The sequence below is a fragment of the Carya illinoinensis genome, chromosome 16 (assembly GCF_018687715.1).
Source record: "Carya illinoinensis cultivar Pawnee chromosome 16, C.illinoinensisPawnee_v1, whole genome shotgun sequence".
NCBI lineage: Eukaryota > Viridiplantae > Streptophyta > Magnoliopsida > Fagales > Juglandaceae > Carya > Carya illinoinensis.
In genome coordinates this window covers 23,716,724-23,991,689 of record NC_056767.1, presented here as the reverse complement: position 1 = coordinate 23,991,689, position 274,966 = coordinate 23,716,724, and the positions used below count along the sequence as shown (strand labels likewise).

Sequence of the window (274,966 nt, the reverse complement as noted above, 5' to 3'; positions counted from 1 at the left end):
CCTTGCCCCCTAGCCTCTACATAGCTCTACCAATGTGGGCAGCTTACCCGTACACTTGGGCTAAAGAAAGTTGACTATCCACTAGTGGGGCAAAGCAGCTCCGGGTGACTTGCCACCCATCCCTAGATTCAAGGTTTGAGACTACAAAACTATAAGGTGTAGGATTAATCACCATTGAGACATCCTTTATATTGGTTTCTCGTGATAAGTAGAGGTCTTACCTTACTAAGAATAGAGCTTAATACATCAAATATAGGGCTCTATGTCACGGTGGATTCAACCATACGACGATGATAGGACTAATTCATTAAGGTTGTTCTCTGTCAGAACTTGGGTTCCTTTCCTTTATAGTCAAAATGCAAAATTTGTGTCTCTATATGTTAGAAATATTATATCAGAATACATGATGGAAACTATATTATCTAGTTAAAAATATCTTGGAGCTAGTGTGGTTGTTTCACAGATTCTCTATCGTCGTTATTGTTCATATAAAATCTCCCATATCGATAGTGGGGTGTGCTACTTGGTAATATCAGAGCAACACCCACACATTCCACGGCCTAAATACTGGGACTAGAGAGAATTTGTGAGAGTGAGATTTACATTTTTTGTGTTACAAGTCATATTTTTCACTAATGAGAGAGGGGCTATATAATAGCTCCTCATTTTTGTAACCCACTGCTTGGCTTAAATGGCCAGCCATAATTTACAAATAAATATGTTAAACATAACTACTAGGTATATGAATAGCAAGAGGTTCCCACTATGAGTGCCCCTTTCTTACGCTATAGTATTGTGCATCATTTAAATGATTTATCAACTTGGGCTCGTTTCCTTTTTCTTAGGCCTAACTTTTTAATGAATGCCGCATTTTAGACCTTTGGGATTGGTTATTCTTGATAAATCATAAGCATAAGAAATCCCTTGGCCAATAGAGAAAGTGTAAGAAGACAAAAGGCAACTAAAGTCAATATAATATAGAGTGCTATAGTGGTCCATTGACCACTTTAGTTTTGTGTGCTTTCAAAACATATTGTTGTGTAATATACCAACATTTTGGAGAGCATAAAAGTAAGTTTCGAGATGATAACATGATTATAAAATGGTTTGAAGAATATGCTTATTGAAAATGACAATAACATCATGCCACAATCCATGGCATAATAGCCACATTTGTCGCCTTTGAAGGAGTGTAACAAAAAGTTGGCCAACAATGTCCATGGGCCATCATAATCAACAATAATTTTTAGTGGAATTCAACATCTAACTTTATTTATTGGTCACCCAAATACAAAAATACAAATTAGCCATTTTATTATCAAACTGTGAAAAACTTCACATCAATATTAGTGACTTTAGACACGTGTGGCTTGCATGCCACGTGTATAAAAATTGAAAATACAAAATTGGTGACAACCCATCTCTACTCCAATTTCCATCTTTGTTTTTATAACTATCTTTGCTTGATAATGTTTAAGTCCCGTTCAGATGTTGAGTTAAGTTAAGATGAGATGAATTTTTTTATAAATAATCGTGAGTTGAGATAGTAGAGTGAATTTTGTAAAATCCACTAAAATGAATTTAACTGTATTTATGAAAAATTGAAAAAAGTTATGGGTCATGCATGTAAAGAAACGTTGAGTTGAAAAAGGTTATGGACCACATGTATAAAAAAGTTTTAAGCTGAAATAAGTTTGGTGATTTAAGAATTAGATATTTGAATGTTATATTCAATTTAAAATTAAGCTGAACTAAAATTCAAATTTTAGACAGTGCTGAGTTTGTTGTTTTTGTTTTTAAGTGTTATTTTCTTGTTTTATGTTTATTTTTTAGTATTTCTAGATTTTTTGTAAAAAAGGTTTTTTCATAAAACTTATAAACATAACGTGCACATGTAATTTGTCAAGTAACGAGTATAGAGTGTTTATAATATCTAATATTTCCTATGGATAAATTAAAATAAAAATCAGTGGGGACCAGATTTAATTATTAAACAAATATGGAAAAATTATTTTATATTTAAACCTGTCTCTCATTCACCAGAATTTTATCCAATGAATTCACAAGAGGATTCTGTCTGGGAATTACCAAATGTACTTGAAATCTAACTGTTCCCAAATGGAAAGACACTAGGCCGAGATCCAATGTTTCTTTGTGCGTGACTACACGACCCAATCATAGCACCCAGAAAGGTCCCTCTGCTGTCCCTGCTTTATAGCCCGGTTTTGGGGGGCTCGGAAAAGTCGCCCCCTTTTAGGGCACGCTGCCGTAAGCCTGTGATCGCACGCGCCGGAGAGCGACTGGGCCTTCTTGATGTTACCAACAAACGTGGACAGAGTGGCCCACATATTTATGGTTCACACATGTTTTATTCTTAGCCGTAGGATGTTCTCTTGTCTTTTAACAAAAAGAATCGTGGGATTCACTGTTTCGCTACCTGATCTAACGGTTCAGAAAATTCTCTTGGGTGGGGTCCACAGGAATAAACTGCTAGTGGGTGGTTGGGCTTCTATAAACAGTAAATATATAAGACGTCCTTGGCCTTAATACGGATTATAGTTCTAAAATCTTATGGGTTTTGAACTTTCAACCTCGCTGACTTTTCTCTCTCTTTGGATGCATAAAAAATCCAATTTCAGACTCTTCCAATGTCTCTGTCTGTCATATTTTTCACCGTTCAGGCTTCTGTAACTGACGCAAAAGTATACCTCCTTTTGGGAGAGTTCTGTTTTTGACCACACACAGACCTTGTTTTATATGGGACTCATTGCTTTCATAACCATTGAATAGTTAAGTTTTTGGCTTTACATTGGAACTTGAAGTTTGGGACTTTGTTGAATTGGGTGATTTGCGTTGCCCAGATGGGTAGGAGACGAAGGAAAGCTTTCGGCTTTGATGAAGCTGCGGATTTTCTGCACCATATTTTAGCAGAGAAGCCTCTGCTTCCATTCTTGATTCCTTTGATATTGTTTGCCTGGGCTATTGAGAGATGGGTTTTCTCTTTCTCGAATTGGGTTCCACTCACCGTTGCTGTCTGGGCTACCATACAGGTTCGATCCTTCGTTTTTGTTCTTTATATTTCTTTTTTCTAAAAGAGCTTTTCTTTGTTTTTGTTTTGTTCAGTTTTAATGTATTTTGCCTTTTAAGCTGCTTTTTTTGTTCTTTTCTTTTGTGTGTGTGTGTGTGTGTGTGTGTGTTGGGAAGGAGGAGGAGAGAGAGCCGGTAGGAGAGAGAGGGGGGGGGGGGGGGGCGTGGATTTATGGATGGTGGTTTAGTGGGAGCTTTCATGTCTACCAGTTAGTTTCTAGCTGTTGTCAATTTAGCCTTCTCGTTTCAATTCTCTTCTATTTGGCTCTTTTCAATACAAACATATACTATCATACATAAACTTTGAAGTTCACTAGTCGGGGGGGAAACACCATTTCTCTAGAAAGTTGTTGCTCAACCAGGGTTAGCATCTCATTGAAATAACTGCAGCACATTATGACTTATTGTAGAAAGCAGCGTTATCTCATGTTATTGGATCTTATGGTTCAGTTGTATTAATAGTGCTGTTGGATTGGTTATCTTTTTCTTCATCTTTAACGATTGCTATATTTCAGTGCATTATCAACTTTCTCTTCTCTAAAGTAATCAACTCTGATAAACTCTCTGGTCTAGAATTCCTGTGATGCTCCACTCACTAAGTCCCATAATTGAGTGACATAAGTAGGATAGAGGTGAATGATTATGATAAAGGTGCATCGAATGTAAGTCTCACGCTGGTTTCTTATATTCCTATTTGTAACATTGACTAGTTTTTTGTAATATAAGCTCATATGTGGCTTGAGATTTCCTTGGGTTATTACAAATGGATCAGATTTGACCTAGTAAGTCGATGTGGCATTGGGCATTCAGTGCTAAGTGAGTCCTTGTGCTGACGTCAGGAATTGAGTGCGGGAGATTGTGATGCCCACTCATTTCCACAATGGGTGGAAAAAGTTTGATAAATATGAATGAGCATGATTTTCTTTTATAAGTAAAAATTTTATCAATAGAAGAATAGGCAAAGCCTGAGTACACTGGATGAATAGAGAGACCTAGTTAAGAGGAGGAAGCGATAGAAACAAGTAAGTTATGAAAGTTAAGTCCATTGAATAAAGCTGTAGCTATTGTCCAAAGGAATAATATCTTGAAAAAGAAACTTCAAAGATCCTCCAGTGCTGCTTCTTGTCTTTGAAGTTCTGGTCATCACTTTCCCATCAAATGCACCACATGAGACAAATAGGGACCATCTTACAAATAGATGCAAATTGCTGAATGCAATCAAGAAGTGAATGAGTATGATAAATGTAGATTGAGTGTAAAGTCTCATATTAGTTCTTTATTAGGCTGAACCGTATTTTATTATGATTCCAAAGAGTTTCAATGTGCACCAAGTGTCAAGTCTCACATAATAAGCTTGGATGTGGCTTAAGCTTTCCTTATGTGGTTGTCTCTCCCTTATAAGTAAGGGCTGAAAAAAAATGATGTAATGAATTCGAGCTTATATGATTGTTTGAGTCATGTTGACCTATAAAAAAACTATCCCCTTTGAGCTTGTAGATGTCGGTGAGAGCAATTCTAGTATGCATGTTGATCTTCTTTTGTAGATCGTATCTTCAATGAATGGTAACAAGCAACCATATTAAGAAAAATACTTGTTTACTAGTTTCATTTAAAAGATATGTTAGAACACCATATACGGAACTTATAGGCAGTAGGATTTGAAACCTTAGTGCAGGAGCAATTTATAGCTGCACTATTTGCTACCTTAAAATAGCTTTCTAGTTTATGCTGAGATATTTATGTTGGGATATTGAAGGTAGGCTTTGAAGTTTGAATCACTTTTCTGCCATTTAGAAAACTATTTGTTACTAAAATTATTATTGCAGTTGTAAATTTTCCATCCTGTAAGTATCACCCCATCTTAAATTCCTTTTTGTGGTTAGTTCATTTTCCTCTGATTTTACTGCAAGTTAACTGCACATTAATTTTCTGCTTAACAGAACTTATGTTTTCGTGCAAGTTTTCATCATTTTAATTGTTACCCATATCATGATTAATAAGCTCCAGGTTTTAGGGATATCAGCAACATGCACATGGTGATAACATGAATATCACTTTCATTTCTGCAGTATGGGAGTTATCAACGAAGAATACTTGTTGAAGACTTGAATGAAAAATGGAAGCGTGTTCTATGGAATACCTCAGTACTTTCACTCATCTTTGATTCGATTTTGCTTTTCTGAACTTTGAGTCTTATGAGATTTAAGAAGTTAATTTCTATCCATATGCATTTATGTAGCCTATAACACCACTGGAGCACTGTGAATGGTTCAATAAGCTGTTGATGGAAGTATGGCCTAATTACATTAACCCAAAGCTCTCGATAAGGTTCTCTTCCATTATTGAGGTGAGGTTCTGTACTTCATTATGTTTGAGATCTACTTTTGTTCATGCAACACATACAGAAGATAAAAACAACACATATTGTTTGTATGCATTGTTTTTATCATTGTTTAATTAATACCTCTGCAACTCTTTTAGCATACTTCTCAGAGTTGGTACTGGGTTCATACTAGCATGAACATAATTTTGAAAGTGCTCCTTTCCATAATATTTTGAGGACTGCTAACAGATGTATAGTGTCTTTTGTAGTTTCTAGAGTAGGTATAGTGCGTTTGTATCATGGTGGTATCTTCAAATCAACCTTTTATTTTGGATCACATAAGTTGAATCCATGAGCCCTATTGGTGGGGCCTACAAGGGTATCATATAAAATTCAAAAGAAAAAGATTCCAGGAAGTGATGCAAGATTAGCTGATTCGTATGACTGTATAAGCACTCCATTACTGACTAATTCACAGGAGATAAAAGATAGTGATACTCTCTTTTCATCTAACATCATAAAATCCTTGTAATTGAAATACTGCAATCTCATGTTGGAAGAAATTGTGTTCACACTTGTTACCATAAGTGCTTTGAGAAGATGTCTACTCTTTGATTGGTATATGTGGATACATTTATGTATTTGAATGACAGAGTTTTATCCATCTTTTTTAAATATGTGCAGAAACGTTTAAAGCAACTAAAATCAAGGCTTATCGTAAGTTATCTACTCTTTTATTTCATTCAATAATTTGTATCCATGGACTGATGATAACTGTATACTACATTTGTACTGAAAGAAAGCTAGCTGTGGTGTAGGAAAAAATTGAATTGCTGGAGTGTTCACTGGGTTCAAGCCCACCAAGCTTGGGTCTTTATGGGATTCGTTGGTCAATTTCAGGAGATCGGGTTGGTTTCTGACTTTTCTTTTGAACTTTTTGTGTGTCCCCATTAATGGTCTATCAGATGCATTACTTCATGCTATTTACTTGCTTTTATTGTTAGAAATTTATCCTGAGTTGGAACAATTATATACCGGTATTGATTAACTTCCACGTTTGCTGACTCGGGATTTACCATTATGTCATCATTATAGAAACCTGCATTTTGGCCATTTTTAAGGTGTATGTTGGATTTTCAAATGAACGGAGAATTTCCCCAATTATTTGTCAGATACTCAGCCAGTATTGTGTGGGTGGGTGGGTGTGGTGCGTGTGTGCATGTTATCCAAAGAAAACTTCATAATATTTGTCGAATAGTTTTTCAGTATTGATAGGAGTCAACACGGTTCCAAGTGGAGTTTAGGACACAATGCCTTGTTAGCTCTGAAATAACTACAACTTTTTAACAATTTCTACCAATAGAAAGTACAGAGTAAGTAAATTGTCAATTGCCTCCTTAGAAAGTATGATCTGAGTTATCCATACGAATAGTTGCTTCAATAGATTTTTTAGGATGTGCTATTAACTTTTTGACTTATGTTGGTCCTGTCACTGAGTATTATCCTTCACAACAGCTTCAGTCTTAAAGATGTTGGCAAATATGTCTCTGTGTGTGTGTGTGTGTGTGTGTGTGTGTGTAGATTAAGAAGAAGTGTTCAAATAATATGCCATAAAGGGAAAATAAGGTGTAGGAATCAGGTTATAACTTATAACCAAAGTACAAAAGGACTTGCTTTAATGGAACTTAAGATACGATCATTTTGCACTAGAAAAAAGGTAGAAAAAAAAAATTGATAAGTTTGAAAAAGGGTAAAAATAAACCTTTGTAGTTGGCTGGGGTGCTAAAATTGTAGTATTCAGGTGAAAATAGTCTGATTTTGTGGCCTCAAAGAAATAATGACCTTGTTATACACAAGACTCTGGCTTTGGTTATGACATAAAAATGATAGGGACACCAGAACCAGCAGACTGCCCAATCAAGTGATTTACATGACAATAATTTAAAATTTTTCAGCATATGCATACTTACAGCTTGTGTGGTTTATTTTTACTACTGTTTTTTCTATTCACTAAAATGGTTTATCTTCTGTCAGACAAGCAGTCAAATTTTGTTAGAAAATTCCTGCAATCTTCACAAAGTATCTTTATGTTGACAGAGAATTATGCGATTGGGTTTTGACTGGGACACAACTGATATGAGTATCTTGTTGCTTGCTAAGATTGCCAAGCCATTTATGGGGACTGCACGGATTGTTATAAATAGTCTTCATATCAAGGGTGATGTAAGTACAGTTGCTCTTTTTCTCTAATGTTTTGAAAATGATGGCTCAAATCATGTATTATGACACTAAAAGAAACTGGATGGTAGATATGATTTTATAAGCTTCATAGTGTGTGCATCTTGGTCAAAAGGAGTTCCAAGGATGTTTTTGGAAGGAACCTTTGAGGCATCTACCACAAACCACGAGATGCCCATTGAGGGAAGAATTAGAGATTAATGCAAGTCAACTTATGAAGTTATTATGTTTAGCCCATGCACTGATCACAGAATGAATATTTTCAATTATAAATAAAGTTGGAGTTTTTTTCCCCATTTTGTTCCACTTCTTAAGGTTTTAATGATGAAACATGCATCAAGTTTCCTGTATTCTAAAGTTGAGAGTAGGTTCCATCTTACACAAATCCTGGGAAAACATTGATGGGCCATAGCGTTTATGCATATTAGTTCTAGTTTGGTCTCTTTTTAATGGTAAATTGGTGGTTCGTGCTCTTACAAAGAATGATTTGCCCTCATTTTATAGTTGATAGTATTATCTTTCCTAAAGTGTGTCTGACAGTTTCTGATGGCACTGATTGTTTTGTATTATTCTGAAAGCAGTTTCAGTGCTTTTAGTTGTTATTCATTCACTGGGTTACATTTTACAGCTTCTGCTGACACCAGTTCTGGATGGGAAGGAAGTTTTGTATTCATTTGTTTCAATTCCTGAAGTGAGAATTGGAGTTGCCTTTGGAAGTGGTGGGAGCCAATCACTACCTGCAACAGAATTGCCAGGCGTTTCTTCTTGGCTGGTGGGTTTCTTAACTGATCATATTCAAGCACAAAAATAATTGATATAGACTGAATTGCGTTATGTAGAGCCGGCTTCAGTTCATCTTGATTTGGTATCTGCCTCTTTGAATAGTTTGTTGAGTTGTTCTACTACAGATTATATATTAATATGGTTCTTTTTTTTTTTTTTCCAAAGAAATCGTTCTGGAAGATCCAGTTAATGTTTGGGACCTGATTACTGAAAATTTCTGAATCTAATTTAGAAATTTTCACGGTGGAGATTGCTTACTACTTTTCATGAAACCAGTTTTCTGGAAATTATGCTGGTTGTAAGATGTATAGTTATCTCATTTGTTCTATGATATTGGTACTTTTAATGTTGTAATGATACATTCCTCACCTGAAATTGGTGAATGTTCTTTTTTCAGACTTGCTTTCGACTAGCAAACTTAGTGTCTGATGATATTTTAGAAAATCTTCCTGGCTGCAGTGAGTCATTTAGCTACACTTTTTACAAAACTTAGTAGTGTATTCTAAATAATATTTTCTTTTCATGCAGGTTAAGATTCTCACTGACACCTTAGTTAAGACGATGGTTGAACCTCGTCGGCGTTGTTATTCTTTGCCAGCTGTAGACCTAAGGAAAAAGGCAGTTGGTGGTGTTATACATGTGACAGTTCTTTCAGCAAACAAACTTTCTAGGAGTAGCTTGAAAGGAAACTCATCAAGAAGACAGCAAAATGGTTCTGTAAATGGTAATTCCGAAGAGCAGATTGTTGTTAAAGATCTTCAGACATTTGTGGAAGTTGAACTTGAAGAGCTGACTAGGAGGACAGATGTGAGATCTGGCTCAGGTCCCACATGGAATTCAACATTCAATATGGTTTTACATGAACAGACAGGAACTATTAGATTCCATCTTTATGAGTGTACCCCAAGCAATGTGAAGTATGACTATCTAGCAAGCTGCGAAATTAAGGTACTATCTGCTAATGTTGCCTCAAACTATAAAGCCATTGGCCATTACTGTTCCTTGTATGAAATAGTTAATTTCTGCAGTTGAAATGCATTTTGACGTGCTTGAGTCAGCAGCCAAAAATCGAATCATGATATTTTGTAACACAATACATTTTTTCTTTAATCAGTAGTAGCATGCATCAACAAATGGCTAGCTTTGGTTGATAACCAATAATCACCGATAGTGCTTGCCCCAGTTATCTCATAAGCAATTATGATAACTTATTCAAATCACAAATTGAAGAAGGAAACAAACACATTTATCAACTGGTAGGCCATTGCTGTTGGCTATGTCAGTGTGTTGTGTGTCAGCTAAATCTGATATTGTTACTTCATCATGTGTTCTTTGCAAATCATTACTTCATTGTAGTGTCAACTAAGTTAATTTATTGTGTCCTATGAGCAGATAAAGTATGTAGCAGATGATTCTACAACATTTTGGGCAATTGGACCTGACTCCGGTGTGATAGCCAAGCACACTGAAGTTTGTGGGCAAGAAGTTGAAATGGTTATTCCATTTGAGGGGCTCAATTCAGGGGAGGTAAAATCTTAATTAGTTTCACAACAAGGAATTTCTTTACGTATATTATGATTGTTGTATCCTAGACTCCCATGTATTTTCTTCCTTCCTTCTACATCAGCAGCTTTGAAAACAAAATGGTTTCAAAATCATTGCCCAAACCGAGATATGAATACCCATTGAAATGGTTTTTGAATGAATTCATCTTATCCTCCTCTGTGCTTAATGAGATGAATTATATTTTGGTTGTTGATATTATTCAGTTTAAGATTACTTATCAAAAAACAAAAAATTATTCAGTTTAAGAAAAAACCATGGCTTCTACCTTTGGAAGACTGTAATATATTTCTTAATTTGTTAGATGAATCAGTAGGATTCTAATTGGCTTTCTTGTGATTAATACATGCAATAGCCGATGAATCTATTGGCTTTTAATCGATGTTTTATCACATTTTGGACCAGTTATAACACTTTTCCTGCAAACATATTTAATGTTTTTGACCTGCTATTTGGCCAATAATAAGTTTAATTAAACCTCGAAAATTGAACAGAGCAGCAAAACTCAATTTAACTGGTATTGTGCCTTGTATTTTCTCATTTTACTTCATATAATATTAAGATGGATGCTAATTAATTTCTGTAGCCTGCTTTAGTGAGGTATGTGTCTTTAACTTATGTGGTATTTTATTCTTTTTAGTCTTTTCTCCCTCATTTGAATAAACTTCGCAGTTGACGGTGAGGCTGGTGTTAAAAGAATGGCAATTCTCTGATGGTTCGCACACCTTGAACAGCTATCATCTTAGCTCACGTCAATCATTCTATGGGTCATCCACTTCTCTGTCAAGAACTGGGAGGAAAATTGGTATAACTGTTATGGAAGGAAAGGATCTTATTGCAAAAGACAAATCTGGAAAGTGTGACCCATATGTAAAATTACATTATGGAAAAGTAGGTTTGAATTTTTTTCAAAACATTATGTGATAGATTATCTAAGGCCTTAAATATATTTACAATTTGAGCATTGTTTATGGTGACATTATATATATGTGTTTGAACCTTCTTTTCAGGCCGTCCATAGAACAAGGACTGCTCATACTTCATTTCCTATCTGGAATCAGAAGTTTGAATTCGATGAGATAGGAGATGGTGAGTATCTTAAAGTTAAATGCTGCAATGAAGAAACCTTTGGAGATGACAACATTGGTTTTGCACGAGTGAATTTGGAAGGATTGGTGGAAGGGTCACTCAGAGACGTATGGGTCCCCCTTGAACAAGTGAATTCAGGAGAGCTAAGGCTTCAAATAGAAGCAGTCAGAGTTGATGACCATGAAGAATCAAGGGTATTTTTTCTAGTATGAAAAGATTAGTCTCTCCCATTAATTTAATATCAAAATATGGAAAAGAAAAAATTATTAAGGGCATGAAAAGTTTTAGGCTATCATAATTCTTCATATAGGCTTCAGTATGCGTATGGTCAGTGGCAGAGCCAAAAACTTTTGTTTATGGAAAGCCGTGGTTAATACTGAACAAATATATATATAACCCTTATGAGTTCAATCACATTAATCTATGACCTATGGGGTACTTTTGTATATGATGTGTAAAGATTACATATATATATATCACCACTTCTGCAATTTTAGGGCTATGAAATTTTTTTAGGTATTGTTCATAAGCATACTTATATTCATAAGGAGAATTTAGAATATTTCGAGGGATCCAAGTATTAATTTTTCTCAGGGTGACTTGCTAATATCATTAGATCACTAAGGGGATAAAAAAATTGCAGAAAATTTGGGGGTCTAAGGTTTCCAAGGTCTTATTGTGGCTCTGCCATTGGGTAGACCTGCATGTTCCGCTACTGGTCAGTATGTCTATGTATCTATATGTGACCTTTTGCATGTATGAACCAGGTGTTTCAATTGTAGGCCTGGCCTACCCAGCCTGCTCAATGTAAAGGGCAAGCATTGAATTTAAGTTTTCCGAGTTAGTTTGGTCAGAATTTCTTTGTATTAATCGAGCTTAACCTGCCAATTCTTTAACATGATGCAACCCCTAAAGTTTATTCAAGATTCGAAGTGTCTACTCTGATATGCTTCTGTCCTCTTCTTTTTATTGGTTGTATAAGTTCAGGGTTCAATTGGTTCTGGCAGTGGCTGGATTGAACTTGTTCTCATTGAAGGGAAAGACCTTGTTGCTGCTGATCTCAGAGGAACAAGTGATCCTTATGTGAGGGTACAATATGGAAACTTGAAAAAAAGAACAAAGGTTTGAGACAACCAACACTTCAAATTTATGATCCAGCTAGCTACTTTTTAGTTCAGATGTTTATTCACACCATTCGTGATCATATTTTTGAATTAGTATAGTGCGGTTATATGGAAAGAGAGTTTTATCTGTTTGTGATATATGAAATCAGAGGACATTCCTCTCTGCTGTACCTGTATTTTAGCATCTCACCACAAGCATGTGTTCTTAAACATTCTAGCTGGTCACCCCTTCTTCACTTTGTTAAACAAATGTTAGTATCATTTGTCCAGTGAAAAACTGAATTTGTTATTAGTTCTGTAATTTTATGTCCACCATCTATCCTACAAGTGTGTAGATTTGCACTTGCATGTAGTCTTTGGTGAGCTGACTCTCTCAATCCGTACTTGCTTTGCTATTTCTCACCTTACAGGTTATGTACAAAACTCTTAATCCCCGGTGGAATCAGACCTTAGAGTTCCCTGATGATGGCAGCCCCCTGGTTCTGCACGTTAAAGACCACAATGCTTTACTGCCTACTTCGAGTATAGGTGATTGTGTTGTAGAATATCAAAGATTGCCTCCAAATCAAATGTCTGACAAGTGGATACCCCTCCAAGGGGTGAAAAGGGGAGAGATTCACATTCAAATTACAAGAAAAGTTCCAGAGCTAGACAAGAAACGTAGTTTAGATTCTGAACCTTCCTTGACTAGAGCACATCAAATTTCTAGCCAGGTGATTGTGGTTTTGTTTCATTTTATTTGGTTCTTCCTTGGCCATTTGTTTTACTTTCTAGCATGCATTAATGATCAGATGAGCCTAGAGTTGAGTCACTTTGAACAAATGAAGTTTTGACTTGGTTTGAAATTCTCTTATAAAGCTTATCTGATAGAAATCAATCTACTTGATCTACTGAAGCTTCCTGGACTTGAGCCTTTACAATTTGTGCAACTTAAATCACACTTCACTGAGATTCATACTCGAGATTTTCTAAGTTGTCCTATGATATATCAAATTTCATTGTTCCAGTTTAAGTAATTTAATCTTGATAACCTATGTATTCTCTTCCCAAGTCCATGCTACTGTCTTAAGATGATTTTATTTCTAATCTATCCATCATCATACACCTGTCTCCGAATGTGAACCCATTATTACGAATTAAGAATATAGAATTTCAGTTCGACTCTTATCTCTCATATGTTCTTTAAATGTATCTGATCAGATGAGACAAGTAATGAACAAGTTTCAATCTCTTATTGAGGACGCCAATATTGAAGAACTGTCATCGGCATTGAGCGAGTTTGAAAGCCTCGAGGATATGCAAGAGGAGTACATGGTGCAGCTAGAGACTGAGCAAATGCTACTTATTAACAAGATAACAGAGCTTGGTCAAGAAGTTTTAAACTCATCTCCTTCCTTAAGCAGAAGATCTTCAGTTGCCTGAAGAGTTCCTACCTGTTTTTATATTGGTGATGATTTCTAGCCTTTGTGTTTAGTCTTACTTACACAAAAACCATCACAGAGAGATAAAGTGTATATGGTTCTATCCTACCACTAATAAGTCTCATGATTCATGACGTACCTTCAAGTCGTGTATATTGAATATGAATGATGTGATAATTTTATGGTATCGAGGGAAGAGATTTTATTTATTTTTTCTTGGGACGAGTAAATTATTTTATTCCACATTGTTAGCTTTTGAAACAATGAAACAAACTCTCAAAATCCTTACCCTCATGGTTGGTGAAAGCATAAAAGAATTCTCTGTTTTTTTTTAAGAGACCCCAATTTTATTGATACCTATTACACTCGCTTGTGGCGGAAGAATACCGTGGCATAAAATAATTCTCAATATTTATGTACATATTAGATAAAGATATTGCTTCCCTATCTCAAAATCCAAGGATGCAGTTGTACAAATTGCTCCAAAGCAATGCTATTCATTCTTTTATGTTAATGAGAGGTTCCACGTTTGTTCAAATGATGGATGGTTTTTATAAAGACATCACAGTCTAAGGAACAAAAAGGCAAGTAATTGAGAAATAGAGAAGAAACAGAAAACAAGAGAAAGCAAAACAAGAATAATATAACCACCCTCAAGACCATATAAAGACTAAAATACTCTTGGTATATGTACAAGTACTAGAGTATGGGACAAGTACTAGAGTACCCATACTCTATGTACGAAGGTCATGACTATAAGAAAAAAATATTCCTAATTTAGCATCATCCCTGATCCTGCAGACTTTTTTTTTTTTTTAATTGGTAAACAATTTATATTGATCAAAAGAGAGGCAAAATGCCCAAGAATACGGGACATATACAATAGCAACGCTAGGCGTGCTAGTTTAGAGAAACAAGAAAATCAATCCCTGATCCTGCAGGCTTGAGCACTGTTTATGTAGAATATGGAGCTTTAAGCAGTCATTCCAAGAGAGTACTACTCATTGTTGCAGTCTTGCAGAGGCCTACTTCCAAAGCAGCAAAGAAATAAAAATGAGAGAGAGAGAGAGAGAGAGTTAATAAGAACCATGTTCACATATTTGCCATGCACCGGGGGTCCAGAACTATCTACAAAATACGGTAGACAAATATTCGAGACATAAACAACAGGATATGATAGAAGAATCTGGAAATCAATACTAAAGAACCTCAACAACTCATTAAATGCAGCGAGCAAACGTTTTTCATGATCCTAAGCCGTAACCTAGTTTTTGGAATGGAGTTTGTATCTTCTATATAATTCTTTACAACAGCCAATCCATAACCTAGAAACATGATGATGACATTCATCTCTCCCAAATTAAATCTTAAAAAGGATGTTCAATGCCGTCCTTCCCTTCTAAATAAAAATCAATTTCCACAGCCTCATTGGCGCAGTATTTGCTGCAGTTGAAGCACTTGATTCCTTTGCTCTGGAGGCAGGAGATTAATCTGTTCCGGAGTGAGGCTCATGACTTGTTGAAGTAGTGCCTTCTCCATCTCCGGTGTCAACTGGAGATAGCAGCAGCAAAGTTGATCTCAAGATATTAACTAATGATCCAGTTGATATAAAATTCATATAGTTGCAGAGATTTTACCGATTGGTTGCGCCCTGACTGGTTGCCAACACCCATCTGAGCAGGAACTACTGGTGGTGGTCCTGGAAGACCTGGATGCTGTGTTACTGTAGAATTCTCAGGCGGGCCAGACATCCAAGAAGATCCTCTATCCACTTGCATGGAATTTCCACCTTGATTGCTGAATTCTGTCCCTACATGTTGACCTCCTCCCTTGAAAAAAAAAAAAAAAAAAAAAAATGAATAAGGTAGCACAAAAAATTTGCCAAATCATCGAAACCATTCAGCAAAAATAATTTAGACATGGTTGGTAAAAGAAACTAGCAAGGGGCCATTGTATTGAGCATAAAATAGAAAGGTAAAAAAATCTATGAAGCCTATTTCCATTTTTCTGTGGTAACAATTGATCAGGTCAATAAGTTATGCTAGTTTTATCAAACCATAACAAATAGTTCAATATCTGCAATGATGGTGGTGGAGTAACAAAAATATTAATCATTACGAAAGTTCATCCATGTCAACGATTTGTCTACGTTCTAGACCCTCATATGCCTTTAAAAGAATTTGAACAATAACAATAAAAACAATCATTGAATAAATCTCAAACAAACATATATGTACTGACTATGCTAAATTGAAAACTCATATTGGTTAAAATATCTAGTACTCTAAAAGAAAATGATATTTATTCTAGATCTATAATTTCAATAAGTGATGAAGAAAATGAGATTATGTTATGTCATTTTACAGGTGGCAATATAACCAAATCTAATATCTACAAGAATTTTCGCAGTTTTGAACTGGGCTTTATTAAAAATTACAATGGGCAGATGTTAATTCTCTGTTTGCGGAACCTGATTCAAACCAAACACTGCCCATACATGACATGAAAACACAGGCCAATGGTAGCATTTATGTGCGTGCCCAAATCTCACACACTAGAGCAGCTTCATCCATATTATATCAATACACAGCATTTAACATTCAATAACCTACACCCTAAAGACCCCAATCAGCAGAAGTCTCATGACAATCACTAACTTCAAATTGATGATCCAAAAAATGGAGATCACAACCACCTGACTCATCCATCCACAAGATTATTTTGTTTTAATTAAAAAGCAAACTGATTCGATGATGTGCAATTATAAAGGAAAATGGAAAAAATGAAATTTACCTCAGATACCATGTCTTTTTGTTTCAAATCACTCTGATTGACTGGGGACAACCACTTTTATCATATCAAATGTACATAAATGCACGTTACAAGCATTGGTTAGTAAGATTCACCCGAGCGGCACAAGATTGGGAATTGGGAGACATTGCTGACTTCTACAGCGCGTTACAAGCATTGAATCTACATGCTGATAGAGAAGATCATCTCCTTTGGTCGCCCACAGGAAATGCGCGTTTCTCAGTACATTCATTTTACAAGGTACTCTCGGCACACCCCTCCACTGCATTCCCTTGGAAGAGCATTTGGAGGACTAAGGCACCTTTAAAAGTGGCCTTCTTCGTATGGCTAGCATCCCATGAGAGTATACTGACTATCGATAAACTAAAAAGATGTGGCCTCTACCTAATGGATTGGTGCTTTATGTGCAAACACAACAGTGAGACAGCGGACCATTTACTTCTTCATTGTGAAGCTGTCACAGCATTATGGGATGACATCTTTACAAGACTAGGCTTGGCATGGGTAATGCCTAGAAAGGTTGTTGATCTTTTGGCTTGTTGGAGAGGAATCCGGGGCAAGAGGCAGATTGCAGATATTTGGAAAATGGTGCCACTTTGCCTAATGTGGTGCACATGGACCGAGAGGAATAGTCGCTGTTTCGAGGATAAGGAGCGATCTCCGGAAGGCTTTAGGGCTTTCTTTTATCACACTTTAGTATTATGGGCATCCCCTATTGTACTGAATGGCATTTCTTTTTCTGAACTTTATGCTGCTCTTCGCAGCTCTTAGGCTGTAGCAAGGCTCTTTGTATACCCCCTTTGTACTTGGGCCTTGCCCTTTTCCATTCTAATATATTTCTTCTTACTTATCAAAAAAAAAAAATGTACATAAAACTTTGTTTTCATGATCTAAAATCTCATTTCAAGTGTTCTAGGTAAAAAAATTAGGAAATCACATAACCAAACCTCTAGTTAGATCAACCATTCATAGATTTGATATATCCGAAGAGACACTACTGCTGGTGAGTTACCAACTCTTTATTTATGTATGTTGGCAGGGTGAATTTTAAATGGGAACCCAGCTTGTTCAAGAGCTCAATCATGGGTATCCAAAACTCTTCCTCAAATCTCCCATCCTGAGCCGTTGGAAGAAAATGGTTTCTAGACATCCAAGCAAGAAAATGTGTGCATGATTATTTCTATTCCACAAAACCTAATTGTTATCCCCAACAGTTATACAGTAGCGTAATTCCACCAAAAAAAGTATCTACGAAACCTAGAAACCTACCTATTTCTATTCTTAACAATTACTGACTCTCTAAAGTCATCATTACTTGACTTGGAAATGCATACACCTGGACAAGGGAAAGCACAGCGAACCTCTTGCTATTTGCACAATATACCATCAGAATGGAGGGCCCACCTACATACATGATTGAAAGAGTCACCATGTAGGGTGTACTTCAATCTAACATTCCCGTGATGTCCCTCAGAAACCCAAAGAGAGACGATATATTCATGCACCAATCAATAATGGCCATTCCCTTCTCATGTGTACTTCATGTGCACTTGGGCTATGCCTCATTTTCTTATGAATAAAATTCTTGATTACTCAAAAAATAAAAATAAAATAAAAAAGAAGAAATTGTTCCCAAAATAATGGCTGGAAACGTAATACTGCCATCCAATGACTAAAATTACAATACCTGATAGAGTGATTGAGATAGTGGCTGATTTGGAAGTGGTGGCTGCCCCTGTGGAAATGAAAGCCCAATGCTAGCAGGAGGTTTGCCGCCAGGCTGAACAATTTATTGATAAAGAGAAAAATTTCAAACAATTTGTAGCATGTAATACATTTAGCAATGAGAAGTGATCTTCAGCTTACATGAAAAAATGGCTGCGACGGATGCTGAGAAGCACCAGGATGTTGGAAACCCAAATTAGGCCCCATTTGTGGAGCATACTGATGATGGTAAGCTGGAACTGAAGGTAATCTAGGTTGCATTGGCAATGGTGGTTGAAGTGGCAGATGAGAAATTCCAGGTGTCTGTAGTGGCTGTTGCAACTGGTTGGTAGTATTTGGCATTTGAGGTTGTTGAAGCGGAGGTGGCTGTGAAGAAGAATAAAGAGGAAGTGAAGGGATATTAGGAAGTTGTGATGATTGTGGAAGAGACATAGGGGGCATTTGGGAAGTAATGTGTCCCTTAGGTGGCTGTGGCATCTGCAGGGGATGTGATGACATGGGCTGAGCCTGGAGATTTAGTGTAGGAAGAGCAGCAGATGAGACAGGTATCGCAGCTTGATTCTGATGTTGTTTCATTGTAGGAGGGATCTGAGATGCACCGGTTTGCTCCTGCAGACCCACTTGACTTGGTGATGAGTTAGCAGACGGAATATTTGATGGTAGAATAGGCTGTGCTGATTGTTGAGGATGCTGTGACACCGTTGGCTGGATATTTGGAATCTAAAGACAAACCAAAATTTAGCAAATACATTAAAGCAAGAGATACAACCTACAGGGCCAAAGCCTCATAAAGAACAAAAGAATACCGCTTGAGGGGGCTGGACCATTCCAAGCATAATTTGTGCCTGTTGAAATAATAGTATCAAATGTCAAACGAGCATGTTAAGGTAATATATTACAATAACTGAAAAAAAAAAAAAAAAACTATGCAATTACATAACCATCCATGGCATATATCACCCAAGCATGGTACTATACATCTCATTCGTCAAGAAACTTGTAACTAACCTGCAAATTCCTAGACAAACCAAGGGAAAATTGCCTTATATTATTCTCAGATACTAAAAGTATCGCGGATGCTGTATCGCAAGATTGCATAAAGAACTAATAAAACTGGTCACTGCTCAGCCAACTAAACCTTTAATGTTTTCTTGAATTTCGAAATATATATACCCTAACAAGTTTAATAACTTGTTAATGTATTTTAGAAACATTAGTCTGAACTTGGTATTACAAGGGGCAGGGATAGAGAAAACACAGTCTATCACAGATATATCCAAAATAAACATAAAAGAATTGGTTCTCTCTCTCATCACCTTGCCGACTAATTGTATTTGACTTTGATATTAATTCCAGCATGGGCAGAAACAGTCTAGCAAATTGTCACTTGAACTTTGTTATGACACTTGCTAGTGTTCACAATGCCTACGCTCTTGGTATATGTCTCATTATCCTAGGATGATATTCCCTATATTTTTCAATACTTTCAAAATAGAGTTTTAAGGTGTGATTCTGTACAAGGAAAACAATTTCTGAAACAAGTATTTGTACAATTACCAAATTTCTTAGGAGAAAAAATAGCCCACCATCTACATTTGAATATAACAAGAAGTGTGAGGTGGAAGCAAAGGAAGTAACTGTAGACCAATAAATCAACATAAGTTAAACTTGGCAGACAACTATTTCATATCAGAAATAATAACTAAGAAGAATGTTCGCAATCCTAAAGGAAGAACAATTTATATGCCAAAAAAATGGACCTGTTTTCTCATAAAAATCAAAGACACTCTTCCCTTTCCCAAATCCCTCCCATCATGACAGTTTAGCCCAAGAACTCCCAAGTTCAAAGGTACCACTTGTATGAAGTTGGGTAAACAAGAAACAGTTCCTAGTGGAGTCTTTTCTCGGTATTACTAATATGGAATTAGGCGGTTCAGATTATGCACAAAAAATCAACGCAATCTCTAACAAAAGTAACGACATAAAATAGAAAAATATAATAAAAATAACAGTGCTCCTAGATAATTAAATAACACTTGCAAACACCACTTGGACAAATAGATTCAATTTTAGCATTGGCTTAAATGAATTTGATTCTTAAAACAAAAAGAAACAATAACACAAAATAAAACCCTAATTGCACGAAGTGTTTCATCATTGAAGAAAACACCGAATTTCACACCCCTTCAAAATGGGAAAAAAATAAATGAAACGAAACAGGTCTTTTTCTAAACCTAAAAATAAATACCTGAAAAAGGGCTTTGGTTAGGAGCGGGTTCTGGATGAGGATCTGCCTCGCCTGTTGCTGGTTCTGTTCGATCAGAGTCTGTAGTGGGATAAAACAAATACGTTATAGCAATTATTTTTTACGAGATATGAGGTGGTGTCTGGAGAAAAGAAAGTTCCGGAAGTAAGCAAAGGAAGGTAGGAATGAGGAAACAAAATTCAGTTCAAGAAAATTGGAGAGAGAGAGAGAGAGAGAGAGAGAGAGATGATGGTTGACCTTCATCTGAGACATGATTTCATAGAGCTGGTGCTTAGACATTCCAGCAAAGTTAGCCGATATGCCGTCACCGGCGACTTGTTTTCCCGCCATTGTTTCAGAGGGGAAGAGACCGTTTTCAACCTTTAGGGAGGAAGTAGGGATTTTATTTGTTTTATGTTGGGTTAGCCTGAGTTCACCGGTCGGAAAAAATGGTTAATTCTTTTCTTCTATTTCTCTTCTTGCTTCCTTATTTTTCTTATTTGTTTTTTCAAAATAGTTCATTTTAATAAATATTTTTTTTACTAAAACTTATTTTAATAAATTAGATTAAGAAAATACGAAATGACATAAAAAAATGATTAATTATTTTATTTTTTTAAAATAATTATATTTCTTATATAATTTTAAATAAAATAATTATATTTCTTATATAATTTTCGAAGCATTTTTTTTACTTATATTAAGTCAATTCTTTCAATTAATTCTATTATAATTATTTAAACAATTTTGATTTCTTACTGCTGTTTTTTATTTCTCATTTAATTTATTTTTTTAAAATGGCCCCTTAAAAAAAGAAAATACCATTTAGTTTTTATTTTCCAATATAAATAACTATAAATTTAAATAATAAAGGACAAAATTCATTCATTAACATTTTGTCTTCTTTCCATTAAACCACATCATCCATTCATGCGTTAGAAAAAACTTCTTGTTTTGTTTATAGAATTTTGTCTTCATAGTAGTTGACTCAAGTAGTAAAGGCCTTAATTTTGATAGTATGATCTCTCGAGATCTTAAGATTCAAATCTTATTAGGTGCAAATAATTTTTAAAAGCCATCAAATTAAGAGAACTTCCCATTAAATGACCCGATATGTACTTATAAGAATCTCCTTGTTGAGGACTTATGACCCGATATGACCCGACTCAACTTTATCTCATTATTACAAACGAGGACTTGTCGAGACTTTTTTCTCAAACACTTGATATCATTAAAAAGCTATTAGTTGACTGATAATACCACATTAGCAAAGTATAATAGAAGATGATAGTTCAGGATATAACATAACTCTTAAATCATGACTTAGATATTGCAAGTATAACTTCAAAGTGTTGGTCCAAGTGATGAAGGTCTTGGTCTTGGGATATTACTCACATCAAGGTCTAAAGTTCAACATATCATGGGTGTAAATAATTATTTTGGGCCACACTTCTCGGTGCAAACTTTCGAGGGTGTGGAGCACAAGACCGAAGTTTACTTTGCAGGAGTGGGTCCGAATGGCCCTAACTTGGAGAGGTTCCTTGCTATTAAAAAAATAAAAAAAAAAATTAGAAAGGTTAAAGAAAAGAAAACGTACTGCAAGTAATGCCCCTACGCAATAGTTGGGTCTTTTGGGGAGTAATTTTGTTGTCCAAGCATGGAGCTATTCCCCACTATTGATGGGATGTTGGGTCATTAAGAAGACAAAATGTTTTGATCAGCCTTGCTATAAAGTAGAAACCCAATCAAAGCAGAGCAAAACCAAAAGGATGGAATCATGCCTAAAGTGCCATATATCATTGAAAAGCCCTATGCTTGTCTCTGATTTCAAATGCATCAACATTATGCAATTTGGGATTCTGTTGAAGTTGTTACGACAATTTCACTTCCTTTCAATTTTATTTTGATTTGTTCAACATGTTTTTTTTTTCCTTAATGGATGTTGAATTATTCAATTTTCAATTTCCCAACGAGATCAATTAGATGTTGAATCACTCTAGTGGATTGGGATTATTCATAGGTTTGTGGTGTTCATCCCTACAAAGCAGAATTTTCCTAATGTAAATATCCAAAGAAGTGTCGTTTAGACTTAGGAAGAACGGCTAGTGTGATAGAATTGGCAGGAGAAAGTTAAGAAGCTTAGACAAACTTGAATTGTTCTTTAATTTTCTCTGATGATACAAGACTTGCCTCTTGTAAAAGACGAAAAAAGTGTCAACTTAGCCAAGTCTCTATTCAAATCTTGAGGCTCGATGGCTCAGTAACACCATTGTATCTGTAAAGTTCAGTAATAAACATTGCTACAGAACATTGAATATCTTCGTATGTATTCCAAGGGCATCGAACCCACAAAATTCTACAGTTATATCCTCTTCTATTGTTGTACAAGAAAAAAATGTGTACATGATTTTAAATGGAAAGAATGAGAAAGAATTCCTATACCATCTTTTCTATTCACACAAAAGAATAGATCAACCAGGAAATCTGCTCTTACTCATAACATGTTACCAATTGCACTTATTGATGTTCCTCTAATCAATGGGGAGGATTGTGTTCTTGATTGGCGATTGATTCTTTGGGAGAAATTTCCTTCCTCGGGTCTAGGTGATGTTATGGTTGGTGTCATTTCCCCGCCAGAACTTCTTGGTGTCATCACCTTTGAGCTCAGCCCTCTAACAAGTCGAGGAGACAAGTAAGATCTAGAACAGGCGGCACTTCTTGGAGATAAGTTCACTTGCTCCAAAGCTTGGAACTGGAGCTTTGAGGGATAGTCCCTTACACAGCCAATTCGGGGTCCAGCTCCTGTTGTCCATTTGCAAGATAATTGCTTACCTAATTGATAGGACTTCATTTCTTTATGTGAATTAATCCTTTTGAGAATTGATTCTTCAGGAATGATTTCCACTTCATTCTCTTCATGTTGTTCATTAAACTCATTCTGCTTCGGAACCATTTGATCTTGTTCAGAAGGAAATACTTCTTCTACCGTTTCGTAACCATCCATGGGTGATTCAGCTGGCAAACTGTTACAACTTGGTCCCAAATTTTGATTTTGACTGTCTAACCTCTTATACAATTCATTCCTTATTGGTATTTCAAGGTTAGCCAATTTTTTACCATGACTACGTAACCGGCTTGACATCGGCAGTTCCAATGCAGCAGTAGTCTCATCTTCTATCAAATAAGTTTTCTCTTGAGTTAAATTGGTCCCTTCGGTCTCTAAGCCACTCAGCTTTTGAGTCATGTCCTCTTCAGATGAACTTCTAAGATGAATACTGCTTCTTTGCTTGCTAAACAATTCATCTTCCTCATCATCTGGACTCATCTGAATAAACCAGAAAATAACATTCTCAGCATACTGGCTTCTAATTATTATCTGTAACAAAAAAAGGACAAGCATTTTGAAGAATATAAAGCCCCATTGTGTTTACCTTCACATCTGTGAGACTCACGTTATTCCCTTTGAGAAAGGAGATCAAGTCCTTAAAATTTTCTTCTGTGGGGCGATAATGACCACTGTGAGGCCAAACTGCCTGATGAAGTAGCGAAAATTATTATAAAGAAACTGTGGTGAAAATGGAACTATAATTGAACAGAAGAAAAATCTACTAGTTTTTTCCATTAAAAATGGAACTATAATTGAACAGAAGAAAAATCTATTAGTTTTTTCCATTCTTATGCCATGATAATTCCTTGAGATATGATGCAATAGCTATACCTTTAGGATGCCTTCCTCAATAACTAATCTCCCTGCAGCAGACGTAGCTCCTCCAGCCAAGAAGCTAGAATGCTGAAAATTACCTTTCTTCTTCTTGCCAACATACAAGGTCATGGATGTGCTTAGGACAAAAATCCACTTGGCATCCTTGTCTTCTTCAGTGGTGTCAAGGAGCTTCTCTGACTGTTTGTAGAAGAACTTTCCATCCTCCACAACAACTTCATAGGCCATCCTTTCCATCTATAAAAGGGTGAAAAAAGAAGGGAGAAAAACTATCATTAAATAACGTGAAAACAAATTAAAATAAAGGATGATAAAGTAAAGAAATAAAGGCTTACCGGACCCAAATATTTGATACACTGCTGCTGGAGTTTTGATCGAGGGCATTTTTCGACAAGATTTACTTCCTTCCCTTCTCCTATATCCAGCCTGAATTTCCAAAACCAGCATATTTATATTTAAATCTAAATGCTTGACATGTGGAATCAAAATTCTCAGTACTGAAGGAAAACATTTTGAGGAAAGAATATTACCAGTAGAAGAAGGGTTCTTTACTCCGACAATGAAGCCAATTATCATAATAATAGTGTAAATTATGTCCATATCGATGCCGTGGGTCAATCTGTTTTAGACAGATTAAAAATAAATAAAAATAAAAAATAAAAGTAAAGAATGATGAAGTAAAGAGGGCAAATTCTTAAGCTATTTTTTTCTGGTGCAATTGACTTACAGCTTCAAGCCAGTGTTGTAAAGCAAGTTTCTGAGCTCTATCATTCTTTGATAAACCTTTTCCGACCTGCAGTAACAAAGAGATGTTTAAACTTTGAAATAAATAACAAAACACAAAAGCAGAGCATTACAGAAAATATGTTTAAAATTTACCTTGGCTGCTCTTGTTCTTGCTCTTGACCATCGCGAAATGGCAGTTTCATGCTTCTCAATATCAAAGAATGATATAGAACTTCTTTTTAGTTCAGCAAAATCTAAGAGCTTCCACCTATCATTAAAACATAATTACATTAGCACTTGAAAGAAAGACAGCAGATTTTTGTACAAAAGGACAGTGTTGGTGCATGTAAACAGGATGTATACCAGCTCTGCTCAACTAGAACTGCACAATCTGCCAGCTTCCTTCTGGTTCGGAAGCTTTTGTACACTTTCTGCAACTTTAGTGCAGCCACATGCTTGGCATTGGGGGGATCCAAATTTGCCAATGATTGGATCATCGCCACATGATCATCTGATCTTGGGGATTGATTATCCATCACTTTGTTTTGTTGTATTTTTGACTCAATGTGCATATTATCCTCTAATGAAGGAGCCTTGACTGAGACCATTTCTTCCAATTCTCCACTCTTAAAGCTAGAAGATGCTTCTATTTTCATCTTCCCACAACATAAGGATCTGAATATCATGGGTTCAGAATCTCGACTATTGAAACTGACAGATCGCACTGGAGTTTTCACTTCATCCTTCCCAAAACTGATGGACTTGACAATGATAGATTCTAAGCCATTTTCCAAGTCACTGTAATTGGAAAATGGGCAGGAAAAAGAAATCCCCATTTTACAAGGAAAGGTGTCTTGGCAATACTAAAATCAAATTCCTGTCAAAACAAAACGAATACATAGAAGTTAATGGAAGTAACATGATTTATAATGCATCATGAATAGCAAACGTATCAAATAAAGGACCATAGCAAGCTGCTGTCAATATGAACTGCAAAAATCTTTAAAATTTGAGAAACCAGAGAAATCTTCAAAACAAACAATCAAAATATGAGCTTCAATCTACGAAACCTATGGATTCAAAAGTATTGATTGGAACGGGAAAAAGCTAAGAAACGCCACTTTCTCTTAATAACATTGTCTAAAAGGTAGGATGATAAATGTTTGATATAACTGCGGAAGACAAGCATGTCATTTTCCCATCAACCAAACAATAATTTGCTGAGAAACCCATTAGAAAAGACCATGGATCTGGCAAACCGATGATTCAAAAAAATAATTTTCAAACCGAGAGGAAAAAAGAGCAAAACACTTATCTTTGAAACATAAAACCCACTACAGAAAACACTAACTACCCATTTTCATTCAAAGAGAAGATTTCTCCAGCTGAAAAAGCCATTTCTCAAGCGAATAATCTAAAGAAATCAGAATAATATACCATGTCATCATCATATTCCAACTCACAGCACCCAGAGCACGCATTTCATCAGAGAATATGATAAAATAACAAAGGCTGAAGCAGATATATAAATTTGTATACCATTCTGTGGCTCCCTCTCTGTGAACTAGAAAACAGATCAGCAACAAGAAAACCATACAAGGCAGAACAACATTAAAGAAGGGACCTTCAAAACCGAAAATAGAAGTGCTGTACCTTAAATTGAGGATCAATGATTGAACCAAGAAATGTGTGTATTAATGGAAAATAACTCCGAATTTAATGGGTGGGTGGCCAATTTTATTTTTTTTGGTTCTTAGTGAGAGGGCTGGCTTCCAAAGATAATATTGCAAGGAGAGGCTTCTCTCTCACTTTCTATAGCAAAGCTAAAACTTGGAACGTTTTTCAACTTCAGCCGCTGAGTGTGTTATATAGTGGAGAGAGAGGGAGAGCGCCATTTTCCAACCACATGGGGAGGACTGGAAGAAGGACGTAATTTGGAAGTAGCCCCCGACCATACTTCTCAAAATTTTCCGACTTCTTATTCGCGATTTTATTTTATGCATTTAATTAAAATAATTATTTCATTAAAAGCTTTTGCAATCGCTTTTGCTTTATTTTTATACAAATGGAACTGATTATTTTATTATTTTAATATAAAATAATTATTTTAACTAATTATATTAATAAAATGTATAAAAAATACATAAAAATAATTATATATAGCAAGTTTGTTTACACAATTAAGATGAGATATTTTGTTGAAAGTTTAATAAAATATTATTATAATATAATTTTTTAATATTAATTTTATTTTGAGATTTGAAAATGTTGAATTATTTATTATATTTTGTATAAAAATTTAAAAAAATTGTAATAATGAGTTTAAATTTAGGTAAACAAACGAGGACTTATTTTTTTATAATACAGATTAATTTTTTGTTTACTTTGTTTCCTCTAATTTTCTTTTACGCCATGTTTATTCCTCTAACTTTAGGAATCCAAATGGATGCTATAATGTTCATAAATCTTGATTCTTGGAATATTTCTTTGAGAAATATTAAGCTTTATTTGAGATTTGACCATTTTTTATTCTCTAGGCTTGGCAATACATTTATTTTTATTATTATTATTATTATTATTATTATTATTATTATTATTATTATTTATTATTAATGGTAAAGGAAAGCACTCGGTATGTACTTTGATATGAAATGGGCAATTTTTAATAGAGCGATATATGCAATGAGCTTTTACTCGTACTCTTCTGTGTGTTTGGTAATAAGAAGATTTTGCTTGATTTTTCCGGAAATTGTCATTATCTCGTAGAGGTCAATTTCACAAGAAGTCAGTGTCATCTTTGGAATTTTTTTGTCCCTTTTATTTTAAAATTATGTTGTATAAATATTTATATAGTAAGCTTACAGCATTGACAATGATCTAGTTATTATTAAGTCTAAAATTTTAAAAAAATTTGAGGTTCAAAGCCGTTAAAGAAACTAGTCCACGTTGGAATATTTATCCTAAAGTTAAAATAATAATATAATATTATATATTTTAATAATTTTTTTAATAATTTCTTTTATATTTTACAAATTCACTTTATATATTAATTAAAAATTTAAATTTTATTTACAATTATTATTTCTCAACTATTTTTTTCCTCAACCTAATTATCCAACATAATATTTTTAGAGTAAAATATTATTTTGGAAATGAATAGTAGCTGACCAAATTTAAAGAAAGAAATGATTTACTGTAACTCAAAAGTAGAGTCTATAAATTTTGATTAGTCCAATGCAAACCAATTTTATTCAAATTAGCCAAAATTTGACTAAGCATTGGCATTTAGCTAGGCTGCCAGTGCTTTAAGGAAATAGTTAGTGAATAAGATAATATGAGAATTATGTGAATAGTAATTAAATGGTTTGAGTTACGATGTTTTATTAGATTTTAAAAAATGAAAAAATTGAGAATTTCAAATTAAAAAGTGTTTGTATTCTAACGATATTTAAAAATGATACGAGATGAAAAATTTTGAAGTGAGATGAAACCATTTACGAACAACCCCAAAATAAAATATAAAGTAATGCTCTTCTTCATCTTAGATGTTGTAATCTCCGGTCACATTTCGCGATGTAGCACTTCTTAAATGTTTCCCATTTAAGTGACTAAAAGAAAAAATCATTCGAAATGTTTCATATTATTCGGTGTGATTAAAAAATAATTAAGATGAAAAATGATTTGATGTAACTTGGCAAGAATAGAAGTTCAAGGTCAAGAATATTTGAGTATTTTGGAAAGTGAAAGCTCAAGGCCTTGGAAACTTCATGCATTTTTCTGGTAAGCCTCACGTGTTGACTTGAATATCCCACAAGAAGGGTTGGATGGGTTAATACCAACAAAAAGTCTACTTGGAAAAATAAACAACAAAAAGTCCTTTAGAATGGAAAAATAATGGATACGAAACGTTCAAGCTTATGATGGGACATCAAGTTTTTATATGAACAAATTATACATAAATATATATATAAAGAGATAGAGGAGGATGAATTATTTCCCTTTTATAATTTTATTTTTAGGATAATGTTCATCTAAAAGAAATTGAAGAATTCAAATAAGATAGTTTGATCTTCTGAATATTTTTTTTAAATAAAAAATAGATTTCATTCATTCATAAAAGTGAAGTTACAGTTATGACTTGATACATACATGAAAAATTTTATAGTACAAGCCAACTATTCACATATCGGATTTCACCAGTACACAAATTTATCACCAGTACACAAATTTATTTATGACTGATATGGTCTTAACTTTTACAACTCTTTACAGATAAACTGTTTGAGAGACCACACTCTGTCTATAGCAAAAATTCCAAACCCCACCCTCTAGAGAAATTTGATTTTCTGAATTATATAATGACAATTGTGAGTGAGATTTACATATTTTGAAGAAAATTAAATCCTTAAAGTTTTTATTCAAATTAATTCGAGGCTCAGAATAAGATAGAGATAGATATATAAAATAAGTTTAATAATCTTTACTCTGCGCCATAGAATTCGGATAACCGATTTTAGAAATTCCAAATTCTATTATTTTGACAGTGAAAAGGCAAGTGCTTTCCAGGTATTCTTCCAATAATTCTCAATATCCTATTTTTGGACCCCTTCCCCACTAAAGAAAAGGAAAGCCTACCATCTTTGTACTTTAAAATATGTGTTTCAATATATATAAACTTTTTGTCTCTGTTTTGGTTGATGATAGGGTATACTAGTCAATCCCACCGTCCACTCTCCGCCGGCCTAAATGGCCTGTGAGTTGGCTCCGCCGCATCTGTACCATCCGATTCTAGATATTTGGTTATGTTTAAGTTTTTCCTATTCATCTTGAGAAAAATAACGTGAAGATTTTTGTCAACAAATCTAAAACAGGCAACTCCAATGCTCCTTTCATGATGTGGATCACAAACACATTCGACAAGTCCACAGTTGGATTTAAAAACTGTTATTGTAGTGATCCTCTCCTTTGCCAAGCCAAGGAACAAGGGCACTAGGGGTGTAAGAATAAACCGACAAACCGAAAAATCAGCCCGGGCCAGTTGGTTCGATCCAGTTTTCGACCAGTTCGATACGGAATCAATTTTTTTTTTTTTTAAAAACCGATCAAATCCGGTCTAAAATCGGTTTTATATTTTCCAACACTAAATCGGACCAAACCGATTCACATATTATATATATATTTTTTATTAATTTTTAATATTATATATAATATATATAATTATGTATGAAATAATATATTATAATTTATAACATAACATTTTAATCTTAAACATGAATATTTATTTGAACATATGTTTTAAATAGAAAATATATATATTAAATATAGTTTATTGTCTAATAAATTCTCAATATGTTTTTTTTATAAATACATTAGTAATATTAATATACTTAATATATTAAATGTGATGACCCGCTTTTGAGTGCATTTTCGCGGAAATAATTGTTTTTATTTTAATTAATATATCAGTTATTTTATTTTAATTTAATTGCGTTTTAAAAATTGGGTTTTAATTTAATTTAATTTATTTGAGGTTGTGTTTTATTTCTTTAAGTTGTTTTGTGGTTTTAATCTTTTTGGCGGTTTGTTTCGTTTTCCCGGAGTGAGGATTGGACCTCATCTCTTTTCACATCTTTTTCCTTTTTTCTCTTTTTCCTTTTTATTTTTCCCTTCTTTTCCTTTTTTCCTTCTTTTTTTTTTCTTTTTTTTTTTCTTTTCTTTCTCTCCTCTCCCGCTCGACCGAACCCCCCCCGTGCTCTCTCTCTCTCCTCCCTCTCCCTCGCGCCGGCTCTCTCTCTCTTCCAGCCCATCGCCGTCCGGCCACCAACCGGACCCCCACCGGTCCCAAAAGTTCCCCCTCCCTCCGGCGCACCACCCCTCCGAAAGCCACCCCCAACCGGCCGGCCATTTGGCCGGAAAAAACCCAACAAGGCCGCACGGATTTCACTCCGATCCGCCGCCGTCGCTCCACCTCCGGCCACCACTTCTTCACCACTTCATCACCGACTCCTTGCCGTCCTAACTCACCCATTTCCGGCCTCCAACGACCACCGGAACAGCTCCTACGAGCTTAGTTTCCGTTTTGGGTAATCCGGCCATTTTCGGCCATTCCGCCGCCACCCACAGCCATTCGTCACTTCCAATAGCTTCACAACCATCCCTAGACCATTCCCTATCAATCTCGTGTCCTAGTTTGTCCCCGTTCAAAAGTGGGATTTTCAAACCCACGGCCACAGTGAATTTTCACTGTGACGTTGCTGTTTTTCCGCCGCTTGCAACGCCGCTTGTTTTCTAAAATTGCCGTATAGCGCTGTAAGTATTTTCCAAACCCTATTTTCAGATTTAAATATATATTGCTCATTCAATTATTTTATTGTTGTTGGTTGTTGATTCCGGACTGAGTCCGAGGAGTTTCGGGGGTCGGATGGATGGAGGACGGAGTTGTCTGTTTATTTGATTTATGTTGGTTGGTTATTTTATTATGCATTGATATGGCATTTCATGGTGCATGCACGTGTGTTTTTTGTTCATGTGTGAAAAGCCTGTGTATTGGGGTGAGTGGTTTTACGGGTGCGTGTGTATCACGAGCCCAAGCCGGGATGGGTTATTATCTCGGTGGAGCTCCTCTGGTCACTAGGGAGCGGAATAAACTGAGTGATGTCCCCTGAGTTGTCGAGAGAGATGACGGGAGCGGGGCTAGGGGATGCTTGGCTACGAACGCGCCGGGCGCGGAACCGGGCATCGCCCTACTCACCGACTCCGTGGCCCTTCGCTGGCGAGGGCTAGAGGATGCTTGGCTACGCACGCGCGGGGCGCGGAACTGGGCATCGCTCGTTAGGTGTCACATGCGTGGTGGTACTCTACGGTGTGACACTGGAGCCAGGGTGTGCGGATGACCCCTAGGGGAGGTCATGGTGCATACGGTTAAAATTGGATAATGGTTTATGAGGCCAAATGGGACTTTTGGCGTGGGCCAGATGGACTTCTGGCGAGATATTGGGCCGGATGGACTTCTGGCGAGATATTGGGCCAAATGGACTTTTGGCGGCCAAATGTGACTTTTGGCGTGTTTTTTTTTTGGAAAGGATATGCTTTTGGGCCAAATGGGTTTTTGGCGTGTGTGGAAAACTTGTGTTTTTTGGGCTTTGTGCATTGGGCATGGTTCATGCATCTTGTTTGAGTTTTATGTGTTTTTATCTGGTAGTGTTTGGGTTTTACTTACCTGCGGTACCATTCGTGGTTCCGTAGCTTTTGGTGCAGAGTTAGAAGACGATGAGGAGGAGGCTGAGCCCGAGGATGCGGCTCCGCCGGGTTGCTGATGCTATCTTTTTATTTGTTAAATCTGTATTTGTGTTTTGTAATATTTTATCTATGTACGTTTTAAACAGCTTGTATTACGTTAAGAAAAATTCTGGTACTTAGTTATGACTTTCGTTATCCGCTGCGTGTTTCTCTGTACACATATGTTGCCTTGCACACACTCGGCACCCGTCGATGGGATGGTGACCCGGGTTGTCACCATCCGGACGTCTCAATTTCCCCGTGTTCGGGCGTGGGGATTTTGGGGGCGTCACATTAAAACCAGAAAATCAGACTAAAATCGGTAAAACCGGACGTACCAATTTAAGGGGGTAATCGGTGTGTAATCGATTTTTAAAAATACGAAACTGATATATACCGGTTCGGTCCTAGATTTGATTCAAAAATGGACCGAACCGATCCGGCTACACTCCTAAATAGCACAAACCTAATTTATTGGTCTTATCGTCTATTGTTTTATTATTTGTTCTTGTTATATGCATTGCAAATTCTGTAAATGGGTTTTTAATTTCAATGCAAGTATGATTAAAGAAAAAAAAAAGGAAAGAGAAAATTAGTGTATATAGGAACACTATGGAATAAATAAACTTGACTAATTAATCAACTTTTTGACAAAAACCAATTTTATTTTTCTGATAATATCTTTCTTTTAGAGAAGTAAAAGTAACATTTTTTATAATTGTTTTATAATTCTATTTTAAATAGAAGATAATTATGTAAAATAAATTATTTTTAATAAAATGACATAATTAATTAGTTTATTATAAAATGATTATAAAAGAGTTTCAAGTGTATTCATTTTTGCCACGTGGTTCACGCATGATCTACTAGTCAACCCATGCCTAAAACCACATCACAGCCTATGTTTTCTCTCTTTTATTTTATTTTTGTTTTCTGGTATACCTAAATTATTTATTCATAATCCAAGTCATCTCCAACTGTCAAGTTGGATCTCCAAGCAATTGAGATGGATACTTTGCATCCTAACAAAGGCTAATCCTTAGACCACCAAATGTTTGTTTTAATTTTATAATACATTAGAGGAAACCTATTTTAATGGAGATTCATGCCAATTTTATATATAATATATATATATAGATTCATTTATGACATGAATTTCATTCTCATTAATAGTTTGATTGCATTCCTATAAAAAGTGTAGCAAATCGCTTAGTATTAGTGTGACCAAGCTTGGGTCTAGTTCTTGTTTTGGACCTATTTGACGTGGGACATGCATTTAGTAACAGCATATTAGGTTTATAGCATTTCTCATTAAAAAAATAAAAATTTAATGTGTAATTATTTTACGTATTCTTTATATACTCTACTAATTTTAATATATATTTATATATACAAAAAAAAAAAAAAACAGCGAAAAGTAATAATTGATGAATTTTGTAATGAGTTTAAACAAAAGATATTAGGCCCCATTTGAATATTTAGTTGAGTTGAGTTTTCTATAAATAGAGTTTTGTTACATACAAGCAAAATTACGTACTGATTTGTACACTAATACTGATTCATTCATACTTAAAATTTAAATTTATACTATTTGTAATAAAATCTACTTTTTGACCAATCACATCGTATTAGTGCGCAGATTAGTATACAATTGTGCTTGTAACTATATTTTTTCCTATAAATAATAGTGAGTTGATATGATGAAATAAATTTTATGGAGCCTACTTAAGATAAGTTTAGATATGTTTGGATGTTAAGATAAGTTTAAATGTATTTATAAAAAATTAAAAAATATTGTAGATCATGTATTTAAAGATGGGTTGAGTTGAAAAATAATGTAGATCTTACGTTTAAAAAAGTTTTGAATTGAAATGAATTTAATAATTTAAGAGTTTAATATTTAAATGTTAAATCTAATTTAAAATTAGAATGAATTAATTTTAATTGAATCTAATTTTTATACGGACCTAAGGAGGGAGAGAGAGAGAGAGTGGCAATCGACTTGAAACACTATTTCATAGCAGTAATCATTCCATTATTTTCTTTGCCTTTATTTGTTTTCTAAAGAAAAAAGCCAGGCGGACGTGATGTCATACTTTGATTTGAAGTGACTCTTATTTTTATGGATTCCTGTATGGTTTACTCATTTTTCAACAAAAAGTCTTTGTTCAATATTCTTCACCTTTTCGAGTGGATGTTTGTGAGCTGGATTCAGCAAACGGAGTTGATGCAATAATTAACAAAAAAATCAGTAATAATAATAATAATTTAGATATCACACTCTCATTAATTTCATTTCCATCCCATTATAATTAGATGATGACATTTTCTATCAATTTTTAAGAGGATCCAGAGATGATAAAACTATTATATTTTATTTAATTAATAAGTTGAAAGTGAAATAAGATTAATGTAATATACAACGTTAATAAGAAAAGAAAATAATATATAGTCTACTTTTCGCTTATGTGAAAATGTTCCACATTTAAAAAAAAAATTCCTCTGATAATAAAGAGATTTTACAAAATTAAATTTATAAATTAATTTAATTTAATGTGATACGATATATTATAAAATAAATATAATTTATTATATCAAACTACCTTAGAATCTCACTGGAATAGCAATTTCAAAAGTCAAAATTTGTCACTTTTTGACTTTTATCTAATCACTCAAAATTAGGACTCTACGTTAGAGTAAATATCAAGCTCTTTATAATAATAAAATATTATTTTTATAGTCTCCAATAATTATTTTTATTTTTATTTTCACAATCTAACAATCTATACAACTATATAAAACGGATAGAAAATTATAGAAAAAATATAGTTGTAAGTACAATTGTGCACTAATCTGTGTATCAATATAATGTGATTGGTCAAAAAATAAATTTTATTAAAAATAGTGTTAATTTAAATTTTAAATATGAATAAATTAGTATTAATATACATATTAATGCGTGACTGTGCTTGTATATAGTAAAATTCAAAATTATATGAACTTGCTAATTCAATGTAATCTAATTTATAATCACATTAGCTAAATTAAGAGTTGAAGTAGTATTGAGGCTGCGTTTGAATATTGAGATAATTTTATATAATTTGAGTTGATCTATAAATAATAATATTTTATAAATCATATATGTTGAAATGTATTTGAATGTCAATAAGTTGATATATGTGTTTAAATGTATGAATTAAATTAATTTTTTTATAAAAAATTAACAAAATAATAAATCTCATCAATAATTAATTTAAAATAAATTAAAAGTGAGTGTGCCTTCAAACATAGCCTTATAGTTTATAAAATGGGTCATACTACATCCACAAATGAAAATCCTCACCTATCAGCCAAACTTTTTAAGTTTTTTTAAAATATTTTTTTAAACACCTTAAACATTTTTTAGAAATAAAAAAAAAATCATAAATTTATTAAAAAAGGTTGCTTTAATTATTATGTTAAAAAAATTTTGGTACAAAATTTCGGTGAGAATCATATGTAATAGTAGTGTTTTCATTAGGGAAATGCTTCTAATAAGATGGTGGCCACCGATTGAGTTTTTTACTTTTTATTTATATATATATATATATATATATATATTTAATAGTTAAGTAAATATTTGTTAATAAAGTTTGTGATTTTGATTTTTTTTAAAATATATTTAATGAGTTTAAATTTTTTTTTTAAAAAAAGATAAACTTTTTGCCTATACAATGATTCTCTCAGCCCTCCTTTTGTCGAAGTAGCACCACTCTTTTATGGATAATTATTTATTTATTTTATTTCATAATTAAAGAAGTATCTTTTAATAATATTATAATTTTTTTAAAAATATATGAATTTTTTTTAAATACATATAAAACAAGTTAAAAAAATATTTAGACAGTATTTAAATATTGAGTTGAATTGAGTTTTTTATAAATAGTAATGAGTTAAGTAGTGGAGTGAGTTATGTATAGTTAATCTAAAATAAATTTAAATGTATTTATATGTTAAAATGAATTTAATACTATTTATAAAAAATTAAAAAATATTGTAAGTTTCATATATAAAAATATATTAAGTTAAAAAAAAGTTATAAATTTTACATATAAAAAAATTTGGAATTGGAGTAAATTTAATAATTTAAATATTAAGCTTAATTTATAATTAAATTAAATTAAGGCCCGGTTTGGTTAGCAAAAACTAAAAAACTCATCTCATCTCATCTCAACTCATCATTATAACTTTTTCAATTCCCAATACAAAATATAATAAATAACTTTACTTTTTCAAATCCCAATATAAAATTAATATTATAAAATTATATTATAATAATATTTTATTCATTACTATTTAAAACATCTCATTTCATTTCATCTCATCTATGTAACCAAACGAGACCTAAATTAATCTAAATCTTATATTGAAACGGGAGCTTAAAATTATATTAGCTGGAGCCCCCAGTCAGAGCACCACCACCCTTTTATATGGGCGGTGACACAATTAGGAGAAGGTACCGCCCAAACATGGATAGGACAGACATACAGCTGGCTGGTTAGGTAATAACTAGGCCAGTTGGGTATGGTGTGACTGAATCTGTGTGGGATGATGTGGTGTTTGCCTTTTGACCTTTTCTTTTTTCTAACTAAAATAAAGGAAAATGAAATCTCCGGGAAACGCACCCTTAAACGCGCTTAGGTTTTATCAAGGAAGACGCACCGACTTTTGTTTTTGTCTCGTGTTGCACGAACTACGACACTCCTGCAAAAAGTCAGCCTAGGATTTGCGTTGACATTTGCTGGATTTCGCTAATTTTCCCTATCCACACAACAGCCTCTCCCTCCATCCTACTCACTCTTTTATAATATCTTTTTTTTAACATTCTCTCTTTATTTCCTCAAAACTTAATAAATGATTAATTTAAATTATTTTATTATTATTTATAAATTATCTTAATATTTTTCATAAAATTTTTATCTCATTTTATTTTCCAAACATCTCCTTAGGTCTGATATGATTTCACAAATTTTTCAAACCTTCTGATCTAATTTAATCTCATTTCATCTTAATTCAATATCTAAATATTATTCAAATGTAAATATATTTCAATTTCAAAATTTTAAATTTTAAATTTTTTATCTAATCATTACAACATTATCAAACTTACAAACAAAACATAAAAAATAATTTAACTTTTTCAATTCCTAAAACAAAAATCATATTATATCTTTATTTTAACTTTATAATATTTTTATTTAATTTTTTCTCCTATTTTTTAAAATCTAATAAAATATATTAATTTAAGTTATTTAACTATTACTATTCACAGATCATTTCATTTCATATACTATTCAAACAAAACCTAAAACTTACATTCTCTAAATTTATATGTATTTTTACTAGATGAAAAATAACTTAAACTGATAATTTGGTTTGTTGGTGGGTAGACTCAATTAAGGAAAGGTTTAAACAATGAGTTGAGATGAGAAGAGAGTTGTAAAATAAATAAAAAATATTATTATTTTAATATTATTATTATTTTAAAATTTTAAAAAATTAAATTATTTATTATATTTTATTTAAAAATTTTAAAAAATAATAATAATTTGAGAAGAGAAATTAATGGCTTTTGAATTCAAGCAATGACTAACCATACCCATAGTCCTGCACACTGGACAGGTTTTCTTTATATTTCCCTACACAATTGTTTGGTGTCTCTCTCTCTCTCTCTCTCTCTCTCTCTCTAAAGAACTTGTCAAGCAAGTTTACCAAGTCTTGCACCTTGACACACCTTGTCCGGCAAGCACAGACAGGGTCGACTCGATTGTCAAATCAAAAGACGAAAAGTGCAAGTCAGGGCAAGGAATTATTCCTCCTCAACTTAGGAATAAAAGGTCAGCTATATCCAAACATTTTAACCTTTTAATTAGGAAAATGACATCTTCAACTCTTGTTTCTTATACGTTGTCTCTTTTGAGATGCATGCAGTATATCTTGGGGCGACGAAGATAAGATCGACCCATTATTTAATCCTTAAAGTCAAATTTTTTTAAAAAGAAAATAATAATCTTCACTGTCACCGCCACAAGCCATAACATGAACTTTGTTCATAAGTGCAAGTGTACAAGCTTGCATTGTTTAATAAGACAACCCAACAGATTAGTTTGGAAATTGAAGTGAAATGAAATGAGTTTAAATGAAATTTAAAAGTTAAATTAATTATTATATTTTATATAATAAATTTAAAAAATTTATAATAATTAGATTATATGAGTTGAAATAATTTTTGCATTTAAATTGGACAATCTTTTATTATTATGAACAGAATAATAAAGTTAGGAGAAGTGCTATAAGCATAAAAAAATTTTCTTAAATATTATAGCCGCTTCATCAAATATTATAACTTTTTTATATAAATAATTTTATAATTTGACGTATGATATCAAAACACGTCAGTTTATTTTTTACTTATATAAAATTCATTTGTAAGTACAACACTTTTCCAATGCCAGAGAAATATTTAGCGGTGCGTTTCTTGACTAAGCATTAATATTATTGTTAATATCATATGGGTATTTACAATATATAATTAAATACTTTAATATTTTTCAATTTCAAAAGTTTAATCTCACAAGCTTTGAATAATGTATTCATTAATTAATGCTTAAACATGTATAGTCTGACAAGAAACAAAAACAAGGGAATGTTGGAGTAAATGATACGCAAAACCGATCCTTTTCTTCTTCTTATTATTATGTTTTAAATAAAAGCTTAAATTGTTCATTTATTTTAGGTTTAGGTTGACTTTAGTTTAAGTCAGGCATAAACCCTAATTTTAGGGTTTGAAGATCATGAGCACAATTAACACTCCAACTCATTTTTTAATCCTAAACCCACAAAAATCAATTTCCTTCAAGTTACCGTACAGTTTCCCACCGATTCACCTCTCCTACAATGTCATTGACTTTAGTATTTAATGCATGTAGAGAGACAGAGATGTTACAGTTGTTGACTTGCAATAATTAATAAATAGCAGTCACCTACGTTTTTAGATCATTTTGTTGGATCTAAGATTAATAATAATTTCATGATATATAAAATAAAATGAGAAGTCTATAGGTATTAAAAAATTTTATAAAAATAAATTTATAAATTAATATGACTTTATGTCATACATTAAATTTATTTTACTATAAAAATAATTTTACAATCTGACTATTATATTAAATCACATCAATTTATAAATTTATTTTTAATTTTTTTCAATTAAAGCATTTTTTTAAAAGCATAAAACAATTATGCGTGCGCGTGTATATATATATATATATATATATAATATACATGCTTCCCATTTTGAAGTACAATGGCAAAGGAGCATGCATGGTGCTAGAACATCTACAACTAATTAACAAGACAAAAACATGTTTGGTTTTTGAACTACTTAGTAATTCAAATTTCGAAGATCACTACAAGGTTTTTGTTTTTGTTTTAATTAAAAACCCACAACATGATAAAATAAATAATTCAACGAAAAGAAAAAAACAAATAATTCAACGAAAAGAAAAACCTTGGGAGCCCATTGTTTTCTTAATGTACTCTCAAATCATTGACTATATATAATATTACAAAACCCAAAAGCATTTAATAAAGAGATAGAAAATCATCAACTTGGGAGTTATGGGTTCTTCAGAACAAGTTGTTGTGGCTCAAGCTCGTACGGATGGGGTCGACACTTGTATCAAACTTTACCTAATGAACAAGTTGGCATGCACTTTCACAAAGCCACCAACTATCCCCCAAGTAAAAAAACATTATATATTTACTTGTAGACCTACCGAGTAAGAGGGTTCCCTACGCGGTTTTAGATACATCCATTTGACTACCTGGATTAGAATCAGTTTGAACAAAGCTATAGTCCGTTATTGAGCTATAATACTGACTATGCTTAGGACTTCTAAGGTGAAAAGACTATGCCTTTAGGCGAAATGCTATTGATTTTAGGGCTCATGGATGCATTAATCAAGAGTTGGGATGCTTTAATCAAGAGTAGGGATAGATTACACACTCACTTCTTCAAACCCCTTGTTCTTATTATTACTTAAAAAAAAAAATGCAAAGAAAAGTAATGATACCGAGACAACATTTTTTTATAATTTTGTTTTAAAAGGAGAATATTATTTGACAAAGACATCCAATTATATAAAAATAAAATTGTTAAAATAACGTTGCATTGGACTGAAGCAGCATATGATAGTACGGAAAATCAGATGTGGCAATAAATGAAGCTGGGGAGAAGCACATGTAAGTTAGAAAACATGATGTTCTTCCTGGATTTTCCAACATGTATGGTACTAGGAATTTTAGTTGGGTGTGGCATGTGTTATTAATTCATGGCAATTGGAACATGTCTATTCCCACCTATACAATAGCGTTATATCTAGGTATACAAACACTTTTTTCTTTTTCACTTTTCTTATTTTGTAAATCAAAAATTTTATACACAGTCGCTTTTACTTATTTATTGTATACTCCACTAATGTAATTGGTTGCACTTTTAATATAAAATAACTATTTTGACCAATCACATCAGTGTGTAAAAAGCATGTAAAAGTGACTAGATATAGTAAAACTCTTTGTAAATACATTTTATTTGTGCAATTCATTATAATTATGAAAATAGTCTAAATACTAATAACCTTTTTTTAATATTAACTCAATGATCAATTATGTGTTTGAGTTATCAATAAGCGAACTTGCAAATAGATTAGTCTACTTCATTGGTGTTCCTACTTTCAAATGCATGGTGTCATCAGTTGGTACTTTCAAAATTTGTAAGTGTCGCCGGTTTTCATCTCTAATAGGTAGGGTTGGCATTTTGAAGGGTCGAGAATTTTCGATCCAAATAACAATCCTAGAAATTCTTAGTATACACAAAAATCTAACAAAGTAAATTTACACATTGATACGCCTTAATGCAAAATATCAGATTGCAAAATTATTTTTATTAAATAGTAGATATACCGTTTCATATTAGGTCACGTCAGTCTGTGAAACATAACGTAACACTTTTCTTTCCCAATTTGTTCCCTTTTTTCCTCTTATTTTCCATCTTCCTCCCAATTACAAATAATATAAAGATTGGAGTTAAATATTGCAACATGCATTTTTTAATAATTACATGATGGGGAAAGACTATTGATCTTATAATTGGGGTATATTATAAATTAGGAAATATTATAACTTACATATTTAATAATTGAGTTGAATATTTTTTTTTTTGTTTCAATTGGATAATTCTATGATGGTTAAATTATAAATTACTTGTTTCTAATGCCATTTATCCATATGTCGCTTGCTTTGCTCTCTGTAATATTTGATTAATTCCCCACACATGTCAGAATACTTAGCTTGAATACTTACCCTTCTTTACTTTTGCAGGAAAAATGGCAAAATTCATATCAAAACAGTAGCAAAGACAAATAATAAAAGGAGATTGGGCCTGTGACAATATTGATTGGGCCTGTGGACATTCATTGCTGACAACGTTCACTTGATTATACAGTACCAAAGTACTACTTTGACTGCCTACGTTTGGGTATCAAAAATATAAGACGTATTCTCATAATATTTTATTATTATTATTATTATTTATTTATTATTATTATTTATTTTTTTTATTTTTTTATTACTATTTATTATTTTATTATTATTTTTACTTATTTTTTTTTTTAACGCTTTTCATTATTCAACCTATTTGAACATGTCGAGTCTTAAGCACTCCCAATGATGTTTTATAATATATATTTTTTTAAATATAAAGAATTTATCTCAAAAGTACCTTCGAATAGATTTTATATTCCATTCTTTATTTTACATTTTATTACAGGAACTCATTAAATGTAAAGAGAATTATTTATCATTGTAAACATTTTAAATTAATTTCTCTCTTTTTGTTGATTTTCTATTTGAGGAAAAGTATTAAAAAGTATAATATTTAAATGATATGAAGAAAAAATAAATAAAGTGATATATAGTATATTGTAAAAATTAATATGTAAAATAAAAAAATAAATTTTAATGCTGTATTTTAAAAAATATGATGAATAATTGATTGAAAGTGCTCTTATATTAGTATACAAGACTCACAATTTGTAGAAAATTTGTATAAGAATATCATAATTTCCTCATGGACTTACCTTTTTACAAAAAGTCCGCACTAAACTTATACCTAGCGCTGTAAATAAACAAAACTACTCGACAGGCCGCTTGAATAGATTCATTTATTAAAAGCCCTTCGCAAACACAAAATTATGATCCAATAAAAACAATGTAATTTGTATAAAACTCGATTCAATTCAAATAAAGTCGAATAATTTCGTATTTATTATTTTTTATAATATTATCTATATATTTATAATTAAAATATTTTAAATATTTATAGAGATTACAGGAAATCATGATTTTAATAATGATTTTAATAATGAACATGTTACTTGAATCTTTAGAGGATTCTCATTAACTTGGCTAAAGTTTAAAAGAAATAATATTTATAGTTGTAATTGTACAAGGGCCGCGTAGTCTCTTTAAAAAAAATGAATTAATATGGAATTCACATGAAAAAACTAACTTTTTTAATCGTCGATCTCATTCTTTTTCAAAGTAATTGTATGAAATTTACACACTCTACAACTATATGTAACATTACTCAAAGTCTAATAATAGCTAAATTTTAGTCAATATGTGCCAAAAAAACCACTACATTAAATTAGACATTGTTATAAAAATTTAGACTTAGTTATAGTGATTCAACAATTTTGTGGATAAACAATAACTTAGTCAAACATTATGGCCGAGTTTAGATACCCAAATTCAAATTATCTCATTTTATATAATTATTATAATTTTTATAAATTCTTATGTAAAATATAATAAATAATTTAATTTTTTTAAATTTTAAAACAAAATTAATATTAAACAGATAAACAGATATTGTGTAACTAAACAGATATTAAAATAATTAATTGTCTCTCACCCCAACCAAAATCGCGGGAATCACTCCCGCTGAAATCTCATCTGGTGAAACCCTCCCCTCACTCCCACTCACTCCCGAAACCCTGTGGCCTCTGCACGTTCTCTCCCTCGCTCCCGAAACCCTTGGCCTCTGCACGATCTCTCCCTCACTCCCTCCCGAAACCAATCCCCGTTCTCTCATTCAACAAAGCCTCTGCACATTCGACAAGGAGAAGACGATATTCTTGAAGAGTAGATCAAGGGGAAGACGATATTCGACTGGGGAAGATGAGGGGAAGACGATATTCGACTGGGCAGGTAAAGATTTTGTTTTGTGATTTAGACTGTGCAGAGTAGATCCTTGACTGGGCATTATTGATTCGTAATCCTTTTTTTGTCGGCGTATGAGTATCTCGTGGGCTTCAAATTCTTGTAATCCTCCAAAAATCTTTGGATCCTGATTTGATTTTCTTTTTCAAGTTTATCATACCTGTAGACACGGTAGAGTGCCCAAACCGCTAGTGCTACAATAAAAGAACCTGAGACGGAACCTGCATGTTAAACACTTGTGATTAAGAAACTCCCATCTCCCCAGTGAGAAAATTTCAAATGGCCAACGGATAACTTACCAGTAGTCACTAACTTTGATTTTATATCTGTAAAAGATTTAACAATATTAGCATCTCATTAAGCTGAATAGAAAACCAAAACACCTTGTTTGCATGGAATTTTTCTTTATAATAGTTAATTATTTATTCAGACTGTGAAAATGTATGAACTTTTGATACATTTGTATGAAGTGATGTAGTAGCTGGAAATGTATGAACTTTTGATACATTTTTTTTTTTTTTATAAAATTCAGTTCGACAGATTATGAAGTTAATTTAGGTTGATCGATGGATTTTATTTATTTTGATACAGAGATTCGTGTAGGTGCAGATTTATGTAGGTGCAGATTTATGATTTTTTAATGTTAATTTAAGTAGAATATAATTATTATTAACATTTAATTTGTAGAACTACAAAATTTTGAGAGTACTTGTGTGTTTTTTTTTTGTTGATACTTCGAGGACATGATTTTTTTTCAGAACTTGTTTGGTTTATTGCTTAAGAGAGTTGAGGGATGAAAACAAATTATGCCATCTAATTTGTTGTACCAAAACTCATATTACAAATGCTATAAAAGGCAACATGCATCGTGTATGCTTTTTTCATCACAACTGCACACAAAAACATATCGAAAAAGAGAATCTCTGAGGCTTCTAATTCTTCCATAGAAACTCTACACAAAAAAAAAAAAAAAAGATGAACAGGAAAGGGTCAATGTATTTCTGATCCTTCTTCCTCATACTCATGGCTGGTGCCATGTCTGGTGCCATGTCTGCAATGTCTGCCATGTCTGCAAATAAAGAACAATAATGTCATCAACTGTGATTGAGTTTGAACTTAAGACCACTTACCTAGTTAATTATATCATTAATTCTATATATATAAAAAAGAAACTTATGAGACTACAATGAATTTTAGCAAGACCAGTGGATGATTTTAGTGGCACGATCAGATCATGAGATGGAGAGAATGAAAAAGTATGGGAAGCATCCACCCACTGGAAGTCCTATCTATAACCCTTAAAAATGAAATTTGAGTCAAAGGAAGACCCAAAAAAAAACAAAAAGAAGAAGAAGAAAAAGAATAATAACCCATAAAAGAGCCCATCACAAGCTTATAACTTGTCTCTCTCCAATTTCAACTATTTTGTTAAAATTTGACTGGAAAAAGACTTGTCACCTTAATGTATAAATCAGATATAAGGAAGGATTTGAATTAATATAGGGGCACTTAAATCTCAAACTAAAATAATAATTTTCATACGGCTTGGTTGATCTCAATATTGACCCTTGTGTAGATTAAATCATATAATTTGCCATCATGTAGGATGATGTGTTGGCATTTCACATCTACTTGGATTTTCTTTGTAAGATGTATAAATCTCTAATCCTTTGTTATTGTATACCATGTTATATCTTCAAGATGTCAATTTTGAACCGTGAGTTATTGTACATAATCGGTTCACTCAATTTATGTTTCTTATAAATAAATTTGTGCTTAATTTTTCATATTCAGATTGTGATGCATGCTTATGCTTTTGGTATCTATTACTACCAGTAAGTGGGTAACTTTATTTCTTGGGCTTTATAAGGACTTCATAAATTATCATATAAGAACAGGGGATTAATAGTGTTTGCAACTGGCTTTCTACGACTACGAATAAGTCGTACTTGTTGATTATTTTCATTGAAGTCTGAATTATCTGGACTTCAAACTCGAATGAGTCTAAAAGTTAGTCACTTGATTTTGTTTTGTTCATGAGTTCCTTCAGTGAGTCAATTTTCTGATGGTACTTATAGAAAAAACAAGAAGTTTGAGATAGTAATTTACAGAAACAGCAAAAAAGTCGTACTATGATTGCTTATTTATATCAAGTGAACTCTACATGAGGATGAAGAACATGCACTTATACATTAGGAATAGGCAATATGACATTATCATGGAACCTTGATATCTATTTGGAATAAGGAACCAGGTAGAATTTATTTGCATGGCACTTTGTTTAGTAAGATATGTTCTTGGATCAAATAACTTTGCTGAAAATACATAAATTAACTCTACACTAATTTATTTTATTTTTGTCATAACCCGAGCCATTGCTAGCACTTCTATAGCTCTACTAGGTTAGATCACGTGTCCTTTTCAAAATTGAATACAAACAACCCTCTAAGGTCCAAGAGATATAACAATTTGTTGTTTAGAAAAAAGGTACTAAACAATACTCTCTCTCTCTCTCCCCCCAAAAATTAATATATTAATTTGTTTAAAGTCATTCCATTTTTCCAAACAAAGTGCTTGTTTGAACAGATGCCACCTTATATGCAGTACCCTCCGTCGAGTAATCCGGAGGACTTGAGACAAGAAATGCACCCTACGTCAACTGTGCCAACTAGTACAGAATTTGAAGAAAATGTTGAAAGTACATCACGGATGACTGATCAAAGTTGTCATGCTACTAATGGTATTACACTTTTGTCTGCTTTGACTTTAATGATGCTAATATTAAATTGATGCTAATCCATCTCTATGTTTCCATTTTTAGAAATGTTATTCGACATGGATGAAGATTTAGAGGATACCACTGTTGTTCCAGATGATGAGGTACGAGTTGAAGTACCAAAATCCGGTATGGAATTTGAGAGTGAGAAAGAGCTTACGGCCTACTATAAGCGATATGCCAAGCAAGAGGGTTTTGGTGTAAGGACACAGAGGACTAAGAAAGATGATGATGGGAGGCCTGTGTATGTGACCATTGGTTGTGCCCGTGGCGGAAAGTACCAACCTAAGCACAGTAATATCTCAAGGCCACGGCCAACAACTAAAACAGATTGTAAGGCGAAGGTAAATGCTACATTGAACAAGAATAATAAATGGGTTTTCACCACTGTTGAAAATGCACACAACCACAGTATTGTGAGTCCCAAGAATAGGAGACTCTTGCGATCTCACAAGTGTTTAGACGAATATAGTCAAAGGATCCTCAACATGAATGATAGAGCTGACATTCGAATGAACAAGAATTATTATTCTTCTGTCGTTGATGCGGGTGGTTTTGAGAATCTTGATTTTCAAGAGAAAGATTGTCAGAATTTTATTGACAGGGCTAGATCTTTAAGGTTGGGTAAAGGAGGTGGTGAAGTACTTAATGAATATTTCCAGAGAATGAGAGATCAGAATGATGGTTTCGTTTCTTTCATGGACATTGATGATGAGGGAAGGTTACGGAATGTGTTTTGGGCTGATGCACGAAGTCGAGCAGCTTATGAGTATTTTGGAGATGTTGTAACTTTTGATACAACGTACCTAACAAATAGGTATGGGATGCCTTTTGCTCCATTTGTTGGTGTTAACCATCATGGGCAATCCATACTACTAGGGGTGGGGTTGCTGTCAAGCGAGGACACACATACCTTTGTTTGGTTGTTCCGAATGTGGTTGTACTGCATGAATGGTCGAGCGCCCAAAGCCATCATAACCGACCAAGACCAGGCAATGAAGAACGCAATTGCAATTGTATTTCCGGAAACTCGTCATAGATATTGTCTATGGCATATAATGCGCAAACTTTCAGAAAAGTTAGGATCTCACTCTCAATTCAGCTCAGGGTTAAAGACCTCCATTCAGGCTGCATTGTATGATTCACAGACCTGCACAGAATTTGAGGAGAGATGGGGTCAACTACTTGATAAGTATGATCTCAAAGGCAATAATTGGCTCCAGTCCTTATATCACGAAAGGACTTTTTGGGTTCCGGTTTACTTGAAGGATGTATTTTGGGCTGGTATGAGCACAACACAACAGTCAGAAAGCATGGATGTTTTTTTCGACGGGTATGTCCATTCTGGTACTACCTTGAAGGAATTCGTCGATCAATTCGATAATGCTTTAAGAAAGATGGTGAAGGTAGAGACAACGGCTGATTACAACTCCAGCAATCAAAAGATCCCCTGTGTTTCCCCTTTTAGCTTTGAGAAGCAGTTTCAGAAGGTATTCACAAATGCAAAGTTTAAAGAGTTCCAAAAAGAGTTGATGGGTCTAATGTGTTGTAATTGCACACTGGTAAGTAAGGAGGGGTGCATTTCAACTTTCGATATCTTGGATGAAATATCTATTGATGACTGCACAAAAACAATCCACTACACACTTGACTATAATGAAGAGGAGTGCGAGTTAAAATGCGCATGTGCATTGTTTGAGATGAGGGGAATTCTATGTAGGCATGCACTTAGAGTTTGTCAATTGAAGAAGATTAATGTGCTGCCAGATAGATATGTCTTGGATCGCTGGAGGAAGGATGAGAAGAGGAGATACACATTGATCAAAAGTAGTTATGATGACTTGCGGGTCAGTGGAGACGCACAGAGGTATGATGTGGTGGTTAAAAGATGCATGAAATTAGCAACAAAAATATCATCAAGTGATGAGCGTGTCAATGCATTCCTCTGCTATGTCGATGAGTTTGATTCAAAATGTGACGATTTAACATTCGGGTCAAAATCCGAATCAACGAAGGTCGGATCAAACGTAGTCGTCGATAAGGGTAAGAAGATATTAAGCCCCCACGTCGTTTGAGGGAAAGGGAGACCCGCAACTAAGAGAAAGGTTATGCCTGTGGAGAAGATGTCAACGAAAAGTAAGAAGAAAGAGGTAATAAATTTATGTTTATGTTATTATATTAAGAGTTTTGCTACTTATCATCCTCATACACCACACACCACACTTTTTTATTTTTTAAAATTTTTTTTGGTTTTATTCTTCTTAATCTTATTGAATTCTTCTACCTCATCATCCATATACCACACATTTGATAAGGAAAAAAAAGTGTTGTATGTGAGAATGATGAATAGAATATTTCTTATATTAATAGTTAGTAAACATTTTCTAATATATATCTACTTTTGTGTTGGAAATTAGGCTTGTAGGAAAATTTTTTATGATGAAACACAAGTGGGTGACATCCCGGTATCTCAACTTGACCAGTTTCATGAGAGGGTTGGTGTTGGAACACAAAACAGCATTGTTGCACAATCAATGCCATCAGGAAAGGAGGTTTTCATCTCTTGTTCTTTGGTTAACCATGTGTATTCAATATTTTTGTATACGTGGATGTGACATCAATATATTTGTCTGGTTAGACCCGTTTACGTGGATGTGACATCAATATAAATTAGACAGGTGTTGTCTCTCCAAAATTCTGGCTTGGTCTCTGCCCAAAATACAAAAGTTTCTACTTTCCAATTTTTTTTTTTTTTGTATATATTGCATAGAATGGTTGTTTAATTGAAAGGTTTAACTATATTTGTTTTTATTTTAGTAGTGTGACCACCTTGATGCTGTGTAGTTTGTGGAGATGTGATGTTTTATGGATTTTTGTACCTTCCGGAGAGGTGGTGTAGTTTGTGTAGATGTCTGACTTTAAGATATTTGTACCTACTTCTAATTTTAAGTTGTTATTTAGTAATGTTTGACCTGTATATACACGATCAGTGATAAATGAAAGAATCATATCCTTCTCTTAATTGGAAATTGGTTAAATTTCAGAAATGTAGTATTGTTTGGGAGCTTCGAGTGGTGGGCTGGGAGGTGAGCTATGGTGCTGAATTTCTGCCTACAGCCGAAGATAGATATACTGTTATCATACAGAAAGCCACGAAGAAGGCCCCAAGTGATGAACCAGTGGTGAGCAACAGCTTTAAAGTTGGTGAACTAGGAGAAATACTGCTCACCCCCAACCTCAAAAAAGAAGCGGCTTGTTTACAGGTTCAAGATCAAGTCCTTCATAGACCGAGGATCAGCTCAAAGCACTAAGAAAGTTCCTCTTGCTGCCTAGGGATGGATTAAGTAAAAGGTTTGGATTGTCGTTATTTCAATATTCGTATGCTGATTGAACATTTCTGCTTGATCACTGTGCCCGCAAACTTTTCCTTTTCTCTCCCTTTCCCTTTCTTATGGTTGTTTATGAATGATTTTGAAAAATAACCCACTGATTTACCAGTAATGGCTCTACAATGGGTGGCTACAACTCTTAACTATGGTGCTGGAATGACAGAGGATTCATTGAAGATGTTACTCTTTTTGCAAAGATTTTAATTGGATCTCAAAATGTTCATTCATGTTATGTATTTAGATAGCCTCAGTATTTGTATAACTGGAATGATTTTAAGTTATGGGAATCTATTCTTGTACTTGATGGCATTTATTTCATGAACATGTGGTTAATTCCAAAACATGCTCTCATGTGGTTAATTTCAATGGAATAGCAGGTGTTGAGCTTCAGCCATTGTTAAGTATGAATATGGGCAGATAAGTTTTTTGGTTTCTAGTTGAGTAATGAATTTTTAGTTGAATATGATCATAATCGAGCAACATAACTACATAAGACTTCGCCTAAAGTTTACAAAGTCGATTGAAGTGCACAAGCTATTTTTATTACAAAGGTTCATTTAACAACATGCAATTTACACATGGTTTTCATCAAACCATGTGCACAAGCTTTTTTTATTCAAAAACCATCTAATCTAAACAACGTACTTTTTACGTGACATTTATTTGAACTAAGCAAAGAATATTACAAATGTGACAATCTAGTACAAACACATTTTTTATTTTTCTTTATCAGATTGGGAAAATCTTATTTTAAGCTATCCTATGCACCAATACGCCTATTCATTCAACATGATTGATCAAAAAGTTAGATTAATGAAAATGATGCAAATTTGAATTTTGAATACGGAAGTAGCAGTATTGGTACGCAGATTGATACGCGAATTCATTTGTACGTAGCAAAATTATTTCAAATTTGTTGCTGCTATCTCTCTCACTTTATCTTCCATTTTCCAAACGTCATACTTGCACTGTAATACATTATTCCACGTTTTCCAAGCCTTATTCTTTTTTACACGAATGCTCTCCTCTAGCAAATGAAGTATATCTGCCTATACGAAGAATTTGCACGTCACATTTCTTTGTACACAGTACGAACTCTCAATTAACATGATAAAATATATCTCGCAAGTAGCAAGCAAATCGATATGCAAATATAACAAATATAAAGTTACTTTACCGTATTATACTTTGGGTAGGCAAAAAATCTTATTTTAGGATTTTTTTTCTTAGTGTGAGACGTCTATAGTGATGTTTTCAAAATTGTAAATTGAATGACTTGAAAATTCATGAAATACTTGGTCAATTTATATGCATGAACTTCATAGATTCGGTTACTTCAAAGATTACTAAAGAAAGCATTATACATACAATTACTTAATTATTATCAAGATATTAACATGAAGTTAGAAACTTTCTTCATCGTATAAAGACAAGTTTAATTTGAATATTTAGCACTCATCTAAGCCTACATGTCACCATAAGCAAAGTGAGATTGACATTTAGGAGTATGAGTACATGATGGAAGCTTTCATGAAATGGTTTTCTAATTAAACCAGATTAATACAGCACATGTTTTAAAGCTGAAAAATCCAAAACATGAGAAAAAAGTCATTATCTATCTATCACTAGATAGAGACACCACTTATTGATCTCCGAGGAAGTATCTATCTATAAGAAGCTAAACGTAGCTACGATTCTCTAACAATGGTGGTAACAGTGAAAGCAATATTAAATGTAAAGTGTTCTGACAATCAAGCTACAATTGGATATGCCACAGATCACTCGATTCTAATACTTGAAACATCAAAATTAGAAATCTCTCGTTCAAAAAGCTGATACTTTCAAGCCAAAGCAACAAACTGAAAAGAGAAAAGGTTCAAACACTGTTGTAAACTATGTTTAACAAACAATGAAGAACCAAGACTACATATGCTAATTAAGAAAGCAATATCCCAAGTCCTAATCACCAGCATATGCCAGTGGAAACAGAAACAATTAGGCAATCACATAAATGAACTAGGAAATAATAATGTATAGCCTGAGTAGATTGACGATAAGCCTAGTCACTAAACTAGTTTAGTAGAAAATGTTTCATGTTCTCTATACAACACATTAAATTGTTTACTTATTGGAAAACTAGGAGATACGGTTACCCACGACATCCAACGTACCATACTCACATCCAACACAACTTAATTGCAAAAGCTGGCATATTTAACATACCAAGGGAAAAAAACACAATTTTATCAGGTACTTTCTTTCAAGTGCTTTAGAGTGATTACCCAATTTGAGTAAAAAGAACTATAATCTCAGGCAGACTTCAACAAAGCCAGGATTTATTTATATTAGCATAGTTCTCTAGTTTTCTATACTCAACACCGATATGTATTCAATATATAAAAATTGCAAAATTCAACAATCCTAACTCATCAGAGTACAAACTTGAACAACTCAAAGTATATCATATATAAAATCATATCCAAATGAGGATAAAAAAGACACCAGACTTCAAAATGTATGCCTAAACCCTAGAATCACATAGAAAAAAACAGATTTAGTAAACCATACAATTTCATAGAATTTGTAAGAAACCCTAGAATTTCATATAATCCATTTTTAGAGAGTATATATCATAATAAATAACTTAACCCGTGGCTGTAGATCTCTTTCACAGAAATAATCTGGATTCTTTCTATTGCAGGTCGCTAATATAGATTTTGGGAGAAATGTAAAGGAATGGAGGGGATCGATTTGACAAGACGAGGAGATAAAGTTCGTTAGAGAGAAGAGGAGGGGAAGAGATGAAGATTTCAAACTGAGGAAGGATGAAGAACGAAGTCGAAGAGAAGAACTGACAGAGGGGAGGAGGGTCGATGATGATGAGGTGCTGGGCAGAGGGAGGGTCAACGCCGACGGGGCAACTTTGCAAAGGATTAACGACGCAGACGATGGGGGAGAGGATGGGCAATGGGCCTCAAATAATTTCAAATGGGTGAGAGAGGAGCATGCGATAGGGAGGAAGAAAAAAAATGCTATTACTTTCCACATAAGGTGTCTTGGCTAATGAAACAGTGGTTGATGAGAAGTGTTTTTGATTGTCTAAAAGTGCTGACATTGTGAGAAGCTGCTTGAGTAAAGTTAGAGATATATCTTCTTAGAAATTGTGGTGGTGTAGCGTCGAGACCTCACTGAACCACAAGTTTGCAGTCGTATATACGAATCCAGATATTTGTATAGTGATGTGATAAAAAAAATGCAAAAATGTGACAAAATACTCTACACTTGTCCAATCATGTGTGTCTAGCGAACCGATCCCCGTTCGTGTTGGCTACAACAAAGCATAATTAAGACCCTCATCCTCGACTTCTATCCACTCGAACACTTTTTTGGTACTTCTATGCCATCCAATATCATATATGTAGAGTTTTATCGAGTCGTAACGTCCAAGTACATCATCCTAGATCATGAAATCCCAATCTATTCTACTATTGTCCTAAACTTTTTGAGCATTTGGGGAGAAGCCCTTACAGATCGCACAATGTTGTAAACTTTGGTAATGGAAACGTCAACTTCTTTTAACTCCTCAACAATAATTAGGTTGATTATATGAGCACAAAATCAAACATGGATAAACTCGTGGTTACGAATGACATCGTCTTTCAAATTCACTCTCTTATTTCGCATGAACCATTTAATTGCAGTCTCATTGGTACTGACATTGTCAATTATAATGCATAAAACTTTCTGAATTCTCCAATTCTTCAAACAATTATCCATCTCCGCCCCAATGGATGCACCCTTATGATCAACCATTTTTTTGAATCCAATAATATGTTTTTTCAAATTCTATTCGCTGTCAATGTAGTGTGCTGTGATACACACATAGGAAATGTTTTGTAAGGACGTCCATGTATCAATCGTAAATAACACTTTCTGGCCAGTGGTGACAAATATTTTTTTTTCATCTCAGCCTTGTCTTTTGCATGCCTCTTTATACAATCTCGCATCACTATATACCATGATGACAATGGAAATCGTGGCTCAATCAGATTGACAAACTTTCGGAACCATCTTTTGTCGACTATGGTAAAAGGCATCCCATCTTCAATTATCATTTCTGCAAGTATATCCCTCAAAATCTTCTCACTGAATATCGTAATGGCAATGGAAATTGTAACTCAATCAGTTTCACAAACTTTAGAAATCCTCTTTTGTCGACTATGGTAAAAGAGGTATCTCATCTTTGCAACCATATCTCTCAAAATCTTCTCACTGTATTAAGGAATGATCATTTTCTTAACTTGTGTACCATCAATGGTAGTAGAAGTTTCGTAACTAAACTTGATCTGATCTTAGGCTGCCAATCCCTTCGTTATCTTATATCTCTGGCAACCATTAAGATGTGATATCAAATAAGCGGTGCCTTGCTTCTTTGAATGACATTCAACTTATTGTCCACAATGGTGGCAACTCACCTGCGGTTCCTTGGGATTATTGTCAACCTTGGTGAAATGTTTTCATGTCCACAACCTTTTTTTATTTAATCGTGGTCATGGTGGCCTTGTAGATAGAGGTGGTACATTTGGCTCATTCCCAATAGCCATCTCCTCATCTTCTATGTCTATTGGGAGTGAAAATCGACTACTTGCACATGAGGTTTGTGCTATAGAAGTTGGTCTAGATCTAGGTGCTTGGGACGTAATTGTGGCATCCTAATCCAGTGGTGGAGTCCCACTAGGTGAAGTATCCATATCTGAAATATGACACATATAAACATCAATACTTAATTCTAAAAAATATTTAGTAATATTTACTGCTTAAATTTATTAATATTTACAATATCTATATAAGGAAAAGTGCGCTTTGTTTCAAACGAAGAGGCTCAAGAAAAGGAGGGGTACACACACACACACATATATATAGGGTGCTCACAAATTAAAATGAACTTGAAATTAACGTTAGGGAGCATTAAGGGTACAGAACGTGAGATTAGAATTAAAGTATACAACTTATTGTATGGTGGCAAGTCTTTATTAAAAGATCTACAATTATACTTGGTAACAATTACCCTTAAAATAGCTTTTCGAATATTCGACAAAATATTTCATTCAATTTTCAAACAATTTTCTATGAAACTAAGAACTTGGCTCCAACATGAGCCTTTAACCTAATGTATAAATATCATTTCTACTAGATAATTATTAGTTTTCAGCTATGCAATTCCTTGGCTCAAACTACCGTAGTTAAAGAATTCATTATTGTATGGCTTGTTTCATAGAAATCACAATTCAAACTACGGTATTTTGAATTGTGCACAAATTAATAGTTTCATAGAAATCATAATGCACAAATTAAAGTGCATGTCATGAAACAGCTTCATATGGTACTAAACACTTTGCATACATTAACTTTCAAAGCTTCCAAGCTCTAGCCAGAACATAAAATTAAGACTAGCTAGTACATCATAAGCACATGAACTGCCCAGATAAATGGAGAAAGTTATTCATTTCGATTCATGAAAGGATTTTATAAAAATAAAATTTACCAATTGCCATAGTAATTAGATTATATAATACAATAAATTTATTTTAAATTAAAAAAAGTTTTATAATCACACACGCAAAAAAAAAAAAATTAACTGTGAAGTGTGTAAACACCGCGTAATCGTTTTGAAAAAGATTGGGGTCTACTATTAAAAAATTAATTTTTTTTCATGTGGATCCCATGTTTGATTCAATTTTTTCAAAATGATTATATGGCGAATGCACAATTCACGGTTGTAAATATCTTTTCTCATACTTTCGACTTGCCTCATGTTGTACATCATGCCCTATCTTATCCAGGTATGAATTTTCATCATAATTCTCCACCTTTCCAATTTTGTTCATTTCTAATCCCATTCATTTAAGTAATCATGCTTCAATAGTCAACACTGCATGATACTTCAAATAAACTGATTGCAGTGTATCATGACATCCCCATAAGTCCATAACTCTCTTAGTAAACCTATTATATACTTTGAATTGACTTGAAAGTGACATGTTTCAACCCGTTTTGATGGCATGTTTGATATAAATGGGTTGATTAATTCAAATGATTGACTTGATTCGATTAACACAATACTTTCATATGATCTTGGATCATATACTATATATACATCTAGCTATTATCATTTACAAAGACTCATCACAAAATGAATAAATATTCATGACAACAATCATGAATATACCCTAAATTTGAGTGCATGTCTAAATTAAATTTGACCATTCATTTTTAAACAAAACAAAGCAGTAAAAGGGTTTTAAGTTTCAAGGTTTAATTAAATTCGTGATGTATAATTTTAATTTATACAGATTGTGAATTGTTTGTTTAAGGGTTGACCCATACTTGACTCATTTATTAACCATGTCTTATTAAATCAACCCATTTTGATCCAAACCCGATAACAAGATACTGTAATATTTAATGTTCAGCTCATGTCAGATTCACACGGGTTAATTCTATCAAATATTTCTAGCCTAACATATCCCTATATATAGGTTGTGAGAAACACCATGGTTTTTAAAACTAAGAGCTGTGTAGATAAATCATACAAATAACATTTTTTTGCAGTGACATTTCCACAAACACCTTTTGTTCACTGTCCAAAATCAAGAACTTCAGCAGAGTTCATCACAACCATTTCCTCAATTCAAAAGTACACTCAATTATAAAATCTACATGATCCAAAATCAATAACCAAAGTGAATAAGAAATAAACATAAGAATTCCATGTAACTAAAATTCCTAAGTTTAAACCCTAAAATTGCCAATTGGCGGCAGTGTGAAGATGGCAGGACGATGGTGGTGTGAAGAAATCTATAGCATTTAAGTTTTTGTTAATGGCAGAGTTTGCGGCATGAAGAATTGAGAGAGAATCGTGAGAAAGGGAGGGAAGAGGGAAGAAATGAAGAAGAAAGAAAGGGAGGGATTTCATACGGGTTAGGAACACGACGTCATTCCTATTTAAATGGAATGACGTCATTTAGGTTAGAAGTTAAAAAAAAAAAACCACAGATGTAAAATGACATCGTTTTGCATCTGTGGTTTTTTTTTTTTTTTTTTTAAAGGTCAGAATAAGAAGTTGGAAGTTAGAGTTCCACTGGACTCCAGCTCCGAACTCCATTTACAGAATCGGAGTAGTTCTAATTTTGATTCTGATTTCGATTTTCGAACACTTCGACTCCCTCAGAGTCGGAAGCGGTGGGGGTGTCGGTCGGAATCAGAATCTTTAGAAATTTGCACACCCTTATTATTTAATATTCATTAACCATATATAAAATATATGACATTACTAATAATTATACATATTAAAGAGTAAAGTCTGAGTTAATAAATAGTAACTATTAACATCATAAACATAATTATAATTAAATATTTTTTAATGAGTTAGTTACATAATCCATATTAATAATTCACTTAATTTTAATCTTAGTAATTTAAATATTTTTTTATTAATTTATTTAAAAAAAAGATAAAAAAAATTAATTGGGCTGGACCAAACATGTAATGAATGGGACCAAGCCCAAGCCCACGAACTAGGCCAAGCCTCGAACCACGCAAAACTCAACTAAGAAACAAGACGTCGCTTCTGCTGGTAAATTTCTTCTTGGTTTTCCCTTTGGAAAAATATAGTTGCAAGCATAATTATATACTAATCTGTGCACCCATGTGATGTAATTGGTCAAAAAGTAAATTTTATTGAAAACAGTGTTAATTTAAATTTGAAGCATGAATAAATCAGTATTGGTACACAGATTAGTATGCGACTGTGCTTGTATGTAGCAAAACTCTTTCCCTTTATCCCCTCCACCCCTATCTAGTTTACTTCCACTTATTTTTCCCTTCCACGCTCGTTCAAATAGTTTCTAATTGCCCCAAGAATTTCGCTTTACTCGGTTTCTATTCTCCTGTCCGTTGAACCGCTTTGATGTTATTTCCCATAATTTCCAACAGATTCATTCTCTATCTCTCGAGTTCTCTTCCTCTCTCGCACAGTGCTTGTCTTGCTGCAGGTATTCCTCTCTCCCTCTCTTATTTTCAGTTTTGCTGAATCTGAATCTTACTCCCACCTTTCTTCAACTTCTTAACCGCATTTCTTTTTCTTCACTTTCAGAAACTTCACTCTCATCAGACCCTCTCTCTCACTCACCCTTTTGGTCATTTTTCTTAGCTGCATTTCATCTATTGCAATCATCCTTTCTTGCTCTCTACCTCCCTCAAAGTGGTGCATTTTTGTGTCCACTACTCATGAAGCTACACTTTATTTTGGGAATTTCTTATATTCTTATGGAACTGTATTGTTGAAGGAATTGATATGGAAGTTTGGGTGGTGACATTAAGTGTTTGAGGTATCAGGAATGGGTACTGGAAAATTCTGAAAAGGAAGTTATATGTCTCTTTTGAATTATTTATTGGCTATATTGGAATATGTAGAAATTATAGAGTTATGTGATATGGATAAAATTATGTGGCTGTCCGGGGAAAATCATGGACTATTTTGGGTGTTACTTTTGAGTAGGTGCCTACTTTTGGGATGGTTTATTTGAATGTTTTGTGCAAAGAGGTGCGCGGATTTGGTTGTGTAGGCGTGCCATGAGTTGTGACATTGATGGGGTTGTTATAATGATATTTTGAGTTTGACGCTGTTTATGGATAATGTATAAGTCATTATTGAAATTATAAAAGGGTATTGGGGGTCGATGTCAAGGCTGTCTAGATTAATTAGTAGCTGTTTGAGTTGTGTTTATTTGCTGAATATAGTTTGGGATTATGGTTTTTCATTATTTAGATTGGGTTTGTGTTGTTGGTCATTAACGTTCAGTATATTGTTATGAATAAGTAGCGAGACTAATATAGGTCGGACTCAAGAATTTGGCAATACTTACGAGAGTAAGATAAGTGGGTTTCTTATGCTAGATTTGTATAAAAAGAAATAAACTGAGGTTAGTTTGTAAAAAAATGTGCATGTTATGTTTTGAAAAGAAAATGTGAAAACAACCTCAGTTATGTGTTCTGCATTCACTTATGAAATCTATATGAAAGAAAAAATACTTTTTGACATGAAAAGTGTAGACATGAGCAATATTTGATATGTTTGGAAATGTGAAAAAGAGCGAATATGATATTTGAGATTTTTATTCATGTGACATGAAATGTTTTAGATCTATTATTGATCATTTGTAAATGATATGAATGTGTTCAATGAGTGGTTTGATGTGATATGAAATTGAAAAACTTTTGGCATACTTATCTGTTTTTATTCTGATTTTGAATATGGTTTTGATAAGATGATGTTGGTGCACGTGATATGGTTAGTACCAACATGATATGATATGAGTGCACTCATTTTGGAAGAAAAGTGGTTTTTTATGTGTTCTTTCTTATGTGCATACTTGGGGTTTCGAGATTGAAAAATAAAAAGTTTTAAATTATGATCCTATCTGGTTTGGCCACTGGGGATAACACAACCCTACCACATGGGTTAAACATGATATATGATATGATACATTACGATATAATATGATAATATGAGAATGTTCAGTTATGTTATGCGGCTTATGCCCAAGTGTTTTTTAATATAAACAGTTGGTTTTTCTGAATATGAAAAGATTGAAATGTCGTTCTGTTTTTTCTGATAATATATTTTGAGATCTGCATATAAAAATGAAATGTTTCTGTTTCATACATATAAAACTTTATGAAAAGACTCATGTTGTATATACTAATATATGTATTTTGCTTACTGAGTTGTAAATAACTCACCTCTTATCTCTAAATATTTTTCAAATAATGCAGATAGTTCAGCTGAGGACCAGGAATAGAAATTATGAACAAAGCTAAGCTGAGTATAGGGTGTTGGATACCTTAAGGTACTGTTAATAGAAGGATTTTTTGTTGTCTCTCAGATATATTATTGTTTATAGGTTTAGTAATACTTAAGATTTATCAATTTATTTTGCTAAGACTAATGAAAAATTGTGGATCCTTTGATTTATGTTATTTCGTATTAACGACTATATGGACATCATTATGCGTTTATTTGAAAAATATGATATTGTTTTTTTTTTTTTCAAAATCTTTGAAAATTTTAGATGTGATGAGATATTTATAAATGACAGGTAGTAATTCTTTGACCAGTTCAGATACAAGGAATTACAGAATGGACTAGATCGATAATTATTGGTTTGGTCCAATCTAGGTAAATGATGGACCGAACATTATCGGACTAGACCAAACTGACCGATTTACACCCTAACTCCCGATAAGTGTATTTCATTATTATTATTATTTTTATGAATTTTTTTAACACCCTTAAAAAAATACAACATTATTAAAAAAATCTTTTCTTAATTCCTAAGTAATAAAAAAAGAAAAAGAAAAAAACCCCATCGAGACACCCAAAAAGCCTTTGACTCTATTTATCACAGTTGGGAGTAAAAGCGCTGGCGTCCCCCGACCATTCCTGTAAAAAAAAGTGAAGCATCCCATGTAATTTCTAGTTAACTTTTGAACCGGCTATTGGAATTCAGGACCTCGAATCTCCTAGAAGCAACACAAATAAAGCATCCCATTTAAACAGGAAGTCGATCTGCACAAAATCCCAAAAAGCTTCTATCCACATAAAAAAATAAAAGCACATCTCCAATTCTCATGCGCCTTACACATATATGATACAATACACCTGAAGTCATAGTCGTTTCACCAGAGAAGCAATACTTGGACATTGCAAAGGATGCACCAAATAATAGCCCCGAGTAAACTAACTATTATCTCTCAATGCCTGATTCCTCGGTGAAAGGCGAACTGAAATCAGCATTTCTAGATGCTAAAACTTCACAAAAAGAAACAAATTAAAACCCGATCTCCTTAGGATCTTGCCCCATTTTGGGGTATCCATTATACTCCAATTTCATGCCCAGTGTTGCGGAAACGGCCCTAAACTTGAGCCTCAAAGCACCCATGAGTTCTTGAACGCTCTCACTCTCTGGGTCAAAAACTGGGTATTTCTCAACCAACTCCTCCATCTGCTTGATCATCTTTTGGATTCGATCCGAGAATCGAGTCTGATCGACCCGGATGGCAAAGTTCCAGACATCGATGAAACCGCGGTAGAAGCCAAGCTCCTCCCCAGCCTCGAAGCCCACTCTCAAGCCCACTTGTTGGGCCTCCTCTTTGCCAAGGACTAGACCGTGTTTGTAGCCATCAGAATACCCTTCCTCATAGTGTGTTTCTTCCAAATGCAGAGAGGATTCAAAGATATCCTCCATTTCTGTCCAAGAAAGAAGGAAGCCAAAAAGTTTAGCAGAAAGACAAACGAATCTTTGGATGGATTTAATATGTACATACATATGTAGCAAGGAGAAGTCCAAGCTGCGCTTAGATAAAAAGAAAAAAATGGTCATGATTTCATCTCATTTTTTTTAACACAATCTAATTTATGATTTTGGAAGGGTTAAATTCTGGCCTAGATATGATTCAAACAAGGGATTTAAGTTTTAAAGACAGATCCAAATCCTTCTCCCAAATCCAGCCATCCAAACACACCATTAATGTCTTTTCAGAGTCATCAAACAAAAAAAGCTTAACAGAAACTCTGCCAACAAAAATTGGAAAAACAAAACACACAAACTGTAACGGTCCACTTCCAAACGGACAAAGTTCCCTCTGAAATGTGGGAACCTAAGTAAAAATGTTCACAATACGTTAATGTTTAAACTAAATTTAAGTATCTATTTTACTCCTTAAAGTTAGATCCTAACACTACGATCCACTAAATTTGCCTCAAAAAGAGAATCTGGACAGCCCTCAAGAAAGATGATACTTTTGCTTTCCTAAGCCCTTCAATACAATGATAAACTTACCCTTAAAAACCAATCTGTAGAGCTCCCAAAGTATTTAAAGCTTAATACAATAACCAGAAACCCGAAATTTATAAGATAAAAATACATACTACTGCATGGTACCCCTCCGAGAATCAAATCACTCATTCTTAGACAGAAATAATCGTAGTTTGTGATACCTAACTTACTATTCATACTGAAACATACCATTGGACTAGATTTGTTGTTAAAACTCCATGGGAAAATTCTGCAATCCATTCTAAATCCCACCTTATGAACCTTTATCACCAAAAAGTCAATATTTATCTAAGAAACATTATTTCTCCCCATGTTCCAATCTGGTCAAAGTATTCAGAATTAAATTATTACAACTTCAGTCCTTGGACCAAAAACTGGTTTACTCTCTAGCCAAAAAGAAAAGAAAAACAATGCAGCTCATTTAATCCAAATATTCGTATCAATAAACTTTGGCCATAAAAGTTTCAGCCGTTCACATGAAACCGCCATCATTGGATATATACCTACATATGTACACAATAGTTTTATTCTAAAGAAGATTTCAGTTACATTATGATTTCATCAACAACCAATCGTGCAATCCAGAATTCATTCAAACTCAAAAACCCATGGTAATTCAATTAAACATCTCAACAACATAGATTAATATAGTCATCTCACACTGAAAACCAAACAACTGAATAGCTAAAATAATGAGTTCTTGAAAATTGCAATGAGGAAATCATACGAATTGACAACCAATAAAAACTCCATACTCATTTGAGATTTACCGGCAATACAAATTGACTAAAATTCTGTGGGTAACTTGAGATGATGAGGGGTCATGATGCGGTGGCGTTTTGCAACGTGGGATGAAGCACTGATAAAACTGAGAGTAACCTCAATCCTTGACCTTTGAATCTAACGGAGATATTGGGTCTAGCCCTAAAGGGTGGGAGCTCTATTTGCCAAGAAAACTGATTGTGGTTTCGAGGTAGAGAAAATTTTGGAAAATTCCATACTGGAGGCTTTCTTTTTAACACACTGCCACACCCTCAAATGTGGCGGTGTCCCTTATAAAACAGAGTCTCCTCTTTCCCACTTCACAAATCGAGTCCCTCTTCCGCACTTCTCAATTTCGCACAGCCTAAGTTTTTGAGTTTATCTTAAAACCAAATGTGGTGCCTTAGGGCGTTTTACACCCCCAATGGGAGGGTACCACGTCATTTATCCATGGTACTTACTAACTGCATGAAACACATAAAGCCACATTTTCAGCTTTCATGGAATAAACATTTACCAAAGAGGGTAATGACTGGTTTCACGTTCTTCCCACAAATGGAAAGAGAGTTGAGTTAGGTTTGATAGCATTAAGCAAGTTCAAGGAAAAATATAAGCAAATCCAAATCACAGCTGGCCCCAACTAAAGAGGCACATGAAATTTGTAAATCTGGACGAAATTTGTAATAAAAAAAAGGAGTTAAAAAGCGGAATAAAACAATGGAGAGATAGTAGCCTACCTTTCTTGACTCTTGTAGCAGATTGTGTGCCAATTTGAGACTCAGAAGAATGTCGAATCCAGAGAGAGATATCTCAGATCCGACTGTGGGGGGATCTCCAAATCCGGCTTGAGGAGAGAGAGAGAGAGAGAGAGAGAGAGAGAGAGAGAGATGAAAGAAAGAGAGAGAGTTTCTGGGCAAGCGCAAGGGCAAGGGCACGGCACCATCGATTGAGAGAAAATCAGCAGAATGAGAGAGTTTCTGGGAAGGGCATGACACCGTGTTGACAGAGGAAAAGGAGAGAATGAAGAGTGAAATTATGAGATAAGTTTCCATGTTTCCCACTGTAAATTCACTATGTTGGACACGTGTCATCCTCCTATTTGAGTGTTTAAATCCTCCAAATACACCTCGTCCGGCCTCTGTCCCATTTGGACGTTGAGTCTTCTATCTCATCTCACCTTTATATCATCTCATATCAACATTTAAATACGACCTAAATACATATACTTTTTCATTTTAAATTTGAACTTTTTCATCACCTGATTATATAACTTTTTCAAACTTCCAAACAAAACACAAAAAATAATCCAATTTTTTAAATCTTAAAATAAGAATAATATTAAAAAATTATATTTTAACAATATTTTAATTTATTATATTTTTATCCAACTTTTGCTCTTTCATTTTTCAAAATTTTATAAAATATCTTAACTCAAGCTAGGACTGTTCTTCCGACCCAAATATTGTAATTCCAACACGACCTGAAATCAAGACTTCCGAAATGCACTTCCGATTCAGAATTTCCGAAAAGCCCACAGGATCTGATTGGGATCGGATATTCTGACCCTACTCTCTCTCTCTCTCTCTCTCTCTCTCTCTCTCTCTTGTTTTTAAAATTTTTAAGAGTGGGTTATATGAATTTTGTTATGGTTTTTTTTTTGTCCAGCCATTGATGTTCTTCTGCCTTCTGGCACCTTTTAATGAGAGAGCATATTTGTTTAGGTTAGAACTGATCTATATAGTAGCACTAGGTTTCATCAGACTCAACTACAATTTGAGATAAGACACTTAACTGTTATACAACTATAAGGGAAGGTGAACAGAATTTTAGCAAGTTACAACTACGATTATGAATGCAAAACTCATGATAACGGTTTTAGACCATAAGGAAAACACAAGCACGTGAAATCTACTAACCCTGAACTGAAGTATAGTAATGATCCACATACATCAGTTTGTAAACCAAACATTTCTATAAAAAAAAGTTGGTTAGTCAAATCAAGTGTCCCTGAAAATTATTATTAGAAAGAACCCAGAACTTCTCAATGTTTTGCAAAGTGTGAAGCCCAGTTTTCCAGGTGTCCAAACAGAAGGTAATGCCGCCAAAAAAGAAAAAACTGCAGGACATACATGTCTGAATCAGAGGAAATTTCTGACCAACTTTCTCTGAGAATGGGGAGTAATACTATTTTCACCCACACTTTAAAGTCCAGCCCCCACCACAAAACACTAGCCCTTGTATATTGTACAAACCGGTATAGTTCGCAGCAGAGCAAATGGGGAAAGAAAGAAGTCTCTGTACTCCCCATCCCCAAGAAAAAAATTCAGAGAACACAGGATATCAAGATCAACCCAGAAATTTCCAAACCCACACAAAACCTAACCCTAACAATTCAGACCATCTTACCTTCGGTCACAGAGAGAGAGAGATAGTGAGAGAGAGTGACGGAGGCTGAGAGAGTCGGAGACTGAGAGTCTGAGATGGAAGATGTGACTGTGAGAGGCTGAGACTGAGAGCTGGGACTCTGGGAGAGAAGTGGTGCTACATACAGTCCCCTCTTTGGGACTTCTTTGTAGTCCTACACGTGCGCACGTGTGTGTTAATGAATTGACAAAATTAGCCCGAGTCTTTCATCGCTCTGCCCACAATTCAGAAATCAAAATTGCAATTTTTCCCTCTCAGCGACCTCCTCCACCATCAACGGGACGACCTCTTCCACCATCGCATTGCTCTTCTCCTCCACCATCGCCAGCCTCCTCCACAGGTAAGGAATTTACAACTTGAAATCAGAAAAATCAGTTTGTTCTTTTTTTTTGGATAAAAAAACAATTTTATTGATCAAAGAATAGCAAAACCTGAATTAATTGTTCTTAAACCTGAAGTGCTCTTCTCTGGGAGTTTATGTTTTGTGGTTGTTCTGGGTTGGTTGTTTTTTTTTTTTTTAATCAATCTGGTTGCTTTTTAGACTTTGATTCACAATCGTTCTGGGTGGTTGTTCTGGGTGTTTTTTTTTTTTTTTTTTCCAAATCATTCTGGGTGCATAAATAATTTTTATGGAATAAAGGGTTCAAAGAATAGAATTTTGTCCAAGATAAGATATGGAATAAGGTGGTGATATTTGATCACAGGATAGTTGGATCACAATTATGAACCAGAAGACATCAAGCATCCATTGCCAACAACTTCACTTGGTCTGGAATGGATGAACTTCCAACAATATTTCTGAGTAAACTGCCAAAAGAACCACATCACCAACAACTTCTACAAACTCAAGTGATTCATGGCATCAAATCAAAGAGTTAAGCTAGAGGAATTTCGAGCGACTTCACTTGGTCAGGAATGGAAGCAAGTTTGGATTCAGTCTAATGATACAAGAGCTTAGCTCTTGTACAGCTGAATCCACGGGACAAATAGTCTTAGATTCTTAGAGTCTTTTTTACAAACATCTTCCAGGCTTCTGTCATTTGTATTACAGCAAACATTATTCCATCTTCCATTCGTTTCCTTGATACATTACAACAATTCTCAACAGGTTCCTAACATAAATCAATTTATTCCATAAATTCCAAGCTTATTGGCATAAATCAATTTATTCCATAAATTTCAAACTCATTGGCATAAATCAATTTATTCCATAAATCGCATGCTCATACCTTGTTGAGGGCGGACTACAGAAATGTTGAAGGTATTAGAGCCGACGAAGGCGAAGGGAGTCTCAGGCCGAAGTAGAAGGGGCGACGGTGAAGGCGAGACGACGAAGGCAGTGCTCTTTTCAGTCGTTCGAAGGGGCGGCGGCGAAGGAGAAGGGGCGACGTCGAAGGGAGTCCCAGCCGTTCGAAGGGGCGACGGCGAATGCAAACGGCAAGCCGCGAACTGGCTTGGGGTATCGAAGGGGGCTGCGAAGTGGCGTAGGACTAAAGAGTCGTGCGAAGGGGCTTATTCAATCAAAGGGGCCAGCGTTATTTCCTCACTTAAGCGAAACGAATCGTTTTGTTTTAATGACGTCTGCATAGCAAGTGAAGATAGAATTTTTTATACATATTAATTGTAGACTCTATACTATTTATACAACAAATAGATTAATAAATTCTTAACTACTTAGTAATGTTACGTATAATTATAAAGGACGTAACTGTTGTGCAATTCTTTCAAAAAAAGAATAAAATTTACTATTAAAAAGTTATATTTTTTCACGTGAGTTTCATATTTATTCATTTTCTTTAAAGGGATTACACGGCGATTACACATTTCATAATTGATGATTGCAAATATCATTTCTAAAAATATTGACCTTAAGATAATTATATGCCCAGTTTGGATACAAAAGTCCCTCTAACTCATTTTATCTAATCATTATAATTTTTTTAAATTCTCACACAAAATATAATAAATAATTCAATATTTTCAAATTCTAAAATAATAATAATATTAAAAAAAATATTATGACAATATTTTATTTAACTTTGATCTCAACTCACTATCCAAACCTCTCCCTAAAACTTTGGCCCAGTTGGTATCTCAACTATTTAAGCAACCAGCCACTCTCACTGAAGCTACATATTCTCACAGTATTTTTTTCATGCATGGTATGAGTTCATTTATGCATAGAGCTCATTTACATTTATGAGGAAGAATTGTGTACTTTTAAATCCTGTTGGGTCATACAGATTATTTAAGTTTAGGTTCTTAAATGAAGTGTTAGGTCTAAAAAAAAAAATTAAACGAATAATCAAAACAAATTAATTTTTGACCCGACCCGACCACTTGTTAATTAAAATGGGAAAAATATTAAATGGTGGACCAATGGCAGGTCATCTTCACTAAAAATCTATAGGGAATTTAAGCATCGAGTTCTTTTACTTGTAAGCTATATAGAGAGCAGAGCACATCGCTCGTACTGCTTACAGAGTTGTTTTCAAGATTCAAATTTTTAAATTTATCTCGTAAATTAATCATGCAATATTAGTGTTGGGGAAGATATCCACACTGACTTGCAAAGAAAATTTGTCTGAAACCTTCATCTAATGTTCTAAACCTTCCCTCTCCAAGCAATACCATCACAGGCTACAGACTCAATAGGCTTATAAGAGGGGAGCTTTCATATTCACCAAGAGGCAACAGGAACAAGTCCAATTCTGTAGGCCAGGCAGATTAGCAATCCCAACACCCTAATTTCTTACTGAACTGAAGAAATTCTGACCACATAGGTTAAGGGAAAACATAAAGTAGGTGATCAGTCAGGCAATGATCTACTTTGCCAACGTATTTGACACTGTCCAACACCATTTCTAGAAGAGATTGCTGAAATTATTTATGATAAAACAACATATAGCTACATATTCAGTAGATTAAATAACAAATAGAGATTGCAAACTCAGAAAATCCTCAAAACTAAACAGGAACAACAGGTTACAGCTCTTTTTAATCCCTATACATCTTTTCAATTCTAGAAGAGGTTTCAAGTCAGATTGAGTCATCAGATTCATCAGAGTCGCTTCTGTCACGCTCCCCAGCATTTGTTCCAGCCTCCGGGGCATTGGCCTTCGCAACGGTTGCAGGTGCAGGTTTTTTACTCAAATTACGTGCATTTCCGTCTCCATCTTCCTCTTGTTCAGCTACTTCAAAATGTGAGCCACTTAATCAAGGAATGAATAATCAATCCACAAAAAACAGTGAAAGTCTCTGCATCACTACAGCTGCCAATACAACTGTCTTACATTTTCAACCATGACTTATCATACGTTTCGCAACAAGGAAAACCTCACTTCGCACTCATATTTTCCACTGAAACAATAATGTAACAAATCCTTGAGCTAACGCACTCAGCTTAGAGACATGTTTGAGGGTGAAACAAAGATACAAAAGCATCATAGCAGACTTCCAATTGAATTAAAAGAAAAACCGTTTTTCACCCTCCACGTGTCTCTGAATTCAAATAGAACACTGCTGTCATTAGTTCAATTGCTACCCCAATCATCTATTGGAATCCTAAACCAATGTTCAACCCTTTTATTTATTTATTTATTTATTTATTTATTTTTAATTTTAAATAAGCGAAAAAAGGTAGAAGGGGTCAACTAGAGATGATTTCTCTACCTTGACGTGACCAAAGTAATATTATTTTACCTTTTAAGAATTGGATAAGAGGGGCCTACGCGGCAGGAAGCTGCAAGCGCTCCCTCAAGAAAGGTTTGAGCCATAGCTTAACCCTGACCATGCTAGAAAATTCAATAAATCTTTTGTGACTAATAGTATTAGTCTAAGGTGAATTCATATTCGAATTCGAACCTATTACATAATACATGCCAAACCACTTGGGAGTAACCTAAGGACTATTGAGCCACACCACCCTTGGTGCATTCAACTTATTTTTATATTTATTAACAAATAAAAATTGAACTTATTTTTATAATTACTTAGAAAAGTTTAAAAATGATTAAAATCTTCAAAAAAAAAATATAAAACTCTCTTTTATTTCCTTCTAAAATTTTAATCTATAAAATTATATATATATATATATAATTAAAAAAATATAGACCCCAAAAATCTATGAATTTTGAACAGATAAGTTTTAAAAACCCCAAGATCCTGGACTATACGCAATATGAATATCTATGCATGAGCATACAAAAAACACTAAAAAATCTTCATTTTCTAAATCTTAAATGTCGGATGTCCTTTTTAAAGTTTAGTATTTGTTATTCTTATATCTTCTTCTAATTATTTTCAATCGGTTTCTTTTTTTCCCAATGAAAAAATACATGAATGAGAAATGATGCACATTCAGGCTTTGAGTTTGCTTTCTAATGGTTACTAGTTCGAGTCTCCTCAAGATTACTGGAGGTTTACATAGCTGTTAACTTCAGGGCCGTGTGAGATTAGCCGAAATGAGCGCAAACTGGCCCGAACACCCAAAGATTAAAAAAAAAAGAGAAAGAATGCAGACTTGTTATCTACTTGAATTGAAAATTTTAATATGACCAATTGTCTAATTTGATAATAATTATTTGGTATACATATATTGAGTAAATATGAAATGAAATTACATCTATAATTATATTTTTTTATAACTTTAAATAAAAAATTGCATAATATATACATCAAGATTTACATGTACACTCAAATAATCATATAAGTTTGGCCCCCCGAAAACCATTTATTTGAAGTGACATCAAATTACTTAGAAATTATTTATTATTTATAATTTACATGTCCTTCATTTATGTCATATAAGAAATGATGAATGGACGAACATGATTTACCATCTTACGATCTATATAATTGATTACAGGTTATAGAAATTGCGACGATTGTAACTCATACGTATTAATATTTATTGAATTTTTTGAAGTAGCATTAACTATATTATTATTTTTATGATATTTAAAGATTAATTATTACACTCATTAATAGTTCTATATATGATAGTCCTCTTCCTAAGTTTTGTCACACTTACTGATATCACTCAATATAAGAGGTCGCTACATAAGTAATTGATATGTGAAATCACTTAAAATAAATTGTATATAAGTGAAAATATATGATACGACTTATGATCTCAATACGAATACAATACAAAATTAGTATGTTTGGGTCTGATAGAAATGAATTTGAGTCAAAACGAGTTAAGCTGTTACGATACGATTAATAAATTGGTCAATAATGGATGAACTCGTTCAACCTGAAATTAACCCACAATAAGTCGTTTACATTTTATTTCAAAATTATAATTTTATTATCATTGTGGCGTAATATTAATATTTCTCAATATTTTCATAGTTGTTATTGTTTGGTTTGTAATATTGGTTTTATTATAATTTAAAATTTGAAAAATATGGATAATTTTTTTAGCACATAGTGTTATAATTAATATTTTCAGAGAAGTCCTAGCTACTAATAAATATAAATTTTAAATTTTATATGAAATTATATTAGTCAGGTTAAATAGGTTATGTGGGTCAGTTCAACTTTTTTATATGAAACAGATTAAAATGAGTCATATCATGTTGACTCATTTCTAATTAATTATTAAAATGGTAAAAAATTGTAACATGACACAACTTGTTATTTAAATGAGTTGTATTAAAATTTGAAGATTTGACCATTTAGCTTAACGGATCATATTCGGATTGATCCATGTAGCCATGTATTACATATATGTTGTGAATGAAAAGAGAAAGAATTTTATATTTAATTTAGATGATAAACTATATTTTACTTTATATGTATATAAATATAAATATATATATATAATATATATATATATATATATATATATATAAGATAATGCTATGGTGATGATTAAAAAATCGCTGTTATATGATTTGGCAGCGGGTTTCTTAATTGTTGGCAATTGATTTCGAAACTGCGAACTGATATGGCAACGATTTTAAAAACACTGCCAAATTATTTGCCAGCGATTATTTAATCCCTGGCAAATTATTAAATCATTGCAATAATCCTTTGGCAGCGATTTAATCGCTACCAAATTATTTGCCAGCGAATTATCAATTGCTACCAAATAGTGAAGTTTTAGCAGCGATTTTTTATTTTCGCCGTGGCATATCTAAAGTAGAGGAATAGTACCGGCAAACCTGAAGCGAGTTTATAATCACCAACATATTTATTTTGCAGGAATTTTTATAGTTTTTCGGGCGATTTATAGTCATCGGGAAAACTCCATTTTAAGATAGTGCTATGATGACTATTAAATGTGTCCAAATATTTATAATAGTACAAATGATTTTTTTAAATTATTTTTTAAATATTCTTAAACATTAAGAAAAAATTATAAAAACAAATAAATTTACTAATAGTTACTTTATTAACGATTAAGAAAAAAAATATGAATGAGCATATTTAATGAGTATATTTAATAGTCATCTTATTATTATATATATATATATATTCATAGTCACGAAATTAACATATATAGTTTCAAATTAAGAAAGACTTGCATTCGTAGCTTTGAGCAGGTCTTAGATCGTAGTTCCATGGGATGAGTGGGCTGCATTTGGTAAATTACTCATTCCCCTTCCACGCTTTTGTAATCGCTCCAACCAAAGGTGTCATGATGGCCACTAATTAGTGTTGATCTTTTAGATAAAAAGAAATGATATTTGTAGTTATAGTTATATAAATGTTATGCAGTTTTTTTTATAAAAATAAATTAATATGAGATCTACGTGAAAATAATTAACTTTTTAATTATAGATCTTATTTTTTTTAAAAATAATTATACAACATTTACATATTTTATAATACATAGCATTACTCATTCTCTTCACTTTCTTTCACTATCTCGAAATAAGCGTTAGGATTCCACATTGAGATTTTCTTGTCGATCTGAGACTCCTTTGAGAAAGAACACAAATATCCTATAGGTTTCAAGTTGTTTCTCCTTTTCAATTTATTAGAGCGTTACAATTGAATTGACTATTTAATCTTCAAAATTTAAAATATAATTAATCAGTCAATATTTAAAATTTACATTGAATTAATTATACATTCTATATAATAATAAAATATTATTATTATTTATATTTTTTAATTAATTTATATTTTTAATTAATTTTTTATTTTATTTACCTAATCTTTAATAACCTCCAACAATCATATTCATTTTCATTTTTACAATTCAACAATTTATAATATAATAATCTCATATATACATAGATAGTAAAATCTCATATGGAAATAAAAATCCCATATGTATAATTCATAAAAATCCTATATTTATAATATAATAATCTCAAAATATAAAAAATAATATATAATAATCTATAATATTGTTTGTCTCATTTTTAATTCCTACTTAGAATTGTTAATATTTTATTCAACATTAGGCTTGAAGTTTTTATTAAACACAAGTTCTTCACATAAGTAGTAGGCTATGCAGGGAAACACCCAGTGATAGGAATAAAAGGAGTGGACAACAGTAGAGAAAATATAATAAAAAATATATTTAGATTTGCTACCTTATACTTCATATTTAAAAAAGAATAATAGATTTAGTGTAGTTCATATTTGGAATGAAAATAATTTTGCTAATTTAATGTGAAATAAATATGATGATATTTTTCAAATTTTAAATATGAAAAAGAATTTAACTAATTCAATGTGAATGCTCTTGGGTAGGGTGAATTGTTGAAACAAATTCAATTCATCTTAATTTATTTTAAATTAATTATTAATGAAATTAGTTATGTTTTTAATTTTTTATAGAAAAAATTAAATTTATCTCAATCTATTTTATATATTTTAATTTAAAAAATTAAGTTCATCTCAACATAAAAAATTAAGCACATCTTAATAAAACTTACATAATAATTACTATTCACAATTTAATTCAACTTATTATAACATAAAAATATGACTTAAAAATTATTTATTATTTATAATTTACATATTAATTAATTATGCCATATCAGAAATAATGAAGGGAGAAACATGATTTACTATATTAGAGTCGTGCTATGTCACATCACAAATACTATATTTAAATATTCTAGTCGTGCTCGCGTGCCACCTAGTACATATGTTGTTTTTTATATTTTATTTTTTTAAATATTTTTAAAAAATATAAAAAATATATCAATATATTAAAAATTATTTTTTTAATATTTAAATAAAAAATTAAAAGAAAATAAATACATAAAAGATTAAAATGAGATACAAATTCAGACCATATATTAACATTTTCCTACTATATTATGATCAACTTATTATAGGTTAAAGAAATTGACACCGTTGTCACTCATGCATATAATTAATGTTTATTGAATTTTTTGAATTAGTAGCATTTACCACATTAATGTTATTATGATATAATTAGTTTCTAGATAGGATAATCCTCATCCTAAATTTTGTCACACTTATCAATTAATTTAAGCCTTTACTATATAAGTGATTGATTTGTGGAATCACTTAGCTTGTATTTGGTAAGTAAACTTCATTATTAATCATAAACACTTTATTACTATTTTACGTGCCATCTTAGTATTAAAATTAAGGTTTACAAACAAATGTTATTGTTATTATTTCACATCCAAATGAATAAAAAATAATATCTTTATACACATTCTCTCTTCTCTCTATTCTCCCTCCTCATTCTCATTCTTTCTCCTACATTATTTCTGCATATTATTTAATAAAAAATAATAATGTATTTTCATATAAGCTCTTAATTTAAAAAAAAAATAGAAAAGAGTTTAAAAAAAAAATTATTAAATTTATAATATTTTATTATTATTTTGACTAATAAATAGATAATTCAATGTAAAAATAAGTTTTGAATTAAATAGACAAATATAAAATCATATTATATTATGTAAATTATATATTTATATTTAGATAATCTAATAAGAATGTTCTAAATGTAACCTGCATCTTAATAAATTACTATGGATATGAACATGGATAAAAATATGTTGTCATATATAGTAGTATAGTACTGCATATCGATGATAAACTATAGTTTTCTTTATGTGTGTGTATATATATATATATATTTTCATAGTCACGAAATTAACATATATACAATCCAATTAAGAAAGAGTTGCATTTGTAGCTTTGATTTGGTCTTGATCGTAATTCCAAACGATGAGTGGGCTGTAATTGGTAAAGTTCTCATGTCCTTTTTCACACGATTATAATCGATCTAACTAAAGGTGTCATGATGGCCATTAATTAATGTTCATCTTTTGGATAACAGTAATAAATTTTTTATCCAGTATTTTTCAATTACTTTTCTTCGGTCTCTTTCGATTTTTCACTATTCCAAAATCAGCGTTTGGATTCCACGTTGAGCTGTTCTGGTCGATCTGTCCTTTTGAGCAGCTCGAGAATCAACACAGCTGTTTTTTTTTTTTTGGAGAAACAGGTCGAACTTTTCATTCTACAATAAATTGATTACGTAGAGTCGTAAGAGACCGATTGTTCAATATAGTTAGAAATAAAAACCACATTACAGACATCAACTACATTGTTAAAAGTAGGCAAGCAAATGTGATGTCATATTAGAATTCCTCTTAACGTGTATAATATTCCAATAAGAGAAAGAATTCAGTAAGGTTTTTGCATCTTTAATGAAAATGCCTTCTTGGCTCCAATCCTTCTAAAATATTTTCATCTTTTGAACCACATGCACTGAGTCCCCTTTAAGAATTATGTTGATGAACCCATGATCATTGCAGAATTGAACAGCCACCATCATACATAAGTTTCAGCAAATAGAGGGGAGAGTCTGAGATTTCTATATGTCCTCACTGACTCGAGAACCCTGCCATTCTAGTCTCTGACTAGTGCACCAATTCCTGTCACCCCCAAAGAGACATTTAAGGCTGCATCCCAGTTGAGCTTATATACCTCCCTATTGGAGGTTTCCTCCATTTCTGCACTATCTTTGAACTGCCAGTAGCAGGAGGGGGACCAACTTGGGACACGGCTAGTTGATAGACTCTATGATCATCTTTGGCCTTTTGGATGATGAAATTGGGATGTCTGAAGCCCTTACTATGGACAAATTCATTTCTTCTATTCCAGATAAGTCTAGCAGTTAACCCAACCATTTCAAGTTCAGCTTTTGGAAGTTTTTCTGTTAGGTGTGTCCATATGTCTCTAAACTAATCACATTGCATAGACATTTTCATAATTTTGATGCTAGCTTGGTCCCACACATCTTTTCCAGCGCTGTAGCCCCAAAAGGCATGCCTTGAGGTTTCTCTTTCAATCTAGCATATTGGACATAAGAAGTGCTCACTCACTTTTCTTCTCTGTAAGTTGTCCATGATAGGAAGAGCCTCACTGCAGGCTCTCCACAGAAAGTTTCTGACCGCATTAGGGACTTTCAATTTCCATGTGAATTGCCAATTTTCACAGAGAGCATGGTCTTTCGAGGTCCCACCTTCTTGGAGAGAGGTAATCTCCCTATGGAAGTGATAGGCACTTTTCAAATATAAAATGCCATTTTTAGTCCCACCCCAAGTAAGTCTGTCCTCTTTATTTCCCAAGCTAATGGGAATAGCTTTAATATGATCCATCTCCTACTGAGAGAAGTAGTTGTTGAGTGTGGAGTAATTCCAGCTTTTTGGCACAGGATCAATAAGTTTAGATACTCATTTAACCCCATTAGTTTCACTGGGTCTATTTGTTGTTGCCAAGGAGATTGGTTTAGGGAGCCATCGATCCTTCCATACATCAACTAAACATCCATTGCCAATCCTCCATACCACACCCTTTTTGAGCAGCTTCAATCCTTCCACCATACTCCTCCATTCTAGAGATGACCTGTATTCCAGTTTTGCTTCCATCAAGTTGCTCAAGGGAAAGTACTTTTGTTTTATCACTTGAACTGAGAGGGAATCTGGTTTTGTGAGAATATTCCAACCTTGCTTAGCTAGAAGGACAAGATTGAAATTGCCAAAGTTTCAAAATTCCATCCCTCCTTGATCTTTGCTATTGCTTAGCTTACTCCATTTCACCCACTGAATTTTGGACTGATCCTCATTAAACCCCCACTAGAATTTCCTCACCAGCTGATTTAATCTCTTTATTATGGACTGAGGAAGTAAAAAGATCCTATTGTGTAGGTAGGAATGGCCTGAAGAACAAATTTGATTAGAATTTCTTTGCCTGCTGAAGAAAGGCTTTTGATCTTCCAGTTTGTTATATTTGCCCAGATCCTATCAATCAGTCCATGGAAGGTTACTGTTTTTGCTTTTCCAATCATAGCAGGTAGTCTCAGATAGTTTTCAAGAGAACTTTTTGGTTTCACACCAGCTATGCTCAGGAGAGTCCTTTGGTTTTCTAATGGGGTATTTTTACTAAAGAAAATAGAGGACTTCTCCTTGTTTAGCATCTGACCCAACCCCCTCTCATAGGTTTCAAGGATCCCTATCAATCTGCTCCATTCGAGGGAGTTGGCCTTGCAAAAGATCATACTATCATCAGTAAATAAAATGCGGCTTACCTTTTGGGGTCCTTTTCCAATGGGGACACTATATATGCTGTCAATATTTTTAGCTTTTTGTAGCATGCAAGATTAGGCCTCTGCACATAGTATAAAGAGGTAAAGGGATAGTGGATCTCCTTGCCTTAAGCCTCTAGATAGTTTGAAGGATGCTTGAGGTTCTCCATTGATGAGGATTGAGAAAGTTACTGAGGAGATGCTTTTTAGCACTAGAGAGATCCAGCTTTGGTGAAAAGCTAGCCTGCTCATCACAGAAGATAAGAAGGATCACTCCACACGATCATAGGCCTTGCTCATATCTAGCTTTAAGGCCATGTAACCTGACTTCCCCTTCATTCTAGTAGACATAGAGCGGAGTGTTTCGTATGCCACCAGAATGTTGTCAGTGATGGATCTACCTAGGACAAAAGCACTTTGATTGGAGGATATAATGTCAGGTAGGACAATCTTAAGTCTGTTACAGAGCATTTTTGCAACAATTTTGTAAATAACATTGCATAAACTTATGGGTCTAAAATCAGAAACTCTCTTGGGGTCTTTAATCTAAAGGCTGTTGCGCACAATTTTAGAATAAAATAAAGAAAAAAATACACAATTTTGTACTATTTCTGTAATTTCTCATATTCTATGCACTATATATATTTTTTAATTTTTATTATTTTTTTATCAAATATTTAATATATGATTAATAAATAGAAGAATTTTATTAATTTTAAAAAAATTCAAATTCTTTTTTACGATTTTTACTATTTTTTTTAAAATATTCTATATATTATATTACTATTTTATTTACATTTTATTAAATAAAATATAACATATTTATTATTATTAAATAATTATTTATTATATATTTTTTTATTATATAATAACAAATACACCAAACCATATAATATAAATGAGATGATACATGCATTACCATTTCAAAATATGCGTTTGGATTCCACCTCGAGTTGTTCTTGTCTATTAGGGGTGCTACCCGCACCATACGGTGCGGGGTAGGCCCCCCCCCCCCCCCCCGCCCCCCGCCCCCGCATGGGGCGGATGGGGAAAATCCACCCCGTCCCCCGCCACCGGTGTGCGGGGGTGGGGTACCCCGTCCCGCATGACGGGGTACGGGGTGGGGGGCCAGTCTGTCCGGCCCCCCGCACCCCCCTTCTGGGCCTTGGGCCCAGAGGCAATTTCTGGGCCCAGAAGCAAATTCTGGGCTATTTTGGGCCCAGAAATCTCAGCAATGGGCCATTTTGGGCCCATAAAATTATAGGTAAAAAAGAAAAAATTTTTTTTTTCCGAAATTTAAAAGAAAAAAAAAAGTGTTATGTCTAAGAGTCTAATACGTAATAAACTAATAATAATAACTAAGCTATTACAAAATTGAAAGGCTAAACAATTACAAAATTACAAACATAAAAGTGTCCAAAGGACATTGTATCAATATTACAAATTTTAGCATACAAAATTTTTACAAATCATTAAAAATTGATCATTCTAAAGAGGCTTGTCAGCTGTGACTTGTCTTTGAGTCAAGAGGTGTGACAGTTGGGGCGGCCCGGGCTTGAACACATTTTTATGTTGCAGAGGTGCTAGATGTCTCATGTGTTACTACAAAAATTAATATTAAAATTAATAACGATGAAATGGAATTGAATATAAAAAAATTAAAATAATAAAATAAAAAATAATTACCAGGTGGTCCAAATCCAGACTGATCACCACCCTCATCGGTCTCCTTAAAATCTAAAATATCCGGAACATGAATATCCTTTCCTATCGTCCAACTCTGTGTGTATATCAATGCCTCTACAGTTGTAGGAGACAATGAACTACGGAAAGGATCCAATATACGACCTCCGGTACTAAAGGCTGACTCTGAGGCAACGGTGCTAATAGGGATGGCCAAAATACAGCGGGCAATCTCAGAAATGATGGGATATTTCTTTGAGGCATTCTTCCACCATCCTAATATATCGAAATGATCATCATCATCTTGGACCATATCCGCTGACAAATAGTTGTCTAACTCAGAAACGATCTCCGTAGATTGATGGACTAGTGTGGGATTCTGTGCGAGGGTCTTAGTCCACGGCATTCTGCGCTTCTTTGTAGGAGGCCCGGTCACGATGTCTGTAGAAGGAGTTGGGGTCGGTGTATGTGTCTTCGATGTAGTACCACCCTTAATTGCCATAAACTCGTCATACAATTTTTTCAGGGTATCTCGGGCCAATTCACCAATAATGTCAGTCCATACCTGATCGTGAACAAGTCCCAACCCATATAACAAGCCTGAAACTTTCAGACGGGGATCAAGAATAACAGCCACATATAAGAAAATATTCATTCTAGTCAAATCTCCCCAATACTTGTCATATTTTAGCATCATGGAACTTGCCATCCCCCTCATCCTTTCATTGGAACCCCTACACATATCTTCTAATTCTTCTTTTACCCTACATATCTGTTGACAAAACCCATGGGATGTAGGGTACAAAGAACCAGATATATTCAACGTGACATCATAAAATAATCCAAGAAAATCAACGAAAGTAGAAACTACCACCCAATCATCATCATTAGGCTTTCGTGATCCCCCGTGCTCATCAAAGTATTTGACATATTGGATGTCTTTATCACCCAATAATTGAAAGGCTGCCTTATATTCCTGGGCCGCCTCCAACATCAAGAAGGTTGAGTTCCATCTGGTAGGAACATCAGTACAAAGACCCTTCTTCGATGTTATGCCCGCAGCCTTTGCAGCAACTTTGAATTTCTCCAATCTTGAAGGAGAAGACCTCACCCATTTCACAGCCATTCTAACTCGGGCAACCGAGTCATCAACATCTTTCAACCCCTCAGTCACAATTAAATTCAAAATATGTGCAGCACATCTAACATGCAAGTATTCACCACCCAAGAATGTCTTATTTGCATCTTTAAGATAATTCTTTAGATATCCCAATGCGACATCATTAGATGACGCATTATCAACTGACACAGACAAAACCTTTTCCAACCCCCACTCCTTTATTGCGGCCTCCAATGTCTTCCCAATCGTCTCACCCTTATGATCAGTTATTTGACAAAATTTAATAATCTTTTTGTGCAGAACCCAATCAGCATCAACAAAATGCACAGTCAACGACATGTAATTCATATTTTGGATAGAAGTCCAAGTATCGGTAGTGAGGCAAACTACCAAACCCGCGAGTTGGCCCCTCAAAACATCTTTATCACGAAGGTACATCTTCTTAATATCCTTTGCCACGATGTGACGAGAAGGAAGTACAAATCTGGGTTCCAACTCTTGGACAAATTCTTGGAACCCTTTACCCTCCACAAACTGAAAAGGCAGCTCGTCCATGATAATCATACGAGCTAACTTCTTTCTACACTCATCGGGGTTATACTTCGTATACCCCTTCAATGTTGGCCCCCCGGCCCCACTACTCCCATCAGCCATTTTAATATCTAGTCTAGATTGGCCCTTCTCTACTAAGGATTTTAATATTGGACTCTTCTTGCATTGTTCCTCTAGATGGACCTTCAGCTGGGATGTACCATGTTTCCTATAGTGACATCCATACAGTTTTCCACAGTGATTACATTTAGCTTGTGGGTTGTTGGGGTCCCCACCCTCTAGTTTGGTAAAGTGTTGCCAAACTATAGATACAGGTTTCTTGCCCTGTGTGGGCTTCGGAGCAGGGCAAGGTGTACTCGTTATAGGGGTATGAGTAGGGTTAGTTTCTGGGGTAGGGGTGTTGGCTGGGGAAGGCGAGCTATCACTGAAATCCGAAGACATTCCTGATTTTTCAACAAAAAAAAAAAAAAAAAAAATTCAAACTACAATCCAACACAATCAGCAAAAAGTACATTCATAACTATTATTGATGTATTAAGTACTTTTAATTATCTAATAGTTATAATTATTTAAAACTTTTAAATAAAACAAAAACTGCTTGATAATATGCTTCATAGTTTTGTTCTCTCATTTTTACTTTTCATATATTTAATTTTATAAAATTCAATTCTTAATAGTTACTGACATTAATATTAGTATATTGGTATATTTTTAAATTTTTTAAAATCTTGAAAGATGTTTAAAAAATATGAAAATGAGATATATGATAAAAAAAAATAGTTTATTTACCACATGACAAAAGAAATAATAATTTATGACAGAAAAATATATATTTTTCCGAAATTTACTATCTTACTAAAAAAACTATCTTATTAAATTTTCACTTTAATAAGAAAATTTATTTTAAATATTATAATATTTAGATTTTTTAATTTTTGTCCAATCATTTATCTCTATTCCAACGTCTAAAAAATATAAAAATAAAATGCAACTCTGATAAAAATACATTTAAAACTTTTCAATTAGAATATATAAACTTTGTGACTTTTTTTTTTATTAAAAATTTAATTTTGATTTAGGGGTTTCAACCCCTAAATCAAATTAGGGTTTCGGATTGGAACCCCAATCCGAAACCTTAAATTGATAGGGGTTTCAACCCCTAATACAAAATTAGGGTTTCGGATTGGAACCCCAATCCGAAACCCTAAATTGATTTAGGTTTCAACCCCTAAATCAAATTAGGGTTTCGGATTGGAACCCCAATCCGAAACCCTAATTTTGATTTAGGGGTTTCAACCCCTAAATCAAAATTAGGGTTTCGGATAGGAACCCCAATCCGAAACCCTAAATTGATTTAGGTTTCAACCCCTAAATCAAAATTAGGGTTTCGGATTGGAACCCCAATCCGAAACCCTAACCCCTAAATTGATTTAGGGGTTTCAATCATGAAACCCCTAAATCAATTTAGGGGTCCGAATCACAATGAAATTAAGAAAAAAAAAAAAACAATCCATTCAATCGGGAATCCAAACAATCACACAATCCGAAGACATCCACAGCACACAATCCAAACAATCCCATCCTCCATCTCCGATTCAACCCCATCCTATCTCCAATCTCCGATCAAAACTAAAAAAAAAATAAAAAATAATAACCAAACGGAGAAAATCAAAAGGGGAGGAGAAATGTTACCGTGCGGCGTGCGTCCGGCCTCGTGCGTCGTGCGAGAGAGAGGGATGATGGAATACGTGCGGCGGCCGGACTGGTTGCCGGTGGGAGGAGGGAACACCGAATGGATTAGGCCGAAGGGGGTGAAGCCGTGAAGGGACTCGGGAGGGGAGGGGAGGGGAATCAGGGGATCGGGGGGGGGGGTTGGGTTATGGGTTAATGCCTTTAGAGAAACGGCGCCGTTTTGTGGTGGACAAAACGGCGCCGTTTCAATTAGTGGGTTTTATTATTAACCCACTAATTTAAACGGCGCCGTTTTGTCCACCACAAAACGGCGCCGTTTCTCTTATATAACTTATATATATAATATATATTATATATTATATATTTATATTATATATATATAGATGCGGGGCGGGGGAAACACGGACCGGGGGGGGTCCGTTTCCGTCCCCCGCCTCCGCTGGGGGTTGGGATACGGGCCGGGGCCCCCCGCCCCGGCCCCTACGGTGCGGGTCGCCCCGCCCCGCCCTATGCGGGGGCGGGGCGAACGGGGCGGGGCAGCGGGTTCCGAGGCCCCGCTGCCCACCCCTATTGTCTATCAATACAAGAATAAAGGAAAAATCTAGTTGTTAGCGTAATTGTACATTAATATATATATTAATTTAATGTGATTAGTTAAAAAGTAAATTTTATTAAAAATAGTGTTAATTTAAATTTTGAATATAAATAAATTAATATTAATATGTAGATTAATATGCGACTTTACTTGTAAATAGTAAAACTCGAGAATAAAATAATAATTCTGCTACGGGCAGTCAAATTGGTGCGCAAAGGGTGCATCCCCTACTGACTTGGAGGGTAATTTTATAAAGAGTTTTGCTATATACAAACACAGTCGAGTACTAATCTATGTACTAATACTGATTTATTCATACTTAAAATTTAAATTAACATTATTTTTAATAAAATTTATTTTTTGATCAATTATATCATATTGATGTACAGATTAGTACATAATTATACTTGCAATTATATTTTTCCATTTATAAATTTGTGTTGAAGCTGAATTAAGGATGCAGACGCCTTCATCTTTCCCACTCAACACGAACGAAGGCGGCAATCAGGTAGTGATCGACAATACCCAGCCCAGTCTCGTCTCCGCCATTGGCACAGGTCCGTACCTGCATATTGACACATCTCCGCTACGAGTTTTGCTATATACAAGCACAGTTATGTACTAATCTGTGTACCAATACTTATTTATTCATACTTAAAATTTAAATTAACACTGTTTTTAATAAAATCTACTTTTTGATCAATCACATCATATTAGTACACAGATTAGTGCACAACTATACTTGCAACTATATTTTTCCTTAGATCAAATACTTCTAAAGAAGAGAGCCCACTAGCAATTAAACCCAAAGAACCGAAATCCAAACGGACGAGACACAGATGCAATATAGATCAACGCTTACTAGCACACATCAATGAGAGCAAAAAATACAAAAAATTAGGGAGAATGAGTATACTGCATTTTTACTTTGGTTTCTTATGGTGAATTAGATCATTGATAACCCACTTCACTTGTGGGCCTCTAGTGGAATAGATCACTCTGAGCCAAATAAACGCAGGCAGCTTCAAGATCAAGAGCTTTTAGATTTCAGGAATTCAAGAATAAAAATTACAGGTTTTTATGAACTAAAAATCATCTATATATATGCTAGAAAAATTAAAAAATACAAAAATATAGATAAAGTAGACTAAACACGTGAATATACCAAAATCCTTCGTCAGAGCTTCTCCGTTCGTGGATGAACTGAGGGTGAGGGGGAAACTATGGGAATCAGAGCTTCAACATCGACGATGTGGGGATTCAAGAAAGAGGGCTTCATCGCACCGTTCGAAGAAGTCCATCAGCTCGTTGGTTTGAGGCACTCCCAACATGCATTGTTTTATTAAATCCCTTTACATATCATCAGGGGTGTATCAATTTGACTAATTTTAGATTTTTTCATAAAATAAAAAGAAATTTTGTTATTAAAAATAAAGTCATGTATTAATCTAAACATTAATATTAATTTTTTTCTATATAAAATTTAAATTAATATTATATTTAATAAAATTTATTTTTTAATTAATTATATTAAATTAATCCATATATTACTAAGTAGTTGTACTTGAAATTAAACTTTTTTAAATAAAAAAAAAGTTACTCTATCTTTTACTATTTATATAATTTTTATCTCTTATATTTTTTTAATATTTAATTTTTAATTTTGATTATATATTTAATATATAATTAATGAATAGAAGAATTTATATTAAAAAAATAAATAAAAAGAATTTTACGATTTTTCACTGTTCCAAAATATGCCTTTGGATTCCATGTTGAGCTGTTCTCGTCGATCTCTCCTTTTTAACAGCTCGAGAAAGAAAACAGCTGATGATTTCACGTACAGTTGTTGCGCACAATGTTAGAATAAAATAAAAATTATTATTCACATAATTTTTACACATTATATATTTTTAAATTATTATTATTTTTAATCAATTATTTAATTTATAATTAATGAATAGAAGAATTTCTTCGTTTTAAAAATATAAATTTAAAACTAAAAAATAAAAATAAAAAATATTAAAAACATTTAAAAATTATTGTGTAAAAATTAAAAGAATAGAATATATTTTTTTCAAATAAATATATTACTCACATAAATTTAAAAATGGAAACTGCTAGGCCGGCCCGAGGGGCCGAGAGTTCTTGGGAGTTCCAATATGTTCTACTACTACTTCAAACATTTTGAGCAGTCTTCTTATCACGTCTTCTTAACGGTAATAAATCCATAGCTTTATGCTTTATCACGTCTTCTCAATCACCTTTCTTGTTCTCTATTTTCTTAGCTTTATGCGTTTGGATTCAACGGTGAACTTTTCTGATCGATCTCTTCTCTCTTTTTTTTTTTTTTTTTTTTAATTTATTTTTTTATTTTTTTAAAGGAAAATATTTATCTGTAGCTGGTGGCGCTGCTGGGTCACTGCTAATTTTTTCTAATGATTAAGAAAAAATTGGTAGCTCTACAACCGTCCTTTTTTTGAAGGTCGAAAAAGAACACAGTATCTCATACTGCCCAAACTGCGGTGAGACTATTTTATACGTAACGTTGCAAAGATTTATTGGTTTATATTCACTAGCTTTCTACACTTAAATTCAAAGTTATATGAGTATGACTAAGAACAGGATTCATGGGATTTCCATTCAGGATTAGCAAAGCATTTTGACAAACCTCCTCTACAACTACCCCAATGGTTCTGCCATTTGTTTCGCTTCACCTCCCATCTAGAAAAACTCTTCATTAATGAGACATTCATTGCAGAAGTCATTAGACGGTGGAGTTGGTAGGTTACTTGAATGAATGAGGCCAGCTGCAGAATTGAATGGACACCCACAGAATTGCAGAAGTCTAATGCTCTGCCATAAATAAGTAAGCCATCTGTCCTACTTTCCACGAATTTAATTAATGCGTTTGGATTCGATAGATGACACGATTTGATACTTTACTAACTTCCATGAGACTTTCCTCCGTGGTATTATTTTCCATGTCATGTTCATATGGAGAAAAAGCATCATCACAGAAAGAGAAAAAGCATACTTTCCTTGAGTCCCTCCCACCCACGTTCCTATTTACAATAAGAATTAACTAATGAGGCTTGGCCTTTTGCCACAAGAAACCACAGTTTTACTCATATATCTCTGCATACTTTCTCTACCACTCATTCCTTCATTTCTCAGACGAAAATCATGCCCGCAATAGGAGAGCTCTTTCTTTCTGCTGCCCTTCAAGTGCTGTTTAACCGATTGGCGTCTCCTGAGTTGCTGCAATTCGCTCGCCAAGAGGGGCTTCAAAAACAGCTGGACAAGTGGAACGAAACGTTGACAAGAATTCGAGATGTGCTTGATGATGCAGAGGAGAAGCAACACACTCAAAGGTCAGTGAAAGCTTGGCTTGATGATCTCAGAGACTTAGCCTACGACGTGGAAGATATATTGGATGAGGTCGCCACGGAAGCAGCTTTACGACGCACGTTGATGGGTGAAAATCAAGCTAGCACTAGTAAGGTACGGAAGCTCGTCCCTTCTTGCTTTACCGGTTTAACTCCAAGTGCTGTCAGGATCAAGATTAGCATGGGGTCAAAAATAAAGGAAATCACTGCTAGATTTAATGATCTCGTGACACAAAAAGATCAACTGAATTTGAAGGAAAATTCTACTCCGAGGTCAAGCAAAAGAAGAGAGATACCTCCCTCAACTTCTGTGGTGACCGAAGATCACATCTACGGTAGGGAGGAAGTCGCAGAGGCTGTACTTCAATTATTGATAAGTGATAAACATAGTGATGCCTTGACTAAAGTACCGATTGTGATTCCTATAGTTGGTATGGGGGGTATCGGAAAGACAACCCTTGCCCAGCTCGTTTACAATAATGAAAAAGTGGAAAGCTTTTTCAATCTGAAAGCATGGGCTTGTGTTTCTGAAGATTTTGATGTTGCTAAAGTCATAAAAACGATTTTACAATCTATGAGCAAGGAATTAGACTGCACTGACAAAGATCTAAATTGGTTGCAAGTTGAATTGAAGAAAATACTACATGAGAAAAGGTTTCTAGTAATTCTTGATGATGTTTGGAATGAGAAATACAATGATTGGATTCTCCTACGTGCTCCGTTTGAAGCAGGGGCTCCTGGAAGTTGTATCATCGTCACAACTCGTAATCGGAGAGTATCATCACTGATGAGAACCATTAAAGTTGAACCTTTTCAGTTGGAGTTGTTGCCAATTAATGCTTGTATGTCCATATTTTCCCAACATGCATTGGATGCAAAAGACTTTAGTGCACATCCAGACCTTAAAGATATCGGGGAGGAAATTGTTTTCAGATGTAAAGGCTTGCCTTTGGCTGTAAAAACTGTTGGAGGCCTCTTACGCAGTACACAAGACCGCAAGGAGTGGGAGAAAGTTTTGAAGAGTACGATATGGGATATACCACAAGAGAGCAGCGGAATTGCTCCCTCTCTTATGTTAAGCTATCACAATCTGCCTGCACATTTAAAGAGGTGTTTTGCTTATTGTTCTATACTTCCAAAAAATTATGAATTTGAGGAGAAGGAGGTGGTTCTATTATGGATGGCAGAAGGTTTGATTCATCCACGACAAGATGAAGAGGACATGGAAGATTTGGGTAGCAAGTATTTTCGCAATTTGTTGTCAAGGTCATTTTTCCAACAATCAGGTTTCCATAAATCAAGATTTTTGATGCATGACCTCATCAATGATTTGGCTCAATCAGTTGCAGGCGCGACATGCTTTAGAATGGAAGATAGGATTGGGGGTAGTCACCATGGGATTCTCCCTATAAAGGCACGCCACTCATCTTACTTGCAGAGTCAATTTGACGGTACTAAAAAGTTTGAGGTTTTTTCTAAACTCATTAGTTTACGCACATTCTTACCTTTCATGCAACCAATTCCAGGTCAGTGCCATTTGGCCCGTCATGTTCTTCTTGAATTGGTTCCAACATTACGATGTTTAAGGGTGCTATCTTTCAATGGGTACTGGATAACTGAACTATCGGATTCTATCAGTGATTTAAAGCATCTACGGTACCTTAACCTTTCCAATACTATAATTAGGAGCCTGCCTGAATCAATAGCTACTCTCTACAACTTGCAAACATTGTTGTTGAAGAATTCTTGGTGTCTGAAGAAATTACCTTCAATGTTATGCAACTTGGTCAACCTACGCCACCTCAATATTGAAAATGCAATTTGTTTGGAAGGAATGCCTGTGAAAATAGGTAAATTAACTTGTCTCCAAACACTGTCTAATCTCATTGTGGGAAAAGACAATTGCTCAAGGGTAAAGGAGCTTGGGCCTTTGAAGCAACTTAAAGGGAAATTTAACATTTCAAGATTAGAGAATGTGATTGAACCGAGGGATGCAAAGGATGCTGAATTAATTAAAAAGATCAAAATTAGTGAGTTGTCATTGAAGTGGAGTGGTGACATTGATGAGTCGAAAGATAGGACAAGTGAACTAGAGGTACTAAATGGGCTACAGCCTCACGACGCTTTGACGAAGCTGTGTATAATTAACTATGGTGGTACAAAATTTCCTAGTTGGTTAACACCTCCTTCATTTCCTCATATGGTCTCCTTGAAAATATCAAATTGTCGCAAGTGCACATCATTACCTCCATTGGGGCAATATTTGCCATCAATCAAATATCTTTATATCGAGGGCATGGATAGTGTGAAGAGTGTTGGTTCTGAATTTTGTGGCAGTAATTGTTTCGCACAATGTTTTAGATCCTTAGAGATTTTGCATTTCTCTAACATGAAGGAGTGGGAGAATTGGAGTCCTTGTGAAGAATTGCCAAATCTGCGTGAGCTTTCCATTAGTTGGTGTCCGAAGCTATTAGGGAAGTTACCAAACAACCTTCCTTTACTAGACAAAGCTCGTATACAAAATTGTGAGCTGTTGATGGGTTCATTTTCATGCTTTCCAGATAAATGCACACTTAGTACTAATATATACCAAGGGGTGGTGTGTGGAAGCAAGGTTACATTCAAATCAATAGACTTCTCCAGACCACTTTCAGCAATTTCAAATGAAGGGCTTGATATGGTAGGGCTGGCAGAGTTGGAATGGTTACTTATTGAAAACTGTGAGGAGGTTACGAATTTGTGGTCATGCAACACTGGATCACTGGCACATCTCCCATTTCTACGTCATCTCAAAATTTTTAATTGTCCCAAACTAGTCTCTTTGGTGGCGGAAGAAGTTGATCAAGAGTGTCTCCAACTCAGAATCTCGTCTATTAGTATCAAGAATTGCATAGCCTTGGAATCATTACCCAAGGCATTGATGTACAACAACATGTGCCTTCATTCTATTTATTTAAAAAATTGTGATTCGCTAACGCATTTTGCAAGAAGCCATCTGCCTCCAACTTTAAAGAAGTTACGTATATGGGGGTGCAAGAGTATGAGGAATTTGGTGGAGGATGATGATAATGATACAAACAACAACGGCAGTTGCAGTAGTGGTATCACATCTCTTCTTGAGGACTTGGACATTGGCAATTGTCCATCCCTTGAATTCTTAACATCAAGCGGAGAATTACCTACTACACTTCAATGCCTCATAATTACCCATTGTCCGAAGCTGGAGTCAGTAGCGAAGAGTTTTCATCATAACTCATTTCTGACAAGTATCACCATCTTCAATTGTGAAAATCTTCAATTGTTGAATGGTGGAGAATTGCTCCTTCCTTCCAACCTGAGAGAGCTTTATATATTTAAAAGTGAGAAAATGCAGGTACCACAAAACGGCATTTTATCATTTCCCAGAGAAGGTTTTCCCACAAACCTAACATCACTTTGTATCTTTCATCTTACAATCACGGAAGCCTTGTTCGATTGGGGGTTGGACAACTTCACTTCTCTTAATGAACTTCAGATTGGTGGATGTCAGCATCTGGTGTCCTTTCCAGAGATGACGTTGCCTGCCTCTCTAACAAGCCTCTACATCTCAGAGTTATCGAATTTGGAATGCCTTTCTTCCGAGGGCTTAAGAAAACTCACCTCTCTTAAAAGACTCAGTATTTCTTTATGCGAGAACCTCGCGTGTTTTCCAAAGGATGGACTTCCTCCCCCACTCCTAGAGCTTTGTATCTCTAATTGCCAAAAGTTGAGGTCCTTTCCAAAGAATGGCCTACCCCCCTCACTCCAAAAACTTGAAATCAATAAATGTCCTCTATTGGAAGAACGCTGCAAGAAAGATCACAGAGGAGAGTGGAGCAAGATAGCTGACAATATCCCTTGCGTTGCAATTAATGGCAAATACATTAAAGGCATAGAAACGGAGTAATAAATCCAAAGATAAGTTTGTTTTGGCTCAGATCCAAAGGTGCTTTGAATGTTGAATGGTGGCATTGAAGAGATCCCATCACTCCTATTGCTTGCTGCAACCAGATCTGGTTGGTATGCTTTGTCTAACTATTATTCTTCTGTTTTTTTTTTTTAATGTTCTCGTTGGGTTTGCATAACGACATAACAAGTGCGTGTCAAAATTTCCGAATCTCCAAGCAAAGAGAGAAGGTCTTCCAACATGCAATTTTTTTCTTTTCAAATTGGCTAATTGCTGAACTTGACAAATGATGATTGGGCTCCCTTTCTCGTGTTTTCTTTTTCCATTTGTGGATTTAATTATTTTTTTTTCATTTATTGATTTGCTTCTTGTCAGATCGTCGATTGCATGACATGGGTAAAGGTGAAGGGGAAGGAGTTCTGCCAATGTAATATCCTTAGGAACGAACTTAATTGGGGTAAGGAATATGATTGTTAAGGATTTTTTTACATCCATATAAGGCTGATGAGTCCTTATTTGTTCAGTGCTTGCAGATGGTTCAAAAGGCTGATGCAAGCTGTTGCAACTTCTGACTGCTATCTAAAAAAGGATGTGCAAGTAATGTTGCTTTTCTCTTACTCTGATTTTGCTTACTGCCTTTACCTAAATGTAGCAAACCACTTTCTCTGCCTAAACACGCACTTCTAAAATTGCAGCAGCAAGTTGTTGGCATGCCAAGTCTTTCTTCATGTTTTGGGATCCCCCTAATGCTTGTAAGAGCTGTTATTAAGGAGGTGCTTAAAATGTGTTCTCTCTCTCTCTCTCTCTCTCTCTCTCTCTGTTCATGTAATTTGTCATTATTTTATCTGATTGTAAATTTGTAATGAATCAAATTAAAGTAATCCCAAGTGTGAAATGAAGGTAGCTGCTTTGAATTTCTGAACCACTCTCGGCAACTCAATCATATAAAGAAGGAAAAAATAACAGCCAATTCAGTAGATTCCAAACTTGCGATGTGCAAGAGGAGCAAAATTATTGAGTTCCATAACAATATGCAGAAAGTTTGTTCGTTATTTTAAAATCCAAAATTGAAACACTAAAATGTGTTGAAAAAGTTAAAAATAGATACCAAAAATCTATGAAATTTGAACAGATAAGGTTAAAAAACCCCCATGATTTTGGCGTATACGTAATTTGAATATCTATACATGTGCATACAAGAAAGAGGAAAAAAAAAAAAAAAAAAAGCTCAGAAGTCTTCATTTTTCTAAATTTAAAATGTCATTTTTAGGGTCTTAGAATTTGTTATTCTTAGTTCTTCTCCAAATTATTTTCTATCGGTTTATTTTTTCTCAATGAAAAAAATAAAAGAATGAGAAAAGGATGCACATTTCTTATCTACTTAAATTGAAAATTTTAATATGACCAATTGTCTAATTTGATAATAATTATTTGGTATACATATGTTGAGTAAATATGAAATGGAATTACATCTATAATTATATTTTTTATAACTATAAATAACAAATTGCATAATATATACACATAAATTTACATGTACACTCAAATAATCATTATTATATATAAGTTTGGCTTAGGCCCCGAAAACCATTGATTTAATTTGAAGTGACATCAAATTACTTGAATATATCAATGTAACTCCTCGCTCTCCCACGGTTAATAATAAAGTCAATTTTAGAAATTCTCAGGAGTCGAAATACTACTATTAAACTTGATTTAAAATATTTTTCTTTTGTTCTAATGGAAGCACCAAGTATAAAAATTTCTTATAATAAAAAAGTTGTTTTGTATTAAAATATTGAAATCATAAATGAGAGAGTGCACATAATCATTTATTAAAATTTCTCGAAGTCTATGCTATAAAAAATCATAACTTAAAATTTATGTACATGATCTAAGCCATTATTATGCCTCCCTGGACTAAGTCTCATCTTGCAGTTGTACCTTCATAATATTCTGACCTGGAGTGATTTAAAAATATAAAACAAACTAAAATGAGTCGATGACTTTGTAAGAAACTCATTATAGCGTAAACATTCTTAAGATAAGGTTTTCATACTGAAAACTTAAAGTCATGATCATTGTATTGAATTAACTAACCGATTTGTTTTATTGACTGATCTGACTAGCCAACACACTTAATCCTGTGTGCGAGGTTGTGCACGAGCTCCACAACTCGCGGTCGCAAGGGGAGCCCTGATAGTATTCTGGCATACTACGGTAAACCACGCTTGAGTTTGTGGCTTGCATATCCACCCTAAAACTGCATTGGTATTATGTATCTGAATTGTCATCTCATTAACTGGTATGATCTTTTCTTACACTTGATTATAAAAAAACTTACATGTCTTATGCAATGTGAGATGTATGAGATGCATAATATATATATATATATATATATATATATATATATAACTATAATATTTAGAATGAAACATGATGAATGAGTGCTTGCTAATATTATGACGTGTGGTACATGAATACTAGCTTCTAAAGAACTGCTTTAATAATAATATATATAATTAGCTAATGTATGTTAATTCTAACTTATGACCAAGCTACTTACCTTGTAGTACTAATCCGATATTTCTGGAGTGTGACTAATTTCCCTTTATGGGTTTGGCTACTGCACTATTTTATGATTTTTCTAAATAACGCACATAATGGAAGATATTTATAAAGATGTTTGGGAGAGGGTTTCAATAAGTTTGAGTTGGACTTGGTCACGATCATTTAAGAAGGGAGTTTGAATTTAAAAATATGATTTATTAGTTCATTCAATATAGGATTGATCGTGACTGAGACTGCATAGGAGACTTCAATTATTGATGATTTTACATTAAAATTAATTTCTAATAGCCGATCTTTAAAGTCTAAAAAAAGTCTAACTCGTTTAATAAATAATAAATAAGATTTAATATAGTTATTGAGTCTAATTAAAACTTCTAATCAATCTTAATAATTTATCGTTCATGAGCTTATGCAATATAGCCTATTTAATATAATTTAGACTCAATAAAAATTATTAATATTCTAATTTTAAAATTATTGGGCTGGTTCGTTATAATTTATTATTTATAATTTACATGTCCATTTATGTCATACAAGAAATGATGAATGGACTAACATGATTTACCATCTTACAATCTCTATAATTGATTACAGGTTATAGAAATTGCGACCATTGTAACTCATACCTATTAATAGTTATTGAATTTTTTGAAGTAGCATTTACCATATTATTATTTTTATGATATTTAAAAATCAATGATCAGACTCATTCATAGTTTTTAGATATGATAATCCCCATCCCAGGTTTTGTCACACTTATAGTCATCTAAACTCATCTCATCTAATCATTATATTTTTTTTTTTTCAAATTCTTACACAAAATATAAGAAATAATTCAACATTTTCAAATCTCAAACTAATAATAATATTATAAAAATATTTTATTCAACTTTCATTTCAACTTATTTGATCTTAACTCCCTACCCAAACTCTCCTGGAAACTTTGGCCCAGTTTGCTTGTTTAGAAATAAATGTCATCGCAAAAATCTCATCTCATTTCATCTCATTCCCCAAATATAATTCAAATACAAACATTTTCAAACTAATTATTACAACTTTCCCAAACTTCTAAATAAAAAATAATTCAACATTTTCAAATCCCCAAATGAAAATTATATTATAAAATTATATTCTAACAATATTTTAATTTTATAATTTTTTTATTAATTCAACATTTTTTCTCTCATTTCTCAAAACCCAAAAAATACTTAACTCAAACTATCTCACTACTATTCACAAACTATTTTATTACTATTTATAAAATTTTCATCTCCTCTTACTTCCCAAACCAGTCCTTATCTAAACTATTTAAGCCTTTAGCCACTCTCACTGAAGGTGCATATTCTCCCAGTATTTGTTTCATGCATGGTATGAGTTCATTTATGCATAGAGCCAATTTACATTTATGAGGAAGAATTGTGTACTTTTAATTCCTGTTGGTTCATACAGATGATATTAGTTTAGGTTCTTAAATGAAGAGTGTTAGGTAAAAAAAAAAATAAACTATAAATTGATACGTCTAAACTCTAAAGCTTACTCTTCTGAATTCTTTTACATGTTAGCTGGTACAGAGAGCATATCACTCGTACCATTTACAGATTTGATTTTAATATTCAAATTTTTAAATTTATTTTGCAAATTAATCATGCAATATCAGTGTTGGGGAAGATGTCCACACTGACTCGAAAATAAAATTAGTCTGAAACCTTCATCTAATCTTCTAAACCTTCCCACTCCAAGCAATCCCATCACAGGCTGCAGACTCAATAGGCTTACAAGAGGGGGAGCTTTCATATTCACCAACAGGAGTAAGCCCAATTCTGTAGGCCAGGCCAGGCAGATTAGCATTCCCAACGCCCTAATTTCTTACTGAACTGAAGAAATTCTGACCACATAGGTTAAGGGAAAACATAAAGTAGGTGAAGAGTCGGGCAATGCTCTAGTTTGCCAACGTATTTGACACTGTCCAACACCAATTCTAGAAGAAATTGCAGAAGTTATTTATGATAAACACCATATAGCTAAATATTCAGTAAATTAACTAACAAATAGAGCTTGCAAACTCAAGAAAATACTCCAAACTAAGCAGGAACAACAGGTTACAGCTCTTGTTAGTCCTAAACACCTTTTCAATTCTAGAAGAGGCTTCAAGTCAGATTGAGTCATCAGATTCATCAGAGTCGCTTCTGTCATTCTGCCCAGCATTTGTTCCAGCCTCAGGGGCATTGGCCTTAGCAACGGGTGCAGGTGCAGGTATTTTACTCACATCACGAGCATTTCCGTCTCCATCTTCCTCTCGTTCAGCTGTTTCAGCATGTGAGCCACTTAATCAAGGAATAATCAATCCACAAAAAGCAGTGGAAGTCTCTGCATCACTACAGCTGCCAATACAACTGTCTTACATTTTCAACTATGACTTATCATACGATTCACAACAAGGAAAACCTCAATTTGCACTCATGTTTTCCACTGAAACAACGATGTAACAAATCCTTGAGCTAACACACTCAGCTTAGAGACATGTTAGATCTTGGGGGGTGAAACAAAGATACAAAAGCATCGTAACAGACTTCCAATTGAATTAAAAAAAAAAAATACCTTTCTTCACCCTCCATGTGTCTCTGAATTCAAATTGAACACTGCAGTCATTAGTTCAATTGCTACCCCAATCATTCATTGGAATCTTAAACCAATGTTCTACTTTTTTTTTTTTTTAATGAGCAAAAAAGGGTAGGAGGGGGCAACCAGAGATGGTTTCCCTACCTTAGCGTGACCAAAGTAGTATTACCCTACCTTTTGGGATCCGGACAAGAGGGGCCCAGACGGCAGGAAGCTGCAGGCGCTCCCTCAAGAAGGGTTTGAACCATAGCTTAGATCCTAACCCCGCTAGAGAATTCAATAAATCTTTGTGGCTAATAGTATTAGTCTAAGGTGAATCCATATTCGAATTCGAACCCAATACGTAGTACATGCCAAACCACTTGGGAGTAACCTAAGGACCATTGAGCCACCACCCTTGGTGCATTCAAGAGCAGACTTTTTTTTTATAACTAATAAGAGATTTTATTACCAAGAATAGGCACTGCCCAAGCACAGACTATTTTTCTGCTTGTAAAATCATGCAACAAGCAATATCAATCAAGGAAAAAGTTTGCAAGTAACATCAATAAAGTGAAAAGCACATAACATATTAAGGATATCAACATTGTCGGCTGTTGAACCGGCACTGATCTTCACTAGATCTTTCAAGACACGCTGTACAAGCTCAGGCTGGAGAACATAATATAGTTGTAGTCATTACAAACATCAAATTGGAAAAGGGCAATGAAAGGAAAGCTACAAACTAACATCCTAAGAAACTGTAGGGTTCACTAAGTTCCAATTTCAATAGACTTGGTGACTTTTTATTAGAATACAGATTTCATGTTTTTATTTTAATATCTAGACGTAAACTATATTTGTAAATGCAACTTCCAAACTACAAAAGCCTTTCCTTTTCAATAAATGATACTTTGCAATTACAAGATAACAAATGAAAAAGAGCCATATTTCTCAAAATGATCGTCCATATGCCGAAGTGATAGCACAGATTATTTTTTCTTTTTTCCTTTTTCTCCATCACAATCTTCCTGTTATGTTTGTTAGCAAAGCTTTGCAATGACTTATTTAATACATTTAGATCTGGCTCCCTGCGAAATCTCCGCTTTCGAGCATCCCTCATAGGAGGGGTGAGACCATGTCTGTACTCCACCATGTCTGGAGCAGGATCACCTGCTTCTCTAACCATAATCATCTGTTACAACCAGCAGACAATAAAGAAGAATTACAAATGAATAAATATTTGATGTCCTTGTCAATCATATAACACTAAAGAACATTTTACCTGGCCAATGTCTGCAGTCTTGATCAACACACTGTCATCATATGTTTTATATGATTCCACAACAGAAGGAAGATCCAAGAGAGATGCAGGGAAATGGTCATTGGCAATGACAAATGTCCCGCTCCTCCCATCCTCTGCAACATAATAAGTTTTTAAGTTCACAAGCATACCAAGAAGGTAGGTCACAGTTAAGAACTCCCACAAAAATCTATTTACAAAACACACTTAACAACATAAAAGATATAACTCTAAAATAAAATAAAAAAATATATATATATATATATAATAGAGAATCGAAACAACAAAGAAAGAAGTGGATTTGAAGTTCTGGAGAGAACAGGAACGCTGCAAATATATATGTTGCAATTAAGTAAAGTGCAATGGTTTGCAAAAAGTAGCAGTTTAACTCGATGTTCCTCACCAGAAAAGGTCAAATCCAATGATTTGTCTTCCGAAGATGATGCATTTTCACTTTCACTAAGAAGTAGGTCTAATCGCTCTGCAATAGATGGTGGGACTCTGAGTATGAACTGCTCTTCCATATAACTATAACTACAAAATCAACACCAAATTGATGACTCAAAATAAAAAGAACTGTCAACTTTAACATTTTATTCTTTGAACTTTTAGATTTTTCAATCAAGTCGTTCCATTAGATCCTTATTAAAAATATTTAACAATCCACTTATCAGTGATTAGAATTCAACATGCCACATATCACATAAAAATTCACATCGGCTATGTTATTAAAAATTTTATAAAATAATTTTGAAATTTTAAGAATTATTAAGAAAAGCCCCAATTTTTTATAAATATAAAAATAAAAACAAAAACTGTTAGATGTTGAAATGCTAATATGCCTGGCCTACATAATTTGCAATCCTACAAACTCCCATGAGTTCACTCAAGTGGTAAAGACCTTGGTCTTGGTGGTATGCTCCCTCTAAGGTCTAAGGTTCGAATCTTTTTGGGTACAAACAATCTTTATGGACCATTGGACTGTGAATTTTTCCCCTGAATTACCTGAGGTACAATTGCTAAGGTCTGTGCACCCCCGGGATTAGTCGGGACGTTGTTCTTGGACACCCCGTGCCAATAAAAAAAAATAATAATTTGCAATCCTACAGGATCAAGGATTGAATATTATGGACTTGGTATTCTGTGGGGGAACCAATCACCGAAAAAAGATTACATCATAATTTACTTAAATTTTTCTTCACTGAAGAAAAAAGCCCCCTCTATTAACAAAACAGCCAGCATAAGGAACTTCGCAACAACATGACCATGAAGACAGATAACAAGATAGCATTCTAGCAATATGCTTCCAGTCATATAATAAACGTATTGCATATGCATAATGCGTGTACATCTGAAATTAGGATGCTCCTTAAAATCAAAGGGCTTATGTACATAGAGGGAAGGACTCTTTTCTGTGCAGTGCTATAGATCAGATATCATACATATACATATGGTCTCTAAATAAATCTACATATAATGTAGAAATTCAAACACAGAAGCGAAACTTCTATACAGAACAGAAATTACCCCAGCTTTAGCAGGAACAAAGCCTTTTATTTCAAATATAACAAAATTACAATTACTCTAAAAGTATATCATGTTGGGGCATTATTATTCCTATTCCTCTTACACGATAGTTTTATTCTCAAGAAAACTTCAGTGACATTTTGATTTCATCAACAACCAATCGTGCAATCCAGAATTCATTCAAACTCAAAAACCCACAGTAATTCAATCAAATATCTCAACAACATAGATTAATATAGTCATCTCTTACCGAAGACCAAACAACTCAATAGCTAAAATAATGAGTTCTTGCAAATTGCAAAGAGGAAATCATATGAATTGACACCCAATAACAACTCCATAATCATTTGAGATTTACAGGAAATACAAATTAACTAAAATTCTCTGTGGGTAACATGAAACGATGAGGGGTTGTGATGCAGCGGCATTGTGCAATATAGGATGGAGCACTGACAAAACTCAGAGAGAGAGAGAGAGAGAGAGAGAGAGAGAGAGCAGAGAAGAGTACCCCCAATGCCTTGACCTTTGAATCTAATGGAGATATTGGGCATAGCCCTTAACGGGTGGGAGCTCTAGCTGACAAGAAAACTGATCGTTGTTTCGGGAAAGAGAAAATTCCAAAAAATTCTATACTCAAGCCTTTTTATTTACGAGTAATATTCAGTTACAGGCTCTTTTATTTCAAAAAGTAAAATTTATCATAAATGCAGGGTTAAAGAGGAAAAACGGTGATTGTGCTTAAGAACAGAAACCCTTCCAATCAAAGCTAACACAACGTTCAATCTTTAGTAACCCTTTAAGTTATAATATAAATTTTCTTGCCCATCTAACTATTTTCAAGGGAAAACTGACTCCATTAACAGAACGAGATATTGGTTAATTAGATTTCAACCAAGGGGATCCCTAACCAACCTTCATAGCCTTTACAAGAAAAACATAACAATACCTCGACGCACAATAAAAAAAAAAAAAAAAAAAAAAAATTAATTCAGAGCCTTTTCTACAGCGTTTTTGTTCTGCCATAGAGTTAGACAAGCGAAAGCAAAGAAACAAAACTAAAATTACAGCGAAAAAGGGTGATATGGAAAAAGGCAATGAAAGAGTCAGAAGACTACTGAGATGGCAGGACCTCAATGCTAATGTGCAGAGACTCGAGCTAGCAGGTATTTGAGATTAAATCACCCCGAAACCAAGGTTCCGCATATCACAGGATGATTGGGATAGCAAGATCTGAAGGCATGAACTCCTAGATGGATTCGAGGGCTATGAAGAATGGCCTTAAATCTTATCACAGATAAAGAACCAGGAAAGCTCGAAGACCTCCAGAAAGAAGAAGTGTAAATGAGGAAATATAGAATTTGATTACTTCTCGAATGCCAGTTCTACAATATTCCACCACAACGCATATACTGCCAAAGGGTGGCTAATCCAGTTACCTGTCAAAATCATAAATATTCGAGTATATAAGGACTCGTTTGGTAACCATTTCTATTTCACCTCATCTCACGTCTTATCATAAAATATTAAAATAATAAAATATAATAAATAATTTAATTTTTTTAAATTTAAAAATAATAATAATAATATTTTATTTAACTCATCTAAAATTATTTTATTTCATCTCTAAATCCAAATCACACCTAAATTAACTTGAATCCGATTTGATAAGTTAAATATGAGTAATTTTTAAACTTTACCTCAACTTAATCAAATAACAAATCGTGTCGTGTCACTTATTTTGATCAGTTTAATAATTAATTAAAAATACATTAATACGATATAACTCATTTAAATTAATTTCATATAACTTAATTGAACTAACACATATAATCTATTTAACCTTATTAATAAAAAATTTCATATGAGTTAAAATTTATATTTATTTATAGCCATAATATTTTAAAATAAGAGTACCTACTAATAAAAACTATCAATATCTTTTAAATTTTAACAAATAATAAAATTAATATTACAACCTCTATAATAAAAAAATATGAGGATAGATTTAAAATTAAAATAATAATAATAATAATAATAATAAAATTATAAGCATATTAAAAAATATCAATATTACAATTTAATAATAATAAAATTATAATTTTAAAATAAAATCTAAACAAATAGGATTGATTTCAGATTAAGTAGATTAATCTATTTATAAATTATGTCTTAACAGATCAATCTATTTTTATCTAAATTCATTAACATCAAACTAAATAAATTAATTTCATATCATATTTTAAGGTAATCATATCTTAACACGCATCCTGTTGCCAAGAATCCGTAAGTGACTATCTCGTTCTTCGGACGATGGGCCAGTACAAGCTAAAAGCAGTAAAAACAAGAGTAATTAAAGGCCATGGGCCGACTCAAACAAGAAGAGTAACTCATGCAATAAAAGGCCATGGGCCGACTCAACAACAAGGAGTAAAATAAGGACATAAGATTAATTCAGTTTAATCTAATTTTAAGTTAAATCTAATATTTAAATACTTAATTTTAAATTTATCTTAATATTTAAATACATCTAAACTCATTTTAGGTAGACCTTACAAAACTCACCCCACTCTCTCAACTTATTATTATTTATAAAGAACTCAACTCAGTTCAACATTCAAATTAGGTAATCTACTCTAATTAGGTCTTCTCATTTAGATGTTGAGAAATATGTAAAAAGCATTAAAATATTTTATGAATATTAGTGAAATAATTTAAGTTATGTTTTATGAAATTTTTGAAGAAAATAAATGAATAAAAATATTATAAAATTAAAATATGGTTAGAATATAAATTTTTAAGATTATTTTTATATTAGAATTTGAAAATTTTGAATTTTTTTTCGTGTTTTGTGTATAATTTTGGGATTTTAAGTTTAATATTATTTTTGTTTCAACTTTTTATTTTTTTTTAATTTTATATTGCTACATGTTTTCTATTCTCTATTTTATATTTTTTAAAAGTTATAATATTTTTGAGTTTTTATATGTTCTATTGGTTTCTTCTGTTTTAAATTTTTATTTTAAAATTTTTCTAAGTTTTGCGTTTTTGTATATTTTTATTTTTATGAAGCCAGCATAACTAATATAAGTTTAATTTCTACGTAAATTAAGGACTAGCTACATCAATATATATATATATATATATATATATTAAAAGCACATAGAGTAAATTAAAAGTCCAATTAAAATGCACAAATAGCAATTTACATATATACTAATTTTGCATTTAAACTTATAATATAAATATAAAAAGTTTATATATAACACTAATTTATAGATAAAAAGTTTATCTATAAATTAAAATTATTATAGAATTATAAATTGATGCATATATTAATACTACATCTTGTATATATATAACACGAAAAATTATATTTACATAAAAGATTATACGCACAAAATAATAAGAAGCGTTTTGCAAAAAATAATCTCAAGTCATGAGAACCAAATTAGAGAAAAACATTTGTTTTAAGTAATTTGCTAAAATTTGTTTTCCATAAAACCAATATTGTTTTAATTAAGTCGAAACAATTAACGGGACTCTTATTTGCATTTGATTAATGTTGGTGGGAAATTAAGATCAAGTGCTCCATGAAAAGTAAAAGACAATGAGAGTTCATATCATTGTGTAAAGTTTTTCCAAACCAATTCGACCATATATAAACAAGAAGTGCTATATATACACAAAGAGAGTAAATAAAATAAACTTATAAATTTACGTAGTTTCATATACAGGATCTGTTCGTTCTATTTTATAATAAAAGTAATTTTACAATCTGACATACTGCATCAAGTCATATCAATTTGTGAGTTTAATTTTCTTAATCTCTTTATGACTAAAGTATTTATCTATAAACACACACACACACACACACACATATATATATTTACTTTATAAAAATTCTATTCTAAAGTCAATGTGTAGATCAGCACATGCATACATAGACCCAGTAAAGTATTTACATAACATAATTTTATTTAAAAGAAAAGTTTTAAAATTTGAATATTATAAATTAAAATTTACCATTTAAGTGATGTGAATGATGTGCTCTACACCAGCTTGAGAATAGAACGACTCTTTACTTTATATTAGTCAAGTATCATACTGACTATCAATCTCCATTCTAATTCTTTATTTCTATTCACTCAAAACCAACCCATGCATTAGGATCTCCCTTTGTCGAGATTATAAATTCATAAAGCAACACCTAGGGGTTTATGTATATAATTGGAATATAACATCGAATTAAGGAGTACTACATAGTATTTAAGGATGGTAATATGTGACATAACCTATGAGTCAAACATGAATATGATATGAAATTAGTGGGTTTTAGTTTAATATAAATGGGTTTGGGTCAAAATGGATTGACCCACTAAGACACGATTAATAAACATGTCGATAACATGTCAACTTGCTTAACCTGAAATCAACCTGCAATAACCTGTTTAGACTTTATTTTAAAATTATAAATTTATTATTATTGGGTTATAGTATTGATATTTCTGAATATACTTATATTTTTATTATTGAGATTCTAATTCTAAACCTATACTCATATTTATTATTGTCGCATTTGTAAAATTGATTTTATTATCGAGATTAAAAATTCATAAACCATAAACCTTGGGGGTTTATATATATATATATATATATATATATGTATATATATATATAATTGGAATACAACATATCAAATTAAGGAGTACTATATAGTACTTTCCCCCGTTTTCCATTGAACTTGACCAACTTAATTACCACAAAACATAAGAGCTGGGAAGTTTCCCTATTTTAACATCTTATAATTATAACGTCGACTAGACACCAACCAACTGAGCAAATAACTAAGATACAATAACATTATTGGCATGGGCTTAGCCCCTTGAAACAGCATTAACAATATTGTATAAGAGTTCCAGGGTTATGATCATAAGTCATGAGATCAAAGTTTTGTAACAACAAATTAAAATTAGTTCTCAAATTAAGTACTTGAGGTTGGCTGCTTGATCACCAAATGGAGTCCATTAATAATTGCTCCGAGTACTGCTGCTGTTGCTGCACAGATTCCAATACTTTAGATGAACTTGAGGCCTGCAAATTTGGAGTAGTACTACTTGAATCATGATCCCAGCTTCCAAACTGAGAAAACCCATGACCAGCTTGTGGCATCATGTACGAGTAGTCATGAGTTTTTGTAGCTTCTCTTTGCTGATAACTTCTAAGCTGTAATGCCTTAAGGAGCAAGGAATTCATCGAGAGTCCAGAGCTTAGCTGAAGGCTAGAAGGCCATGCTGAGAGGGATGATGAAAGATGATCAGTGGCGGCCACCTGAATATCATGATCACTTGACGTCGCAGCCCAGTTCATGTCCATGTTAACATGATTAATATTGTTATCGCTATAGTAACAGTTTTGAGGTGATATGTTATTGAATCCGTTGCATGAATTTGCATGATCAAAGCTGCTTAAATTTGGCATCTCAATGTCTCCAAACTCGTTTACAATATTTGAGTTTGTGTCGCATGGAGAATCGAGATCATCAAGATCATCAGATGGCGCCTGTGAGGAAAGCATGGGCGTTTGCTGTGGTTTTTTCACTGCATTCTTTTGGAAAACCCTACACACAACCCATTCATCCTGGAAAGTGGAAACGAACACCCAAAAAAAACCCATCAAGAATTAATAAATTATCAAAAATCCATACGTAGAAGTACTGGCAATTAAGGTGTTTTCCGATGATCATGGTTTGGTTACCTTTGTGGATTTGATTAAAGGAGGGATATTATGATTGTTTTCTTGCCTGTATTCATGCATAACCCAATTGCTTTTTTCACCTTTGGGGGCTCTTCCCTTGTAGAATACTAGGGTTTTCTTCATCCCAACAAGCATTCCTGCACGCAATATTTCCTTGTCCTTCCCAGTGGTTTTCCAATATCCTGCTGCAGTGGCTCGGTTGGTGCGAAGTCCTGTTGGATATTTTCTGTCTCTCAAGTTGAAAAAATACCATTCTTTTTCCCCCATGGTGGCCTTGCCTGAACGTACCATATATATTTCGGAAAAAGGAAACTACTTATAATTCAAATAATTAACATGTCGGCTTTCCAAAAAAAAAAAAAAACAGTTAACATATATGTCAACTTTAATTTAGCAACAACAAGGAAAAACATGTTTTTTTATAATCTTGTAAAGCTGTATCAGCTTTCCTCGTGTTTGGAAAAAAAAAAAAAAAAAAACCCCGCCAAGGAATAGGGAAGACAAATTTATTTGGAAAGAGCTCTCTATCTTCCTGATCATTCCCAATAATCTTTTCATCGTTCATCTTGGCATGCCAATGACCCAGCGACGATATTACGACAGGAAAAAGACAGAACATGATAAATACATATACAAATCCAAAGTCCAATATTGCGTATTAAAACAACATTAAAACTCTGATAAAAACATTCAACAAGGTCGATATATATATGCAGGAAAGCATGAATCTGAAACTACTCAAGATTATCAACTACGCACGTATATACGAACCTGGGAGGTCCCATGGTTCACACTTGTTGAGATCAACAACAGCCATAGCTTTCGACGTGAAACTAACATCAGATACCTTCCGATTCAGATAATACGTAACGAGTTCTTCATCTGTGGGATGGAACCTGAACCCAGGAGGAAGCTGCTGCTGCTGCCTTTCCTCCATCTTCATCAACAAGCTGCTAGAGGAGTTGTTAATGGTGTGCAAGCTGTGTTCTAATATAATTACTCGATTTCACCCTTGAAGGAGAAGCTTTCAGAATATATTAATACTATTGGTATTTTTTTTTTTTGGGTTGTTTTGTTTTTGTATCTACAGCTAACACTTTGACAAAGATAGGACGTGGAAGTATGAGTTTTCTTACATGTAGTAAATTACAAAAAACACCATTGATTTCCCTGCGTGCATGTACTGTTGGAACTTGGGTCTAATGGAATAGAAGTAGAGTACTGAATTAACGATGCAAAGACCTGTGGCAATATTGGTGCATGGTAGGGACAATATTTCAAAGAAGTGGGTGTGGATCAAGTAGTGTCAATTGGGGTAAATGTTGGAGTGGAAGAGTGGCAATTATCTAGGGCACAAGGGTTGAGTACCTGTTACAGGTACTAATTCTCTCTATTTCTATGATCCTGTCCAACCACCTTCACCCATTTCACCCACCGTACCCTTGCTAACATCACTTCAGTCCAATGGGAACATCAATTATCAAACATCCAGTTCATACTATCTATCCCATTCAATTTGTTATTGACATTTTCATCTCTCTCTCTCTCTCTCTCTCTCTCTCTCAGATGCGATAGTTGGAGTTTGTGAAATGAGAAATATTGTTCTTTATTTAGAATTTTATTATGATTTTATGAGTAATGTTAGATACAGTTTTAGGGTGTACAAGCCTTGCACACTTTATTTGGAAAATGATAAAGGTCACCATTAAAAAATTAATTTTTTTTATGTGAGTCTCATATTTATCTATTTAAAAAAAAAAGTGTGAGACTTGCACACATTAAAACTGTAAATATTATTTCTCTTTTATCATTTTTAAATTTATATAGGGGTGAAAACGGACCAATTCAACGTAATTTTTGGGCAAAACCTCAGCCGACAGATGAGAGAGAAAATGGTGGAGCAATCGACTGTAACCGATCGACGGGTAGGAGAACAACCGGCCGTATCAACTCCGGCGGTTAATGGTCGGTTCTTGATTGCCCCATGAAGGCGTCGTTCATCTAAAAGAGTAGAGAGAAAGAGAGTTGCAGAGGAGAGAGAGAGAGAGAGAGAGAGAGAGAGAGAGAGAGAGAGAGAGAGAGAGAGAGAGAGAGAGAGAGAGAGAGAGAGAGAGAGAGAGAGAGAGAGAGAGAGGGTTAGAAACGATGAAACGGGAAAGAAGAACAAAGAAGACGACTGACTATACAATATCTAAACGGTGTTGTTTGGTTTAATACCAGACAATGCTGTTCTACCTTTTTTTTTTGTAGCTTATAGACAAAACGACGCTGTTTGGTTTAATAACAAACGGCGTCGTTTAATTTGTGTGTAAAACACAAATATAGAAGTAAAACGACGCCGTGGAACAACATCGTTTCATATTGATATAATTAAAAAAAATGGTATTATTATATCGGCTGGTTCAGCGGTTTGAGACGGCCTTAAACCACGACCGAACTGACGATAGTCGGTTTTGCTAAAACTTTGCCGCCCGCCGACCGGTTCTTTGGCGGTTTCGGCCGGTCTGAGTCAGTCATGGTCGGTTCCATGATTTCTTGTACACTCTTAAATATATATATATATATATATCAATGGATGCTTCACATTTTAAATATTTTTTTTTTCTTTTTATTCAAGTTGGAACCTATGAAGCATTTAAATATGTCACATCAGCCTTATCGAGTAGAGATGATAAAATTTAGGATTGCTAGCAGAGGTTTAAATTTCATGTCATACTAGCCAATATGACCGGTATTTATCGTGCTTGGGTAGTGATTAATATAAAAAATGTATGTGTTTCATATCAGGTCAAATACCAGTCATACCGGTGCGTTTAGGTCAATAGTAGCTGATTTTCGGTGTGTCGGCCGAAATTAGTGAATTTTTATAATTAATATAAAAATTCTGATTTTTTTCATAATTTTTAATCTAATTCTTACATCTGAAGACTATTTTTTTTAAATTTTTTTAATCCTTTTTTCTTGAGGACAGAAATCAAATCCCTGCTCATTTTTTCGTGATGAAGATTAGTGATTATTTTTTTAAATAGTTTGATTGAGAACTTCAAAGTATTATTGAGTTTTATAAATGTGTGTTTTAACTTTTTAAGACTTGCATTTACTTTTTGTGAAATATAATCTATACATATATAATTAATTTATTATATATAGATTATTCCAAAATAGTATTGGTATCGAAATATTTCATTCCAGTGTCTTAACCAAAACAACCACCAAAACGGTATTCAAAACTTTGATTACTAGAGCTCTTGCAAAATTGTATGGTTATTTTCTTGTTTTTCTGTTAACTATTATAATATATAACATGATCAATTCATTGCAAAGTAGCTAATTAACATTTATTAATGGCTCGAATTAGCTAGCTGTCAACAATATTGTAGCATATATAATTTAATATATAATATCATGAGCACCATATGAATTTGTTAGTTTCTTTCCAAACAAGGAAAAATGATGGGATCGAGAGTACAATCAAGAAATTTGCTTAATGGATAGTAAAGTATAATTTTTCGTAGTTTTAAGGAATATATTGTATATATAAATTAAAGTATAATGTTTCTTATTAATTTCTTACAGTACATAGCATAACAGATATTACATAAAAAATTAGAAAGTTTGATTATTATCAATATAAGTAAAAATAGAAAAAACTTTAACTACAAAGAGATTACATAAAAGTAAACCCACAAACTGATGTGGCTTGATATGGTCTATTAGATTGTAAAGTTACATTTATTATAAAATGTAGATCTAATATATTTAATAAAATCACGTCAGTTTGTGAGTTTATTTTGTATGTGTAGTAATTCTCAAATATAGGAAAAAATAGATGTATTTTACCAACAATATAGATAATATTAATACTATATATATATATATATATATATTTATATTTTCTTCCATGTGTGTTTTGTCAGTGTACAAATCAGTATCCATGCATATCATATGTATATTCCAGGCCTTAGATAATGCCTACACGATATAAACATGGTGTTGCACAGCTTCTTTTGGCTATAATTGGAGGCCTATAATGTCCATCCATTTGTTGTTTCTGGATGAAAAAGATTAAACACAATGATAACATGCATGGGCACAGAATGTTTGACACAGTACTAGACACTTTTAAGAACCTTCCTCCTGGCCGTATGATAATGTACTTTTTCTCATGAGTTTTTCAATGTGGACAAAGTATCTAGGAGTGGTTAAAATGTTCACCAACCAACACGACTGTTTGTATATCTTGGGTAAGCTTTCATTTGGGCTTGCTTAATTACTGTGATCTCCTTAGTTTGTCTTCAAACCTCTCCCGGATTTCAATCCTAACATGCACCTTAGGCTTAGGCTTCTAGAAAAACTTTGTATTCTCTTTCTATCTCATGAAGTTTTGTTAATCTAACGTATATAAGAGAATTACTTCTGGCTTGTTTGGAAAATAGGATGAGATGAATATTTTATAAATAATAATGAGATGATTTGAGTTAAGATCATGTTAATTTATTGGGTTTTGGTAAAGGAGAGATGGCAAATTTAATAAAAATATTATATAGTTAAAATATTATTAGAATATGATTTTTATTTTGGAATTTGAGAGAAGTTTGAAAATGTTATAATGATTAAATGAAAAAATTGAATATTTGAAATTGAAAAGCGTTTATGTTTGAGTGATATTTGGGAAGGAAATTAATGTGAGAAGTTTTGAGATGAGATTATCTCACTTTCCAAACAAGCCCTTCCTCCATTCAGTAGTCTTACAAAATTAAATTTATACGTTGATATTGTCTTAATCGGTTTTCTAATTATTAGTTGAATAATTGGGTTAATCAACATATATATAACTTATCTTTTGTTAAAAAAAAAAAAAAAAAATTGTGTAGACATGCATAATAGTTATCTTATTATAAAAGGACCATTACCTTGAAAATAAAAGTTTTATAGCAATCGCTTTCTTAATTTATAGATATGTAGACATGACTACCCACATTGCATGTTGATATCAGAGATGCATCTTAAATGTACTTCAATGATCATCACACACTCAACATGTGTTCATTTCATCGATAGGGCCCATGATTATTGACTTTGCCCCCGAGACTAAAAGATCATTTATTAATAATATTGGTACTGAAGCCTGAAACTTGACTTTGAAGGGCCACATTATAATATATATTATATATGCATTATGTTGTTTATAATTATAAGAAACGTCATAGAATAGATGCAATTTCATTTTATCCCCACTGAATCCAAGAGGTTGTTTGGACAGTGAGATAAGATGAGATCGATAGTTTTAGATGAAAATTGAAAATTAAATAAAATATAATTAAAATATTATTATTATTTTAGGATTTGAAAAAGTTGAATTGTTTATTATATTTTGTGTAAGAATTTAATAAAATTGTAATGATATTAAAATATCCATTTTGAATGAAATAAAAAATTGCAACATATAATTTTTGGTTAAAGTATTTTTCACCAAAAAACAAAAAAACTATTTTAAGTGAGAAGACATAAGAATTACAAGGGTTAAGGATTTAAAAAAATAAATACATTTTCTTTTAATCCCCAATCCCAACTATTTATAATGGGTGCATGGTGTAATAAAGCAAAAGATTCAATTTTCTTACCTAGATCATATATCTAGCGACCATGTTGAGTACTATTTATTAGACCATGAAAATTCATTTTAAATTAAAGACATGATTATAATTTCAAAAAGATACTCTCAAGTTCGGAGTTTAAGGATCTAAATGTAAGAGTGATAAATACATAAAATAGATTTTATTGTATTTATTTTTTATTTAATATTTTTTAATATTTATACCGACAATAATAAATATTGTATGACACATTTTATGTGTATTCTTCTCTTATTCAAACCCTTCAAATTTAGACAAATAACTCAAGGAAAACTTAATTCTAAAATTTGAACCTTTTATGTAAAGAAAGAGAGCTGTCGTGATTAAACTTTTTCACTTAAGTTTTGTTATATACAAGCAAAGTCGTGTACTAATTTGTGTACCAATACTGATTCCTTCATATTTAAAATTTAAATTAGTACTGATTTCAATCAAATCAACTTTTTGATCAATCACATTAGATTAATGTACATATTAGTGCACAATTATACTTGTAACTAGATTTTTCCTTTTCACTTTCCATGCCAATTCCTAAACTGTGACAATTGAACTTGAGATTGGGCCAAGCCCAAAACATAGTACTATGGGTCTAGAATACATTGGATTCCGCACAAACCTAACTCATATAAGTTAAGATTCGGTTTGACAATTGAAATTTTTTATTTTAAATTTAAAATTTTCATCTCATTATTATAAATTTTTTAAATCTTTATATAAAATATAATAAATAATTTATTTTTTTTTAATTTTTTTAAATTTTAAAACAATAATAATATTAAAATATAATATTTTAATATTTTATCTTAAAACTTAAAATTCTCATCTTACTATCAAACTGAATCTAAATCTTTTATTGGATGACACAAAGGAAAAAAAAAAAAAAGGAATTTTGAACCTCCTCAAACGATTTTGAAGACCCACAACCTAAAATATTGGTAATAAACATTAAAGAAACACATAAATATATATATATATATATATATATATATATATATATATAATATATATATATATATATATATAATCAAAATAGATAAAACAAATTAAAATGAAAATCTAAAACTCATATTTAAGGTCAATTTTGTCAAATTTTTTCACCATCTCAACCCACCATTAGGGGCTTGTCTGGGTAGTTCTGAGGCGAAACTGCGACATCGCGGTAGATTGGGTCCAAACAAGTTTAATTTAGTTCGTATTTTTTTTTCTTAGCTCAACAATCATAAAATCCTTATTATTTTTAAATTATTTATTATTTTTTTATTATTATTTACATATAATCTAAGATTAGCTGAGAATCTCCAAACTTAGCCTCGAAGAAGACACGGGGGCGGCGTACATTCATGGATTACTTTTAATTACGCGTTGTTGCTAATCAGCTGTATATAAAAGAAGCTTCATAGCAAAGACCAAGATCCTACTCCCAAAGTCACCCCGCACATCATGATGAACTGCTTTTTCTCTCCTTTTTCTCCTTTTGATATACAGGCAAAGTAGAACTCATGCATGATCCTTTGAAAATGATGATCATGAGGGCTGTCATGTTAATGTCATGTGTCCCGTGAAATTAATTGATTATATATATATATATATATATATTTTCTTTTATGTTGGGAACCTCTTTAAAGTAGAGTCATTCGGATTCACTCCTACATAATAAATCTTGAAAGTTTCTCTATATGAAATTGGTTAAATCGTTGACTTTTTACCAGAAAGTGTAACTCTAAAAGATTGTTTGCACTCATGAAATGTTGAACCTTAAACCTTGAAGAGAGTGAAATCTCATGACCAAGGCCTTCACCACTTGAATCAATCTCTTGGAGTTATTATATATATATAAACGAGTTGTTTTTTACATTAAACTAATAATTAATTATCTAATATTGTGGATAATATATTCATCTGAATGCTGCGTGCAGTCGTTTTGGCTTTGATCAATCCTGTTTACATAGTTACTTGCTGCTCAGATACCCTAGTGATAAAGCTATACACGTACTCAAAGTTAAAAGGTATAGGATATATTTACTTTAATTATCCAATATAAAATATTATTTTTCTCTACTTTTAATGTAGACTTGTTTTTAATATCTACAGATTTTAATATTAAAGCAAATTAAAATTAAATTAAAGGATCATTAACGAATTAAATTAGTGCAAAATAATGTACCAAATTATTTAGCTATGAAATATATATGTACAGTCCAGCACAAAAATGGTAAAACAAGTTAAAATTTTAATTACCACACTTTTTTTTATTTTTTTTTCATTCCATTACGATGAGATAGGTAACAATTTTAAAAATAACACGCGGATGATCGAAGATGATAAAAGTGTCATATTTTATACAGTGAGATGAAAACTGAATAAGAGTCGGGTAAGTAACATTACTTCAAAGTAAATTATCCTCAATTTTGGAATAAAATGAATTAAAAATAAGAATACATATATATATATATATATATATATGATATGTATGCATGACCCCATGGCCAAGCAAATAATTATGTACATGATTAGAACTGAATTTCATATTTGAGAGCTGTTCAGTTAATTAAATGACACATTTACCCTTGTTCGAGGACATAACGTTTCAAACATGATTAAGGTGATGGACAACATTGTAGGGAGGTATTTGACATTGTGCTTTACATAAGATTTGACCGACAAGGAAGAGATCATGAGTCATGACGATATGAAAGGCAGCAACGTCGTCTAAAGGCAAAGATGAGCACACTTTTTTCTGGCCCTGGGAGTCTCTCTGCCTTGTTATTTATTTATTTATTTTCTCGGCTTTCTGAGTCTGCTTTTGCTTTGTGTAAGATCAGTGCTTTGGAACACAAATTTGGAAGGAAGAAAATGCCATGTTCAAAGGAGGAAGCTCTTGTTAGGCTGTTCTACAATGTCTCAAGCTTCTTCCACCTTCTTTTCCTCTTCCTCTACTGCTCCACCCTTCTGCTCCTCAAGCTCTTCCATTTTCTTGGCAGCAATACATTAATTCAGAGGTCTGTACTTAACAACATCTCTCTCTTCCTCTCTCCCTCTCTCTATATAAATATATCCCTTTTCATTTCTCACAGTATGTATATCCTTGCTTGTTTTTTCTTTAGCGATTCTTTTGTGTTGCAGAAACGAAAATGGATACGAGTATCACTTTCTCTCCGAGGAAGAAGAAGAAGAAGAAAGGTATGTTCATCATGCTGAATGCACTGAGAAAGATGATCATCTTGTGGCTGACATCATTCATGGCGGTGAAGCAGTAGTGTCATTAAGTAGCCAATCTCAGAGGTCTAACACTCTTTCTGAAGAATTCGTAACCCCAAGTGAAACGCTCTCTGTTCATGAATCTTCCCGAGGTTCGGAATCTGAAGATGAAGTTGAAGATGTGTTCGTGGAGGAATTACTCCCTACAAGAGATATTAATGATGCTGATTCGGTTCTTCTCAAATCGAATCCAAATCAGAGCAGGCCCACCACATCCATGCCAACAAGCATAAACCTCCGAAAAAGTGAATTGGATCAGGACAAGGACAAAAACCCAGATCATGGTAATTGCATGCATGCGTCATGTCTAGATAGCATCTAACTGTCTAAGTTTGTTACATACTCACAGAGTCACATGTTGCAGTACTACTTTCTGATACGACGTGGTCGTCTTTGCTTATGCTGTGTTGCAGAAGATCATCACTTTCGTAGTACTGAAAGAAAAGATAAGGAATTCTTGATTTTTGAACCACCCAAGTCGGAGACAAGGAGGTTTCTAGTTCAAGAAAGGGATGATGATGATCATGATGAGATCTTTGGCGACTCCTGCACCGACGTTGGTTCTACATCTAAGAGTTCATCTGAGTGGAGAAGCTCGATTAATTGCAGGGATTCAGGAACTGAAGATCCATTTTCTTCTTCATCTAGGAGGAGTTGCCCCAAGTGGGAATCCTACACAGTGTTTCAAAAATATGATGAAGAAATGACATTCCTAGACAGAATCAGTGCACAAAAGCTTCATGAAACAGGTGTTTTCCCTCTCTATGTATAATTTTGTCGAAATTTTGGCACTATAATGGAAGTCTCGTCATCTTTAAGAATAATTCTTTCTACTTCAGAATCACTTAGGTCTATTCAAGTGTGTTCAAGATCAATATCACAGAGAATTGTTCATAAGTTTGCAACGATGAACAAAAGGCCGCCGGCGGCATCAGATATCCGGCAGAACCCATATCAGGAACTGGAGGCGGCCTATGTGGCACAGATTTGCTTAACATGGGAAGCTCTTAATTGGAATTACAAGTATTTTCAGCAGAAGAGAGCTTCCCGCCAGGATCTTGACCCCGGCTGTCCTGCCCATGTTGCTCAAGAGTTTCAGCAATTTCAAGTTCTTCTACAGAGATATGTAGAGAACGAACCTTATGAGCAAGGCCGGAGACCTGAGGTTTATGCAAGGATGAGGCTTTTAGCACCAAAGCTGCTTTCGGTGCCAGAATACCGAGGTATATACTTAATTATTAATGAAATTGATCACCTTTAACTTCATTGATATGAAAGATTTTTAATTGAGATTAATGATGTTTGCGCCTTAAAAGATTCAGAAGACGACCAAAAGCAGGATGGTTTTGGATCAAGAATTTCATCAGCAGAATTTCTTACGATAATGGAGGACGGAATCAGAACTTTCATGAATTTTCTCAAGGCTGACAAGCAAAAACCATGCCAGATTATATCAGCATTTTTTAGGAGAAACAGAAAGGGTTCAATTGATCCAACTCTTCTCAATCTGATGAAGAAGGTTAATCAAAAAGTAAGCCTGCATTTGCTTTCGATTATAAATCAAAACATGCATTAGTTTCAAAGCTAGGCAACATATATTTTTTGTCCAAATTTTAATATGTAGTAGTACCTGTCTTTCCTAACTATAAACAGAAGAAGACAAAGCTTAAAGATCTTCGAGGTGCATGGAAATGCTTGAGAAAAAGAAGGCTGAAGGTAGATGAAGAGATGGAGATATTAATGGGTCTAATAGACCTGAAAGTGGTGTCTAGGGTTTTGAGAATGAAAGAAATAAGTGAAGAACAAAGGCATTGGTGTGAAGAGAAGATGAGCAAAGTTAGAATTTTGGAAGGTAAACTGCAAAGAGATTCCTCAACACTTTTCTTCCCAGCTCACTGACATTGACCCACCACCATCACCACACAGCAGCACCACATTTTATTGCTAAGTTATGACTAGATAATGAATGTGCATGCACGACTGCACAACATGATGAATATCCTGGACACTTTTTGCAAATACCTTAAGAAAAAATGTGGATCAAAGTGAGTACAATACATGTGGATGAAAGAGATTTTTGGAGCAATGGAATCCATGAAAGGAATAAGGAATATGGATGGATGGATGGTTGGCTAGCTGCAAGCATGCATGACTCATCAATTCTGAAAGTGAAAGACCGGATATTACAAAGCAAGTTGCTGGGCCAAGGAACATGCAAGAAGACAGAGACAATTAAGGATATAGCTTTAGCTTGCTTTAGCTTTTTTTCTTTTTTATCTTTTATCAGATCTGGTTTTTAATTACAAGCCATTAGAGCTGACTAGCTAAAAAGAAAGACTCAGCAAGGCTGCTAGACGTTCAGTGGGATAAAAAGGTATACTAGCACATGAAGGCGATTAGTAGACTCAGCAAAGTAGAAAAATAAAGCAACAATATTATTATTTATTGGTCCTGAATTTAGAGTACCATATGTCATGATCAGATGTAAGCTTGAATTCTAAACACAAATTTTAATTGATGAATGGGTAAATTTGCAGATCTTAGAGATGTGATTATTATGGTAGACTTGAAATCATGTTGAACTAAATTACCTTAAGAGTAATTCATGTGATTAGTGATGTTTTCTCTTTGCATTCAAGTCTTGTGCAAGAAATTTTTATATATTTTTTTATAACGATGATACAGTTTTAAAATATGTAAGTTACGTATACTTCTTTGAAAAAAAATAGACAAATTTGTAATCCACATTATTCAATCTCACAAACTTAATTTTTGTAAAAGAAAATTTGTTCGGATATTTTCTTTTATTTTTTATTTTTTTTAATGTTAAAAAAGTGATTATTAGTAAAATTATATATTTATTTTTAAAATGTTTAAAAAATATTTAGAAGAAAAAAAAATAATAAAAAGTGAAATTTGCGATAGTGGTAAGTTTGAGAAGGCAAATTCATGGGACTGATTCGCAGCACTCTGTAAATTAACAAACTACTTAGTGTATGATTTATTACGAGTTAAAAAAAAATGAAAAACAGAAAAACAGAAGAAGAGGAAGAAGAAGAAGAAGAAGCTAAATTTAAGTACTTTTTATGCAATTAGTTGATGCAAATGGAAATCAATAATAATAACATATTTGTTATGTCGTTAAACAAGATTACAAATATATTTATTTTCAATTAGCATATGTATATCATAACCGAAAATCCTTGATTTTTTTTCAAAGTTAAAGACTACAATCATCTAATCCGTATATATGAAAACCAATGTGAGTACTTCTAATATAAGCCAATGTATGATAGCTCATAATCATATACTTATGAGTAATGTTAGGTATAAGTTTCAAATAGACAAATCTCATAAAAGCCCTTTATAAAAAAGTAAATTCCCCACTAATAAAAAATAATTTGTTTGCACTTTTTTAAGGTAGGTCTACTTTTTTACAAGAACTTGTATAGAACTTGTCTATTTGAAATGTGTACAAATAATTTCTCTTGAAGTTAAGTTGGGTCGACGTGCTTTAATCCAAGAAATTGAATGATAGAAACCAGTGACAAGAAAATGTTTATACACTCTCTGCTTGCAATAAACAGTTTCCCATCATCCACTAGCATCCATGTACTCTATAACACCATAAACAAAATGTTCATCCGATCAAACGGTCCCTATGCAAATCACCATGTTGAGCAGCCAACCAGACTTTAAAAGGCCTTGGAGCAGAAGATTGGGTTTAACTTGAATGCACAATGTTTCTTTCCCATAAAAGATGTCACCTGGTAAATGCTGCAGTCGTGTAGGGTGCCATAGAGGTTTTCAAATACACAAGTTTGAAAGACCTTCAAGACCCATCTTTAAAGATCTTTTCAAGGTTGAAATCACAGATTATGATCACATCCAGAATCTATTATTAAGAAAAAAATCAACAAAGACTTGCAAGCCAACGGAATTTCCATTCACAATGGTATAATAAAAGTCAGAAATCTCCTGGATAGTGGCCTAAAAGACACAGCAGCGTACACATACCTCGCAGATACTAGCTTGAGTCCAATGAAAATGGCAAAATAAGCAATTTATGATTCAAGTCATACAGCCAACAACTTGTCTATCAAGGATTATCATTAATAGATTCCAGCTAAATCCATGTAAAACCTAGCAAAGTTTCTCCTCAAACTCTACCATATATGTCTGGAAGAGTTTTGGCATTGCTTGCATAAAAATCAGCCACTATCGGACCGTGCCTGAAAAGAGATTAAGCATCCATAAGCCATCCAGAAAATTTCATTATGTAATTTCTACACGAAAAAGGAGGTTCAGAAAATGTGAAGTTGAATTTCCTTTTTACTTTTACCCTTTTCCAATCACTATTTTGATCGGTGAAAATAAAGATGGGTTTTGGCGTCTAAAGAACCAAGGACAATATACACAAACAAATATAGCCATTTTAAGAATGAAAAATGATTTTATCATCTTTTAACTATCATCCTCTCAACATCCCTTGATGTAGCATCAAATGATTGATAAACAAGTAAAACTTAACAAATAGTTTCTCAATCATTTAATGCCACATCATGGGATGGTGAGAGAATGATGAGTAAAAGGATGACGAGTAGCATTACTCAGAAAGAAAATTGATATTTATCATCTTTTAACTATCATGTTGTTGTTCCATTCAAAGCATGGCAAGCAAATCTAACCGTTGCCATTATTCCTTTTTTATTATTAAAAAAAAAAAAAAGAGGAACAACCATGAATGACAAAAGATTTCTGATACATAGCAAAAGAAATAATTATTTTTATAAAAGGAGCAGCACTGAAAAGGCAAGAAAATAAATAACTGACGATACAAGATAAATATGGAAATGACAGAATTTTCATCATCAGAGGATCCTACACGCACAAGGTAAAGTCAAAGTCAACTAATTAGGTGCTCCAAACATCATCAGGCCTAAACATTTACGGGAAAGATAACTCCCTCCCAATGCAGCCAGCGAAAGAGACATTTTAATACTTGACAACCATGTCTGGTTTTGGCAGTCACTGCCTAAGTTCTAAGGAGATGAATGGTTGAATGGTCAAGCTGTTGCCACTCCTACTAAAGTAACTCAGTCCCAACATGCATGCAACATATAATTTTGCGAAGCAATCCTAGAGTTCAATTACCTGGAGAGGAGATCCTGACCTTGATCTTGATCGTGGCCTGCATGTTTTAAAGTTAATATTAGTGATATGGGTAGTAGAACACCACAAGGCATACATCAACCCATGTGAGTAAATCCCAGGTACCTGGAAGATTTGACAGGAGATGCAGATCTGGATCTTGATACCGATCTAGAAATAGAGCGTTCCACTGATATACTGTAGAAAAAAACAAAATACATTATTGGATATATAAGAAATGCAGAAGGCATGAAACAGGAAAAAAAAAAGACTGAAAAAAGTCAGCACCTCCTGTCCCTCCTTTCACTTCTGCTTCGGCTGCGGCTTCTACTTCGGCTCCTTGGGGGACTGCCCTCATACTTCTTGACCTGTCCCACCATATGTAAAAACAAACTTTAATACAACAACGAACATTTAGGCTCACCCATATGCATTGGCACCCCCAACATACAAATATCCAACAGCTCTATACCTGTCAACAGACCTTGGAATCTAACAATTTTTTTAACATGAAAAGGGTAGGATCAATAAATCAGCTTAAAGTAATAAGGAAGCATTTTTAAAGAAACAAAGATGAACTAGCAGATTCTTGAATTTTTTAGTGAAGAGTAAAGATAAATAAACAATTCACAAACATATAGAGAATAAAATAAAGGCATACTTTTGGCATAACAATTTAAGCCAGGTACCAATTTGATAGCGAGAATTTAAAATGTTTCAATTCCACCCAGAAAACTAATGGATCTAAAGTTCTATATCAATCAAAATCCAAGTTTTCAGGAATGAAATTGGAACATTATAAATTCTAGTTGCCAAAAGTGAACATACCTGTTAGTGACTCAAAATATAGTTTAGCCAATAATGATCCAACTAAGTTATCAAAATGATAGAAAGAAATGGTTACCCGAATGTAACCTCTTGCCCAAGGATTTCTGAATTCTGTGTCATCAAGCTTCCGAATCTGAAAAACAGACAAGTCAGCAATCATAGCAGACTGAAGCACAATTCAGCAAATCAAGTGCTGACTGTACAACTTACAGCATATTTCATGTCATCATAATTAGTGTAATCGACAATGCCAAAGGTCCCTGGAAAGAGCAATTACATATTATGAGTACTAGACAAGAATGTCATTAACCATGTCAACTACATAGGAATGCAAATAGGCTTGCATAAGATCTAATAAGAAGTTAAATGTAATCATTTAAACATAATTGAGAAGAGGTTAAATGAGCCATCATGTGTACCACGACGATTGCTCTTGGTCCCATATCCCCAAAGCATAAGACTGAATTGATACAGACAAATATAACTGCAATGCGGGTGTGTAGATAATCTAGAGAGCTTCATGAGCTATACTTCATATATATCTACCAACAATATCTCATTTCACCACTTCTGTTATACAGACCAAACAGAAGAACAAGGCATCAACCTGCAAAACCCAAACCATAATTCCCCTGCCCACATAGAACACCTTTTTTAAAATAAATTATGAGACATTCTTATCTTTTCCATAGACCTTACACTTCTCAACAAACATAATGAAGAAGGCCTGCAGAGCTATTTTCCAATCAAAAGCACACATCCATTTCCTTCCTCAAAAAAGAAAACCAAGATGTAAATATAAAACCACATGTGAACAATAAAAGATCACATGGGCACTGATTGCTAAACAGTTCATTGAAACATATTTTGCATAAGGCATACCTTCACTATCACGGGATACCTCTGCAAAACATACATCACCAGCTTTCCGCATATGATCCTGAAACAAGTTTACCATAAGGTTACCTGGCAGCATCATGGGGGAAATTATTCAAGCTGCTTGTTAGAGAAAAAGATTTCCACACCTTCAAATCTTGCCAGGAAGCAGAAGAAGGGAGCCCGCGGACAATAACTGTAAACAAAACACAAACACAGAAAGGAACTGTTAGTACACCTGAAACATACCAAGTCAAAAGATATAAATATGTAAGCACTGTGCATTAATTTCCTCACTTTCTTCTAAACATTTTTTGGAAAAAAAAAAAAAGAAGCTACTCTCCTAATTAATTCACCTCGAAATTCAGAATGGCGTGAGATACCAAATCGGCCACCACCACTGCCGCCGCCGCCGCCGCCTCCACCATAGCCACCACGACGATCACTTGAAGATGGCCCTCTACCGCCATGGGCAAGTTCAACCTTCATAAATAACAAATGAGAAACTAATCAAGTAAAATGCAAGAGAAGTACCCCAAGAAGCTGATTGATGACTCTCGTTACCCTCAATCGACAACCATCAAAGTTATAGCCATCACGACCCCTGATTGCATCTTCTGCATCCCGAGCATTATCAAACTGACAACAAATGGGAAAAATGAATATTGAAAAATAATCTTTTTAAAATATATCCAACCAAAAACCAAGTTACGAGGAGTACCTCCACAAAACAATAACATGGAGGGCGGGGCGGAATCTTCAATTCAATATCCAATATACGGCCATACTGCAAAGGGAAAACAACATTTATTTTCTTGATAAGATACCATCCAACCTGGCCTCCAGCTAAACTATTCAGCATACTATCTATTTAGAACTGTACGATATGGTCACCAATCTCTTGGTAGTTGGATATTTCTGAGCCATTTATCATCAAGGAGTCTATGGAGTTGCTTCTCTTGTTTTTTTTTTTTTTTTTTATTTATTTATTTTTTTTTATTATTATTTTTTTTTTTATGACAGGGGAACCATCCCACAGTGCCCTTAGGAAGTTAGCCACCTGGTGAAAAAACATTGTAAACTTATCCCCTCTTAACAACAAGGCACTTGATTTTTGTCTCCAACAAACCTCCTCCAGGAAAGTAAACCTTTCAACCTCACTACTCATGAAATCCTTTCTCATTTTCTCTTAAATGTACATCCATCACATTCTCCACTTCAACAACTTCAAAGGTACACAATTCATCCAGACATAGCTTTTCTTGTCCCCCCACATTGCCAAACACTCCCCCATTCCAAACTTTCAAGTCAATTTGCTTTCCTTTTTTCCTTTTTTTTTTTTTTTTTTTTTTTTTGTGAAAAGTAACTTTCAAGTCAGTTTTCAGAGCTTTGCATTTGCATTCCACGCATGACTTGTGGGTAAGCAGCCATACTTTACATGTGTGTATGTCAATATAGATGTGTATGCATGTGTGCGCGTGTCTGTTCTGTAAGATCTTGTTCCCTTATTATCGCCGGAGTGTAGGTCGGTAATTGAAGATGATCCCTTTCTCCTATGGGTGCAATGAATGACTCTTACCTCACCCAGCCATTTGACTTATGGCATCATCTTCTTGCTTTTCAAACTAAGCTATTGCATAACCAGAAAGAAAGACCTCTCTTCCAAGATCGGTCCTGACCCTAGATGTACTGGTCAATTAGCGGGGCATTCAAAGAAGCTATGCACCTTCACTGAGTGTCAAGGAAAGCAAGCAGTTCATATATAAAGTGTTCCTGAAACAGAAATCTTTTTTTATCCAAAGGCTAAAAATGGTCGCACAACCAAATAGAAGACATTTACTACATGAGCCCCATACAGCAGATCCAACATACTTCTACAACTATTAAATATCCTTTATATGAAGCGGATCAGATGAACAACATGAACAAATGCCCACGCTAGCAAAAATCAGAGAGAGAACATTACAAATCGCAATGATGTGTGAATTAAATTAACTGGTCAGAATTTAAATGGCTAATTCTTAGGCTTAATATGAGAACAGTAGAGTACACAAGAAATTCATCCCAAAACTAAAGGAGCATATACTCAATAACCCAAAAAAAATACTATTTAAAAAAAAAAAAAGTACACAACCAAACCTTGTAGAATAGATCTTCAATTTCTGATTCTCTTATATCTGAGGGCAGGTTTCCAACATAGATTGTGCGAGAAAAACGACCACTCATGTTTGACACCAGAAATGGTGCAGATTACCTACTGTATAAACAATAGAAATCTCATAAATAAAGAAATAATCTCTCAATATCTAAAAGAAAGTCTTGCAATGATTGTGATGTCAAGTATCATCAACATGTACTTTGTTGATGATATTAAAAGTTAAGCAAAACCATAACAATGAAGCAAACCAAGAGAGCAATCCTCGAGATGAGCCGTGCTCCACAAGCTCCATTGCTCATTTGCTCCAAGATGCTCCAATGCTATAATAATATTTGAAATAAAATTTGATCTCCACATCCTCTCCAGAATTTAAGCAGATGTATAGATCTTCTAAGAGTGACCAAGAATCTCCAATAATAATAAATAATACACATAACTCCACCCCGATTCTCCCACTCCCTCTCTATACCCCTATGTATGATTGCAATGCTCATATTTGTCCAAGCGCTTGTCATCTATCATAAAGAAAGCATTGGTGTCAGGGCCGTAATCAAGCCAAGCCAAGCGGAGCCGAGTATTGACTGTTCAAGCACAGCTCGAAGATCTATATGATGGCTTAAGCTCAGCTCAACTAAAATTGGCCATGCTCAGCTTGATTCCATTAAACAAACGAGTCAAGCCGAGCTCTGATTCAAGCTGATCACAAAGTAATCAAACGGACCAAAATAGGAACAGGAAAACAAAAACAATATATTCTTCAATCACAAAGCATGAGATTCCAACAAAGCCAAACAGACAACAAATTCTTTGATCTGGCTTGCACAAACCCTAAAGAATCAAACTTGATCCACCATACTTAACAAGAAATGAAACCATAGATAGGTCAGTAAATAATAGGCCTAAAAACTAGCCCAAAAAAAATCTAAATCTAGGGTAAATACTATGTGATAACACGTTCAGGATAATAACTATTGCGCACATAGCAAAATATAAATGACGAAAATGATGATAATAGTTTATATTAGGATACTTGAAGAAAACTAGCTAATCTAATCTAAGACCAAGATCAGATCGGAGGCATATACATTTCCAAAGCAGCACTGCATATTTACAAAACAATTTTTTCCGGTCATATTTACCAAAACAATTGATACACTCAAAACTCAATTCACAAAAATTTTAGATTAAACCGGAACAAAAAGAAATGAGGGATTTCACAGTCATCAGGAAGTTATTCTATTAAACCAATATAGTCAACAAACAAGATAATTAAGCCAGAGCATTAACTACAATAGATCACATTTCATAATTGCAGGAAGGAAATTGACTATCTACAAGGTCAATTTCCGGACTCAGTGTACAGAATCGAAGCACGTATGCGAAACGAGTGATGAATCAACCATAAGGAAGTAGACCCCAATTCAATATTCACACAAGTTAATAAATTAGAATGGGTTATTGGTTTCGCGAACACCAAAATACCATGCTTGAAGAAAAATTTAAAACCAGAGACAAAAAAAATACACCTCGTGCTTTCAAAACTATGAAGAATCGGTTTTGAGAACACGAAAACACCACAAAAACAGGAAACAATGCATGAGTCGAGGCGAAACGTACCTTTTGGAATTAGGTTTTAAGAGAAAGATTAGAGAGAGAGCTGCACGTCGCCGCGGCGGTCAGGCAAAGAGCAGCTCTTAAGACGGAGGAGAGGATGAAACGGCGCACAGAGATACGAGGATCTAGAAGAATAAACCCTTACCCTGGTATAAAGAAACGACAGCGTTTTGAAATACCGGTAAAAGACATGGTTGGACTTGGATCGACTCAAGTGAGCTGCAAATGACTTTCTCAAAAATACGAAATATTCCCTAAATATTATGATATTTATTTCTCTTATAATCTAAATCTTAAAATTCAAATAAAAATTAGAGATCTAAATTACTTAAAAAAATCGATTCTTGAAATAAATTTTAACCATTTTTCTCATTTAAATTTATAGATAAATAATATTTACAGTCGTAGAGTATGAAAGTATTGTACAATTTTTTTAAAAAATAAAAAATACAGGACTCACATGAAAAATTAATTAATTTTTTAATAATAAACCCTGTACTTTTTTAAAACGTTTGCATATTTTACGATTATATATAATATTACTCAAAATTTATAATATGACCACTCTTGTCAAAAACGGGTGTATATCGTTCATAATTTTTTAAGTAGACCCTTTGTGTCATCATTAAATTAGTTTTTAGTCTCCATTAATTTTATTTTCTATTAGACTATTATATTTAATTCAAAAAAATTATAATTTAATATTATATTAATTCTGTTTTAAATTTTATAATTATCTAATGAAATATATTTAATAAAAAAACTCACATTTAACCGGGTAGTTTGCCACACAGTATTTTGTTCATGTGCTACTTAAAGCATTTTAATATAATTTACTTGTTTCCAAAGTTTAGCTTTTTTAATTACAATATATAAAAAACTTATATGTAAAATATTTTAAATTATTGGAAGAACATATGAAATTTGAAATTAATTTGTTTTCTTGCATTTTTCCTCACTTTATTTATTATCTCATTTTGTTGATGTATTCTTAAAAGAAATTCGACTGAGTTATTTATTCTAGTAAAAAATATTCGGCCATTCTAAACTTATAAATCTGGCTTCGACCCACCTAAAAGAGAAATAATAGTTACAATTATGAGTTCGTAAATACTATATAATTATTTAAAAAAAAAATAAATAATATAATTCATTTATGTTAATTGTGTTTTCTAATTATGTCGCACGGCAACAACATATAAGATATATCTCAACATTAATATAGAAAACTTTGATGTATTTATCTACTTGCATATTTAAGGGCTCATTTGGAAATTTAGAGTATTTCATAATTGTGTTAATAATAATAAAATAATTTGGGTTAATATATTTTATTGAATTTTAGAAAATGATAATGAAAAAGTTAAAAAAATTATTTAAATATAATTTTGTTTTAAAATTTTTAAAAGTTATATTGATTTTTGTGCTTTGTTTTGAAGTTTATAAAAGTTAAATTGATTTTTGTATTTGGATTATCATTAGATAATGATTAGATAAAAAAAAAGTTGAAAGTTTTGAAATAAAAATATATTTTGTGATTGAGAAATATTTGAAAATAAAATTAGAAAAAATTTTAAAAATTCTGTATCTTATCTCTCTATCCAAATGAGCCCTAAGTTTTCCTTCCAAAGGTAGACAAATTGCACCCAGAGATCAATTTTCCCATGAGCAAACAAAGGGACTTCCCTGGAAATAAATGCTCTAGCTTAAAGGTTGTAATGCTAGATAAATGTCTTTCATCTGAAAGAGTAATGTTCGATAAAATTTTAAGATGTACAAAATCCGTGCACTCCATTTTAAAAAAAAAAGTAATGCCTAATACTAAAAATATATTTTTCATGTAAGTTATAGGTTTATCCACTGTATTCAAAGAGAGTACGCTAGACTTACACACTTTAAGACAGTATAAATCATTTTTCTATTTAAAATAAAATTGGAAAATATTTGTAAATTTATTATTTTCATTTTATAAAAGAGTCCTCCAAACAGAAGAATTAATTGTGCACATATACAAACTCCAAGAAGTCAGTTTTGCAAACTGAAGCTTGATTATCAACAAAGATGAGTATTACAAAAGGGATATTGATTATTTTTTTTCATGATACAAATCTCCCTCCAATGTGGGCAAGATATGCAGTAAAGAAAAATGACTACAAGAGGCAGAAAACCTCTGAACAATTATAAATTTATAATTACAAAAGCTACAGGGCAATGCAAAATCACAGAACACAATATATAAACAGAGATGTATGGTGTATATACTATATATCTAGGCATGTGGATATTAAGGGAAAAAAAGGCCAAAAAAATATAAAAAATGTAATGACTGTCTGCTACTTTGTGGTTTACACCCATCGTTTGGGAGGCCTGACTGAAGAAGAACTGCCAGTAGTTTTAAAAGCTGAAAACAGCAATTTGTGGAGAATGTTTTAGTTACTTTGCAAGGAAAATGATTAGAAGACTATATACATTCTCTCCACTTAGAATAATAGCAGTTAATTAGTGACAGACATTAAGCTCAAACTTTACTTACTTGGTGACACCTTTGAAGGGTCCTTTGACACTGACACTGTAGTTGATGCAGTCCGCCCTGTCTTCTGTGCGGCTCGAGGAACTTTAGATACTGATTTGGATCTGCATAAAATAGGAATAGATTAAAAAAAAGTTAATAATACTCCTACAACTCTTTTACAGCTCATTCTATAATCAGCCGATGTAAAAAGGTTTTAAGTTCATCATTTTCTGCAAAGCAGTTATGCTGTACGACTTCAAGAACACTTGGTATGAATTTACATAACAAGATTGTCTCAAAAGAGCACACTTGTGTGTACAAACTATCGAAATGAAACATGCTGATCGAGATTCATTCTTTTTAACATTAAGTATTTCTTGTATCAATCAAGTTTTAGGATAGAAACCAAATCTTAAAAAGATGAGTAATACTCACCTCTCCAGATTATCTAATGGTTTTGTGCCTTGAGAGAAACTAGCATTTTCTGCAGATCCATCAGTTTCTGCTCCCACAGAAAGACTACCATCAGATATGTCGTCACTCATTCTCTCTTCATAATCTGCATGATCCCCATATCCTGAGATTTCAGCATCTGCAGGAGAATTCTGACCTATGTCCCTGAGATTTTGGTATTTACTGTCATCCATGGACTGCTGGGAATCAGGTTCGGAAGGCTTATCAATGTGCACTGAATGATTTTCATGATCAGAGGCTGCTTTCTCAGCAAGTCCTGGGCCTTTCCCACCGAATGATTTTTGGCTTCGGAGAGTCCCACCTAAAGACTCTCTGCCAGGGGGGGAAGATCCATGCCTCAAAGAGACTGTCCCGTGCTTCTCACCATTGACACCAGGATACACACTTTTAAGATCTTTAAGTAATTGCAAACGCTCAATCTCCTCATCTTTTTTTCCAATAGTGTCTTTGAGAGAAGCCACCTGAAAGTTCAACAGAAACTTAAAAAAGCAGAATCTTGAAATCTGCTTTTTGCAAGATATAAAATTGTTTTCCAACATATATCTGACGTTTAACTAGGTTTGCAGAGAACAGGTATGTAAAAATAGGATCTCTGGAAAAATATATGTAATTGCACCTCTTGGCTGAACAAGGCATATTGAATCTTCTTCCAACTTCTAATGCACATTGGGCAAGGTCTAGTGAAGAATTGTTGAGGTGCCCCTCAATACCTTCATTCTAAATATGAGTGCCTTAAATATAAATGAATGTAAACATATATTTCTCACTATTTCCTATTTTGGACCCAAGGAGCTCCATACTTAATTCACTTCCTTTATGATAGGATGCCTTCACAGCTCTAATAATTGTCAGAAGAACATTCCCTCAAAGTTCGAAGATCTCATGCAAAAGAGAGATAAACATATGAGATGAGTCCTACAACATTTATTACCACCAGTGTGGATTTTTCGGACAGCATTAAATGTTTGAAAGATAATGTAGGGCCTACTACACTACTACATGTGTCTATATCTCTCCCACTTGAAGCGCCAGATCTTAACTCAAAGTTGCCCACCTAAATCAACGCATCTGAACCCCCCCCCCCCTCCCCCCCAAAAAAAAAATTCCCCGAGGCAGGCAAAGTACAACATCATTGATTCTGCTGATCTAATTCATGTTGCTGCCCCTATATTTGATTTAAAAAATAGCCTCTAAAGTTCGATCTTTTTAATAGAAATAGCCAGTGGAAGATATTTTTTCACCATAGAAATCATTTTCTATGTTTAAATGCTTTTCAGTATGACAGATTGACCAACACTGTTATCGCAATATTCCTCCATCACAAGTGAGAATTTATTAATAAAACTATGGCCAGCGCACCATCCTTGTTGATAAAAATAAAAATGCCAGACCAATACATACAAATCTGATCCATATCGTGCAAACTATATATTTAACCAAATCCACTCTTATAATTTGTGTGATAGTGAATATTCTCATAGCCATCAACACTGGGGGACCAATTTCTATGGTCCAAATTTAATCACTGCTAATTAAGGAAGACATCAGTGACCTCGCTTGATACTAAGAAATTCAATGAAAGCTCAATAAGCTATTTTTATAGATAAGACATAGTAGCTGGAAAATCAGAAGTTAGAGATGAGTGCAGAAAATTCAAAAAGCTCCCATGCATCAGTGATGCTATAGCAATCAATGAACTGCACATGATGTCAAATGGGCCATGCCATGTTTGAAATCACGACAACTATGTTTGCAAATGATCAAATTTCAGGCCAACAAGAAAAAATGCAGTAATAACCATAAAAAGTTGTCGTCTATTTTTAATTTTATGCTAGCTAGTAACAACCATAAAATGCAGCATGACAACAGCATTTTGTCTTTATTATAGTAAGATAAATTCATATCAGAATGATATACAGATTTTTAAAAAATTAAGTGAATCCTTTCTAATAAAAAAATGTCATGGCAATTTAAAAGATTCATTTTTCCTCATTAGATGAGTTGCATTTCTTTTTTAGCTACTTCCAAAATATATTTGAATGATAAGTTCCTATTAGCAATCTTAAAGTGATGGTTATATATTGTTAAATAAGACTTTGATCTTCAAATGCAAACATCAAATAAAAGAATCATTATTATAACTTCAGTTGTCATTCTAATTTCTAATATAATCTCTCTCAATTTAAAGATGCAAACAAATTAATATATTGATAAGCACCTGCTCCATTAATTCCCTGACATCTCTACCCTCTTTGCTGCTCCGTGCCGCACCTAACTCAACTCCAGAGACCCTCTCAGCAAACTTCAAAGTACTTAGACTTTCAGAATATGAATTCGCATCCGGATTAAGCTGCACAAACATCAAGGTTTTTGCTTGTCCACCTGTGATATTAGAAACAATCAAATATTTGTTTCAGATGGATCTCTAACGTACTTAGGGATAATGAATGCAAGTCATGAATAATGTACAAAAATGTTGAGAGCAATAAATACAAAGTTGACATCTTAATTATCTTAAGAAAATGTCAAATAATAGAAGGCAGCTCAGCTCATGACTAAAAGAAGATAACTAACAAAGAAATACCGAGAGAGCTTTGCAGGACTTGAGTAAGCTTGCTATTTCTGTAAGGTACATGAAGATTCTTTTGAGCAAGAGCAAAAATGACATCTCCAAGGGCAGATAGTGATTTGTTTATATGTTGTGCTTCCCTTAGTCTATCTCCAACTACCTCAGAGCGATCTACCCTCTCACTTCCTGCAAGATCTACCAAATGAAGATTACCAAGCAAAGGAGCACCAGTCTTCACATCCCTCCCAACGACATGAATAGTGAGGACACTGTACAAATAGATTTCACTTAAATTAGGGTGCACCACAAAAATAATAATGCAGAGATAAACATACTTAAAAGAAGAGAAATATGAACCTGTGAGAGCGGCTACTTCTTTCATTCAGGGCAGTGGCACCAACAGCTCTATTCCTTAGTCCCATATCCATTAAGTCCATTACATCTGAGGTTGACTTGACAGGTTGCATGCTAGCATCAGGTACAGCTAACCCATTGGGTTGTGAGTGACTCAAAATCCCAAGTGTGCGCAAATCAAGGAAACAAAGGATCACTATTCATCATATATTTTTACTATTGACATCAATGGATGATGAATTAAAAGAATAATGAACAGTATTTTTTCAGATATGAATAAAACTCATTAAAAGAGGAATTATGGATAAAGAAAACACAAATTTAAATGTAAATATGTGGTAGTGGAGATGAACAAACCCAAAAACCCCAGATGCTAAATTGTGACTGAGAATTAAATCATCAGCAAACCATACACATACTCTCCATATATTTGAAGTGTATTTTACCAACTAAAAAGGATATTTCTTTTGAGAACCATCATTTGATAGTAAGTCGCGAACTTGTTCATTGTATATTTCGACCATCTGAACTCCCATTTCATATATAATGGAACTTCTTCTTCTTTGAGATATATCAAAAAGGTCATTTAGAGCTCGATAATTGACCCCCCAATTTTCTTTGGTTGCCGAGTTTGGACCAGTCTGTGAAGAAAAGCCTTTATTTGCATTTGAAAGTGGAAAATTAAGATGAGGCGCTTCATGTATAATTAAATATAGTGAGAGCTCATACCATTGTGTAAGTTTTTCCAGAACCGGTTTGACCATAAGCGAATATACATACGTTATATCCATCAAGTACAGACCGAATCAAGGGCTGGACGTCAGAAAATACCTCCGCTGCCATCAGTTGAAAGAGAATGAGTTACTAATTTCACTGTTCACCTTAAAATAAAATACACATAAAAACTATAAGAGAATATGAAATTAATCACTCAACCAATTAGGCATTGCCGAACTACAATATACAGAAACAGAAAAGTATATATAAGGTAGATAGAGACAGTCATCAAAACCTTGAGTTGCATCAGGACCAAAGATCTTATTAAATTTGAACAAACGATGGCCTTCTTTCCCTGGCTTTGAGCGATTGGCAACAACCAACTCCCCATTTTCACCAATATATTCTATGGTTGTCCTTTTTTCTTTCTGTCCAGGAAAAAAAGGCCTTATCCGACAATACACTCTAATGTTTCCTGTACAAGAAAACTCGTGATCTTAAAAAATGTACTCACATACAAGGGTAATATAAACAAACTGAGGAATGGAACCTTTTAGATCCTGAATTTCATTAAACATTTTTCGGTTTTCGGCAAGAACGACGCTATAGTTTTCAGCTGCATCTGCTAATACTTTAAGCTTGACTCCTGATCAAGGTAAAGTTAACTTGTGAGAACCTGCCATTAATAAACAACATAAATACAAATGTTCTACTAATTGCCCCCACCTAAGCGATCAAATTCCTCTGAATAGATATTTTGTGCTTTCAGGATTTCTTGTTTAATGGATGTTGAAGAAAACCTCAGTTCCTGTTTGTTTTCACAAGTTAGAAAAATTCCAGTTGTGCAACTTCACTACATTCAAAGTTGAAACAAGATTATCATCCAAAAGCATACCTGCAGTGCACCAAACTGAAATTCCATAACGCTCTGGTAGATGTTCTCTTTCTGGTTCCACCTCTGAGATTTTGTTTCAGAATTTGACTCAAGCTCTTTCACCGTGTTTCGGGAATTTTCTAACAGGTGCTCAAGCTCGTTTAACTTCTTCTCAAAATCTTTTTGGGTACTTTTAGTTTCTGTTTCCATGTTCGTGCATCTCAATTCACATGCCTTTTTGGTTATTTCCAGTTCTTGCTTCAACGTTGAAATTTCAAGATTGTTGTGATCCTTTTCTTTCGTCAGTTTAATCACATCCTCCTCCTCAGATTTCTCCCTTTCTTCAATTTTGACCCTCTCTGACTGCAAAAATTCCCCCTTTAAAACTATTACAAAACTTATGTGCACAACAACAGATTTTTGTCAACATCTTTTTTCTTACATCCTAATATTCAACAGAGTATTAGATGGTGGAGCATGTTTGCAGTCATCACAAAACTACAAAAATGATGTTTAGACATCATCACCTTGTAAGTAAGATTTACAAACTCTACAACCAAGAGTCAACGAAAATTTAGAAATCTGTACATCAGAGGACACAAGCATTTCAATCTAAAATTAAAAACAGAATACATGCATTGACTTTGAACTGTACCTTTACATGCTGAAGCTGGTCCATAACAATCTGTACAGAAAACTCTAATTTAGTAAGGAAAATCTTAGTACCATATACAAGAAAATACACACACACCCACACTAGCTATTGACTTGTATTATTCACCAACCTGGCTCTCATCATTAGTCCCAGATGCAAGGGCTTCAAGTACTCTGATCCTTGATTGGTACTTCTCTTCACGAACCTTAAAAAGATTGTTTTGCTGCAGGGAAAAAAAACACATTAGGAAATTAAAACATTGCAGTGAAGTAAAAACTATTCGATGTAACAAAATCCAGATGGCATGTTACGGTTCTCAAGTGTTCTGCTTGAGTTGATATGCGACGCTCAATCTCCTGCACAACTTTTCTCAATAGACATGCCACGCGCTGAGCATGCAAAAGTAGTGTTAGAATTCAGCCCTATATGCACAATATGCATGTACTGTGCTTGTGTGTCTTTGTGCATGCATTACTAATATTTAAACTCATATATCCTCTGACTAACATACATTTGATATTTCGCCATTCTTTCTTTCAATGCTTTCATCCAGAATTCCATTCACAACGCTTAATAGAGATTGAGTTGGAGCATTCTGCAACAAGAGATACTGATCATGAAAAGAAATTTAAGACCTGACCAAATATCAACGTTTCTTGATGAGAAAAAGAAACTCAAGAACTTACATCTAGACAGTTTGGTTTCATCATTTCTGAGATTTTTGCCTCAGGAAGGTCTGCATATCGCCCTTGTTTGAGTTGAAACACTTCATGGAACTTATGTCCAACCGGATGTCTTAATGCTGCTGGTTGTTCTATGCAAGAGGCAAAAACATGAGACATCAATCAATTAAATAACAAAAAATAATTTATTATATTGTTACCTTTAACAAACAAAATAACATGAGCATTATGGATAATTTTAATAGCAGGGAAACATGCATCAGTAGTGTCACAGCAATAAATCAGCACAAGATTTATTCATGATTAGTTCCTAGTAGCTGCAACTGTACAATGCTTGAAACAAGTACAAACCTGAAATAACCGTAGTACGCAAGGCGCGTTGAAATTTAGAGTCAGTCACAACCTTCTGCCTTTCTTCCCCAGGTAATGGAGAAAAATATCCAGGAGAAAATGCATCCCCATGAGGGCTTCCAGATTTAGCAATCAGACTAGTAGGAGAAATACTATCCCCAACAACATTTGGTATAAATCGTGCTCTAAGGGTTACAAGGCAGTCAATAACAGTCTTCATAGATCCCTGAATAATACAAACCCGAAAAAATGAGAGAGAGAGAGAGAGAGAGAGAGAGAGAGAGAGAGAGATGACCATTTCCAAGCAAAGACCAACAATTGGATAAATATTAATACCTACAAATGTAATAGATTAATACCTTCTCTAAGTCGGACACCTTGAATCTAGGAATCACCAAATCATCCATAGCTGCCAGGAACCTTTTAATATTTTCTGATGGGTCTGATGAATGATTGAGATCACCTTCCTAGAATGGAAAATTAAAGTTTGGGTTAAGAGTTTAACATCCATATAACTTTGTAAAAGAGAGAGATGAACAAATTTTCAACAACCTCACTCACAGAACCAATTCTCAGTCTATTCAATATCCGACACAAAATAGTACCATCAATCAAGCACATTCTCAACTCTTCATCTGAAGCATTTAGCGATAAGCTTAAACCCAGGAGAGTATTATTCAACCATTCCACTAATATTGCTCGCTTCTTTGCTGGAAAAATGATATTGAAAGGAAAAAGCTTACGAATGAAGATAGAAAAACTAAAAAACCGAAGAGGGAAAAATCATCTCTCTTTACCTTCTCCCTTTGCATTATTTGTTGCTATTCGTTCCAAACCATCCCCACCAACAACTCCATTTGAGTTGCCGAATGCTTCATATTGTTTTGGGAAATGATCTAATGCTGACCTCATGATCAGATGCTTGAGGAGGGCATCTAGAGTCAGAGCTCAATAATGAAAACACAGCAAAATTGGATTTCTAGCGCTTTGCTAAACAGTCCTGAAAACAATATCGTCTGAAACAAAAAATTCATAAGGATCGTGTTGTTGGATCATTCTAAAGGTGCAATAAACTACCAGAATGCAAAGTCTAGCCTATAAAATTCAAGCTTCCTGACGCTGCAAACCCTTTACAAGCTTCAGGAAAAAGATACAAGGATAAAAAAAAAAAAAAAAACAATTTGCCAAAACTGCACTCGAATAAAAAAAAAATTGCAAAAAAAGGTCTTAATTATCATAAGAATAATGGAGAAGGGACTGGGAAAAAAATCGACAAGATTAAAACCCGAGGGAAAGACCTCAGGAGCTTGGAATTGGATATAGCAAAATAGACAACTGAAAGGCAAAAACATTTCATCTCAAAAATGAAAATAAAATGAACGCAAATCAAGATATTTATTTTCCACACAACGTTAGGATTCTCAATTTCCACGAACGATGAGTATGTATCAAAAACTACGTAGTTACAAACTAGAGCTCATAAACATCAAACCCAGTTGCCAAACTTTCACATTTAGTAATGCATGCTAACAAAACATCGATTACTCCAAGAATGTTAAACAAACAAGGTGGTAATGTACATGAATGTGATTCCCAGAAAAAAAAATAATAATAATAAAAAATAAATAAATAAATGTAGAGAAAAATACATGCAGCAAATTATTAAAAACCGACCTGGCAGAACAATATTTGCCACCAACGTTATGTTAAGGCTGAATCTAGCCTTTTCACGTCTATTGATAGAGAAGCAGATTGAGTTTCCTTCTTCTTCTTCTTCTTTTTCATAAATAATTTTCTTTTTTTTTTCCAGATTTGTTTTGTGTACGTTCTGTATATCGCTGGCATTGTATGAGGGGCAAATACAATCTTGCGAAAATGTCTCTTCGTGAAAGTTGGACATGTTGCCACGTGTCTCAAACCCGAAGTTGACGATCCAGCTTTTGTGCGACCTTTGGTGGTCAGGCACTGTTAGGAGTCAGGAGGTTTTGGATTATAGTTCAACTTATATTTCTTCCTTTTTTTCTTTTATTGTCTTTTGTTATCTTTGATGGTAACCAAAGGCGGCCGAAGTTCTGAGTTCTAATCTATCTATATATGTTCTCCTAAAACATTTGTAGATATAATCACTATAAATGACATGTACGTGCTGCGGAAAGACTGAATATAAGAGCACTCACATCTGGATAAATAAAAAATTTCTTAAAATTTAGCTCAAATTCATTTTTTTTCTATTTTTTTTTTAATTTTATCGATCTTTCTAAAACCTCATATATTTTATTTTTTATTCTTTTCCTATTATATTAAAATAATCTTTAGTCTTTCTTTATTATTTTTTAACTAAAATTATTTTTTAACTAATTTATTTATACATTTTTAATTACTCTCTTTTTTTCTCATTTTGGGTAAATAGCGGAAGAAGATTTTTTTAACTTTTTTTTTCACATTTTTTTATTATTTAATTATTTATTGTAACTGTGTTTTCGATTTTTCATTTGTGATAAAAAAAAAAAATTATACTACTTATCTCTCTAAAAGATAATGTTTTTAAAATCAATGCTTTCATAATATTTTATATTTTTTAAAAAAATCATATTTTCATAAATGGTCAATTTTTTTTTTAAATATCATCTCAATAGTAACATTTTTTTTTCTCAAATTTCAACTATAACATATATGAGCATAGAAGGAAATTTTATTTTATTGGTTAGAATAAAATATTTATAAAAAATAATTTAGGGACGAACGGTAACTCTTCATGTTTAGGGAGCTACTGTTTAATTCTTCTAAAAAATTAGACTAAAATTTAGGAAATTAAATACTATATAGGCATCCAGATGCAGATATTCTAATAGAAGTAAGAAGAGTATAGAACTAGGACACAAAGTATAGCTTATAACATTCTTGGAGTAATGTTGAAAATACCTTTTAATTTTGTAATCATTTTTAGTTGGCTTGTTAGGCACACACACAATGTTCAGAATTTTTGAAAATTTTAAAATTTCTCATAATTTAAATTTCATTTCCAAATATCAATCAAATACAAAATATTTTTTATTTTTAAAATTTCAACTTTCTCATCTAATCATTACCTAATCGATATTTAAATATAAAAATCAATACAACTCTTACGAATTTCAAAATAAAAATAATATTCAACAATTTTTTAATTTTATAATATTTATATTCAATTTTTTCTTTTTCATTTTCCAAAATCTTACAAATCAGTGGTAGAACTATATAGAGTTTGATGCCCCCAAGATGCTTTTAAAATTCAAAATAGCCCCTTAATTTTATTCATAATCCCATGTATATAGAAATTGGCCCCCCAAACAAATTTATAATTTCTTTATTCTCATGTACTTTCTAAAATTTTTAACATACATGTAGAAATGTTTCTCGACAAATTTTTCTTATAACTCTTATGGCTTTGCATAATTTTTATATATTATCTATTTTTAAGGACGTGACCCTACTAAAATTAAATTAAAACTAAGATTAGGAAAAATAATAAATTATTAATATTGGCCCCAAAGTTTTTTATTATAAAATATTAAATTTCTTAATATAGAATATAAAGTGAAAATACGAAAAACCCATTAATGATTTATATGAAAAATGGTAGAGATATTTTATTCTCTAAATTTTATTAGACAATGAAAAGTTTATTTAAGGTCTCAATCAATTGTAGCATTCTATACCTAATATGATATCAAAATAAATAGATTTTACATGAAATTTGATAAACTAGCTTAGATATTAGAATAAAATATGACATTCTAAAAGACCACTTGATAGTTTTTATATAAAAATAATAATTTCTAAATATTTCATATTTACAAAAATAATAAAGGATAAATTTATTCTATGAAATATTGTCATAAAAAATATATTGTCAATAATAATAAATATTTCACGCATCAATTTTATATCAAGATTTGTATAGTATTTATTGAATATCGAATACTATTCTAACAATGAATTCGAATTAGAATATCTTTCGTATAAGTTATTCAAATTTTATCATAAACTGAATTAATTGGGATAAAGTACATAAACTCCTCCCAAGCTTCTAGAGAGCCTGATCCAAGTCATTTTACACCCAAAGGTCACAGTCGTTCTACCTCCCTCTAAAATAGATCAAATCATAGTTGTAATCGTGATTGTATAAGCATCATATAATTAATTTTAAAAAATAAATAAATACGAAACTTAAATGAAAAAAATTAATTTTTTAATAATAAATTCTATTTTTTTTTAAAGCAATTAAACGATACTTACGCATTTTATGACTATACGTATCGTTACTCTTAAAAACTCAAAATGACCACACGATCCTGTCCAAAAAATCTTAAAGAAAATCTTCTCCATAGAAAATCAACCTTGATCCCCCAAAATTATAAAAGCTCAAATATCTCTCCCCTGTCCTAAAAAAAGGTCTTAAAAAGTTCAAGTTTTAAGTTTTTGTGCATGTCTTTCTATAATTTATTATTTATATATACATATTTCCAACATGTGAGTTTTTGTGAATACCTTTATATAATGTATTATTTATATATACGTAGAGCATGATTTTCACTTGTTTATTTATAGAAAACTTGGATAACAACACTCTATGTTTGCCCTATTTAAAATTCGACCTTTGTGCAATTTCTTTTTAGGATTAATACCTCGTAAGCCGTAACAAATTCTGAACTAACCCCTCCATAACAAATCGCATCCATTTTAGTTTATGGAAGACACATGTTATCCTATGATTTGTCAAACTCTTTTTTCTTATTTTCAAAACTAAAAATAAAAATAAAAATTATTTTTTACTTTAAAAAATAAGAAACTATCTTTGTGTTAGGGGAGACCTTCCCTCCCCACCGGCCACCACGCGGTGATGGTTGAGCTTAGGCAATTGTGAGATGGCTACACTTGACCAAGGTTAGCCCTCTCGTGTGTCCAGCTCTAGCCAGTAGCCATCCACGTTGTGGCCGGAGCTTAGCTAAGCGTGGCCACCCTACGATGGCATGAGCTTCACCATCATGTGGGTAGGAGAGTTTGACTATCATATGTGGCTAGACTCGACTAATCACGCGGTGGTGGCTGGTGGGAAGAAGAGGTCTCCCCTCCTATAATGTAGGGGTGCTACCCGCACCATACAGTGCGGGGTAGCCCCCTCCCCTGCACCTTGCGGGCTACCCATGCGTGCGGGGTTGGGATTTTCCCACCCGCCCCCGCATCCCCGGGGTGGGGTACCTCGCTCGGCTAGGCGGGGTGCGGGGCGGATACTCAATCCATCCCGTTTTATTTTCATTTCAAATATTAACTATATTTTATTATTTTAAAAAATTATTTCTAGATCTAAAAGTGATAAAAAATATATTTTTAGATCTAAATTGTAAATTTAAATTTTATAAATATGACTATAATTTAAAAATTATATAATTTTTAAATTTGCTAATGCATATTTTCTGTAAGTTGTAGTGTAGTAGTTTTTAAACTATATAGTTTTTAAATTTGCTAATGCATAATTTGTGAACAAGTCTAACAAATTATAATATATATATTTATATATATACAATTTGTAAAATATAAATATATATTTTATATATAAACATATATTTATGTTTTTGTATATATAAATATTTATGTTTATATATATAGGTGAGGGCAGGGTGGGGGAAATGTGGGGCGGGATTGGGCCCTCCCCGCCCCCCGCCCCCGCTAGGGGGACTAGATGCTGGGCGGGGGGCCCCGCCCTGGCCCATGCGGGGGCGGGGTGAGGGGCCCCGCTGTGCAATGTTAGTTTTTTTATTTTCTCTATTTTTTAAAAGAAATGGATTATGAAAATTTATTTTCTATTTGAAATTTGAGTTTTGAAATTAAGAAAAAAGAGTTGACATACTCATGAAGCAACAAGTGACTTGCATAGGGTCAATCTTAAACAAGGGGTTGTTGGCCAATTTTTCTGTATTTCAAATGCTTAAGATATTGTCATCATAGTGGTAAAAGATATATTACAAAAAATACAAATGCAAAGTTATTTGAACCTATACGAATTGAATCGAATTTTTTATAAATTACTTGTTTACTAATTAATCGTAAATTTATGTTTGACAAATAAATTAGAATGAATTTGAATTGATTGACTAACAACTTATGGAATGACCTTATTGATATAGAACCCTAACTACAACAATAATTGCTCCAAATGTTAGCGATGTGATATTGGGCCTGTAAGAAAGCACAACGGAATACCTCAAACATAGTTTATTAAGTTGCTCTAAAAGTCTATTCAGCCTAAATAAATAATCTAGCAAGCTTTAAGCGTCTCTTTTCAGTGATGAAGTGTACTACATTGAATGAATTAGAACAACACTCAACACATCTACACATCTTAGATACTTTCTCAAGGGATAACAAAAAGATAAATATCCTGTGCTTTTTTGGAATATCAAAGAATCATCTAAGGGAGGGCAATCTTATCTTAAAGGTCAGTCTTTAATCACTACAATAAAATGGTTGTAGCCGCTTCTATTCATAAGTATATAACATGTTAGTGGCTCGTTATGGTATGGGAAGGGTTTGTCCATGTGGGTGCCCTTCATCTTACAGGGTGAGTTGTAACTTGTATAAGCTAGATGTCCTAAATTTGAATCTTGACATTATGATGGGTTCTAAGGTGAACCGAGTCTTAAAGATTCATTGCAAGTTTCAAATAGAATAATTATAAGATCGAAAGCTAAGAAGAGCAAGAAAACAATACAAGGATTGGTATAATACACTTGAGACGAGTTTAGCAAGAGTCCAATATTCAAGATGGACTTGAGAAAAGGACATCCAATTCTCATTCACGTGATATAAGCTATAAAAGAGTGCAACATAAATTAGAGCTTATTATTATATTTATGTGATTGAAGGCTTTAGATTTGTTTATTTCTTTAAAAGGACTTGTTTTTTAGTTATAGGAATTAAGCTAAAATAAATAATTGGGCTTGAAGATGCTTGGCCCATATATATTTTATTTTGTTCAACTAGGATTTCAAGAGGCTAAATTACTGTAGCGGTATTGTAACCGTGATACTATTTACTTAAGGGTATTTTTGGAACGAAAGTGCCTTATTTTAGCTAGGGTTATGTTTTGAGAAGTGCTATTTAAACTCCTTGTAGCCATAGTTTATGAAAATTGATGAATTTTATTCATTGTGAGTTGAGTTTATCTCCTATTGTTCTTAAATGAACTTTTGAATTTATCAAAGGCAAATCACAACTTTTGTGGTATTCTTCTTTATCATCTGAGTTCTTGAGACATGTTTTTCAATAGATCTAGATTTTTATATAATCTAGATTCTTGAAATGAGTTTATCAACAGGTCTAGATTTTCCATCCATTGACTTGATATTGGCTTTCTTAGGTGAGTTTTCAAATTGATTGTGGGTTTAAGAGATTCTAATTCCGCGGATTCATATCATATTCATACTCTTAGGGCTTGTTTGAAAAATGGGATGGTTTCATCTCATCCTATTCCATCTATGTCTCTTTGCATTTTTTTTTTAAACATCATTCAAATCCAAACACTTTTTAATTTCAATTATTTAATTTTTTATCTAATCATTACCTAATCATTATAACTTTTCTAAATTTTCAAACAAAATACAAAAAATAATTCAATTGTTTCAAATATTAAAACAAAAATAATATTAAAAAAATTATATTCTAACAATATTTTAACTTTATTTTTATTCAATTTCTTTTTTTCTCTCTCATTTTTCAAAATCTTATATAAGTTTATAACTTAAATCTTTTCATTACTATTCACAAATAATTTAATTATTATTCACAAATTTATCATCATGTCTCATTTTCCCAAGCATCCGTTAGTCCGTAAAAAATTTATCTTTTATACTCTTATAAATTAGTTATGACTCTTTTTCAAATAGGCTATTTGAATAAAAAAAGAGAAATATTATAATAACAAATAAATAACATAAAAATAAATTTATAAAATTAAGTGATTTAATATAGATTGTAAAATTTAATAAATATAACTAATTATATAAAATTATATTATTCTATAAATTTAATTTAAAGTATTTATACAGCTAAAATAAAATAAATTCAAGAATAAATCGAAAATGCTACGATACAGTGGACCGGAAATGTTATATAAGAGTTTCCAACAACACCGATCAATTCACAATTTACAGCTGCTGTTGTTATAGGGACTAGGGAGAGAGTCGGCACCAGAGAGAGAGATGGGGAGAAGGAAAGGAGTAGACTTCGATGAGTCGCCGCCGGACGACTTCGATCCGTCGAACCCGTACAAGGACCCGGTGGCGATGCTGGAGATGAGGGAGCACGTTGTGCGGGAGAAGTGGATTGAGATTGAGAAGGCCAAGATCCTGAGGGAGAAGCTCAGGTGGTGCTACCGCATCGAAGGTGTCAACCACCTCCAGAAATGCCGCCACCTCGTCCAGCAGTACCTCGACTCCACCCGTGGAATCGGCTGGGGCAAGGACGGTCGCCACCCTTCCCTCCACGGTGCCCACTCTCTCTCTCTACCGTTCTCTTTGAAATTTTGAATGCCAAGAAATCTGATGATAGGAATTGGGTCCATCTTTTGAACGATTCTGTTTTTAATAGCTGGAAAATGATTAAAATTTGGGATTCGGAAATGTGTTTTTTCTTTTGAATGGTCTGATATTTGGAAGTTTACCTTGTTTCTTCTTCACTGATATAGAATCCATCTAATCTTTTCGTGGATATATTTGCTTGTTGTGTTTTTTTAATGTTCTGGTGGGTAGAAAATAATGATGTTTTAGATTCTCGATGATTAAATTTAGTGGCTGTTTTTAGGAATTAGTGAGTAAGATTGTCTTCCTTAATGTCTTAATAATGTCCTGCTTTTCTCTCTCCCTCTTCTCACGCACGCGCATCTCTATTTGAATTCTAGTCTTGGTGTTGGGAACCCCGAGGAAGAGGTATTGGAACAAATTAATAGTAAATATAGGGAGTATGAAGTGTCAGGGGTCAGAAGGAGCAGATGATGCAGCGAGAAGTTATAAAACTTATCCTAGAGCTCAAGCTTTCTTTAGTGGGATTGGTTGAGACGAAGTTTTTAATTCCATAAAGCAAATGGTTGGGTGATTGATATTGTGTTACTAGGCTATTAATAACAGAAGGTGAAGAAAACAAGTACGTGAGAGAGAAGAGAATCGAACGTTTTCAAAGTATTTACCTTCTTGTTCTGGTTTGCAGATTTATGAAGTTGACTGTTAAGATATAAATTAAATAATAAAATATATGAAGTTGACTGTTAAGATATAAATTAAATAATAAAATATACCTCTTTCCATAAGCTTAAGTTTTTGGCATAAGCGGTGATTTTACATGGTATCAGAGCAGAGATTTTGAGTTTGAATCCTGACTTAGTACTATACCTCATTTAATTAAACTCCACGTGTGGACACACTCATTGAAGGGAAATCTGACCCACACATGAGGAGGGGGGGGGGGTGTTAAGATATAAATTAAATAATAAAATCTACCTCTTCCCATAAGCTTAAGCTTTTGGGACAAGTGGTTATTTCACATTGACTAATATTTAGTTTTTGTGCGTATCATACAGTGAAGAATACGAGTTGCTACTCACAAGTTCTATGGTGATTATGTGAAGTGTGGTTATGTTAGTAGCTCTTTTGCTCTCAAGGTTACTGAATGTTTTTCTTTCATTGTTTGAATCAGGTCCAAAGGTTGAAGCTGTTGAGTCCAACTGATTCACAGCTTAAATTATTTGAGGTATTCTTACTGTTTGCTCTCTGGAATTTATAATATGTACTCAAATAACAATCATAGGATTGATTAATCTCTTATTCTTTTTCATTTTCCTTATTATTATTATTTTGCATAATACTACATAGTTTTCCTCCTGTGAGTGCCAAGAATGTGGCGAGGAGAAAAATGAAGAAAATTCATTTATCTACTCCCAAATCATTTTTTATTTTTATAAGTAAATGAAAATCTACTCCTAAATCATTTGATCTTGTTTACCACTTTGTAGCAGTCTAAGGTAGCATTGTGGAGAATAGAGAAAGGAGAATAGAGCGTTGGTAGTACTTATCAAAAAAAAAGAATAGAGCGTTGGTAGTGTGCGATTTATGGATTATAGTTTTTCCCCCATGGTTCTATAAATAAAATGAACTCGATGTAATCTCACAATCTTCAAAGCTATGACAATCTCTCTCTCTCTCTCTCTCTCTCTCTCTCTCTCTCTCTCCAAATACACCATATTGAACAAGATTGGATAATTTTCCATAATGATGCACACTCATGACTGCCAAAAATGCCCATTCAAACAAGTTAGAAGATCCCCACTCTTCTTACACACACAATGCCAATCAATTGTAATAACGCGTCTCTTCCTTACATTATCCAAGTTGAAAATCTTCTCTAATTGTCCATACAAAAAAGTTGGCTCTTGGGGGTGCCTTATTTAGCCTAATCTTCCAAGGAAAAAGGGGAGTTTCTATGAGCACATACCACATTGTAGAATGACTTTACCCTCAAATACTTGTTTCTTAATTTGAGCCCATATTAGTTTATCTTTGCCACCTGATCCGACTCTGCTAGAGTACAGACAGTTGAGGAGCGATGTGAAGTTATACCATAATTTCAATTAAAAGCTTTTTTGGCTTAGTATTTTAGATCTGATGTGGGTTAATGGAGTTTGTATGTCATTTTTTATAACCATGTGTTGCATTCAATGGTAACTCGAAAAATGGATTCTTTCGATTCAAGAAATTGCAATTGGTACACAATGTGCCACCAATCTGTGTGTTGTACCATCCATTATTTTGTTGCTTTTCTTCTTCAACCCATATTTCTATTTTATAAGGTTTTGGGACAATTTGAATTTGATTCCTTCTGCAAAGGGACATAAGGCAAGGAATAAACAGGCCTTTATAACCATAATTAGAGTTAAAAACTCACATCTTGTGAGTAGCCAAATGGTTGATATTAAGTTATATTGGTTGATTGGCTTGATAATGTGATTCTGAGATGGGGCTGCTGATCTACTTATTAATAAAATGGAAGATTTTGAGTTTAACTATGGTTTTGTAGTAGGTTGGGCATGTGGTCTTGGCTGGCCTTTGGGCACATTTTAAATGCTTTTGTTTACTCTACTGTGCTTGTAAACGAACCGAGCCGTTAATGACTAACTCGAGTTCAAATCAGATAAATATGTATTTAAAAAGATGGGAGGGAATCCTTGTATCACTAAATTAGCATGCTTAGGCTTGCTCTTGTATATGTCTGGTATACTTGGGCTCTTGCCTACTCTTTTGATCAATATAAATCTGTTTACCGATAAAAGAAAAAAAGGATGGGAGGGAATCTCCTACCTTATGTGATATTTCCACTTAAATCTTTGTGAAGATAAGCTTTGATGTAAATATATATCAATGTATGAATGTATATTTAAAGTATTGAAGATATTTATATAAACTCGGGCTTTACTCATTGAAATTTGCACATAAAATCATAAGATATGATATGAAAAATCTATTTTGTGATAAAAAAAAATTATGAGTCCTTTTACCTTGCTGGTGTGAAGTAAGATTTGTTTGGAATATTGTTGGCTATAGCATTTTGCCCCACATTGGAAGAAGGAATTCAGTTCTGCTTCCATCTTGCAGGGAACTCAATTGGGTTTGAAGGTGAATGCTCAAACAAGATGGAAGTGGGGGCCTGCCACTGGTTGTATTTTGGTTCCTTTTCTATTTTTTTGGACTTCCATCATCCAAATATATCTCTTTGCTTTTGTTGTATCCAGAAGCAAAATGTTGTTGCTTTGGCTGTCATCATAGATTTTATTTTCTGATAGCATCCAACAAATGGCAGTGTCCAGACTAGGCTTTGAATCAAAATACATGAGATGATTAAATAAAGTTTCTTTACGCTGCTTGGTTGTACCTAATGCCTTGTCAATAATGGATTGTAATTTATACTCCAGTGCCAGTGTCTGATATGGAGGAAAACGTTTTGAATCTTTTCAAAATTCATCGAGAAATTAGAATGCACTATTAGCTTATTCTGTAAGGTAGGATATTGGTAGGAGTGATCAGGGAACTGTGGTTGGTGGCATTGGTGAAGACATTTTATTGCTTATAAGAATTAAATGGCTATGGTCAAATTTTATTAATTTAATGGATGATTACAGGTTCAGATCGTATGAATTGTTTGCAGGTTATTGTGTGTTGCATGAAATTGAAGTACTTTCAGTATCGGGATCCATTATGCATATTAGGTCAATTATTTCGATTTATATTTGTTTTCCCTAGATTTATATTTAACCCATTGCACCTCCCAACTATCAAATAGTGACACATAGCGCTCATGTTTAATTCTAACCAATGGAGGGATGAAAAATATGTGACGTGGCACAATCTTGATTGTTAGATCTTAACAGATGATGCATATTACAAAATTTTGATTGATTGAATGTGCACTGCATTAATTTTTTTTTTTTCCAAGTAATTCGCATTGAGGCCACCGTTAATTTCAGCTGTTTTTCTGTATGATTTGGTCTGAATCTGTATTTTACTAAATGGATGAGAAAGTTAAGTTCTGTGAGCAAAGTCAAAGGACAAGTATTCTTACAGGAAGGTGACGGTATTCGTTCAAATTACCACAGGATCGTGTGTCCTACATGCATGTCTACTGATAGAAGTATTTTCTCATCATTTTTGTAAGAAAATCACGTAGCTCTATAAATATATATATATATATATTTATATGTATATATTTAAAGCAAAGTTATTAGGATAGGAGAGAGGTCATTCCAATTCCTTTCCTTCTTGGGTTTGAGCCTGGTAATATTGTTTCTCTCTCTAGGATGAATAGTGGGAAGACATGGAATTCTTGATAGAAGTTGTCGAAAAAAAAGCGTCTATGGCCTCAACTCATCATGATGTCCAGACAGCAACCGGGCGGCAACTCATGTATGCCCTCCTTTACATATTCTACCCTGTTAAAAGCAAACAAAAGTTAGAAATATATGTAAATTCATATATTTATGTTTTTGTATATATATAAATATTTATGTTTATATATATATATATGTATAATATATAGGTGAGGGAGGGGCGGGGCTGGGCTGGGTGGGGTTAGGCCCTTGCTGCCCCCCGCCCCCGCTAGGGGGATTAGATGCGGGGCGGGGGCCCCCTCCCCTGCCCATGTGGGGCGGTGTTGCCTGCCCCGTCGTGCTGGCTGGAGGTGGCAGGATGCGGGGCTCCGCTGCCCACCCCTAAGACTAACCACAAATAACCCAATATATATTCAATCTTAAGTACAAGATCAAACTCCATATCTTTGAGTCAATGGTATCTAGCTCGAATTCTATTATTTTATAAGTCGGTGTGTAAACATATCACTTGCTGTAAGATCCAATATTAAAGTTACCAAAACGGAGGCTTTCAAATTAGTGATGTTTTGAAAGTTAGTGATGTTTTGAAAGTATGAACAAGGAAATTTTGCAAATAGAATTTTCTAATGTTTAACCTATAGAAAAAGCCAAGAAATAGAATTGGCAGGATACTGCAGAAAACAGAGAAAAAAATGTATGCTGCAGTAGTAGGAGCTCCCTTCAGTCCAATGGGCGGGCAAAGGTGGAAGCGGAAGGAGTTGCTCCCACTCCATGCACCTGGTCAAACTTAACATTTTCGTTCGCCTCTCCTTATAACATCTTCCATCTTTGACCACTTTCTGCATGCAGTACCTCACATCCATCTAACCTAGTTTGGTTGCTGAGTGTTGGTGGGAAAACATCAAGGGTAGCCAAAATGCATGAGGTGACAGCTCTAGCCGCTCCTCTGCCCTCTAAATTGGACTGAAAGGAGCTCCTTTCACCTTTAGCCTCCCCCTCCCCAGAGTGTTGGTTTAAAGAATGAAGTTGAAGAAGCTAGCTAAGCTGTATTGGCCTGTCACAGCTTCTTCCTTTTATTCAGCTATTTCACTCCCACGTGAAATATTTTAAGATTACCACACACACATCACCTACTCAAGCCGGCAAAGATTATGATTTATTTTTGGATCATTCCTTTTTATCTTTAGCTCAAATGGGTGGGTTTCTTTGGGAGTCTTAATCAGGATGGAATCATGGATGATGTTTATATATGCCTTGCCTTGCAATCTCAGGGAAAAAACTCAATGTACAATTACTTTTGTATATTCTTTATACACTCTACTAATGTGATTGGTTATATCATTTTTTAATATAAAATAACTGTTTTGATCAATCACATTAATGAAATACACAAAATGCCTATATGTACACAAAGAATTTTACAATATGATGAATTACGTACATTAAACCACGTCAATCTATAAATTTATTGTGTTATAAGATTTATGTGTAGACGAAACATTTCTTATTTGATTACGGATATTCAATCAAACTTCAAGTTCTTAAATGGTCCTACTAGTCATCCTTCAAAATAATCTTTTTAGCTATCATTATTTCCATACCTCTCCATGCATGATTACTAACAATTAAGCATCATTTAGCCTTGACTTGTTGATAACTTTCACTATCATTTGAATGATGGAAGACCTCCAAATAAATCCACTAGTTTACTTGGCTCCTATGACTTTGCTGATAATCTCACTTTCATTAGAAGATAAAACTTGGGGAAGATTGAGACTTTGATGTTACATATTGAGACACCTTCTTAATTCAAGATCTTAAACAACTTAATAATATAGAGTTTCTAATTATGCTATTCTTCATGATCATGCAATGGCTCGTTTAACGAATGAACAAGCTGTAGGTTACACCTTTCAACAAATTAACTAGTCATGCGCGCACCACCCACGTACGTGATGTGCGGCTGATTTCGAAGTAATATTATTTCTATGAGTTTTCTGCCGCAACTATTAACGTCCATCGTCCCTACTTGGTGATATTTTATAATCATATCCACTATCTCAAGTTTTGGATCGAACTAATCCAATTATATTGCAAGTAGTTCATGAGAGAAAATTGAGTTATTCAACCAGAGTAGAAATATCTCCATCTTTTTAAATCAATATTTATTGAAATGATCTTTTAAACTCTTTAAATTTAAATTATCAAATTTATGGTTGTTCACTCTTTTGTTTTTACAGATGATATGAGTTAAGATTAAAGTTAAAGGTTGAATAAAATATTGTTAGAATATATTTTTTTAATATTATTTTTATTTTAAGATTTGAAAAGTTTTAATTATTTATTTTATTTTGTATGAAGATTTGAAAAAATTGTAATGATTAAATCAGATGAGATGAGATGAGTTTTCACAAATCAGGCTATGTAAGAAGAGATATTGATGTGACTTGATAGAGTTATGGATTATCTTTTCTAATTATTTCCCTCCCTTCCATTGCTAATTTGCCGTTGATCATGATCAAGTACTTACCTAAACCTTGATGACATGCTGATCAACTTTTCACTTTCACACACTAATTTGGAGGTGATAGGGTGCAAATTGATTGTGTTTTCAATTAGTTTGAGCTCTTGAAATCTTGAAATTAAAGAGACTTAGGTTGCATTTAGATGCTGAAATGAGATTAGATAAGACAAGAAATTTATGATTAATAATAAAATAATATGTGAATAGTAGTAAAATATTTTGAGTTAAGATATTTTGTGGAGTTTAGAGAATTGTGAGAGAAAAAGTTGAATAAAATTATTATAAAATTAAAATATTGTTAGAATGTAAATTTTTAATATAATTTATGTTTTTGGATTAGAAAAAGTTAAATTGTTTTTGTATTTTGTTTAGAAGTTTGTAAAATTTGTAATGATTAGATAAAATTAAAAATTAAAAATTTGAAATTAAAAAGTATTTATGTTTAAATTATATTCAGATATTGCGATAAGATAAGATGAGATGGGATGAAATGACTTGAGGCCGGCCATCTCAACATCCAAATGGGTCGTAATTAGCTTAGCTGTATTAATTTCAATATTCCGATGAGATCATCACAATTGCATGCACTTACTGAACAACACAGGTTCATGTCATTGTTCATCGATTTCCTTTAATTTGCTTCTTTTCAATTAGATAGCCACAAAGATACCTTAATTATTTCACTTGGAAATTAAGGATCTGTATATACCAATCCAATTCCATATCCGTTTGATCTTCGGCAATCAAACGACAAAAACTAGTTGTAAGCCCGTGCAGATATGCGAGAGTAATCACTTAACTACCATATATGCATTAATATTTATATATTCAAGATCGGGTAATGCTAGATACAGTTTTGAAATATATAATCTTTATTCACTTTCAGCTTTGAAAAAAGTGGGCGGATGTCACTACTGAAAAAAATAATTTTTTCATAAAAATTATAGATTTTTTATCTATTTTTCAAAGAGAGTACGTGAAATTATACGGTAATTGATGACCACAAATATCAATATTTGTCATTTTTTATGTTTCTGAGAATTAACATCAAAATAGAATTAATTTTAAGCGGTGAGGAAGCGAAAGAGGATAATCATACAGTACCACTTGTGATCAGGAAACGAAATTTCCTGAAAGCTATGTGGTTCTTTGATTCTCTCTCTCGTTTTCTGTCTCTTTCAAGCCTTCGTACGTAATTAGGAAGTCATTTGTCCTAGTTTTTGGCAATATTGAATACATGGGATTCTAATCTGTTTGGTTTGATGTTGACGAAATGACCTGACGTTATCTAGGATCATATATAATACACTGCTTGTTTATATGTGTGTGAATATATATATATATATATATATATAAAAGAAAATGGTGTTGAGTAAATCTTAAGTTATATATAAGATATTTTATTAGGGAACTCTTCGGTCACCGAGAGGTGTGCCGACAGTTCTCATCAATAGAATTTGTTAAAATAATAAATTTATAAATTTATTAAAAAATTATTTTTTTAATTAATAATTAAATATATAAAAAAAAAAAAGTCGAATCGATAGAATTTTGGCGTAAGCATTAATTTCCATTATATAAATACACAGCTTGTTAATAGAAGATAATTAAAATTTAAAGTTGCTATCAAGCATTACGTACATGCATGTACTTGGCCAGTTGAGTATCATTCTTAATTATATATAATGCTTTTGAAGCTTCTGATGATTCTTTCATGAGTACTTGGGTAATACTTATCCTTTTTTCTAATAGATGTCTTTTAAGTTATTGACTACATAGAATTGGTTTTTTGTTCAGTTGAAATATAACATTTTTCTTTATTGGTACTTGATATCTAAGAATAAAGTCCCGATTAATCTATAATTTTCTGGAAAGAGTTTTCTAAAAATCATGTTCTCAGATCATTTAAGAGATAGTTTTCTAGTTGTCTAAAGAATATGAATGAGGGGTTCTGAACCCAAACGCCCGGTTTATATGGCTTGCCTCGGAACCACTATAGTAATATGAGAAATTATAGTTGAAGCTGTGAATGCACACCCGTCGAACAATTATTTTGAGCCCTGTCTGATGACTTCTTGTCTCAGAACATGATTAATGTAGTCCAACATATAATACGTACAGCTTTATCCATGTCACATGCGTTTGGACGGTGAAATAATCTCAGTAAATAATAATCAACTGCTTTACTTGTCAAATACAGTCTAAATGCAGTGTTGACGAGATGTTTTGTGCGTCTAAAGATCGTGCTCTCAATAGTACGGATCTTTGCTCTAGTGGACTTGCAATCACAGAAATAAAGGTTAGTAGAGAGAAGACCTATGGTGGTCGGAAAAGTCTCTGATACTTAAAATTAGAGGTGATACAAATGATAGTGAAAAGAGAGTTTAGCATGTCATTTCTCTTAAAAATGAATTTCCCCTCTTGCTTGTTGGTTGGGGGCCATTTTATCCCCTATCTCGAAAGTCGAGTGGCCATGCCATACGGCCTAGGTTGAGAGGTTTCATTTCGAGTCCTTTCCGTCATGTCTCCTTTCATGTTGTGTGGCCTTCTAAGTGAAGTCGTTAATGTGTCGTGATTTCTTGGTAAGCGCTTTTAATGCGACGTGATCCCCTTGTATTGCTTTAGAGTCCAGTTTCCTCCTTCTGATGTGCTTCCTTCTTCTTTTTGCTAGCATAGCTACTTGTAGTCCTTGAGTAGTGTCCCATCTCTCGATCCGAATCCTCATGCCCAACTTACTTGTGGGCCTCGATTGAGTTGCTGAGGGGCCCCCAGGTTTGGGCCTTGCTTTTCAATCCCTTTGCTGTGTGAGGGACCCTCTTGACGCCTAAGGCCCTGGAAAAAATCCGCCCAACATGTAGGATCATGAGCTATACATTATGCATGCATGCATGTCTCATTCAAAACTTTGCCTTATTACGTGAAAGATAATGATAGACTTACTACTTCATATCATCTATGTTACCCAGATAACTAACACAAGAGGGGAGTGAATTGAATTATATTTAAAAATTAAAAATTAAAAATTATAAATCAAATACACAATATAAAATATAAATAAAATACAAAATAATAATAAATATAAAGAGTAAGGGTAAGAGAGAAGCAAACTTAGTATGTTAATAAGGTTCAGCCTCACTGTTTACGTCCTCACCTCAAGTTACCCCTTAATGATCTCTAAATTCACTATTCAATTTCCCTCGGTGGAGATAGAAATCTATTACAACTTTGAACAACACAGTTACAAAGGATTCGTGTAAAATACCTTCTACACTTGCAATCACCTTACACGTGGTGATTCAACTATTTCTTGTGTAGGATACTTTCTATACGCACAAGTGTTATACATATCATTTTATTGATACAAGAACTGATAGTGAGTATGTTATCAAAGAACACTCATCGATGAGTGAAATAAGAACAATACAACGCAAAATATATCTCTCTCAAAATGAACAAAAGTTAAGGCTCAATGTTCATAGAAGAGAGAATGAAAGTTTTAAATGAATGTTATATGCTCTTGGTGTTATAAATTTGAAGCTCTCAAATAATCTATTTATAGGAATATGAGACTTCATATTGAAATTTAAAAAAATTCACATGTCAAAGACAACATCATTCATTTTTTCATAAAATTCAAATAAAAGTTTCTTCTTTTTCAATTATCAAATACAACATCATTCACTTTTCAAAAATTTCAAATATAATCTTTTTACTTTTCCCATATGATAAAATGAGTACATTTTACTTTTAAAATTTTTTAAACAAAATCATCTATCTTTTGCATAAGTAAAAAAGAGTATTAATCACTTTTGAAAATATTCAAATAAAATATGCACAGGTGAAAGATGACAATCAATCATCTTTCAAAATTTTCAAATTTAATTTTCAAAATATTCATATAAGTGTGGAAAATATATTTTAATATTTTATGATAAAATATTAATTTTGAACCTTAATCCTAATTTTGAATTTTTAAGAGATTTACAACATTACTCTATAAGTTTTAATGTGAATTTATTTCCTTCTCGCTCATGCTTAATTCCTTGATGTGCTTGACTCTATTGTGTAAACAACTTGAACTTGAGACTCATTTATTCTTTGAATTCATTTGTTATTATCAAAATTTATGTGTAGATATATAATTATACGAAACTTGAAATTAAACCTTAGATTCAACAATCTATTTACTACTTCATAGTGTATTTGAAATTTTTTATTATTTTTAAAAGTATTTTTTTAACATTCTTAATTATTAAGTAAAAAAAAAAAACTGCTACAAACACAAAGCAATTACATAAAATAAACTCACAAACTGATGTGGTTTTATGTAATCTGTTAGATCTCTACTTTATAATAAAAATAATTTTATAATCTGATATACTATATTAAATCACATCAATTTATTTATTTATTTTTATATAATTCTTTTATAATAAAATATTTTCTAAAATTAGTAGTAATAAGCTTATCATTATCGGTACTGAATCACGTATGAAAAATCAATAGGATGTCAGTTTTTTACGACGACTGTATACAACGCCTTTATTTCAAATAGAGAGGATTTATGTTACTGAATTCAGAAATGCTAAAGCTCTCAAATTTGGGACTAAAAAAACCTACTGGATCCTTTTATTTTTATTTTTTAACTTAAGGATTAAGAAAATTTTTATAAATGATGTTGTGAATTTTTTTAAAAAAATTATTTAAGACTATAAAAAATTAAAAATAAAAATAAAAATAAAAATATAGAGTAATGTTATATACAGTCGTAGAATTGCAAATGCCGTGTAATCGCTTTGAAAAAAAATGGGATCCACAATTAAAAAGTTAATTTTTTTTATATGGGTCTCATATTAATTCTTTTTTTCCAAAACGACTGCACGTCATTTACACAACCACACAAATATCATTTCTCAAAAATATATTGCATTCGGTGAAAATTTGGGCTACATTCATCTGTAGATGCAGCACCGTTCTACTGAATTTTTTTTTGAAAAGAAGAATTCATATTGATATTCATCTTAAAGCATTGAAGCTTGGATACAAGAAGGGATTCCTCCCATTACAATGCTCTCCTCAGAGAGTTTGAGTGCATCCTTAGCTAGTATATGAGCTACTGAATTGATGTTCCTTGGTATAAACTGCACAGACCACTCCCCCATCGAGTTGAGCTTGTGCTTGATGTCTTGAATGATCATTCCACCCGTGTTCCACTTGACTGTATCACAATTTATATCATCTATCACTACTTTAGCATCCCCCTCGAGAATGACTCTATCAATAAGCAATTGTTGGCACAAAGACACTGCTTTTAAAGCACCTAGAGCCTCTGCTACAACCGGGTCTGGAAAGGATTTCCTTTGATGTCTGAGAGTAGCTACCACCCCTCCTTTCCAATCTCTAATAATCACCCCAATACCAATTCTACTATTGGCCTTATCCACTGAGGCATCCCAGTTAGCTTTATAACATTGATCTGGAGGAGCAGACCAATTGGATTGAGATAAGGTAGTGGCCTCCTTTTTACCCCCTGATGTCTGGTTTGCTTCCTGGTAGTCCTTCACTTTTTGGTTGGCAGCCTTTACCAGCTCATTCGGGTCCATGAACCTGTTTTCAAACACAAAACTGTTCCTCCTCCTCCAAATCATATAAACTGTTTCAGCAAATACAGCAATACTGTGGTCATCCAGAACCTCAAACATGTCTTTACACAACTCTTTGAAAGGCACTTCCCTCACTTTCAGCTTCTGAAAGCAGAGAAGGTTATGGCCCCATATATCTTGGGCAGCACAGCAAGACCAGAGGGCATGAGTAACAGATTCTGATTCTGTCTCACAGATAGGACACAAGGGGGACTCTATGATTTTCCTCTGCACAAGCTTCTGATTAGTAGGCAAAGAGTCATGGCATGCCCTCCATAAGAGCATTCGAGTAGCACTTGGTACCATTATCTTCCAAAGCTTAGTCCAAAGTTCAGACTTCTGCCTAACTTGAGAGGTTTGCCCATTCTGTTCAGCTGACATCTCCCCTGCCAAGTAGTAAGCACTCCTGACCGTGAACCTTCCATCTTTTGCACACCTCCATATCATCTTGTCTTGGCTATTACTCACACTTACTGGTATTCTGCACACTACTTCCACATCCTCAATCCTGAAAACCTCTCTAAGAGTATCCATTCTCCATGCCCCCGAGCTTGAGTCAATTAATGTAGATACCTTACTGGCAGCAAATTCTGCTATAACAGGAGACTGCACCTTGAAAGAAGATGGTCTCGGAAGCCATTTGTCTGTCCATATGTTCACTGATTCCCCATTACCAATCCTCCAAAAAAGTCCCTCCTGCAGGATTGGTCTTGCTTCCAGGAAGCTTCTCCACAGGAAGGAAGCATTGCTTCCTATTTTGGCCTTTAAAAAATCAGATTTGAAGAAATACTTTGCTTTAAGAACTCTTGAAGCTAGGGAAGAGGGATTTTGAATAATCCTCCACCCTTGCTTTGCAAGGAGAGCCAAATTAAAATTTTCAAAGTCCCTGTAGCCTAATCCTCCCTCCCTTTTAGATTTACCCATTTGTTTCCAAGGAATCCATTGGGTTTTTGTCTTCTCTTCCCTACTGCCCCACCAGAATTTTTTCATAGACTTGTTGATAGCATTAAGCACAGCCTTGGGGAGTTTAAAGATGCTCATGCAATAAGTTGGGATTGCTTGAACTATGGCCTTCAGCAACACCTCCTTGCCTGCCTGAGTTAGGAATTTTACCTTCCAATTGCTCATCCTATTCCTTATTGACTCCAAGATTGGTCTGAATGCTGCCACTTTCTGTCTTCCAACATATGAGGGGAGGCCAAGGTATTTCTCGTAGGATCTAGCTTCACACAGCCTAACTCCTGACAGGATAGCATCTTTGGCTTCAGTACTTGTGTTCCTACTGAAATACACTGCAGTTATCTCCAGGTTTAACCTTTGGCCAGATGCATTCTCGTATTGACTCAGTAAACTGTAAAGCCTGCTCCATTCCAAAGCATTTGCCTTGCAAAAAAGCAAACTGTCATCTGCAAAAAAGAGATGGTTAACCAATAGGGAGCCTCGGGCAAAGGGAAAACCAGAAATATAACCCTTCTCCTCAGCTTTGTTCAACATCCTGCCAAGAATTTCTGAGCATAGAATAAAAAGGTAAGGGGAGAGAGGGTCCCCTTGCCTTAATCCTCTAGAAGGGTGAAAAGGTTGCTGAGGAACTCTATTTATCATCAATGAATATCTCACTGTTTCCACACAAGCCTTTATTAATCCCACCCATTTCTCTTCAAATCCCATTCTCCTTAAAACCGCAGCCAAAAAATTCCACTCAATGCGATCATAAGCCTTGCTCATGTCCAATTTGACTGCCATATACCCTTCTTTCTTTCCCCTCATTCTGTGTTGCATGGAGTGCATAGCTTCATATGCAACAATAATGTTGTCTGAAATTAGTCTACCAGGAACAAAGGCACTTTGAGAAGGTGATATCAACAAGGGAAGTATCTTTTTCAACCTATTAGCCAACACTTTAGAGACAATCTTATAAAGAACATTGCACAGGCTTATAGGTCTGTACTCAGATACAAGTACTGGCTTTTTCTTTTTTGGGATTAAAACTATAAATGTTTCATTAATCCTACCCAATTCTTTGCCTCCCGATAGCACCTCCTTAACAGCCAAAAAGACACCATCTCCAACACACTGCCAATTATCTTGATAAAACCCTGCAGAAAAACCATCAGGGCCAGGGGCACTCATAGGGTCCATCTCAAAAACTGCTTGTTTCACCTCTGCAAGGCTGCATTCCTTCACTAGCTGCCTATTCATTTCATCTGTTACTCCTGGTTCTATGTCCCTCAGAACCTCTTCAATACTTCGGGGGTTTGAAGACTCAAAAAGGTTCTGGTAATATTCTTGGAACAGCAAGCTAATTTCCTCTTGACTTCTGGCTTTCTTTCCACTTTCATTTTCAATTACTTTTATCTCATTCCACTGCCTTCTTTGAGTGGCACATTTATGGAAAAATTTGGAGTTTTTATCCCCTTCTTTTAACCAGAGTTGCTTAGACCTTTGCCTCCATTTAATCTCCTCTTCCTCCAGCATTACTTCTGCCTCACTCTGCAACCCTTTTATCTCTTTATTTAGATCCCCTTTGTTTAATAACTGGAGCTCTTTTAGCAGGATCCTCTTCTGCTGTAATGTTCTTTTCTTCCCATTTTCCTTTAACTTTGACCAATCTTGTAGTCTAATTTTGCATGCTAACAGTCTGTCCTGAACCCTGAGAATAGGATTCTCATTTCCCATATTTGATTCCCAAGCTCTTTTTATAACTTCCTTGCAGTCTTCCAGTCTGGACCAGCTGGCCTCATAGCGAAAAATCTTGACAGTTTTTCTACTAGGGGCCTCAGAACAGTCACACGAGATCAGTAGAGGAAAATGGTCAGAATGAAGAGCTGAAAGGACCTGTACTCTAGTTTGGTAGAAGGACATGTTCCATTGGTGATTGCCAAAAGCTCGGTCCAACCTTTCTTTGATGAAGTCAGGCCCTTCTCTCTTATTACTCCAAGTGAACTTGGATCCTTCATAGCCTAGATCACTAAGCTCACATTCATCAAGAGCTTCCCTGAAGATTTCCATTTGATAGAAAGGTCTATTAGCTCCCCCATACTGTTCTTCATTAGTGAGCAACTCATTAAAATCACCACAGCATATCCAAGCCATGTTCCCTGTCGGTTTTAAACATCTAAGCAGCCTCCAACTCTCCTTTCTTTTTTCCACCACAGGATTACCATAGAAACCCGTAACCATCACCTGTTGCCTCTCATCATCCTTGCCTACAATCACAGAAATGTGACTCTGTGAGTAAGAGAATAACTCAACTTGTGCTTCAGCTCTCCAAAACATAGCTAGACCTCCACTTCTCCCTACACTGTCCACCACAAAACTGCACTCAAAACCCAAGCCATTCCTTATCCCCTCCAATCTTTCTCTCCTACATTTTGTTTCTGACAGAAAAATGAAACCTGGGCCCTTTTCCTTCACCATGAGGTGAAGTTCTCGAACTGTCCGAGGGTTCCCAAGCCCTCGGCAGTTCCAACTCAAAAGAATCATAGTAGCTGGCAGGGCTGCTCAACAGCCACTGCCATAGAGAGTTCATCCCCTTCCTCATCTACAAGGGTTAGCTTACTTCTTTTTTCCACTCCACCTTCATAAATTTCTTGAGCTTTCCTTTTACTTGAATGGTTGTGCTTAGTCACTATAATTTCTTCCTCTAATCCTTGATTAGTTGGTGATATTCTGGCCTCACGTGCTCTTCTTTTCCAGCTATGCCCACTGCTTGGTACCTTCCTTTCCTTTTTAGATTCCTCCACTACCACTGGGCCCAGCTGGGATTCCTCTAACAGAATTGTTGGCGACTGTCCCCCCTCCTGCATCACTGATTCCACTGCCTCGACAACTTTCCTCCTAGCACTGACAGGTGCAGCCTCCTCATGCGTGTGCAATGATTGGCTGCCTGCCTGCTGCCTAACTGCCTCTGGTACCTTTCCATAATTGTCATCTTCTTTAGTGGACTCATCTGAGGACACCCTCCGACCACTCTCCGATGATCCACCGTCATCTGTCATCTTCCTCACCTTGCCTGCCGACTTGACTTGCTTTTTGTTACTAGCCCTCAGCCACGCACCATACTGCTGCCCGAGACTAGCCCCCACATGCAGCCCCTTCTCTATGTTTTCGCAAGTTCCATGTCCATGTTTTATGGACCCACAGTGATAACAAAAGTTGGCCATTCTTTCATATTTAAAAGGAATCCAGAACTTTTCACCATCCTGAGAAATAAACCTGCCTCTAGCAAGTGGTTTGGTTATGTCTAGCATTACCTTCACACGTAAGAACTTGCCCCAGCAGGTTTCACTGCCATCCGTATCCACCATAAGAACCTTCCCCAGGGAGCTTCCCAGCTTCTGCCCCATACTCGCAGTCATACCTGCGAATGGCATGTCATGACACTGAATCCAGAAGGGTTCAAAACAGAACTGCATTTCCTTAATGGACTTGGCACCTTCACAGTCCTGGATACACAGCAGGCTCTTGTCAAAGGACCATGGCCGACCATTCAACACTCTTATTTTATCCGACCTCGATTTAAACTCCACCAAGAACTTATTTCTTCCAACCTCTTTAAAAACAATTTTCCCCTCTGCATTCCATATCTTAGGCAGCGTACCCATGAGAGCTCCTCTGTTTGTCTCCTTATCAGAAATCAGACAAACCATTATGCATAGCTTGCTTTTTGAAGTTGATAACGATATTTCTTCAGTGCTAACCTCAATCTCTTGTTTTTCCTCATCTGTTAATTTCAGTCCCTCGTAGAGGGATGATAAAACACCATCCTCCATCTCCACAGACCTAAGTCCGAGAGAAGATCTCAAAGATTTCCACAGGAAACCTTGAGAGAAAACCTTACTCTCACGAGGTGAAAGAAGGACATACAAGAATCACTCTTGTGGGTATATTAGCTGGTGTCTCATTACCGTTCTACTGAATTAGTGCAATTATATTGGTCGGATGGATATATATTGTCAAATAATTATAAAATAGATGTATCATTACTCACGAGGAGGAGTAGTAGTACTAGTGTACACATAATTGCACATAGGCACTCGAATCTGCCAGTTTGTCCGCATAAAATGGCTGTAAGATTTACACCAGAATTTCAAATGGTTGAAATGCAAAACAAGATGAAGCTCTGTTTATACCAAGATATGTCCTTATCTGCGAAGACTCACGTTCGGCTTGTGAGATATATGGCCGTCAGCCTTCATCATAAGGGCATCCACATTGGTTTAGCTGGATATGTTTGATCAAATTTGACATAATTTAATTCAAAAATTCTTCACATTAGATTAAACAAATTTAAAATAATTTGAACTTTTGCTATAGTGGTTGGCTAAAAATTGAAGACTACTATTCATTCATCAAATATTAAAATATTAATTTCTCATTCCAAACAAATAAATTAAATTAATTAGAATATAATTAACATTTAACATTTAGAATATAATTCTTATTAACATTTAATAATATTTTTTAATATTAATTGAATATAATATAATTATTATTAACATTTAACAATACCTTTTTTAATATTAATTTAATTAGAATATAATTACTATTAACATTTAATAATACTTTTTTTGTAATATTAATTTAATATAATATAATTATTATTATTAACATTTAATAATACTTTTTTTAATATTAATTTAATTAGAATATAATTATTATTAACATTTAATAATATTTTTTAATATTAATTTAATTAGAATATAATTGCTATTAACATTTAATAATACTTTTTTTAATATTAATTTAATTAGAATATAATTACTATTAACATTTAATAATACTTTTTTGTAATATTAATTTAATATAATATAATTATTATTAACATTTAATAATACTTTTTCTAATATTAATTTAATTAGAATATAATTATTATTAACATTTAATAATACTTTTTAATATTAATTTAATTATAATATAATAATATTAATTTAATATAATATAATTATTATTATTAACATTTAATAATACGTTTTTTAATATTAATTTAATTAGAATATAATTATTATTAACATTTAATTGGTAGAATTTCAAAATGTGATAAAATAAATTAAATTAAAAAAATTATTAATTTAATAATATTTTATTATTATATAGAGAATGAATGGCTAATTCAATGTGTAGATTGAATTTAAATGAAATAGGCAAATGTAAAAAAGTGTTAATATTTGTCAAATTTGAAGATGAATTTAGCCAAACCAATGCCAATACTTTAAGGTGGTGTTGGAGGTCCGGGATTGTAAAGATAAAATATAAATATTTAAATTAATTATTTTTTGTAAGTCTATTTAAAATTTTTGAGATAAATGATAATTTAATTATAAGTTCATATATCAAATTTCACATACCTTGACCTAGCTGATAGGTGGCATGCACACCAATTCATACATGGCCAATTTATAACCTTTTATGATATTAGTTAGACTTATGAATTTTTTCATAATATCAGAACTTGTTATAAGAAGAATAGGATCCACACTATTTACTCTGTAACAATAACTAGGAAAAATACTGGCTGACCTACATGTGAGGAAGAGTGTTAAGGAGAATAAATCTTATATTGTCTGTGGACAAAGTTTTGATCATGTTTATAAGATTGGAAGAACTCTTTTTGGTTAAACCGATTTTATGAGATAAGTTAGACGTATAAATTTTTTCATAACCACCATCCATACCTATTAATGAAGATTGCTAATTGAATATAGAAGACGTTGCAAAAATTTGTTATTAGCCATAGAAGTCAATATTTTCAAAATTGGTGATCAAAAGTTGAATTTATGTATGGTTATAAAAGAAAAAAAAAACGAGCTTATGCAACTCTCTCTTAAGGGTGTGTTTAGTTGTTGACATCAAAGTCAACTCATTTCAAACTAATTATTAATTTTTAGATACATTTGAGGAGGTCGGGAGGTTTCGAACTCCAAATCTCCATTTTGGAAGCTGTGAATAATGCCAATCAGGGTAACCTCTTTTTTATTTATTTTTATTTTTTTTATTTTTATCTCAAACCAATTATTGATGCTTGAGATTTACTACTTTTTTAATTTCTCGTAAAAAAAAATTAAACGCATGTTAACCCATAACTTTTTACATTTAAACATGTATTTTAACTTATTTACATTAAATTAACACATCTCAGTGAACTAATAAAATATACTATTTATAGATCGACTCAAATTATCTAAGATGACCTGCTCAGCATCCAAACGAGAGACAATGTCCACAATAGTACTGCTCTCGCGGCTCAACAGCCTGTACATGATCTGTACATGTTAGAGAGAGAGATAAAGAGTTAAGGTAATAAGCTGCGTACGTAGCTAATTACTGACATTTATTCTATAACATGCAAGTAATCAAAGCTAGCTAGGCAGCCTAATTAAGTGCCCTAAACAACCATGACCTTAACTATTCCAACTTGGCCAAGTAAACTTGGCAGTTAATTAGTTAAATAGTGGTTATTTGTTGAGGTGAGGAAGGACAGCAGCAGCAGTAGTACTCCCCACGAGGAAGGTGGACGTCCTCTTAACGAATCTGCCTTTCATTCTAGGTCTCTTCTCCGCATTCAGTTTCCGTACTTGGTACCTTATCTTCTTTGAGAACAAGCGCGTCCTTCTCTTCTCTCTGTACCTTGATACTCTTGCTTCTCTACCCTCATGATCAATGCCTACTACTACTCCTGTTTCTCCATATGCAGGCTGATCATAAGCTTCTCCCTGTAATTTCATCAATACATGACTCATGATTTAGTGCAAATATTTTGTGGTAAATATTTGTGGTAAGGTTTTATACACACACACACAAGAAGTTTGGGACAGAAAATTACTCAAAGAATCAAAAAAGGGTGAGATCAGAGAAATCAGTAAGAGGGAGAGGGACATCAGTACCATGAAGTCTGGCCAGCAGTACTGGTCAGGATTGAGGTCCGGTCGCGTTCCTGTTGTCCATGGACAACCTTGGCCAGCCCAAGCTTTAATAACTTCCTCATAGTTTAGCCTCAAAAACATCTCCTTCCTTTTCATCTCCTCTTCAAATGATGATCCTTTTGATCCACACATCGTTTCCTTTTCTGCCATGGGAGTTACCTTCTCCTGATCCTGATCTCCAGCAAACTGATGCAACTCGTAATCAAATTTCCAATCTAATGTTTCTCTTATGTTCTCCACCATTAATGGATTCAATTGATCACATGCTACGATAGCAGCTTCCATCTCTTGATCTTCCTCTTCAACCTTCACTCTTCCCTCTCCAACATCGATGCACAAATCATTTCCATCTTCCTCTTTACAGTATCCTAGAAGTCCCAATCCTTTGATGTCGGCAGCAGATTCCTCATCATCAAGTCCTTTGCCTAAAAGGTTCTCAACATCAGCAGCAAAGCCAGCAAGCTCCATTTCTGAGGACAGAATCCCATGTAAATCATCCAAGTCAGAAACACCGCCTTGTCCATAATCATCACACACCACTGTTCCCACTTCATTCTTCATCCCCATGGTGGTGCTCTCATCCTCAATCGTATTTTCCATTTCATGGCAAAGTTCAGCAGCAAAGGGGTCGAAGATAGGAACCCGATAAAGAAGCTCATGTTCTTCATTGCAGGCATCTGGGGAATCTACTTCACTGCCAATCTCTGGAACGACAGGCAGAAGTTCCAAGACATTCTCCTCCTTTTTAGCCTTTTGCTGCAGAGATATAAGCTTGTTATGGCGTGGGGTTCGAGCCTTGCGGGTGAAACCCCGGTGCCATGTTGGTGGAGAATCATCATCGATTCTTGAACGTTCGTTTTTGGGTTTCACAGATGAAGTCTGGAGCAGAACCCTTTCGTGTCTGCTTGCTAATTGATTAGCGGAGTGAACCGATGCATCGCAAGCTTGACAAAGAAAAGCATCATCGGCAGCACAAAACCAGCGAGCCCGCCTACGCAAACAGCTATCACAAGCTCGTGCCGTCTTGCCTCCCACGGCATTTGCAGCTTTCTTTTCAGTGATCATTGAAAGAAAGCTTTCTAATTATGATGCAGAAGTTGAACAGATTGTTAGGCAAACTCAAAGCATAAAAACATTTCACAAAGGAATATCAATGTGTCGTGTACTTATTTAGGGGCCCAAATTGTTCAATTATTGTACGTGAGTGTGTGTGGGGTCCCTTCTCATTAGAAATAATTTAAAATAAAAGTTTAAAATTTCGAATTTTATATTTGAGATACAAATTCAGAATGTATAAACCATTTGAAAAAAACAATAAGACCCGCTTGAGAAAAAATGAAACTCTTAGGTGGATTTTTCTTATATTTATGAATAGTAATAAAATAGTTTGAGTTAAGACGGTTTGATTTGGATTGAAAGTTGAATTGATCAACTCATGTCATCTCATAATTTTATCAAATTTTCATATAAAATAAAATAAAATAAAAATCAACTTTTTCAAATATTAAAACAATAATAATATTAAAAAATAATATTCTAACATTAATATTTTATTCAATTTTAAACTTTCATCTTTACTTATCTCATCTTAACCCACTATCCAAATCTCACTCAATGGATTTTAGCAAAGGAAAGAGAAAAGTTGAATAAAAATATTATAAAGTTAATAAATTATTTGAATATATTTAAATATTATTTTTATTATAAGATTTGAAAAAAAATAATTTTGTTTTTTGTATATTTTGTTTAGAAGATTAAAAAAAATATAATGATTAAATAATGATCAAATGAAAAAATTCATGACTTAAATCTATGATATTTGAGAATGAAATATTTATAATATAATCTGAAAATACTTAAAAACAATTACTTTTCTTACACGCAGACTTGGAAATAAAACTTTTATTTCCATATTAATATCTGTATTCTAGGTTGCTCAAGGGAGCTGATGATGTATTTTAGCTGGCTCTCGGAAAGATAGCACCCCGGACCCATTACTTGGTTTTATCTCAATGTTTATTGGCTAAAGTTTTGAGTCCATCTTATTCTCTGAATTCCAATTGGGTATCTGTCTATGTAGGTGGATTCCTTGTGGGGCCACTTGGGCGGTGGGGAGGGGTCTGGTTTTTTTATTTTTATTTTTGAATTGGACCCTTTTGTTCTTTTGTCTCTATAATTCAAATAATTTATTAATATATATATTGAGGTTAGAGGCTTGAAAACTCTTTTGCTTTGTGGTCCTCCCTCTCTCGTTGCTTTCACCTCTCCTACCATGTGGTGCCTTGGCCTCTCTTTAATCACTTTCTATATCGATCCAAACCATTCTCCACCAGTTGAAATATGGCAGTTTCTGAATAATTAAATCTTGTCCTTGACTTTGGGCGTATTTCAACTACAAAGGTCGTTATTTCTGTTGGGTTTCTAAAAAATCTAAGGCATAGTATATATATATATATAAATTCATATTATACTCTAAGTTTGAATATTTTACTTCCCATACTTTTTAACTTTAAAGATTTTAATCATTTTGTTAGTTAACAATATAGAGTTATTCTATTATTAAGCTGGTTTGTAAAACAAATCATCCATATCATTACTTAAATTATAAAATTTGATTGGTAAGATTTAAATTTTAAAATTTATTTATCAAATCAAATTATGTCATGCAATTATTTTACTTTGTGTACTCTAAACACTAACTTGATAATAGTTTTTTAGCTATCAATTAAGTACTAAAGGCCTGTTTGGAATTGCAGTAAAAATATTAAAAAGTGTTTAAATATCCTTAAAAGTTTTTTAATAGAAGAATTAAGTTGTTTAGATGTTATATATTAAAACATTTTTAATTTCAAATAAGCTAAAATGCATGTTTGATGGTATCATTTTGATACTTTTTCTTAAACGTATTTTTTCGAATAAAAAATTCTATGTACAGTCAGTTTTACGTACTCTTTTATACACTCCATTGATATGATTAATTGTGTATTAAAAAATTTGATCCAGTCAATCATATTAATAGAGTGTGCATAAAGTACTTAAAAGTAATTATATGTAGTATTACTCAATTATAACTTTCAAACTTTAAAAAATATGATCATAATTTTTAAAAACTTAAATAATCATCATTTCTAACTTAGAAATCATTTTTTTTTTAAATTTATTTCCAAACAAACATAACATGTTTGAAAATATTTTAAATATATGATTATCAAATAATAAATAATTTTTTAATATTAAAACTTATTATTTAAGTTATAAATTATAAGTTCTAAAATTATAAATTATATTTTCTAACGTAATTTTTAATATACACTAAAGTGCCACAAAAAAAATCTAAAAGCTTTCGTGATCACGCATTTGAGATATTTTTATTTATTTTTTTATTTTAGAAAAATTTTATAGCAATTAGCATAGATAATTACGACATGAGCCACAGTAGAGATCAGGCTCAGAAGATCAGTACCAAATAATCTAGTTTTGGAATTATTTGGTGGAGGTTCCAAGCAATGAGATTATGAGATCAAAACTTCATTGTCAAGTAGTTATGGTAGGAGCAAATGATACGACTCTTCATGAATGCAGTATATATTTTCAAGTCGACCTCTTGATTTTGTTGGATCGTGACCTTCGTATTCCTCAGCGCGCCGCATCCAAAAGTACACTTGCCCATACTATATACACTTAGGGCCAGTTTGGATTTACAGTAAGAGTCTTAAAAAATATTTAAATAATATTAAAAAATTTTTAATAAAAAATAAATTATTTGAATATAATATATTAAAATATTTTTAATCTCAAATAAGTTAAAGTACGTTTGAGAACAAATATATATCAAAATGATATTTTTCAATTCAAACGTACATTTTTAAATAATACAGAACGTAATTTAAATTTTAAAATGACTGTTAATGGACAAAAATATACTTATAACTTTTAAATTTTTAAGGATATGGTCATAATCTTTAAAAATTCAAATAATCGTTATTTCTACCTCATAAATTATTATTTTTAATTTGTTTCCAAATAAATATAACATATTTGAAAGTACTTTAACCATATAGTTACCAAACAGTAAATAATATTTAATGGTAAAATTTATTACTTAAGTTATAAACTATAAATCCTAAAACTATAAGCTATATTTTTCACGCGCAATCTCAAACATGCACTTAATCTAATCATCAGCCAGTTTCTAAAATTACACCCCACACCTTACATGGCTAAATCAGGTTCACTAACAAGTGAATCATTAAAGGATCCATTGCATATTCCAGTTGGGCCTATTATTAGAGCAAGATCAAAGAAGCACTTAATGGGTTGATTCAAGAGATTTGGGTTGATTATAAAATGGGGCATTCCAAGCTTGGCCTAAAGGAATATGAAGGTGTAATAAATTTAATCCAAGCTGTTGAAGGAGCTTATCTTGCTTCTTTGGACATAATTTCCTTAGCAATGGTGTGGATTAATGGCTAATTATGGCTTGAGTGGGTGTGGAATTAGAAGGATTAATTGGCTAATTGACTTTCCAGCTCTATACCAATTAATTAGCTGATTGACTTGCCTATTTCAAACTTTCCTTAGGCGTGATTTCCTTGCCCATTTCAATCTATTTTTGGCGTGGAGGAGCTGCTAATTTCATACCAAATCAGCCTTTATTTTAGGCTTCTATTATTTAGTCATATTTTATCTACTTTCCTATTTTGGAACCAAGTTAGTTTCCTTTTCTTTATAGCAGGTGTGTGGTGCTAAAAAGTAGCTGATCAGTTTTAATATTTTGTAGTCTTATTTTCAGCCATGTTTTATAAATAGCATGCACTCATTGTAATGAAAGGACATTGAATGAAAATCAAAACAAACGTGAGATTTGCTTCTTCTATTAGTTCTTCAAAGAATTGGTGAACTTATCAAGAATTATTCCTTGTGGCGTTCAAATTTTATACCTTCGGTTCATGATTCAATTATAATAATTGGGTCAAGATTTGTTACTTTATACCTTCAATTCGCATTTCATTTATAAACATTGGATTGGAGTTTTCTGTCAAAAATTTGAATTTTAGCTTTCTTGAGCAAGTATTCCAATATTATTTGTTGGGTCTCAAAGCGTGCCAATTAAGAATCGCATCATCCTAATTAATTGATATGCTAATAACTATACATGCATAATCAATTTTATTTATCTGCATTGAGCATGTTGTTCACTACTATACGAAAAGTCTAGTGGGTGCTTAATTAAGCTAATCAGAATTAGATTGTAATTAAAATTTAGTTTTCTAATGGGATCTAAACTTTTTTACCCATTTTTTTTAATATATAAAAGATATGCAACATATATTTCAAGGCCAGAACCTTTGTTTGGTTTCTGGACAAGGAGTCAAGGACTAAACCTTCATAATTCGTCATAATACGAAACACATAAGTGATAAGGACAAGGCTCATGATAAGGACTATGTTTTAGTATTTACAAATCTGAACTTGTGATTGGTTTTTCAGAATCCCGCTAGCATCAACCTAATCATCATCATCTGTAGTTGATGATTTTGTGATGAAAATATAATCTTGTTGGTATGGTTTGAAAATACTACTAAATACATAGCACACTAAGAAAAATTTTGGAAGAAAATTTTTCGCTTGCTTAAAGTATAACACAGTAAAGCAGCAACTTATTATGTTAATTAGCATATTGAGTTTGATTTTACATGGTATGCTTTATCACTTTAATTAAATATTTGTACTGTATGCAGAGAGATATGATGTGTAACTTCTTTATATAGGTGGATATATTTTATTTATTAAAAGAGAATATTCGTACAAAAAAAAATAAAGTTTAGAAGATGTGACTCACACGTGAACATAAAATTAAGAAAATGAAAGATAAAGCAGTAGAGAGAGACAACTCTTCAAAAAGAAAAGGCAAAAATTATTGTATTTGTGCAGTGTTCTGATTAAGTCACGATGTGTTGCGTCAGACAACTAATTCCGCAGGTACCAATTGTTTTGGGGTTCCACCCCATTTGCTAGCAGGGGTATATATGATGATGCTAATTGAGTTGAAACGAAGTACAGCAAGAATATCCTCGATAGAGATTAGAAAAATGTTGCACCAGTATGAAAGCTTAGCAGTTTAACTGATTCATTCATGAAATTATAAAAAATACCCATGAAAACACAAGTACTGACAGACATTTACAGCAAGAAAACTGTATCTGAAAGTGATGTACAAGTGTTTACGAACACATTTAATGAACCAACATTTTCGTACAAACATCATATAAACAGAGACCTTATTTCGGACATCATAATCAAATCACTTTGACAAGTATCATTATAGTTAAATCTATTCAAAACTCATCTATTACAAATGCGATAACTCAGTACAAAAAAATAATTTTCATTTTCATTTACGAAGAATTGTCTCCCTTTGTATTTTATCTTCTTTTTTTTAAAAAATTATTATTTTTTAGAGTTCTACTATATACAAATAAAATTGAGTACTAATCTGAATATCAATACTGATTTCTTTATATTTAATATTTAAATTAATACTATTTTCAATAAAATCTACTTTTTGACTAATCACATTAAATTAATACACATATTAGTATACGGTTATATTTATAACTAGATTTTTCCTATTTTTTATAACACAAAAAATCATTTCAATTATTATTTTTATATAACATGAAAAGTAAAAAAAAATAATAAATAGATTTTCAATCATTTTATATCACACCAAGAACGACTGAAAGATCAATTTTATTTAATTAATGGGTTGCAATTTGCAAGTGGAATGGACTCAGCCAACAGACTTGTTGCTATCTCTTCAGTATGAGGGAAACGAATCAATGGTTTTCATTGATGTCAAATTGTTTATGGTCCCCTTCTTTTTGGGAATAAAATTAAATAATTTTTGGCCTTTCTCTTCCTTTGTTAGGAAAAGTCTAAGACATGGACACCGCACTGTTTTGAAGGTCGCATTCTTTCACTTTCAATTCTTAAAGAATTGATTAAAACTTCTGGTTTGCAGGGGAGACTGAGGGAAATTTCAATGAATTCTTAAAGAAATTTAAAGATATATATATATATATATATATTTTCCAACAATTACTTTAATAGCAATTATATGGTTTGTTGGGTACAACTGCTCAACGAATGCAGCAAGTGAATGAAAACCTCATAGTTTTAAAGCCACACAGTCGATTGATCTTTCCTTGTTTTTCCAATTTTTTTAAGAAAAAAAGTTATGGATTTTTTTTAAGGAAGGGGTCGACGCGGGGTGCTACCAAATTCGAAAGGCATCTTTCTTCTCCTCAAAACGACATTTCAATATTAAAAAAAAAAAAAAATCCACATCAGGTGTGAGGTGTGTAATGGGAAACAGTTGCTGATCTATAGCAAAACTTTTTTATTTAAGTATGACCTTACTTCCTATAAGAAAAAAAAATGTATGACCTTAGTTTCATGCAGGAAGAAAACATGTACACCAATATGTTGTCTTGGGATTTAGATCCCTAGAGTTCCTACTCGAACACTAGGATATAGAGTAGAAAAGTGAAAGACATGTAATTGAGTTTTACAATGTTTATAACTGATATTTCTTTGAGTATCATTAAATATTTAATAAATATTATAAAATTCACTTATTGTATCTAGTTATGTCTCTCTTACTCAATCTTAGAGTTCAAGTAGGAATTCTAAAAGACCTGAGTCCGTTGTCTTGAACATTGATAACCTCCATCACCACACGATTATATAAAAATAAATTTATAATATAATGTAGTTTGATACGATATATTAAATTATAAAATTATTTTTATTATAAAATATATCTAAAATATCATATAAAATTATGTTAATTTATGAATTTACTTTTACGAAATCTATTTGTTAGAATGTGAGGCCTCAATTCTGGGAATGAGAATTTGGACTTTTCGTATACATTTATTTTAATCGACGTTTATCGTAACTTAAAAAGAATATTATGATTAATATGGTTTCTTAGTTAAATGGGCTATAAAGGCCAACAAAAAATCCAAGGCCCAATCACAAACTGATTGGCACTAACGGATTTACACGCCCAATGAGGAGTCAGATGGCAGGGCCAGCAACATAATCCCTCCTGAGAACAGTAAAGTCAAGGAGCAAAGAGATGTCAATGGTCATGCCTTGAGACCAGACAACTCCAGCCTTTGTAAGAATGGGAAGTAAGAAGGTGGCACATTTAAAACTGCAGAAGGCATATGAAATGCAACAAGATAGATAGACAATGTGATTAAATATTTGATATAAAATGATCTAAAAGGCACGCATTTATTGATATTGAGTTGAGGAAAAGTCTCATCTCTTGAGCTAGCTTTTGAGGTTGAAAGAGTCTAAAACTACCTAATACTGGTATCAGAGGCCAGATTTATAACAGTCTTTGGCCCAACAGTCTATGGAAGAAATGAATTGTCACTGTTTCGACCTAGGGCCCGATGTGTGAGAAGAAAATTGTTAGAATTGTCCAACATCAGTTGTGGAAGGGCTAATGGTCAATTTATAAATGTGAGAGAAAGTCTTACCTCTTAAGCTAGTTTTTGAGATTAAGAGAGGCCTAAGACCACTCAACATCAACTAAGGAACGAGATGATTGAGAAGCATTCACCAACTGGTACAAGTTTCTGCAATTTGGTTTCAGGTAAATTCCTCTAATTGTCAAATTCTCTGCTTGAAATATATTTATTTTAAACGGGAAAGTTAAGTCAAAGGCAGGGATTCTATAGAAGCTGATTTTGTTAATTGGCACTTTAATGATGTCTTTTCTCGTCTGGAAAAACCAGCTTCTGTGAAAGCACTTAATTTTTTAAGAAAGCACGGGTGGTACGTTAGATTTTGTAAGGCTCTTTCAGTTTGTGAAAATAAACTACTGCTCTATTTTTATTTCATCTAAATAGGAGGACTGTCATTCAATACAAATCATTCTAGTGAACATCATATCCTAAATCCCAGATTAAATCACTAACACAGTCATTCAATTACAGAAATGTTGTCCACAGAAAAGCCGTCATGGCTGCCACCAGAGCAAAATCACCTTCTCCCTTCAATTTGTTGCTGGTGCTTCCGCCAAAGCCCAATCCCATTGTGCTAGGTCTTGGTTGCACTTCAACCATTGGAGAAGCTGATACTCCAAAACAAAAAGAAGATTGTCAGAAAGAAATTTCGCACTGCAAAGAGCAGACAACCAAGATTTCTGGTTGGACAAGGCATCCTATGGAGGGTCACAATTATTAAGAAATGAATTTCTAACATCATATTCTAACTGATTTACAGGTCCATACCATCTATTGTTGACTGTTTTGTCAGGGATGAAAAAAAAAAATTGAAACTTGGGAGGTAGAGATTGATTGCATACCAGCAACGGTCGAGTTGGAGCTTGTCCCGGGTGTAGAGTTGGTGTTTGTCCCAAAAGAAACTGGAGAACCAGGTGGACTAGGTGGTGGATTTATTCCTTAATCAAAAGAGACAAAAATGTTGAACAAAATTCATAGATCAGAAGAAAATCAACAAAACCATGTCTTACAATGCTGAATTGAATTGGCATAAACGGTGATCATTCTAGCCAAGGGATGAGACAAAATAATACTGCTAGTTTTCTATTTGATGGTGTACCTGAACAAGTAGAAATGTCAGCTTGAAGGCTGCAAAGATCAGGCAGCTGCAGAGCAAGAGTGGTGTTGATAGGGAAAGAGCTCAAGGTAGTGTCGTTGAGCAAGAGGCAAAGGCAGTGAGGTTCTTGGCTGTAGAGTTGCTCGAGGTTGTCACAACACTGCTGTGATGGTGACTGGGCTGTACCCTGTACAAATGGTGCACATGGGGCCAATGGAAGCAGGCGCGATGCACATTCGGCTACGTTTGGGCTCGGGGAGCTGGGGTCTTGGGAAAGGATAGGGGTTAGAAGGGAAATGAAAGGGAGTAGAATCAGAGTGGGGATGGTAAGAGGAGGATGAGAGTGAAGGGAAGCCATGATTTCTTCTTTGCTTAGAGATATTAGGGGTTTCCATAAGTGTCTAAATAGGTGGAACTGGAAGTACATTGTTTGAGTGTGAGTTGCTACATGCATGCTGTGTGTTATTCTACATGCATATCTTGTTCTCTCTCTCTCTCAGAGGTACATAACTAACAAACTGTACTTCTAAGCTCAAAAATTGCACTTACAAACAGAAAATGCCTCTCAAAATCTGCCTTGTATTTAGAAAGCCTGCCTTCTGATAGTGCAGTTTCACATGATATACAGATAAGACATGCATTATTATTCCTTTGTTTAAGCAGGATTTGAACCTTTGGGTTAAGGTAATCTCACCCTTATTTTAATTTGGGAACTGATTTGTACATATTTAGGGTATGCAAGTCTCCATACTCTTTTTGAAAAAATTAAATAAATTTGACGCTTATATAAAAAAACGTACTTTTTAACAATGAGCTTCACTATTTTTTAAATGGAATATATGAGACTTACATACTCTAAGACTATATATATCATTACTCTTTTACTTTACCCTTAAAGTCAGAGGCACAAAAGGTTGTGTTTGGCCACAAGAAATTTTCATCTCAAACATAAAATTCTCATCTCATCATTACAACTTTTTCAAATTTCCATATAAAATATAATAAACAATTTAACTTTTTCTTAACTTTTTCAAATCTCAATACAATAATAATATTAAAATATAATATTTTAATATTTAATTTTAAAACTCAAAATTCTCATCTAAGAATTCTCAGTGGCCAAGCAGAAAATCAAGTGCTTCTTTTATTTTATTTTTTAGAAATGAGACAAACTCCACAAAAGAATACTCAGGAAAGGGAAATCCAACTCCTTATACCAAAAGAAATGATAAGGCACATAAGAATAAAAGCTTGGGTTGTGCTTAGGACTCTAGTTGATAAAATATAGCTTTTCCAAAATGGTGGAAGGTGGTTTATGGACTTTGTTTTCTGTTTATTTTTGTATTTTAACCTTTTTGAAAAAAAAAAAAAACATTTTCAATTTTTGTGTGCTTTTAACTTTTTTTAAATATTATTGTAAGAATTTTGTAAGAAGAGGTGCACACATGGCCTTGTTGAGTAACACATGTTGGGTGCTTATGTGACCATTCTGACGATTTACTTAAGGATTTTTGAAAGAATGAAGAATTTGATAGATCTTAATACGCAGCCAAATATATTAATAGAGTATGTAAAAAAATATATAAAAGATTAAAAGTGACTGTATATAAAATTTTTATATAAATTATTTTGAGACAAATAATGTAACTAATATTATAACCTCCAAGAATTCATCACGTAGATAACTTGAGATTTCTTTACATTTGAACTCGTTTGTTATATTGTCAAAATCTATAAATAAGTATAGAATTATACAATACTTAAAATCTTGAATTCAATAAAGTTTAATTAAAAAATATAAAAATAAGTAAATTTCGAGACAGATAATGTAACTAATATTATACTAATTGGAACAAAACCTGTTGTAGGGAAAAATACTGTCTCATATTTTTATCTAAATTTAAAAGTCTCACGTGGGAAAGATACATGGGATAAGTTCTACAACTTTTATTAATATACATCTATATTTATTTTTCATTTTAATTTTAGATAATATTAGTTCTGCTTTATTTATATATAAATATTTCACAAGAAAAGAAATATTTTAAAATTTGAGAAACATTACACAGCCTACCACTCGGATGTAAATTTATATGAGTAATGTTACATATAATTATAAGTGTGATTAAAAAAATAAAATTTGTTATTAAAAACAAATTTTTTTTATATATAAATTCCATATTTACTTTATTTTATAAAATTTTGCAACATTTGCAAATTGGCTAAGGATACCAGTTAGTGTTTCGCTGCTGAGGGTATCTACTAGCATAAATTTTTTATTTTTTATTTTTATTTTTTACATTATTTTTAGAAAAATATATTAATGTATTAAAACCCACTTTCGTAATTCCAAAATAAAAAAATATTTTTAAAATTTTTTAAAATATATCAACGTCAAAATGAGATCACAAAGGCTAGCATTTTCCATTGGCAAATATCATTTTTCACTTTATATAATAGACTTTTTCTAGATCATATAATCCAACGCGAACGTATAGTCGTATGCGCTAATAGCTGACTCGAATGCGACGATCGTCCCGGATCTGGTCGAGTCCGCGCGAGTTCAGAGTTCAGCCGACCCAGACCCTGCTTCGTCGTCTCATTCTCTTTCTTGACGTATTCAAAGTTACTCCATACCTCCGCATCCAAGCCTCAAGGTAACATTCCTCTACCGCAACACTAGGGTTTAAGAATTTTCACCCAAAGCCTTGACCTTTCATGGCAATTTCTTCAATCTCTAAAGTCCTCTCGTTCCCGCTTCTCCTCAAAACCGCAAAATTCTCAACAGTAAAATCCTCTGCTGCTTCCTCTGCAGAAAAATTCTACACTCACCTGCAGATAAATGGTACCCAAAACATAGAGAAAACCCTGGCCACAGTTAATGGCAAATTGGACGCCAAATGCGTCTCTGAGGTCTTACATAGATGTCACCCAAACCAATTCCAAATGGGTCTTAGATTTTTCATTTGGGTTGGCATTCAACCCAATTATAGGCACAGTCCATTTATGTACAGAAAAGCTTGTGAATTGTTCGACCTTAATCGAAACCCTCGCGTCGTTGCTGATGTTATTGAGGATTATAGGGTTCGGGGCTGTGTGGTTAGTGCTAAGGTATTTAAGGTGGTTTTGAACTTGTATAGGGAAGCTAGGCTGGCTGATGAGGCTTTGTGGGTGATGAAAAAAATGAAGGACTTTGGTTTGCGGGCTGATACTACGGTCTACAATGTGGTTATAAGGTTGTTTTGTGAAAAGGGTGATATGGATAAGGCCGAAGAGTTAATGAATGAGATGGGTTTGAATGATCTTTATCCCGATATGATCACCTGTGTTGCAATGATTAGAGGGTTTTGTAGGGTCGGTAGGTTAGAGGATGCTTGTGGATTGGTTGAAACTATGAGAGGGCAAGGGTGTCTGCCTAATGCTGTGATGTATTCGGCCCTTCTTCATGGGGTTTGTAAGTGGGGGAGTTTGGAGAGGGCATTAGAATTGTTGGATAAGATGGAGAAAATAGGTGGGGAATGTAGTCCGAATGTTGTTACATATACGTCTGTGATTCAGAGTTTGTGTGATAAAAGTCAGACAATAGAGGCATTGAAGATTCTGGACAGGATGGAAGCTTTTGGGTGTCCTCCAAATCGCATTACGGTGAGTAGTTTGATAAAGGGTCTTTGTGTGGAGGGGCGTGTAGAAGAGGCTTACAAGGTGATTGATAAAGTTGTTGCAGGAGGCAGTGTTTCATATGGTGATTGCTATAGTTCTCTAATATTGTCGTTGGTCAAACTTAAAAAAATGGAGGATGCAGAGAAGCTCTTTAGAAAGATGCTTGCTAGTGGTGTCAAACCTGATAGTTTGGCATGTAGCATTTTGATAAAGGAGCTTTGTTTGGAAGGAAGGATGCTAGACGGGTTTCAGTTATGTGATGAAATTGAGAAGATGAAGGTCTTGTCATCTGTGGATTCTGATCTTTATTCTATTCTTTTAGTTGGGCTTTGTCAACAAAGCCATTTGGTGGAGGCTGCAAGGCTTGCACAGTTGATGCTCAAGAAAGGAATTAGATTGAAAGCTTCTTATACTGAAAGTATAGTTGAACACCTGAAGCAATTTGAAGACAAGGAGCTAGTTAAGCACTTGAGTGAGATTGGAAAATAATTCTGAATAAACAGTCTTTCGCCTGTCTATGGGGACCTTATTTGTTGATTTGAGCAGGGTGAAATTTACATAGTTCTGAATCTCTAATTTTGAAGAAAACAAGTCTGCAATTTTAAAATTTACAATCATTTTTTGACGAATACGAATAACTGTCTTCTTTCATCTGTTAAATTAGATATGAAACTTGAAAGAATCGTGGCAGTCATCAGCCTATGTTTAATTGAGTTCAACTGTGCTGTGATTTAGTTAAAATAAGTAGAAGGCCTTTTGCTGTTTTCCAGTTTTGAAACATTGCAACGGTTAGCTCTGTTTCTTTGGAACTTGGTTAATTCTAATGGTAAGCTTTGTTGTTTATTGCCTCCATTCTTACCCCCCACATGGATGCAGTCTTTTCCTCCTACAGTTAATGTGACCCTTAGCTAATCCCGAGGGGTAGCTCAATTGGTCAGGCCTTGGGTTTGCTCCCCAATGGTCACTAGTTCGAGTCCCCTCAGGGCCACTGGAGGATTTACCTGGTCGTTAACTTCAGGGCTCCTTGGGATTAGTCGAGGTGCGCGTAAGCTGGCCCGGACACCCAAGGTTATCAAAAAAAAAAAAAAAAAGTTAATGTGACCCTTAGCTACAGTTTATGACTATATTTGTTCCCTCTGCTGTTTCTTATGGGAGAAAAAAAGGCGTGATATGTTTACAAGATCAACTATATGGATTGTAAGGGGAATCAAAATATCTTTTGAACAAAGCTGGAAGATCTGACGTGATTTGAAACCCATCAAGGATTACTTTCAATTGAAACAGTGGCCACAGATCAGCTGGAGTATTTACAAGATATGAGGATGGATACTCTTGTATTGTTTCATGCAATCAGTCTGCATCTGCAATTCATATATGTTAGCCACTGTTGAACTAAGACAGGTTTTGAAAAGGAGGTTCCGAGAGTAGGTTCTGAAGGTGCTCAAGTATTGTGTGAACTTGGGAATAAAATGGATGGGGTCCTATAGACATGCTTAATGAAGTACATGGGGCTGCAGAAGAGTTGCAAAAGAAGGTGACCAGAATTGTCCGTTCGAGAGCTGGGAAATTAGAAATGGACAGGAGCTGGAAGATTCCCAACTCCCAATACCATCTGGAAAGATAATAATCTCGTTGACTCAGTTGAAGAATAATTGATAAAGCAAAGTTGAAGGATCCTGTGGAGCAACCAACAGCAGCAGGGCCTGGTGGGTCTTGTAAGAGATTCCTAACTGGCTAAAGCATTCAAACTCGATATGTCTTGAGTTTAAATCATTCAAAATGTATGGCATTATTACTCTCTGTGCCATCATTTGAAACTGAAATACATTGAAGACATTGTGCTGTTTTTCTTGAAAGATGAATATACTTTGTAGTTGCCAGTGCGGTCTTGAAGGAAATTCTAATAGAGAACTTGCAATACATGTATCTGATGTGGATGATAAGAATAGATCTGTCTAAACTATGTGCCATAAATAGACGGTGTATAGTAACCGTTTTGAGGCCATGATAATTGATATTCTGTTTCTAAAATGGTTTCGCTCTGTTGTAAAGTTTTACTAGTAATGAGCATCCTACATGCGACCTGGAGAACTGGGGAAGCTATCCTTGAGCACCATCTAATTGGCTTAACTAATTTTGAGTTGAGTTTTGCTATATACAAGCACAGTTGCGCACTAATCTGTGTACTAATATTGATTTATTCATACTTCAAATTTAAATTAACATTGTTTTCAATAAAATCTACTTTTTAACCAATCACATCATATTAGTGCACAGATTAGTACACAATTATGCTTGCATTTATATTTTTCCTTTTGAGTTTGGTTCCTGATCACAGTTCACTCATATCCGTCCAAACCACGATCTTAACTTCACAGATCTCTGTGCTTATTTTAGTGTTTCTCTTGTTGAGCTTTGAAATATTTCAAAAAATAAAACATTTTTTTGATATTTACATCTTTTGGCATTCGGGTTGTAAATTTAACCTGTCTTTGATTATATAAGAGCCAAGTTTGAATCCGTTGTACCAAAATATTAAAAATGTTCACTGTAAGTTGGGGTTTTTTCTGAATTCCCGATAAGTTGGTATAATTTCCATTCAACATCTCTCTTTTTCGGTTAATAAAAACTTCTATTTTGGGTTGAAGGTTGATCAAACTAGAATAACAAGAAATGGTGAACCAGATTTTTAGAATTCGGGCAAAAATTGATAAGTTGGTATATATGAAAAAAATAATCTTTGCAGTTGGCTCAAGTGGTATAGGTCTAGGTTTTGGTGGTATGCTTCCTCTAAGATTGAGGGTGCAAATAATTTATAAGGGCCATCAGACTGGAGAACTTCTCATCGAATTACCTAATGTGTAGTTGTGGAAAACTCATTGCTAAAAGTCTATGCATTTCCGAAATTAGTTAAAACTTTGTTTTCGAACATTGGTGCCAATCAAAATATAAAATTATTCCAAAAATGGAGAAGTCCTTGGAGAAAATATCAAAGTCTATTGATAACGAGATATAAAAAAGATCATCTTATTGTTTTTATTTAATTTTTATGAAATCATAAATGAGAAATCATACAGAACAAACAAATTTTCTATTTGTTTTAAATAAGGGCAATTAAATAAGATGTAAAGTTAAATTTAAAAATTAAGCATGTTTTATTTCTATGAATAGTCAATATCATACTTATTTGTAAAATGGTTATATGAATATCATTATTCACTGTAAAATATAAAGCAACATGTTTTTAATTAAATATTTCTAATGACACTACTTGTAGATCATGTGAAATCTATAAAAATATTTTTAAAAAATACATAATTGATGAATGAGAAATATTACTTTTTCATCTCGAAGAATCACTTCAAATGTATCGTATCAATAAGTGTGATTGCAGATAACAAACTCTGAAATGAAAAGTAGCATTACTCTTGCCAAATATTAAGAAGTCAAATTTCAATTTTTAGATAATTAGTTATTCATTAAAAATGAAGATTGCTCCAAATTATATATATATATATATATATATATATATATATATATTTGTTTCATATAACCAGGGATTTGGAAAACGAGGTGGCAAATTTCTAAATAAATATGCTTCAATAGTTTATTTCAAAGCTGGATACTGCTTATGGTGTATGAGAGCGTATTTAAAAATAAAGTAGACGGTTACTATCTATATGGGTTCTTCCAAACTGACGATACATGATATAATATTAAGATTTAATAACGTTTTCTATATATATTTATACAATTGATCTATTATGATCTTTAGGGTTAAAGAATTAACTAAATTATTATCCAATAGTCTTAGAGTCTCTAGATCAATAGTTAGATATTTAACAATTGAAATAAAAGTTATGGAAGGAGCGACTTATATGTAAAATGTCTTTGTACGTATTATATATGAGCAGTGGCATGATGGGGGACAACTTTTCTATTATGTGACACATATAGATAAAATTAAAAGAAACTAAAAAATAAAAAATATATATATAACTATATATAAAATTAGATCTCAATAATATGTTATAAATACATAGACATTTTCATATAAAATTTAAATATTTTTATGTCACATTAAACATATAATGCTATAATTAAGACTTTAAATAATTTATTTATTTACTTAATAAAGTCTAGAAGATAAAACATCTAAACTATTTTTTATGTAAATTATCAATCTTAAATAATTTTGTTATATTTTCACTTTAGATTTTATATTAAAAAGTCTAATATTATATATAAAAAAAAAACTTGGAGATTCATCTTAATAAATTTATTATTTTTTCTAAGTTTAGTTTTAATTTAATTTTGGTGAGGCCACATCCTTAAAAATAAATAATATATAGAAATTATATAAAATTTTGAGACTATTAGAAAAAAATTAGAGAAAGACATTTATGGGTATATTGAAATTTTAAAAAATTTAAGAGAAACATAGGAGATTGTAAATTTTTTTGGGGGGCGGGGTAATTGCTAGATTTATAGAATTAAAATAAAATATAGAGTATATTTTGAACTTTTTAATAATTTTGAGATAGGGCAGTTGATGTGTATGAATATGGTGCTAAGTCATTGAATACTAATAGATGAGTAAAGCTGTTAAAAAAAAAGAGTTACTATTAGATCAGTGTCAATAGAGTGGACAATTGTAAATGTTGAATTTGGAAGCGTGATAAAATGTTATAATCTTGAAAATTAAAAATTTAACTAAATTAATATTAAATAATTTTAAACTTTTGGAGAGGTGTTTAACAAATCCCGTTACACTTTCTCTTAGCACGTGGCATTCTCATGTAAACTCTCACAATCACTTTGATATTTCCTTGAATTCACAAGGAAACATGTATTTGCTTTGATGGAAAAATAAAATAAAAAGTTAGAAGAAGACTGAGGGAGTAGGAACTCGGTTCGGGCCGGAAAGTATCGGGGCGGGCACGATCTAAAAATTGCCGTCCAATCGGGACGAAATCGAGGAAAATAACAGGGAGACACCTCTTCTCGCCTTTCCCCCTTACACAAATCAAAGATCTCTTCACAGTTCCCAGTAGATCGATCTCTACGTTCTCACCTCCTCAAGGTTTGCTCTTCTTCCCTCTCTCTTTCTGTTACTTCCCTTCGATTTTCTGTGGTTTTGGCATATTGCTGCAACGACAATTAGGTTTTGCGCTCTCTCTCTCTCTCTCTCTCTCTCTCTTGTTTGGACCAAATAAGAAATTTCCTCCCTAGGTTTTCTGTTATATCTAGGACTCTGTATAAACTAATAATTTTTAACTCATAAAGGGGAAAATTGCAGAAATATGAATTATGGCTCGAGATCTCATTCGCAAATCATTTTGGAGTTTTTTTCTTTTTTCACCTCTAAGCCTTAGTTCTAGCAATCTTCAATTTCTGAGTGTACTTTCGCGTTAAGATCCCGCGTTTGCTTGATTAATTCCACCTCAGTCACATGAAGTGAAGTGGATTTTATTTCGGTCTTAAATATCTGAAGATTTCCTCTTCATTTTCGGAGGTTACGGTTATGAGTCTGGTTGCTTAAGAAATGGTTTGTTTGTTTCCAGTGACGTAGATCTCTTGAGACGCGATGGCCATGATTGATGAGCCTCTCTATCCAATTGCCGTCCTAATCGACGAGCTCAAAAATGAAGATATTCAGCTCCGATTAAACTCGATCCGCCGGCTCTCCACAATCGCTCGCGCCCTTGGGGACGAGAGGACCAGGAAGGAGCTGATTCCTTTTCTCAGCGAGAACAACGATGACGATGATGAAGTGCTTCTTGCAATGGCCGAGGAATTGGGGGTGTTCATTCCCTATGTTGGAGGTGTTGATTTTGCGAATGTGCTGCTTCCACCATTAGAAACTCTCTGCACAGTTGAAGAAACGTGTGTGAGGGACAAAGCAGTGGAGTCCTTGTGTAGAATTGGGGCGCAAATGAAAGAACAGGACTTGGTTGAGTACTTCATTCCCCTGGTTAAGGTTAGATGACTGAATTCTCATTTGTTCTCTTTTGAATTTATTTATTTGGTTCTTTTGTTTACTCCATCCCGCACAATTTTAGATAGGTTTGTAGAAGGTACTAGTGGAGGAGTTAGACATGTAGACATATTAATAACTGCATGCTTTTATGCTGCCAAGGCAGGAACAAACTTTAGGAAACTTAAAACATTTTTGCATATATTGGAAATTCTTATTAGTTTTATAACGTGCAAAAATATACCATCATAAAAGTACCAGTCTTTTTACATTATGCTTGGACCAATTTTATCATCTCAGCTGGTGGTGTTATTCTTTTTTAAGTTACTGGGCCTTTGATTTGCTAAAGATGCCATTGCCACCAATTGTTCTTCTTTTCTGAACTATCATCATACATGATCTTGTGACTCATTATTATTAAAACGACACTCAACTTTCTTTTAACACAAGAATCTCTCAACATTTAGAGACTGGCTGCTGGTGAGTGGTTTACTGCTCGAGTCTCCTCATGTGGCTTGTTCCATATTGCTTATCCAAGTGCCCCAGAGACATTAAAGACTGAGCTACGAACAATTTACAGTCAGCTTTGTCAAGATGACATGCCTATGGTTAGGAGATCTGCTGCAACAAACCTGGGAAAATTTGCTGCTACTGTTGAAGCTGCATATTTGAAAACTGACATTATGTCGATATTTGAGGATCTGACTCAAGATGGTATGTTACTTCCCTCTGGATCTGTCAGTTTACTCTGTTTAATTGCGTAATTTAATTTGGTTACATTCTTTGCTGATTGATTTTCATGACGTGATTCTCTTATGTAGGCTCCCGTGCTTATTTTCTTTAATCTATTTATTAATTAAAAAGAACATTGGAGATGGGTGTTAACCATTTGTTCTCCATTTACATTTAATGGCTAGTTTAGGATAGGTCCCTTGTTTTCCTGACCTGATGAAGGCAGGGGGGTAAAAGGCATAGTGAATTCTAGAAAAAGAATGGTGCTACTTGAGCATGCTTACTCTTCTATCCTTGCATTTCTAGATATGTCAGTTATTTGGTCAATCATATTTGTGTCTTGCATTCAGTTCTATTCTTTGAATGAAAATAATTGTTAGTTGTGTTGTTGGACATGACTAATTTCCCTTGGTCTCCTTGGTTCTGGTTTCATATCTAGGTGGGTTACCTCACTGGCTAGATGTATTCCTCGCCCTGATTGTTAATTGTCAACTCCTTTTCTCTGACTCATCCATTTGGATTTTGATTTTGATTATTTTCTTTAACACATTGTTTTATAGTTTTTCATTACAAAAGTGATTTTTCTAACAATTATTTCCCTCACAGATCAAGATTCTGTTCGGTTACTGGCTGTTGAAGGTTGTGCAGCACTTGGAAAATTGTTGGAACCTCAAGATTGTGTGGCACATATTCTCCCTGTCATAGTTAATTTCTCACAGGTATTGATTTAGCTGTTAATTGTGAAATTCTAAAATTAATCAATCAGCTTGTATTTTTTTTGTTAATCTATATCAAACTCTTTTGGTTGCTTTTTACAAGTTTCTGTAAAACTTTTTTAATTACAATTAGGTAATTCTTAAATGAAAAAGTCAGTAACATTAATCTTTATCGTACTCCTTTAGTTTCTTTATCATGTTTATAATGTTTTGTTGGTTAGCTTATTTATGCTAATTTGATCAGCCATTTTCTGTGCTGGTTTTCATATGGGAGGTTCTATAATATGTTTGAGAGTAAAATTGGACATTTTTTTTTTCTCCGCGATTCCTTGTCGTAAAAAAATATTGACTATATTTTTATTATCACTGTTGCTAATACAATTCCCAATATCCTTTTGGCCACTGTCTTTGTTTTGACTTTCTGCTTTTTAAATTTTAATCCTGAATTTTTTTTTTTGAATTTCTGTTCCGAGGAATGTCAATCAAAAATTCTTTTACATACCAAAAAAAAATCTCTCTCAAAAGCAAATTTTATCTCATTATTTGTATCGTTTTTGTAATTGGAAAAAACTAGAACAACTTTCACAAAAACCTAAAAGTACCTCAGAAAAATTTCTCCCCCCAAACATCGTTTCAATTGATCCCACCACCTTTTCAAATTCCAATAAAACACATCTCAATCCAAATATATTTTTATGGGTCCCACCATTTTCATAAAATTTCACAAAAACCCATATCCAAGATTTTCTTGAAGATTTTATAAAATTTCAAGCAAATCTTCAATCCCAAAGAGGCCCTAACTATATAAAAAAATGGAATCTTAGTGAGGACAACAGCTTAAGTTTACCGTGGTAAGTTATAAGTGGCAGTTTTACCCTTAATTTTTGAAGGTTTTTGGTAATCCTTCACATTCATTCTCTTTGTTTAAGAAAAATTGTATATGTTTTTGTTTGTGGTATGTGCATGCATGTATATATATACCTTTTTTTATATATACATATAAAAAAAAAATCTATATACATTTCAAAGGTTTGCTTCTTTTTATTTTGATAATTTCATATCTGAATGGTGAAGTGCATTATACCATGCAAGTTTACCCTTTAATGTGCCAATTATTTTCCAACCAGGATAAATCTTGGCGTGTCCGTTATATGGTAGCAAATCAATTATATGAACTATGTGAAGCCGTAGGTCCTGAACCTACCAGGTATTTTCCCATTTCTTGCAGAGTTGCTGTTATTTTGAACGTTTTTAGACTATTTCAATAGTTTCCAGTCTACTGTCAGGTCTGGTATTTTATTTATGTTTTAATTTCTTTATTTTTTCCCTCGCCATATGAAAATATCTTGTGCAGAAATTGGACCCTTTTTTGGTATTTCAGTAATTTCAAAACTGCCTTTCAATATTACTTACTTGTCACATTGCTCTCTTCATGAGTTGGGCATATATTTTGCTTTGTTTTAAGGACTTGTTGCTTATTGATGGTTATGGTTATGTTTACATATTTTAGGTCGGACCTGGTACCTGCATATGTTCGGCTACTTCGTGATAATGAGGCTGAAGTACGCATAGCTGCTGCCGGAAAAGTTACTAAGTTCTGCCGGATATTGAGTCCAGAACTCGCAATTCAGCATATCCTTCCCTGTGTGAAGGTATACTTGCTCACCAAGTAGTTAGTGATTTGTTGTTGTGAACTTGATGGTAGATTGTGTATTTTCTCTCTACTTATAGTGCTGTTCAGCTGTTGCTTTATCGATAATTTATGACTACGTTCTTTTTCACATGCCACTTGTTTGATATTTTGAGTTAATAAGGATTGTTTGCTATAGGAACTGTCAACAGACTCGTCTCAGCATGTTCGTTCTGCATTGGCTTCTGTTATAATGGGAATGGCACCAGTTTTAGGAAAGGTAATATCATGTCCAGGTGCATATGTTGTTTCTCTGTCTTAAATGGAAAATATAGCCCTTTCATTCATTTCCATGCTCAAGCAGAAAGGAATATGGCTTAGGCTATGCAATCTTTCTAGCATCGATAATTATACAAATGTGATTTGAATTGTTAAATGTAGTTAGACTATTCCAGACGATATTTTGTCTCTCATTATCTGCATCAGCAGTAAATGGTGCTGTAAAATATCACCTCGTTATTTCCTCCATGATTTTTTATGCTCACTTGTTGTGTTGTTCCCTGTTGGCCAAATGCTTCTATATATATATATGTTTATAACTAGCGATCTAATTGAAATGTAATTGGGGAGTGGGCTAGTTAGCACTATTAACTTCTTTCAGTGAAACAAGTCTTAGGGCATGTCTTAGGGCATTTATGATATTTCTCTCCTTGAAATGGCATAAATTGATGCTACCAATTTCAGAATTGCATACATGATGCACCATTGGAATTGACACGAGTATCTTGGTGGCTTGCGCATTCTTGCTCCCATTCGACTCTCTCTCTCTCTCTCTCTCTTCCCCCATACTTAATCATGTTGTATAATTAAGATGTAACAAGGCCATTCATGATGTAATCTGTGATGGTAGAAGCGCAACGTGCTTTGCTTACTGAAAGCACAAATCATTTACAAAAGCGCACATTAAGGACTCCTTTGGACACTTAAGTGCAATTTGGATAGTAAGATGAGATGAGATAGTTTTAGATGAAAGTTGAAAAGTTGAATAAAATATTGTTAGAATATTATTTTTTAATATTATTATTATTTTGAGATTTGAAAAAACTGAATTGTTTATTATATTTTGTGGAAAAATTTGAAAAAGTTGTAATGATGAGATAAGATGAGATGAAATGAAACATTTTCACTATCCAAATGGGGCCTTAGAATATTTCAGAATATCTATGAATAGTAATGAAATGGTTTGAGTTAGGATATTTTATTGGGTTTTGGAAAATGAGAGAAAAAGTTGAACAAAAATATTGTAAAAGTTAAAAAATTGTTTGAATATAATTTTTGTTTTGAAATTTGAAAAAGTTGTATTGTTTTTGTGTTTTGTTTGAAAGTTTGGGAAAGTTGTATTGATTTTTGTTTTTGGATAATGATTAGGTAATGAAAAAGTTGAAAATTTGAAATTGAAAAATGTTGTGTTTGAGTCATATTTGGAAAGGAAATATCTGTGAATACCTGAGAATACAAACAAGGCCTAAGTGCACTTTTTCAAGTAAGCTTAAAGTGCAAAAAGTGTGCTCTTGTAATTTTTTGGAAAAAAATGTAAATAGTCAGTTTAAACTTGGCTGGAAATCAGCAGGCCTCAATTTCAGAATTGCTATGTCGGGCCAATGGGACAGCAACTTGGAATATTACTTTTACTAGAAATGCGCAGGATTGGGAACTTGAAGAGCTGGTAGATTTTTACAGTTATTTATATTCAGTAAATCTAGGTGTCAATGGGGGAGACTGACTGTTGTGGACTCACACGGGGAGTAAAAAGTTTACTGTTAAATCTTTTTATAAGGCCTTGACAATCTAACAGCAAACGTTCTTTCTGTGGAAGAGTATATGGAAGGTGTTAGTACCTTCTAAAGTTGCTTTATTTATTTGGACAGCTGCTCAAGGGAAGATTTTAACGATTGATAATCTTAGAAAGCGAGGTATGGTTGTCATGGAGTGGTGCTATATGTGCAAAAAGAGTGGGGAATCAATAGATCACCTGCTTTTACATTGTGAGGTGGCTGGGGAGTTATGGGCTGGAATACTTAGTAGAACTGGGCTAAATTGGGTTATGCCTAGGAGTGTGGAGGAGGTACTTGCATGCTGGAACAGACCACACAACAGAGCTCAACTGGCAGCAGTGTGGCGGATGATGCCCTTGTGCTTAATGTGGTGTTTATGGTCGGAAAGGAATGAGAGGTGTTTTAATGCTAAGGAGCGTGGAGTGGGGGAAATCTGGAACTTTTTTGTATTCTCTTTGTTTCAATGGTTTTCTGCTATTGTTCTAAAGGGAGGGAATGTTCATGAGTTTCTATTTTCTTTATAGTCCACTAGAATGTAACTAGGTGTCTCACTTTGTATACTCCGTGTACTTGGGCAGTGCCTAGTTTCTTCATATTCAATAAAGATTATTACTTATAAAAAAAAATTGTTAATGTTATATACTTAGACTGAAGACTAAGGTTAATATTTTAAGTTTCTGTTCATGAGTTGTTTCAATATGCGTTCTGAAAGTTTATGATTAAATTGCTGAGGCTTTTTGTTTACAGAATCTTGTATTCTTTAAGCTACACTATGAATGATGTGTAGCATCATAGCCCTAGTGGGAAGGGGGTGTTACACTTCTGAATTTTGATTTTTGTATTTTTCCTGTGTATAATGTACTTGTGCTGTGGTTTCAGGATGCTACAATTGAGCAACTGCTTCCTATTTTTCTTTCCCTTTTAAAGGACGAGTTTCCCGATGTCCGGCTGAATATTATCAGCAAGCTTGATCAAGTTAACCAGGTATTATCAAAATTTCATGTTCAAATAGTTAAGAGTTCATTTGTTCCAATTTTGACTTTTTATTTTCTTCTTTTCACTTTTCTTTATTGTATTTTAGTAATTATGCAGTTGGAAGCCATGTGTAAATGCAGGGACCAAAAAGACATATATGCATGATGTAAACACAGGCACCAAAAACACATTTATGCATGATGTGTAACATATATGTATCCATATACATGTACATGGTCCAATCACATGATTGAGCAACACGTCACAAAAAAAACATCTATTTTTTCTTGAAATCAACTAAGTGCTAGCAGAAGCTGAGTTTCTAATGCTCTTGAAACTGAGCTTTTTTCTTATTTATATGGGGTTTAGCAGAATTTCTTCATCTTACACTCCACTTGTACCCACACATTATTCTGTTAGCATCTCAAAATATAAAAAAGGCTTTCATATTTTCATGATAAACGAATGAAGATTGAATTAATGTCAATTATTCCGCTGATTATAATTTTAATCATCATGTATCTGAGCTATGTTCCTCTGCATTTCATTTTACTTGGGTTGTGACTGATTTCAGCGTTGTCTTATAAAATCAGATCCTTTGACTTGGGTCATGACTGATCGGTTCCTCAACTCCTGTCAACTCATCTCATCTAATCATTACAAATTTTTCAAATTCCAACACAAAATATAATAAACAATTCAATCTTTTCAACTCCCAAAATAATAATAATATTAAAAAAAATATTCTAACAATATTTTATTCAACTTTCAACTTTTATCTCAACTCAACTCAACATCCAAATGCAGCCTTAGTTGCTTAAACCCAGTTCTCTCTCTCTCTCTCTCTCTCTCTCTCTCTCTCTCTCTCTCTCTCTCTCTCTATTTTTAAATTTAATGCGGCCTCTTCAAATTGCCAGTCACCACAAGTGTCTTACTGAACATTGTAATTAATTTTAATCATGTCTTGTTGATGGTTGTTGTGTTGAAGCAGGTCATCGGAATTGATCTACTGTCACAGTCTCTCTTGCCAGCAATTGTTGAGCTTGCTGAGGATAGACACTGGAGGGTTCGGCTTGCAATAATAGAATATATACCTTTGTTGGCAAGTCAATTGGGTGTAGGTTTTTTTGATGACAAGCTCGGTGCTCTTTGCATGCAATGGTTAAAAGATAAGGTTTGTATATATTTGGGTTATTGACTACTGATTATGTCTTGTGCTTTTGAATATCTGTTTTGATTTGAACTTTCCTCATTTTGTAGTAAGGTTCTACATTGGTTTAACTAATGATTTCTTAATATTTGCCCTATCAAAAATGATTTGCATTTAGATATATTCCCAGCATTGATTTTCCAAAATTTAGTGGGAATATCTTTTGATATCCTTTTTGATCCCTCATATACAAATGCAGTTTGCTTCTTCCAGTTATTAGTGTTATGTATCCTACTCACTTATAAAAAAAAGTGTTATATCTCCTACTCAAGGCTAGCTGGACTTGGTTGCGATTCTTCCAGTTTGTAAATTGTTAAGTGACCCTTACATTTGGATGCTTTTCTATATTAAACTAAGACACTGTACACTATTATCCACTGGAAGTATCCATAGTCCATATTTTTTGGAGTACTTGTTTTCAATAAATATATTACATGATGTTTGGTTCAGCAATAGTGGCTTTGATGGTTTTAATTTCAATGATTTTCTCGTATCTTTTTCTCTTTCTAGTTAGGTGTTTTCTAGTATACATCCTGCCTACTTGCATGCACCATTTGCCTTTTTAATATTTTTTTATGAGTGCCTTGTATTCAAATTTTTATTACTGAAAAAGAAAGGTGTTGGGTCCAGCAAGGAGGTTTTCATTACTGTAATATCTGACTTGCACAATAACAAGCACGATTATGCAATATTTATTGGCTTGCATCTTAACATGTGGTATATATTTTGCTTACTTTATTGACTATTGACATTGGCTGTAGGTTTACTCAATTCGTGATGCAGCTGCAAATAATGTGAAACGCCTCGCAGAAGAATTTGGCCCAGAGTGGGCAATGCAGCACATAATTCCACAGGTTCTGATTTGTTACTGTTATTGGTTTGTGTGGACATATTATCATAAAGTTTCCTCTAGGAAAGAAAGTAAAATTCTCAGATTGATGTTGGTACATGACATGGAAAATTTTATCTATATTTTTTTATAGGTAATCAAGAAGTTTTACTGATAATAATGGACTATGCCAAGTAAACAGAACGAAGACATGAGTAATTCCTAACTAGGATTTACAACCAAAATAAGAAACTCGTGGACATTAATTAAGCCCATTAAAATCTATTACCCCGCCCAAAGGAGCAAGTTTTAAAAAAGAAAGCTGTTAATCCATCCGTTGTCCTCTTGCGGTTTTCAAAGCTTTTATCATTTCTCTCTTTTGAAATACACCAGCACATGCATATAGGGATCATCTTCCATATTGTAGTCACCTGTGGATTTCCTTGGAGACCATTCCAACTTGCTAGGGAATTCACTAGCCTTTTTAGGCATGACCCATGTCATTCCTACGAAGAGATCATTCCACATGGTCTTTGATGTATGCAATATGTGTGACCCAAAGAATGTTAGATTGTAGCTGTCCTTGTGATCTAGGTTATGTTTTCGTGTCCTTGTCACTGGCCGCCTCGTGACTTCAAAAACCAGAAACAGTAGTCCTCTTTTCTTGACTACGTTCTTGGTCTGGGGTTGACAGCCCGTATAAATATATCTTTTTGGTTTCTTGTTTTTGGGTGCTGATATTATGCATCTCATATGAACGGATGGGAGTTTCTGTTTGTGAGGATTTGGGGTGAGGTTATGAGAGGATTTGTGTTGAATTTGTTTCTATTGATGCTTTATCTTATTTAATTACTTGTTAATTTAGTTATCGTTACAGTTACTCTGATTTAAGGAGGTTGTAACTTGTTTCAATTTTGTAGTATATAATTTCTTTATTTTTTTGGTCTTTGGTGTGATTCTCTTGAACAACTTGAATCTTACAGGTCTTGGACATGATTAACAACCCCCACTATCTGTATCGGATGACCATTCTACATGCAATTTCTCTACTTGCTCCTGTTATGGGCCCAGAAATTACTTGTTCCAAACTTCTGCCCGTGGTCATCAATGCATCAAAAGACAGGTAATGATGGGTCCTAAAGTGTGAAGTGTGGTTCCAAACCTCTTTTATTTATTTTTGTTTATTATGACTTGGACTTGGTTGTTGACAATTGCTTCTTCCAGGGTTCCTAACATCAAGTTCAATGTGGCTAAAGTGTTGCAGTCACTTATTCCCATAGTTGATCAGTCTGTAAGTTGCTAAATCTATTTTGCTTTATTAAATAGATAAAAATGATATCGAGGAATGCATTACATAGCTACATAGCAATATGACGTATTTCGGATCAAGAATTGTTGCAATACTGGAGTTATTTATAATGTTTATGGTGCCTATAGACAATTCAGTGTTTTTTTTTTTTTTTTTTATCGGTAAACTTATAGACAATTCAGCGTCGGGATGTCATCTATGCAAATACTCCTTTTCTCTTCCCTTCCCTTCTTGGGATGTGGTCAACATTAACTAAAGGCAGCCCACCAAGACTTCATTTTATCCCACTTGCCTTTTCCAATAAAAGATTGGCTGCTGATTGGGATGCTTTGCGAACAATGCAGGTGGTGGAGAAAACAATTCGTCCATGTCTGGTTGAACTGAGTGAGGATCCAGATGTTGATGTCAGGTTCTTTGCTACCCAAGCACTACAGTCAAGTGATCAAGTCATGATGTCTACTTAGATTGACCACGCCATTGATTTTTTTTTTTTTCCTTTCCTTCTAATTTTCTGTTCTGTTTCTCTGTCCTATTTGGATAACATACTGATATGTATTATCTTGAGGTGCTAGAAGATTTCTTTTCTTTTTCCCAGCCCAACAATTTTTTGCCCTCGGATTCCCCAAGACTATTTGTGCATAAAATTATGTCTCGTGTCATGCAACTACATTTAGCTGATATGATCATGTAATCATCCTTGTTGGATTTTACCCCTTATATTCATACATATTAGGGACCTTAATCGGTTCAATCAGTTTCAAATTCGTGGACTTGTTTGGCTAAAGAAAGATATGAAAAGTGTTACTATTTCAACCTTGATTGGCATGCCATGTACAGCTCATATCACGGGATCCAGCAAAAACAGCTGTTTTATGAGCAGAATATCATCCCAGCTATTTACCTTATCATCCGCCTTGTGAATTCTGAAACGTTTGTGTATCAGAGGTGGTTGTACATTCACAAAAGCAACTGCTAGTGTCCTTTAAATGATATATATTGAGAGAAATTATACATAGTTTTATGCTTGCTGGCACCTCCCCCGCCATAGGAGCGATTCGGGGATTCGGAGAACATCGGTACCTCCGGATAATGTTGCTCCATCTGCGGACATTTATCATGAAAAAGAGGACGGATGTAATTAGGATAGAAGTTCATTGGTATAATTCAAGCTTTTACATATTAGCTGACAAAATATCTTTCACGTCTCCTCACCAAGTTTGTTGGTTTTATGTCACAAACTTGGATCATATCCTATCCTTATCAAATTTGGGAATCCATTCATCGAAATATAACATAATATCCTAAAAGAGAGTAAAATTGACTTCAGTGGTAAGGGTATATATCGTGACATGGGTTTTTAATATAAGTGACCTGACTGCCTTGTACTACCAGGCTTCACATCTATGACAATTCAATGATACAACTAAGTTATTATTTCCAATACTCGACGAATGAGATCTAGCATTCGGCAAGGCATGATGCTATCTATTCCTAAGAGACCCAAAATCCGGTTCCATGAGTTTGAAGACTGAGAATTGAACGGTGGATATCTAAGAATTTCTTCTACACAATTGTTTTCCCTCTGGATGTTCGAATATGGAAAATATTTTTAATATTAATTATCAGTGTTTTAATTTATTATTTTGAAAAGGAAAAGAATTCAGCTAAATAAGAGTATCATGCCAAAAACAAAATGATGGGGAGATGTAATGGAGACGACAGAATCTAGAGTTTCTCGGAGGTCCTGCATTATTTACTTTTTTATTTTTTAAGCTAGCTCTATATATTATAATTAGGGGATGAGTTTTGTTACATACAAGTAAAGCCGCATATTAATCTGCATACTAATATTTATTATTTTATATTTAAAATTTAAATTTATATTATTTTTAATAAAATTTATTTTTTGACCAATCACATTAGATTGATGCACATATTAATATATGATTATATTTTCAACTAGATTTTTTCTTAAGAGATATAGAAATACATGAGTAAGGAATGAGAGAGCTATACAACACCATCTCTTAACTAGCACAATATTATATAAAAAGAAAAAGAAATGGATACTGAAAACAAATAAAATTGTTTCTTATTCTTTTATGTTAAAAGGGAGAAATACAAAGTGATAATTTTTATAAAATTTTTAGGTGCAGTTATTTTAACATATTTTTATATATATTTTATAGGAATGATTAATTAAGTATTAAAAAAAATTATATAATTAATTATGTTAATAGCGTGTATAGAAAGTATGAAATGGTAACTATATATAATATTATTTTTTTATTATACAATCTAAAACTGGAATCGTAGTTTCATGAGCGTCGCCATGATGATTATACTGAATGTATTTTATCTTCCATTATTTTCTTGTCCGTTAAGTTTCTTAGTAGAAGTCTTGATGTTGACTAGACCAAATATTTATTAAAAATAAAAATTATAGGTCCCATCACGTTAATGGGGTTTGAAAATGTTACCCAACTATCCCATTTACTGTATTGTCACAAGACTCACGACTTGGTCTTAATTGGCTGGCCTTAAAATTCTTTTCATAATTCGTACTTTCGCTTTTCTGAATGGTTGATATTTTTGTTCAAAAATCATTTCTGACGTACGCTAGCTCTCGAAGATGATGTCTAGAATCTAATCACTCATGTCATGAATAATCATAGTGATCAAAATTGTCAAAAAGTTACGGCCAATACTTGTTGAGTTCATCATTACTTAACGCGTCATAAACACACATATGTGAACACCGGTGGTTGCATTATCCATAATATGCCATAACAACATAACACAATATTCAAAAAATAATTAAGGTAAATAAATTTTTTTCCAATTTGTTTAATGTCATCGTATTGAGTATTGACTGTACCCTCCATTTTTTTTCTTTTCATTATATGTCATAAGTAAAATCGATATTAAGACTTTGGAAACATATTTGTAATTGTATTTTATATAACTTTTTCTTAGTCTATTATTATGACTTGTGGTGCGCGACTATTCATGTACTTAAACCATAATTCAAATAACCAAATGAACATATCCATGTCCTTCATAGAAATCAAGCCACATCTAAATAGAATTGATTGACTAATGATGATTAACTCCCACAGAAGAAGTAAATGGCATTTTATATGCATTGGTTAAGTACGTTGTGTCAAAAGTTATTATATCATCAAACGATTCATACACAGCTCCATTCTTCGATCTAGTTTTATCATCAACGTTTATGACTTAATAGAAACTATCATATGAGTGAAGAGTTTTATAGTATTTTGGCACCTTCTAACCCAAACGTGGGATTCTCATATCCTCTTATCTCAGCGATGCAAGAACTGTAGTTCTTACTCAATTGAATGCTGGTCGTATCATTGTATTATAACCTTCTCTTGCTCAACTCATTCAACCTCTTATAACATCTAATATATCTTACTTTTCCAGAACTGAGAGCATGATTGTGCTCAAGGAAAACATGGATTAAACAAAACTCTTATTCGAAATCTAATATGGCATTGATATTTGCCCTGCATTCGTTATGTTCCATCAGTCTCGATTTAAAAATATTTGACATCATGCTCATAGACGTGTCTTGATGAACACAAGCAATGATGAAATACCTTATTTTCCCATCGGCTCCAATTTTAAAATTCCGTTTTGTCACTCCAAACTCAACTTGCTTTGCATATCTTGTGTAGTATTCATTTACTTCCTCAACTAATAAAAATGACATCCCACCCTTAGCCCTTCAACAATATCCTCATTTCTAATATTTTGTTCCATCCCTTCGTGGACATGACATAACAAACAAAGACCCAAAAAAAAAAAAAAAACCCTACAAAGAAAAAAATATCAATGAAGCATGCAAAAAATAAAAAAATTGATGATATATCAAATACGACATACATACAACAAAAATACGTGCATCACACATCTAATGCATTTTCATATATATATATATGTATATATATCATCATTGAACTTCATAGCAGGCAAACTAAAAGTTGTGAATTTATCGTTTGTATTAATTTTGGTTTAACTTTAATTATGGGTCAAAACCACGTCAATCCACAACCAGTAGACATTTAAAATGTCTAAATATTTATTCAAAAAATCACTTCTATACTAGCATCTCAAGATTTTAGAAATGATCGTTTTTGTTGAAAACTTGTATATTTAGCATTGATCATCAAATTTTACTTTTGGAACTAAAACTATTAAAGAAGTTATGCAAACAAATGCTAGCAAAAATGATTGCCCCGCCCCTAACCTGGCATAATATGTGATGACCAAACTCAAGTAAAAATGGGAATTACAATAATAAATTCAATTCACTTGTACTAGTGGCAAATACACATTTAATTCATTGTGAAAAACATTCAACTGATTATACAAGCAAAAATGAAAATTACAATAACAAATTAAATTCACTTGTACTGGTGGCAAATATATATTTGGTTCATTGTAAAAAATATTCAACTGATTACACAAGCAAAAATGAGAATTTCAATAACAAATTAAATTCACTTGTACTGGTGGCAAATGCATATCTCATTCATTTTGAAAAATATTCAACTAATTACATAAGCAAAAATGAGAATTTCAATAACAAATTAAATTTACTACTGTACAAGTGGCAAATACACCAGAAAGTTCATTGTGAATATTCAATTTATTATACAAACAAAAATGAGAATTTCATTACACAAGCAATTGATTTCTCTATATCGCAGGAGGCCCGATGGAGGTGAGACATTAGTTATCCTCACCACAAGTGGTGCATTGCGGAGGTGGGCTCGAGAGTTGGGCTCGATGTTGTTTGGGCTCGAGGGGTGGGCTTGACGTCGTCTGAGCTTGATGGGGGGGTTCCATGTCGTTTGGGCTCGACAGTGGCAATCCATAGAAAACAAATACTGTTCAAGCCATAAGGAACGAGTGCGATATAAGAGGGCGCTCAGAGAAAGAGAGAGAGAGGGTCGAAATGGGGGCTCGGGTTGTTTTGGGGCAACATTAAAAATTTCATTTCACACTTTTGATAGAGAAGCAATAGAGAAGAAAAAAAGAAAAAGAAAATAGAAAAACACGTCGGATGCATAGTAAAGCAGTAGTAAATTGTGGTAAGTATATCATAATTCTTTCATTAGTTAAAACTTGTCTAATATCATTATTTTTTTCTTTTACTTCTCTCACTTAATAGTTAGTCTCAGGATAGATTATCTATTGAAAACTCTATATAATAAAATATTATTAATTTTGAATTTTTATTATTTTTCTTCTAATTTATTTATATCATATCTTACAGATTTGTCATATTTTATTTTTTAATCAAATAAAATATATTGTGAAAATTATCATAATTTACAACGTCCATTTTTTCAATAGTTTAATATTTAATAACATAACGATTATTAGGTTCATTCTAATTAAATTATTGTGTTTGCTTCTTTTTTCAATGGTCTTTTTTTTACCAAATCTAATGGAAATATCTAAAACTCTTTTCTTATACTCATTTAAAATTTTATATAAATATCTTAACTTACTAAGTTCTCTTGATCCAATCGAATATCTACATTTTCTATTTTTCTTTGCCAACTTTTCTTCTATCCAACTACTCATAGTTTTTGTTGTAGCTAACAGTCTCATTGGCATTTTATAATAGATCAAGTGCTCTAATTATTTTCCATTCATCCGAATCCATGCCTCTTGAGTTTCCAATCTTTCTTCTTTCAATTCTTAAAATTCCACAATTTTCATTTCTCAATGGATAATTCTTTTGATATGACGATTTTTTCAATAATGAATTCAATATGATTGCAACAATGGCTGTAGAACAAGATCGAAGGATAGTAAGGGGGCATGTATATGTTCCTCCATAGTGATCCATTGGTAGGTCATCAACGCTTTTTCCATAATTGTTTTGCACAATCACCATTATACACTCATAATATTTTTAGGAGGAGGTTCTGTATGAGTCATGATCTATTTTTATGCTTCCATTTTATAGTAGAAGCCTATGATGATTATATATATCCAAAAAAGAGATGTTAGTGGAAGGCTTAGATTGTCTTCCCTTTAGAAGATGATTGCAACAATTAGGATGCTCACATATAGAGTAACGACATATTTTATGGATGAATATTTGAGAATCGGATAAAGCATCACATAGTTAGGTATGAAAAAAAAAATTGTTAAAGGCAACCGTGAGTACTTGAGATCTCCATATAGCATCAATATAGCCAGATTACTAGATGATGGATAATAACGTAGATTTTCACAAATATTGGAGGGCATTGATTGCATCTATTAGAAATGAAAAAACTGTCATAATGCTTGGAAACATATGCACTGTGGTCATGTAGAATGAACTATTATTTTAGAAGTTGTTGCATCTTACGATCTTCAAATATAACATTCTTTTTTTAGTTTACTTGGGTCTCATAACAGCATCAGCGTACTGGATTGATCTTTTGTATTTGTTGTGCTGACCCAAGATCATACTCCTTCTTATAACTACTCAATCGATGGTGATGCGTATGCAATGGGTTATTATCTTACTAATGGTATACATTTTTCTTGAACAACATTAGAGACAGTAATTCCTGATACACAAGAAAATAAGAGAGTTCGTTTGGAGTACTTCAAATTAAATTTGCAATTGTGTATAAACCTGCTAAATACTTTCACCATGAAATACTGAAGGATATTAGTTACATATACATTATCTTGCATAATATTATTGTTGAATATGAGTGTCTTCTATACCTCGGTGTAGACGAGTTTGTTTATAAACAAATGGATGATACTCCCCATGAACCAATTTCATGAGATCATAAAATTTATAAGATTCATTGAGCAACATCATTATGTTAGATATAGAGAAACTTATTAAAGCAAACCTCATTCAGCATTTATGGAGTATGCGTGGCTAGTCATAATTTGACTATAATTGCAAGTAGAGTTTTTACAGTATGATATTTATATAGTTTAATGAGTTAATAAAGATATTTCATTTTAGCTCCTTCAGTTATAGTAAAACATTCATAGGAATTGACAAAACAAATATTCAATTGGAACAAGAATTCATTAAAATGTTTATTAACTTTCAAATTTTACAATATTCACTAAACATTTAGAATTTAAAAGCATTCTCCAAAGTATCCAACAACTTTCAAATTTTACAAGCATTCGCCAAACATTCCAATTGGCTTCCTATGAATGTTTGATGAATGCTTGTAAAATTGAAAGTTGGTAGACAACAAAATTTGAATATTTGCTAAATGATTATAAATTTGAAAGTTAGTGAACAATTTCAATAATATAATATTACAATATAAAAACTCTAATCACAGTTGTATTCAAAATTATGATGTCTATGCATACTCTATAAATACTTGTTGAGGTTTGTTTGGATTTGAGAATAAGTTCCTCTCTTTAATACGATAATATTGTTTAAGGAACTTAATAACTTCAAGTATGTGACCTCATGAAACTAGTTCATGGGAGTGTCATCCATTTGTTGATAAATGAACTCTTCAGTATCAAGATATAGACGATGCTCATCTTCAACAATCATATTATGGAAGATAATGTGCGTGTACCTAATGTCCTTTAGTATTCATAGTGGAAGTACTTAGTAGGTGTGACGCCCCCAAATTCCGTTTGGGATCGGACGGACATTTGAAGCGTTGAGACATGCAACACAAGGTTACCTGCCCCCGTTCATGACATATAAGATGCAATGTTCCTAACATGCATCTAACATTATGCAATATTCGCAGCGGATAATTTTTTTCTTTAGCAATACTATGCACCAAATTGAAAATATCTCAAATGCTTAAAACATACTTCATATATAAAGACCCATTGAGTAGATCACAACACTAGTCCAAAATAGGTATGATCCAAAAAATACTAAAGATACAACTCTATTGTACAAGTAGTAATTTACGTTAACTACTATATTAACATTGACGTCGCACCATCGCTTAGTCAACTGTGTCTAGTTGATCAGCTCCCGATTCTCCTTCAGGTTCTGTAACAAGATCTACCATTCGGGGGGAATGGTAGTTGGGACTACCAAAGTGAGATTTGATTACAAATCTCAGTAAGTTAACAAAAAACTTCCACACAAGCTAATGATGCATGCATGACAGTAAAAGCATAAATGCATAATCAAATTCATAAGTAATTAAAGCATAACTTGGCATACAACATAGCATAATTGACATAACTTAAATTGAAACATGAACTGAACTTGACTTGACATGAACTTGATCTGAAACTTGACTTAACATGAAAAATACATACTCCACAGTTGTTGTGGCCCCATGTATTCTACACAAACTTGACTTAACATGAAAAATACATACTCCACAGTTGTTGTGGCCCCATGTATTCTACGAAAACTTATTCTTTAACTGCTTAAATACATACTCCACAGTTGTTGTGACCCCATGTATTCTACGTGACACAATTGCTGTGTCTCACGTAGTGTATGCGTCACAATTGTTGTGACCCCATACATAAGTAATCAAGATGAAACGTGACTGGAATACGAAATGACTGAAGCCCTGACGTAACATAACGTGACTTGAATATAACTTGAAATACATGACCAACTTGAGATAGAAATATTTCGTAACATTGCATAACATATAATAGACAACATATTTAACATGACATATTTGCAACAGTGAATATTACATGACTTGACATACATGTAATAGATGGCATACTTAGTATGACGTACTTGTAAGGTACAGTAATACATGACAGAATATATTATGTAACATATAAAAATTGCAACAGAATAAATTCTGTATAATAGACAATTACGTGATAACTTGGCATGGCATGACATATATGATAACATACATACATACACTGTAGTTCCTTTACTTAGCACACATACACAGTAGACTGCTAGTAAGTTAAAAGCTAACTTACCTCGATCTCCGCGTTTCTTATAAAACTTCAAGTGCAACCACGAGGAACTGTAATTAGTGATTCTAAAAGTTAGAACTAAATCACTAAATATTTGAAATATGGAAAATACTAACTTAAAGAGTAAAATTTTCATTTTACTCTCTACATGTGGGAAAATGACCGTTTTACCTATAACTTAAGGATTTTGCATACTAACTCCAAAAGTTTCTAAAATTTACATTCCTCATGTAAATTTTATCCTAAACTTAAATATCAACTCAGAAAAATTTAAAATAAAACACAACTATGAAGAACACACTATGGTCGAAACATCCATAGGCTATTTCCCTTGATTTTTGTTGCAATTCCTTCCAACTTCAAAACTCATGCTTAAACCAAAATTTTGCAACAAACATCTTCCAATCCTAAGTTCAAAACCATACTTAAAACATCCATTTAGAAAAAGCTAATAGTCAACACCAAACATTTTTGTAAAAAGATCAAAGCACTTGAATCACAAATTTTGACCTTAAATCAAAACATCTCCAAGAATTTCAAAAATCAAATCTTACTTCTAACATATTCATAATATCATCCTAACATAAACCATGCTTTAAATCATCAAACTAAAGTCACCAAAATCACAAAATAACATTTGGAGTTTTTGGTTTTATACTTAGTCCAAAAACAGAAACTTTTTCCTCAACTAGTTTTGATAAATCTCTTGATCTATGACTTATAAATATATGATCTTCAAACCAAACCATTACATGGTTTAAAAAGATGTCCTAAAACATATATAAGTTTCTAATTCAAGATCACATGGTTAGAAATTAACCAAAACATAAATTTAGCCAAGAATATCCACACTTTAGCTTATCTGAATATCTCTTTGCATAAAATTTCATATCTTTGAAACTAACATCAAATATCTTCAAAATAATAATATAACATGTATATAAGATGTTTAGGATCCTCCAATAAAATTATAAAAGTCATTAGAATAGGTTTAGACCACCAAAGAGTTAAACTTTCTCAAAACAGAAACTGTTTTTCCTCTTCCAGTTTCTAAGTTTCTAAATCTAAGAAAATCTTTCATCAAAACCTTTAATCATGCAAAAATCCTCAACCAATAGTCATATATACATGTTAACAATACTCCATAAAAATTTCGGACCAATATCTATCCATTAGCTTGGTCAAAAACTCCAAACTATAACATATTCTCTAGTTTACCTCCCAGAATGACCTTTCTATAGTTTATACAATATTTGACTGACCAAATGATTTTCAAATGGGGCAAATAAGATATCCATGTAAATTAGACTAAAAAAGGAACAACTTATATGAAGGAGACTTTATGATAAAACACTTACAACAGTTTCGAAATTGGCGTGCAAAATACCTCCTAAAAGCTGTCCGAGAGAGAGTATTTGATATTCTTTTAATGAAAAGTGTAAATGAAGATAATTTCGTGGGGAGAAGTGGCTAGAGATTCTTATGGATGAGATATGGAAGAGATGAGGCTGGAGTTGAGAGTTGAGTATAGTTTTCTCCTACCCAAAATATCTATAAAAGATTATCTCATAATATTCTATCCAATAGTATCTACAAAAAATCAACTTAAGATATTTTTATCTAATAATATCTATAAAAATCAACTCAAAATATTTTTACCCAATAATATTCATGAAAATTACCTCAAGATATTTCTTTTTATCCAATAATATCTACAGTTTTGAACAGACGTTTTGTCCGAAAATATGAAAAAATGTTATTGCGCCATAAGACTTTAAATAGCCCTCCGAGTCTAATGGCACAAACCATAATACATTTTGACACTTCTAACTATCTCCAATAATCAAAAACACACTTCTGATACCATAGTAAATAATAACACTAACTATGTAGTTAGACAAAAACCTATACGATTAATGGGTTCGTGAAAACTTATGGAGTTTTCACGAGGTTCCTAAAGTTAATAGAAATTTCACAATTGAATTTCTAGCGGGCTGTTACAATAGGTCCACGCCCAATTGCAAATCTAGCTTGAAATACTTCAAATGCATGCTTCACATCTTTCCTTGCTGACTTTTGGGCTGTAGAAAAATATTTTCTCTTATTTTCTTGTAAAGTAAAAATTGTTTTAACTAATGTTGCTTAAGAATGATATATACCAATAACAAGATAATATTCTATTGTATACTCATAACCATTAATTGAGTAGTCACACAGAGGAGAATAGCCTTGGGCCAGTGCAACAATTATCGAAGATCGATCCAATACTTTAATGGTATTATGAGATTAGGTAATCTAAAAAAATAATATTCGAAAGATCGTAAAATGCAATAGCTTCCAAAATAATAGTTGGTTAATTTACTATTTTTTTTAAAGAAGAGTAAGGGTCACCTGTCTAAGAGTGACGCCTTCCCAATTTTATTAATAAACCCTCACTTATGACGAAGGAAAACCGTTGTCACATTTCAAGCATCTGGGGTTTACATAAACAAAAAAAACCTAGTATGCAAAAAAGGACTAACCTAACCAAAACTAAACCGAAAGAAGAAAAACCCCATGCAAAATTAAAATGAAAATGAGACTATCTAAGACATAATGAAGGCATCCCGGAAAAATTAGTCCTCATAGCACTTGGGGAGTCTATGTCAAGTGGGAAAATACCGAATTTGCACTAGAAGCCCCATGCTTTGCTAATCAATTTGCAACTTTATTACCCTCACGAAAAATATGGTGAACCAAACAAACCATGGTTAATATACATTACCATAGTACATATCTTTTCAAGCACCAGGACAATTTTCTATTTCTAGTGCATGCAATCAATCAATCCTCACCAATATTCTTAGAAATCCACAATGTTGTCCAACATCTTGCAATATTGTTGCTGTTTTGAGACATCAAATACTAATTAGAAAAAATTCCCACGGTTGAGATTTTTTCCACACCCAATTGCCTGGTGCTTTCTTTGATCCTCAAATACTTGTCCATAAGTTTTGTCATTACTCCATATGCAAGTATCCTAATTGTTGCAGTAATCTTCTAAAGGGAATATAATCCAAGTCTTCCACTAGTATATTTGTTTTTGGCAAAATAATCATCATAAGCTTCTACTATATAATAGATGCGAAAAATAGATCACGACCCATTCAAAACCTCCTCCTAAAAATATTGGGGGGATTTACTGGTGATGTAGTAAAGTAATCATAGAAAAGGCATTGATGGCCTTCAACCTTCAATGGTTCATGTTGGATGAATGTAGAAGGTTTAACACGATGACGACGTGAGCTATATGCTCGCTTGCTAGCCCTTAATTCTTGTTTTACCGCCATTGCTACAATCTTATCAAATTCATTATCTGTACAATCTTCATATAGAATATGATCCATATTAAAAGACCTATAGAGAAATAAAAATGGTGTAATCTCAAGAATTGAAAGAATAATGATTGAAAATTTTAAGAGGCTTGATTTTAGATGAGCGAGAAGTAGTTAGAGCACTTGATCTATTTATAAAACGCCAAAGGATCTATTAGCTTGAACAAAAAATATGAGTAGTTGGATACAATAAAGTTTGGCATAAAAAGAAAATTAAACATAATTGTAGATATGATGGTTGGATAGAAGAAATCTTGGCAAAATAAAAAAATTGATAGAAAATGTTGACATTTGGTTGAATACAGAAAGTTTGGTAAATCAAGAGTCTTAATCAAAGAATTTTAAATATTACTTACTGATCCGGAAAAAAAAAATGACCATTAAAAATATAAGTAAAAATAATAACTTAGTTAGAATGAAATTATGAATGTGATAATCATTATGTTATTAAATATAAAATATCGGAAAATAGCATTATAAATTATGATAATTAACAAAAAAAAATACTTTTTTATTAAAAATTAAAATGTCACCTGTAGATAAAAATCTTTTGATATTATATAAAGTTTAGATGAATAATTTAATGTGAAATTAAGTTTTAAATTAAATACGTAAAAGACAAAATATTATATTAGATAAACTTTACCCAGTGGTACAGCCAAGCTGATGCTAATGCTATAAGGGCCTGCATATTAGCTGTTTATTTTCTCTTTTTATATTATATTCATCCTCTCTTTTAAGAAGGTAATGAACCTTCATGCTATGGTTGGAGGATTTTTATTTTTGAAAAGTTAACGGTATTGGTCTATAATTGTTTCTTTCAAAATGATCATGTAATTCTTATATCAAATTGATTCGTTTGATCAAATCTCATCAATTTGCTAACAAAAATTTCATAACGAAAAATTTTATATATAATTACTTTTGCGTACTTTTTATACACTCTACTGATGTGATTGATTGCGTCACCTTTTTTATTATAAAATAATTATTTTGACCAATAACATCAGTAGAGTACGTAAATAATATGCAAAATAACTATATATAACAGATATCTTTGATAATTATTTTTTATTTCACGAAGATGCGTGGCTATTTTGTTTGGTAAAATAAAATATAAAAATCATTAATTTAATTGTCATAAGTATGGCATCGGTAAAACCTATGTGTATAATACTGTTATTCTAAGGTTTCTATAGTACAATATAATTTAAATTAAAAATTTTATTTTTAAAATTGAATTTTATAAATTAAATTTTAGATAATAACAGTTTGAAATATGATATTTACAGTTGTAGAGTGTGTAAATAGAGTTTTGTTAGGTACTAACAAGTTTATGCATTAATTTGCACACCAATAATATTTTTTATTTAAAAAAATATAAAAAAAATTTTGAGAGAAGAAAAAAATTTTCTATCTCATAAAAATTATTTTTGTCCTCAATTCATATCATTTCGTTAAATATATGCCTTACATATCAATATTGGTGTACGAATTGGTGCACAAACTCTACTTGCAAGATGATTTTTCTGTGTAAATACTGTATCATATTTTAAAAAAATTAAAAAAAATATAATATTTATATAAAAAATTAAATTTTTAATAATAAATTTTATTTTTGTAAAACAATTATACGACACTTACGTAATATACTATTATAGATAATATTTACTCGCACAGCGCTTTGACGCTAACCAGGGAAGAAAAAATTATGATAACAAATAAAAGAATACTGTTCATAATTTGCTTTCCCACTTGGCGCGTCCCGTCGATGTGAAGTTCCAAGATCCTTCCTCCTTTGATCCCAAAGTTGCTTTACATGCATTGCAGCATTGACTTGCGCAGAGAGTCTCTGGGGCAGCTTCATGTTCTCTGAAGATTAAAGAAGAATAACATTGGCAGGACACCCAGGACTCTCGCACTTCCTCCCTCCTAATCCTTCTTAGCTTCTTCTGTGGACATGGATTCTGATGATGCGCCCAAACCTATAAAAGGGGTTGTCATAATCTCTCTTCCACCTCCAGACAACCCCTCTCTTGGCAAAACTATCACTGCCTTCACTCTCTATAGCCCTCCGAGAACCCAGTCCCAAACTCAGACCCAATCCGGCCAGCAACAACCCCATGGCGACGATAATCACCAAGACCCTCTCCCACTCCAACAACACCAACCTCCAGCCAACCCTCAAGCTCAATCTTCACTCTCAATCAGCAGAACCTCTCTTGGCATCCCAAGAAAATTCTTGGCCTTTCTGGGCATCTCTATGCTCGCTCTTATCCTCTATTGCTCTGTTTCTTCTCAGACCCAGCAAGAATTGCGCCGCTCAGATGATGATGATCGTAGACCCAGTTCGTTTCTTTTTCCTTTGTATCCCAAATGGGGGACTCAAAAACGGGACTTGAAGCTTAGATTGGGGAAGCTTGTGGATGTTGATAAGGGGGATTTAATTTATCCAATTGAGGAGGGTAGCGGTCCCCGCAAAATCGACAACTTGGTTGCTTCTAAGGCACAACTTGATTCCGCTGCCATTTTACCTGTTAGAGGAGATGTATATCCTAATGGGTACGTGTGATTTGCTATTTTTATTTATTTATTTATTTTTTATGATTCATGGAGGTTGGAATGCTTTCTGTGAATTAAGTAACTAGAGCCAGAAAAGGAATTGTGGGAGGACCACGTTTTAACAATTGAACTTTATATATGTTAGTGCTACCCCCTTTTAACGGAAGTTACGTTCCCTCACTGGTTATGAAATTTGCATCCGGAATTGTGGGAGGACCACGTTTTAACAATTGAACTTTATATATGTTAGTGCTACCCCCTTTTTACGGAAGTTACATTCACTCACTGGTTATGAAATTTGCATGCAAAATAACTTCTTGATCTTCTTCTTCTTCCTTTTTATGGGTGGCATGAAGCTTTCGTCAAAATTATGTTTATTCATCTCTCATCCCCCCCCTCCCTCTTCTATGGCCTGACCTAGTTGCAAAGACTGAGAATAGCTACAATGATTTGAGGTCCTCATGATGTTTCCCTGTTAGAAAAGGGCACAATAGGAGCGGAATATACAAACTTATCAGTCACCAGTACTGTGTTACTCTCCTCTAAACTTCAAATGGCTATTGTTGCTGTATACAGATCACTGCTTTGTCATCGTCATTATTCCTTCAATTGTTCTGTTATGCTTGATGTCATTCCTGCCGCTAACCATTTTCCTAATCTTACAGTTTGTATTACACGTACATGCTTGTTGGGAGTCCTCCAAAGCGTTATTTTCTCGACATGGATACTGGGAGTGACTTAACTTGGATTCAATGTGACGCTCCTTGCACTAGCTGTGCTAAGGTAACGCCTAATTTTTATTGGTTGTTCTGTTATTTGGTTTTCAAAATCCTTCTATATGTAACTAAATGTATTCCCTGATTTCTTTCAAAAAAAAAAAAAATGTATTCCCTGATTTGCATTTGTATTTTAATCAATGCCTCGGTAGTTCATTGGCCTTTATTACATTAATCTGACTCTGTTTTTTCTGAGATTTGATCCCATTTTCTTTTCGTATTTACTAATTGAATAATTTGAATTCCATATATGATAAATGTGTTTCTTCTTTCAACATTATATTTTTATCCAGCTATCATCTTATAGGGTTTACGATTATTCTTCCATTTTATGCACTGTGCTCAATAATGTCTGTACTATTTGACACAATTTTTTTAATTAATTTTATCTGGTTATCGAGAGTGAGTTTATGGGAAAAGTTCAGTATTTTTCCTTGAGGAGAGTGACATCCCTTTTCTTCTAATTTTTTATTATCAAAATGCTAAATACCACCCCCTTCTTCACCATTTTTTTTTTTTTTTATGACGTTGAACATCAACATGATAGAGCTCTTTGAACCTACTCCTAGGGAGTAAACCCCGAATAGTGGCTTCACCCATCAGAACCATGAATCACGTAGTCCAGGGGAAACTGCTAATGGGGACTTGAACACAAGATGTTTGAGTTTAGGACTCATCCCAAACCTGTCCTTTGACCATCAGGTGCAATGTGTCCAAAAAATCAAATTTAAAATAAAGATGAAGGACAAGAATAAAAAACAAAAACATTTAGAAGGATAGTTAGCTGACAAAATGGGAGACCGGCTCCTGAACAAGTATGTAATATTGAGAGCAGCCAATCATAAAAGATAACCTTTAATCAAATTTTCAGTTGGAAGATATTTTGATTCTAATGTATAAAGTTGATGTAGGGAGCAAATGCTTTGTACAAGCCAAGAGGAGGCAACGTGGTACCTTCTGAGGACTACCTGTGCACAGAAGTTCAAAGAAATCAGGATTCTGGACATTGTAAAAGTTGCAAACAATGTGACTATGCAATTCAATATGCCGATCAAAGCTCCTCTTCGGGGGTTCTTGCAAGAGATGAACTGCATCTAATGATGGCAAATGGATCATGGACCAGTTTAAATGTTGTTTTCGGGTATTTCTTTCTCTTTTCTCTTCGTATCAAAGTCTGGATTGCATAAATTCTTTAGTTTCATACTCAAATGTTAATTTATGCATTTTTTTTTTTTTTTTTTTTTTGTCTCTAAGATGTGCATATGATCAGCAAGGACTACTCTTAGATACTTTGGCAAAGACAGATGGAATTCTTGGGCTAAGCAGGGCTAAAGTTAGCCTACCTTCCCAGTTGGCGAGCAAGGGGATAATCAACAATGTGGTCGGTCATTGCCTTACCCCGGATGCAGGTGGTGGATATATGTTCTTAGGTGATGATTTTGTACCGCACTGGGGTATGGCATGGGCCCCTATGCTTAATAGCCCAGAAATGTAAGTCAACATTTATGAATATTCCCTCCCCCTCCTTCTCTTCTTTATATTACTTAGAATATGTGAGGCTTCACTTATGAGGGGACAAATATTTTATGGAAGAAAATACATATTTTGAGATACAGTCTGCAAGAAATAATAATTTGCTGGATAGTCTTTTCTGGTAAATGTATGATTTTCATTTTTGTCTCATAATATCTGGCTGATTTAAATCTGTCATAATTTCGTACTTTAGATGGAAAAGAAGTGTTTTATTTTCGTGATAAATTCTTCGGCTTATTTTCCAAAGTGTATTCTATGTCTTACTATGATGTTTTATTCTGTTTCACTATTGATTTTTTTTCCATGCTTTCCTCTTCAGAGATTATTATTGTACAGAGATTGTGAGAATGAATTACGGAAGCAGAATTCTTAGATTAGGTGTGCCTGATGGCCAAGTAGTTTTTGATAGTGGCAGTTCTTATACATATTTTCCTCAGCAAGCATATTCTGATTTAGTTGCTTCTGTAAGTGCTTTTATTCACAACCTCCTGGAAAGTTTTAGTTATTCTTCTTTTGTGGCACTTCCACTATTGTACTGATTACTTATTAACTATTGATGCAGCTTAATGAAGTTTCTGGGTTTGGTCTCACTGAAGATAAATCAGATCCAACATTGCCAATTTGTTGGCAAGCTGAATTTCCAATCAGGTATTACAGCAAGTTTGGTTGATTGGCTGCACCTGGCATCAGCTTCAATTATAATTGTATTTATTACAGCAAAATAGATCTCTGAGCCTGCTAGTTAACCAAATTACTAGTTACTCACATTTTGTGGTGGTTACTTCCATAAAGACTGAGCGAAGAAAGTGTATCTAGTAATGCATTTCAGAATAATTAAAAGGAATAGGAAATTGGGCTTCTACGAAAATAAAAAAAGGTTATTAAAGCCAAAACCCTGATTGGCTGCTTTTCTATGTACTGCCGTTTCCAACTTAACTAACTTATTATAGTAGAGACTGAACATTTTCCTCCACTTTAGCCATCTCTTCCAGTTCCACTGCTGGTGTTCTACACCACTATGAGAATTGCTGTGGCAACAAACTTCAATATTGCCAGGGGTTTTGTGCCTAGCATTTGCAGTTTTGCACTAGTATGCCACTACTATGTCTCCACCACCACCACTACCCACAGCTATGACTGAGTTAAAATGCCTAGCAGATGCATGTTCCATCATAAGTGACGAAATATCAAAAATAAAAAAATAAAAAAAAATGAAGATGTTGTCTCTCTCTTTAAGGTAATAAAGTCAAAAAGCCAGAAAGATGATTTGTTGTCAACACTGCCAAAAAAATGTTCTCTCATAAATCCTTTAGTTTGATTATTGGAGTCCTGAAGGATTTTGTTTTTATAATGCCTAGGCATTTGGAGGGAGAAGTTGCCATAATGATTAGTTCAATATACTCGGTTACTTTAAATACCAAAAAACTCATTCATCAGGCTTGAAATATAGATTCCCTAAGGGGCATCAGTTATATAATAATGTGTATTTTAGTATTTTTCATTTTCAGTGAATGATTTAACACCTTGTTATATCATGTGTGTTGTTATATTAGAAAGTAAATTGTTTTTGTTAAGAGTTGTGGAAGGTTTTTTTTTTTTTTTTTTTTTTTTTTTTTGTGTTATAGAATTATAATTGTTGTTGTTGCTGTATCAATTTGGTGACTTATTTGGGCCAGTGGAAGGCACTTTTTTTCAAAGCCATCTCTCATCTCATTCCTTGTCGTGACCTTTACTATTTTGGCAGTATAGTTTATTGACGTTTCACTTTTTGTTCCGTGACTAAGGGAAAACTGTTTATACATTCTTTTTTCTTGCTTCTCAAATATTCAGTAATTTAAAAGATCGTACAAACATTGGGATTTATTAGATCGGCCAAAAATCATGTTAGGAACCTAAATGTCAAATTAAAAAATGAACTTCCAACAAAATTCTGGTGTATGAGCAGCTGACATATGGCTACAGATTGAACAATTAAAAGGACAAGGAAAAAAAGAAAAAACAGAAATTACAATGGTATCTGCTTTGGTCCATAAGCTATTCCTGCCTCTTCATTGTCATGAAATGGCCTTGACATGCAGCTCAAGTTCTTTGTAACCTTGAACTAAATCCACTCTTGCTCCCTGCTCTCTGTCAAACAAATGTAAAACAGGCCCAATATCATGTAATACATACAGTTAATACAATATTCTCTTGCCTCAATTCAACCACACTTTTAATGCTTTATCAATCACGATGGATACAAAATTCTAGAAGCTGCACCTGTATGTATGCAGATCTGTCTTGGATATTAAACATTTCTTCAAGACTTTAACGCTTCAATTTGGGAGGAAATGGTGGGTTGTCTCCACAAAGCTTCAAATTCCTCCAGAAGGCTACTTGATCATTAGTGTAAGCACTTACTTTCCTTTTACATAGGATTTTATCATTACGGTGTTTGATGTTTAATGTTTTCTTGGCCATTCTGTAACAAGAGTTCTTATTGTAGAACAAAGGCAATGTGTGCTTGGGTATCCTTGACGGAAGCAAATTGCTCGAAGGATCGACACTTATACTTGGAGGTATGCTCGGTCTTAGAGACTTGTGTAAAAATTTATTCATCTTGGCATTAATCATAGCATGAGCCCTCATTCCACCCAAACTTCACTCTTGATGGGAACCCACCAGAACCAGAGCTGGGTTCTCTGGTTTTGGTTTCTCCAAGTTTTTTAAACTTATCAGATCCAACTACGTGGTTGGATAATTTTCTGTGTATTACGGAAATATGTGCACCCAAATCTTTGTACCTGGCCCGACGAAATCTGGCACTAGGCTTGGAATGCACTTAGACCGGAGAGCACGACAAACCCTGGATACTTGAGACCTATGTCTATTCCAAATATTGAAGCTATATATGTGGAGAATTGAACCCAGGCGTCCTAGCTAGAATGTTGTACCCTTGGCATTTGGTTCACCTCATGGCCTTTATTGGATAGTATTATTGCAAACACTAACAGAATCACTTTTGTTTTTCTTGTTTGTTTAGGATATAGGTCCTTTCCACAAAGATTAATGCTAGATACAGTCTAGGGTGTTCAAGTCCTGTATACTTAATTTGAAAAAAATGGATCCACTATTAAAAAGCGATTTTTTCATGTGGGTCATAGATTTATCCAATTTTTTCAAAAGAAGTGCACTGAGATTGCACACTAGAATTACAAATATCATTTCTCTTCCACAAATATTGAAACTTTCCCATACATTATTATTGGTTATCATGTTATGTAATTTACCTTTCAATGGGGAGCTGGAGTTATCTGAATACATGATCTGTGCAGATGTCTCATTGCGCGGGCAACTGGTGATATATGACAATGTGAACCAGAAAATTGGGTGGGCACCATCGGATTGCCTCAGGTCCCAAAGGTCTAAACCTCTCCCCTTCTTTTGACGGAAAGGACATCCACATTGGAGTTATTATGGGACCTTGGAGACCGGTTTCCTTTATACATACAGCCGGTTCAGCATTTGCTTTTCGTTTGTGAATATAATATATAGAGAATTTATTTGAAAGAAGGATAAGGATAGCTTAGGAATATGTCAAATTTTTTTTTTTAGAAAGTATTGATATTTCTTATAGAGAAATCTGAAGGAAAATATATTAAACTCTCATCCTGCCCACATTTCGAGTTGACATCATTCATCAATTTCTATTTTTATTTTTTAAAATATAGGGATACTTAAGTATGATGAAAAGTGCACATTAGGTATATTATATAGGGTAAGCCACTCAAGTTTGCACACTTGCCCCTAGTGCAAATTGTATCATTTTTTTTTTATATTTTTTATTTTAAATATTTTTAAAAATTAAAAAAATCAATATACTAATAGTCACTTCTTTAAGTATTAAAGAAAAAAAATATATAAACTTAGGCGGTATAATATTATTTTCCTATTATATAACATTACTCAATTTGTTATGGAAAGTGGCTACATGCTATATAGCTACACAAGATGCCCTTAGGTGCGTAGGGGCGAGTGTCCCACATGCCCCAATCAAAATGGGATCTCGCTGGTGGTGGATTGCAATGTATGGTGGCAATATATGAGCTCTAAAAATCTGGAAATGAAGCATGGGCCAAATATGGATAGCTCCTGTGGCTTACATGCGCACTAGAAAGAGCGATGGAAATGGGTAAATGGGCAAGTGGAATGGTAGATTAGGTGGAAGGGATTCTGATGGTGGGATGTGTGGTGTGTCGAGATGGGTGGACAGATCAATGACCCTCCCAAAAAAAAGAGAAAAATGACTTGCTAATGGGAAGAGAACAATTCAGACAACAGGGAGAGGAAGGGAGTCAAGAGAAGAGAGAGAGAGAGAGAGGGGGAGGGAGGAACACTAGTATTAGGAAAGAGAAGTGGGAGAGAAAAGGGAACTAGAGAGACATACATATGTGGAGTCTCATGAGTTTGTCTTTTTATTTTGACCGTTTATATATTTAATTTTTTTTTAAATTTTATTTTTATTTAATAATTAAGGAAGTAATTTTTAATGTATAGGTATATTTTTTAAAAAGTTTTTCAAATATATAAAAAAAATAAAAATAAAAAATAAGATTTAGATTAGGAGGCAAGCTCGACACACACCACCTTAATATATATATATATATATTTATATGTATGTCAGATGACCCTCTCCTCTCGCACGATGTGATGTGTTAGGAACTCTCATTCATGATTTGTTTAATCTTAAATAATTGAAGAGTAATCTTATGTGGTTCAATACTGAGGAGTGAGGCCTATGTCTATAGATTTCGAGAGTACATTTACAATAAACAGAGTTTTATACAAGCAGCTCAATCCTCACAAAACTATCTACAAGTGCTTCCAAGGAGTTTTCCCTAGTATTTGAGTTCTCCCTCCAACTCTCTGTCTTCGTGATCTCTTCAAGGAAGTTAAAGTCGGAAGAATCCTGAGCTTCCCTCCCGATTTTATGGTCTCTCTAATTGCTTTATATCATATCATTCAACTTTATGTCTAATCTCCCTTGAAAAATAAGATTTACAGTCGTGATTATGCAAGCGCTGCACAGTCTTTTTTAAAAAAATAAATTAATATGAGATCCATATGAAAAAATTAACTGTTTAATTATAGATTCCACTATTTTTCAAAATAATTACGCGACGTTTGCATACTTCACAATTGTACGTAGCATTACTAATATCCTTTATGTCTTTTCTTCCAACTAAGTCCCACCATTGTTTTATGTTTGGCTCAGGAAAAAAATATCAAAGAAAAAAAAGGAACATTATGATGCCCTTTGCAACACAGCTTTCAAGTTAGGATGGTGCTAGCAGGTCGCTTAGCATTTACTGTAGGTAGATTGTTAGTATAAATTTGTAATTTTATTTGTTCATTATTTTATTTAAAGTATTTTTTAATATTTTTAATTATTAAAAAAATTAAAAAAATATATAACTTTATTAATAATCATTTTCTTAATCACTAAATAAAATAATAAAATTAAAAAAGTTAAAATACTCGGACAATAATTTTGATCAGTAACATTGAAGGGATTAAGTAATATTTTCCATATAATTTATATGCTTATATAGTTATATAACCCTCATCTTTGCTTCATACAACTATATTATACGGCATTATTAGTGAGAAACATACATTTTGAGAATCATTTTGGTGCATCTATGAGAGTGCAGTCGAAATTCAGCAAGCAAGATTTTGAGTTATAAGATCCCACCAATTTCTCTCCCACGAATTGTCACACACGCAATTGCTTTCGTATCACTTTCCTTGTCGAGATTGAATTGACTCTTCTTTGCAGATTGCACGGTGTTTTTATACTTCAAGTAGTTGTATATCAGGGATTGAAATCAAGATAGGAAAAATCTAGTTATAAGTATAACTATTTATTAATATGTGTATCAATATAATGTGATTGATAAAAAAGTAAATTTTATTAAAAATAATACTAATTTAAATTTTAAATATGAAAGAATCAGTATTGGTACGCAGATTAGTACATGACTTTACTTGTATGTAGTAAAGTTCAGAAAAATATTTGTAAGGTGTCAATCATTTCTACTATTTATTCTTGTATTAATTCTTGGTGCTATTTTAACATTGCACAATTTGCACTGACGAAGTTATCCTCCAATGTCCGATGTAGCTTTGCCTTCTTCGATTACCCTTTTGGTAATTACGTGTTATTCTTTAGATGGTTAAGGATCGCCATTACCGATAAATCATGCCAAAGAAAAGCTCTTATTCCTTCTATCCCATATGGGCTTGGCATAGCCATTCGAGGCATTGAATATCATGAAGGCATGAAATTTTCAGATTTTCTGCAGACGACATCCCCTCCCACACTGTCCCAAGAAAAGGCGTTGCATTTCTTCTAATTAATGAAAGGCATGACCTTTCCAGATTTCCTGCTTGTCTTAGCGTGGCTTCATGTATTTTCTCTCGAAATTACCGAGCTAGGCTATCTTCACAAGAAGCTGCTCAGGATTACCAAGCAAGACCTATTTCCACAAGACCTTGCTCGGGATGAGTGAGCGAAAAGAAAGCATACTCTTACCCGAGATTATCGAGCAAGGCCGATTTTTATAAGAAGCAGCTCGGGATAATTAAGTAAACAAAATAAAATTAAATGCATAAACAGTCAAAATGAAGAGACATACTAATATTATATTTTAGTAAATTCCTTCGAACAATTCAAAATTCTACAATTTTTTTTAAAAGAAAATAAAAAAGAAAAAAAAAATTCCTAAGTCATCACCACAAGCCCTTTTAGGAATAATCAGGAAAAACAACATTAATCTTTTATGAGAGGAGCCAACTTTTTTTACTGTGTGACATTTTTATGTAAAATAAAATAAATTAAAAATTATAAAACATAACTATATATAAAATTATATTTCGATAATTTGTCACATACATGCAAAAATAATATTTTAAAAACCAAACTTAATATATGTTTCAAATTTTTGACAATAGTGTTTCATGAAATAATATTTATCTATTATTATTTCTGTAATCAAATATTTAGACTTTGTTTTATCCATATAAGCTAGTTTATCAAGTTTTGTATAAAATCTAGATACTTTCACGTCACATTAAGCATATAATGCTATAATTGAGACATTAAATAATTTTTTTTTGTTCAATAAAGTCTAAAGGATAAAACCTTAAATAATTTTTCTTATATTTTCACTTTGAATTCCATATTAAGAAACATAATATTGTATTAAAAAAAAAACTTTAAGATCCATATTAATAACTTCATTATTTATTTTATTTTAATTTAATTTTGGTGAGGCTACGTCCTTAAAATTAGATAATATATAGAAATTATACAAAACTGAGATTATAAAAAAAAACTAGAGAAAGACATTTATAGATATATTAAAATTTTAAAAAGCATCCAGGGATTATAAATTTGCTCTTTAAAATATTTTGGGAGCTACTTTATATATATATATATATATATATATAAAATTATAAATAAAATCTAGGAAAAATTTTAAGTTCTCAAAAAATTTTGGGAGGCATGACCCTAATATAAACGTAGGTCCGCCAATGTGGTTATGTACATCAAATTATAAGTATAGATATATTTTTCATCATGAAAAATGAGTGTTAATATGATAATAAAAAATCTATTTATCATCTATTTTTTCGTCATTTTTTCAATATTTTATTATGTGAGATTAAATAATAAGTTCACAAATAATATATAATAAATAATTTATAATTATTTAATATTATAATATAAAATAATAATAAAATAATAAAAATTAAAATGATGAGTGATAATAGATATATTCCTATTCGTTAATAATAATATATAATAATTTTTAAATTTAGAATGATAATTTTAAAAAAATAATCCTCGGTAACCTAACCAAACCAACTAAACTTCCGCCATCAGTTTCCTTTCCGTCCGTACCGAGATTCTCTTACCGCGTCAAAACCACCTCTTGAATCTCCACGATCAAAGCCCGAACTTCCCAGGGGGAGAAAGATGCAATTCAATCCAAATAAAATCTCAGACCGATTGATCAAATTCATATTCATTTGACACCATATAGGTCTCAGCCATCTTGCATGCACGGAATTATAAGCTTTTATAGTAACAATAATGGCTCGGATCTTCGAGTACTTTGTGGTGTGTGGGATTGGTCCGGAGATTCGAACCCTTGACGGCAACAGGGGTTTTCATGGCACCGGGGTCATGTACCTGTCTTCTCTGCTCGATCAGTTCCCTCCGCCCAACCACTCTCTCTACCCTCCTCCACCTCCTCAGCTATCCACCGTAAGTTGCCGCGACCAACAACCACACTAGAAGAATGCGTTTTTCACTCATTTTGCCCTCAAACTTTGGCTGCTTAATTTCTTTTAGACGCTTTCTTTTGTGGAAATTTGAAAGTAATGTTGGGACTGTGATTGCAGTGTGTTCTACCAGCTGGGGTGGAGTTTTATTCATCGGGCTTTGATGCCAATGATGCTTCTACTTCACCGAGAAGCTACCCGATTGTTTTAACCGGTACGTCTAAACTAAGCATAATCTTAGTCACTTATTTCTTCAAAGAAATTGATTTTAGGATACCAATATGTATAATTAACGTTTGCATGCACTTCTTATAATTTTTTTGGTTTTTGGACTCTTTAAGTTCTTGGATTCATGTTTAGCATAGCTAAGAAATCAGGATAATATGATCCTAATCACATGTACGAGTATCATTGTCGTAATGCCCAATGGGAGGCCCTAGCAACATCAGGCTCCAAAAGTACTTGTCAATGGTATAATTGGAGCTTTATTGGAACCCTTATAAAGAATAAAAACTTCTCCCTCCCAAGCAATGCATACATGACCGCCTACATACATCAGTCAGTAGACAATATGAGGTATCACAATCTCCACTCCTTAAAATCCCGATGTCCTTGTCAGGCTTGTCCATAGTATATGGCACGGTTCAAGTCTTATACTTTTTCTTAGGATAGACTTTGATATTATTTGTAACGCCCAATGGGATACCCATGCCACATCTGGGCCCATACTCTAAAAGCACTATTCAATGGTACAATTGAAGCCCCATTGGAATCATTATAAAGAACAAGAACTTCTCCCTCTCAAGTAGTGTGAGATCCCATACGCCAGCTACACACACAAGTCAATAGACAGTAGGGGGTATCACAATTGTAAACACCCCCTTTCTCTTGGGTTAGGAATGCTATTAACTTAAACATTTCATGAATCAAGTATAAGATAATTCCATAAACATAGAAAACACTCCAAAACTTTGTTGACAAAATTCAATTCTAGTAGTTATTGCAAAACCATAAACTTATTAGTCTTGATAAAATTCTTAGGCCTGGATTGGATAATGAGATGAGATGATCTGTAAATAGTAGTGAAATGGTTTGTGAATAGTAGTAAAATGGTTTGAGTTAAAGTGTTTTATGGGGTTTTTGGGAAAGGAGAGAGAAAAATTTGAATAAAAATATTATAAAATTAAAATATTGTTAGAATATAATTTTAATATTATTTTTGTGTTGGTATTTGAAAAATTTGAATTGTTTTTTGTGTTTTCTTTGGAAGTTTGGAAAATTTGTAATAATTAGGTAATGAATTAGATGAAAAAGTGAAAGCTTTGAAATTAAAAAGTGTTTGCTTTTGTGGTGTTTGGATATTGAGATGAGATGGGATGAGATGGAAGCATCTCTCTATCCAAACCAAACAAACTCACAAAAGAATGTGGTAAAGAAACTCTAATAATTGGATGGTAAATCGAAGTCTCGGTTTTGGTCTCCATGAGCTAAGCTTGGCTTGTAGATCCATTATCGAACTCTTTATCACTTGGGATGTTTAAAACATATAACAAATAGTGAGTTGAATACTCAGTAAGCAATGCATCAGACAAAAAATACTATGATAAATTAACTATGTTATCACTTATAAATAACATGCATAACCTTAACTTTATACACACACATCCCATGCAATCCTCATTACACACGATTACATCTTGTGTGTTGGCAATCTTCAAGATCACGATTCCAATCTGTGGCCACAGGTGCAACCTTGTCAAAAGGGAAGCGAACATCACTAGGTGCACTCAAATCAGCCATTCGTGGTGTTGCCATCTGCCCCTCATCCTTTGGTACCGTTAATACTCGTCAGTCATCAGTTATCTGTAATCACACAACACACGCAGCCATTTAGTCACTTTCCTTCACTTTTTCCTTTGTTTTCGTTCTTATCCTCCGTTAACCATTATCATAATAGTTATTAACTTATTGCACATGTGTGTATAGATCATCACAAAGTGGAAGCATACATACATTTCCTTTACAATTACTAGGGTTTTTTTGCTTCTCACTGGTTGTGAAAGCCACTTTCTTGGCAATTTCTGGTTTCTTGCTTGATCAGGAAGTGAAAACATTCCTAGTTCGTCTCCCTACACCTTCAGCCTCATGGCATCTGGATTTTAGGACATTTTCTTCTAAAATGATGTAGCTTTGGCAGCCTCCTGTCAAGTATCGGTAGCAACTATCTTGAGGCTTTTTCTTAGGGTTTTGACCTTTTAACAGACATGAAAGATTAGGGAAGTTCTTGATGTAATACCTCGGATTGAGTATAGGATGGTAGTGAATAGGATTCCACATTGCTTGGAGGGAAAGCTCTTGCCATTTATAATGATTTCAAGGGGCTCGAATTGTAATGATGACTATTCATTTTTGTGTATGAGCTTAGAAGTGGTTTGGGCCTTCCTTGAGCCATTTCAAATGGTTTTAGAGCCAATCCAAACTAGAAGTGTGGATTTGAGCAGTTTCACCTATGATGGAATGTCCTGATGAGTATGTCATGGATTTAGGGTGGGAGATCATTATAGCCCAGGTTTTGTATGAGAGGGTTATAAATGAGATCCCTTATTACTTGGGAAGGAGAAGTTATTGCACTTTATAATGATTTCAAGGAGCTCCAATTGTAACTTTGAATAGCCCGTTTGGAGTTTGGGTTCAGATGTGGCTTGGTCCTTCCTTAGATTGTTACACCTAATCTGTCTAAGGATTGCTCTAGGCAGACTTAAATGCAAAAACACGATAAAAATGCAAGAAGTCATGGGCTTGCGGATCAAAATTCACCACAAATTTGGGGTCCCGTGGGGCTCGGGTGTGACATCCATGTTTAACTTCACCTTAACCTTATTAGTTAGCTAATTATGGGCTATACTCATTGCATTTGAGAATAGCTAGTAACTGTTGAAGTAACATGATAAGCAACCTTTTTGTCCCATATCAATTTGTAGCTGTATCCTACAAATTAGGTTTCGTGTAGTCAATTTTTCTTTAGAGTGACCATCTTGGTTGTGCTATGTCCTCCACTATTTGTATGTGTTTGTCTCTGTCTCTTTCTGGCTGAAATTGTGGTCTGTTTACTGTGACATCTGTGGCTGCCCCATCAATGGGCATGTGCAACTTCCTTGATCTTATTTGTATGCTTTTGTGGCCTAGTCCTCATGGCATGTAGGAGATTTATGAATCTCACAAGCTCCTAATTATCCCATTTATCCTTTATTCTGTGAGCACAAGTTTTTTCTGATCTGGTACTCGTCAATTCCCGTCCTTATCTGGCCTCTGCAAAAGAAATTGTTGTTTCGGCATGGATTTCTTGGCCAGTCCGTGCATCTTCCCCCTCCTTGCTATTTTTTCATTAGGGACTTCCTTTAGTCCATAATTGTCTCTCACCTTCAGTGCACTTTCATTACCAAGTTCCCCCCATTTCCCTGTCTTCCTTCGGTGTTCATTTGTCCTCTGCACCCCTCCACCCCCCAACACACACACACACAGATCTGGACTGATTATGGCTCATATTGGAGCTTCTAGAGTCATATATCCTTGAATTGGGGTCCAAAGGGTTCATGGCCTTCAACGGTTTTGAGTGAAAATTTTCATTCTTCCAAGTATTTTCTGCTATTGGACTTTGCATTCTGTTACTCGGTACTGCTATTTTTTTCTTGATCCCAGTGAGTGAAGTTTAACCTCCCTGAACATATGTTCCTTTCAGCTACAACTCATTTAATGCTCCAGCATTTGTAACTGCTGGAGCCCACAGATAGATGTCAGGCTCCACTTTCCCTAATTGTCCTACAGGTTATGCTTGATTTTTGTTTTCAAGTAAAACCTTTTTTTTTATAGGTAATCTTATTACTCCTTTTCTGCTTCTTCACAACTGACCAGCGGCATTGGTTATCATTTCATGCCATGCTAGAAACTATGAAACTAATAGAGAATTCTTACAAAATTATCTTTGAAAAGGGAGGAATTCTTCCAAACTAAATTTCCAGCTTCGGCCAAGTTTCTTGTCAAAGTGGTTTCATGCCATCTGAGTTAAGATTTTGTTTCAAATTCTAAGCATATTTCACCATGGGGCATGAAAAGTTTGAAAGTTGATTATGAAAACCGAAGCTTTTATGCCTTTCAAGGAAGTGAAGAAGTAATTACTGTTTGACATCAGTATCATTTAGTCCAGATGTTTCTAATATTTGTGCTTAGAGTTCACTTTCTTGAGTCGCCTATTAACCTGTTATTGTTTTCTTCAAAATCGTTTTACATGATCTTATATGATTATGCCTTATACATTGCTAAAAGATATTCTTTTTGTTTTAAATATTCATTCTTGCTGCAGAGGGTGATGGGTCAAAAATTTATGTTAGTTGCATTGCTTTCCGGGATCCAGTGAGCGAAGATATTGCTGAAGCTTACCATATACCAGCAAATTCTTTTGCTGACAAATGTATCTGTCTTGTTTCTCGCTTGCCCAGTTTCCGTGCCATCAGAAGTGCACTTGAGGAACTATTTTTACTTTGCTTTTCCCCAAATGGCAGTAGGTGTGTGCCCTTTAGAGATAAAATCATGATTGTGTTTCAGTCCATTTAAGCTGGACATAGATGCTATATCTACAATCATTTAGAATGAAAAATGTTTTTGTATTCTTGTAATTGTATTTAATATTATCAGTTGTACAATAATTTCAGCAAGCCATTGTGGGATGTTATAGCACATATTGTGTCCAATGTACCTTTGCCTAACCCTGGAAAAGATCGGGTTTTATTCGCCATAGAGAATTGTCTGCTTTCTGTGGAGGCTCCACCCAAGGATGGTCTCCCCCATGCTGATGTATGACCCTCTACTTCTTTATGATTTCTTAGCTGTGTAGCTTCCTTTGCCAATAACATAATTCAGTAGTTGTTCAAAATAACCTTATTATTTGCTAATAATTCTCTATGTCATGAATGCAGATATCATTTCAGCCACTTGTACAGTGCTTGGATGTTGACAACTTAATTAAACTTTTTGTTGCTGTGTTGCTTGAAAGGAGGATTTTGCTTCGATCAAACAAGTACCCCCATTACTTAAAGACTTGATATTGTTCCTAGTAAGAGTGATCATTTTATTGAATGACAATGAGCTGTTCCCAGCCGTCATCTGATTTTTTAAACTCCCATCTAGAAGTGATTTATGGATGAGACTCATGACAAAATATCAAACTAAAATTGGATCCTAGTTGTTCCTTTTTTTTTTTTTAAATAATAATCATCTAAATTAATGGACTGATTAAATTGTTCTTGTTTCAAGTATTTTTCTGCTTTATTTTATGGAGTGGCACATGCATAAAAAACTCTGATCCAGTTTTCCATGTTGACTCTCATTGAGGAGATCGTATAATTGCATTTTGCAAGGGGTGTTACCAGGTGCTTTTTGACTAGCATTTTGGGCTGCAAGTTATCCTCTCTGCTCATGAAATATGTTGGCCTTCTCTTGGGTGCTTCCTTCAGGGTCAAGTTTATTTTGGATGGTGTGATTGAGAGGATCATAAGCTGATTGGTTGGATGTAAGACGATGTATTTGTCCTAAGGTGTTTGGATTACCTTGACAAAGAGTGTTTTCTCGAATTTGCTTTCATAGTTCCCCTTTTTGTTTTCTTCGCTATTAGCATGGCCAATCAATTAGAGAGGCTACAACGAGACTTTTTATGGAGTGGGCTAGGAGAAGAGCTCAAATTCCACCTAGTAAACTGGGCTAAAGTGTGCTCCCCATCTTAGGAGGATGAGAGTGTTTTTTAGTCACACTTGACTTGAGGTGAGCGATGAGCTAGGACTAGATTCTAGCATGACTTATGGTGTGGTGACAGGATCCCCAAGAAAGCTTTTATAGAGATGCATGAATTTTAGTAGAGTTGGCCTGGGTTCTGCCCCCAAAGAATAGTGGACCTCTTTGTCAATTGGAGAGGGTGGGGTTGCAGGGTAGCAGAAAAATTGCAGCAGCATGAAAAATGACCGCTATTTTCTAATGTGGTGTATTTGGAGAGAAAGGAATGAGATAGGTTTTGAGGATTGTGAGCAGGTTTGGGAGAGGGTTGAAATTTTCTTTTTTAATACTTTGTTCCTTTGGGTAGATTCTGTAGATTGTAATGGGTAGAGTTTCCATGATTTTCTTGTCTCTTTTTCCTATTTCTAATTAGGTGTTTCTCTTGTATGCTACCGGTGTACTTGGGCTATGACTTTTGAATTTTTAATATCTTTGATTAACTAAAAAAAAATAGAAATTATCATTACCAACTATAGGGAGTATTTATAATACTATTTGGTGTAAGGCATATTCTGTTGAACACTTGTCTTGAGTGAAAAAACATGTGATGATTTTACCAATTTAATAATTCCATGCATGTTTTGATGTATTCTAACTTAAAAAAACTATAGAATAACTTTTTAATTTCTAATGATTATGTGCACTTGTGTATCTACTCTAATGAGAGATATGCTACTTATACAACCAGGATTTTGTCATGTGCAATGATGATCCATGAGTCCATAATATGGAGCGATTTGGTTTATTTTGTTTTCAATGAAATGATTGGCTTATGGCTTAATCAATTGAAAGAGCCAACCTGAAGGCGACAAAGTGGACATGAATACATCTTAAGCTATGTAACAGCCCCTTCCCATAGGTTAGGAGTGTTATATACTTTCATAATTGTGCCTGGTAAAGAGACCTAACTTGATAAAAATATCTCATTTATCAAAAATAATTTCCCAAAAACATAACACAAAAAAAGGGTCTCATACCAACAAAATTTAGAACTGATCTTTATGTGTAAAAACACTTACTAACTAAGTCTGAAAATCCCTCAAAACTTGATTTATGCCTGGCTGTCTGCTTGTCAATGCGATTTTCTTTACCTGGACATTTTAGAAACATGAAAACGAACACACAACCAACCAAAATGAGTCAAATACTCAATAAGCAATACATCATACAAGAAAGATAATAAGCATAGGGTTTTCTTGAAAAACGTGCATAATCTCAATACTTGTACTAAACATAAACTTTTAACATGCATAACTCATTAAAAATGTCTTTCCCTTTCTTTGGTCAGATCATTATCTTATGGCCAACACACATTAACCTGTGTGAAAGGTTGTGCACTGATTCCACTGCCTATGGCCACAAGGGGAACCACTTACTTATCATAACATAACTATGGTGGACCACGCTTAGGTCCGTGGCTTGTATATCCACACCCATAACTACATTGGTACCATACATCTCTTACGGTCATTCTTAAAGCTTCTTTCATGACTTGTCTTTTATCTATCTTATCATGATGCATGCAAAATGCATAATAACATAGCTTGCTGTAATCATTAATTAAAACACATCTTGATGCATGTAAAAATACATGATAAATTACATTAAAAAATCACCTTCATCATAACTTGATACGTAAAAAAGGGGCTTTTAACAAAGGGCCATATACATAATACTTTAAAAACATTGTTTATCATGCACGTATGAATATGATCATGCTACTCAACTCTTCACTTCCAGTGCTAACAAACACCTCAATAATAATCACTTTAAGTTGCTGAAAAAGGGTTGGAATTGATAGGGTGAGGCTGGTTTTTCAATTGCACAAATTTAACAGCCAAAAATCAAATGGCCTAAAGTTAGAAATACTTGGGCTTATCCATCCATTTATGGGCCTAATGGGCTGAACCTACTCCATGTCGAATATAGGCCCATAATTTCATATCCAATCCTATCTCCTTAATGCTATATCCTCAATTAATAGGTATGGCCTAATTGGGCCCGTGGTCCAAAGTTATAAAATCTTTATCCAAGCCTATAAAATTTGAGTCTGGGTGTTACAAGCTATTATTCTCTCACAAAGTAGGGTTGAATGGTAGATAATATGCACAGAAAGCAGGATAAGGTCTTTTTAACTTGAGAGTTAACTTAGTTCTCTGAAGGCATTGATAACTTTGTCTTTGGTTAAAATCATGGTTCCCACCACTGCTGTTGTCCTGCCAGAAATGGTATGCTTCCTTACTTATTAAAAAAGAAATGGTGTGCTTCCTTGAGGTTCTGTTCACCCTTATTTGTTTGACATTGAGCTATTTGTTTAAAATTGAATTAATGCCTATTCTGATTATAATTCTTCGTAGTCACCTTATTAATCATATTAATTTATTTATTTTTTCTAATTGGTATAAGATTTTTCACTTCATCTATAATAATTCACTACATTGTTATCATTCTAGCTATGCAGATCCTGTGTTTTAGTTGTCTGTATTCTGGTTTTGCCAGGTATTCACTTTTAACTCTTGTATCGGAGGCCATATGTCATCTAATTTATCCGTTTCGGTGGCAGGTAAGGTTGGATTTGAAGTCAACTGCTCTTTTGATGGGATAGAAAACAATGTTTGCATCATAGGTTACATTATGTCTGGAAATGGCAACATTTTATTCATTTATAGTAGACTATCAATTACTATATGATGCCTTTTTATGATTCTTGTTATGGATTCTCGTCTAATCTTGGTATGTTTGTTTTGCTGAAGCATGTCTACATTCCATTGCTATTTTTCAGTGGAGTAGACTATATTGATGCTCCTACACCATATATGATGGGTCTCCATTCAGGTGTTGATACATCTGGTCTCACAATGGAAGGCGTAAGTTGTTTTATATAAACTTCAAAGGTTTAATTTAATTTCCTCCCCTTTTTTATTAGTTATTATTGTCTGGTTCTTATCCCATGGTGTTCTAATCGAAGGCAGCAGTGTTTCTTCTCCTTTTTGTCCCACCAGAAACAACCTATTTGGAAAGAATTTTTTAACTGCTAATTTGATGCATGCTTCCGATTTTCAGTTAGTATGCATGACAAATTCGTAACTTCTAAAAAAAGAGAAATTCACTAAAAATTCTAATTAGTATCGATGTGTCATCTAAAAAACAAAATTCTAATTAGTTTCACCAATTCCACATACGCTGTTGCAATTGGGTGAATGGAAATGATTCATTTGAAGTTCCATCTATATGAATGTTTGCAAACAATTTCTTCTCATATTAAGTGTTAACAACTCAATAGATTATTGTGCATTAGCTTAAAGACATTGCCTACTGTATGCTACACAGCCTCAGGGAATCTGGAGAAAGCTTTGAAATGTATTCTGTTTCTGCACGAATTGGTTAAAAGTTGTTTAGTTTTCTTGAACAAAGATGGTCCACAGCCAAATTTAGAAGCAATTTATGTTTCTTTACTTTGATTCTCAAGCCTCAGGAAGATGTAAATAGAAGGTGGAGATATTATTTTTTCAGGCCATACATGGGATAGATGAGAGCCTGTGACAGGTCATCTATATGCTCTGGCCTATTTTTGGGCAATGATATACCTTGACCATGCTTTCTGATAAACATCCGTGTTTTAATATTTATGCATAGAAGAATAGGTATAACAATCAACCCAATTTCTGAATCTAATTTATTTTCTTTTAAAGTAGCCTTTGGGCACATGGATTGATGTGTGGAATGATTAATAGGAAACAAATATACAAATAACATGAACATAGGTGAGAGTAATTGATTGGGAGAGAGAGCAAAAAGTTACTGTGTATGTTTTTGGGAACCTTCACCTATTCTAATCCTTATTTTGTGTTCATTTCCATTTCTGTTCCCTTTTTGCGCCCATTTGCAGTTTGGTTCTGCATATAGGGTAAGGGTGTTAGTGTGTTAGGGACCCCGGTCTTGTCCTTAAACATTAAGTCCACGAGCTCGCCTTGATGATGTTGGTGACCGAGTGATCTTGTCAACTTGCTTGGAGTTCAACAAAGGGTAGGTGTTTGGGAGGTGGAATGATGGAGATGATGGTGGAATTGGGTAGGCTAAGTGTTTAGGGCATGCAATTCACTATGGACGGCTAGGGTTGATGAGAGATAGTGAAGCTAGGGTTTCGGGTATGAGGCAACTAGGGTTGCCGAAATTAACCAATGGGAATTAGGGTTGGCACCAAGGTGGATGGAGGCTAGGGTTTCGGCTTGCAAGGCAACTAGGGTTGCTGAAATTGATGAGTGGAAGGTTTTGGAAAGATTCCTAAGTGGTAGGAATCCTTGAGGATTCGGTGGGGCTAGTTTGGAAAGTCAATGTTGACTTGAGAGGTTTAAGGGGTGAGGGATTTAAGGAATTGAAGAGGATTATCAATTCCTTAAATTAAGGGATTTGAATTGGAGGAAGTCAAGACTCCTAAAAGGAAATGGTTTTCTTATGGAGAATTGGGGGTTTTGGCTAGGGCAAATTGGGATGGAAGAAGGGTAAAGATGGTAATGCCGTGTATGGTAAGAGAGGATTTGGCTAGGGTTTTATGGAAGGGGCGGCAAGGCTATTTATGGAATGGGGGCTAGGGCAAACACTATAGTGGGCGACACTAAGTGTTTGGATGGATCAAATGAGGCAAATGGTGGATTATGGCAATGAACAACCGAAGAACACAATGTGTTCTTAAGAACAACTCAAGAACAATTCAAGAACAATGCACATAAAATAATAAGATCAATGGAGAGAAAATGGAAGACAAGAAAGTGAATGAATAATACTCATAAGATTGATAACTTGAATCACACTTATTCACGGATTGTAAAGTGTGATTCTCTCCTTAGTGTCAAAAACTAAAGAGAATAAATATACGAAGAGAGGTTTTTGGCAAAAGTGCTCTCTGACTTTCAGCCCCCTTTTTCTTATCAATGTGTCAGTTCTATACATGGAAAATAGTCAAATGCTATACACGGAGCCCCTAACTAATCCCTAGTATTTAGCCTATATACATGGTAATATATCTATACGGCTAATATTAATAGAGAAGTCCTAAATTATATAAATTCCTAAAGTGTATACGGTAACATCCCCCCTCAAATTGATGTTGGTAAGTTAACCAGCAACAATTTGCCAACAAGAAATTGATGCCACTGTCGAGTCATAACTTTGGTGAAGACATCAGCCACTTGGAGATCAGAAGAGATGTGAGGAAGAGATGTCACCCGACTTTCCAAGGTATCTCGAATAGAATGACAATCAATTTCAATGTGCTTGGTGCGTTCATGGAAAACGGGATTGGTGGCAATCTGAATAGCACTAGTGTTATCAACATGAAGAGGGGTAGAAGTAGTCTGAGGAAACCCAAGCTCCTCAAAAAGACCGCGTAGCCATACAATTTCAGAACAAGCAGTAGACATGGCACGATACTCGGCCTCAGTAGAGGATTTAGAAACACGATCTTGTTTCTTACACCTCCAAGAAATTAAGGCATCACCTAAAAACATACACCAACCCGTAGTAGATCGACGTGTATCCGGACACCCAGCCCAATCAGCATTACTATAGGCAACAAGTTGAAGAGATGAGCCAGTGGGAAAGAACAACCCACGAGTGGGTGAACCTCGAAGATAGCGAATGATGCGTCAAACTGCAGCAAGATGGAGATGCCGAGGAGAAGACATAAACTGACTGACCTGATGAACAACATAGGAGATATCAGGTCACGTAGTGGTCAAGTAGATAAGACTCCCAACCAGGCGCCGATAGAGAGTAGGATCATCTAGAAGGTTTCCTTCATCTTTCCTTTATTTGACATTTACCTCCATAGGAGTATCAATAGAAGAAGTGTCCTCCAAACCAGCCAAAGTGATAAGATCTTGAATATACTTATGCTGGTTCACGAAAATACCATTGGCCCGATGATGAACTTCTAATCCTAAGAAGTATGTGAGCTGGCCAAGATCTTTCATATGGAAAGTTGTATGTAACAGTTGCTGAAGCTTATTAATCAAACTATAGTTAGTACCAGTAATGATAATATCATCCACATAAACCAAGAGAAGGACTATACCCGATGCAGACGTGTGGAAAAAGAGAGAAGAATCATACTGACTTTGTGTAAAACTGAAGGAAAGAAGTGTACTGCGAAACTTCTCAAACCAAGCCTGGGGTGCTTGCTTGAGCACATATAGAGAATGCCTTAGCTTACATACATCATGAGGAGAAGAAGTAGTCATACCAGAGGGAAGCTTCATGTAAATCTCTTCCTGGAGATCACCATGAAGAAAGACATTCTTCACATCCATTTGATGCAGTTGCCACGACTGTGAAGCGGCAATAGCTAAGATGGTTCGAATGGTGGTCATTTTGGCAACAGGAGCAAATGTCTCCTCATAATCAATCCCATATTCCTGTTTGTTACCCAAAGCTACAAGGCAAGCTTTGTACTGGTCCAAAGAGCCATCAGAACGAAGTTTTACAGAGAAAACCCATTTACTCCCAATAGGTTTGACTGTAGGAGGACAAGAAACAATATCCCAAGTGTGATTCTCCTCAAGTGCTTGAAGTTCTACTTGCATTGCATTTTGCCAACACTTATGTTCCATGGCTTGTTTGTAGCAAGAGGGAATTGAAATAGTGGATAAAGTAGTGACAAGAGAGACAGGAGAGAAGAAACCATACCAATCAGGGGGTCGAGAAAGATGAGTAGACCGACGAAGAGTGGTGGAAGCAGGAGCAGGATCAGGTGCTGAGTCAAGATCGGAAGGGGGCACAGAGGAAGTGGAACCAGACTCATGTCGACTACGTCTTCCATACACAAAACCAGGTTTAAACCTTTCTACAAGTGTTGGGGAATCAGAAAAACTAGGCAGAAGAGATAAAGATGTAGATGGCAGCTCAACATGAGATGGAAAGAAATATTGATTTTCAAAGAAAATCACATTCCTAGAAACCCGTATACGAGGAGCATAAGGATCATAACAAACATAACCCTTTTGAGGGATAGCATAACCAAGAAAAACACACTTAACAGTTGAGCAGTAAGTTTATGACGTTCATGAGTAGGGAGATGCACAAAACAAACAAAACCAAAAGTACGAAGATCAGAATATGAAGAAGAATGACCAAACAACTTAAAGAAAGGAGAAACATGATTTAACGTAGGAGAGGGTAAGCGATTGATCAAATGAACAGCAGTAGAAAGTGCTTCACATAAAAAACGAGGAGGAACAGATGATTCAAGTAAAATAGTTCTTACCACATCAAGAAGGTGACGATTTTTCCTCTCAGCAACACCGTTTTGTTGTGGTGTTAAAGGACAAGAACGCTGAGAGAAGATCCCTTTGCTTTGAAGAAAGTTCTGAAACTCATTAGACATATATTCATCGCTAGAATCAGAGCGCAAAACTTTGATGCTGGCAGAGAATTGAGTCTCAAGAAGTACAAGAAAGCGCTTAAAGACTGAAAAAACTTCAGCCTTAGCCTGGAGGAAGTAAACCCAAGTAAAGCGACTAAAGTCATCAATGAAAGTAACAAAGTACTTGTAATGCGCATGAGAAAAAATAGGTGCAATCCCCCAAAGATCACTATGAATAACATCAAAACATTGTGAGGCACGAGATGCATGATGAGGAAAGGGTAGAACTTTACTTTTGCCAAGTTTGCAAGATGTACAATCAAAAGAAAGATAAAGAGAAGAACATGCTTTATTTCCCAATAATCCAGAATTAAACAAAGTACGAAGTACATCAGAGTGTGGGTGGCCTAGACGTCTATGCCACATCTTATTTCCAGAACCAACAATATTACATGCAAATGAAAGTAAAGGAAAACTAGGAATAATAGTGGGAGGAGAAATATGAAGAGGAAAGAGTCGTCCCACTTTAGGCCCTTCGCGATCATCTTCCCTGACACTTGATCCTGCACAACACAACCAGAACGAGAGAAATGGATATTCCAATTATTATCAACCAATTGACCAACAAAAATAAGATTTGTGGAGAGGTCAGGAGACACAAAAACATTAGTTAAGGAAGAGGAAAGATCACCAACAGCACTGATAGGCAGAGAACTGCCATCAGCGGTGCTAATTTTCAGATTTCCATCATAATTTGTGACATTGGAAAGAGGAACAACAGTATTGGTCATATGGTTAGAGGCTCCAGAGTTAAAATACCATGGCGTAGAAGAAACTCTATGATTACCTGAGAGTCCAAAAGCAGAAAAAGCAGAAATGATCATCTGTTGTACCATTTCAAGAGTGAGTGTGTTCGGGTTTGCTAAGGCTGTAGGAGAAGGAATAGGAACAACCGGTGAGGCAGCAGGCAATGCAGTAGAACAAGAGGCACCAGTGGAGGCATGATAGGCAGTACCCTGCTTCCGTTCAGGTTGAATGGGACAAGCAGAGATGATATGACCCTATTTCTTGCAGTAGTTACAGAACTTCTTGAGACAATCCCGAGCAATATGACCAAAAGCTTTACAACTAAAGCACTGGACAGCACGCATATCTCTAGCCTTATTCCTCCCTTGTGCTGCATAAGCCACAGAAACAGGTGCACTAACATTAGCCCGATGTTCCATGGCAGCCTGAGTTACAATACGCTGCTCCTCACGAAGAAGTTCACTCAAACAGGCATCCGGAGATGGTACAGGATGGCGATTCATCAGATTAGACCATGCAATTTCAAAGTCAGGTCGTAGCTTCATCAAGAATTGATCGCGCTTGCTGGTTGCATGCACTGCCTGGACAGCAGAGAGAGCTGCAGCGGGAACATTAGCATAAACAATATCCGAATAATCAGCCCAAAGGGTTTGAAAACCAGAAAAATATTCCTCAATTGAGAGACTTGTGTGAAATTAGCCATCTCATACTCTAATTGAAATCTCCTAGCGGAGTTGTTTTGATTACTGTGTTGAGATAATTCCACATAGCAGCAGCGGTTTTATAAGGCTTCAAATTGAGAACAAGATGAGGCTCAACCGAGCTAAGGATCCAAGTCATAACCCGAGCATCCTTAATTTCCCACTTAGACAAAGCCTCGACATCTTGAGGTGCGGGAGCACTCCCATCAATATGACCCCACAATTCTTTTCCTTTCACAAATAATTTAAATTGAAACTCCCAAGCAGAATAATTTTTGCCAGTAAATCTAATATGGAACGATTCCAATTTATCTGATGACATGATGCAACCAAGAGGCAGAGAGAATATCCCACCAGAAAATTGTAACTTGCACCGTGGAAAAAAAAAAATTCACAAAGAATCACGCACCAGAAAATTTATTGCGCTGAAAGAAGCACAACCAGGGACGACAATAGAGATCTCCGAAAGCCACAACTAACAAGAAATCACTACTAGAGGTGCCGAAAACAAGAGACCATACCAGAAAACACCACAGACGGCGCCGAAAACAAGAGCCCAGAACTGGAAAATGCAACCGATGGTGCCAACAGCAAGAACAGAACCAAAGCACCCACTTTTGATGCCGACAGAAACCCAAGAACCAAAAAAATAGCCACAGACTGCCGAAATCAACACCTAAATACCCCCATGAGAGGAAAAAAATTGCAAAGGAGGCAAGCCATCAAACCTGCTCTTGATACCATGTCAGAATGAGAAGAAATATACGAAGAGAGGTTTTTGTCAAAAGTGCTCTCTGACTTTCAGCCCCCTTTTTCTTATCAATGTGTTAGTTCTATACATGGAAAATAGTCAAATGCTATACACGGAGCCCCTAACTAATCCCTATTATTTAGCTTATATACATGGTAATATATCTATATGGCTAATATTAATAGAGAAGTCCTAAATTATATAAATTCCTAAAGTGTATACGGTAACACTTAGGTCACTAATTGCACCCCCACTAAGCATTGAAATAGATGATCTCAAGAACAAGCCGTCCAACAGGAATTTGTCAAAAGATGTAAAAGAAAAGACTAAGGGTCCTATTTATAAGAGTTACAAATTGGAAACCCCCAATAGGTCCCTTGGAAGTATATAAATAAAAATAAAATAAATAAAAAGGAAATAACGTAGTGGCATGAGCCAAGTTGGCTGTGGCATGTATAAGCCCATGGTGGGCTAGAATGGTGCATGGTGGCTTTCGGTTTGGTCCATGGCTAGGTGGCACAACATGGTTTGCTGATGGGCATGGCATGGTGCCATGCAAGGCCTGCTGGTGATGAGCCATGTATGCGTGCTACATGGCCCAGGTTGGTGGCCTCGGCGTTGGGTTTGCATGGCCCAGGCTGGTGGCCTGTGCTTTGAAGCTACAAGGCATGGACTGGAGCCATGCGCTGGATGGTATGCTACTGGCCTAGACTGCAAGGCACGAGCTGGAGCTTCGCAGGCATCCCACTAACCTAGCTTGCGTGTGGCGCGGGGCACATGCAAGGATGTGCGCATGGGGGTGCACTCGCAAGGGCTTGACATGGGCATGAGCATATGCTAGGCCGTGTGCTAGGCTGCTCGTGGCTACTAACCTTGCTGGCTTGCATGCTGGGCGCCCCGTGCGTGTCACGGCACAGGCCAAGGCATGCTTGTAAGCTGGCCATGGTGCTGTCCTTGCCTCCCAAGGGCAATGTCGAGGTTTTTCCCGAGGCCACTTTTCTAGGGGTTTTAACATGGTGACCTAGCGCATAGTTAGCATGCTTCCATCTTATTTTTTTAGGTCAGGCTTCCTGGATTCTCTAACTTTTTAAATGGTTATAATTTACCAAAACTAACTCTCCAATGCTAGAACATATTATAAGTTGTTTGCAGAACATTTTAAAAATTACCCTCCAAGAGGTAATTTAAGAATTAAAATTTTCGTACATTTGACTTTTCAAATTTGGCATATGTTGTTGTAGATCACATAGTTTGAGGTCAGACTAACGTAGAGCTTAACTTGCTCACTTCTTATTGCTTAAACTTTCAGGACTGTTGGTTTCTATCATGGTCTAGAATAGCATTCCCAATTATTCATGTAGTATTGATAGACAACATAAAAAAATGTTGATTAGTGCATATAAGATTTTGTTTTCATTACTACGAGAGGAGTCATTATCAATATTTGAGCTTAACGATTATCTTGCTAGTTTTTTTATGAATCGGACTATGTCCACAGACGAGTTGCATGGAATTTTTACAGACCAAGAGGAAAACATTTACTGTTTATAACTGTTCACATGAATGGTAGTTTTTGGTCTTGGTCCTTGTGATTTCCATGCAACTCGTCTGTGCACAAATCATTGCTCTTTTTTATTTCCTAACTGATGCTGCATAGTCTCACATTGTTTGTGCATGACATACTTTCTTGAATTTAACTCAATTTAATCGGTAATATTTCCCCAACTATAGGTAGTTGTGGTAGACCTCGAGTATAATCGAATCACCACATCGGAGGAAATTCCCCCTATTCCAGAGCCAGAACGAAGCTCTTTGCGTGAGGAGATCATGCAGTTGTTGTATCCCAATGTTGTGGGGATAGATCAGATGGATGGCCCATATAATGCATCTGAGAAATCATCTATATGTGGCAACAAACCTTGGGGAGAGGATCATGACCTTAAACTTAGGTGATACTTGGACCCCATGTGAAATGTTTATGGTGGATTCTTACTTTTTTGGAGCCAATTATTTCAGTTTTCAACATGTAAACAATCTTTTGTTAAGTAACATGTAAAGAAATATATTGTTTTGGGGGACACTTTGCATTTGTGTTGTTACAAATTTATGATTTTGTATGCTTTAATTCTGGAAGGTGGTCTCTGTTCAAAATTAACAGAACAATTCTGCTTTATGATGATTACTGGTTTAAGTTTCCAGAGTGTTTCCGTAGAGTTTTTCTTGCACTTGTTCAGCAGATTAAAGGGAGGTTTGTAACAATTACATTGGTAAATTACTAGAATCCCATTTCTGTTTGATGCCTGCTCTAGTTTTTAGCTTGATGGTTGTTCTTTATGACTGACTGCATGAACATTTTAGGAGAATGTGAAGCTTTACTTTGTTTTTAATCGAAGTGGACCTTTAAATTTTCAGTGTGTTGTGCTTTGAAAATTCTAATTTGTACTTGCTTATCTCGTTGCTCAAAATTGAAAATTTTAATTTTGTGGTCTAAGAGGTAAATTCCTTGACAATTCTAATTTCTGTGAGCAATTAGGGTATAATTGTTTTCTAAAGTTAGACTCTCAATCTTATTACCTATAAGATAAAAGCTATCAACCTTATGGACAGATGAAGCTGGCTAAACTTTTCCCATTGGCATTCTTAGGATATGATCTTTTTAATAACCAGATTGTTGCAATGTTTTTCGTATGAAAGATCCATTGCTTTATAGGCTTGAGTGATTGGTTCCTTTTTTCAATCTTTTAATCCGTTCTTTTTTTCATATGATTTGTTTATCCTTTTTAATTTTGTCAGGTGGATCTTATAGCCAACTTGCATGTTAACTGAGAAAAATGTGCCTAGTAGATATTTCAGAATCTACAAAATAGATCTGCAACGTCAATTTTAAAGCAAGGGCATATGTACATGTATTGACATTATAAAGTTGTCAATTAGTTTGCCTTTTTTTTCTTAAATAAAATAATGATATCTATTTTGGTTACTGCTTGTTCACTCTGTTGAAACTTCTGTAAGATTACTTATCTTGTACGAATGGTGATGCTTTAATATGCCGATGCAAATTGTTTTATCACATAAAGAACTGCAGTATTGATCAAATCTGACAGGGAAAGTCTGATTCTATCCATGGAATATGTACGTGCAGGTTAATATTCCTAAAGTTCTTCGCTTCACTTTTGAGTGGCTACCGGAATTTCATTGTATGGAACTTTTATCTTGTATCTTACACTGTGGATTTATTCTGTAAACTTCCATTCATTCATTTCAATTTTTTGTGTTTTGGTTGTTTGGTAAAATCATCTCAGGAAAATACAGCAAGTCAAGTCTTCAACACTCAAGCATTTCTAAGGAGGCGCTCTCGGTCAACCAACCAACCATCAGAGCCTATGGTGATCTTATGTTGTTCCACTCATTTTTCTGTTCTGATTTCCAACTTAATTCTTTGAATTTTACAATTGCTATTGTGGATGTTTTTGTTCTCTCTATCATCAGCTTTAGATAATGAAGTGAATGCTGTCTATTGAATAAATAATATATATTTTTTTTTCACTTGAGATTTACTAATACATGTTGAGAATTCAATATTTCTGAACTGTGTCTCTCTTTGTTGGTTTTTACAGATAACACAGTTTCTAGAGTCTAATGGTTTCTTGGATCATTTGGAGAGAGGTCTGGGCTCTGGTGAAAATAATAATAATCTCCTTGACAAGTTACAAGATGCAATTGGAAGGGGTCAAAATCCTATTTCAATACTTCCTTCATCTTTGGTAGAGCCTGAGATTATAACAATATCCGATCCTGATGTGGGAATATCAGGTATATTTGATGTCCATTTTTGTTGAGATTTCCTGTTGTATAAATCAATACTTTATAAGGAGACAAAAGTTGTTCAAATTGGAGTTGGTAATATTCATTTTCACATTTTCTTTTTCGTTCTTCAGGATCAGGTGCCAAATATACTTATGATCGGTTCCCCTCAAACATTAGAACAGAAGAGCAAGAAGAAAAGCGGAGGCAGATTCTTGCAGCAGCAAGTGGAGCTTTTCAATACTCTGGAAAGCATACTCCTAGGTTTATATTTTTACATGACAAGTTTAAAATACTCTTTTGTTTGATATATTGTATACAGATCATCATGCCTTTTAGTGCAACCCTTAATATGTATCTATCTTCATCAGTTCACCTTCTATACTCGCGGGTAAGAGTTCCAAAGCAGAAAAAAGTCTCAGTCCATTGGAGAGGGCTGTAAGTTCTTTACATCATGCCCAACATACCCTAATTAGTTTTCCGGTCGAACCTTAGAATTTTCCTGATCTGATTTCACTTGTTTGGTTCTTATTTTTACAGGCGGAAAGGGAGCTCATGGTTTTGGATATAAAAGTGAAGCTGCAGGTGAAACCTTTTTTCATTTTATTTTTTTCCCTTTGCATTTGTGTTGGAGTTTTCCATGTATGAAATACCCTATATTGAGTTGATTTCATGGTTGAATGCTTCTTTTCATTTACTTTGTATAATGGTCAATAAACAAGCAGTTGTTATCAGATAATATCTAATTTATCTGGTTACCCGGTTTTTGTTTTGACATTTAAGGTTTAAAATGTTAATATGCTGGGGTTTGAGGGGTGACTGTTCTGATATTGCTTATTCCTTATTTTCACTAGCCACTACTGCAAATGAGGACATTAAGTTTAAGCTTTTGGCTGCTTTTTATTAAACGCATCATATGTACTATTTTACATTGTTTTTAGGTTTCTTTTTTGCCGGGGGGAGGGGAGCATTTGCCTAACTAATGAGAATTGAGCTCTTGATGTTATATGTTTCTCTGGGATCATCAAAGAGTTGCAGTTTAATATAAGGCAGTAAACCAATGGAGCTGATCATGAAATGAAATCCTTCATTGCAACAATTGATTGTCTGTGGGAAAAATTCCTAAAATAAAACTTTTAAAGAAAATTGTATATGGGTTACTCTATTATTATCATTTTATTTATTGGATCCGGGTGTTTGAGAAAAAAGTCCCGACTAATCTTAAGGGTGAGGCACTCGGTAAGTAGTTTTCCTCAAGTGCACCTTGGGTAATTTCAAGGGAAAATTCCTTTAGTCCGATAGCCCCTAGAAATGTAGTTCTGTTGATTTGTTGCTGTTCTTCTGATTCTGAAAGTGTTATAAGAGCCTCTTTACCATTGTCCTTTGCACTTCTATTTCAAGTGTTGTGGTTTTGTTCTTAAATAGGGTTTATGGTTGCGACTTCTGAAATTGGGAGCAACTGATGATCCTCTTTCATCTTTCGAGTATGGCACAATCCTTGGTACGCTCCAGTAAATACTAACGATCTCATTAACATTATAGGAGAACTCTTTATGTCTCAGTTACTAATTCAAAATCTACTTTAATAGTTATAAGAGTCCCATAACAATATCTATTTGTTGGCTTTTTGCAGCTATGATTGAATCTGATGCAGAGGGAATTGGTGGTAGTGGGTTTGTTGAATGTATCAGAGAGCATATACATTCGGTATGTAGGTCTAGAATGCAATTATGTTTATTACTATTGTTGTTGTTGTTCCTGTTACCTCTACTATTTTGTGGCATTAAGCTGACTTTGCACTGGGTTTATGCTCTCAGGGATGGCATTGTCTGCTGACACAGGAACAGTTTATTGCAGTTAAAGAACTAGTATGTATAGTTTAAGTCAAAGTTCCCTGGAAATTGATTGAATATAGGAGTATATAAGTATATAAATTTCAGAAGTTAGAAAGCTCCACTGCATTTGGTCGCGTCATTTAATTTCTTCAATTCACTTTTGACATTCTTAGTAATCCATATATCAAGGTTCAGAATACAAGCAATCAAAGGCCAATTTTTTAATTTAGTTTGTTGGAATACTTCATTGAAACTAATTTACTTGTTCTATACATATTATGACTTACAGAAACAAAGCAATGCCCGGAATTTCCCCTAAAGATGCATTATGCACCACTTTGCTCTTTACTGCAATACATTTTATATGGATTTTATATGTTTGTGACTCCAATACCTCTTCCTCTCTCTAATTACAATTGATATATAAATTCAGCTTAAAACGGCAATCAGTCGTGCAACCTCTCGGAATGATGTGATGACTATCAGAGATGCTCTTGAAGTCTCGGCTGAAATGTATAAGAAAGATGCTAATAATGTTTCAGACTACATCCAACGACATCTTATCTCTATCTCTATATGGGAGGAATTACGGTATGAGTTGCAGGCTAGATTTTACCAGATTTTTTTTCATAATACTTCCAATCTTTTTTTCCTTCTCAAACTTAGGAGTTATGGTATGCGTGCTTTGAATTCTTTTTACCCATCATTTTCAATATTTCACATGAACATGAAATAGTTTGATTTCTTAAGCTACTTTATGCTTTTATATTTGACACATAATTTCTAAAACAAGAACTTTGTTCTGGTTGAGCCATGATGTACAGTCCTACATTAAATGACCATCAATTTGATCATTTAAATTTAGAAGATAATGAAAGTTCATGTTAATAAATATTAGACAACATATATAATTTTCAAAGCTATAGCTTTGTTTTGGTTGAGGCACGTCATTTAGTCCTACATTGAATGACCATTTATTTTATCATTTAATTTAAAAGAAATTGAAAGATCACCTTAATATATATTAGACAATTGAGAATTGTTAACGTCTAGAACAGTATGTGTTCATTCCTCTACAACACTTTGTCTTCTTTCCTTTATATCTAAATCTTATACTTAGCAATTGAAAATGCCACATTCAGAAAATTTCGCAATAAGGTTATAAGAAAATTTTAATTTTAATAATTTTGTCATGCATTCCACATGTGTGTGACTTGGATCTATATTAATTTTTACATTACGCTCACACTTAGCTGGTTTAACTCAGACATACATCATTCCAAAGTACATGCTCAGGAGGTTTTGGTACATGATATTGCATGCATTATTACGTGTTTTGTATGATTGTTAATCTCCAATTTTGTAGTCTTGTTCTATTTGTATTGGATTAGTTGGAAAATAATAACCTAACTGAAACAAATAAATGCAGTGTCTGGTTACCAATCAAAAGTAAACAAGTAATATACAATTAGTTTGAAGGCAGGTTGGATGTAGCTTGTTATTAATTGAGCAATATAGTCTTGTTATCTTATAATTTCTTTTTACCATTTATAAATCATGATATTTTTTTATCGAAAATATTTGGCACCTTGTTTTGGGTGTGGGTAATGGGAAGAGAGTGCATTTTACAAATTTTTGTTTAAGATATAAAGATCTGAGACCCTATAGTTTCTCATTGGGTTTCTTCTAGACTTGTTGTGAGATTATCATCAAAGTTGATTTGATGAATGTCTTCTGGGAGTTTTACACTGGGGGCCTTTATTGCTCTCATACTCAATAAAGCAAGATGTGTGGACATCATGGAATTCTGCTCTATTAGTCTAGTTGGAGCCGTGTACAAGATTATCTCCAAAGTCCTCTAACTTAATGAAATTGGTGTTGGAAAGGTTTTGTCTACAACTCAAAATTTCTTCATTTAAGGGAGACAAATCCTAGATCCAGTTCTTATCACCAATGAGTGCATTGGTAGCAAACTTCGTTGGTGCTCTAGAAGTACTGTGCAAGCTGGATTTAGAGAAGGCATATGATCATGTTAATTGGGACTTCTTTAGCAGTTCGAGAGGCTTGAGGCAAGGGGACGGGGGACCTGCTATCTCCCCTATTTTCTTTGTTGTTGTCATGGGGGTCTTGAGCAGAAAACAATGCTGGCTGTAGCTGTGAATAGTGACTTCTATCATGGTTTTTGGAGAGCTATAGAAGTTCTGTTGAGTTGCTTGTGTTGAAACTTTTGTTTGCTAATGATACATTGATCCTCTATGAGCATATTGTGGAATATTTTCGTCACTTATGCAGTCTTTTCTATGTGTTGAAGTTGTTCTAGGTCTTGAGATTATTTGGCTGAATCAAAATTAATGCCTATAGGTTCCGTGGACGATCTTGATTAGTTGCTAGCATGTGTATGCAGAGTGACATTACTTATGAATTACTTAGGACTTCCCTTCTGTTTGGGTTGCTATTCAAGGCAACAAGCTATTTGGATGATATACTAGAGAAGATGGATCATCGTTTGGCAGGATAGAAGCAACTCTATTCATCAAAAGAAGGCTGACTAACTTTGATCAAAAGCATATATCCAACTTGCCTGCCTACAATCTGTCCCTATTCTCTATACCAGCAAGTGCGACCAATCATATAGAAAGACTTCAGGGGGACCAATTATTTAAAAAGACTTCAGAGGGATTTCTTATGGGGCAGAATTGGCAATGATTTCAAGTTTCTTTCTGTTTAGTTGGCCTAAGATTTGTACTCAGCTATGTTAGGGTACTCAGAGTCAGAAATTTGTTAGTTTTTAACTGTGCCTTGTTGGGCAAATGGCTTTGATGCATTGCTACAATTGGGAGGCATTAGGGCGATTAATGGGAGAAGTCAAGTATGGCAGTACATGGGGAGGGTGGAATTCTAATGAAGTGAGCAGTTCTTATGGGGTTGGTGTGTGAAAAATATAAGGGTTGGTGGGTTTTCTCGAGCTTTATCAAATTTGAGGTGGGAGATGGGATGCAGATAGGTTTTTGCATGACGTTAGGTGTGTTGATTAGTCATTGATGGCTGTTTTCTTGGACTTGTTCAAACTTTCACGTGATATCTTCGTGTTAACTTTCCAATAACACTAGACAATGGAATATCCCTTGTATTCGATAGCACATGACTGGGAATTGGAGCTCTTTTCCTCATTCTTCAACTGTTTGTACTCTACTAGGTTGAGAGGTGATGTAGTGGATAAGATGTGGTGAGTCCCGCCCAAAAGAAGAAAGTTTGAGGTCAGAACATTTTATCAAGCTTTGCCCCCCCCCCTCAGGCACTCCTTTTCCTTGGAAAGCTATTAGCTGGAACAAAGCTCCATTGAGGGTGACATTCTTTGAATAGAGTGCAGCATTTGGGGAAAATCCGTACTGATAAGTTGAGAAGAAGGGGAATGTTATGAAGAATAAGAGAAAAAGTAAAATAAAAATGAAACAATCACACGTACACAAGATTTACGTGGTTTGGCAACATGCCTATGTCCACAGAGCTGTGGAGGATGTTATTCTGATGAAAATTGAATACATGGTGCGGTAGTATGGAGACTGTACAAAATAATACAACTTATATGGTAAGACTCTAATTAGCGGATAAACCTAGTTATTGGGTCGGGTCGGTTCAAGAGCTCCGCAAAGGGGGTCCAAAATTTTTTCTTGAAAATCCACCCAAAAACACAAGGAAATCTTGTCGGGTCAGGTCATCAAATCGGGCTGCACACAAACAGAACCAGGCTCCACACAAAAAAACCCAACAGGGAATTTTAGTATAGATTGGTGCTGCATGTGTGAAATGAGTGGGAATCAATTGATTAAATGTTGATCCATTGAGAAGTTCCTAGGAAAGTATGGACCTCGATACTCTATACTTTTGGTATTCATAGGTTGATGCCCCAAGGGTTTTAGAGTTGTTGACATGTTGGAAGATTCATAATTTTAGTCATTGCAGTGTGGAGGCTTGGCGTATGGTTCTGTTATGCTTTGCGTGGAATGAACATGTTGAAAGAATGTGACGCTTGGAATTTTGAAGATTGTTAGAAAATGGTGGATGATCTTAGATCCATGGTGCTTAAATCTCCTTTAATTTGGATATCGATTCAATCTTTTCATGTATGCCATTTCAAATGAATATTGCCTTTGTAAGAAGCACCGAAAGGCAAGCCCAAATATTTCAACAGTAAATAAGAATCTTTATAGCAGGAACACAAGCCAAATTTTTAACATCACCCACAGGAACAATCTTGGATTTTGCCAAATTGATCTTCAACTTCGAAACAACTTCAAAACATAAGAAAGTATATCGCAAGTATTGAGTTGTATAGCATTTGCATCACAAAAACTCACTGTCACCAGAAAATAACATATGGGATGTTAACGAACCTGCATGATCCCTTGACCCCACTAGATAACCCGACAAAAAACCTCTATCCACTCTAGCATTCATTATCCTGTGAGGTGATAAACAGGTCCTTCATGTCTCCCCGAAGCCACATCTCTTCAACAAATACAGCTAACTAAAAGAGTCAAAAGACAAGTGCATTAGAAGCCTTTTCTTTTTTTTTTGCATTCCCTTTTCCTGTTAGAAGACCATAAAATGTACCTCTTATAGAAGGTTTTTCTAGAAGGCTTTGGTGAGGTATCCCCACCAGCTGTCATTCACTGTGTTTCAGAAGCTCATGTGTAACTGTTTCTCGTTTTATGAAGTATGGGATGAAAGAATGAGGACAGAAGATTTGCAAGCCCTCTCAATATGAGAATATCTTCCCTTATAATGGTAAAGATAGTCGTCCATAAATAACCGTTAAGAATTTCAAGCAAATACAACCCCCTCTTAAGGATTCATGCGCTGTGTTTTGACTAGATGATTGTGCGGAATCCTTTGTTTTTTATTTAAGTGCTCACTATCTCCTTGACTTTTTACTTATGTGGCTCAACGTAGTTGTTGATATTCTAACTAAATTTGTCAATAATCCTTGATTAGATTCATTATACTCAGGCATTAGGAAAGGCTCTTGGTAATCTATTATGTATAAATAACTCCTTAAAGTAGTCCTATTGTTTACTTCTTCCCAAATTGGGTTGTTGAACTTGCATAGGAAAAACAGATAGTGCCTGTTATCTTCGCCACCCAATATTTTCCTCCTCAAATTTGCAAGAGTAAGGAGTTTCTTTTTTTTGGTAATTAACAGGATTGTTCATGGTCCTTGAAATTTTGGATTTCAACTTCATTCACACCAAACAACCTTCATTTTTTGGGGTCTAATGAGTTGTTTACTAATTTAGATTTGGAAGTTTCATCCATTCTTTTTTATTTCCTTACAGATTCTGGGAAGGATACTTTGACTATCTGATGGAGAGGTCTTCAAGCAAGTAAGGATTCCATACTTCCTTTTTGGGTTTTAATTTTCTAACTTATTTGATTATTTATTGTCTACTGAAGTTTTCTCTTAGTTTCTTTTTCTTTTTTTCGGGGTATACATTTTATTCAAAATAAAATCTTTTGCAATTGACTGCATGAGTGCACAATTGTGCTATGCTTCTATTTTCTAACTGCAAATCAAATTGATCCTACTTTTGGGCGAGGCTTTGCAAACAGATTGCAAAGTGTATTGATTCTTCCATGCACATGACATTTTGATTTTAAGCTACTGGATTACAGAAAAAAACTGACAATTTCAACCCAATACAAAACTATATTATCTTGGCCACCACATGGGTGGCCGAGACATGGCCACCCAGTGGTGGCTAGAGGTCGGACCACAATGAGGGTGGCTCGATCTTGGCCACCTTGTAGTGGCTGACCTCTAACCACCTGTGGTAGCTATGCCACCATGCAGCCACCACATGTGGCTTTTCTAAACAGTGATGGACAAAATTGTAGCAGAAGGGCCTATTGCTAAAAATTTCAAACCGCAAGGGAGCTATTGCTAAAAAAATGTGCAGTCCTAATCCAAATCAGGCATAGCACGGGGGTTGTCCTAGCAAAATTTCCTTTTATTGAGGTTCCATCCACAAATTATTTTTGGCAGTATTTTCCCCTTGGGAGAGAACAAACTGAACATGTTGGGACTAAGAATGAGTACGGTTGGAAAATCTGATTGTTTGTTGAGGATATCATATATCCTTGAGATACAAAATTGCTTCTGGCTTACTTATCCAAAAAACCAAAAGAAGACAAAACAAAAGTGTGTCTGGCCTACATTAGAATACTGGTAAACTATTTAGGTAGGGCATGCATTTTGGGTGGGTTATCCTCAATATCAACCAAAACTCAAGCAAGCTAAGCTGGCTCACATTTATGTCTGCCTGACACATGCAGAGCTTTGGGACGTTTCTTTTTGAACATATCTCTCCATTGTAATCCACATTTTCAACCAGCAGATGTGGATGGATGATAGGATATTATAATTAATGGTGGGGAGGGAATCCTCTTCCTGTCTTGTAATCATGGTGGAGATGACTCCTGAATTATAACAGGGTAGATGTAAAAGAAAACTGAAAATATTCCTTGGAGATCCAGCGTGCTGTGCCTGCTGAAAAATGAAAAAAATGAAGGATTTATGTTGTTGCATCCTACTTAAAAAGGATAAAAACCTTCATTTCTTGAGGGACCTAACATACCATAACTAGGATCAAATTGAGTCTGCACGGATGTGGGATTGTACATTTTTGTTCCGTATCTAGTTATCTATGTCCAATGTCTCTGAATATTTGTATGCAAACGGAATATTTGCTGTAAAATTTGATTGAGAAGCGAAGGGGAAAAAGTATAAAAGGGGGTAAGGCATGCCCAAAGTGCAAATTAGGAGGTATGAGTCATCTTATGCAGCATTTTGTTCATAATCGCCTCACCATTTAAGATGTAGGTGGAATCAATAAACAAGTTGTCTCAACTAGATGGAAATTTTACTGTACTAAGAACCTAAATACAATTCCCTTAAACTTTTAGGTGTTTCGTGGGACCCAGGGAGAGAAAGAAGGAAGAGAGAAAAGGGGGGGGGGGTGGTTTAATGGGAAATGAAATATATTTGACCATCAGAGTTGTTTCTGTGAGAAATAATTCCTCTGACTTTGTTATGTTATTTTATGCCAGTTCTACGAATTACGCATCTCTTGTTACAACGCAGCTAATTGTGATGGCATCACACATGGTAGCGTGTGTTCTCTTTTATTTAGTTCTTTCTTTCCCTTTTACCACTTCCCTACCCCGACTACATGCAAGTTATACTTCATACTTTTGAGTTCTGTTGTTTTTCCCTCTGTGAAGGTTGGGTTGGGACTTTCTGATACTGATGCTTGGTACTTGATTGAAACAATAGCAGATAAAAACAACATTGGTTATAAGCAGTTTGTAAGTTCTTTTTCTTTTTTCTCTTTTCTCCCCATTTGTACTGCTTGATTATTTCCAATGTTTTACATTTGTAATTTATGGTGGCATGCTTATGCCCTTGTTACCTGGCTTATCTGTGTTTGTGATGAGGTGTTTCATGATGGCCAAAGCTATAGGAATGTACAAAAGGAATACATGCGAACAAGAAGACCCTTCTTAACACACCAAAGGCTCAACTTTTATCTAAATAATACTCCAGGTCTTATATGCTTAGCAACTATAGTGTGTATATGTGCGTCTATACATTTCTGTGTGTATATATGTCCATCTGAGAGTGAGAGAGAGAGATCCTAGTTGACGTACAGAACACTCAAAAGTGGTTTCGAAAGGCTTCAAACAGAGGTCGTCTGGATCTATTTCTTTCAACACGAATTTGAATGAGGCTTCGAACAGAGGCCATATATATATGTTTTACTTAAGTGCATTTGATCAGGGTTTCAAATCAACACCCGAATTTTTATTTGAAGTGCTGCATTTTTCTCAGAAGGTGCTTAATCTTCCTGTAAATGATCTTGAACACTTCGTCATCTCACTGCATAAAACTTTACCTAGAGTAGTGGTTAATTTGTGGCTCTGATCTTCTGCAGTCTATTGGAATCCCAAAAAATTCTATCTTCTTTTTCTCCTCAGCCTCTGTATAAACTCACAAATACATCTTTAGCATTAATACGTTAATTATATCCAGAAATAGTGTGCTTGTGAATTATTCTTGAATTTATAACATGAGCAATAGGTCCTGACAAGCAAATTACAATCATCTCTCACCATCTGACTGTTCTGAAGGTTTGCTTATATATGAATTCTTTTGTTTGAAACGTTCTTTCCCTCTTTGTTACAGATAAAACTCAGAGGATTCTTATCACACACCCAGCAACTGCGTGTTGCTTACTGGGGGATCAGTTCTATAAAGGCCCAATCCATGTCATCTCTAGGATTGGCATCCCCACGTTCAAAAGAGGTAATGGATGGGAATCAACCCCCTGCCGAGGCTTCTGGTGTTGGAAGGAGCTGGGTTCAGAGCATGTTCAGCAGAGATACGTCATCCAGATCAAACTCTTTTAGTCGTGTTCGTCGATGGGCTTCTGACTCTGGCAGTTCAGGTACCTCTTCTGTTAACATGAGAAGTTAGGTAAATTCTATTCAAACTGCAAAGGGGTGCAACCCAAGTACACGAGGTAACAAGCAGCTAAAGGGATGAAGAAAAAGAACATAATTCCATAAGATCTAGAAATCTATAGAAGTGGAAACTATTGTGGCCCACCATTTATACATAAAGAGGGTTGAACATAATGCTCTTTCTATCACTGTCCTCTCACATTCTTCAAAAGTCTGAGCATATTGCATTCTCACCAAACACACTGCATTAGATGCTAGGGGACCATCTTCCAAGCCTCTGAGTTGGTTGTGGCTACTCATAGAACTGCGCTAACAAGCTGTCAAATCCACCACCAATTGAGGCATGACCCATTCCATCCCAAATGTGTGCAATATTGATGCCCATAAATCCTAACCACCTCGAAGTGAGGTAAAAGATGATGGATGCTTTCTCCACCTCGTTTGCACATACAACACCAGTACATTATTACAACAGTCCTCTTCCTCAAATTATCCACCAAGATCATAACTAACACTGCCAACCAAACAAAGAATTCTACTCTTGACAGTTCCTCATCTTTTGTTAACATTACATGCATGTATTATTAATTATTCTTTGAAGTTAATCTTGCTACAACACATGGTTTATTGTCTTCCAGCATCAGCCACAAATGAGAATGGGACTCCTCGCAAACATGATTTATCAGCTGCTGGGCAGAAGAGAATTCAAACCAATGTTCGCATACTTCGGGGTCATAGTGGTGCCGTTACTGCTCTACATTGTGTGACAAGAAGAGAAGTGTGGGATCTGGTGGGTGACCGTGAAGATGCAGGTTTATTTATCAGTGGAAGCACAGACTGCTCGGTAAGTTTGCATATTTGTGTATTTTCTTCTAACTTTTTCTTTCCTCGATGATTTCATAACATATCTGCAGGTCTTAAACATGTCATGGATATTCATTTTCAACAATCATGCAGGTTAAGATATGGGATCCTAGTCTTCGTGGTTCTGAACTTCGGGCAACTTTGAAAGGACATACCAGGTTCTTTCCCTCTTTTCTGGGTGGATTTATCAAAACCAATCTGCCCCACCCCCCTTGCCTCCATTGGGTTTTTTTACTCAAATTAGATTAATGTCTTCCTTTTTTGGCTCGTATGCAGAACTATCCGTGCAATTAGCTCTGATCGATTAAAGGTGGTATCAGGATCCGACGACCAGTCCATTTTAGTCTGGGATAAACAAACAACTCAGCTTCTAGAAGAGCTAAAAGGCCATGATGGACAGGTCCTTTATATTCGGTGCATATTTTACTTGATTATAAGGTAGGAATGGAATCAGAATGGTGTATGCAGACAGTATGTGAGTCGACAAGCAACAACTGCAGTTTATTGTTGGATCAACGAATTCAACACCCCAAATAGTATTCGTAAAAAGAAAGCTTTCATGTGTTCTACTTAGATGGCACCAAAGAATAGATGGTTAATAATTTAAAGTTACTTCTTAGGCTTGGTCTCTGAGCTCTCATTGTTAACTCCATATGTTTTACACCTCTCTGATTTTCCTTTTATTTTACGGATGAGGAGGGGAGAGGGTTGGAAGTGAGATTGATTCTCTGAGAATTTTGAATTAATACATACATACATACATACATACATACATACATAAATAATTGCAGCTTCTAAGAAAAATACCTAGTATGAATTTTTCTTCCTATATTTTCTTCTCAGCAATGAAGAGGTTATGTAGAGATGTGGTGAAGATACATGCAATTGATGATGTAACTGAATTACTCTATTTTATCCTTGTAGGTTAGTTGTGTGCGCATGCTGTCGGGTGAACGTGTCCTCACTGCTGCCCATGATGGTACTGTAAAGATGTGGGATGTTAGAACTGACACATGTGTGGCGACGGTAGGTCGTTGTTCAAGTGCAGTTATATGCATGGAGTATGATGACTCAACAGGAATCTTGGCTGCTGCTGGCAGAGATGTGTAAGTTTATTGGAAGTCACAATAATGCTTTCTGCCCTTTTTATATGATCAAATTTTACATGTTAATATCAGGCATTTTGACTTTTGCCTAGAACCAAATTGATTATTACTTGTGTTACAGTGTTGCAAATATCTGGGACATCCGTGCTGGTAGGCAGATGCACAAGCTGTTAGGGCACACAAAATGGATTAGGTGAGCTGAAGGATAGGGATATTTGCGTTCTTGCATTTATATTTTGTTAAGGATAGGGATTAAGACACTGGCCTTTTGTGTAAATATGCAGATCAATGAGAATGGTTGGAGATACTCTAGTTACTGGTAGTGATGATTGGACTGCAAGAGCATGGTCTGTTTCCCAGGGGACCTGTGAAGCTGTTCTTGCTTGCCATGCTGGTCCAATATTATGTGTCGAATATTCCCCATTGGACAGAGGAATAATAACAGGTTGAACCTTATCACCCTTTCTGTTTGCTGTTCTATCATGCCATGCTGGGCCAATATTTGTTAAAAGAAGAGAAATGATGACCTTTTCAGGTTCAATTGATGGGCTGCTGCGGTTTTGGGAAAATGAGGAGGGTAAGAGCATTAATGATCTCGACTACAGAAATTTTTTCTTTCCATTCATTGGAGGTGTGGCTTCTGTTTGTTTTTCATTATATGTTAGCTGCTTCTGGGAAATTTCATCAAAGCAGCTACACATAAATAGAATTGAACTTACCTGCCCATCAGGCAACACCACCTTTTGCTTTAAATTTTGGAATCATTCGCATCCTAGTGTTATGCGGTGATCACATACATGTCAAAAGAGAGCACTTGTACGATTTTATATAGCCCTCACAAATTCCCTGCCACATGACATATGAAACAATGAGAAACAATAGGTTTAGTTCTTGCAGGTTAAATAACCATGAGTGTCTATCAAAATATAGCAAAAACATGGATAACTTTTCTGGGAAAAATGAGGCAAAAAATGGGAAACGGGTACTGTTGGTGTGCTAAAAGACATGGTAATGCTAACTTGTTGAGAAAGTCCGTATCAAGCAGCTTTGCAGATTAGTTTAACTAGTACGATTAATTGAATAATGAAAGAGTTACTTGTCAATGTTTGAAGAAATGGATGTTGTCTTCTCCATTGTTGTAAATCTAACTAAAAGCACCGGGTACTACCAATAGCATTTAGCATTGAGATATTATGTTTGCAGTGCGCAAGAGCTGCCCACTCCCTTTACAAAAAAGTGAATAAATATGGGATCCACATGAAGAAATTAATTTTTTAATGTTGGATCCCACTCTTTTTCAAAAGGAGTGTATCTAACATTACTTTTTAGCATTAATTGTGCACTGTGTGCAGGTGGTATAAGGTGCATAAAGAATGTTACCATACATACTGCTGCTGTATTATCCATCAGTGCGGGGGAACACTGGTTGGGTATTGGAGCAGCTGATAATTCTATGTCTCTCTTTCATCGGCCGCAAGAGAGACTTGGTAGCTTCTCTAGCACGAGTTTAAAAATGGCAGGGTGGCAACTCTACCGTACGCCACCAAGAACAGCTGCTGTGGTATGTGTTGTCTTTCTTTTCTTGTATACTTCCTGCTTGGTCCTTCTGAGCCACATTATATTTATCTCAGAAGTTCATTACCTCCCTTTTTGTATCATATTACTCAAATTACACATGCTGAGTTTATATTATTATATGGAGATCGAGAGCTGGACTAGAAAAAGTGAATTGTCACAAACTGAAAAGATCGATGACACTTATATATGCTATGTCCGAGAGAGTGGAAAATGATCATAGTGATTGGTATCTTTTAGTACATGATATTTAATTTTACATGAAAAAAGGTAAAAATGCTAAACAGAATACAATAAATATAACAACTTGAAAATTCAGGGTCCTTTGTTTATGATCTGGTTTGACATTGGCACTACTATTCCGTGGTATCCAGGTAAGATGTGTGGCTTCTGACCTTGAGAGGAAAAGGATATGCAGTGGTGGTCGTAATGGACTTCTTAGGCTGTGGGAAGCCACCATCAACATTTAAATTGAGTTTTTATTCATTTATTGTGTTTTATAGATACTTCTTGTGTAGTTGAAAAGGTCATGAGGGAAATGGTTGTGATGGTTTTTCTACATTTATCTTTCTACTTGTTTGTGTGACACGATCATGAAGTTTGACTAAATTCTAATTTTTGCATCCAGGCTTACTTAGCCCGCTTTTCCCTTAACTAGCTGAATTTGTTCGGTTCATTCCTGTATACAAGAGCGTGTATTTCAAAGAAATACATACATATATATATATAAGTAATGTTACATATAATTGTGAAATATGCAAACCATGCAGTCGCTTTGAAAAATTGAAAAATAGTGAGATCTACTATTCAAAAATTATTTTTTTTCATGTGGGTTCTGTGTTTATTTATTTCAAAGTAACTGCGCGGCGTTTGCGCACTCAGGATTGCAACTATCATTTCTCTCTCTCTCTATATATATATAATGATCATTGTATTGTATCATAAAGGAACATTCAAATTAGTAAGTTTTTATTTTGATTTATTAATTTTCTCCCTTTGAGTCAAATAGTTGCACTAATCCACACTCAAGTCCAATTAGTGTTATATATTGATCTTGATGTCTATATTAGTCTTCTTCCAACACCAAGTTAAGGTCAAGAACTTTGGAAAAAGAAGAATTTCTGAAGAGATCATATTCTATTCACAAGTCAGTATGGAGAATGCCATACATCCTCATGATGATTGTTAACGTGACACGATTTAATTTGTAAGATTCAAGTTTATAAAATTTTGTTGACAAGTCAAATCATGCAAGACACTCCCAAGTCACCTTCAGCTGCATTGCTAAGAATGTAGCTGAGCACAAACGGATAAAATATAAGGTAGTGGATGCTGCAATTATGTTAGAATTAATTCATGCAATTATGTACTTTCTGTTGTTGCATTTTTGTTTTTAATTCATATATATGAAGAAGATGCAAGGTACGTACGTAGTTGATGAAATTATGTTAGAAATACTTGGACCATAAACAAAACAAAACATTTTTTGATTAGGTGTAGTTCATGACACAAAATTAATTATATTCCTAACATACCATACGCCATGAATTAGTTAGGTCTTGGGTTTGCTCTCCAATAGTCACTGGTTCGAGTCCTCTCAAGGTCACTGGAGATTTATCTGGATGTTAACTTCAGGGCCCCGTGGGATTAGTCGAGGTGCGCGCAACTGGTCTGGACACTCAAGGATATCAAAAAAATAAAACCATACGCCATGAATTATGGAACGTTGACTAAATTATTATCTAATATTCATTAGCCATAGTTAGGAACAAATTCACCCACTGCCAAATCCATAGAGAAGTAATTTTAGACTTCCTCTTACGTGCAATCATCTAAGAAAAAAATTTAAGAGCTTTTGTCCCCTTCTTTTAGCCATTTAATTCTCGATTATTGCTAATTACGATATTATATATACTTATAATTCCTGCAGTGGTAGTAGAGTGTACACGATAATCGTAAGCTCTCTCTAAAGATCTCAAATGAGACAAATCATCGTCCAAACCAGAGGATTGAGAAGAAGTTCAGCAGCCATAATATCATCTCTTAAACTACTAATTAATAATATTTTTGAAAAAAAAAAATGAGTGCAATTAAAAGATAATGTACGCTAGCTTTTATATTAATGTCACAAAGTTGGCTGTCGATAATACTTAGTTTTTATAATATTGTATATTCAAATTTTAATGTTTAAATAACATCAACTTTCTAACGTCTTATATATTATATTACATTAATTCTCCAGTGTTTTGGTATTGTTCTAATTGTCTTGTGAATTGACTTGGAGGAAGATAGATCAATGGAAGAAGTTTTTCTTCCAATCTATATATAATATATATTTTTTATGAAGGTTCCTTCAACTCAATTGAAAGGAAAACTGATCTATTCATTACGATAATACAAGATATACTTTCTTACTTGGGATGGGCTGACAGGGCCTAGTTTCATGACCCTTTACATGGTGGCATTGGGGCCTCCAGTCTGCCCCTCCTCTGATCATTTATTTGTTATTTTTTAAAATTTGATCATTTTCTTAATATATCTTCCATAAGTTTTTAGTTTTTAAAATTTATACTAAAAATACTAGATATTTCCTGACTCCAGCTGCTGGTTCCGTTAGTTCTTGTACAACCTTATGGGCTAATCTGCCTGCTCGTCCAGACAACCAGGGCCACCCGCTAGCAAATAGAAGGGCCTGATAGTGAGACAAAATTAGGCTCCCTGCCCAGATAGGTGCGAGAGCCAAGGTCCTGCTATTTGCCTCTATAGGGTGAGTAGCAACCCTAGGGAGCATGCAGTACTGTACATGAATCAAAACAGAGGCTGGTATGGGATACAAAAATAAAATTACTGGAAGGGCGGTCGATGACTTCGGAATGGGTCTATATTTTTATTCATTTATTTGTTCTTCTGTTTATAATTAAGTAGCTTACAAAAATAAAATTCATTAATTGTTGAGCCTTCTGGATTACAATGTTGCAATCGCACGAACATATTGTCTACCGCATGAGCTGCTTGACCTGATCATTTGTACATTTGACAGGCGGCTGCTTTATTTGCTTCTATTATTGAAGCTTGTAATTAATTCTAATTAGGTTGGAAAGAACTCAAAACATCGTATAACAGTATACCATTTCTCCAAATGATAAATATAACTTGCACCCTTAGAACATCAGTGATTTTGTACTAATTTAAACCAAAAAATAAAACGACCTAAACTAACATATCGCATCATCATGATCCGACCATCAACATTGATGTGCTATATAACTCTTTTTCATCTATATATGTTAACAATTATATTATAATTGGATATATGATGGTTCAAAGTATGCAAATACAACATCCAATAATTTGAGGGTGCGAGTCTACTTTTTTTCCTTCCACAAATTCATGATGATGTGCAGCAATAGTTAGTGTGCTTTCATTTATTATTAGACAAATATTATTCATTTAAGGTTAATTCCTACTCTTGTAAGTCTGTAGCGCACTCAATATTAAAATCAAGCGACTAGCAATTTAATTAATGACTTCAAAAAAGAGAGTGCAATATTAATCCACAACATAATACAAGCCCTCTTAAACAAACTATATGTTGTCTTTCGATAAAGAACAAGAGCATCTGATAAAACTAGATTAATTATTAAATGATACCGTGATCTAAATTATTTGGGGAGCTGCTGGAGGCAGTGACTGCATAGCAGACTTGGTATCTTTTTGAAGTACGGACTGGACTCTTTGGATGGATGTAGCTGAAGTATATCATTGAGGTGTCTAGCCGTAAGACGAAAAGCTTCAACTTTTGTCAGACATTTGAAATTCTTTTCCGATGAGGGAGGGTTGGATTGTTTGGGAGATTCCAGCACCCATTGTACAAGATTTTCTCCGATGATTTCACATTTATCAGGACACTCAGTTTCATAATCATGATTACTTGTACACGTACACACAATTCCTTTTACTACGAAAATCATCTCATTCAGTAATTTTCCCTCCCCAACAATTAAACGGTTCTGTTTATACTGCACATGCTCGAGCTTAGACAACAATTCTTCACTTTCGTTTGGGAATTTTGGCACCTGCATGCTCACAAACAATTGACAAGATTGATTAATTAATTAAATATTGATGAGATAATATATACCAACTTCTACGAGATGGACATCCGTGCATAGTACTCTTTTCAAATCAAACATGAGGTCAAAGCTAAAATAGACTTCATGCAAAATTGAGCGACCATACTTATCACGTGGCACATGTAAGTGGTTTATAAGTTAACTACCTAAAATGAAAAATCAATTAAAGTATTTCATAACAGTAGTTGGCCTGGTCTAGTTATATATGCAGAGGAGACGAAAAATCTGTTAATCATATAGAGATAATTTGTGAAAAATAATGAAAAATTATTTGAGTTTAAATTTTTATGGGGTTTTAGAAAAGGAGAGGAAAAAAATTATAAAGTTAAAAGATGGTTAGAATATAATTTTTTAATATAATTTTTATTTTCGGATTTGAAAAAATGAATTATTTTTTGTTTTATTTGAAAGTTTGAAAATTTTGTAATAATTAGATAATAGTTACATGAAAAAGTTGAAAATTTGAAATTGAAAAATATTTGTATTTGAATGATATTTAAATATTGAGATATATAAAATAAGATTGTTTGAAAGATTTGTGAAACTAGATGAGGCCTTAGTGTGAGTCAGGATGAATGTCATTGTAGAAACGATATTTTTCAACTATATCTAACTATAACAACGAAGTTGTAACTAAACCACTACCTCGATCTTACTTTCCATTCAATTAATTTTGATGCATTTTTTTATGGAAAATAACTGAGATTTTCGCTTGAATGAATTTTTTCCATTAAGCATAAAAATTAAAACGAGGCCAGGGGATCAAAACTCACTCTCCTTAGCAGGGGCAAGCAGAGATTGATCTTAATCCGTCTCCTAATCTCTTCGGAAAGATAAGGGAATGGATTCTCTGTATCAAAAGCATTGTTTTGATCTTCCAGTATTCGTGTCACATTGTCCATGATCATGTTTTTCAAATCGTCAGGGAGCTGGCCCAATTTGCTTATCCAATTCTCGATGCTATGTAATTTTTCCTCCTTGTTTTTCAACCACTTAGATTTGATCTCATCCAACTTGTTAGATGCATCCCACTGCATGTATATCTGCCACATCACAATTAAGTCAATCAGTTTGTAATTAAAATTATACTCATAAATTACAGATCTAAAGTTATCAAGTCTATTATGTAATATTCTTACTATAATTGACTAGCCTGCATCTTTTATTAATTAATAATCACCAAAGATAGAGGTTTTATTACTTGTTAAAATGATTGAAACTCAAGTTTACAAGATTCTAACATGTGACGCTTTTTAAATAAGTTGGAGGAAATTTTTTCCAATCTAGCTAGTTTGGAGGAAGATTCTGTTTATTTAAGGTCGACAAGATTTTCCTGATCAAATAAATTTAAATTTATACCTTCACATGTGAGCAGACCTTTTTAATAAGTAGGCTTAACTAGGGGTGGGCAGCGGGGCCCTGGAACCCGCTGCCCCGCCCCGTTCGCCCCGCCCCCGCATAGGGCGGGGCGCGGCGCCCTGCACCGTTAGGGCCGGGGCGGGGGGCCCCGGCCCGTATCCCAACCCCCAGCGGAGGCGGGGGACTGAAACGGACCCCCCCGGTCCGTGTTTCCCCCGCCCCGCACCTATATATATAATATATTATATATATATATATATAAAAGTTATATAAGAGAAACGGTGCCGTTTTGTCCACCACAAAACGGCGCCGTTTCTCTAAATACCCTAACCCATAACCCAACCCCCCCCTCGATCCCCTGATTCCCCTCCCCTCCCCTCCCCTCCCGAGTCCCTTCACGGCTTCACCCCCTTCGGCCTAATCCATTCGGTGTTCCCTCCTCCCACCGGCAACCAGTCCGACCGTCGCACGTATTCCATCATCCCTCTCTCTCGCACGACGCACGAGGCCGGACGCATGCCGCACGCCGCACGGTAACATTTCTCCTCCCCTTTTGATTTTCTCCGTTTGGTTATTATTTTTTATTTTTTTTTTAGTTTTGATCAGAGATTGGAGGTAGGATGGGGTTGAATCGGAGATGGAGGATGGGATTGTTTGGATTGTGTGCTGTGGATGTCTTCGGATAGTGTGATTGTTTGGATTCCCGATTGAATGGATTGTTTTTTTTTTTTTTTTTGTTAATTTCATTGTGATTCGGACCCCTAAATTGATTTAGGGGTTTCATGATTGAAACCCCTAAATCAATTTAGGGGTTGAAACCTAAATCAATTTAGGGTTTCGGATTGGAACCCCAATCCGAAACCCTAATTTTGAATTAGGGGTTGAAACCCCTATCAATTTAGGGTTTTGGATTGGGGTTCCAATCCGAAACCCTAATTTGATTTAGGGGTTGAAACCCCTAAATCAAAATTAAATTTTCATTAAAAAAAAAGTCACGAAGTTTATATATTCTAATTGAAAAGTTTTAAATGTATTTTTATCAGAGTTGCATTTTTTGAGTTGTTACTTGTTATGAATGTTGCTTTTATTTTTATATTTTTTAGACGTTGGAATAGAGATAAATGATTGGACAAAAATTAAGAGATGAAAATATTATAATATTTAAAATAAATTTTCTTATTAAAGTGAAAATTTAATAAGATAGTTTTTTTAGTAAGATAGTAAATTTCGGAAAAATATATATTTTTCTGTCATAAATTATTATTTCTTTTGTCATGTGGTAAATAAACTATTTTTTTTAACATATATCTCATTTTCATATTTTTTAAACATCTTTCAAGATTTTAAAAAATTAAAAAATATACCAATATACTAATATTAATGTCAGTAACTATTAAGAAATGAATTTTATAAAATTAAATATATGAAAAGTAAAAATGAGAGAACAAAACTATGAAGCATATTATCAAGCACTTTTTGTTTTATTTAAAAGTTTTAAATAATTATAACTATTAGATAATTAAAATTGTTTAAAAAAAAATCAATTTGAAAATTATATAAAATCAAAAAGAGAAAAGAGAGAAGAATATAATGCCTATTAAAAAATGTATTTTAAAGTGGCCTATTAAAATAATGTCTATTTTAAAGTGGCCTATTAAAATAATGCCTATTAAAGTGGCCTATTAAAATAATGCCTATTAAAAATATGAAGCATCTCTCTTCGACTCTTCCTAATCAAATTATTTGGAATTGCTTATATGAGGTGTAAAAACTTATTATAGTGTAGCCATTCATATTATCATCATTATATATAAAAAGTACTTAATACATCAATAATAGTTATGAATGTAGTTTTTGCTGATTGTGTTGGATTGTACTTTGAATTTTTTTTTTTTTTGTTGGAAAATCAGGAATGTCTTCGGATTTCAGTGATAGCTCGCCTTCCCCAGCCAACACCCCTACCCCAGAAACTAACCCTACTCCTACCCCTATAACGAGTACACCTTGCCCTGCTCCGAAGCCCACACAGGGCAAGAAACCTGTATCTATAGTTTGGCAACACTTTACCAAACTAGAGGGTGGGGACCCCAACAACCCACAAGCTAAATGTAATCACTGTGGGAAAATGTATGGATGTCACTATAGGAAACATGGTACATCCCAGCTGAAGGTCCATCTAGAGGAACAATGCAAGAAGAGTCCAATATTAAAATCCTTAGTAGAGAAGGGCCAATCTAGACTAGATATTAAAATGGCTGATGGGAGTAGTGGGGCCGGGGGGCCAACATTGAAGGGGTATACGAAGTATAACCCCGATGAGTGTAGAAGGAAGTTAGCTCGTATGATTATCATGGACGAGCTGCCTTTTCAGTTTGTGGAGGGTAAAGGGTTCTAAGAATTTGTCCAAGAGTTGGAATCCAGATTTGTACTTCCTTCTCGTCACACCGTGGCAAAGGATATTAAGAAGATGTACCTTCGTGATAAAGATGTTTTGAGGGGCCAACTCGCGGGTTTGGTAGTTTGCCTCACTACCGATACTTGGACTTCTATCCAAAATATGAATTACATGTCGTTGACTGTGCATTTTGTTGATGCTGATTGGGTTCTGCACAAAAAGATTATTAAATTTTGTCAAATAACTGATCATAAGGGTGAGACGATTGGGAAGGCATTGGAGGCCGCAATAAAGGAGTGGGGGTTGGAAAATGTTTTGTCTGTGTCTGTTGATAATGCGTCATCTAATGATGTCGCATTGGGATATCTAAAGAATTATCTTAAAGATGCAAATAAGACATTCTTGGGTGGTGAATACTTGCATGTTAGATGTGCTGCACATATTTTGAATTTAATTGTGACTGAGGGGTTGAAAGATGTTGATGACTCGGTTGTCCGAGTTAGAATGGCTGTGAAATGGGTGAGGTCTTCTCCTTCAAGATTGGAAAAATTCAAAGTTGCTGCAAAGGCTGCGGGCATAACATCGAAGAAGGGTCTTTGTACTGATGTTCCTACCAGATGGAACTCAACCTTCTTGATGTTGGAGGCAGCCCAGGAATATAAGGCAGCCTTTCAATTATTGGGTGGTGAAGACATCCAATATGTCAAATACTTTGATGAGCACGGGGGATCACGAAAGCCTAATGATGATGATTGGGTGGTAGTTTCTACTTTCGTTGATTTTCTTGGATTATTTTATGATGTCACGTTGAATATATCTGGTTCTTTGTACCCTACATCCCATGGGTTTTGTCAACAAATATGTAGAGTAAAAGAAGAATTAGAAGATATGCGTAGGGGTTCCAATGAAAGGATGAGGGGGATGGCAAGTTCCATGATGCTAAAATATGACAAGTATTGGGGAGATTTGACTAGAATGAATATTTTCTTATATGTGGCTGTTATTCTTGATCCCCGTCTGAAAGTTTCAGGCTTGTTATATGGGTTGGGACTTGTTCACGATCAGGTATAGACTGACATTATTGGTGAATTGGCCCGAGATACCCTGAAAAAATTGTATGACGAGTTTATGGCAATTAAGGGTGGTACTACATCGAAGACACATACACTGACCCCAACTCCTTCTACAGACATCGTGACCGGGCCTCCTACAAAGAAGCGCAGAATGCTGTGGACTAAGACCTTCGCACAGAATCCCACACTAGTCCATCAATCTACAGAGGTCGTTTCTGAGTTAGACAACTATTTGTCAGCGGATATGGTCCAAGATGATGATGATCATTTCGATATATTAGGATGGTGGAAGAATGCCTGAAAGAAATATCCCATCATTTCTGAGATTGCCCGCTGTATTTTGGCCATCCCTATTAGCACCGTTGCCTCAGAGTCAGCCTTTAGTACCGGAGGTCGTATATTGGATCCTTTCCGTAGTTCATTGTCTCCTACAACTGTAGAGACATTGATATGCACACAGAGTTGGACGATAGGAAATGATATTCATGTTCCGGATATTTTAGATTTTAAGGAGACCGATGAGGGTGGTGATCAGTCTGGATTTGGACCACCTGGTAATTATTTTTTATTTTATTATTTTAATTTTTTTATATTCATTTCCATTTCATCGTTATTAATTTTAATATTAATTTTTGTAGTAACACATGAGACGTCTAGCACCTCTGCAACATAAAAATGTGTTCAAGCCCGGGCCGCCCCAACTGTCACACCTCTTGACTCAAAGACAAGCCACAGCTGACAAGCCTTTTTAGAATGATTAATTTTTAATGATTTGTAAAAATTTTGTATTCAATAATTTGTAATGTTGATACAATGTCCTTTGGACACTTTTATGTTTATAATTTTGTAATTGTTTAGCCTTTCAATTTTGTAATAGCTTAGTTATTATTATTAGTTTATTACGTATTAGACTCTTAGACATAACACTTTTTTTTTTCTTTTAAATTTCGGAAATTTTTTTTTTTCTTTTTTACTTATAATTTTATGGGCCCAAAATGGCCCATTGCTGAGATTTCTGGGCCTAAAATGGCCCAGAAATTGCTTCTGGGCCCAAAATGGCCCAGAAATTACCTCTGGGCCCAAGGCCCAGAAAGGGGGTGCGGGGGGCCGGATGGACTGGCCCCCCACCCCGTACCCCGTCATGTGGGACGGGGTACCCCGCCCCCGGTTTTCCCCATCCGCCCCATGCGGGGGCGGGGGGCGCGGGGGGGGGGGGGGGGGCTACCCCGCACCGTATGGTGCGGGTAGCACCCATAGGCTTAACATATAGAATATTCAATTAAAATTCTAACATATTCATATATACACAGGACCTATTAATAATGAAAATAACAAGACACCAATCTGAAGATTTCCGATGAAGTATAAAAACAGAAGCAAGCCAAAGATCGAAATGAGAACTGCGAAGCAGTTTTCCCAATAAAAAGGACTTGTGTTAAGGTTTTGACCGAACTGTCAGAAAATCAGAAAATATTAATATGTATATGCGTGTGTGTATATATATATATATATATAATCTGCTCAAAATAAACAAGCAAAATCTAAAGCTTGCGATCTAATACGCGGCTTGATGATGAAGTTGATAGAAAGCTTGATGTTTGAGTTAATAGAAAGCTGCCTAATTGATGAAGTTGCTTGGACCAAGCTGGTATGTAACGCTTCTTATTCGGGACCTATTCTAATCACAACAATATTAATTTTATGATAATTAGAATAATATTCTATTATTTCGTTTACTTTTTTCAATCTTTCTTCTGATTGTGGAATAACCCAAATAAGTATCATATGTGTTGTACGTTGTAGATCGGTGACAGCCAAATAATAGAATTATACAGTTGGCCCTGTGCATGTTAGCTGAATACAGATGACAAGTATCATATAAACAAAGTATTTTGAAATATCTCAAAAAAAAAAAATTACACATTCAGTTTATACGAACCTCAAATTTCGCAGGCCCCACCAGAAACAAAACATGATCTTTTGCAGAAAGTCCATGGACGATAGTATACCAGATTTACGGGCATCTTCGAATATTCCAAAATTAAAGAGAGGATTTTCTATAGAGCAAAGATCATTCAAAAACGTGTAATTTTCAAAAGCACCAGCTCCACAGTCTAAAGAAATACCCTTGCTACATCCATTAATATCATGCTTACAGGCCTCGTACCAGCACGTGGTCTCTCGTTCGATGGAGAAGAAGTACCAAAAAGCACCCAGTGCCTGATGAATGAGACATACGTACCAACATTATTTCATCAACCTCTTAATTACTGATTAGCGTAATTAATTATGAAGCAGTAGAAAATTATAGATCATGAAAATATGAAATACAGGGACCATTTTTTTTTTTGGGGGGGGGGGGCTGGGCTGGGCTGGGCTGGTCCGGTCCCCCCAAAATTATCACATTTTTCATTAATTTAATCGAAAGTTATGTAAAAATAAAAAAAGGTGTATGGTATATACGCTATGAGACATGATGATCAGATTAATAGTGGCTTCAGACTTTATATAGTAATCCCATAAATCCGTAAGCCGATATTACAATAGTTTTTCTATGTGAAAATTTAAAGAGAAGTCTGCTTCTTCGAATATCTTTTTGTTTCCAAATTTTTAAAATTTTATTTTTTAATTAAAAAAACTTAAAATAATTTTCTCTAATGAAATTTGTAGACTCGATCTTAACCTATCGAAAATCAAATAAATATATTTTTGTAATAAAAGAGTATTAGATGTGAATTCTTTTAATCCCAAATATATATATATATATATATATGTAAATAAAATACTTTTAATTTGATTTATTATGTTTATGTACGTTTAAATTAGTTAATTTTGAATATCATAATATGAATGTCATTTTCATTGACTTTTACTTTTTTCAGTTTTTAATATTGTTGAAATAATGATTCGAAATAAAATAAATGACAACTTTTTTAGAAATTCTACTAATCATCTTCACACGTACATCACACACAACACATAATTGTTTTATTTTTTATTTTTTCTCTTAGAAAATGTGTGGTGTATGAATAAAAAGTAGAAGAAATCAATTAGTTTAAGAAGAATAAAATTAAAAAAATAAATAAAAATAAATAAAAATATGTGTGATGTGTTATGTGTGTGGATGATGAGTAGCAAAGCTCAATTAATAACCTTCATTTATTAAAAAAAATATTAAGATCAATTGACATGTTAAATGTCTTAATTTTTTATTTTACATTTAAACTTAAAACGTACTATATTAGTCTATATATACCCATGCACACTTTTAAATAATCTTTTAATTTTTGTTATATACTAAATTTCTATATATCCTTTGACCCTCTCTTTATAAATTATGGGTTTTCGTCCTGTTGAGATAGATATGGAGATCTGTACGATGATAATGATGAAATTAACTTACATGACTGGCAACAAGATACAGTAAAAGGTTGAATCCAGCTCTCATCACTACAAAACCTTTAGGTGGGATCAGATTCTTGCTGCTAATTTCTACATTCACTCTCTTACTTCTTTTCGGTAGAATGTTAGTCTCGTTGACTATTTTCCACAATCTGTAGATACGGAAAATTCTTGGCACATATTGCGAAAGAACAACTGCATTTAAGAATTTCTCTATGTTCTCGATGTTTGAAGTGCTCATTTCTGAAAATATAATTGGCATTAACACCTGGACATTGTTCATATATAAATATCAATACAAACAGATCATGGATATTCATCTTCTCATATTCAAATAACATCAACTTCTAACATCTTATATATTATATTACATTAATTCTCCAGTGTTTTGGTATTGATATAGTATATATTTTTTATGAAGTTTCCTCCAACTCAATTGAAATGAAAATTGATCTATTCATTACGATAATACATTATATACTTTCTTACTTGGGATGGGGTGGCTGGGCCTAGTTTCATGACCCTTTACATGCATGGGTGGCATTGGGGCCCCCAGTCTGCCCCTCCTCTGATCCTGTATTTTTTATTTTTTAAAATTTGATCATTTTATAAATATATCTTTCATAAGTTTTTAGTTTTTATATTCAAATTTGAACTTGTGTTTATTAAAAATATTAGAGGCAGAAAAGTTTGTAATATTAGTAGTAGTACCTGGTGGACTGGAAGAATGCTGAGAATGTTAATCACGTAGTCTGAACACTTCATGTCAGGCAATTCTTTATTTTTCTTGCAACCAGATCCCCAAGAGCAACCAAATCCAGGAACGATCGCACACAAATAGCAATGATTTTCAAAGTGGTATCTATAGCAATGCATTTGGTAGCCTCCTTGATGACAGGAAGATAAAAGAACAAAGGGTCCACTGCTACTGCAACTACGCACACCACTAAAAACGCCACATCCCAATGGAAGTAATGGATGCACCACGCCGGTACATTGGCCGTTTTTGAAATGATTTTCTTCGTTTCTGAAGTGACCTGCCCAATTGCCATTTTTATTGTTGTCTTTTTTTCTGAACCAGTACCATCATTCTTGGGACCTTGCCTCTCAATATCCCCGTCCTTGATCAGCACAACATATATGTGTGTATGTGTATATATGTATATATATATTTAGACCAAAAAACATTAATAGAGAGCTGGTAGCAATTATATGCATGCATTTGCATGCATATATATATATACATATATAGTCAACATGACAATTAGTGCTATATATTCATTATTATTTTAAGTACTATTATCATTACGTCATCTTTGATGTGTTATTAAATCACGATCAGTTGAAAATCATTTACCATGATCTTTTGTTATTTATTAATCATTTCATGTCACATAGAACTCCGCATTTTTATATTGAGCAATGCTATATATATTCGTAGAATTGTAAACGCTGCACAATCGCTTTGAAAAAGAGTAGGGTCCATGATTAAAAAGTTAGTTTTTTTTTTTTTTTATATGGATCTTATATTAATTCATTTTTTTTTCAAAACGACTGCACGCCGCTTACATAACCACGACTGTAAATATCATTTCTCATAAATTAAAGGAGGCCGGTTTCAATTACAACGCAAATAATTTGGCTAAATCAATCGTTGGTCTAAAATTAAATCTCGTCTGTCATGGAGTCTAGATTATTTAACAACTTCTTTAAAAAAAATCTAAAAATTCCAAGACGGATTGGTCTATATTAATTTAATCTATAAAATATGCTAATAATTAATTAAAATGCCGTAGTAATGATTCTATCAGATATATATAAAGAATCTATCGAAATACTTTTACATAATGACATTAATAATCAAATTAACCACGGTACAACTATGTATACAAAAACCAACACTTCACTTGGAAAATTATTTCAAGTAGCAATGCCAGATTTTAATTTATTTGCTTCTAAAATCATTGAAGTACGTACTTGCGAAAACTGAAGCATCTCATCATTACCAAACTCCTCATCTTGGTTATAACAACGAACACGGTTTTCCCAATGAAGATTAATTGAGCCCTGAAAAGTTGATCAACCCAGTTACCCAAGGAATTACTTCTTGATGCACCACGAAAACTCGCGATACCAAAACCTGCAGACAAGTACAATTTGAAATTAGAATATTTGCATTTCATCGCACATCCTCCCCAAGTTGTGCCCTATAAGAATTGATAGTTCCAGGCACCAAATGATCGATTTCTTGTGCACCTTAATTTACAAGAAGTAATCAATAAAAGGTCAAAGGATGATAGGAACAGATAGTACTACAGGAAATTGCTCCATTTCCGGCAGGTCCAATAGCTGGAAAAAACACATGATTTAGCCGCTATTAATTATTACCTGCTATTTTGCGTTGTTTGATACTTTGGCATGAAATTTGGATGGATTAGCTTTGCTTGTAGCAGTTTATATATATACATATATATAAATATTAAGTAATGGAATAATATGTTGGTGAGTGTTTCAAATCAAATCAAGTTATATTCGAAGAATCAATTGGTTTGGTATTTTGAGGAATAAAGCAACTGATGTTAAGAGGTATAACTACTGGACAAGTAAACTACATTCCTTCAATTCTCAACATGTCTATGATATCAAGACTGGGCGCAATCCAATCCAACCCAAGTCAAGTTTAAACCTCAACTAACGAAAAACCCAATGCACACCCAACCCAATCCAACTGAGCCAGATTCAGGCTAAATTTCAGGTATCTTTGTATCTCTGCCTGTAGGAATCCATGTGATGTCTTTAGCCTAGACTACATTTCTACAAATCCCATCATGGACTAAAAAATCCCTAATATATATACTGATCCGACTAGAGTGCCTCTGATACAGTTTCAATGTTGGACTTAAATGCTTTTGCTATATATTGGAACGAATTAAAATACTCATACAACAAATAAAATTAGAGAGAAACACTCATTGTCCAAATCAAACCATCCAACTAGAAATCTTTAGAACCATTGACAACCAAAAATCTTCACAACCATAAAGCAACCGATCATGGAAGAGATACAACACGTGGGTCTAAGTTTATTTACCATTTTTTCCCATTTTATAAGCAAACTAGACAATCCATATGGCTAAATCACGAGAGATACATTTTAAAATCAAAGACCAAAATGTAAAACAACTAAACTAGATACATCTATCAACTCCAAAATTACAAGCGATACGACCGATTGTTTTTGTTCAGAAACAAATGAGTTACAGAGAGAGAGAGAGAGCAAGAGAGAGTGATGGAGCATAAAAGAAACCCATCAGCTAGAAGACGACGGCGAGACGACGAAGAGAAGACGGTGCCACTACCAGTGAACCAAAACCCCCTGTAGACACACAGAGAGAGAGAGAGAGAGAGAGAGAGAGAGAGAGAGAGAGAGAGAGAGAGAGAGAGAGAGAGAGAGCGCGAGAAAGAGAGGGAAAATGGGTCCGCGTGGGAAAATAAGAGATGGGAGGATTAAGTGAAGAAAATCTATTAAGGCGAATACCTTAATAATACAAAAAGTCGCCGTAACAAAACTATAATAACGGCGGAAACTTTGTTATGACAATATTGTTTTACAGAACAGGGTATTTGCGGCTATATTTTTTCCAGTGAACAAAAACCGCCGGAAATAAGTGCTTGTTGCAGCTACTTTTATAATTGACACAAAAATTTTACCAAAATTTAAAAATAGGCTTTTTGCGACCATAATTCTATCGCCGACCATAAAAATAGCCGCAAATAGTCATTTTTCTTGTAGTGTTTAAATTTATCTTTCGATCAAATCAAGTTATATATATCTTCTTATATATAAAAGCGTCAATCTTGAAATGAAAAGTAAATTTATGTTACAACATTTATGTCCCATTTTACCCTTACATACGTTTTTAAAACCTGTTTGATCCCTCAAATCCTCGAGCATGAGATAAGCTGCCACCCCTTAGTGCATACTCACCCCTTAGTGCTTAGTCACTTACAACTATCAAAATCTAGATGATTTCAAATTTTATTATCTTCTGATAAATAGATTTCACCTTCTTCATTTTCTACTTTTTCCTATCCGGTAAAATCGACTACTAGGTATGTCTCTCAACGTTAAGAGGTTTTTTTTTTTTTTTTTTTTTTTTTTTTTTATGTTCATTGTTCTGGATTCAATATTTATAACTGTTTATTCAAATTATTTATTTGTGTGCAATATTTAATTGTTACAAATAAATATGGCAAAATACATGAAAGGAATGAAGTAAAAAGCTACAATCTTTCAATTGTATGCGGTATTTGCTTTGTTCTCTGCGTTGTGTGGTATCATTTCTTCTTCAACTTTTTACTTGCTTTGCCAGACATGTAAACGGAGTAGCTCACTTCTTAGTAGCTGACACAATAAATAAGATGTTAACAAAATTCAGTTTTTAGAGATATTAATTTTAATGCTGCTTATAGTTCAATTCCAATCGTAAGATTTTTATTCTAATTAGGTAATTAAATAATTGAAGTGTTTATTTTTAAATTAATGCATTGTTTATTTTTTCCAGTATTTTATTTCCTTTAATTTGTACTTTATTAACTACTCCAATATTATTAACAGTATTTGAGAATTTATAAAATATGTAATATATTACAGTTTGTTTAAATTATTTTCCTGTTATAAATATTTAAAATTTAAATTTATATTATTTAGCACTTAGTAATGTACTTTCTAGGTTTAAAATTAATAAATTAGATATATAGTTTAGAAGTGAGAATTATACAATATATGCGTTCGAGTGTAATTAATAAAATTAAGAACAATAGTTTTATTAATATAGTTATAAATTTTCATAACATAAACTTGAATCGAAAAGAAAAAAAAAACATATGAACACAGATAGCCAAAAAAACAAACAATTGTTCTGTAAATGTGAAAAATAGAAACTTAATATATATCAATTACAAAACAAGAAGGAAAAAAAAGTGTCAGAAATGAAACACATGGATAAATTTTCATATGAACAGAGATTGCGAAAATATATATATATATATATATATATTCTACAGATAAGAATTCCACGTAGTACATGAGTAGCCATGTGATATTGCATTGGAAGAGCCAGGTCTGATCTGGGACACATTTGTTTTGGACCATATATATGTATATATTAATCGGGTTTGCTTTTGTTCTGTCCAATTTTGTCGGATTGTTGAGAGTACGTATCATCTTCATCGTCCTAATATCAGCTGATGTAGTGTATAGTTACGTAGCAGCTCCATTACTAGACTAAACTGACTAATAAGTAGTGCTTTAGTTATCACTCTCCAACATACATCCAACCACAAGTTATCACCACCTTGAAGGTTAGTTTGGGTGTTGAGTTGAATTGAATTATCATTAAAATTAAAAATTAAATAAAATATTATTAAAATATAATTTTTTAATATTATTATTATTTTAAAATTTATAAAAATTGAATTTTTTATTATATTTTATATTAAAAGTTAAGAAAGTTATAATAATTAAATGAGATAAATTGAGATGAGTTGAAGAACTAAATGTAGCTTAAATTAAGGTTATAGTCCCTCACTAAAAAGTTAGGTAAGATATATAAATGTAGTCTAATTTTTTTATAAAATAAATAAATATAAAATTTATATGAAGATATTATTTTTTTAATAATAAATTTTATTTTTTTAAAAGTAATTATATAGTATTTATATATTTTATAACTGCACGTAATATTCTTATTAGTGGAAAAAAAATCATGATCCTTATTTACCCTTAAACACATTCAATTAGTGTGCTCATATGTATGATTTGATATATGAATCGGAGTGAAACATAAATATTGGCCTTTATTTTTGTTATAACATTAGATGCTCAAAACACGATATGGTTATATGATATATGGTTAAATATGGTATTTACATACTTTATGATTATATGTAATATTACTTTATATATATATATAATATTAGACTTTCATGGATTGACATGAGAAACAAATCAAGGATAATATTATATTAGAAGTCTAATCCATGTAAATCGTGATTGAAATAAATTATGAGCCTGAAATGGTCGGTTTCATTTGTATAATTTCATATCACTTTTTTTTTACAAGCATGTGAATGGGGGTGACGTTGGACCCATTGAAAATTTATAAAATCATTAAAATACACTTCCATAACTATTTATTAAAAAAAAAAAAAAACTAATAAGTGAGAATCGTGATAGCCACTGTCGGTCAATAGTGGTCGTGGTTGAATTTTTTTATTTATTTTATTTTATTTTTATTTTTTGTGGATTTCAAATATAAAGTACCGAGACAGTACAATAACATTGACAGTAGGCCTAAGATTTAGGTTGGGAATTGCTAAGATTATCAAAATTCGTTTGAATATTACATGTTAATTCTATTTTATAATAAAAATAATTTTATAATTAAATATATTTTTATAAAATCTTTTTAATCAGTATTTATTAAAAAGAAAAATTATATAACAAGATATCTAAAAGATCGAATAGATTGGATTGTTGGCTGCTCATGGGTGGCTCATGAGACGCTATCGAAGTGGATGAGTAATAATGAAGGTTGTTTTTAAAAGATTTGAGGCTAGAAAATCAATCAGTGCAGAGGGAACAATGTGGCGAATTCTAATTGGATTGAGAATGTGTTATATAAGTAGGAATACATCTCTTTGAATTTAGATTCTTAGTTCAATCCGGATTGAGATTCAGAAGCCTGTTTTTTATTAGGCTTCTTAGTTTACCTTTTCGAGTCCGTATGCATCGACGTGCATATAAATGGTGCATATGATTATATTAAAATTTTAAAATAAGAAAAAAAATTAAAAATTTGGATTATTGTAGAATTTTATTTATAGTGAGGTGGACTTGACTGATTTTTTTTTTCTTTTAATAACTACTGATGATACGTAATTTATTGAATTTCTTTTCTTTCATTGTTTTATTCGCTTTAATTTATACTATAATAATTGTTGCAAAGTTAATATCAATGTTTGGAAAGTTTTGAAATTTATAATTGGAATTTGAGTGTAAAATTATATAGTTAAAAATTGGACCTTGTGCCTAATTTTTTGGGTACAAGTTCTGTTCTGATGTTTGTTATTTGATTACTTATATTGTAAGCAGTTTATCTAAAAAACTTTATCACATTTCTTGTTTAGTTTGAACATAAATTTTGTGCTCTTTTTAATGATATATTCTCATATATGTATAACATATACATTATGGTTTTTTTTTTCCTTAATTAAAAAAGTGGCATGTTTGCATGTTTATTGAACAAGCTATTACACTACAAGGATTTTGGTCTTTTGCAGCACTAAAAAACGTTGCAAATACTACATAAAAATGCTGCAATATCTCAATTGCAACGTTTTTATGTTCCTTGCACGTTCGACGCTATAATCTTTTCTTTTCTGATCAATTGCAACGATATAAAAAAACGTTGCAATTAATAGCAATTGTAGCGTTTTATTTTTGTTGCAAAGTATAAAATAGAACGCTGAAAATAGGTTATAAAATCCTTATTAAGATCGCTGCTTTTGAGCAATTCCAGCGATTTTAATCTTTACAAAAGTTCTCAATAGCGCTGCAAATACCCCATATCAAAAGCAGCGCTTGTTTCATTCGTTGCATTAAAATTTTTTTACAAGGACTAAAATCGCTGCAAAAACTCAAAAAGTGCTGCAAATGCGCCATATCAAAAGTAGCGCTTGCTTTGTTTGTTGCCTTTAACCTTTTTTCCAAGGATGAAAATCGCTACAAAAAATCAAAAGACGCTGGAAATACCCAATATCAAAAGCAACGCTTGCTTCATTTGTTGCATTTAACATTTTTTCAAAGACTAAAATCGCTGAAATAGATTAACTGTGACGAGTTTGGACGTATATGCAGCGACTAAAAATCGCTGTAAATACTCAATTACAAAATTAAAAAAAAAATTACTACTGAAACATACAGTTTCGGTTATTTTTTTTCACTTGTATTAGAAGCAAAGTTAGTAGATCAACTAGGATTTAATTCCCTTTACTTAATAATACAAAGAGTACATAGAAAATAACAACAAAGTACTGAAGGATCCTTACCCAAGTCAAATTATAAATTCATTTACATTATAATTTATATAGATGGAGGGGTAACTTGATACATTTCAAAGTACTGCTAAAATTTCTCTAATCATCCAACACATACCATTATTGCATCTATTCTTTGCAAAAATGAATAAGATGTTCTGGCCAAAGCCACCTCCGACTATAGCATGCTTGTTGTCCAATAAAGGCCATTCAGTTTTCTACATGAAAGATATATGAAGATCATGGTTTAAGAATGTAGAAATGATAGGAATTTACTTAGAAATGGAAGAGAACAAGGAAGTACAAAAAATCTGGAATTTTCACCCAACACAAGCATCTCAAAAATACCTTGTTCTCCATCTCAAACTTTTGAAATTCATTCACATTTTACCTCAAGTCAGAAAATGTTAGTCGCCCACCATCACTTACACACAGAGCAGCTAAAATAGATGTAATTAATTACAAGACCCAAATTTTTTTACTTTTTATTAGCTAGCTAGGTTGCTGTTTGGTTTGTTGGAATGTTGATTCATGGGTTCAAAAAATGGAAGAAAAAAAGAAAACGCAGCATGGACTTATATTATTGTCCCTTGGGAAGATGGCTGGATAACTTGGAATGATAAGAAGACCCTTTATCAAACTAAGATGATTTTGAGATCTCACCACATACAATCTTAGGAAATTTCGTGGTGTTCATACCTCATTCTAGGTGCTGCTTTGTCCTTTTCACTCTGTATAATTCATTAGTTCAAAAAAAGATGGATGGTCTGTATGTGAAAGCATTTGATCATAAAGAAGCTGCATCTTTTCATTGTAACATGGCATAACTCTAAAAATAGAAAGTTAAGGCTAAAATAAATCAAAACCCTATAATAGAATTACAGAACACAATTTACCTCATCATGAAGCATGCCAAATGTCTTTTTGTTGAGTTTCACTAAACTAATTGAAGAAGCTACGTGCATAAGATTCTTCATGAGGAAGTCAGGGTGTATGCACAAGGAGCTGAAATGGTAAACAAGGATAAACCCTAAGGTCATTATTTGGGAATAAAATCTGGCACTAGAGACAAAGCTAGCAAGTTGCAACAATATATGAGCCCCAATTCCTTTCTTGGAATTCAATGACAGCATGGTCATACTTAAAAAAAAAAAAAGTAAGACACCTGGTTTACTTGATACTTATTTCTGACATGTGGAAACATGTGTTGGGGGTTTACATACCAGGAGTGGGTCCAAAGGGCCATGTCTTGGTGAGGATGCACGTAATCAAGAAAAGAATAATAGTAAATGGAGATGACATTGAAAACAAATGTGAATTATACAGGGTAAATGAGCAACTTTATAATTATAAAGATTCAAAAATAGCAAGAGCAATCATGTTGATTGAGCTCAAGAAGCTTTTTGAGGCAAATTTCCTTTTCCGTGATTAGTTGCAGTTCCCTAACATTAGAGGTTCAAGATTAAGGATGCTCATTAACCAAAGGTAATATTACATCATTACCAAAGGATACTCTATGTATTGGTTGTTATCCTATGATACTCATTATATTATTGGTTGTTATCCTATGATACTCTAGGTGAATTTTAGTGTAATGGAAGTGTGCTACATGGAGTACAGTATAATACAAGTACATTAACATGTATCTTGGCCAAACTGATTTTCTTGGATCCAGTACTTTCAATGGACTAAAATAGTGAAATACCTAATCATGAAACACATATAATATTGAAATGATTTAGGTAACGAAAAACCATCTAAAGATCAATAGATGTGGTATGAATTGGCTCGATGCTTTGCTCTTGCAGGTGAAATTCGTAAGAGTGATATAGTTATTATTATTTCAAGAACAAGAATAGACATCTCAAGTGTAAACAGCATAACTGTTTACACTTTAATTAAATACTGACCCAACATTTCACTTTATAGATATTTGCAGGATCTTAAAAACTGTTTTAAAAGAACATGTATTTGGTTTATTACCAGAGCTTCGTAATCATGGGTTATAAGATATTGTTTGGTCTCATATCTCTGTGGATGACCTTGTTTTTGTGCAGATATTGTAAGCCCTGGGCAACTCCCATAGCTATTTTCATCCTTTTATCCCAGTTGATGGGTTTGCGGTTGTGCCCTGCAGAATATGTGATTAGCTTTCCCTAATTTGTAATGGTAAGTATTGTGAAATCATATGTTACAAGTATTGCAGAGGAAATCTATATTAAGGGATGTTTAATTTTGTGATGACCCGCTTTTAAGTGTATTTTCGCTGAAATAATTGTTTTTATTTTAATTAATATATCAGTTATTTTATTTTAATTTATTTGCATTTTTAAAATTGGTTTTTAATTTAATTTAATTTATTTGAGGTTGTGTTTTATTTCTTTTAGTTGTTTTGTGGTTTTAATTTTTTTTGGCGGTTTGTTTCGTTTTCCCGGAGTGAGGATTGGACCTCATCTCTTTTCACATCTTTTTCCTTTTTCCTTTTTTCCTTCTTTTTCTTTTTTTTTTCTTTTCTTTTTTTTCTTTTCTCTCTTCTTCTCCCGCGTTCGGACCCCCCCCGTGCTCTCTCTCTCTCTCTCCTCCCTCTCCCTCACGCCGGCGTCACCTTCCCCAGCCCCTACCGCCGCCGTCCGGCCACCGTTCGGCCTCCCACCGGTCCCATTTTCTTCATCTCCCTCCGGTGCACCACCCCTCCAAAACCCACCCCCAACCGGCCGGCCGTTTGGCCGGAAAAGCTCCAAGAAGGGCGCACGGATTTTGCTCCGATCCGCCGCCGTCGCTCCACCTCCGGCCACCATTTTTTCACCACTTCATCACCGACTCCTTGCCGTCCTAACCCACCCATTTCTGGCCTCCAACGACCACCGGAACAGCTCCTACGAGCTTAGTTTCCGTTTTGGGTAATCCGGCCATTTCCGGCCATTCCGCCGCCACCCACGGCTAACCGCCACTTCCAATAGCTTCACAACCATCCCTAGACCATTCCCTATCAATCTCGTATCCTAGTTTGTCCCCGTTCAAAAGTGGGTTTTTCAAACCCACGGCCACAGTGAATTTTCACTGTGACATTGCTGTTTTTCTGCCGGTTGCAACGCCGCTTGTTTTCTAAAATTGCCATATAGCGCTGTAAGTATTTTCCAAACCCTATTTTCAGATTTTAATATATATTGCTCATTCAATTATTTACTGTTGTTGGTTGTTGATTCCGGACTGAGTCCGAGGAGTTTCGGGGGTCGGATGGATGGAGGACGGAGTTGTCTGTTTATTTGATTTATGTTGGTTGGTTATTTTATTATGCATTGATTTGGCATTTCATGGTGCATGCACGTGTGTTTTTGTTTATGTGTGAAAAGCCTGTGTATGGGCGTGAGTGGTTTTACGAGTGCGTGTGTATCACGAGCCCAAGCCGGGATGGGTTATTATCTCGGTGGAGCTCCTCTGGTCACTCGGGAGCGGAATAAACTGAGTGATGTCCCCTGAGTTGTCGAGAGAGATGACGGGAGCGGGGCTAGGGGATGCTTGGCTACGAACGCGCCGGGCGCGGAACCGGGCATCGCCCTACTCACCGACTCCGTGGCCCTTCGCTGGTGAGGGCTAGAGGATGCTTGGCTACGCACGCGTGGGGCGCGGAACTGGGCATTGCTCGTTAGGTGTCACATGCGTGGTGGTACTCTACGGTGTGACACTGGAGCCAGGGTGTGCGGATGATCCCTAGGGGAGGTCATGGTGCATACGGTTAAAATTGGATAATGGTTTATGAGGCCAAATGGGACTTTTGGCGTGGGCCGGATGGACTTCTGGCGAGATATTGGGCCAGATGGACTTCTGGCGAGATATTGGGCCAAATGGACTTTTGGCGGCCAAATGTGATTTTTGGCGTGTTTTTCAGAAAGGATATGCTTTTGGGCCAAATGGGTTTTTGGCGTGTGTGGAAAACTTGGGTTTTATGGGCTTTGTGCATTGGGCATGGTTCATGCATCTTGTTTGAGTTTTATGTGTTTTTATCTGGTAGTGTTTGGGTTTTACTTACCTGCGGTACCATTCGTGGTTCCGTAGCTTTTGGTGCAGAGTTAGAAGACGAAGAGGAGGAGGCTGAGCCCGAGGATGCGGCTCCGCCGGGTTGCTGATGCTATCTTTTATATTTGTTTAAAACTGTATTTGTGTTTGTAATATTTTATTTATGTATGTTTTAAACAGCTTGTATTACGTTAAGAAAATTCTGGTACTTAGTTATGACTTTCGTTATCCGCTGCGTGTTTCTCTATACACATCTGTTGCCTTGCACACACTCGGCACCCGTTGATGGGATGGTGACCCGGGTTGTCACCATCCGGACGTCTCAATTTCCCCGTGTTCGGGCGTGGGGATTTGGGGGCGTCACAAATTTGACTATATTCGTACTTGATAGATGTTGATCCAAAGAACCATGGCAGATATGTTCATAAACGAGTAGCCTGTGGCTTCCTTCTGAACATGACCCCAACAGCTTGACCAGATTCTTATGTCTGACTTTGCTTAGTACACGAACTTCAGATTTGAATTCCTTCTCTCCTTGCAAGCTTGCACTTTTGTGTTGCTTAACGGCAATCTTCAACCACTTTTGTTGTTTTGTTGTTCATCTGGGCTCCCCAAATTTGATGTTTCTTTTGGACTACTCTCTCGATTTGCAGAAATGGACTGCAGGAATCGCTCTCCTCCTGTTCTCTGTTTCGTAGTTGTGGTGTTTCCTTCTTCCTTAAAATGTAAAGGGGAACACTTGGCCTCGGTACAACTAGAACTTGAGGCTTCACTCCTATGAACTTGCTATTGACAACCATCAGGACAATGTCCTTTGTCTAAGCTGTTCTTCTGATTATCACCTGAAAATCCTGTAATTAAGAATGTGGACTTTGTAATTAGTTGACATGGACAAGTACTGAGTTATCATTAAAAAAGAAAATACAAATTACACACCCATAACTGGGTTCATCATGTATACATTTTGATTTTAGTATGTGTGAATGTGTAAATGTCTGAACCAGTTGTATGTTGAAAATTTACTAGCCATGACAACTATGCAAAGTTATGTTACCAGTTATCAGGCAATGAAGGGAGTAATATCTTTACAGTAGATACCTTACTAAAATGGCACTCGATTGGTGAAATGATCCTCTAAGAATTCGATTTTGCTTTTGGTGTAATATTTGCTGGGGTTTCATGGAACCAAACCTAATTCTATTTCCATAAAAATGACTCCCAAGTGATCACTTTATCTCTTTCATTTCCAATTAAGTAGGATGTTACTACTGCAGAAAATGAACTCTCTCTCTTTTGGAATAATTATTCATTGACTCAAACTAATATGTATTGGTTGTTATCCTATGATACTCTATCTATGGTGAGTTTAAACAAAGTATAAGTCATGAGATCATCATGTGCTTGGTTAATTTTAACAAGGTTTCTGCATGTTACAAAAAAAAAAAAAATTAGCATCTGGCCTAGCTATTGATAATATAGTAATATTCCATAGAAATAAAAGCCTCAACAAAAAGCTAAAAGAAATTAATTAAAGGAATGGAAACAGCAATATGATAATATAGTAATATTCCATAAATATTCTATGCTATATTGTGAGTATCGAATATTGTATTTCCTTTTACTGCATAGGCCTTATTCAAATATTACAATTGCAACATCATATAGAATATATAGATCTGCATTAATTAATTGAGATGCACAAGTACATATCTTGATTCATAAACCACGTATGATGACTGCAAGCTATTACTCAAGGACCAAAGAGATTAAGCAAGAAACATAATATTTGTACATCACACATAAAAAATGATACTGCTATGGAATAATAGCATCGTATATACAAGGATCTAGGAATGAATGTGTATTTAATCATGTAAACACACATAATGGACACGATGCATTTACACAACCTACCCAATATACTCAATATCAACTAATATCATGCACAGTCTTGTTAACAGTTAGAAATAACAAAGGAGATTTTATAAAATCAAGCATAGTGCTGGTGAAGAGAATGAATATATATACAAGTATATGAGCTCATTGCATTTGGTTACATGCATGCATTATTGTTGTTTGCATGCTAGGAAGCAATTAGAGATTCATAAAGAAAATAAAATTAGTGCTAAGATGGTGATCTTCTATTAGTGCTAGAAATCTCACTTGAACATTCACATCTAGCCCAATGCTCCCGCCTCCATAGACTAGAACTGATCCAAAGCACATGGACATATTATTGGTCTACAAACTGGAAAAATAAATGACAAAATTCAAATAACTGCAGCCTCCAACAATGCATAAAGTTTAGAAATTATGTAGCTTAACTCATGCATAAATAACACATGATCCCATATTATCATGTACACAATACAACCTATAGAATATAAAATTCCTAAAAAAAAAAAAATTATAAGGACCTATAGAAATAAGCATGATTTATGGGTACTCACCAGAATAAACACAGGACGAGATAGTTCTTGATAGACCATAAATTTCTAATGAAATCCTTAGTTGTTTACTTAGTTATTAGCTTGAGTAGAAGGTAAAAAAATACATTCAGATCTCTACCAGTTTAACACATAAAAATGGAGGCCTAAACATAATTGAAAAGTGATTCAAATAGAGGAATAAATATTGTTAA

At 33.9% G+C, this 274,966-nt stretch overlaps 20 protein-coding genes and 1 long non-coding RNA gene across 56 annotated transcripts; 9 read left to right on the top strand and 12 right to left on the bottom strand.

Annotated features, from left to right (window-relative positions):
- The first annotated feature begins 2,567 nt into the window (after nt 1-2,567).
- On the top strand, nt 2,568-13,837 carry LOC122298551 (synaptotagmin-5-like). 2 transcript variants are annotated; one of them, XM_043108357.1, is made up of 14 exons: nt 2,570-3,050; nt 5,157-5,231; nt 5,327-5,434; nt 6,095-6,127; nt 6,229-6,318; nt 7,508-7,633; nt 8,277-8,420; nt 8,960-9,379; nt 9,824-9,958; nt 10,667-10,885; nt 11,005-11,277; nt 12,071-12,205; nt 12,618-12,920; nt 13,408-13,837. In XM_043108357.1, the coding sequence occupies exons 1-14, from the start codon at nt 2,862-2,864 to the stop codon at nt 13,627-13,629; spliced, it is 2,472 nt and encodes an 823-aa protein (XP_042964291.1). In that variant the 5' UTR covers nt 2,570-2,861; the 3' UTR covers nt 13,630-13,837. The 2 variants fall into 2 exon arrangements, with proteins under 2 accessions (XP_042964292.1, XP_042964291.1); XM_043108358.1 differs by lacking the exon at nt 12,071-12,205 and having other exon boundaries at nt 2,568-3,050.
- Nucleotides 13,838-14,704: 867 nt separating this feature from the next.
- LOC122298553 (cleavage stimulating factor 64) lies at nt 14,705-20,868 on the bottom strand. Its single transcript, XM_043108360.1, has 7 exons — nt 20,668-20,868; nt 20,413-20,490; nt 18,971-19,009; nt 18,306-18,884; nt 18,127-18,219; nt 15,266-15,457; nt 14,705-15,179 (listed from the first exon to the last, which is right to left on the bottom strand). Exons 1-7 carry the CDS (start codon nt 20,758-20,760, stop codon nt 15,054-15,056), a joined length of 1,200 nt encoding a protein of 399 aa, XP_042964294.1. The 5' UTR covers nt 20,761-20,868; the 3' UTR covers nt 14,705-15,053.
- Nucleotides 20,869-22,714: 1,846 nt separating this feature from the next.
- Nucleotides 22,715-26,785, bottom strand: LOC122298552 (IQ domain-containing protein IQM2-like). The gene is made up of 9 exons (XM_043108359.1): nt 26,510-26,785; nt 25,220-25,733; nt 25,010-25,124; nt 24,858-24,923; nt 24,661-24,749; nt 24,466-24,556; nt 24,128-24,367; nt 23,841-23,942; nt 22,715-23,734 (listed from the first exon to the last, which is right to left on the bottom strand). The coding sequence occupies exons 2-9, from the start codon at nt 25,690-25,692 to the stop codon at nt 22,904-22,906; spliced, it is 2,007 nt and encodes a 668-aa protein (XP_042964293.1). The 5' UTR covers nt 25,693-25,733; nt 26,510-26,785; the 3' UTR covers nt 22,715-22,903.
- Nucleotides 26,786-43,141: 16,356 nt separating this feature from the next.
- On the top strand, nt 43,142-49,930 carry LOC122299446 (protein FAR-RED IMPAIRED RESPONSE 1-like). 4 transcript variants are annotated; one of them, XM_043109739.1, is made up of 6 exons: nt 43,142-43,444; nt 46,043-46,196; nt 46,278-48,382; nt 48,650-48,784; nt 49,277-49,583; nt 49,731-49,930. In XM_043109739.1, the coding sequence occupies exons 1-3, from the start codon at nt 43,415-43,417 to the stop codon at nt 48,305-48,307; spliced, it is 2,214 nt and encodes a 737-aa protein (XP_042965673.1). In that variant the 5' UTR covers nt 43,142-43,414; the 3' UTR covers nt 48,308-48,382; nt 48,650-48,784; nt 49,277-49,583; nt 49,731-49,930. The 4 variants fall into 4 exon arrangements, with proteins under 4 accessions (XP_042965673.1, XP_042965674.1, XP_042965672.1 ...); XM_043109740.1 differs by having other exon boundaries at nt 46,278-48,368; nt 49,277-49,930; XM_043109738.1 differs by having other exon boundaries at nt 49,277-49,930.
- A 10,303-nt stretch (nt 49,931-60,233) lies between these two features.
- Nucleotides 60,234-66,213, bottom strand: LOC122299863 (protein LTO1 homolog). The gene is made up of 2 exons (XM_043110332.1): nt 65,937-66,213; nt 60,234-60,932 (listed from the first exon to the last, which is right to left on the bottom strand). The coding sequence occupies exon 2, from the start codon at nt 60,928-60,930 to the stop codon at nt 60,514-60,516; it is 417 nt and encodes a 138-aa protein (XP_042966266.1). The 5' UTR covers nt 60,931-60,932; nt 65,937-66,213; the 3' UTR covers nt 60,234-60,513.
- Nucleotides 66,214-84,626: 18,413 nt separating this feature from the next.
- LOC122299322 (putative disease resistance protein RGA1) lies at nt 84,627-90,130 on the top strand. Of its 9 annotated transcripts, none has more exons than XM_043109516.1 (5): nt 84,627-84,760; nt 85,069-89,314; nt 89,581-89,662; nt 89,730-89,802; nt 89,901-90,130. In XM_043109516.1, exon 2 carries the CDS (start codon nt 85,078-85,080, stop codon nt 89,203-89,205), a length of 4,128 nt encoding a protein of 1,375 aa, XP_042965450.1. In that variant the 5' UTR covers nt 84,627-84,760; nt 85,069-85,077; the 3' UTR covers nt 89,206-89,314; nt 89,581-89,662; nt 89,730-89,802; nt 89,901-90,130. The 9 variants fall into 9 exon arrangements, with proteins under 9 accessions (XP_042965450.1, XP_042965458.1, XP_042965456.1 ...); XM_043109524.1 differs by lacking the exon at nt 84,627-84,760 and having other exon boundaries at nt 84,864-86,731; nt 86,807-89,314; XM_043109522.1 differs by lacking the exon at nt 84,627-84,760 and having other exon boundaries at nt 84,864-89,314; nt 89,739-89,802; nt 89,904-90,130.
- Nucleotides 90,131-93,755: 3,625 nt separating this feature from the next.
- Nucleotides 93,756-98,628, bottom strand: LOC122299673 (transcription initiation factor TFIID subunit 7-like). Of its 6 annotated transcripts, none has more exons than XM_043110074.1 (6): nt 98,320-98,624; nt 96,081-96,211; nt 95,660-95,793; nt 95,450-95,569; nt 94,977-95,046; nt 93,756-94,092 (listed from the first exon to the last, which is right to left on the bottom strand). In XM_043110074.1, exons 2-6 carry the CDS (start codon nt 96,199-96,201, stop codon nt 93,929-93,931), a joined length of 609 nt encoding a protein of 202 aa, XP_042966008.1. In that variant the 5' UTR covers nt 96,202-96,211; nt 98,320-98,624; the 3' UTR covers nt 93,756-93,928. The 6 variants fall into 6 exon arrangements, with proteins under 6 accessions (XP_042966008.1, XP_042966007.1, XP_042966006.1 ...); XM_043110073.1 differs by having other exon boundaries at nt 96,081-96,205; nt 98,334-98,624; XM_043110072.1 differs by having other exon boundaries at nt 98,334-98,623.
- Nucleotides 98,629-101,971: 3,343 nt separating this feature from the next.
- LOC122299516 (protein CUP-SHAPED COTYLEDON 1-like) lies at nt 101,972-103,969 on the bottom strand. Its single transcript, XM_043109875.1, has 3 exons — nt 103,730-103,969; nt 102,959-103,236; nt 101,972-102,841 (listed from the first exon to the last, which is right to left on the bottom strand). Exons 1-3 carry the CDS (start codon nt 103,899-103,901, stop codon nt 102,212-102,214), a joined length of 1,080 nt encoding a protein of 359 aa, XP_042965809.1. The 5' UTR covers nt 103,902-103,969; the 3' UTR covers nt 101,972-102,211.
- A 7,044-nt stretch (nt 103,970-111,013) lies between these two features.
- On the bottom strand, nt 111,014-112,336 carry LOC122299855. Its single transcript, XR_006239786.1, has 2 exons — nt 112,196-112,336; nt 111,014-112,087 (listed from the first exon to the last, which is right to left on the bottom strand). It is a non-coding gene; the product is annotated as an uncharacterized LOC122299855 (long non-coding RNA).
- LOC122299854 lies at nt 111,316-114,395 on the top strand. The gene is made up of 6 exons (XM_043110318.1): nt 111,316-111,593; nt 111,718-112,136; nt 112,266-112,601; nt 112,692-113,075; nt 113,169-113,383; nt 113,506-114,395. Exons 1-6 carry the CDS (start codon nt 111,316-111,318, stop codon nt 113,749-113,751), a joined length of 1,878 nt encoding a protein of 625 aa, XP_042966252.1. The 3' UTR covers nt 113,752-114,395.
- Nucleotides 114,396-115,776: 1,381 nt separating this feature from the next.
- On the bottom strand, nt 115,777-122,640 carry LOC122299167 (serine/arginine-rich splicing factor SR34A-like). Of its 6 annotated transcripts, none has more exons than XM_043109183.1 (14): nt 122,483-122,636; nt 121,114-121,380; nt 120,847-120,964; nt 119,429-119,494; nt 119,272-119,346; nt 119,064-119,190; nt 118,857-118,903; nt 118,714-118,771; nt 118,042-118,091; nt 117,908-117,964; nt 117,292-117,371; nt 117,130-117,201; nt 117,007-117,043; nt 115,777-116,084 (listed from the first exon to the last, which is right to left on the bottom strand). In XM_043109183.1, exons 3-14 carry the CDS (start codon nt 120,931-120,933, stop codon nt 116,064-116,066), a joined length of 777 nt encoding a protein of 258 aa, XP_042965117.1. In that variant the 5' UTR covers nt 120,934-120,964; nt 121,114-121,380; nt 122,483-122,636; the 3' UTR covers nt 115,777-116,063. The 6 variants fall into 6 exon arrangements, with proteins under 6 accessions (XP_042965117.1, XP_042965120.1, XP_042965118.1 ...); XM_043109186.1 differs by having other exon boundaries at nt 120,847-120,961; XM_043109184.1 differs by having other exon boundaries at nt 121,114-121,185; nt 122,483-122,633.
- A 1,782-nt stretch (nt 122,641-124,422) lies between these two features.
- Nucleotides 124,423-133,494, bottom strand: LOC122299165 (kinesin-like protein KIN-14C). Of its 11 annotated transcripts, none has more exons than XM_043109170.1 (22): nt 133,343-133,494; nt 132,466-132,684; nt 132,221-132,378; nt 132,028-132,135; nt 131,669-131,894; nt 131,321-131,448; nt 131,146-131,244; nt 130,946-131,023; nt 130,765-130,857; nt 130,635-130,664; nt 130,001-130,342; nt 129,832-129,913; nt 129,656-129,751; nt 129,401-129,580; nt 129,118-129,224; nt 128,851-129,029; nt 128,392-128,556; nt 128,050-128,303; nt 127,684-127,847; nt 125,427-125,926; nt 125,013-125,113; nt 124,423-124,880 (listed from the first exon to the last, which is right to left on the bottom strand). In XM_043109170.1, the coding sequence occupies exons 2-22, from the start codon at nt 132,578-132,580 to the stop codon at nt 124,825-124,827; spliced, it is 3,261 nt and encodes a 1,086-aa protein (XP_042965104.1). In that variant the 5' UTR covers nt 132,581-132,684; nt 133,343-133,494; the 3' UTR covers nt 124,423-124,824. The 11 variants fall into 11 exon arrangements, with proteins under 11 accessions (XP_042965104.1, XP_042965110.1, XP_042965107.1 ...); XM_043109176.1 differs by having other exon boundaries at nt 131,146-131,229; XM_043109173.1 differs by having other exon boundaries at nt 131,321-131,439.
- A 6,330-nt stretch (nt 133,495-139,824) lies between these two features.
- LOC122299934 (NADH dehydrogenase [ubiquinone] 1 beta subcomplex subunit 10-B-like) lies at nt 139,825-143,630 on the top strand. Its single transcript, XM_043110419.1, has 3 exons — nt 139,825-140,194; nt 141,398-141,451; nt 143,350-143,630. Exons 1-2 carry the CDS (start codon nt 139,909-139,911, stop codon nt 141,427-141,429), a joined length of 318 nt encoding a protein of 105 aa, XP_042966353.1. The 5' UTR covers nt 139,825-139,908; the 3' UTR covers nt 141,430-141,451; nt 143,350-143,630.
- A 12,593-nt stretch (nt 143,631-156,223) lies between these two features.
- LOC122298932 lies at nt 156,224-157,516 on the bottom strand. Its single transcript, XM_043108777.1, has one exon. The coding sequence runs from the start codon at nt 157,514-157,516 to the stop codon at nt 156,224-156,226; it is 1,293 nt and encodes a 430-aa protein (XP_042964711.1).
- A 2,366-nt stretch (nt 157,517-159,882) lies between these two features.
- On the bottom strand, nt 159,883-161,815 carry LOC122298420 (zinc finger protein CONSTANS-LIKE 6-like). Its single transcript, XM_043108148.1, has 2 exons — nt 160,628-161,815; nt 159,883-160,456 (listed from the first exon to the last, which is right to left on the bottom strand). Exons 1-2 carry the CDS (start codon nt 161,729-161,731, stop codon nt 160,199-160,201), a joined length of 1,362 nt encoding a protein of 453 aa, XP_042964082.1. The 5' UTR covers nt 161,732-161,815; the 3' UTR covers nt 159,883-160,198.
- A 7,742-nt stretch (nt 161,816-169,557) lies between these two features.
- On the bottom strand, nt 169,558-170,831 carry LOC122299898 (non-specific lipid transfer protein GPI-anchored 10-like). Its single transcript, XM_043110380.1, has 3 exons — nt 170,312-170,831; nt 170,055-170,150; nt 169,558-169,820 (listed from the first exon to the last, which is right to left on the bottom strand). Exons 1-3 carry the CDS (start codon nt 170,760-170,762, stop codon nt 169,678-169,680), a joined length of 690 nt encoding a protein of 229 aa, XP_042966314.1. The 5' UTR covers nt 170,763-170,831; the 3' UTR covers nt 169,558-169,677.
- Nucleotides 170,832-172,779: 1,948 nt separating this feature from the next.
- On the top strand, nt 172,780-175,999 carry LOC122299456 (pentatricopeptide repeat-containing protein At5g47360). The gene has a single exon (XM_043109768.1). It carries the CDS (start codon nt 173,027-173,029, stop codon nt 174,455-174,457), a length of 1,431 nt encoding a protein of 476 aa, XP_042965702.1. The 5' UTR covers nt 172,780-173,026; the 3' UTR covers nt 174,458-175,999.
- Nucleotides 176,000-178,842: 2,843 nt separating this feature from the next.
- LOC122299346 (serine/threonine-protein phosphatase 2A 65 kDa regulatory subunit A beta isoform) lies at nt 178,843-189,891 on the top strand. The gene is made up of 13 exons (XM_043109563.1): nt 178,843-179,051; nt 179,533-179,948; nt 180,413-180,659; nt 181,284-181,396; nt 182,521-182,600; nt 182,904-183,045; nt 183,223-183,303; nt 185,738-185,842; nt 186,825-187,007; nt 187,805-187,897; nt 188,856-188,995; nt 189,097-189,163; nt 189,526-189,891. Exons 2-13 carry the CDS (start codon nt 179,556-179,558, stop codon nt 189,643-189,645), a joined length of 1,764 nt encoding a protein of 587 aa, XP_042965497.1. The 5' UTR covers nt 178,843-179,051; nt 179,533-179,555; the 3' UTR covers nt 189,646-189,891.
- Nucleotides 189,892-203,239: 13,348 nt separating this feature from the next.
- Nucleotides 203,240-210,042, top strand: LOC122299654 (aspartyl protease APCB1). The gene is made up of 9 exons (XM_043110046.1): nt 203,240-204,063; nt 204,729-204,846; nt 205,751-205,980; nt 206,094-206,330; nt 206,692-206,836; nt 206,935-207,020; nt 208,646-208,760; nt 208,858-208,930; nt 209,687-210,042. The coding sequence occupies exons 1-9, from the start codon at nt 203,462-203,464 to the stop codon at nt 209,797-209,799; spliced, it is 1,719 nt and encodes a 572-aa protein (XP_042965980.1). The 5' UTR covers nt 203,240-203,461; the 3' UTR covers nt 209,800-210,042.
- A 4,226-nt stretch (nt 210,043-214,268) lies between these two features.
- LOC122299240 (DENN domain and WD repeat-containing protein SCD1-like) lies at nt 214,269-248,500 on the top strand. 4 transcript variants are annotated; one of them, XM_043109342.1, is made up of 32 exons: nt 214,269-214,683; nt 214,821-214,914; nt 216,446-216,532; nt 219,061-219,262; nt 219,410-219,551; nt 219,674-219,774; nt 223,023-223,086; nt 223,277-223,390; nt 231,874-232,091; nt 233,285-233,339; nt 233,445-233,528; nt 233,760-233,955; nt 234,081-234,210; nt 234,318-234,384; nt 234,487-234,531; nt 235,372-235,447; nt 235,580-235,653; nt 235,764-235,814; nt 236,215-236,372; nt 241,118-241,165; nt 242,889-242,946; nt 243,063-243,146; nt 244,024-244,285; nt 244,940-245,145; nt 245,259-245,323; nt 245,442-245,565; nt 246,090-246,271; nt 246,393-246,464; nt 246,556-246,716; nt 246,807-246,848; nt 247,624-247,832; nt 248,221-248,500. In XM_043109342.1, the coding sequence occupies exons 1-32, from the start codon at nt 214,510-214,512 to the stop codon at nt 248,314-248,316; spliced, it is 3,741 nt and encodes a 1,246-aa protein (XP_042965276.1). In that variant the 5' UTR covers nt 214,269-214,509; the 3' UTR covers nt 248,317-248,500. The 4 variants fall into 4 exon arrangements, with proteins under 4 accessions (XP_042965276.1, XP_042965277.1, XP_042965278.1 ...); XM_043109343.1 differs by lacking the exon at nt 216,446-216,532; XM_043109344.1 differs by lacking the exon at nt 223,023-223,086 and having other exon boundaries at nt 223,306-223,390.
- Nucleotides 248,501-252,722: 4,222 nt separating this feature from the next.
- Nucleotides 252,723-261,379, bottom strand: LOC122298931 (cyclic nucleotide-gated ion channel 1-like). Its single transcript, XM_043108776.1, has 5 exons — nt 260,920-261,379; nt 260,206-260,476; nt 258,742-258,863; nt 258,145-258,258; nt 252,723-253,022 (listed from the first exon to the last, which is right to left on the bottom strand). The coding sequence occupies exons 1-5, from the start codon at nt 261,082-261,084 to the stop codon at nt 252,723-252,725; spliced, it is 972 nt and encodes a 323-aa protein (XP_042964710.1). The 5' UTR covers nt 261,085-261,379.
- Nucleotides 261,380-274,966: the final 13,587 nt, after the last annotated feature.

Coding starts and splice junctions, on each gene's coding strand:
- LOC122298551 (XM_043108357.1), top strand. CDS start 2,862: ATGGGTAGGAGACGAAGGAAAGCTTTCGGCTTTGATGAAGCTGCGGAT. Junction 3,051..5,156: donor CTGTCTGGGCTACCATACAG/GTTCGATCCTTC, acceptor TCATTTCTGCAG/TATGGGAGTTATCAACGAAG. Junction 9,380..9,823: donor TAGCAAGCTGCGAAATTAAG/GTACTATCTGCT, acceptor TCCTATGAGCAG/ATAAAGTATGTAGCAGATGA.
- LOC122298553 (XM_043108360.1), bottom strand. CDS start 20,760: ATGGCGGGAAAACAAGTCGCCGGTGACGGCATATCGGCTAACTTTGCT. Junction 20,491..20,667: donor AAATCATGTCTCAGATGAAG/GTCAACCATCAT, acceptor ATCCCACTACAG/ACTCTGATCGAACAGAACCA. Junction 15,458..18,126: donor TATCTCAATCACTCTATCAG/GTATTGTAATTT, acceptor TTTTTTTTCAAG/GGAGGAGGTCAACATGTAGG.
- LOC122298552 (XM_043108359.1), bottom strand. CDS start 25,692: ATGGGGATTTCTTTTTCCTGCCCATTTTCCAATTACAGTGACTTGGAA. Junction 24,557..24,660: donor AAAGAACCCTTCTTCTACTG/GTAATATTCTTT, acceptor TTGGAAATTCAG/GCTGGATATAGGAGAAGGGA. Junction 24,368..24,465: donor GTATCAAATATTTGGGTCCG/GTAAGCCTTTAT, acceptor ACCCTTTTATAG/ATGGAAAGGATGGCCTATGA.
- LOC122299446 (XM_043109740.1), top strand. CDS start 43,415: ATGAGGGGAAGACGATATTCGACTGGGCAG. Junction 43,445..46,042: donor GACGATATTCGACTGGGCAG/GTAAAGATTTTG, acceptor TTGTTTGAACAG/ATGCCACCTTATATGCAGTA. Junction 46,197..46,277: donor AAGTTGTCATGCTACTAATG/GTATTACACTTT, acceptor TTCCATTTTTAG/AAATGTTATTCGACATGGAT.
- LOC122299863 (XM_043110332.1), bottom strand. CDS start 60,930: ATGGAGGATATCTTTGAATCCTCTCTGCATTTGGAAGAAACACACTAT.
- LOC122299322 (XM_043109516.1), top strand. CDS start 85,078: ATGCCCGCAATAGGAGAGCTCTTTCTTTCTGCTGCCCTTCAAGTGCTG.
- LOC122299673 (XM_043110074.1), bottom strand. CDS start 96,201: ATGGAAGAGCAGTTCATACTCAGAGTCCCACCATCTATTGCAGAGCGA. Junction 95,794..96,080: donor ATTGGATTTGACCTTTTCTG/GTGAGGAACATC, acceptor ATTATGTTGCAG/AGGATGGGAGGAGCGGGACA. Junction 95,570..95,659: donor AGACTGCAGACATTGGCCAG/GTAAAATGTTCT, acceptor TGGTTGTAACAG/ATGATTATGGTTAGAGAAGC.
- LOC122299516 (XM_043109875.1), bottom strand. CDS start 103,901: ATGAAGATGGAGGAAAGGCAGCAGCAGCAGCTTCCTCCTGGGTTCAGG. Junction 103,237..103,729: donor TGAACCATGGGACCTCCCAG/GTTCGTATATAC, acceptor TGGTACGTTCAG/GCAAGGCCACCATGGGGGAA. Junction 102,842..102,958: donor CTTTAATCAAATCCACAAAG/GTAACCAAACCA, acceptor TCCACTTTCCAG/GATGAATGGGTTGTGTGTAG.
- LOC122299854 (XM_043110318.1), top strand. CDS start 111,316: ATGAGCACACTTTTTTCTGGCCCTGGGAGTCTCTCTGCCTTGTTATTT. Junction 111,594..111,717: donor AGCAATACATTAATTCAGAG/GTCTGTACTTAA, acceptor TTTGTGTTGCAG/AAACGAAAATGGATACGAGT. Junction 112,602..112,691: donor ACAAAAGCTTCATGAAACAG/GTGTTTTCCCTC, acceptor TTTCTACTTCAG/AATCACTTAGGTCTATTCAA.
- LOC122299167 (XM_043109182.1), bottom strand. CDS start 120,933: ATGAGTGGTCGTTTTTCTCGCACAATCTATGTTGGAAACCTGCCCTCA. Junction 118,904..119,063: donor ACGCCATTCTGAATTTCGAG/GTGAATTAATTA, acceptor TTTTGTTTACAG/TTATTGTCCGCGGGCTCCCT. Junction 117,202..117,291: donor AGTGAAAGGAGGGACAGGAG/GTGCTGACTTTT, acceptor TTTTTTCTACAG/TATATCAGTGGAACGCTCTA.
- LOC122299165 (XM_043109170.1), bottom strand. CDS start 132,580: ATGAGGTCAGCATTAGATCATTTCCCAAAACAATATGAAGCATTCGGC. Junction 132,136..132,220: donor GAATTGGTTCTGTGAGTGAG/GTTGTTGAAAAT, acceptor TTTCCATTCTAG/GAAGGTGATCTCAATCATTC. Junction 128,304..128,391: donor AGAAGTAGCCGCTCTCACAG/GTTCATATTTCT, acceptor CTATTTGTACAG/TGTCCTCACTATTCATGTCG.
- LOC122299934 (XM_043110419.1), top strand. CDS start 139,909: ATGGGGAGAAGGAAAGGAGTAGACTTCGATGAGTCGCCGCCGGACGAC. Junction 140,195..141,397: donor TCGCCACCCTTCCCTCCACG/GTGCCCACTCTC, acceptor TGTTTGAATCAG/GTCCAAAGGTTGAAGCTGTT.
- LOC122298932 (XM_043108777.1), bottom strand. CDS start 157,516: ATGGAGGATGGTGTTTTATCATCCCTCTACGAGGGACTGAAATTAACA.
- LOC122298420 (XM_043108148.1), bottom strand. CDS start 161,731: ATGATCACTGAAAAGAAAGCTGCAAATGCCGTGGGAGGCAAGACGGCA. Junction 160,457..160,627: donor ACTGCTGGCCAGACTTCATG/GTACTGATGTCC, acceptor ATGAAATTACAG/GGAGAAGCTTATGATCAGCC.
- LOC122299898 (XM_043110380.1), bottom strand. CDS start 170,762: ATGCATGTAGCAACTCACACTCAAACAATGTACTTCCAGTTCCACCTA. Junction 170,151..170,311: donor TGACATTTCTACTTGTTCAG/GTACACCATCAA, acceptor CTTTTGATTAAG/GAATAAATCCACCACCTAGT. Junction 169,821..170,054: donor CTCCAACTCGACCGTTGCTG/GTATGCAATCAA, acceptor TTGGAGTATCAG/CTTCTCCAATGGTTGAAGTG.
- LOC122299456 (XM_043109768.1), top strand. CDS start 173,027: ATGGCAATTTCTTCAATCTCTAAAGTCCTCTCGTTCCCGCTTCTCCTC.
- LOC122299346 (XM_043109563.1), top strand. CDS start 179,556: ATGGCCATGATTGATGAGCCTCTCTATCCAATTGCCGTCCTAATCGAC. Junction 185,843..186,824: donor AGCTTGATCAAGTTAACCAG/GTATTATCAAAA, acceptor GTGTTGAAGCAG/GTCATCGGAATTGATCTACT. Junction 187,008..187,804: donor TGCAATGGTTAAAAGATAAG/GTTTGTATATAT, acceptor CATTGGCTGTAG/GTTTACTCAATTCGTGATGC.
- LOC122299654 (XM_043110046.1), top strand. CDS start 203,462: ATGGATTCTGATGATGCGCCCAAACCTATAAAAGGGGTTGTCATAATC. Junction 206,837..206,934: donor ATTCTGATTTAGTTGCTTCT/GTAAGTGCTTTT, acceptor CTATTGATGCAG/CTTAATGAAGTTTCTGGGTT. Junction 208,931..209,686: donor ATCGACACTTATACTTGGAG/GTATGCTCGGTC, acceptor TGATCTGTGCAG/ATGTCTCATTGCGCGGGCAA.
- LOC122299240 (XM_043109342.1), top strand. CDS start 214,510: ATGGCTCGGATCTTCGAGTACTTTGTGGTGTGTGGGATTGGTCCGGAG. Junction 223,391..231,873: donor CTGGTCTCACAATGGAAGGC/GTAAGTTGTTTT, acceptor CCCCAACTATAG/GTAGTTGTGGTAGACCTCGA. Junction 242,947..243,062: donor TTGTGATGGCATCACACATG/GTAGCGTGTGTT, acceptor CCCTCTGTGAAG/GTTGGGTTGGGACTTTCTGA.
- LOC122298931 (XM_043108776.1), bottom strand. CDS start 261,084: ATGCATTGCTATAGATACCACTTTGAAAATCATTGCTATTTGTGTGCG. Junction 258,259..258,741: donor GCCTGCGAAATTTGAGGTTC/GTATAAACTGAA, acceptor ATTTTCTGACAG/TTCGGTCAAAACCTTAACAC. Junction 253,023..258,144: donor TCGGAAATCTTCAGATTGGT/GTCTTGTTATTT, acceptor GTGATGTGGCAG/ATATACATGCAGTGGGATGC.